This window comes from Myotis yumanensis, unplaced genomic scaffold (genome assembly GCF_028538775.1).
Source record: "Myotis yumanensis isolate MYYU_CA2020_CCGP unplaced genomic scaffold, mMyoYum1.0.hap1 SCAF_14, whole genome shotgun sequence".
Classification (NCBI taxonomy): domain Eukaryota; kingdom Metazoa; phylum Chordata; class Mammalia; order Chiroptera; family Vespertilionidae; genus Myotis; species Myotis yumanensis.
Window position 1 is genome coordinate 52,865,013 of NW_027223765.1, and position 288,358 is coordinate 53,153,370.

At 44.9% G+C, this 288,358-nt stretch overlaps 1 protein-coding gene across 1 annotated transcript; it reads right to left on the reverse strand.

The window, feature by feature from the left end:
* Positions 1-701: 701 nt before the first annotated feature.
* Positions 702-227,302, reverse strand: SUCLG2 (succinate-CoA ligase GDP-forming subunit beta). Its single transcript, XM_070390976.1, has 11 exons — positions 227,186-227,302; positions 174,064-174,205; positions 107,375-107,474; positions 106,479-106,569; positions 102,210-102,362; positions 99,617-99,706; positions 88,155-88,251; positions 77,605-77,766; positions 74,816-74,958; positions 16,121-16,241; positions 702-1,714 (listed from the first exon to the last, which is right to left on the reverse strand). The coding sequence occupies exons 1-11, from the start codon at positions 227,261-227,263 to the stop codon at positions 1,599-1,601; spliced, it is 1,293 nt and encodes a 430-aa protein (XP_070247077.1). The 5' UTR covers positions 227,264-227,302; the 3' UTR covers positions 702-1,598.
* Between the last annotated feature and the right edge of the window lie 61,056 nt (positions 227,303-288,358).

Consider the following 288,358-nt stretch of genomic DNA (forward strand, 5'->3'; position numbering starts at 1 on the left):
AAAGGGGCTGGCTATTTGCTCATTATTAACCCTCTTACAAAATGATCACAGAAGTCAATTCCCTCACAACCCCCTCGAAACTGGATTAGAAACATCGAGACACCTGTGTTGTGAACACAAGTCTTTACAAAGAGCAAAACACTCGAATATGATGATTTTTGCGTAATTGGCAAAATATATATTATTTCTTTTACCATGCTAACTAGTTGTTTAAACTATCAAAACTCAAAACACACCAAAAAAGGCATAATTGGTATTTTTCACTTATTACAAAATAATAATTAAAAAAATCATGGCAAACATGGAGCTATAACATGACTTGTCAACTCGTGGCCATGTGGAACAAATGAGAACTGGGAAGCAACAAACAAAAAAGTCTGGTCCCGTACACGTTTATATGTTGATGGGAAAACTGTTACCACTGGCAACTGAACCTCATTAGACGAGAGTTTATGTCGCCGATTTCCTGTAGCATTTTGCAGACTGAGGTCACATTTTAACCTGTTAAACGCCTGTGACACTTCTGGTTTTATATAACTTTTATTCCTTCATTGAATAATCTCCTAACAGAAATGGTTGCTGCTGAAGTTGAGTGAAACTGGACTAATCCTGGGACCATATAATATATAACCCAAATTTCCTAATTTTTGGAGAAAAGTGTTTAAGGAATAATATTGACAAAAATGAGAAATACACAGATCTTAGAGTTTACAAAACAGGATTTTATTTAAATTTGTGTACAAATACAGATTTAGCAAAATATCATCGTAAACCTAATTTGCTCTCCCCTCCCAATGGGCACTATAGGAGAAGCCACATTCTCTTAATTACTTGCCCCCAGTTGGTAGATTCTGGGGGGTCAAAAAGGGCGGCGGGGGGGAGGTATTGACACCTACGATAACATTACAATGATGTCTCATCTTGGAATGTCTGAATTACAGAGATTTCCATAAGAATCAGCTCTCTTCAGTTTTCACATTAAATAAAATCTACTAAAAAATCACAAGTAAGGCTTCTGGCTTTATTTCGAGTGAGGTAAGGAGTATACTCAGTATTAAGGCAAAGGTAAGAATATCTGGAATATCATGTGAAGTGTGGACCTTCCATTGTAAAATATATTTTGGAATATTCATGGGTTTTCCCAGCATGTGCTGGAATTAGGAACGTGGAAAAGCTGTGACAGTGTAACAGCTATTTGGTTGACTGTCTTTGCTGCACCTGTTAGAGAGTTAATCTGTTAAGGTAGTCTTGCCTGAGTTTGCACGGCCTGTGATTTTTTATTGTTCAGGATTAAATGTCACCCAAATTGCCGTCAGACGCTCCCCAGCGTCGGCCACACAAGATCTACTGAGCAGGCTCACGGTGACAGAAAAGTGTGAGAACACAGGGCGTTAATTTAATAAAGACATAAGTGAAAGCAGATTAGTCTGTCTAGATATCTGGTTCAAGAAGATACAGAATTAAGGTTTTTCGCAAATGGTCTTGCTTTTCCCCTTCCTGTGTTTCCCCCAAAGAGATAACCATTTCCTTCAGCGAGGAGAGAACCATCCCTTTCTATGGCAGAATGGACTTCTTCCTCCGGGGGTCAGGGCAAAGGCTCACTTCTTAGCCACGCTGGCCACGGCCTTCTTGGCTGCGTCCTCCAGGTCGACGGCCGAAGTGATGGGGAGCCCGCTGCTGCCGAGGATGCGCTGGGCCTCGTGGACGTTGGTTCCTGGGAGGGGGCAGGGGCAACAGTCACTGCCATGGCACTGGGGGTTCCCCCAGAGTCAAACCTAACATGACCCGACACCCCGTCTCACCAACGCAACCCAATTATGACTCCCTTTCAGCTTTTTACGATGCAGATCTGGCTACTTAAATAAATCCAAATGACAAATTTATTTTCCCCGCTTTCCATCTAACTGTCTGGCATTAAAGGATACTGCCTATATTTTCTCTGGCATTTAGAAAATGAAAATAACGAGGTTCTTAGAAGATTGTGAAAAAAGAAAGATTAACAACCTCTTGTTCAATGAGTTTGAAAAAGGACAATCTGAAATGGATTTATCCCTTGACTGAACAGTCTGAACATGGGATCTAAAGAAAAAGCTTTGTGTCAAAAATGAGCAAGAGAAAGAAGCCCAGGGTACGGGTGGCAGGGACACCGGCAGCCACACGGAGGGTACATGACTATTGACCTGAACCCCGTGCGCCAGGAGGTGGTGACACAGGTCTAGTCCGTGTCCCGGAAGGAGAGGCCATGGAGGAGATCTGTATCAAGAGTGGTCCAGCTGTAAAAGAAGGCGAAACAGAGGACTTCCAAGAGAGAGACACTTTTCACTGATGAAAGCTGCAATCACTGGTAACCAGCCAGGCAGATGCACTGAAGTGGGGTCCTAATGCAAGGAAGGTCTGAGCGTGGCCTAATCTGAGACCTGCGGTTCAGACAATCTGCCCACCTATGGCCACGAACCACTGCTGTGGGACAATGACAGTGTTCAACACGCTCGATTCTTCTTCCCCTCATTCTATGTAACAGGGGGAGGCCTGGCAAGGAGCACGCCAGGCCGTCCTGGTGGGTCTGCAGCACTTGCCGGCCCCCCAGCCCCGAAGGTTTGTTGGGACTGACTACTTAACATGCGAAATGCTTTTCTGTCCTTTCAGGGTGAGCAGCCCCTGGGAGAAATGTGATAAAATGTTAGTCTAATGAAATATCTCATCTGACATCACTTCTTGTGCTTTTACCTTGTTGGCCAGACAGCCTATCCCATCTAATAACAGACAAACATGGTAATTGACCATACCTTCGCTATGCGTCCCATTTGCTAATCAGAGTGATATGCAAATTAACCGCCAACAAAGATGGCGGCTAATTTGCATATACTGGCTGGGAGTGAACACTGAAGACACCCCGTAGAAGGAAGCCAAGCAACGGAGCCGAGGTAGCGGAGACGGTCGGGAGAGAAGTGGCAGAGATGGGCGGGGTAGGAGCCGCAGAGAAGGGCAGGGTAGGAGCCGCAGAGATGAGAGCCAAGCCCTATTCTTGCAGGAATCCTCCTGCAAAGGGCCTCTAGTTTATAAATAAAGACCTTGGAGCTCAGGCCTGGGACGGCCCAGGATCACGTAGAAAGGAGCCGGGGCAGCGTTCCATGCGGAGGCAAAGGCGAGTTAGAGAGCGGCAGGAGTGAAAGGTGATGTCATGTGGATTCTTGGGGCTCTGGGCCCACGGAAGCCCAGGGGAAGGGCACTGGTTCTTTGGCTAAATGTTCACTGGCTGCTGCTTGACACGAGAATTGGATGAATGTGCTCTCTGTGAAGCAACAACCCCAAAGGTAGGAAACCATTAGCTGAAACCTGCCCCTGTGGTGCGTGAGTTGTACAGTTCTGGGTAAATCATTTAACTGCTTTGAGCGGCAACTTCTTTATCTCCAGACATAACATTATGATCATCTTCCTTACAGCGAATAGGCATTAAGCATGTACATAAGCCAGGTTTACTGTGACTTAGATGCGTTCTTTCCGACGACTGTGAACAGTTGCTACTGCCCATTACAAGATGAGGAAACTGAGGCACAGAGAGGAGGGAGAGCATTTGTGGTCACACAGGGGCGGCGGCAGTGATGGGCGGGAGCCCATTCTCTCTCAGCACACTGTCCCAACTGTTCCAGAGCGATGCTGTCTCCTGTACAAGGTGAGACTGCTGGGAGCACAGGCCGAGGACAGGCCAAGCTCACACCTGTGACAGCGCTTTGCAAAGGGCAGTGTCGGTGGCCAGGCCAGTGCCCAGTGGCTCCTGCTCCCCATCCAGTAGGAGCAGAGGCTGGGGGGTGGCTGCCCACCAGGGAGCGGCGCCAGGCCCCTGGCCTGAGTCACGCGACTGAGTTCTGGCCACTGGAGGGCAAAGGATACAAAATACACACCCATAACACCTGCATGTGGCCCTGCACCCTTTGGCCAGGCTGTCCTGCAAGGCGGCAGCGAGGCTGCAGGGGGCCACTGGGTCAGAGCAGGGCACCCTCCCACCCTGAGGCCTCGAGTGGATGAGGAAGAGCCGTGTGAGTCGGACATGTCAGCGTCTCTGCTGCAGAAGCTGCATCACTTTATAGAGGTTATTTTGTAAATGGGCGGCAGTACCAAGGGGACCAATGGCTCTGGGTGCTCATGCCCCACGACGCTGGGCTGGACCCACCTGCTGGTGCTCAATAAGGCGCAGCAGGCGATGGCATGCCTCGGAGACTCCGTGACAAAGCCCACGAGTCTGTCTGCTCCCTCGGCTCCTGGATTGTTCCCCGAGGAGGGAAGCTGCCAGGGGCCTCTGGGAGGCGAGGAACCGAGGGCAACTCCGCCAGCAGCCAGGGAAGACCTGTGGCCTCCGTCCCCCCGCAACATGTGAGTGACTTGAGAGAGGCCCTGCCCAGTCAAATCTGGACTAGACCTCAGCGGTGAGCGACCCTGACCTCAGGACCCGGCCGAGCCCACCCGATTCCTCACCGCAGAAACGGAGCTCATTCATGTTCCGCGTGTGAAGTTGCTAAATGTCGGGGCAAGTTGTGACTTAAGTGAAGCGCCTGAAAGATCTCAGCTCATTAGCACAGCCTCGTGCGCATCTGGTCCACTTGGTGGAGTTTGACAGCTTTACAGTATTTCTGGCGCTAATGCTTGAAATGTCTGTTCTGCATCCTGAATAACTCCTATGACTTTGCAAACATGTCCTAAGAATGTTGGCAATAGTAAGATATCTACGTTTCTGTGGTGTCCGAAGTCCTTCACGTGCCTCTACGTGCTCTCTGCGATGACCATGAGGCAGGTGTTCATAAGTCAGTCCTTTCGGCCGGGACTCAGGCTTCCTGGCTGCAGGGCTCAGTCTCAGCCCTTTGCTCCTCCCTCTCCATGTTCACTCCTGGGCCTCCGGCGTGGGGTTTAAGTGTGCAGCACTATTCCCTGCGTGAGACCACTTGAATCTCAATGACGCTACACGTCACTCAGGGGCAAAGACCAGGCACCATTAGGATGCTGCTCTTCCCAGCCTCCCATCTGGCTGAACTACTCCACCCCGCCCGCTGGGGGAGGACCCGGTGTTTTCTGGGCAGAATCAGTTGTTCCCAGGACACTGATTGCACCTGATCAAGGACAGTCCGAATACTGACGGTAGCTGTTCGCTGTGCACAGATTCGCTCTCCTGAGAAGGGGAACGGGCAGCATGCGTGACAGACGTGGTGGCAGGGACAGGCCTCTGTCGCAGGTGAGCAGGCAGGAGCACGCGGAGCCGGCTGCAGAGCTGTGAGTCCCAGACCAGGGAGCCCGAGCCCGGCCCTTCTCTTGCTTGGGGACAGCTTCCCTATGGCTCCCGCCCATGAGAACTGTTCACAGCATCACCGGGGCTCCCTTGTACGTGTAGGGGTGAAATGAACTCTTGACGCGCCCTCCCCGAGACAAATGGGCTGCTCTTCCTCGCAACCAACTAGCCTAACTAATATCCTCTTCAGCACCCGACGAACACCAGGCGTTTCCAAGGGGAAATTCGTGGCCTGGGACCCGGGACCTGGCAGACAGTCCGGGCCTTGGCCTCCCACCCAAGCTCTGCTTCCCTCTCTGCCCGGCCGATGCCCATCTGGTCATGAGATCTCCCTTTAAATGGCATTTCTTTGGGATGCCTTCTTTTCACCACCTCCAGACTGCCAGCCAGAGCAAAGGATTATAAAACGAGCTCCCAGGTGCCTGTGAGTCAGATCCCAGCACCCTGGGTCCACTTCCTGACATCTCGTCCCCACTGAACACGAGCTTCACGGGCTGGCGACTGGCTAGCCCCGTGGTCAGCAAACTCATTAGTCAACAGAGCCAAATATCAACAGTACAACGATTGAAATTTCTTTTGAGAGCCAAATTTTTAAAATTTAAACTATATAGGTAGGTACATTGTTATTAACTTAATTAGGGTACTCCTAAGGCTTAGGAAGAGCCACACTCAAGGGGCCAAAGAGCCGCATGTGGCTCGAGAGCTGCAGTTTGCTGACTACTGGGCTAGATACACGCCCCAAAATGTCCGGGGCGCCTGCTACCCAGGAGGGACCTGCCGATGGACCAGACGCTACGCTGGCTCACACATTCAAAGCGTGCTGAAGGGGGGACGGGAAGAGACATGCTTCTGATCGCCTTGCTGCCCCAACATCCTCAGATAACCGTTTTCTTAGGCCTGCAATACGGCCTAACACTCCCCTGCTTCCCGGGATTCTCCAGGGCTTCTGTGGGGCCCGTAGCTAGGAAGGGCGGAGCAGCAGCTGGCTGGCTGAGTCCCTTGTCCTTGCATGAGTGCTCCCAGCTGCCGCCAGCCCTCTGCCCAGCAGCTCCTCCAGCCCCAGGCAAGTGGGGCGCTGCTCTGGGTCAGTGCAGGGGGCAGGGCCGGGCCAGGGAGGATGGGAGCAGCTCTCCTCCAGCTGCTCCTGCCCGGCCACATCCAATATCTAATTGCTTCATAATTTCAGGATCCACTAAAGTGAATTTTAATTATACTTGCACTTACACTTTAATTACAGCCTTAATTATTCAGCATACACTGAGCACGCCCAGAGCTAAGCCGGTGGGAGGAGTCCTCATGCTGAGATGGAAGCTTGGGCCTGGATGGGCTCAGAGCGTGTGCAGGGCCCTGGGCAGAGGAGGGTCCACAAGGGGCGTGGGGTGGGGTGGGGGCGATGCTCACAAACAGGCCCCAGACAGACACAGGGGGAGAGAAACAGCCCAGGGCAGAGGGCAAGGCGGAGTCCAAAAATGACAGACACGAGATGCACAGATAGAAAGACAGATGAGAGATACACAGAGGGAGAGAAAGAGACAAAAAAGAAAGATTAGAGACAGAAGGGATAAAAGAAGGAAACCAGGGATTTAGACAGGAGAGTAAGGGGGAGTGGCAGGGGTAGGGGTAGAAGAAGAAAAAGAAAGAGGAGAGAGAGAGAGAGATGCCAGAGACACATGAGGAATAACCCAGAGAGGGTCAGGCACAGAAAAGAGACAGGGACAGAGTCAAATAGAGAGATGAGGAAAAATGAGAGCTTGCCAAGTCTCATCTGCAGCTGCCTGGCCCTGCCCCTGCCTAGGCTCCTGCCCCTGCCCCTGCCCCTGCCCCAGCTCCTGCCCCTGTCCCCTGCCCCTGCCCCAGCTCCTGCCCCTGCCCCAGCTCCTGCCCCTGCCCCAGCCCCCTGCCTTGGCTCTTGCCCCTGCCCCTGTCCCCCGCCCCAGCCCTGGCCACATCTCCCTTGGAGCAACACCTGAATCACCACCTAACCAGAAGGCCCACCCATGCCCACTGGCCGCACTGCAGGCGCCTAGGATCTGCCCACCTCTGCCTGAAACAAGGCAACGCACAGAGAACAAAGGGGAATGATTTAAAAATGAAATCTCGCTCTATTGGTAGAGGACATTCTACAAAAGAATAATAATTATTACAGTCTTCAAATTCTCCCTCTTCTGCCTGTTTGGCCACAGACTTCCTGCCACTGGGTGGAGTGAGAGAGCCACACAGAGATGCAAGGTTAATTGATCAAGTTTGTTCTTTGCCTTCATTACAAGGGAGGACACACATTACAGGGTTTGGTTCAAAGCGTGCACCACACCCCCCTCCCCCCAACTTCCTGGGCTTTTTATCTCAGGGCTGTGAGGAAAACCATGGCAGAGCGTAGAAGCTCTCTTTTTAAAGTATTATCAACAGGAATGCAGGTTCTTTTAGAAAATACAATAGGCAGCACTGAGTGTATGTGGGGAACAATGAATGCTCGGTGGACACATGAGTTAAGGGGCTCACAACCCCAAACTGATGTCCTTTTATCCTCTGGTTACCGATGAGGCAACCGAGGTACTGGGAGGCCTGGGAACTTGCTCACTATCCCTGAAAGTCAGAGGCCGAGCCAGGCCCAGCTCCAGGCCTGCTGACTGCAAAGGCACGTGGAACCACGCCCCCCCTGCCTCCCAACTGGCCCCGCATGGCAGGCGGCCCAGGGAGGCTGTGAGCCAAGCTGCTTATTTTTACTGGAGGGAAGTGAGGCCACCGATGTTGACAACTGGCTCAGGTTGAACAACCAGTTAGTTACCTGAGGCAGGTCAGGGCCCCCAGGTTGGGGCCCCCAGGTCAGGGCCCACACATTTGGGCTCCCAGGTCAGGGTTCCCCGTCAGGCCTGGAAAACAAGGGCCTGGTGGGTACAGCGAGGTGTGGCCTCTTTCTGACCACGCTGAGCTAAAAATCGTTTTAACATTTTAAAATTCTTGGAACAAATCAGAAGAATAATATTTTGTGATACATGAGAAGTACCTGGAATTCAAACCACAGTGCCTGCGAATGAAGCTCTGCTGGAACACAGCAAAGCGACTCAGTGACAGACCGCCCTGGCTGCGGGTTTAAGGCTTCGTGACAGAGCAAGACTGTGTCCAACATCTCATTTGGTTTAACCTGGTGATGATGACTAACACTCACAGGGAGGAGAGGTGACAGCTTCGGAATGCCAGCAAGGCACATGCACGGGGACAGTGATGGAGGGAGGGGATGAGGAGAGGTATGTGGGCACCAGCGGGCAGAAAGCAAGGTGAGAGGTGGGTGTGCAAGAAATGGGAGCCGAAGGAGGACTGAGGATCACACACAGAGGAAAAGCGATGCACATTGGCACAGAACATCCGGCCCCGCCAGGGGCCATGTTCCCAACCACAGCAGCAACAGGGCTGCACCCGGGGAGGTGGGGCATGTCCCCACATTGGCTACACAAGGCTATCGAGTAATGCCGTGTGTTTCTCAGGAGTATCATGGGTCGGCCTGAATTAACCGCCCATGTAACTTCTGTGCTGCGTGTGTATACACTGCAATAAGCAAAGAAAAGCTCATTCCAGACAATGCGCTCTTCATTCATAACAGAAACCACTGTCGACAAAAGCTAACAAGCTCCCCACAGAATGTGGTTGTTCAACTGACCAGGAGTCTTTTAAAGAAAAGCAATCCTGTGCCGAGCTGGTCAGCCCTATTCTGATACGGCCAGTGAACACCTGTCATTATTAAGTGGCCGTTTCAAAGGGGAGAGAGTCGTCTCCTTACCCGCTGCTAAACAGCGATGCTTACTATTCAGCTGAGAACAAAGATTTGTCCACGAAACCCCACCAACTCCAGCTGACCTGACTGATCAGAGCTTCTCACTGGGACACTCATACACTGTGAGGGCACCAGAGGCTCTCAAATGCGAGACACAGGCTGGTGGCTCCGGGCAGGAGGCCAGAGCTTCCAAATGGCCACCAAGCAAGCAGAGGGGCCGCCGTGTTCATTCATAAGAAAGAGATACTACTAATGCAACTAGTACCGGCCGCTGACATGTCTGTTATCCTGGTTAGGAAAAGTCTCCTACTTGTTCGGACTATACAGCCATGTGTGAGAGGATCTGATACGTAGGAAGCAGCTAATGACTGTTTGCAGCAATTATTTATTATTGTAATTCAGACTCCGGTGAACATTTTCTGGCACACTTGGTTTCCTTTACGTGTCATTTGGCTTTAATATAGATGTCGGGGTGATGGACACCCCTTTCTCACCTCACTTTCACTGGCTAGACAAGGGTGTATGTTCTGGAAATGTGACCATTTTTAATATGTATTAATATGGATAAAGATCCCGAGAAACACATCGGCTAAGTCAGGAAGCACAGTGCTGTGTCAAGTTAACTGGAAACTACCCCTGGAATCATCCAGCATGTTCTGGCCCCTTCGTCTGCCTCGGTCACCAGACGCAAGGAAGACTTGCTCTGTTTAGAAAAATCATAGTGTAAGGCTGGGTAAAATGGAGCGAAACGCAGGGAGATTTGTGGGAGGAGCAGAATTTATGTTCCAACCCAGAAGAAAGCAAATGAAAAACTTAGACTGACCGTAAGAGAAACACCTCAGAGATCCCTGTAGTTACCAGCGGTTCCCGTTGGAGGGCTGAGACCAGACCTTCTGCGGCAGATTTTTGGTTTTGGCTGGTTTCTTACGTTACTTGGGCCGTGCTGCTGGGGAACAATGTCCAACGCAGCCGGGCCTGAGGGTGCCTTGCTGGGGCCCTCGGTGGGGGTGGCGTGCATTTGCTCGCACCTCCCCGTGGCTCACCCCCACACTCCCATAACTCGCCTCCACATGCCTTCCATCTGATAGCAGAGCTTCCTCTCAGAAGAAGGGTGGCTCTGCTCTGAAGCAGGGGTGGGGAACGTCCAGCCCGAGGGCCATATGCGGCCCTCAAAACCATTTGGTCTGGGCCTGCCAAGGTAATAGGGATGAGTTAATTAAATGTTTGACCAAATATAGCAGGCTAATTTTTAAGTTGATAATTTTGTGTGGCCCTTGAATAATGTTATAAATATCCAAACGGCCCTTGGCAGAGAAAAGGTTCCCCACTCTGCATGACTCTCCCATTCTAATTCCCACGCTCACTTTCCCAAGTGCACCAAGGATACCATCCTCCTCCTGGTCATTAGATGGTGAACCCTAGCTCCCCCCTCCCGTTCCCCCTCTCCCCACTCTGCCTTGCTTTTATATCCACTTTTACTTCCATGTGACAGTCCTGCCTGGGTTCTACGTGCCAATGTCACTCATTCTGGCTACTAACTGCATGTTCCCACTCTGTTCTTGGAGACACAATGTGTTGCTGCAAAGTCATTGCTCCCCAGGACAGCACGACCGGCCAGGTCCTGGGCTTGTCTGTCACCGTTAGGATCCCCGTGCCAACTCCCGCGTACGGAACAGATGTGCTGTCTTCTGATCCTCTAAGTTCCCTCCTCCTTTCTTTCCATGATTCACATCGCACTTATTTCCACATTGAACTTGGAAGTTCTCCTTTTATAATATCTCTTTGCTAATTTACATCTCTAAATGCACCATAGTTACAGTGGTCAATACCCAGGAGGCGTAAAGAGGGGGATGCCAACGGAAGTGGGCCGACAGCAGCACTCGCTGGAGGGACGCACGTAACAGAGCCTGCACTCCCTTCGCAGAGCGAGCACTTGCTTGGTTTCTGTTTTGTTCCCTTTATGGATAATGCCACCTCCGATTTCTGCATTTTGTTAATATTAGTGCTGGGAGTAGAGCTGGGGCACGATCCTTCATCTTTTCCTGGTTTAATATGTAGGACAATACAAGTTTGGGATAGTCCTAACCTTGGTGTGGGGCTGCTGGTTTCCCGAAATCACGTGAGTGTCCTTGGCACGACCTTGCTGAGGACATTTATCAACAAGATGCTACTCCCACAGGAGGCGGACAGAAACAGCTGGGATCCGGGAGTGTCGAAAGCTCTCCTGCCCCCCACCTTTAATAAAGGCCCCAGGTGCCTGTTACAGGACAGGCCCCGATGCTGAGAGAGCAGGGTCAAGGTCACCAGGGGCGCTTTAGCCCACGAAGCTTTGGGGCAGTGTGCTGTCTGAGCTCATCTTGATTCATCACCTGCAAGTCCCCGTCACCAGGGACACTGTGTGGCCATAATATTTCTGAAGGTTCCAGAAGCCTTGCTGGCGGCTCTCTGGGAAGCCCTGACACAGAAGCAGGTTCTAGTAGGACCAACACTTGTTAGCACTGTACATACATTATCTTGTATTGTTACATCTTCTTTCTTTCTCTTTTATTTCCCCAGCCGTCTAGTAATGGAGGTCATTTCTTATATTTCTGTACATCCTCCTGAATGCCCAAAGCTCAGTAACCTGCACACAGTATTTGGTATATAATTAACCAACTAAACCCCTACAGGCATATACTTCGGAAGTGCACTGACTCACAAGATGCAAATCTGATTGTCTAACAACTTAGAAATGTCAACACTTCCAGCAGCACGGGCAGACCTCTGACACAGCCAATAGAGATCAGTCAGGGAGGTGACCATGGATGCGGTATTTAGCGTGTTCCAGCGTGTTTATTATCCAGGTACACACGACAGGGAGATGTTCGATGTCAGAGATCATTTCCTTCTGGAATACTAAGCACCGTGTGAAAAAGAGAACTGCTCCTTGTAGTCTTTGGGGGAAATAAAAGTGGGGTAACTTGCTTTTCTAGGAAAGAACCTAAAACTAATAAGGACGGACCTCTGCCGACAGCACAGGCGCAGGGAGGGTCACAGGACAGAGGGCGCACCAAGGCACACACTCACGTTGAGTCATTTTCAGTGGCAGACACTAGTCTGGACACCGGTTCTCCTTTACGGACACAGAGCTGACTGGTCGAACCCGAGGGTCACTGGCCACTCTGACCTGAGAAAGGTGGACGCCAGCCCTTTACTCTGAGCTACACTTACACTGATGCCCAGCCGCTCCTTGATCAACTACTTCAGCGATTTTCACTGGGATCAGTTCTGCTGCCTTTACCGTGTTAAAAAGATTTAATTCATGCAGATGTTTGAAAGTCCATGTTAAACTTTGCCAACTGGTGCTTCTGCTATTTTCGTTTTTCTCTTGTCGTCATTATTTCTATCGGGTCCGCCTGGTCCTGAGGGAAGTTTGTGGGGCAGCGTCTCAGAGGGAGGAGCGGGGAAGAGAGCGAGAGGAGGAAGGGGCACAAGGAGGAGCCGGAGACCAGCGCTGCGGCTGTGCTGGGGTCTCGCCCTCACGGGACGGAGACACACCGGGGCCACATCCCCCGTGGGGACCGCGTCTGTGGAATGACGCACCAGCACAGAATGTGGGGAGGCCAGCTGTCCCGGGACGATGTGCAGAAATCTACCCCCGGGCTGCTTGGCCACTGTACTCTGAAGTCTGTGATGGCGTCCACAGGCCTGTTGCTAGTTCTCACATTAAAGGGCCTGTTTTTGCCTCTCTGCTACAGTGGTTCTCAAAGTGGGGTCCCCAGAACCCAGGGGAGGTCGGCTCCTGGTGTGAAACATGGCTTTTGTTGTAGCAGTAATACTAAAATGATCATATTAAAAACAATGATGCTCTGTTGGCATTTGCACCGATGAAGCTAAGGTAGTGGTGGGTAAAGTGCCAGCCGCTACCACGGAATCGAAGCAGCAGCACCAACCTGGGCTAGTCCTGCTCCCCCCACCACACACTTGCTATACAGGGTGCACTTTCAAGTCAGGTGTCCTTAATGAATAGTAAAAAATATTCATTTTTCTAAGTCTCAACCCTTAAGTACTTAAAAACAAAATAACTTTTTTAAGTTGCTCTTTATATCTTTGTTTAGGTGATATTTCTTATTTTTAATTTGTTTTCTAGAAAGATAATTTTCGAGTTTTCTAGAAAAGATTTTTTCCTTGCAGACAATCTCCCAGGCTTAACTTCAGGAGGAGTCCGCATGCGCTGCGCCCTGAACTGCAGGGCCTCCGTGGAACAGACATGAGCTGCGCCCTGAGCTGTGGGGCCTCCATGGAACAGACATGAGTTGGACCCTGAACTGCGGGGCCTCCATGGAACAGACATGAGCTGCGCCCTGAGCTGCAGGGCCTCCATGGAACAGACATGAGCTGCGCCCTGAGCTGCAGGGCCTCCATGGAACAGACATGAGCTGCGCCCTGAGCTGCGGGGCCTCCATGGAACAGACATGAGCTGCGCCCTGAGCTGTGGGGCCTCCATGGAACAGACATGAGCTGCACCCTGAGCTGCGGGGCCTCCGTGGGACAGACATGAGCTGCGCCCTGAGCTGCGGGGCCTCCGTGGGACAGACATGAGTTGGACCCTGAACTGCAGGGCCTCCGTGGGACAGACATGAGTTGGACCCTGAACTGCAGGGCCTCCGTGGGACAGACATGAGTTGGACCCTGAGCTGCGGGGCCTCTGTGGGACAGACATGAGCTGCGCCCTGAGCTGCGGGGCCTCCGTGGGACAGACATGAGCTGGACCCTGAGCTGCGGGGCCTCCGTGGGACAGACATGAGCTGCACCCTGAGCTGCGGGGCCTCCGTGGGACAGACATGAGCTGCACCCTGAGCTGCGGGGCCTCCGTGGGACAGACATGAGCTGCGCCCTGAGCTGCGGAGCCTCCGTGGGACAGACATGAGTTGGACCCTGAGCTGCGGGGCCTCCGTGGGACAGACATGAGCTGCACCCAGAGCTGTAGGACCTCCGCAGGACAGCGCGTGGCTCGGCTGCGCCAGAAGTCTGAGGCCCCTGCACCGGGGCCCAGGCCTGGGGAACAGGACGCATTGTGCTGGCTCAGACTGTGCTCTGGCAGACGTTATGGAAAATGGGGAGAGAGAGTCTGCCACCTCCAGGAAAACAACCGACTGCTCTGTGGCTGATGGTCAACTTTGTACATTCATGTGGAAATTAGAATTCTGGAAAACTTGCATCTACCACCTTGCAAGGTTCCCACTACTTGCAAGCTTTTCTGACGAGAATGGCGTTTTACTGATTTCAGGGAGAGAGGAAGGGAGAAGGAGAGAGAGGGAGAGAAATATCGATGTAAAAGAGAAACATCAATGGGTTGCTTCCTGCACACCTACCGGCAACCTGCAACCCAGGCATGTGTCCTAATGGAGTCAACCTGAGACCTTTAGGTACATGGGACCATGTGCTCAACCAACTGAGCACACAGGCCAGGGCGAGGATGCTATGATATTAACAAATGTGGAACTTTTTTATACTGTATGTTGAAATGTGTCAACCTTTAGATCTGCATAATCCAAAATGCTCCATATGATCAATGCATGATATTACAAACCATGCATGCGTAAAATCCACTTCATATGCAAGACGGACCAACGGACTTTAATAGGACAGAATATGAGAAGTTCATTAAAATAATTTCAGATTGCACATAAAACAAATCTTTAATAAAGAAACTATTGCTTATAGACTTTAGTGGAGCACCAAAGAATATTCAAAATTATATAAAATGATTATTAAAAACTCCTCCCTTTTCCAAATAAATAGCTCTATATGAGGCCAGGTTTTCTTCATCTACTTCAACCAAAACAACATATTGTAACAGATAAAATGAAGCAAATATTAAACTACATATTAAAGAGATTTCAAAAATGTAAAACAATGCTGCTATTCTTATTAAAAATTTAATAAATTTATTTTTCATAAAATATATACTTCATATATTTATATATAAAAGAAATAACATAGCCCGGCCTGTGTGGCTTTGTGGTTGAGTGTCGACTGTCTACCTATGAATAAGGAGGTCACAGCTGGATTCCTGGTTGCAGGCTCCATCCCCAGTAGGGGTCGTGCAGGAGGCAGCCGATCAATGATTCTCTCTCATCATTGATATTTCTATCTTTCCCTCCTTCTCCCTTCCTCTCTGAAATCAATAAAAAATACATTTTTAAAGAAATAATATAAAAAATAATATAGCCCTGGCTGGTGTGCTAAATGGTTAGAGCATCAGCCTGCACACAGAAGGGCCACGGGTTCGATTCCCAGTACTAGATTGCAGGTTCTATCCCTGGCCCCGCTCAGAGCATGTGTGGGAGTCACTTAATCAATGTGCTTCTCTCACATTGATGTTTCTTTCCCTCTTTCCCCCTCCCTCCCTTCCACTCAAAAAAATCAATGGGAAAAATATCCTTGGGTGAGGATTAACAAAAAAGAAAGAAAAAAATTTAATTTAATTTAAAAATACAAACTTAATTATTTAAACATATTTTTAAAGTTCCACTTAGGAAATTGTTGAATTAATCAATAATAATGAAATATACAACTCAAATAAGCCAGAGCTCTTTGGGTTCACAATTTCAGCAGATAAGGAGTGCTAGACCACAGCCATTGCCTTCTCTTGATGAATAATTCTTGGAGCAGTCTTTCAAAACACTAATCTCACAAAATGATTCATAATAAAAGGGCTCCACTCTGAAATGCATTTGGAAAATTGGGAGAATCCTAACATATGCCATTCCTGGAGAGTTACAATCTACATGAGCCTATTAGATGCTCACAGAATCACTGCCATGCTGCACTTATTTCATCTTACTTACTCCATGCTTCCTTCTGTTCTCGCAGGAAGTTTGTAAGCACAGAACACTCTGCTCACCTGACCTGGCAGAGGGGTGATGGACTGTGGTCACCTGACCTGGCAGAGGGGTGATGGACTGTGGTCACCTGACCTGGCAGAGGGGTGATGGACTGTGGTCACCTGACCTGGCAGAGGGGTGATGGACTGTGGTCACCTGACCTGGCAGAGGGGTGATGGGCTGTGGAGATCACCCATAACTCACCTTCAAGCCGGACCACGAGAGGCACCTTCAGTTCCAGCTCCCGGCAGGCCTTGGTGATCCCATTGGCAATGATGGCACAGTTGACAATTCCACCAAAAATATTGACGAGGATGGCTTCAACCTGAAGTCAAAAGCAGAAAGGTGCCCATCAAAATGCTGACAGCCAACATTCTCACAAATAACTGGCTAAACAATAGAGACAAATAAAAAAAGACTTTTTAAAAAACACGGAACGTAAATATTAAATAAAAGGCCTAGAAAATATTATGAAAGTTAAAATTTGATGCTAAATTAATAAATATCAATAATAACATTGTCATATTAGCTCATATTAGCCCATCAATCACTTCACTGAACTCAAAATGAATTCAGTCACCACTCACTCATTATATACGGTCTTCTGCTTTTCCTTAGACACTTGTCTGGAACTGTTCTTTTAAGAGTAGTGTCGTTTAAGATTTCATGCACCAATGTCTTTTCTTCCCTTGGTTTACACTTAAATTTTACCTGTCATGGTGCTTCATGGAATATTTCAACATTAGAACATTATTATTTGTTGTTTCATATTAATATGCAAAGATAGACGCTTTCCATGCTTACTTAATACCATTTTGATATGCTAGAGGTACTCTCTCAAAAGTCAGAGATAGCTTAATTGTCTAAGATAACAACATTTTTTATAAAAAGGACATAGACTCCCAAAAGGAAGAGATATAAGTTTATACCATAAATAAGGATGTAAGAAAAGTCAAGCCACTGACTGGAACTTATTAGAAATGTAAATTTAAACCAATCATGTTAACCTGTTTCTGCATATTCCAGATTCAAAGGCGTGTGGGCAAAAAGAAAATTGTACTTGTCCTGACTTGATAAATAGGCATAAGAAAATCCCGTATAATTAACATGAAGAACAAGATAATGAAGAGAATTCATTACCTAGATTAACTGATAACACCCCCAGAAAAATGGCCATTCATCAAGCGGGAGGCATCAAAATTCCAACAATGGAATCACAATTAAATTAGGCTACACTAATTGCAAAGCATACACGAGTGCTGCATGCCAGTGCCAGTCCCATTGTTCAATATGCTAAACTGGCTACACAAAGCACACGAGAAAGGAGTGCCTCGCGTTTGTTCAGCACTTCACTGTTTCAAAAAGTGCCGTTATACAAACCCTCATTTTTTATTTTGATCCCTGCCAGAAAACGATTCAGAAAGTAAAGGGAGGGGGAGCCCTCTGGAGCTGACAGAGCCATTCAGAGAATTCACAGGATGTGCCCAAGGTCACAAAGCTACCAAGTAGCAGTGGCGAAGTTCCACATCACTTCTCTAGATAGCCCCCTATTCTCCCTAATGCCAGCGGTGAGAGCCGGGCCGGCACGCACCTTGGGCAAGGTACATGCCTTGTCTTGAATACGGTTTCTTCACCTTTACAATGAGAAGAATAGCGCCTGGCCCGTCAGGTTGTTGCAAGGACTAAATGAGATAATGCATGTGAAGTGCTCAGTACATGCCTGTAAAGCACTTACTGAATATGTGTATGTATACTTCTTTTACTTTAAATCCCCATCCTCCTGTCCTCCTCCCCTTCGGCAACCAGCAGCTTGTTCTCTATGGGTCTGTTTCTACTTTGCTTTGTTCGTTTGTTGTCGTTTTCAAGATTCCACATTTAAGTGATATTACATGATATTTTCTTTCTGTCGACTTACTTCACTCAGCATAATGCCCTCGAGTCCACCCAGGTTGTTGCAGATGCAAGCTTTCATTCCTTCTATCTGAGTAAGAGTTCACTGTGTGTACGCACCACATCTTCATCCACTCATGTACTGAGAGACAGTTGGGCTGCTTCCATATCTTGCCTATTGTAAGTGCTGCTGCAGTCAACTTAGCCGTGCATGTATCTTTTTGAATCAGTGTTTTTTGTTTTCTTTGGATAAATACCCAGAAGTGGAATTACCGAGTCGTATGGCATTCCTATTTTTTATTTTTTGAAGAGTCTGCATACTGTTTTCCATAGTGGCTACATTATACATGCATTTATTTCAGCAAGTAATGATGTAAGTGGGCAGGCTACCTAGACAGCAAGTAAGAGTTAAAAAACCTTTCAGTAAACTGCAGCTATGTTGAATGTGAATATAATAGAAAAGCAAAGTTATTGACGTTCAATAAGAAGGTAATGACTTAAGACTAAAATAAGTGAGCAGTATTTCCCAACCCAATTACAGATCCTGGCGACTCCTGTTACACTCGCAGCAGGCTGACCTGTTCAGAAGCTAGCTCCCTAATAGCAGCGTTTAAAGGCTGGAAGCACTGAGGCTCGAGGCTGTGGGATGGAGAGGAACTTGCCAGAACAATGAAAGAAAAACACTCAGAGCAATGCTGACTCCAGGGTCCGAGAGAGAATCGGAACCAGGCCCGGTGAGTGGGGAGCCAGGCCTTCCAGCCGAACTCGCATGGGCACCGCATGCCTCTGCCCACTCAGTGAATCTGTGCTGGCCCAGAACTTGAGTGACCCCCTGTTAATCCATATCAAACAGAATGAGCTCTCCACGGAGTGCTCGCATCACAGCACAAACGTCCGTGAATTCCTCGACACAGACAGGAGTGGGCGGGGTGACCAGAGGCCTGGGCCCTGTGACCCGTCTGCTCGGGGGTGTGTCCTGGAAGGCGTGACAATGTGGCTGTGGACCTGATGCCTCCGGGGGGCCAGGTCCATGCGTCTCTTTACCTGCAGCATCTCTGTGTTTACTGAGCACCTGACCCTGAAAACATACTCTGCACCCAACACCGCCTGCACTGGTGCTGCCCAAGGAAAAGCCCTCTTTGCCAACAGCAGGCATAACTGGCTTGGTTAGACTTGCTGAGAAGTGGGGCCTGTTGTTCTCCAATGCAGTGTATTGCCCTCTCCCCCGGCACCCCATCCCCAAAAGGCAACACTCCTGTGCGGTCGCCTTCGGCTCCTCTCCACGGGCACGCAGGCTCGCACCCCCAGCTGGCACGTCCCTGCCACAGCGCCACACCTACTACAGGCGGCCTCGGGGGGACGGATTTCATGTCAGCAGACACTGACTGGCCACCCCCCTGACCAGGCACAAAGGGACGTGCCTGCGGAGGAGGTGAGTGAGGCGTCACCGCTGTCCTCAAGGCCTGCAGAGACCAGCCCAGAGCCAGACCTGGAAGCCAGCAGCGCCTGTCCTGCTCTGAGGGTATCACGCCGAGTGAAGTAAGTTGACAGAAAGAAAATATCATGTAATTTCACTTAAATGTGGAATCTTGAAAACAACAACAAACGAATAAACAAAACAAAGTAGAAACAGACCCATAGATAGAGAACCAACTGCTGGTTGCCAAAGGGGAGGAGGACAAGAGGACGGGGATTTAAAGTAAAAGAAGGAACTGCTTATACAGTACATATATTCAGTATCTTACAGGCATGCACTAAGCATTTCACATGTATTAGCTCATTTAGTCCCGTCAACAACCTGATGACTACGCGATATTATTCCCACTGTATAGGCGTCTCACTCACTAAGGCCAGGGCGGTCAGAGCCGCAGCTGCTGCGCCCAGAGAGGCTTCCTGAGGAGGCGAGGCTCCAGGACACCAGGGGGGAGAGGCCAGGCCCTCGGTGCAGAGCAGCCAGGAGGAAGGCAGGGTTGCCACTGCAGGCCGGGCGGAACGGCCGGGCGGCCAGGGCCTTGGATCTTTTTGCTGATTCCTTCTCTTTCCAGAGCTGGGTAGTCTTGAAAGTAGCCTCCCTTAGAGTTGGGAAGAGTGACAGGAGAGGGAGGGAGGGACAGAGAGGAGAATATAAGGAGACTACAATGCCAGCATGCACAGCAGTGGTAGGGAAGAGAGAGTGAGAGCAAGGAAGAAAAGTACTGTGTGTGGGAGAGAGAGAGAGGCAGGAGGGGAGGAGGGAGAGAGAGGGAGAGAGAGAAGCAGCGAAACAGGGAGAGAGAAGGAGAAGAGTTTGCATGAAACCAACAGAGCAGTGCCACAAGGCACAGGTGCTCCGGAGGCACAGGCACCCCGGCACCCAGAGGCATCACCCCTGGGTTGGAGGGCCCTGCTTCACCCTTCTCGCCCCTGTAAAGTACTTGGCTGCAGTCTGCACTTTAATGGGAGTCAGATCTAAGGTTCACTCTGGGCCCATTGCTCTAATTAACTACTTACTGTAATCTGTAACCTGAAACTGAGAATGGAATGAAGAGGGTTTGAAAATGAAAGCATTGTGACAGTATTATTTAGCACCTACAAAGCATGTCAGATTTTCAATGCGAGCCTCAGGGCCCATTCATTAGCATATACACTAATTGCTACTCCATGAGGACAGCAACAGCAATATTCAAGAAAGAGAATGTGAAGGAGAAGTCCGAGGGGGTCTATTTAATGCCCAGAGAAACGGGAAGGCCCCCAAGTGCTTGGGGAACAGAGGCTTCTCCAAACTCTTGGGCCAGAACCCCAAGGGCTGCTATTCCCTGTTTCTCAAAAGGAAATTCACCCAGTGAGGCCCCTGCGGAGCCAGCTGGGCGGCAGCTGCGGCGGCTGCACAGGTGCCCGCAGCCCAGGTGCAGGTGTTCATGTCTCTGGGTTTGGCTTTGTGCTCCTGCTGCAGTTCAGCCCAAGATTAAAAGTAGAGAATGAGATTCAAAAGAAGAAAAGCAACAACAGCCTTTGGTATTTAACAAACTCCTCTCAACTCCAAATAAACAAGCCAAGCAATAAAAATCATGACTAAAACCTCTTTTGGGAAACATAATAATTTTGAGTATCTGATGAACACGATGGAACCCCAGTCAGAAAAATTCACACACAAAAAACCTGTATCTTTAACAAGTTCATAAAATGACTTAAGTCTTCATTTTTCTGTTGTTGTTAATCCTTACCCGAGGATATTTTTCCCATTGATTTTTTTTTTTTTTAATAGAGAAGGGCAGGGAGGATGGGAGGAAGAGAGGGAGAGAAGAAGAGAAGGAGAGAGAGAGACATCTATGTGAGGGAGACATATAGACTGGTTGACTTCTTCCTGCATGGGCCCCGGCTGGGGCCGGATATCAGGCCTGCAACCGAGGCACATGCCCTAGACTGGGAATGGAATTGTAATCCTTCAGTGAGCAGGCTGACGCTCTAACCACTGAGCACACTGGCCAGAGCAAGCCTTCACTTTATTCTCTTTCACTCCCTGACATTGGCTGAAGGGAACAAAGCAAAAAGACTCCGGTAATAAGCCGGCCATTTTGCAATAGTTATTGCAAATGCTTAAGTGCCGTTCTGCATTTAAAACCTGCTGCAGCATGTGCATTAGGCGCAGTAAATGAAACTACTGCGTCTGCCTCTGCTTATTCCAGTTCAGCATGGGAACTGAACCCGATTGCAGTGGGCACTGCTGATAAGAATCAAGCAAGCATGTTTACACTCGGCAAGATAAAGACTGTACAAAGTTTTAAAAAATGTATTTTTATTGATTTCAGAGAGGAAGGGAGAAGGAAGATAGAAACATCAATGATGAGAGAGAATCATTGATCGGCTGCCTCGTGCACGTCCCCCACACAAGGGATCGAGCCTGCATTGAGCATGTGCCCTGACCGGAAATCCAGCTGTAACCTCCTGGTTCATAGGTCTACGCTCAACCACTGACCCCCCCAGCTGGGCAAGGTAAAGACTTTTTAAAATTAAATTTATTTTAATTTTGAATGTTGTTGTTCTTGTTTAACCATATGTGTTTGTGCAACTGTTTTTCTTTTTGTTGTTGTTTTTATTTCCCTGCTGAATTCTAATCATGTCTTCTAATCTATTGGCAGCCAACAAAAGAAAATAAATGATGAAGAAAATTAGAAGCAGCTTGGATAATTGGTGTTTGTCTGCCTGTCTTTAATAAAAATACTCTGCTACATCAGAGGGGAGTCTACATGGATTCAGTCAATCAGGACGTGATGCAGGGAGGATTTCAATCGTGGGCTTCGTTGTAATCTCACACGTGAGCCAACAGATCGCTTCAGCTGGGACCCGATTCGCCTTCTGCTGAAATCCGGGCAAGCTACGCCAGCTTGCTGTCCACCACTGGTTTGTTCTCAAAGTTTGAAATTATTTTCTTTTGTATGAATTCAAGGATCCTTGGGTTAAAGCAAAGATGTACCCCCCAACTAGCTACAAATAACATGAGAAAAATAATATTTATTGAAAAACACCCTCCCATTCTGCCCTTTTATTTTCTTCCAAGGAAAAAGTACTTTTAATGAGTTCACACTCAAGCCTGATGACCTCAGAATCCAAAGGAAGTATCGCAAACGTCACTCTTAGTACCAAACAATATTTGGTATTTCTAATTACCCAATCAAGACAAACCCAACCATTTCATTCTAACTGCAAAACTGACAGCAGGGAATGACACCCGATGAATGAACATTGGGATGAAGAGACAAATTTCCATCAGGCTGACCTCTGAGGACAGGCAGGGTGACCCAAGGGCCATGTGTCTCATTGTCCTTGACTGCCTGTTCCCTTCTTCCTGAATTATGCCCCCCCCACCCCGCCCCTGCCGTATCCTGCAATCGTTTCCTTACTAAAATCAGCAAAACGGTATGGAGGCTTAATTATTAGAGTTAATTTTCCTTGTGCTGGGAATTATGTAGTTCAACCTTCTCTGATAAGTAAACTGGGCCTCTAAGACCTTAAATAACGTGTCCAAGGGCACACACCTACCAAGCAATGGAGCCAGGATTTGGACCAAGTCAGCCCTACTTCGAAGTCTTGCTCTTTCTACTCCCTCTGGCTGTCTCTCTATAACCAGTGACTTTCTGATTAACCAAGAGTCCCAGCTCTATTGTGGTCTTGTTTCCAAGCTTCAGGGGCACACTCCTGAGTGCTCTGTTGATGCACAGGTATTTCTTGCTTTCCAATCTCACTGTCCATTTAAAATGGATCAGAAATAAGATATCTTTTATAGTTTTGTGGAAGGTGAATTTTGGTCCTTCACAATCCAGGGTTTCCTGTTTACTGATAAAAGAGTTGACCAGAGCTCATGGTTTGCAATACCTCCTTAGATGGGACTAAGGAGTGGTGATGATCGTATGAGTGGTCCTGGCCTTCAAAACCTAGAGGCTGCCCTGAACTGGGACAGTTGTCCCTACCAGACCCCTCTTTGCAGACTTGTCAGCCCCCTCCCCCCTTTTTGACACGCTGGAATTTACCCCCTTTGCCACTGTTATTATTTCTAATTAAGATAAGTAAAATTCTCAGAGAACTATGCCATTTCAGACATCATTGCTGATACAGATTTTAGCCATCAGGTGATGCAGTGGCCCTGGAGGCATGGGAACTGAGTGGCTGTTGGGAGTGCTGTGTTGAGGACAATGGTCCGTGCCCCGGTTCGTGGGACCTATTCACAATGCCTGCCAGGACAGCAAGGGAAGAGCCACATCAAGTGCATCATCTTTGCGCCCTCATTTTGGAGTTACATAACATATATTTTGCTAAACTGTGAGTAAACCCAACTCCCTCCAGCACGATCACTCCAATCTCTTCTATATGTATGCATTAGTATATGCAAACCAAAATATTTGAAGACTGGGTCCCAGTACCTGATAGGACCAGGGCACCTTCCATTGAGCACACTGGTTTATGTTAACAAGTTAAAAATACTACGGATACTGCAGCATATAAATGATAAATCCACACTTCCTCCCAAGAGAGTGCCTTTTTCCTCAAATCAAAGCTTTGTAAGGCCTGTGGAATGCTTTATGAAAAAGTCGGCTGGTCAAATTGCATGAATTCTAGCTTATGCGAGCTGCACAGCCTACCTGTGTTCTAACTTATAACACCTCATTTTCTGCAAGAGTCAAAGGGTTCAAAGCTTGATTCCAGAGAGCTGGCAAGAAAGGTGTTCAGGAGCTGGCGTCCTGGGTGGTTGGGTGGCACAGGGAGCTATGTCCTTCTGCCCAAACATGCCAATCATTTCACTATTTGATCATCTGTATAAGTCCCTGCAAAGAGCAGGCTTTCACAGCCAAGAACCAGGAGCGCCTCCGCCAGACCCGGGTTGCAAATGCTTCCCCAGCTGCCAGCAACCATGATGGGAGTTAAAAAGGTCGAAGAAGATGGAGATTTGAGGGAACCACACAGGCTTGTTTTATCTTTTACAGAGACATTTCCCACATCCTTCCGAACTGGGGACCAGAGCCACTGCAGGAATTTCAGACTCGTGGCGCGAATGCGGCACTCTGGGGCCTCATGTTTAATAGTTCCTGCAAAAGCTGCCAGGAGCATTATACCCTTTCACCAGGAAGCATCAAAAGATTTTAAAAAGGCATACAACTCTCACTTAATAAATGAGCTATTCTTATGACTGCTAACAAATATCTGGGTTACAAAACTGCCTCCCCAGCTAGCAGAGCATTGCGCTCAGGCAGGCTGCTCATTGCTCATGATGCAGTATCTATATTTCATTTGCAATGGGAGCTACAGGGCTGCAGATTAAGAATATTTATTGACATTCTTTCTGAGCAGCATGTGTCCAATCATTTCAGACTGGCATCCTGATGGATGTGAATATGTACACTCCGTCATCATTAGCCGGAGCGTTAATATAGAGAACTCCCATCAGATTGGCAACTGGGTGAAGGACCCATTTATTAATCTATAAACAGGGTGTCTATCTGTCTATTGTTGCTACATTCTCGTCTCCACACAGTAACTGTTCTTACAGGAAAGAAAAAAATGCTTCTGTGGGTGATTTCTTTGCTTTTACTCATGACTGACATCAATTAAAAAAAAATCAGCTAAGCAGACAGAGCCAAAACTTAGGACCACAGATTTACACTTCACACCACAGAGAAATGAAGATAAATTTAGCTAATAGCAAAACCCACTGTTTCTGTAAATAACAAGTGTAATGTAAGATGAAAGTGGCACAGAACGATTCTGGGATGCTTCATACATCTGTTCCAATAAACCTATTTGATCATTTCGTTTTCTGGAAAAACAAAGGGTTGACAAAAATCCATATCAGACTGGGAAAAATAAAATTTTAAGCTTCCAGTTAAGATCTCAATAAGTTATAAGCTATTTAGCATACACTAAAGTTTATATTAAAATTGTTTTAAGTAAAATAATTTTAAAAACACATCGATGTTTCTTCTCATAACAGAGCTCACTGGGGTATTTGTGAAAGTCAGTTTACTGCCAAACTTCTTTGTAAGAACAAAGTTCCCATTTATTCTTTAACATCCTACCCTTTGCTCACCCCATGAAATAACCTCCAACCCCCACCTGACACCCAAACTTTTAAATTCCATAACTGTCATTGGAGATAATGTTCTTTAGCATCAACATTTTAAATCCAGGTGAATAAGAAAAACATACAATTTTTTTAAAATGTTACCCATGAAAAAATCTGTAATTACAAATATCAGCATCAATTTGAATTAGGGCTCCACTAAAAGAGCTGGCGGAATGCTGCCCGGTACTGTTTAGATCAGGGGAGGTAGGTGGAGCATTTATTTGACACCTACTAGCAGCTTCAAACGTCACTGCCACTACCAGACATCTCGCTGGACAGTGCTGAGACTGCTGCCAGCGCTGCCTACCTGCTGGGTGGAGTCTCATCTATTTATTTAGCTGTTTAGCAAACGTCAGGATACCATGTCTGGAGCAAATTAAAAACTACATTGGCAAAGCAGGCCCCGCAGCTGGCTGGGAGAAATTTAACCAAATTCTTGCCACCTCAGAGTCTAAAGCATTGATTGGCCTCACCCTCTCTCACCCCGGGTTGACCTTTTGTGGATCTCAGTAGAGTTGCCAGAAGATTCCAGAAGATTCTGTCCCCTGAGGCGGATGTTTGACAGATAATCAAAAGGATGTACTGGGACCTATCCATGCCGTGTGCCTCTCAGGTCGGCTCCGCCTTCCCACCTGCTCTCCAGGTCCTGGAAGGCTAACCTTCGGGCAACATCCCTGGGCTCCTCTCCTGTCTGCCCTGGCGTGGCCCCGGCAGGAGGAGAGGGGGGTCTGGTGTTTGTACACCTCCAGGTCCCTCAGCAAGGTTGTCCCACCAAAAATGTATCTGATTGTCTCAAGAAAGCCTTCATTACAAACTTTCATTCTGGTCATAACCTTCTCTGCTAGCTTTGGGTACGAGAGAGCCCAAGCTGCTAGCCCCAGATGCATGCACTTTCCCTCCCGGTTCTGTACCCTCTAGCCTCACTCTCAGGGTCAATCCATATGCAGATTAACCCTCTTCCACACACTGTGAATGATGGTGTAAGTGAGGGAATCACCATCTCCCCCCCACACTGTGAATGATGGGGTGAGGAGTCACCATCTCCCCACACACCGTGAATGACGGTGTAAGTGAGGGAGTCACCATCTCCCCACACACCGTGAATGATGGTGTGTAAGTGAGGGAGTCACCATCTCCCCACACACTGTGGATGATGGTGTGTAAGTGAGGAGTCACCATCTCCCCCACACACTGTGAATGATGGTGTAAGTGAGGAGTCACCATCTCCCCACACACTGTGAAGGATGGTGTAAGTGAGAGATTCACCATCTCCCCACACACTGTGAATGATGGTATAAGTGAGGAGTCAGCATCTCCTCCACACACTGTGAATGATGGTGTGTAAGTGAGGGAGTCAGCATCTCCCCACACACTGTGAATGATGGTGTGAGGGAGTCACCATCTCCTCCCCACACTGTGAATGATGGTGTAAGTGAGGGTGTCACCATCTCCCCCACACACTGTGAATGATGGTGTAAGTGAGGAGTCACCATCTCCCCCACACACCGTGAATGATGGTGTGTGAGTGAGGGAGTCAGCATCTCCCCCACACACTGTGAATGATGGTGTAAGTGAGGGTGTCACCATCTCCCCAAACACCATGAATGATGGTGTAAGTGAGGGCCATCAGCTTCTCCTGGTGAGACTGGTAACAACATCCTCATTTGATCAGCTGAGCATGAATTTGGAAAAATCTGTTCATTGAAGGCTGAACCTTCTAAAACTATAAGGTTGTTAATTTTTTCTTTTTGGTTTTCCCCTCTTTACAACACGTCCATGACTATGAGTTAAACAATAAAAGTAAAAGTAAAAACAAAAACATCTGAACACTCTCAGATCAAGCCATTTAATGAGTCAAACATTCCTTTTCCTGTTTTCTGGGGAGAGATGGCTCACACCTAAGTATATGAAATTATTGCTCATTAACTGCCTGGATCTCTACCTAAAGTAAAGGCAGAGAAAGGAAAACAAGCCAAATGCTTTATTGTCTCCGCTCTGCCCATTATAAATGACAAAGGAGAGCTCGCCAAGGGAACGCGGCTCAGCGCCAGAGGCCTCCCCAGCTCCACCAGCTGCCAGGGAAGCCAGGGAGGACCCCCCAGCGGGACCGGCGGTCCTATTCACCGCATAATGACAGGTCCGCCCAATACGCCGCACCCCACGTGGCTGCCTCAGTCTACAGGAGGAACACAAACCTGAAAAAATGGTGAGCAAGTGAAGGTGTGGGTCTGCATTTCTGCATAAAAAAGTGACATTTAACTTCCATGAAACTCCGATGAACTCATTGCAAGTAGTGGCCTCCCAATTTTCTCAAGTCAGGTTATTCTGTTTATCAAGCAAATAAACGGTGCCATTCAGCTGTTAATAGTGAACAATAAAGCAAACTGAAGGGAATCTGTGCAGGATGGCTTAAAACCAAGGACAAATTTAGGCATGGAAACAGAAGCTCTGCGATTACATGAGATACATGTGAGTTTTCCGGGCAGCGAGCGCCCCTGGTACAGCCAGGCACACACACGTACTGTTCGAACCCACGCGATTCAGACTCGCACCGGTGTTACTGGTCAGCTCCTTTCTCGTCCCCACATCTGTACCTGCCCCTTATTCTCTGAAACATCTGGACCAACGTTTCTTGGCAGAGACCGTCCTCACCGTCTCACATACGCCCCTCCACGCAGGTTTCTTTCATGAGTACACATTCCCTCTGTGCTGGGAGGGTCTGAAAGGCACTTAAATCCCTTTCATCCCTGTCCATGGCCTACCACAGTGGAAGCACCTTGGACGGGCAGGCACCTATTTATCAATGCTCTGAAGTGCCCCCTTTTAGTTTCTGTTTCTTTTAAGTACCATGTCCAAGTTCTCACTCCTGAAACCATGGGACAGTCTTCTGAGTGGCTCAGGACTCTGCCCCGACTAGGATGCCCCTTTCCCATAATATGCCTGTTCCTGCCACGGAGCGTGGTCCATAGAGTTCCCGGTCACACATGTCCCTAAGCTACACTCCGAAGTCCTTAGCAGCTAGCTGGGCGGCCTGTGACCTCTGCCCGCCGGGTGTGAGGACAGGCACAGCCCAGCTTCCTGCTGTGGTTCCAAAGGCGGTCCTTGTAGGCGCCTGGTGCTATGAAGGGACAGCGCTTCCTATGTAAGTGTAAGTGAGGCATCACCACCTCCCCCACACCCCTGAATGCTGGTGTGAGGGAGAACACACTGTCCAGGCTGCACGGTGCTGGCCGTTCACCGGGACACGGCTGGCAAACCCAGTGCCATCGAGAGCCAGGCAGGTGAGTGAGTAGATGAGCCCAGGGGCTGGACAGAGACAGCAGAAAAGGCGCTGACATGCTGGGGGAGGTGTGCCTCTTTTAAAGAGACTGCAGCCACACAATCCTTCCTGTGGTTGCCATGGGGATGTGAGCCTCGTGTGCCCAGACCTCTTCATTTTTCAAAAGCCAGAAATTTGGATTCTGAAAAACCCTGAGCTGATTGGTGGCAATGCATTTGAGAGCCTCACCCGTCCTCCCGCTGCAGCTGCCTGGCGGCCGGACCTCAGGGCCAGGGGGGCGCTCCATGGAACACTCATCTTCGGCGGCCCCTCCCAGAGAATGTCACAGGCCTGCATGCTGTGTGATATTTTGTTGGAAAAAAACAGTTGTGTGTGTGAATGAAGGGATGTTTGAGGAAGGCTGTGAAGGGAGAAAAAAAGCCAGTCTGAAGAGGAGATGCAAGCAGGAATCCTTGGCTAAAGAAGAGGGGGATGAGGAGCAGGAGCCTGCGGGCGGCCACGACGACCATGCCAATGCCAGCCCCGTGCCCACCACTCTGATGCCAGCACTTCTCTAGTGCCTCCTACCTGCTGACTCACCTCTCAGCCACAGGAAAGCCAGGCTTCCCCTTTACTACGGCACACAGCACAGAGGCTAGGGGGTTTTCTCAAGGTCATAGCAAGGTCACGCAGGACCAACTGAGCCCTACTGACCGCCCTACCCTCCTTCACAGCGCCTTCAGTCACCCACACAGTGTCTTGGCTCAAGTCCTGGGCATAGCCGGAGACATCTTTCCCACACATAGGAATCCAACTCGAAGAGCCAATCCTCCCATGAAGGTTACTAATATCTTCCGTGGGTTTTAATATGTCCACACGTGCTCCACCCCTCGACATTTGATAGCGTTTAATTTCCTCCTTGAGTGTGGGCTGAGCTTAGTGATTCACTTTGCGTGAACAGAACATGATGGACATGGCCACGTGCGGCTTCTGAGACGGGTAGTAAAGGCACCGGATTTCTTCCACTTGATCCCAGCTCGCTCACTCGGGAAAGCCAACTGCCTGTCAACCCCGAGGAAGCCCAGCGTCTAAAGCAGGGGTGGGCAAACTTTTTGACTCGAGGGCCACAATGGGTTCTTAAACTGGACCGGAGAGCCGGAACAAAAGCATGGATGGAGTGTTTGTGTGAACTAATATAAATTCAAAGTAAACATCATTACATAAAAGGGTATGGTCTTTTTTTTTTTTTTAGTTTTATTCATTTCAAACGGGCCGGATCTGGCCCGCAGGCCGTAGTTTGCCCACAGCTGGTCTAAAGGAACTAAAGGGCCAGGCGGGGAGCCCCTAGAGGCAGGTCCTCCAGTCCCCATCAATCAAGTCTTCAGATGACAGGAACGCTGAGGCGAACCACCCTTTAAATCAGTGGTTCTCAACCTTCCTAATGCTGCAACCCTTTGATACAGTTCCTCATGTTGTGGTGACCCCCAACCATAAAATTATTTTCGTTGCTACTTCATAACTGTAATTATGCTACTGTTATGAATCATAATATAAATATCTGATATGCAGGATGCATTTTTTCATTGTTACAAATTGAACATAATGAAAGCATAGTGATTAATCACAAAAACAATATGTAATTATATATGTGTTTTCCGATGGTCTTAGGCGACCCCTGTGAAAGGGTCGTTCGACCCCCAAAGGGGTCGCGACCCACAGGTTGAGAACTGCTGCTTTAAATAATACCCAGGTACCATTTCTAAAATAATTAGAGGTTCGATTGCTCCTTGGTCATCAAGACTAGAGTCCAGGAAGGGTTTGATTGAAAATATGATGAAACTGAGTTCTTTCAATTGGATACATTCAACAATGCAGTATGTGGCAGATCATCAAATAAACATGAATATAATTTTACTATTTACTGACTGAATGTTAGAATAAAGACTACACTCATTTGCCACATTACAATATACCAAACGGCTCTGGCTGGGTGGTTCAGTCAGTGGGAGCATCTTCCTGTAGACCACAAGGTTGCGGGTTCAATCTCGGTAAGGGCATTTAGGGGAGGCAACTGATCAATGTTTTCCCCTCATATCAATGCATCCCCCCTCCCCCTTTCCTTCTCTTTAAAAGCAATAAAAACATATGTCCTCAGGTTAGGGTTAAAAACACTTAACTATACTAAACTGTGAGCAAGAGGAAGTAGCATGAACTTAGATTCGTAATAGGATGTTTTTCTTACATTTTTATGTGGAATTATTCCACGATGATGATGATGCTGTTACTTTGGAACCTGTTAGTTATTTTTTGCTTTATGGACATGAGTATTTGATATGACATTAATATCTTATTTCTCTGAAGAGTATTTAGGCTGTTTTTCTAAAAAAGGTCTGTTACATATGTCTTAAGTACCACGTGTTAAATGAGAAGTTCTGTGGCATTAACATCACAATTCCATCTTTAAAAATTCCAGGAGCCCTAGCCAGTTTAGCTCATTGGATAGAGCACTGACCTGAGGACTAAAGTGTCCCGGGTTCGATTCTTCTCAAGGCCATGTACCCCGATGCAGGCTCCTTCCCAACCCCGGCCCTGGTCAGGGCTTGTGCAAGAGACAACCAATCAATGTGTTTCTCTCACATAGATATTTCTCTCTGTCTTTCCCTCTCTCTTCCAATCTCTCTAAAAATCAATGGAAAAATATCCTCTGGTGAGGATTAAAAAAATGTGATAAAAAAAATTCCAGGAAATAATATAAACTTTTTAAGTGCATTAGTAAGTGTGGGACCATCCACAAAAAGTTAAATCAATTTCATGATGAAATATACTTCAAGTCCCCAACAATTCTGACTGTGCTGCTTAATAGAGCTTCTTAAAAACCATGAAAAGATGTGGTACAGTGTTACACAGAGGGAGTTAAGTAAGGCAAGGAAAATATGAAACATAAATGTGACAGGTGTCCCTTACAGGCCAGTGCAATTCAGCAAAGAGAAGAAATTTCCCATCAATCCCTGCGGAAAAGCTAACATTATTTCTTTCACTTAAAAGTGGAGCTCTTGCTGAACTGGGGGAAGAAAAAAGGATGAAGAAAGCTTTTCTGCTTCTCTGAAGAGGAAGTTTTAAAGGATAAGAAAGATGAGTTAAGAAAGGCTGAGTCGTGGAAAACAGAGGCAAAGAGAATTCTTGTCTCCAGAAAAAAACAGTCCTGATGTTCCACCAAAGGAAGCATACTTTTCAACACACTGGGTTTCACTGTAATTTCCCATGAATATTCCATTTGGCAATGGTATGAGGAAGACCTAGAACACCTACCTAGAAAGGCCCTGTAATCTCATCGAGGACAGCCAGCACTGCTCGCTGCCCAGACAGCTCCTGGGGCTTGAAAAGGGGCGGAAAACGTACATTTGCAATTTTCCTCCCTTAAACAACTGTCCTCAGAAAAGGTACCAAATGGTCCCTCTCACGCAGGGACTAACTCACATACACTCAGCCAGCACTACATTTATAATGTGTACTGCACCTCTTAGTAGGTGCCACGGCGCCTGCAACCCGCTTCTCAAGACTAAAACAGAAGTGAACCTCTGCTGCTTTAGGAAAGCTCAGGACCCCAGGAGGAGATTTTGTAAGAGTGAAGTCTGAACAATTTAACACACAACCCACAGGTGTGTGCATCTCCCTCCTCTAGCAGGGAAGCACCTTCTGTGACGTGGACATGCGCGGAGAGTCATGCACCGTGAGCTCTTAGAGCTAGACAGGACCTGCGAGGCCGGCCAGCTGCAGCCTGAACCTGTCAAAGGCAGTTTCCCTCCTCTGCAAGGTGGTGCATTCCACTGTTTGAAAGGTGTTTTGTGTTTTGTTTTTTTTAAAAATCTTTGTATTGAGGGACCTCATCTAACATACAATAAAGTGTTATTCTGATTCCTGAGGTCAAAATGGGAGGCAAGACACAAAAATTAGTAACACAGGATTCCTACTTTGAGGAGCTGTAGAAGTCCATCCTGAGCTTCTGATTTGAGCGTTCAGCCCACACGTACTGGCTTTATCAGACACTAACTAGGTGACTGGGTTAACTTCTTTGGGTCTCAGTTTATTTGTCTGTAAAATGGGGATCACAATAGTACCTACCTGGCAGGATTAGTGCCAGAATTAAATGAGATAATCAAGTAAAACTAAGCCCACTCCTGGGCCATGGTAAATTCTCAGGAATTGAAAGCTATTACTGCTAGGTACCAATTACCTGACAGATACGTCGTTCACTTGTTCCCTTGCTGCCCAACTCCCACAGGTGTAATTTCTTACCACTGGTTTTAGAGGCGGGAACTGTGACTCATGGCTCACACCGGACAGCACCTTGTTAGTGTTTCAACACGGACTTGTCTGAGGACAAAGCTTTCACTGCTGCATGGAGCTGCTTCCGTGAAAAGTAAGGTGGCAGTGAGGACAGGAGCTATCTTGTGTCCCCAACTTTCCCTTTCTCTGAACAAACTGTGATTAATGCCACCGGCTAACCACAAGACCCCTCTCTCCCTACGCAAGGAGAGCAAGGAGTCCTGGAGGTGGGGCTGGTGGCAGACTTAGACACGGACTCTCTCCTGCTGCTCACATCTCTCCTTCGAGTCCCCATTCTCCCAGGTCAGTGCCACCTGCACAGAGGCATGGCACCCCTGCACCTTCCCGTGTTCCACAGAAGACAGGTGCGTGGCCAGCCCTCAGGGACAACAAAGGGCAGTGAGAGAAGGCTGCTGCCCTGCAGGGCGCTGGCTGGCTGAGAGGAAAGGCACCTGGGTGAATGCTACAGAAATGGATTCAGGGGACAGGAACCTCCCTGGCTGTGCACCCTTTAAAATAGTTATGTGCCCTCGTGCACAGAAAAAGGTCTGCGATCCCATCAGGAACAGAGTACTGCGTCAGGCCCGGGGCCTCCCAGGCTGCTTGCTTCCGGGTGTTGCAAAAGCTGCACCCGGTCCCTTACCCTCCAGCACCGGCCACTCACTAAGTGCTGGGCAGTGTGTGGCCCAGGGTCCGGGGACCTGACCTTGGTGCTGTCATGAATGGCAGCTGACTTTTTATTTTATCCAAATCAGCTACCCAATTTCTATTCCTAGCCTATTTAGAAAAAAAATTAAAGTAGCTCTAAATCATTTGTCTTTAATTTCTTGAAAAATACCCACCACTTCCCAATTTAGAACCAGGTCAGTGTTATCTTGTGAAGGTTCTCTACTCCTTCCCACTTGTCTTTGAGAAGATGCATTTCTGCTTATTCATTAGGAAGGAGCATAAGAACTTGGCCTCTAAGCGACAGGTGACTCAGACCACCCAACTGTCTGCCTCTGGCTCTGAGGAATGTGCTGAGACCACGAACTATGGCTTTAATAGAAATTATGCTCCATTAAGCCAGGAAGGTGTCCTTTCAGATGTGCTTTAGGGCAAAGGAAACAACTGAAACTCAAATCTTAGGGACTGTTTTCTTAGTCTTATATGGGGAATATTTTCTCCCAAAAGTTAATGAGAAGAGAAATATATGTTGACTTGATCCCCAGTTTATAAGTTTGATTTGCAATTTCAAACTAATTTACAATGATTTAAAACCCGTTATTAATTTGATTCACAGAGTGGAGGATCAACAGCAGGAAAAAAAACAGGACAACTGAGGAGGTAGAAGCAAGTGTAGAATGCAAAGATGCACAATCAGGGAACGGTCAGAAGCTGCTGGCCCTGCAATCATTTCACAGAAGCGCCTATATCCTTAAGACGACTAAGAAAACGTGGAGGGAGCAATCAAATACATGGAGAGGGCAGGGATGGTCTGAGCACTTCATAAAGAGAACAACTAGCATGTCTTAGGGTTCCAGTAGAGCAACCCCCAATTAGTGTGATCTATTATCATCACCCAGAAACCTATTCATTTGCAAGGTAAGAAGTACCTGCTTGCCATCCTAAACTCAGAAGAAAAAAGGGGGAAATGCCATAGGGTAGAGAAAGGAAACAGAACTGGATTTGTTCCGAGGAGATTTATAATTCCATGTAAAGTCAGGCATTTCCCATACTGGGCATCTTGCCTAGAAAGCATGCAAGGCAATGGACTGAACTTATTGAAATGTACTGACCTAAAAACTGTGTGATTTTCTGTTACAATGCAATCTGCCATAAGTGGTAGTAAGTGAGGAAGGTAACAGTCTAGAACAGTGATGGCGAACCTTTTGAGCTCGGCGTGTCAGCATTTTGAAAAACCCTAACTTAACTCTGGTGCCGTGTCACATATAGAAATTTTTTGATATTTGCAACCATAGTAAACAAAGACTTATATTTTTGAAATTTATTTTACATATTTAAATGCCATTTAACAAAGAAAAATCAACCAAAAAAATGAGTTCGTGTGTCACCTCTGATACGTGTGTCATAGGTTCGCCATCACTGGTCTAGAACAATGTTTTCCAAAATAAATTAGACTATAGGCAAATTAAAGTAAAAAACAAAGTGGGAGGGATATTATTAAGCATGAATGCAAGACATGGTGAGAAATGGTAAAATATTATCTTGCTATTAACTTAAAGAGGCTCATGCACCAAAAGTAAGACTACTGACCTTTCTCTGCTAATTCCTTCAGTCAGGGGAACCTCGATGGTACCACCCAGCTTACACTGTGCTACAGCATGACTTAAATAGGTGCTAAAGAGTTCTCTTGAGCCCTGCTGGTGTGGCTCAGTGGTTGAGCATCGACCCATGAACCAAGAGGTCACCAGTTCGATCCCAGGTCAAGGCACATGCCTGGTTTGCAGCCTCAATCCCCAGTAGGGGGGGCTGTAGGAGGCAGCTGTTAGATGTTTCTATCTCTCTATCCCTCTCCCTTCCTCTCTATCTAAAAACAGTAAAAAACATATGCTTTTTTAAAAAAAAGAGTTCTCCTTATATTTCAAAAACAATCCTCCTTTAGGCAGGATGATATAGTAAAAACCAAAGAACCAAAGAAATATGCACACGTACACACACTTGTATGTTCTGAGTACAATGGAACCGGGGCTGTCATCTTTGCCTGTCCCACTGCAAGGAGCCTGGTTTCGCCTCAGCACGTGTGGCTCCTCATTAACCATAACTCAGTAAACATGGACCAGCAGAGAGCAGTGAACCTGTTGTTAGGGGCCTGACTGTCAGGTGTCATGCTCAGCACATCACAGGCGTTAGTCCTTTCATCCCCACAAGGGGAGGGGAGGGCAGTGGAGGGCGTGGAGGCTGAGAACTTGCTTACCATCCTGGACCTCCTTGATGTCCTGAGGCCCAGGCTGGAATTTCTGTCCAGGTCTCCCCGACCGTAAAGTCCAAACTTGACGCTGCATGGTACGGCCCACCACATCCAGAGGCCGTCCTGCCATGCCGATGGCACCCCGACTTCAGTATCCAGCACAACGTGGCCCGGGCACGTGCAAAGAGGAGGCCTCTTTATAGTCCCCCAAACACTGCCCAGGAAAAAGCAAACAAGCAAAGAACAAGCACAAGAAATAGGTCATGAGTAGAGTGGTCAGGCGGTGGGAGACCTGCGCCTTCACTCTGCCCCGAATTACGGATGGGGCCTTGGAAACATCTCGTCTCCTCCATGGCCTCGTTGCCCGTCTGTTTCGGAAATCCTGGAGAAACGTTCCCGTGCGGGTGCGCTAAATGCACAATCAAGCAGTGGGTGCCAACACGGCAAGCAGCAGCGGGTGTGGCTTTTTCCCACTGTGACACGTTTACGTAAACTGTTAGTGCTGCGAAAAGGAGACGCAGTAAAGTCATATTCATTGGGAGAATGGGGATTAGAAACTCCACGTTTGTCCTCCACCACCACACACCTAGGTCAAATTTGGCTTTCACGGATGAATGAATATTGAGAAAAAGAACTGCAAATTGGAGGAGTTTAATTAGAGCAGAGACACTGTCAGAACTGAATTGCTTGTTTTGGCATAGACTGGACTGGAAAAATAATTAAAATGGGCTTTAAAAAAGCTTGTTTTGGGTTATGTCGAGGAGCTGAATATTTCAACGAGAAACATTTCCAATTCTTAGAACTAAAGCAATAAAGATTTGCACATTAATCAGTCCAAATGTGTGTACAATTTCTTCAAGGTAAGGAGTAATTTACTCAAATGAGGCAAGTAAATGCAAAACAGGAGTAAGTGATTCTCAGACTAAGCTTTAAAGCCTGTTTTCTTTTTTATTTTGCCCTCAGTAGCCTTGAGAGCAATGAAGTACGACGGGGACATTAACAAAAAGAACATTCAACACAAATTTACAAAGATCCCACACTGTGCCTCCACTGGACTGAGAAGTGGGGATAGAGCCACTGGTGGCCAGAAGACTCAGTCTACCTTTGCTGATTTTATAATCCAGTGGTGAGCTTGAACTCGAGGAGAAAGAGATTTCAAAGGCATAGGTCGTCTAAGAATATCTCTGTATACTAGTAAATGGTGAATCTCCCATTTAATGCTACTTTACCACCTAGTTAGGATGGTACCTCTGAGATGACCACATGCTCATTAATGTCTGTGTGTCTTACTAAAGGGTGGGCATCTGTAGAGTTGACACTGAGTAAGTCTCTTCACCTACATCAAGAAAGAGGACGGTCGGAGTTCACGAGGACACCACCACACCAGGCTGAAGCCTCCAAAACCAGAACGGGGCGTAGGGTGACTGTCCTGCGCCTTTGGAGACAGACGTATCAGACTGCAGACAGTGCGTTTCCTTGCCCTCAAATCATGTTGCCTTGGCCAGAGTATACCTGGTGTTCTCTCTCTCTCTTCCAAACACTGGACGACAGTGAGTAAGATTGTCTGGGTTCAAATTCTGGCTTTAGAGCAACTAGCTCTGTGTTCTTGGGTAAGTTATCAACCTCTGTGAGCCTCCTTCTCTTGGCTGTAAACTTGATAAGGATAATGAACACTAATACTAATGCCTTCAGGTGCACAAACCCACAAAAAGTGCAAGAGACTGCACTTTTAGGCACAAAATAGGGAGCACACAGGACACATGGGGTCACACCTACAGCTTCTGGTTGAGGTGACAGGGGAGGCTGTGCCACTGAAATCCACAGGACACCTACTGTCCAGGGCCATCCTATCAAGACTTAGCAATTCTGCTTAATACACAGAAAACAACACAAGAAGGCAACCAAAACGAGGAAACAAAAGAACATGTAAGAAAATAATAAAATTCTAGAAAAAAAGAACTAAACAAAATGAAGACAATCAATCAACCAGATAACTCTACCCAGAAAGCTATCACAGAGAATCAAAGGACAGATAAAGAGCTTCCCAGACAAGAAAAAGCTAAAGGAATTCATCACCACCAAACCAGTATCACAAGAACTATTAAAGGGACTTCTTTAAGAAGAAGAGGAAGGACAAAAAGATTTTTTCAAAAAAATAATTAAATGGCAAGAAATGCATATCTATCAACAATTACTTGAAAAGAAAAGAAATTAAATGCTCCAATCAAAAGCCAAAAGGTTGGCTGAAGGGATAAGAAAACAAAACCCTTGCACATGTTGTCTACAAGAGACTCACTTTAAATCAAAAGACACAGACAAACTGAAAGTAAAGGAATGAAAAAAGATATTTCATGAAAATTGAAACAAAATAAGAAGCTAGGGCAGCTATACTTATAACAGACTTTAAAACAAAGGCTATAACAAGAGACAAAGAAGGACCCAGCAACTCCACTTCTGGGTATTTATCCAAAGAATCCCAAAACACTAAATATGCATTCATATGCTCACTACAGCATTAATTACAATAGCCAGGATATGGAAGCAACCTAAGTGCCATCAATAAAGTAAATGGATAAAGAAAAAGTGGTACATACATACATCAGAATATGACTCAGCCATAAAAGACAATGAAATCTTGCCATCTGCAATGACAGGGGTGGACCTAATAAGTCAGACAGGGGAAGACAAATGCCATATGATTTCACTTCTATATGGAATCTATAAAATAAAAACAAAAATGAACAAGCAGGACAGAAACAGACTCATAGATAAAGAGAACATTTTGAAGGTTACCCAATGGGAGGGGGGTTAGGAGGCTGAGTAAAAAGGTGAAGAGATTAAGAAGTACAAACTGGTGGTTACAGAGCAGTCATGGAGATGTAAAGTACAGCATAGGGAGTGCAGTCAATAATATTGTAATAAGTACGGTGGGGGTGGGTATCAAATGGGTACAAGATTTGAGGTGATCACTTCTTAAGTTATTTATAAATATCTAATCACTGGGTTGTACACCTGAAACTAATATAATATTGTATGTCAATTATAATTGAACATTTTAAAAATACTAAAAAAGAATTTAATTCACAATAGAATTTCCTCCTGCTTACTGGCCTTGTTTTATAATAAGATCAAACAAGATTGATCAGAGAGGGAGATCAGTCTTTCTCTAACACTCTGATGATTAGTAATGGTTCTAGTCACCTAAATCATAGATATGTTTTCAGTGCTCTTCTCTTTTTAGCCAAAATTATTTTCCTTTATAAGTGGCCCACAACTCACCTGTGAAACTGAATGTATTGCTGTGAGATCAGCTTTTAAAATAACTTCAAGGGGGAGAGGCCCTTGGTAGGAGAGTTAACAATAGAAACCAGGTCACCTGCTCAAGTCCAGACGCCCTTTACTGCCCATGGACACGGTGCTGGGTTTCAGAAGTGCACTGTTATCTTTCCTTCTTTGGGCAAATTGTATGCTTGAAACTAATGTGGTCAACTGACTTTTCCCACTGGTTGGTAGGAACACTCAGTTTGACCTTCAGGCTAAAATTAAAAATAAAGAAATAATAATCAGCTAGGGGTCAGCAAGTGGAGGCTTGGTTGGGCACTGCCGACCAAGTTTATTCTCCCTGGTGGTACATGGAGGGCAACTGACCTTGAGAATAGATGGAAGGGATGATGGATGGTCTGCCAGACTCCCTCTGTCCCAATTGCATTTCTCACCTGTCAAAAGGTGCTCTAGCAGGGGCCAGATTTAACACTGGGAGGTGGACCACCTGAGGGCCTAACTCCCTATTTAACTGTGCCTTCACAGATGACAGTAAAAGCTTTAATTTTAAATCTGGAAACTTTGGATTGTTAGTCAATGTTTGGCTGATTTATTAAACTTGTGTCAGTAACCAAGCAGCACATAATTAGTTGCAGGGGATACCAGACTGAGAGTTCCTATGGACAGCAATTGGTCTTAGCAACTGCCATAGTGCAGTGTTCCAGACGGTGCTATCGATGACAACACCAATTGTATGTCACTAAGCCTGAACTTCAGAGTTTCAAATGTGCAGCTGGAATGTTACTGAAGTTTCTCTGCTCATTCCGTCTACCAGCTGTGACCTAATCTGCTGAAATTGGCTGAAAATGACTAATTTTATTCAGTGAAAAACTTTCAGAGGCAGCCGGATGCCCTCTCAGCAATAAAGGTTGGTGGCTGGAGGTGTCCACGGAGAAAACCTTTTCTCCTGTAGAAGCAGAGAAAGTGGCCAGGATCCTGTTACTGAGTGACTTTCCCTCTTCCAGCCTCTGTGCGGGAAGAAAGGCTATTTCCTCCTAAAGAGAACTGACGGGAGACAGAAGCTGAGGAGCAAGGTGGACTGGGCCTAACACGCTAGCTGCCTAAGCAAATTGCTCAAACACCCAGAAGGACAGGTAGTCCTCAGGGGACTCCTAATAAACCCAGAGATCGGGTAAATTGAATTTAAGGTCTGAAGACTAAACAAGGGTCACATTAGCCAGGGAATGCGAGGCGCAGGATTTATCGAAAAGGGAACTAATTTGCAGTGAGGCACGCAGTGAAGTCTAGCTCTATCAAGCATCTAAAAAGCACATCTGTTTAACTGTCTACTTGCTGTTTTAATCATTAGTATAATTTATGTCCAGAGAAAAACTGTAAAGAAGAAAGCTTCCTCTACTTGTGAGAAGTCTAATGGAGCAATGAGGGCAAATGCAGGAGGCCACCACAGATCTAGAGGTTGACGAAGGACACGGGACACACGGCTCTCGGGAGTGCTGATCTTGCATCTCCAAGTCATTAAAGAGAGAATAACTGCTACCCATGCAAACTGATCAAATGCAATCGCCAGTTAAAATCTCTCTGAAAGCAAAACAGCTCGGGTGCGCGCGCACACACACACAGACGGATGACCATCACTACCGTTGTCTTACAGAATCATGGAATGGGATACAGCTAAAATAAGTTCAATTTAAAATGGCATAAGGCTGCCAAACAAAAGAGATAGCAAATTATTTCTGAACACCTGGAACGGGAGAAGACCAGCAGTGAAATGTTGTACTGGGTGGAGAGAGGGGTGATGGTGGTCAAATCTGAATGCAAAGCAAATGCTTCATTTACAAAAGTCCTCCCTTCTTTATTTATAACCTTTGCATGTCTGTGCACATGCCAGGTGGCAGGATGAGCTGCAAAGGCTGTACTCCTTCCCCCTTTCCATTCCGAGTACACGGCCGGCGATGATACCAAGGAGGGGCCGGGGCCCGTCCAGGCTCATGCTACACTATTCTCCAAAGTGCATTCTCCACGGGTCCATCACATGTAAGGGGTTGTAATTAAGTATGTAAATCCGTGAATGATTTATTTCTGTTTCTAAGTGAAGTACTGAAGATCAAGGCAACCATGTCCTGGCTTCTCTCTCACTCGCTTGCATACGGACTAGGGAGCCACAGCCATTCTCTCTCCTCCACGGGGTGGTGCAGCACAGCTGATGAAGGTTCCAGGACCACTGCTCCTGTATAATTCTCGGCCTATCACAAGTGCACTTGCATGCTACCGTTTGCCACCTTGTAATCATTGATTTTAGACCCCAACATTGTGCTTTCAGGATCTTTTAAGAATTACTTTCCTTTTGAACAAAACACTGAGAGAATAAGCTTAAAGTACTACCTCAATCCTCTGCTTCAAATGCAGAAAATATGTATTATTAACACCAGCAGTTATTGGTAGTAATAATAAGTTATCTCCATCACACGGAGATAATGGTTTTTTTATTATTAAAGTGAGTTGTAGCCTTAATTCATAGACATCATTAAATCAGAGAAAACGCAAATGCAATATTCCTACATGACTCAGGTTGAAGCAGCTCTTGAGACCAGTGGGTAAACGGAGAAGCATCATCTTACAGATGAAAACACATAAACAATATCATGTTCACAAATATGTGGCTCTCGGATGCAGGAAAAGGAAACCTAGTCAAAATCAAGAAAGCATTCTATAATGATGGGGCTTTTTAAAGGAAAATGAGCCTTAAAAGTAATGTGTGTTTTTTAACTAACTAAGTACAGACAAGAGAACATTATATATTCTTCTCAATTATGACTTTTCCCTTAAATAACCCCATTTAAGAACAAACCTGCATACAGCTGAGTGGAATTTACACTGACCATGCGGTACAGTTTAATGGTCTCTCCCTCCCGAAGAGCGACTTCAGGGTGAAAGGCGAGTTTTACAGTGAAGCGTGAGGAATGCGGCCTGAGCCTTAAGCATATAAAAACCTGTTATCTCTCAAAGTAGCCTCGGAAACTGTATCTGCTGTCAACAAGATGTATATGGGTCAGTGTAGATATACTTGTGAAAACGTGGAATGCTAGTAAATTTAATACTTTGGAGACTATCCCATTAGGTTTGACCAATTCAGAAAATAAAATTAAATACAAAGAATGGACATTAGTTGTGAGCATCACAGGAATACATGTAATGAAGTCAACTCTTAGCAAATGCTTCAGGTAATTTTAAGAACAAAGGGTCCAAAAGTGGGGGGGAAACATTTTTCTAAACACAATGCCATTAATAATAGCAAATGAAAAAGAAAAGAAATAAAACCTCTCTTTGTTTCAGCTCTTGCTGGAAAGGGAGAAACCCTTTCTGGTCCCAAACAACCTGAGGCCATTCAATGCTTCTCCTGCCAGCCTTGCTCTGGACACGCACAGCGCCAGGACCTGCTGCAGGCGCCGCCCCCCCCTCCCCCCTCCCCGGTGATCCCCCTTCCAGGGCCCACAGGGATGGGCCCGCCCGCACGAAGGCCTACGTGCTGCAGAATGTACTGGACAGGAGGGAAGGTAAAACAAAAGTGAGAACAATAGACAGCGAAGCATTACTGAATGCCATTTACAAAATCCTATTGCCAAGCAAGACCACAACCCATAAATCTTCAATGGTTGAAGTTTAGATCTGGGGGCAATGAACTAGCAAAGATTACTACTGAACTCATACTAAATTGTTACTAAATCATCTTCAGTAATATTACTAAGAAATTACACGGTACTTTAATCTTAAAGTTATAGTTAAAGATTCACCAGTATTTTTCTACAGATACTGCATTTAGTTTTTTTGTTTTATTATAAAGGTATATGATCCTTATATAAATTTTAAATATTACATAATCTTAAATCAAATTATATATTTTCCTTGTAGGTACTGAATTAGAACATACAAATTCACAATGTTTTTCTCCCTAAACACTAAATATTTCTCAAATGCTACAGGTGTTTAACCACCTACATGTACTTTGTTTTTTTTCTTTTATTTCTCTTTTTCTTTGTAAGCATCGCACTATTGTAAAATATATGATCTTGATAGAACATAGAAAAATACAAAAAAGTATAAAAAACCATAGATAGTCCTAACACTCAAAGACACCGAGTGTCATCAGTTTGTCAGTTTGTATATTTCCTTCTAGTTGTTTCTGGGGTGAAGAGCAGACTGATGCCGGGTGCAGTTAAAAGCACCTACTGTCTGTAGCAGAGAGTGGCAGTCCCCAGACAGAAGCCAGTCTTTGCACAACCTGACCTTCACAGGTCAGGTGGCAGTGAGTTGCCAGGTCAAAGGTGAGTGCAGGTACCCCGCGGTGGGAGCAGGTTACACAGGACAGGAGCATCAGGGGGTGGGATCAGCCCGTAAGGGCCATCTTGGAGGCTGCCAACCACAACTACTATCCTGCGCTAAACATATTTTTCCATCAAAAATGTTGGCACTACTTTCTTAAGACAAAATAGCAGAGATGGATTATAGGACCAAATGATATGATGATTTTTAAGGTAACTGATGGACTGACCATCCTGTATGTTAGAGGGGTACACCCTACTTAGTAATGCAACTCATTACTAAGTCGCTGAATTCTATTCAGTAATAAGTTATCACAGATGTTCACATCCATGATCATAATGATATCAGTCTACAACTTGATTGTATCGAGTTTGGTTTTATTATTAGGGTATATCTCATTCATTAAAAAATAAGGGGCTTTTACAAAATATAACATTTTATAAAATATAATATGGGTGCGGAGAATTTTGCACATGAGACACTTTAGTTGGTAATTTTAAGAACAAAGGGTCCAAAAGTGGGGGGGAAATCTTAAGAAATCAAATCATGATAATGATGATGATGATGCCGATGATGAAGATTATGACCATTATGATAACTTAATAGCTACCATTATTAAGCTTTAAGTAAATCTCATTTTCCAATGTTATGGATGAGGAAACAGATGCTGATATAGTGTGATGGTTTCAAGGATATACCTGATACTCTCCTCAGAAGATGGAATTCACTTCTTCACTTGAGTATGGGCTGGACTTACTTCTAGTAAACAGAGCTCTCTTCGGAGACTCGGTTATAAAAACACTAGCCTGTCCTGCGTGTGCTCTCTTGCCATGTCATAAGCAGAGGAGAGGCCACAGGCAAGGAACTGAAGTTCCTACAAATAGCCCTGTGAGCGAGGCTGGGAGAAAATACTCCAAGTAATTCAGAGGCTGAACCTCGTGAGAGACCCAGGGCCAGAACAGCTCTGCGGTCGGCTCTGCATTCCCAACCCTTGGGAACTGAGAGCAATAAGATACGTTGATTTCAGCTGCTACATGTGGGGGTACTTTGTGACGAAGCCATAGTAACACAGAAAGTGATTTGCCCAAGGTGACACCTGAGCTGGCCGAGTTCACTGCCAACCACCTAAGTGGGAGAACAGGGAAGAACTAAGAACAGCTTTCAGAATATTCCCTCTCCTCTCAGGGAAAACAGGGGCAACCACACTAGTTGTCCTATGCTTCCCTCCCCAAATTGCTTACAAAAACACTTGTGCCATTTATTACTCAACTCGAGGCCCAATGCACAAAATTCGTGCGTGGGGGAAGGTTTGTCCCTCAGCCCAGCCTGCACCCTCTTCAATCTGGGACCCCTCAAGGGATGTCCGACTGCTTGTTTAGTCGCACATCCCTTTCACAATCCGGGACTGCTAGCACCCAACCGCTCGCCTGCCTGCCTGCCCCTAACTGCTTCTGCCTATCAGCCTGATCACCCCCTAACCACTCCCTTGCCAGCCTGATCAATGCCTAACTGCTCCCCTGCCAGCCCGATTGCCCCTAACTGCCCTCCCCTGCCAACCTGGCCCCCCCAACTGTCTTCCCCTGAAGGCCTGGCCCCCCCAACTGACCTCCCCTGCAGGCCTGGTCCCCCTCAACTGCCCTCCCCTGCAGGCCTGGTCCCCCCAACTGCCCTCCCCTGCAGGCCTGATCGCCCCCAACTGCCCTCCCCTGCAGGCCTGGTCCCTCCCAACTGCCCTCCCCTGCAGGCCTGATCGCCCCCGATTGCCCTTCCTTGCTGGCCTGATCGCCCACAACTGCCCTCCCCTGCTGGCCATCTAGTGTCCACATGGGGGCGGCCATCTTGTGTGTTGGAGTGATGGTAAATTTGCATATTGCCTCTTTATTAGATAGGACTGTATCTTGTTCTGAAATATTTGAAATACCTACCAAATGGAAGTCTCTTTAAATCACAACTTTCAAACCACAACTTGTACAGGGGTTCAAACGCGAATCCTGGGCCAGCAGCCCGAGGACAGGCCTGGAGCTCGCTGGACAGCCGCACCCCAGGCCCTGAATTCATCCCAGAGGCGAGGCCCAGGAACCTGGCACTCCTGGCTTCTGGAGGATTCCTGTGCACCTGCACTTTGGGAAGCTCAGCATTGGTTTCAGACGCCTGGACAAGTGACAAGCTGCCCTAACAGCTTTCTGCCTATTCCAGCTGAAAGTGTTTTCAAGTTGAGAGCAAAGGCTTTGGGTGGCCTTCAACCTAATTAAAATGTTTAAAGAGATTTAATTACTAAATGCCAACCCATAGGAATGTAAAGATCTTTCCTACAGAGACTAAGTGATGAATTGAGCCTGTTTTTAATCAAGTGCTTGGCAAGCACTATGGATTTTCTTGTTTGTAAACAGCTACACTAATGCTAAACATATTTATTCACAACTTGACAAGAAATATTGCCCTGTAATTAATCATTTCCAGTCCTGATTCAGACAAAATACAAATACAAAATGTGTATCCACTTCCATTTAAAACAGTAACATGAATAATAATTACATCTATCTCGTATGTACATATATGCAGGTCCTTTTAGGCAAAACAATGCCAGACACTCAGGGCATGTTGGTCATCAAAAGGGCATTTTACTAAACAAACAACAAACACAAAAAAAACAAAACATGTACAACTAAGGAAATCCCTACTCATTTTAATGATTTTCAATTGTGATTTATGAAAACCAGGTTATCTATTAAGAATAGACTTCCATTAGTGTTTTTTTAATAAGAGGAAGATTTTTTAAATAATCATCTGTGCTTGAGGCAGAAAATAGTTAAAAACTAAAGATACACATTAGTGTTTCAAACAAGTTTTAAAAAATCATCACTAGCACAGGTGGCCATATTAGGTCCACAAAACCATTTGGTCTGTCTCTGCCTAAGCATTAGGGGTGAGTTAATCAAATATCTGACCAAATATAGCAGGTGAATTTTTAAGTTGATAATTCTGTATGGCCCGTGAATGATGTTATAAATATACACATGGCCCTTGGTAGAAAATCGGTTCCCCACCTCTGAGCTAAAGAAAATACATTGTATTTCTGCTCCCGGGTTTTATTTAACATGTGTTCTCAAGATGCATATGTTAACAGGAATCACTCTTAGCTGAAGAATATGCTACAATTCAAGGTCTATAAAAATGACCTAATTTTTAGGAATCATTTCTTACTCGCCGCCAGAATAACCACCTCATTTCCCAAAATTAATAACAGCAGAGGCATCAGAAAATCTCGCAATTAAATACAAAACTTGCCAGGAAGGTGAACCCCACAATGAGAGGAAATGTTATCAAGTCATTACAGAAAAACATTTGTTTGAATATAAAAATATAGTGTGTAGGAATGGGTTTTTTTTCCATAATTTTTTCAATATTTATTGAGCAATTATTTTATGGCCGGCACCAGGACCAATGGAGTTTGTTATAAAAATCGATAAACCTCCGTGTGCTCACAATTTGGGGGTGTGAGGTAGTAGAAAGGATGTGAGTATGGGATGCAGGAACACAGACTACAACACCATGTGCAGACATACCTTAAGAGGGAACTGTAGCTCCCACCACACGAATATTAGGTCACTGATAAACTATATTCCAAACCGCATATTTGTCAATGGAGAAATTCACAGAAGTTTGAGACAACTTGTTTTAAAATGTAGCTAAAGTTAAAACATTCCTATATTGTTTTAGCAAATTTACTTCTAATAACTTATCAGAAATACACACAAAAGTTCATAAAGAAACATAGTGATTGGTGTTCAATGGAAGAAAAAGAAACTATTTTCCATCAAGATAAGAATTGGAGACATCTCTCCCAGAAATATGTTTATAGATACATCTCCTAAGGCAAAGGAAACTAAGGAGAAAATAAACAAATGGGACCACATGAAAATAAAAAGCTTCTGCACAGCAAAAGAAACCATCAACAAAACAAAAAGGGAGCCCACTGTATGGGAGAACATATTTGGCAATGATACATCTGATAAAAGTTTAATATCCAAAATATGTAAGGAACTCATACAACTTAACAAAAGGAAGACAAACAATTCAATTAAAAAATGGGCAAAGGACCTAAATAGACACTTCTCCAGAGAGGACATACAGATGGCCAAGAGACATGAAAAAATGCTCAGTCACTGATCATCAGAGAGATGCAAATTTAAATGACAATGAGAATATCACCTCACACCTGTCAGAATGGATGCCATCAACAAATCAACAAATGACAAGTGCTGGCGAGGATGTGGAGGAAAGGGAACCTTAGTGCACTGCTGGTGGGAATGCAAACGGTGTAGACACTATGGAAAAACAGTGTGGAGTTTCCTCAAAAAATTAAATATGGAACTGCGATTTGACTTAGCGATCCCACTTCTAGGAATATATCCTAAGAGATGGGAAACACCAATCAGAAAGAATGTATGCACCCCTATATTCACAGCAGCACAATTTACAATAACTAAGATCTGGAAACAGCCCAAGTGTCCATCAGTAGATGAGTCGACAAATAGCTGTGGAACATTTACACCATGCAACACTATGTAGCAGTAAAACAAAAGATCTCTTACCTTAGAGACAGCATGGAGGGACCTGGAGAGTATCATGTTAAGTGAAATAAGCCATTCAGCGAAAGACAAGTATCACATGATCTCACTCATATGTGGAATCTAATGAACAAAATAGACTGTGGAATCTCAGGGGGAAGACAGAGGTGGGTTGGTGGGTGGGAAGAGATCAATCAAAGAACTTGTATGCACATATGCATAACCTATTGACACAGAAAGGTGAAGGCCTGGGACAGGGCCTGGGAGCGAGCTAGAAAATGGGACATATGTAATACTTTTAACAATAAAGATTTAATTAAAACAAGAAATGGTAATAATTTATCAGACATTTATGTTATGGAATAAAAAAGAATACAGTTATGGAAAGGAATGAAGTAGTTTCATGGAGATAAACAGAAAAAGCTCTCTAAGACCTATTATTAGATGACAATGTGAGTCATAGAAGAATACATGCAGGAGGGGCCATTTCTTCAAAGAACAAATTAAGAAGTGCGTGCATGCACGTGTGTGCGTGTGTGCGTGTGTGCGTGTGTGTGTATGTGTGTGTGTGTGCGTAAGTAAACACATAAACAGTGGTCTAAAAGACTTACACCTGAATTCTGGCTACAGTGAGTTCTGGGAAGCAATATACTTTAAAAGTGTTACACTGCATATTTCTCTATCATGTGTAAGAAAGGTTTTCCTTTGTCTGAGCAAACAGCAGTTATTCTGCTTGATTTTAATGCTGTTGATCCTGGTGGTGAAAGGAAGCATGAGATCCACTGAGAGAGAAATGAAGATAAATCATAAATGAACCAATAGGCAGATGGAACTAATATAAAAAAACTAACTTGATGAATATTTCTTGCTTTTTGTTTTCACAAAACTTATTGTGCTTTTACTTTATGGAAGTGATATACTTACAATATTTTTAAAATTCTATTAAGAAATGAAAATTCTATTTTAAAAAAGTGACTGTGACATCCCTATTAAAATCCAATCCATAGCCAGGCCCAGCGTGGCCAGTCACTCTAGTTTAGTGGCTCCTTCTCACTTCAAGAAAATACACAGACACACGCAGACAGACACCCCCTCCCCCGAAATATGTCAATGTCTTTCGAAAGCAAGTAGAGTGCCACCTCTTAGGCTCTGATCTTGAAGCCAAGCTGTCACAGGCTTTGGAAGAGACTCTGGGCATAAAGGCAGGCAGCCTGACCACATCAGAAGTTTAACAGTGGCCAGAGGATGTCTTATAGCCACACATACCCCATCCAGGACCATCCGCGTTCACTCACTGCACAAGGTTCTTGGTTCTAGTTCATCAGGATCAATCTCTGAGATGTACTTCTCCCAAGTTTTCCATTTCTCTATATATCTTATCCCATTTGCCTCTATTATCACAAGTATTTTTAAATCTGTAACTTGAAACGGAGCTCTCTGGGTGAAGGGAAAAGGACAGCATGGAGACCTCTGGCTCACCTTCCACTTCCTTTAAGTGGAGGCCATCTGGTCCACCTCCGCAGGTCAGGACTTCAGCATCTTTCATGGGCACTGAACCCGCACGACTAAAAGGACAGCCTGTTTTCCAGAATCAAATGGAAGGAAAAGAGGAATTTTAAATTTCTTTCTGCTCCTAAAAATGTAATGCTCCAAGGTAAAACATTGGGAACATAAAATGAAGAAAATAACTTTCCAGCTTAAAGAATTTCAATTTTATGATTCTCAATGTTAGCATAATCCCTGTAATCAAAATGCAGTATAATGTGCTAGAAGGATAGGGTGTGGGAAAACACCGATGGGACAGAGATGTTGTTAGGGACTGAGGCAAAAAAAGTGAAAAAATGAGTCTAGAGATTTCAAACATGAACACAGGAAAGGGGCCTTTGCATTTTGGTACCAGTTCCAGTCCCACAGAGAACATCACAGCTCCCAGGTCTGAGGACACACTCTCACCCCACCCTGGGCATATTTGGGGTACAGGACATGACTCTGTCCAGTGATCTCCAAATTTAAGGTATTATCAACACAGTTACTATTTTTAGCTATGCCATCAGTACCACTGGAAGTAGTAAGGCCTGATTCAGAGATGACTCACTGCCAAGACATTAACTGCAAGGCAAAGCTGCTGGCATACCAAGTACTAATTGTTAATTCTTCTTCAGCAGAATCCTCACAGAACGACAGTTCTGTATTTTCCAGCCGCCCTTTCACCTTGGAATCATGGGTTGCTCCCGGTTGGCAAGATGAAAACAAAACTGTGGCGTGTGACTCCTGCTCTCCAGTCTGGCCAGCGCACTCCTCCCCAATACCTGAGTAGCTTAAAAGCACAAAGGACTCAGTGACCTTATTACTAATCAAGTTACAATTAATTGAGTCACAATTATATGGCCCATTATATGCAAAAGCAGCAACACAGGCAGGTCTCAGAGAGTAACGGAAACCCTGGGAAAAGGTTCCTCTACGGAAGAGATCAATGCTCCTCAGACATGACTGGACAAAATGCTTGCCAACTCAGTCCCAGCAGAAACCCTCAGCCACAGGATTCCTGGACCACAAGGATAAACGCAGACATAGGGAAAGGTGCAGCCGAGAAAGGAGCCCGCGGCTGTGCGTGCGCTCTGTGAGGCAGGAGAAAGCTCACGGAGCTCAAACAGGAGTGTGGTCAGCTCAGGCTTCATTGGAAGCACAGGGAGTGACATCAGTGGAAGCCAGACAGGAAAGTATCAGGAGCAGAAACGAAATTTTAACATCAAGCTTCTCAGGAGAGACTTAAAGTAATGCACAGTTGAAAACATACTAGCAAAAATAGATCATGGTTTCTCTCTCCCTCCAGCAAAACAGCTAAACTTGAAAGTTTCTTGGAGACTTTCCACTGCGAATATTTAAAAGCAAATGCACATATATATGTGCCAGAGAGAAAAGTGTTTTGGGGGAAAACACTGCAATGAAAGCCTGGGATGACACACACCGAAATAGTAATGCCGCCATGAATGACTCAGTTTATTTTTCCTTTCTTCCTTATACTTTTAAGTAGTCTGAAAACTTAAAATTGTGAATGTATAATTTTTATAATTAGACAGACAGCTTTTGCAGAAAGGAAGTGTTCAATTAGCATGTGTGAACATGACACACGGAAAAGTCTCCTCAAATCCAAACATTTCCCAAGCGCCGTCCACAAAACAATCTAACAACCTGCTCTTAATAGAAGAACGGTGCCTCCTGGTAACATTCACTTTGTGGAGGCTGCTCCTGGCTGAGGCAGGACCCCTGAGGGTGGACTAGGTCTCCCTCCTCTAGCTGTGGCTCCTGAAATCAGCAGCAAGAGAATCACATGAACAGAAGCAAGGAATCTCATTGGAGGAAAATGAAGACCTTCCATTTCTTGCTTCTCCTAAAAATGCAATGCTCTGAAGTGACTAACCATATATATATATATATATATATATTTCATGGGGAGAATATGAAGAAATTAACGTTCTAACTTGAACAACTTCAATGTTATAATTCTTGCTGTTACACTGATTAATGCAGACTCTCTGCCCCCACCCAGACACGCTTGAATGAAGGACGTGGGAAGCTCACCAGAGAATCATTGAATCAGGGACTTTATTCTCATGCTCTACTGGAAAGAAAGTTTCCACCTGCAGTTTTACAGCAGCTATTCCAAGAAAATGGTGACAGTGGTGTTACAGGTATAAACTAAAAGACCTAGAAAAAAAATTATTTAATCTTTCAAAAAGTCTATATGAACCGTTTTCCATCTATGTCTACTTCAAACAATAACAAAACAATGAAAACAACTCTCAGTACTACCACTCCCATCAACAGAGCACAGCGAGCGTTGCTGGCCCTGAGCATGAGCCTGAGCCTGAGCCGCAGCCTGAGCAACAGCCTGAGCCTGAGCCTGAGCCTGAGCCTGAGCCTGGCCCTGAGCCTGAGTCTGAGCCTGAGCTTGAGTCTGAGCCTGAACCTGGCTCTGAGCCTGGCCCTGAGCCTGAACCTGGCTCTGAGCCTGGCCCTGAGCCTGAGCCTGAACCTGGCCCTGAGCCTGAGCCTGAGCCTGGCCCTGAGCCTGAGCCTGAGCCTGGCCCTGAGTCAGAGCCTGGCCCTGAGCCTGAGCCTGGTGCATTGGTGGGGCTGGGAGCTGGAGGCAGATAAGAGGAATGACAGGGCTGCGGTCGCTGTGGCTGTCCCAGCAGCGTCACAGGGGAAGTCAACAGAGACTCTGAGGGGATTGAGGTCCAGGAAGGTGGCCTGCAGGTACCCTGAAGGGGAACACAACCGCCCCCGTAGGGCTCAGGGAGGAGGCCCTTAGCTTAAAAAATAAAAATGAATATGATGTTCAGGGAATTCACCTTCTAAATTCAACTTCACGATGCACACAATGAGTTTAAGTGTAAAGTCCATAAATAAATCTGACCTAATCCAGACGGCAGATTGTGGCTAAACTTAATATAGTCAGAAAAGTAAACGGAAAAAAAATGGCATGGTTGGAATTAAGAAATGTAAATGAATTTTTTCCACTTCATGTGGTTTGCTCAGGCCTAAGTTAGCCAGACATGCACACAATGAGCTTCTGCAACAGGGTGGCCCAAATACTATGGACGCAGAATGGCTGGGCTGAGGGCTTCTCCACCCATCAGGCATAACATCATAATTGCTCTCTACTGCCATGCTCCAACCCCAGCCTCCTAAACCCAATTCCTGCATTCACCACTCCACCGAAACCAGAAAACCGCACTTCCCAGTTACAGAAAAAGGAGCAGAGGGCGAGACAGAGACTATATGGCACTTACTAGTACCCCATCGGCGAGGACCTCTGTCTGGTCGATATCGGTCCTGTCTTCTCTGGCGCTGGATACAAAAGGAGGAGGTTGGGGAGAAAAGATGAAGAAGAGAAGGAGGAAACTGACGTGGAAGTTTCCGGGACAACTTGGCCTTCAATGACACACACCCACGCCAGGCTTTCCTCTCCTCGAGCAGGTGTGAGAGAAGAGCAGGCCGGAGAGACTTATAAAAAAACGTTTCTGTGTGTTTAGAGTGCCTGGTGGCTTTGGGTTAAGACATACAAATAAGTGGAAATAATTCAATGTTACATTATATATTGATAATATCACTGAAAAAATCAAGTCTGGTTTCATCTCAATAACCTACTTTCTCCATGAAAACCCATTAAGTGAGTCCAACAAGAACTTAACAAACAAGCTCTATCATGGACTCTAAGTTGAGGCCACTTGAACACAGAATATTCATCTCTTTAATATATGGAAAAAGAAAAGTCTAGAAAATATTTTACTATTGACTTACAAGTTAAAAAAAGAATTGTGTTTTTTTAAAAATCATGTTTCCATTCTTGCTGAATGCAAAGTTTGTAGCAGCCACAAGTGTCATATATTTAGTAGCAGATCCAAAAATCTGATAACATACTTATTATAAGAGTTACCAGATTTTAATATTTTATCACAGATTCTGTTTCCTGGGTTGTCTTACAATGAAATATCTTTGATGATAATAATTTGTTTTTACCCAACTCTCACTATTACAGTAAGATTTATTTAGTTTAATTATATGCAGGCACTCTGAAGACATCTGTTAATATCTTAGTGTCTATTTGTTAATCGGTTTTTATTTAACATTTGGGATCATTTTGCTAAATGCTTTATGCAGGGAATTATGGAAGACAACCAAGTACCATTTTAAGGAGAAACATCAAAAATAAAATGCTTCCATGTTTAGATGTAAGGTTAAAAAAGTACATTTAACATCTCCAAGTGGGGAAAGACACCATAGTTCCAATTCCATTGGTTATCTTCTATCACAAAGAGCATCAAAGATGATCACATTATGATGGTAGCAAAGAACAGGAAGCCAGCTATTGTCTTAACAATAGGAAAAAGATAAAAAATATAAGGATGCATTCACACAAAGAATACAATACAGCCACTAAAAATCTTGTTGCAGAAAAATATTTAACGATGTGGTAAAATGATTCAGTATATAAAGTAGAGAAACAGTACAATTCCAATTTTAATTTAAAAGAAATGTATGTTTATACAGAAAGTAAAAGAAGACACTGGAAGCAGACAGACCATCTTACCTAATAATAGACAAACATGTAAATTAACCATCCCTCCGCTATGCTCACCAACCAATCAGGAGAGTATGCAAATTAACCCAACAAAGATGGTGGTTATTTGCATACGTAGGGGCGAAGTAGCAGAGCGAAGACTGAAGGCTCCGTCCGGAGCCGCAAAGACTGAAGGCTCTGTTCAGAGCGAAGGCCTGGGTCCCGGGTGCCAGAGGAAAACCGGTGCCGGCAGCTAGGGGAAGGGAAGGCCTATTGCATGAATCTCTTCGTGCAACGGGCCTCTAGTCCTATATAATAAAAGCGTAATATGCAAATTGACCAAACCACAGAACAGCTGGTCAGCGGGGGGCGGGGAAGGCGAGCAGGCGGTGCCAGGCCAGCCAAGGCACGTGCCAGCGGGCAGAGGGAGGGGATGGTGATCGTGGGGGGCCAGCGACCAGTGGCAGCAGAGGGGTGATGGGGGTGGGCAGGGCCGGCCGCTCCCTGGCCCCGGGCCATCCCCTGATTGGCCCTCCCAGTCGCCTCCCACAGAGGGAGGCCAGACTGCAGCTTAGGCCTGCTCCCCCAGCGAGCCTAAGCTGTCAGTCGAACATCCCCTGAGGGCTCCCAGACTGTGAGAGGGCACAGGCCAGGCTGAGGGATATCCCCGAGTGCTCACATTTTTGTACACCGGGCCTCTAGTATTTTAATAATAATCTTTAAGGTAAAGTATTTTGGGTGATTTTATTTTATTCTGTGTGCTATTTTGTATTCCAAATCCACTCATGATGACCATGTATTAAATTATAAAACGGAATCATTTAGGAAATGAAATAAAACCCCTAGATACTTAATTCTGAAATTAAAAATAAAGAATTGGTTATGTAGAAATTAATTTCTAATTCTCAAAAGAATGGATGTTAAAGGATGTGTTTTCACCATTGCTAAAATGCCATTGCACGGAGCTCCAGGAAATCAGTAAGACTCTGGACAGCCAAGTGCAGAGTGTGTAAGAACAGATGCTGCACACTACATTCTGGGGTGAGTTTTGACCCACCTTCATTTTAAAAAGGGATTTTGTTTGGGAAAGACCTAGGGCTGTTTCCATGGATAAGTTCTGGGGTCAGCACTCAGTCTGGACTCCTGGGGCTTGCCGAGCACAGAAACATGGTTGTGATGATGTTTAATTAGAACCAACTGTTCTAAGTAAATGAGACAAGGGTTCGCACTGACAGCCACCTCGTGCCTGTGAGGTCTGTCCTGCTGTCCTTAGATGGACACTGAGAAGGTCAGCATCTTCGTGGGGCCATGTAAGAACACACCCCCATGGACAGTATGGCAACTCAGGGAAAGAACTGACCGGCTCCCATTTCCTAGAATTTCCTTATTCTGCACAATGAAGAGAGGACGATCCTGGGTTGAAATGCCTCAAGTAACATCCCAAAAGGAAGCCCATGTGCTGTGCTCTTGCTGGTCTCATGCTATGGGTTCCTGTGGACACGCCGAGTAGCTGACGGAGCTGAGACAACACCTAACCATCTGGTGACTAGAAAGGGCTTGGCCCTCCTTTGGAAGAATGTGTCAGATCTTCCTATTTTTGCTCAAATTTATCTTCCCTTATATCGCTTTCTTTCTTATTGAGAAGGTTTCACCCAATTCTAAAACAGTACTGCATACAAGATTTTAAAAGTTGGGTTTTTTTTTTTTAAAGAAGCATCACTTAAAATTAGAGCTAAAAACATACCTGACTGGCTTAATGTAGCCTCCCTTTAATTTATTTTTATCATTTGTTTTAATTCTCCATACAATCATCCAGGCCGTGTATAAGAGGCAACTAATCGATGTTTCTCTCCCTTCCTCTCTCTCTAAAACTGAATAAAAACATACCCTCCGGTGAAAATTTAAAGAAAGAAAAGTGAATCTGCCACAGTTCAGAAAATGCACGCCTAAAAGAGAAGTTCAGAGGAGCGAGGCCAGGGGCTGAAGGACGTGAACCATCGGAGAGGCTGCAGGAACCGGCCGGCTCACTGCGGTCTGTCCCGCAGGGTCTTCCATAGCCGCAGGCCCTGTGGCCTCAGCCCTCCTACTGAGCATGGAGCAGCCACGCCCCGTCACCAACCGTGATGTACTTTAGTTGTTTTATTATTATTACTTTAAATATTTCTATATTTTTATTACAATGTATTACAAATGTCCCCCACACCCTTGTGTTACTTTATACATGCATTTCTTCTATGTATTATTGACTTTTTTCTTTTGAAAGTCCACAGAGTTATGAACCTGACATAATGTCTAGAAGGATAACTTCATTGGGGTATAACAGAAAAGCTCTCTCAGAGCCACAGAATCTGGAAGCACATTCTCTCTCCCCCTCGGTGGGTGTCTCCCTCCCTCCCTCCCTCCCTCCCTCCCTCCCTCCCTCTCTTCCTCCCTCCCTTCCTCTGTGCAAAGCTCATTCTATCTGCTTAAATAAAGTTCAGAAGGATTCAGATTCTATTTATGTGTAACTAACTTTTAACACAATTTTAACCCTTAATGTTTTATATGTTGATTCTGAGAAGCCAGAGTCGGGCCCACAATCACACAGAGAAAGACCAGGTTTGCCTCCTCACACCCTCCGGCAATGTGGCTGTCAGCTAGGCTGTTCACCGAGTCTCAGCTGCAGATGGCATGAGCCAGGGTTTCCAGAAACTGTACCAAAGGAAGCTGACCTCAGGGACTGTGTTACCAGCGGGATCGCAATCACTCGGCCAAGCCAGGGATAGCTGGTTCCAGCTCTGGGTCCTGCCTCATGAAGCCGAGAGCATTTCCTGTGATTAACTAGAGGAGGTTCCTAAAACCAAAGACCTTCCTATAATGTTCCCTGAACAACGGTCACGATGCCTGAATCTCCAAACGCAAATCCTCCTGGTATCTACTTGACCTTGTGGGCCCCTTCCCAGGGCACTGCTTTCCGCATTCTTCATTCCCAAACTGGCTGCGCTGTGGAACCACCTGGGGGCCTAGAAAACCCTGCTGTCTAAGAACGCCCATCCTCCTGGGCAGAGAACTGGTCTGGGGACAGCCCAGGCTTGTGGGCCTCAAAAGCTCCCCAGTGTGCCCTGGCCTGTGTGGCTCGGTGGTTGGAGCGTTAGCCATGCACCAAAGGGTCACGGTTCCATTCCTGATCAAGGGCATGTACCTGGATGGGGGGGTTGCTCTTAGTCCCAGGTTGAGGCATGTGCCTGTGGCAACCAAACAATGTTTCTCACTCTCTCTCTCACCACCCGCCCTTCCACTCTCTCTCTGAAAAGCAATGGAAAAAATATCCTTGGGTGAGGATTAACAACAACAGTAACAAAGCTCCCCAACTGCTTATAATGTGCAGGCAAGTATGAGACTCAGTCAGGGATGGGGAACCCTTTCGCTGCCATACAAAATTATCGACTTAAAAATCAGCCTGCTATATTTGGTCAAACATTTCATTAACTCTCCCTGAATGCCTTGGCAGGGCCAGACCAAATGATTTCTAGGGCCTTATGTGGCCCGGGGGCCAGATGTTCCCCACCCCTGCTTTAGTCCTTCTAACCTCTATGTGCTGTTTGTTCGGTGTTCTGAAGGCCCAGTCTTCACCTTTTTATCTAGAGCATCCTCTCTGAGGCCTTCTTCACAGCATTCCTCACAATCACAGTCTGAAGTTAGAAAACCAGTGAGACATGTAACTGAAGTCTGTCTGGCCCACACACTGCGGGCTCCGACCACACAGGGCGGTCTCTGCTGCCCAATAGACCCCACCCCCACTGAGCGGCAGAAACATGGTGCACAATGATCAATTGTTTTGTTGACTAAAACAAATTAAATGTACCAAAGTGAAAGAAAAATATACATATTAATAACAGAGCTAACACTTATTTAGCAATTAACTATGGGCCAGGAACTGGCTTTACAAATAGAACTTATTTATCACCACAAAGCCTAAGATAGGCACAAAATCATGTCCATTTTACAGATGAGGAAACTGAGGCACCGGAAGATTAAGAATATTGCCCGAGGCTACACTTTGATGGGAGAGCCAGTATTCAAACCCAGGCAGCCTGACTCGAGAGTCCTACCAACTAGATTACAGCGCCTGCCCAGTGGCACAGGCTGCCCAACTGCCCCCTTTATATACATGGCCACCACAACCACCATCACCCCAGAGAGCTGCCCTGCTTTTATGCCAGGCACTGTGCTAAGCACTTAGTGTGCTATTTCATCTAGCACACAAAGTATAACTGCACTTTATAGACTGAGTTAGGCACAGAGAGGTGAATCCACTTGCACCAGGTCACGCAGCTAGGCTACTGGCAGAGCTGGCACTTGGCTGAGCTCTGTCTGCCTGAGGTGTGAGCTCTTAACCACCTCTAACGACCTTTCTGGTTGAAGAATCACACATTTAAAGCAACTGGCTAATATGACAAGGACGCCCTGCAACACCCTCCGGGCCCTGGTTGTCACTGTTCTCTTCACACATCCACTGCTTGGTATTTAGTCTCGTCTCATTCAGACAAGTCACATCATAGGCACCTTGAATTTATACGACTCCAACTTCACAGGCCTGGGGATGCAACAAGCAAGTGAGCAAGGGAGACTCTAAATTAATGACTAAAATCTATGGTGACCCCACTGCCTTCCATTCCCAGGCAGGAGCCCCTGAGCGGGGGTGGGGTGGGGGGGGTCGGGGAGGGGAGCGATCCCCTGCTCAGCCGATGCTCACTGGATCGGCATCTCAGCACACGCGGGGACTCCTGCTTAAAGATACCGAGGTGTATGGGTAACTCACGGGATTTTCAAAACACATTTTCCTTACACATAGTTTTTGCCTTATGAACTGTCTTTAGAACCTCACCCTGTGGGCAGTGGTACAGCGAGTGGTAGCCCCACAGGAACTGCGAACAGGCACAAAGACCAGCTCACAGCTGTTTCTGTCTGGCCCACCCTGTTGTTGTGCTGGGGTCCAATCCCAGCGGGTCCAGGGGTCCCCAAAGGTGTGGACGGAGTCGGCGAAGAAGGAATGACACGAAGACAGCCTTCAGTTGATCAGCAGCCTAGTCAAGACCTCTAGCCAGGATCTCCAGCCAAAGTTCTGGTCGGAGTTCTGGTTAGGAACTGATCAGGATCTGATGAGGAGCTGATGAGGATCTGATGAGGAGCTGATGTGGATCTGATGAGGATCTGATGAGGATCTGATGAGGAGCTGATGAGGAGCTGATGTGGAAGTTCTGTAGCCAGGTTCTGTCCAGGATCTTTTGCCATGTTCTCTGGCTAGGTTCTGGTTAGGATCTGATGAGGATCTGATGAGGAGCTGATGAGGATCTGATGAGGAGCTGATGAGGAGCTGATGAGGAGCTGATGTGGAGCTGATGAGGATCTGATGAGGATCTGATGAGGAGCTGATGAGGAGCTGATGTGGAGCTGATGTGGAGCTGATGAGGATCTGATGAGGATCTGATGTTTATTGTCTTGTTACATCCGTATTTATACCAGCCGATTTTAATCCTGTCAATTTCTATTACAAAGGTTAGGGCGTTTCTTATCTCCATTCCAGGGAGTAAAGATTATGTAGCTTAACTACCCGCCTGCCACTTAATTAAGGGGTTGTATCCCCTCCCTAACCTCAGGGAAAGATCCCCACCTGGGGAAACAACCTTTCTCGGAGAGGTGACCTTGGTTAAAACACATGGCGTTAAAGGGAGCAAACGTATTAAGAACAGTATGCTATATACGCCAGGTCCCTTGAAACAGCAAGGATGGACCGGCTCCCGGCATTGTTGAGACTTGAACACTCAGTCACATGATACAGTCACATGATACAGTCACAGAGGTGGAAGAAACGACAGTGAGGTCTAGGTGGTTGCTGAACATATGAATTAAAAGAAAAGCAGCCAATCTCGATTCCCCGATGGCAATTAACCCAAAGATGATTTGTTAAAGAGCGAGAGAAATTGCATGCTGATTCTTTGACAGAATAATTTATAAAAGAAGTTTACACAGAGAGCCACCCATATAAAGAAACATTAAATTGTATTTTTTAAAAACAGTGATTTTTCACTCCCTGTGTATACCAAAGAAAATACAATAAGGGCCTTATGTCACATACCATAGGAATCAATTTTCTTGGCCAAACATAGAAGTTGATTCAACATTTCCATCTTGAAACACTCTATTATGACATTTGTCAAACATTGAAAAATCTGACCACCTGCCTTTTCTCAAATAGCACAAGGAACCCAGACAGCAAATGAAGGTTGTGCTTAGAAACAAGAGAAGACAGGAGACCGAATCTCAGCAAAACACTTACAAATCAAGAGAGGGGAGGGAAAGCAGAGAGAGATTCAAAGCACCGAGAGCAATAATAGGAAGGAAACCCCTTGTGAAAAGAAGCCGCTGATGGTGAATGAATGGGGACAAAAGTGAACTAGATCTACTTCAGTGACTGAGCTCACGGTAAGGTAATTTCACCAGGTGATAGGAGTCACGTGAAAAGCACACCACTTGTTGTGCTCCACTTTTAGTCGGAGGGAATACAGTTCTCCCGAGGGAGCGGAGGCTCGGAAAAGCCCCGACACCCTGCTGATGACTCTACTTATTAACTGGGAGATTACCTTTAATCCGCGTTTGGATAGAAAGGTCACTTTAGAACGAATAAAGTCCCTCTGAGTTTCAGGGAGGGATTTTGACATAGAAAGGCAGAGACAAAATTCTTGAAATACATGGGGGTGTAGAGTATATGAGGGGAAAAAATAAAACTGTGTTAACAGAGCTGAGCCCGAGCCACTGTGTAGCACAAGGCAATTCTGGGGCCAATTCCCAGTCTGGTAAGAGGAGGACACACACGGGATATTGACCAGGACTTGCTGGGCTGTCAGGGCAGAATATAAATGCTAACTTAAGCGGGGAAAGAGCAAATGGACTCACATTGAATTTGGTAGCATCCCCAACATCACAGGGGAAGGGGAAGTAATCCTTCCAGAAAGTAGAGAATGAGTCATGGGAAAACACAATGACAAGCAACTAGATGTCAATATGATGATCACAGCCCATACGATGATCACTTTGGTATCAAGATACATCATGTACCTGGGTTTTACGTACCCATCATCTACACTCACGAAGCAGAGCCTCTCACGTAATCTGTGATGAAAGGTCAATTTTCATAAAATTCCCCGACTAATGTTTGTAAAATGCAATAATATGAATTGATAAAAAATTGATCTTACACTTGCATGTCATGGCAATTTGCAATCAAAGTTTCTAGACACGTGCTGTTTCTGCACTTGTCACACCTACACAAATGGCTTCCGCCAGGCCCTCCAAGGGGCCTGGGTCCGATGCCACACTCTGAGCACTGCTAGCCCTGGAGACAGTGGGCCAGGAGGTCTCTGTTACAAGACTCAATGGATTAAGAAAATGAATCAGGCCCTGGCTGGTTTGGCTCAGTGGATAGAGCATCGGCCTGCAGACTGAGGGGTCCCGGGTTCGATTCCGGTTGAGGGCATGTACCTTGGTTTCGGGCACATCCCCAGTGGGGAGTGTGCAGGAGGCAGCTGAATCCATGTTTCTCTCTCATTGATGTTTCTGACACTCTATCCTTCTCCCTTCTTCTCTGTAAAAAACCAATAAAATATATTAAACAAAAGAAAATGGATCAGGAAAGCTCTGTTCCAATAAAACTTTATTTACAAAAACAGCCAATGGGCACCCATGAACTGAAGTTTGCCTAGCCCTAACCCAGACCAGTGCTTCTCAAACTCTAATGTGCACAGGAACCCTCTGGGGAACCTGTGAAACACAAATTCTAACTCGATAGGCCTGAGAGGGAGCTGAGAGCCTGCGTTTATAGCTGCCTTCATGCAGATGTCAACATTGACTGTCCATGAGACGGAAATGTGACCTCAAGTATAACGTGCTTAAAAGCGGATGTTCACCGAGCTTAGAAAAGACTATGTCTTTCAGGCTGGTACATGTCTTCTGTAATAAAGGAATAATTATAATTAAAAAACTTGGTAAGGACAGTGTCATTGAAACCGATGCCATAAAATACTGAATGGTTTCCCATTCTCTCAATCAGATCAACACACACAGGTGATCAAGAAACATCTGTTGATGCCAGCTGGATGCAGAAATACCAAGCTGGGTGCACTACGGGTGGAAGCCAGGAAGGTGGTGGGGCTTTCCTGTTATTTTTATGCTGTTATCTAAGATATTTTGCAGATGACATGATACCATTTATAAAGAACCATAAGATTCCACCAGAACATGACTAGAACTGATAAATGAATTTAGTAACCTAGAAAAATACAAAGTAAGTATCCAGAAATCATTTGCATTTTTATAAACCAATAATGATCTATCAGAAAGGGAAACTAAGAAAACAATACTATTTACAATTGCATTAAAACAAAACAAAAACAACAACACCCCCCAAAACCTTAGGAATAAATTTAACCAAGGATATAAAGACCTGTACTCAGAAAACTATAAAACACTGAAAAAAGAAACTGAAGAAGATACCAATAGATGGAAGCATATACTCTGTTCATGGGTAGGAATAATTAACATCATTAACATGCCCATACTACTCAAAACACTCCATAGATTCAACACAGTTTCTATAAAGATACCAAGGGTGTATTTCACAGAACTAGAATATGCCAAAAATTAATATGGAACCAAAAAAGACCCCAAACAGCCACAGCAATCTTGAGAAATACGAACGAATTTAGAGGAATCATGCTGCAGGATACCAAACTGCACCACAAGGCCATAGTAAACAAAGTAGCGTGGTACTGGCATAGAAACAGAAACATAGATCAGTGGAACAGAATAGAGAGCCAAGAAACAAACCCACACCTTTATGGTCAATTAATATTTGACAAAGAAGTCGAGAACACACAATAGAGTAAATAAATGGTGCTGGGAAAATTGGGCAGATACATGCAAAAAAAAAGGAAACTAGACGACTTTCTTACACAATACACAGGAATGGACTCAAAATGGAGTAAAGACTTAAATGTTAGACTCGAAGCCACAAAAATCCTAGAAGAAAACATAGACAGCAAAATCTCGGACATTTCTCATAGCAATATTTTTTCTGATATGTCTGCTCAGGCAAGGGAAAGGAGAAAAAATAAACAAATGGGACTACATCAAACTAAAAAGTTTTTGCACAGCAAAGGAAACCATCAACAAAATAAAAAGACAACCCAAATGGGAGAACATATTTGCTAATGATACATCTGATAAGGGGTTAATATCCAAATTTTATAAAGAACTTAAACAAGCAATCTAATTAAAATATGGGCAAAGGACCTGAACAGACACTTCCCCAAAGAGGATACACAGATGGCCAATAGATGTATGAAAAGATGCTCAATGTCACTAATCATCAGAGAGATGTAAATTATTTCTAGATACTTATTTAAAACCACCATGAAATACCACCTCAAAACCTCTGGATTGCTATCATTAATAAATCAATGAAGAACAAGTGCTGGTGAGGATATAAAGAAAAGGGGACCCTCGTGCACTGCTGGTGGGAATGCAGACTGGTGCAGCCACTGTGGAGAACAGTATGGAGTTACTCAAACAATTAAAAATGCAACTGCCTTAGGGACCAGCAATTCCACTTCTGGGAACACACCCAAAGAAACCTGAAACATATACGCACCCCTATGTTCACTGCAGTGTTATTTACAATAGTCAAGATCTGGAAGCTGCCCAAGTACCCGTGAGGAGATGAGTGGATTCAAACGCTCTAGTACATTTGCAGAATGGAATACTACTCAGCAAAAAAAAAAATAGAAGGAAATCTTATCTTTGCAACAGCAAGGATGGACCTAGAGAACATTATGCTAAGTGAAATAAGCCAGAAGAGACGAATACCATATGATTTCACGTATATATATAGAATCTAATGAAAAAATAAACTAACAAACAAAATAGGAAGACTCATACATACAGAGAACAGACTGACAGTTGTGCGAAAGGAGGTTTTTATTGGGACTGGGTGAAAAGGGTGAAGGGACTAAGCAAAGGAAATAAATACTCACAGACACAACAGTACAGTGATTACCAGAGGAAAAGGGGTCAGTGGAGCTAGAAGAAGGTAATGGGGGGTTATAAGGTGACAGAAGACTTGACTTTGGATGATGGACATGCAACACAATATGCAGATGATGTATTATAGAACTGTACACTTGAAACCTATGTAATTTTATTAACTAATGTCACCCCAATAAATTAAATAAAAATTTAAATAAAGATATTTTGCATTTTGATAAATTGGAACAATTTTCAACAGGTAGTGCTTTTAAGGTTGTAATTGGATAGGAAAAGAGAATCACAGAATTTATTCTTTCAGTAAAAGTTTTCTTTTCATGTTTCTTTGCTTTTGTGTTTTTTACTTTCCTCATTTGAATATTAAACACCTCTTCTTTGGAATCCGGTCAGCACTGTCAGCATTTGGATAAACTACTTGGTAGTTCAGCTTAATGGAGAAGAAACTCCACTCATAAATGCAACTACTAACCCCAGGTTATAAACACAGAAAATATGAAATAATCTAAATACAGTATGAGCAGGGCATTTCACCTCCCACCTGCTACCAAAATACAACATTCTTGGATTACAGGGACACAATGGAGATTCAAAGTCACTCATGTCTCCTTCTCAGAGAAATGTCCTGTTTGGGATTAATGAACAAATTAAATCTAGAAGGTCGAAGGCTGAAGTTCACATGGATTTTCTGTTCAGGACACCTACATGTTTGCTCAAAAACATTTTGCTGGCACTGTAATTGAGAAAAAGGGATGTATCCCAAATGCCTACAGATGATTAATGAGAGAACCCCCAGATAAGCTGGAAAAAAATAATTAACTCGGATTTGTGCCAGCTGCCCCTTGGGAATGTTAGCTAATATGTGTGTTTGAAGTCTTCCATTTCACAGGACCTCAAATGTAGTAGAGCATCCCCAGGAGAGCTCTGGATCGCAGATCAAAGGTCCATGCAAGTCCACCAAGGGCCTCTAATTGCAGGAGAGCTGCCACCCAAATTAGTCAAGTTGCAGCGTAAGCTATTCAAGTGCACCCCCCTCCCCGCACCTCTGTAGGCCCAGAACACAGCCAGGGAGAGTGCTTCCAGCAGTGAGTAAGGAAGCGGGGAGTGAAGGCACGCAAAGGGGCAGCTAGAAAGGGCAGCAGACGCTGGGCAGATCCCCTCACTGGCAGCAGCACATCACTGTCCAGAACTCAAATGTCAAATTGTGGAACAGCTGTGACATTTCCTTCTCCAAGGTCCAATTTTCAGACAAACTTCATGGGCAAACCTGCCAGAAGTAACAAGCCATTCTTAGCCCGCGCCCCCCGCCCGCCCCCCCGTTCAATGTTATTTTTCAACTTAGTAAATATCATCCTCCAACATATTAGGCATTTGTTTTATGTTATGTATGTATCTACTTCTCAGCGTAACTATCTCCCCCTCAAAACTGTCCAGTCGCTGCTTCACTCTCAGTGCCTGGGAAGGCCTGGCGCTCCACACTCGGATGACACTCTCACTTGGCTGAGGTTCTAAATGGCTTTCTGTCCCGCTCAGTCACCCTGTGGTCTGGAGAACGAGTCCTGACTTCCGTGAGGGGCTGCTCCCCAACCAGCTGGGACCCTCCAAGAAAGTCAGTCTTGCTGAGGGATGAGCCTCGTCAGCCTCTTGTTTGGCACACAGACGTACCTATGGTGGAGTTCCTTCCTTCGTTACCCGCCTGGTACTCCAGTCTCCTTAGGACCAAGCCCTGGGATGCTCTGTGTGAATTCCCTGCATTCCATCTGGAATCTGCCTCCCTGTTTGTACTCTCGCTGTTTCCTACCCGCCTGCTGCTCATGAGGAGACCCCTCCCCACTCTCACAATGTTCCCGAATAACCTCCTCTCCCGCAGCTACTGCGTCTGGCTGCTGGATAGGACCTCAGTCCGTCCTCTGCAAACGTCCTCCCCTCCATTGCTTCCTCGACCCGGGGGACAAGTCCAGTTCCAGACTATGGTCGCTACCAGGCGGCCCTATCCCATGCAAGCCGGGCCAGACATGTCACTGGTGGCTGGCTTGGGAATGAAATTGCTTAAGGACCACTCTGACCAATGTGGCACTAACTAGACGGCAATGATGACACCAGCTTGCAGCGTGAGTGCTGAAGGAAGGGAGAGCGCAGCCTGGCCCCACGCAGCTGGGCGCACGTGGAGAAGGGGAACTGTCACCGCTCTCAGCCGGCCCGTCCAGGACGACGAGAAAGCAACGGGAGTACGATCTGGGCGTTACAAATAAATTGTCGCACACAGGCAACTCTTCAAATGTGGAATCAGCAAATAAAGAGGCTCAGCTACACTAAGAATACTGGTTGAAAAATGCACATTAGGTTACAATAAAATTCCCTCAATACTTGAAAACCTTCCTGGGAAACGACTGAGGGTCTTAGCGATAACTAGAGGAACGTGCCCCCTCCAATCACAGCACTCATCCCGCTTTAAGTCGTATGGCAGGCAGTAGCGTAAGGAGGCTCACAGCAGCATTATTTTAATTGAAAACACTCTGATTACCAAATACCAGAGGACTAGTTATACCAGAGGACTAGTTATACCAGAGGACTAGTTACGCTGACGTAAACAGCCACACAGCACGTGCTCTCCAGCCCTGGAGGAGCAGAGACCACGCAGGGCAGCAGGAGGCACCGCCCCGGGAGAGTGGACTCCACACGAATGTCGATGACACTGATACCAGTTTTGTCAAAACACCACACTCTACATTCATTTTAAAGTGGGCGTATACGTAATTTGATTTATTTTTATATTTTTATATGTTTTATGCTTTCCTACTTTAATAATTAGGGAAAAGGGGTTTGTTTAATAAGATACCCTAAAACACAGATAGAAAACAATTAGCAAACTGCTCGGAGCCATGCCAGTTTCTTCGGAATGCCCACATGGACACATTCCTCGTTTCGAATGAGTTATTCATAATCCCAGGATCTCTGGCCGTGGGTGGGGGCAGGGCAGAGGAGGAGGAGAGGAGTCAGTGTCTGCAAAGTTCTCAGCCCCCTGGCCCTCATCCCGCCAGACCAGGCTCACCGCTGGGGAGCACAGTCAGGCCTTCGCAGTTCAAAGCTGAACTAAGCACTTTCTCTCACTGCAGTTCCATTAGGAGAAAAAAACAAATACTAACTCTTCTAATAATTATACAATTTCCAACATAGAGGGCATTAGTGGTCCATTTCTCTTTAATAGTTTAAAAAGGCTGCCATACAGAATCCATAATCAATTACTGAGCATGTTGGGACTAATAATAAATTTACTAAAATATCCTAAAGTCTGTTAAATTTTTTAAATCACTTACCATGAGACAAAATAAAGCATGTTAAAATTTGAATTCTGAGAAGCAGAGCAAATAGTAAAAACCTTATTTTCTATTATTTCTGACAGTATGTCAACAAAAAGCATGAAAACGGATTTGGAGTGTTGCATTAGGGATGCTTAGGAAACGTGGTAGCCTTCAGACACACTGACCGAGTGTAAGATACGGAACCAGGGCCTCTGCCAGGACCCAGCTCTGGCGGGAAGTATTGGCAGGCGGAATGCAATGAGTGTAAGTTGGGCATGGAGAGCCAGACATTCCTGGAAATTTGGATCAACTGGACATGAGGCCAGGAACTGCAAAGTCAACATTTATGAACTGACGACAGTAGGAAAAGCACTGCAGAGAAAAGAGAAGTGAGCGGGCAGACGGGTCCCCACCCCCGAGCCCACGCACGGTGCTGCCCACACCAGTGCAGGCAACCCCAGTGACACTCACATGCTCATGGGCTGGGAATCATTTACTCCTCCAGACTGGACTCTGAGGTGGACTGTCACCATCGAGGATGGCTGCCTGGACTTTTAATCTTTCCAGCACTATTGGAAAGTAAAATTTATTTTCAAACAGGCCCATAAAAATAAGGGTTCAGGGCAGTTGTTTCAAAAATAATGCTCATGTTGTGTAAAGTGTTGGGCATTTGAATCCCTCAAGAATTCTATTACCCCCAAAATAACGTTCCCTTGCAGATAAGGTATGTTAGCAAATACATGTGGTATGTAATGAAATTAGGTTTGTTTACGCCTCAGATATAAGCGTGGACATAAGGAAAAAAGGGCATTGTGCTTTGTATTTAAATACACTCTAAATGTATGATGAGTAACAATGTGTGGGCATTCCGCACAGGTTAAGCCAGGACATGTATTATGACTGTGGGCAGCCGCACGAACCTGACACTGGAACAGTGGCCTGCAGCTTCACTCCCCTCAGCTTTGAAGGACCCCTCACCTATCACAGAGCTGGCCTCTTCTCAAACGTATGCCACATGACATGTTGTGGTCCTTTTAAACATGAATTGAATCCTCCCTTCATTAAATTGTATTTTCCTGCTTATCTGAACAGAGAATGACTGCAAGCTACTGAATGTTCACACATTCCATCAATTCCAAAACAGCACCCGCAGTCACACTGGTGGCATCACACCTGCTTCAGACGCCTTCTTGTTCTGGAGAGGAGCATGTATTCCCTGTTATAGTAATTCCAAACCCAACTGTTAGACATGAAAGTGGATTCGAACATTCAAAATATACAGCACAGCCTGGCTGGTGTGGCTCACTGGTTGAGCATCAACTGATGAAAGAGGAGGTCAGGGCACATGCCCGGGTTGTGGGCTCCATCCCCAGCAGGGGGCATGCAGGAGACAGCCAATTAATGATTCTCTCTCATCATTGATGTTTCTATCTCTCTCTTTCCCTTTGAAATATGTATCTATACTAATAATAGAGGAATATGCAAATTGGTTGGGAAGCCCTCATGCAACGACTGAACAGCAGGCTGCATGGGGTGACCAGGCCGGCAGGGTGGGCAGTGAGGGGCAACCAAACGATTCAACAGCAGGCTGTGTGAGGCGACCAGGCTGGCAGGGGGGGCAGTGAGGGGCGACCAGGCCGACAGGGGAGTCAGTTGGGGGCAACCAGGCTGGCAGGGCAGGCATTGAGGGGTGACCAGGCCAGTGGAGAGGGGCAGTGAGGGGAGACCAGGCCAGCAGCAGGGAACAGTTGGGGGCGATCAGGCAGGCAGGCAGTCCCGGATTGTGAGAGGGATGTCCGACTGCCGGACATCCCCAGGATCGGGCCTAAACCGGCAGTCGGACATCCCCCGAGGGGTCCCAGATTGGAAGGGGTGCAGGCTGGGCTGAGGGGACCCCCACCTTGTGCACTGGGCCTCTGGTTATATATATATATATATATATATATATATATATATATATATATATATATAACACAAACTAACGTTTTCATTGTGTTTTAGAAACGTTTTTGCCAAGTACTTGCACATATATTACCGCTGTTGATTCTTTAAACAATACTTTGGGGTATTATTTCTATAATCTACTTCAGAGATGAGGTGACAGAGTTTAACAAGTATATCCAAATAGCTAGTAAATATATAAAAAGGTGCTCAAGCTCATTAGTCATGAGAGAAAGGCATTAAAACCACAATGAGACACAACCACACACCTACCAGAACGACTCAAACTAAGAAGACAGACTGACTGCCAAATGCTGGCGGAGGGATGGAGGCCCGGAACCTGGCTGTGCTGAGTGCACTCCGGGACATCTGGACAGCTGTTTGGCAGCATCGATGCAAGTGGAACATATGCACACCCTATGACCTGGAAACTTTAGTTCCAAGTGTGTCCACAGAAATGTGCTCCAAAGGACAATGAGAATGTTCATAGCAACATGAATCATAACCGTCAAAACTGAGAATGACACAGATGCCTCTCAAGAGACGAGGATGAGAAGGTCTGGTGGAGCCACACAATAGAATGCTGCATGGAAATGAGAAGGAGTGAACCAGCGCAACACCAAGTGTGCTGGGTCTTACAAATCCAGCTTAGTGGAAGATGGCAAACACGAGAGTGCACACTGTGATTCCATTTATATTGAGCTCAAACCAGGCAAAATTTATCAACAATATCAGAAGTTGGGATAGTGGTTATTTTGGGGAGAAAGCTGGGTAGGAATCTGGGAGTTGGAGAACATAAGGGTTTCTGAGGGAGGTTGTCCTAGACTGTTCAGGCTTCTATATAAAACTACCATAGACTGGGAGGCTTAAACAACAATTTCTCACAATTCTGGAGGCTGGGAAGTTCGAGATCAAGGCACCAACAGTTCAGTGTCTAGTGAAGCCACTTCCTGGCACACAGAGGACCTCCTGGGAGCCCTCTGGGGTCCCTGTATAAGGGCGCTAATCGCATTCATGAGGACTCTACCTGGATGATCTAATTAGCTCCCAAAGACCCCCACTTCCCAATACCATCATATTGGGGGGTGGGATTTCAACATATGAATTTGGGGAGACACAAACATTCAGTTCCTAATATTGGTCATATTTTATTTCTTGATCTGACTGGAGGATACAGAGGTATGTGCACTTTGCGATAATTCACTAAGCTACATACTAAAATGATCTTTATTCTGTTCCATATGTAGGTTACACTTTTAAAAAAAGTTCATCAAAATTTTAAATGAAACTATCATATGAAATTATCACCCTCTAAGTGGGAAATATGTGTGTTTATCTCAATTCATGTAATAAAACCACCCTCTGAGGCAGTAAGTACTGGGATGCTCTCCATTTTCTGAGGAAACCAAGGCCCACAGAAGTTAAACCACATGCCCAAGTCCTCCAACCAGTGAGCGGTACGGACAGGACTGGAACCCAGGCAGTCTGGCACCACAGCCCACTGAGGTTCCCTTCCTTCTGAAACTAGCATTTTCTGCCTCGGTGGACACTTCTTCCCGGGTGTGCAGAGGGCTCTGAAGCATGGCTCTGAGTTGAATCTAGACCAGGAAGCACAGTCAAACCAAGTGAGGTGACTTCACTAATGGGAATCGTACCCCACTGCTCTGCAAAACCAGGCCCCGGAGGGCAATGGATCTGCTTAACTGTGGCCCAAAGAGCTGCAGTTACTATTGAGATTCATGTCAACTGTCTCTTCCTTTTATTCATTTATGCAAAATGTTTTACATACTCCAGATGTTGCAACCCATTTTCTACACCGTCGGAATTCTAAGTTTAAAATTAGAAATAAAAGCCAAAGCATCATTTAGGAAAACAAAAACCTAAGGATAGCATTCCTTATAGTTTTTCCTTAAATGTGCACAAATTCTTTACAGATTACAGCAAAACTCTACTTACCCTTCCTATTTTATATTCTTTTTACTCTATGACTTCTGTAAGTTAAAAATGATTAAAGTAAGATAAAATTTGCTCTACCACAGGCAGAACAAACTCTATTACCTTCCTCTCATCTCCAGCCCAGCTGGAAAATACGAGAATTATAAAATATGTATAATACCCTGCATGTGAATCTAATTCAGTAAGTGAGCTCTATTCCATATGAATCACAGACAGACAAGTAAAAACCCTGCTCATCGAGGCACCTGCCCCAGGTCCCAGCGAAAATCATCAGCTGGGCTGATGGTCAAGCGAGATAAATGTAAGTTCCAGCTCGTGGCTGACCTCAGGAGCGGAAGTATATGTCAATACATCATATTTTTCTTAAATGATGATGTTTATTACTTGACCAACAGAATCAGCTCATACATATGGCAAACCAGTAGTTGTTAGTATCAGCTGATTTAAGCTGAACAACAGACCGTCAGTAAGTTTGAGTTTCAGTGCACTCAACTAGACTAACCCTTACATCTAACAGGAAAATCAATGCCTTTGAAATAATTAGGTTCGGGCTCGTGGGAACCTACTTCTGGGCAGGCACGGGGCTCGCCGGGAAAGAGCGGCTGCCGGGCCTGGCCAGTTTCCCTGCAGAAGCCAATCAATGCAGCGGCAGTGTTCCTCAGTCCTGTGGTCTGAAGCCTGTGAAACAATGCCAGGGCTGAAAATACCATTACATACCTCTGCTTTGTAACTGGCTTTGAAATTTCAATTTTTGGAAAATATACTGTGCAATGAGGTCTGCATTCATTTTCCTGATATAGCATGAGAAAAATAACTCCCACACCTTTCTCCACTGAAGATGACAGCCAATCTCAAACAAGTTTAAACACTGCAAGCATTGGAAAATACTCCATAAGGTAAAGTCAACATTTTGGGAAAGATAGTTTTTTAAAAATGGCTCTGCAAGTGATTTTCATTCCCCTCCTAATATTTTTGCAGAATTAAAATTCAGGAACAGCCACTAAGAAAACGTGTGTGTGTGTGTGTGTGTGTGTGTGTGTGTTTTTAAAATCCTCACCCAAGGATGTTTTTCCATTGATTTTTAGAGAGTGGGAGAGAGGGAAAGACACAGAGAAATATCGATGTGAGAGAAACACATGGATTGGTTGCCTCCTGCATGTGCCCTGACCAGGGCCCGAACAGGGGAGGAGCCTACAACCAAGGACCCTTTGGTCCGCAGGCCGACGCTCTATTCACTGAGCCAAACCAGCTAGGGCAAAAATATATATATTTTTAAATGCTCTGATTGTCCTGGCAGATGTAATCCCTTGATGGTTCTCGATTATTCTTTACTGAGTTTCGGCAGACACTGCAAGTTCAGTATGTTGTTACAGGTGCCTGTCCCCTGGCTCCTCTGTGGTTCAAGCAGCCTCAAGGACTGTGTGTGATATCCATACTATTCACGGATTTCAATTGGTCTAAAAATCACTGGGAAGAAAATGATTCTTCCCTTAGGAAGGAACAGTAAGAAGGGATACATGAATTAATAAATAAGTAGGCAGCCATTGGTGATGTCCTTACTTAATGAAAACAAGGTGCTTATGTAAACAGAAAAGTCAACCGCAAACACTTCCTTCTTGGCTGGGTGACCTAACTTCAGGGACTTGGCCATTCCCCAACGGCCTGGCGAACTGAAGAGAAGCAGCTGATGAAACCTTTCCACTGATTTGTAAGTCAGAAGGAAAAGTCTTAGCAAAAAGAAGGTTACCAACTACCCAAGTCATAATGAACACAGACAAGCATACTGTACTACTAATATAAGACAAAATTTTATACATTGAAACCAAAAGGCTATTGCCATTATATATTTTTAAAATATATTTTTATTGATTTCAGAGAGGAAGGAAGAGGGAGAGATAGAAACATCAATGATGACAGAGAATCAGAGATTGATTGCCTCTTGCTCGATCGGATCAAGCCCACAACCCAGGCATGTGTCCTGACCAGGAATCAAACCGTGACCTCCTGGTTCATAGGTTGATGCTCAACCACTGACCTACACCAGCCTGGTGCCATTATACTTATTAATGAAAGGTTCCCACATTAAGTTCAGACTACATTTCTTTTTAAAAAAATCTGGTATTGGTTTCATTTATGATTTTCTTGGTGATAGGTTCAGATTTCCCATTTCCTCATATGTCTCAAGATCCAACAGGATATTTTAGATAATCTAACAGCATCAAAATAATGACTCTCAAAATTTAAAATCAAATGGTTATGGCATATACACTACCCCACAGAACTGTTAAAAGCGTGAGATGATACACTAAAAAATTTTAGTCTTGTCCACATAATAAATACCCACCTAAACCTTGTTATCATAGACAACCGAGTAGTTCCAATGGAAGAAGACATACTGGTATTTAGACTGATTAAATGTTTACTGAGCATCTACTGTGTACCTGGGTGTGATAGCTACATTCTAGTTAAGACAAGACATACAGAAAGCAATATCATTTGCTACTAAAAGCATATATTATAAACTGTAACACATGCAACTGTCAGAGATAAAAAATAAAAAACATGCAGAAGGCAATGTGGTCATTATTTTCAAGTAATATCCTATATAACAAAAGCCTAATATGCTAAGTGTCCTGTCATCCAGTCAACCAATCAAAGCGTAATATACAAATATATGCTAAGGCTGCTCAATCGCTTGCTATGATGTGCACTGACCACCAGGGGGCAGACGCTTCAACCGGTAGGTTAGCTTGCTGCTGGGGTCTGATCAGGACTGAGCAAGATGGCCAGACACGCCCTGGAGCCCTCCTGCGGCCCCTCCCCTCTCGAATCTCTCCTCAGCCCAATCATGTACCGGTGGGGTCCCTCAGCCTGGCCTGCGCCCTCGCAATCTGGGACCCCTCGGGGGATGTCTGGTTTTGGCCCGATCCCGCAGGCCAGGCTGAGGGACCCCACTGGTGCATGAATTCATGCACTAGGCCTCTAGTATAATAATATAATCCTATCCTTTCATTCTGTCTCCAAGCATATGATACTACCATCAGCATCTTATGAAAAGAATCCAACACCCAGTCTTCTCTAAGTCATATAAGTATAGAGCTAATTGCCTCATTGTAAATTACCCAAATGATGTTTCATGCCAGCCCACGCTTCACTGTTCGGGGCACTACACCTGTTTTATTTCCTGCCACCTCCCAGAGCTCTTAAAGCACAGCCTCTGAAATAAGATCCTGGGGCACTTACAAGACTTTCACCGCAAATGAGTTAAACACCGGGTATGTCAATGGCGTGTAAGGCGGGGTTTGCCTCTGGGCTGCATACTAACTCCCTGCAGCAGGAACAAGGTTGCTTTTGATGGTGAGAAGCCAGAACATTATGCCACCTCCACCCAAGAGAGAGTTACCTTAGGATCAGCTGTGAGCAATTTGAAGGCTTGATAGACTTGAGCTTCCTGTACGCCACCTCCAAGATCCAAGAAGTTGGCTGGCTTCCCACCGTTCAGGAAAATGATATCACAAGTAGCCATGGCAAGTCCAGCACCATTCACTGTAGAGTGCAAACAGCACACAAGGCAGGATCAATGTAGTAAAACAAAATGGCCCAGAAACGTTTCCCTCCATACAATTGCAAAAGAGAACCCTATCATGACGGGCCAATTTCTGCCCTGTTTGAAATTCTATTCAATCGGATAAGCTCATAGATTTTTAGGATAAGGAATCAGAAGATGTGCACACAAAGAATAACCAAGAAAGGCCTGGCGATGGGGAGATGGCTTTATCGGGAGGTGAAATCAATCTGGGAAATGGAAAGAAGGAAGAGTTGAAGTCAGTTATCAATTTGGGCTAGTTCGTAATAGAGGAGGGAGTTTTGGGTTCTGGAAAGTATATTTCAAGAACTTGGAAAAGAGCCCTAACAGGTTTTGCTCAGTGGATAGAGCATGGGCCTGTGGACTGAAGGGTCCCAGGTTCAATTTCAGTCAAAGGCATGTACCTTGGTTGCAGGCACATCCCCAGTAGGGGGTGTGCAGGAGGCAGCTGATTGATGTTTCTCTCTCATTGATGTTTCTAACTCTCTATTCCTCTCCCTTCCTCTCTGTAAAAAATCAATAAAATATATTTAAAAAAAGAAATTGGAAAAGAGAAAAAAGCTGTGAAAAGTAACTGGGGCCTATGAATTACTTTTTTGTTTTGTTTTTTATTTTGTTAATCCTCACTCAAGAATATTTTTTCCATTGATTTTTAGAGAAAGAAGGAAGGAAGTAGGGGAGAGAAAGAGAGAGAGAGGAAGAGAAAGAGCGATGTGAGAGAGACACATTCATTGATTTCTTCCCACAAGCGCCCGACTGGGGCCAGGGATCGAACCTACAACCCAGGTATGTGCCCTTGACCTGGAATGGAAGCTGAGACCCTTCTGTCCTTGGGCCAACACTAACCACTGAGTGACACCACCCGGGCCACATTCTTTTTAATAACCTTTAAGAGTAGAAAATGGAATTCTCCTAGTTCTGTTTGCTGAGAATACGGTCCCTGGATTGTGGCACCCCCTGGGGTTGAACCACGGGCCTTCAGCTGCAAGAGGGTTCCCCACATTTTTCTACCGAGTGCAGCCAAGCATGATTATACGTTATCTGGAGAAAGCCAGAAGACAAATGGACAGATGATCACTCAGCAACATTCCTAGCCCCCTGCTCCTTTTTCAAAATAATATAACAAATGTTCTCTAGCAACCTGACCATTCAAACTAGAACCAAAATGTGCTAGCATCTTCGGAGCTTTTCTTTAAACGCGAAGTAATGAGTTTTAACATAGAAATTTTTATTTTCCAGAACTCAGTTTTATTGATCAATGTAGTTCTGTTGTTCCTTATGCTTAATTATATGAAGTTATTTTCCTCAGGTTAGAAAGTAAAAAAAAATAAAAATAAATAAATAAATAATAAAAATCTCCTGAACTCAGCAGAAACTCTCAAGATAAAGTACCCTTCACTTTTTTCTGACCCTTGAATTCCCCAGACAACTGAACTGTGACTAATTTAATTAATTATGGGTCAACTAAAATAGAAATGGTTTATCTAGGATCTGAGAGCAATTTGAAAAGCATTAGGCTAACTTCGTCAAACCATGCACATGCCTACAGAGGCTACAAAGGACTGAATTTGTTCTACACCCGCATTTTCTCTCTCCTTCCTAAATGCCTACAATACTGAGCACCTTAGCTGACCAAGGGCAGGAGAGTGTGCGAGGGGGTACATGAGAGTTATTGCTCCAATCAAAGCAAGACACTTGGTGCCGCTTGTAACTAGATGTCATTTTCTATTGTATGAACAGAAAACTACTGGATGAGGTCTATCCAGTTCTGAATATAATGATACTGTTGGCTTAATGAGCTATAAATCTTCTTTATTTAAATTCCATTAAGATTAAGAACTCAGCTTCAAGTGTAATAAATTGGTTCCACCATAACACAGAGGTACATAAATCTCAGTACTATAAGCTGTGGACAATAACAACAGTTGTGTTGCCTCTATAGACCCATTCTTATTTCAACTGTATAAGCCATTTTCACAAATTTAGATAATTATGATAAAATCAACTGTTTTATTAACAAAGTGGTATAATGGATTAAGCAACTTATCATTTGTTTATCACAGAAGTTGAAACTTGAGCATAATGAGTAAAGTATATATTCTTTTCTACTTCCTCTGAGCAAGTAGTTTTGAACCCAAGTTTCAGAATAGTTCCTGCATATTAGCATTGCCTGGAGCAGCAAAGGCCCTTAGCTTAGTAAAAAGTGAAGTTTAACTGATGCTTTGAAACAGGGCTTCTCCCGGGGGTGGTTCTGCCCATCCGGACACCCTGCGGTGTTTGGAGACACTTCGGTTGTCACAAGTGGAGGTGCTAGTGGCCCCTAAAGGCCAGGATACTGCTGAACGCCTTCCAATGTGCAGGCCAGCCCCAGCCAGCGAGGAATTCCCCCCTGAAATGTCGCCGGTGCCGGAGGTGAAACCCTGCTTTAAACCAGGGACCATCCACCAAAGTCTACTTTGGGAAGAAATTGAATTGTTTCCTAAAATTCTTGGGGAGAAAAATCTCTTATGTTTACTTGCTGCTAGGAAATAAAATTTCAGAAATCAGGAGTTCCTAAATTCTGCAAAAATCCACAAGCCATCCTTTTGCCGTAACTGACTGCTCACCAAAGCAGGCAATGTTCCCATCCAGTCCTATGTATTTTAGGTCATATTTGGCAGCTTCATTTTCAATGGGCTCGTTTTCTGATCCGTCGTCCATGGCGAATATGTCCTTTTGTCGGAATTCTGCGTTGTCGTCAAAGTTTATCTTGGCATCAAAACAGACAACTAAAAAAAAGGAACATACATGATGTCTCTTTAGGATCTACACATTACATTCCCAAGGTTGGTTGGCACAGGAGAAAAAATAAGTAAGACACTGTCGCCCTACCTCATGATATAGACGGGACAACTGTCGCGGCCTCCTGCCCCGAACTTAAACTTCAGAACTACAAAGACAAATATAAAGTGGCTCCTATTCCAAGGGGCTTACCTTCAAACAAAGAGCACAGGCATTTGTGTCTGCTGATCTCTGTTCAATCAAATAACAATGTAAGTTGCTATCAACCATTAAAAGCTATGACTGCCAGCTACATGTAGCTCTGATGAGCTGTTCATGCTATATTGTTAATAATTAATCACTAATTGTCACCTTTTCCTTCTATGCAAAGAGACTAGACAATAACCCCTAATCCTGCCGTGGTCCTTTGTCCTTCTGATGATGCAAAGTGAAATTTTTATTTAACTGTATCCTCACCAATATTTCTCAGAGATGTAGTAGAAAGAACACTGGGTCAGAATCAATGGTTTTTATATGATCCTTAACTAACTGTAGCCTTGATTAAATAATAATAATAATAACCTACTTCCTCTCCAGGCCTCAGTTTTCTTATTTAGAAAATGGAAATATTCCCTAGACTGCTGATACACTTACTTGGGGCCTGCTAACGTGCGTTCCATCAACCACCACCTTGATATGTGCAGGACATGACTCTTTTGATTCAAGTTGTAAGACACTAAGAGACCCAGCTGGTCAGACACAAGGAAGGCTGACAGGCACTATCGGCAACGCGGTCTCTGCCCCCAGGGCTGGTTAAGGCTCTTAGCTCTCTCAGTGGCCAAGGGCCCTGGACATAGTGACTCTCACTCAGGGATGAGGATGGACCGCGAGCGCATTCCTTGACTTACAGGAGATCTTCTGTATGTACAGTCAGGGGTGATCACGGTGGGGTGGTGCACTGGTTTCTGGGGCCTGATCGCTTTAATACAGCCTTTAGGGTGGAAATTAGCTATCTGTGATGCCATCCCATCATCACCTCCTCTACTGTACTTGGGGTATGAACAGGCAGGGGTCTCCAACCAGGTACTATTCCTCTCCAGCACCGCAGACAGGCACCTAACTCTTAAAGGGAAAACAACCACCCTGGCATATTTCAATCAAAAGCAGTGACTGCAGTCTGTGAATCCCACTCGCTTCCTATGGAAAGAAAATGTTGTTACACTGAGACATCTGGGGTGAAAGAGCCCAGGCAGCGGTTTCCCTGATGGGCTCTACCACAACCATCAACCAACCTGTGCAGATCTGACATATTAACATCTAAGAACACTCGGCATAAATACAAGTCAAAACCACAAATTACTTAGAGTAGCCCTGACTGAGAAGAGAGAGTCCTACGTGGAAGTTAATGTCTGCGGGAGTCAGCAGTCTTGCCACAAGATGTCCCACCACATTTCCCACAGGCTGTGAGCACATGGGGCCCATGAGCAATCGCTTTCCCAAACACTGGAACCTCAGCGATGGAATCCTACAATTAATTACAAAGGAGTTGGCCCATGCTCTCTGCTTGCTACAGTGGCATTTTCTCAGCAGCTAATGACCGGTGTAATAATCAATAGGAAAGCAACTTCATTCTTGGCTTTCCACCGGGTTTATAAATACATTTTAATTAATTTATTAGTAACTGTAGCTCTTCCATTACTCATTGGCAAGACTACTTGAAATTGACACCTTTGAAATGAATGGGCAAAGGCAACCAAATTGACTTCCTAAGAGAAGAGTTTCACATAAAAGAATTCTTGGTCGAGATCAATAAACTAGCAAATCATAGTAAGTCCCGGCTGCTCTCTGCCCCTCACAAGACTGCACTCACAAGCACCTTGAGAGACATAATTAGGGGATATGGATGCGGCGTGCAGAAGGCGGCCCCGCTGCATGTCTGCGAGCTCAGACTTTCGATGCTTGCCCTGCAACTCAGTACAGAAATGTGTTCACCCTACAGGGGCCACCCTGGGAGACCGTCGAGCCAGGGCTTGAAGGTGGCGACTGTGGGATAAAAAGGATCTCTATAGGGAGAAATATGTATGTCCTCTGGCATCCAAAGCACCGTCTGTATGAATCACCACTCCGGCCCCTCCTAGCCAGGCAGCCGATCACCTTACGCCCAGTGGCCTGGCCTATGAAATGGGGAGCAGAGGCCATCAGCTGAGTGGGGTTGCTGGAAGGAGAGGAGGCATGCAAGCACTCGGCCACATACACAACTGGCCCTCGCCCCCGTCCTGTCCCTGAACAGAGCTTTCCGACACTCAGAGTGTCCGCTGCCCAGCCCAGAGGATTCTCCTCTCTTCCTCTCACTCGGAATGACCTGTACTTGGTCCACTCCCTTACAGTGCCAGCCTTCTGTTTAGAATAAATATAAATTGATGCTTAAAGGGTTTACATCTATGCATTACCTGTGGTTTTCAATGCAACGCCATCTTCACAATGCAAGGATGTGTCTAAGAGAGCCCATGCACCTCTCACCCCCTCACCACCCAAAAAGATGTAGGTTTGGGGGTTGGCCATTCCGTTTTAGATGACCTTTCCTCACTACTCAGCCTTTCTCCCAGGAAGGGTTTCAATGGAGGCATTTCATGAAGGCCTTGTAATTGACAGAGAAGGACATTTTCTCTTAAAGGACGAGGGTGAAAGAGCTGCCTCTCTTGAGCCTCAAATCACACAACACCTCTCCCGAGGGCCAAAGTGGCTACAGATTGGTACATCGAAGTCAGGGGGCCCAGTGTGCCCCTCAGGTCAGCTCATACCTGTTTCTGTAAACGGGGTTTGACTGGACCACAGCCACATCAGTTCATCTACGTCTCCCTGTTGCTGTTGTCCTGAGAGCCCCACAGCTGAGATAAGTGGCCAGCCCTTATGGGAACAGGCGGGCTGTCCCTGCTAATCACAAAGGCTCGTCACATTGGCACCCTGCTCTAACACTGACACAGTGGCCTCCGCTATCACGTCTGTTATGGGGAAGGAGAACTTAGAAAAGTGCGTCCTACTAGCTTGAAAAGAAAAATGTGAAACAAACAAAATAAAACCTTGCAGCTGCACACAAGTAGATTAATCCCTGAATATTGATTGACTCTCGTATGCTTAATTCCCCCTGTAAGACCTTTCCAAGTACACATTTAGGCCTGGCGTGTTCAAAATGGATTGATGTCTATGTCAACAGCAGGGCAATAACAAACCTTAGTTTTTTCATTGAATATAACAACAAACTATGGTAAAATGTATTTTGGAAGGTGCTCAGCTTGGTTCAGACATTAAGACTTTCAATGTCACAATAATAAAACCTCAATTCTTTAGAAAATTCAACTTGAACAAAGGCCATTCTGTGTACAAAGTGGGTGAAAAACACACCTATTAATATTTATAAAACAACTTTCACTATCAAGAGCACTTTGTTACATGCTTGATAGATTATACAAATGAGTTTTCCTTCTGAACAGCTATGAAAGGGAACCGCGCACTTGGTCGCAGGGCGCTTCTGTTGTTTTGTTCAGTGGTGGGTGTTAAGATTCTGCGAGCTGTTAATTCAACAACCTTCATGAACAACATGACTGGCAGTTAGCTGCCTCTGACCCTGGAGATTCAGCAGAATGTGCCATGGAATTAAACAAAAGAAAAGTACCTTTCTGAGGGGAGACTCACACATAAAGGAAACGTAACAGCAGCAGGAAGTAAGACTGTCATAATTAGTTTGAAAAATAATCTGTCTTCAAGCAATGCATTGCACTGGATCTGCGATAAATAACCATGATGTGCTATGGAAATGAGCCCTTAAAATGCTGCCACTTTCAAACTGGCCCCACTTTCCATTAAATACTGATGTTCCAAGAGTTGTATACTTTTTAGAACATTTTTTTTTTAGTTGCTGTGGAAAGAGAAAATAGATATGAGGAGGGAGGGGGGTTGAGGGTAGGTAGAACTAAAAATGTTCTTGAAAATAGAAGTCTTGTGTATAAAGACAGAAACAGAAACACCCACCGACAACATGGGCACTTGCTAACACAAAGCAACAGGGTTGTTATTTAGGGAAATTAATTTGAAGCAAGAAAGAGATTTGATGTTCCAGTTAACTTAAACCCAGCCTTAACTCTCATGTCATCTTGGCCAGATAGTCACTGTTTAAACAGGGTTTCATTCCTTTAATTTGGTGAATGGATTTGTGCTCCAACTGACGAAGATGCCCTGGAGCCGGAGGTCTGCACGTGGGGACTATGACATGGTGGGCGAGATCACTTCTGTTGGGAGGTGCTGTGCTGCGTTACAGGGCGCTGAGCGACCTCTCTGGCCTCCACTCACTAGAAACAAGTAGCAACTGCACCCCAATTTGTGACAAACACAAATGGATGTTAACGAGACTCACTGCAGTGATCCAATAAAGTCATCGTGTTGTACACCTGAAACTAATGCAATGTTATGTCAATTATATCTCAATTTAAAAATGTCTTTAGATGTTGCCAAACGTCCCCTAGGGGACAAATGCCCACCTTCCCATTGAGAAACAGCACAGACACCAAAGAAAGGCGTCTGTGTGCAGGCAGATCTGGCTGAAAGTGGGAAGAAATGAAATCAGAGGCCAAGTCCCCGTGGCTTGCAAACTAGATAAATGAATGGATGGATAAGTAGATAAGTAATAACAAAGCAAATTCATTCACAGTTTAATGAAGTAATCCTGGCACTGCAATCGGATAAGCAAGGAGAACAGTTACGTTCTCTCTGACTAATAAACATTTTACTTTCATTTCAATAAGTTAGGTCATTCTGGTCCCTTTTTCCATCAAGAAACTGCCTTTCTCACCGTGGTCGGCAAACCACGGCTCGAGAGCCACATGCGGCTCTTTGGTCCCTTGAGTGTGGCTCTTCCTAAGCCTTAGGAGTACCCTAATTAAGTTAATAACAATGTACCTACCTATATAGTTTAAGTTTAAAAAATTTGGCTCTCAAAAGAAATTTCAATCGTTGTACTGTTGATAATTGGCTCTGCTGACTAATGAGTTTGCCGACCACTGACCTATACCATGTGAGCCAGGCTCAGTGACTGGTCTAGGCATGGGCATGTGACCCAAGCAGGACCAATCAGAATCATCTGAAAGGTTGCTATGGTTGCTGGAGGAGCTGTGATAAGAACAGGCTCGCCTTTACCGCCCTCCAGCAGCCCGGCTGACAGTGCAGGGGATTCAGCCGCAGGCAGGGCTCAGGGCCAGAGGTTCCCCAGGCCACTCCCTAGACTTCCCGTCACCTGAGTGAAATAAGTGCCCCTTCCCCACCAGGGTCTTTTCCACAAAAACTAGGCAGATGGGGGTTTCTATCTCTAATAACCTTTACAATCCTGATAGTCACCAAACTACCATCAGCAGTGCCAAATCATAGTCTTTGAATCAGATTATAAACTACACAGGAAAAAAATCGCTCCTAGATTGCTGCTCTTTCTCAACCTCAAAAATGCCCCCGAGGTGACCGGGCAGCACAGCTGTTACCCAGGCCACTGCTCTCATTCCAGCAGCAGCATCTGCAAATACGTGACCACGCAGCTGGGTTTAAAACAATGTTCCTCATGGAGCAACAGGAGCCTGAGGAAACGCTCTTACAGAGAGGCTCTGTCACAAACGGGAAAAAGGTAAAAATGCCTGGTATGATGCCTAGCTCCTTAAACTTCTAAATTAAAAGAGTAATTACTGAAGTTTTAATGTGAAAGGTTATATGTTCTGCTATTACTGATCTAAATGAAAAAATTAAATATTAAGATTATCAATATTGCTCAGATATAAATGATTGCTTTTACAGCCCCTAAACAAACGACTGCATTAGGGGACTGTGACAATGATGAAGATCAATTGGTACATTTGATCATTAATCACCGTTTCCTAATTGGGTTTAATTTGACTACTGCTCATTAGAGTTATAAACCAACACACTCATTTAATTGTGATTAAATTCAGTAGTTGGACTTTTATGGTACAATGAACAAATAGCTAAAGATAATTTTGTTCTTAAAATAGCACATAAGACTTATGTTTCAATGAACTGTAAACACAAAATTTAGTTTATGATGAGTCTTTCAAAAAAGCTCAATAATGTTTCTTCCTCTTAATAATGAAAAAGAAACCTTCAGTTTTCACAAGGTTTTACAAATACCCCGTAGGAAAAGGTTCTCACAGCCCTGCTCCTACCAGAAACCAGCTGTGACTGACATCTTCCCAAACGCTTGAATTTCCATCTTTTAAAATATAAAATAACCAGGTGTCTTGTGCATACCAGTCTGAAAAGCAATACATGACCTTTAAGAACTTATATTGAACTTCCATCTCTTTCATTTTGTGGACTTAATTATCAGCCACTCAATACAGCGTGAATTTTGGCTGATAGTCCCAAACTGGGACTACTTCTCGATCAGTCAGATGAAAGCAACTTAATAGTTTAAGAGGGAAAAAGAAGAAAAGGCCAGTCACTATAAGTCGGTATGGCCTATCACAATCCACAGACACACTGTACTGAGACATGGGTTTGAATTCCAGTAATTAATTACTCAGGGGGAAGTCACAGGAATTTTTCAATCCTCCATAAAATAGGGAAATATTTCTGACTTTGCAGGGTTGCTGCAAGTAATAAAAAAAAAGAATATAAGTAAGAGTTTATCATAGTGCTTGACATAAGATTTCAAGAGTTTTTTCTTCGAAGAAATGTCCGGGGAGACCAAGATGGCGGCGTAGGTAAACACCGGAGACCGCTGCCGCAAACAGCCATTTCAAAAATACAACTAAAAGACGGAACGGACATCACCCAGAACCACAGGAAGGCTGGCTGAAGAGAGACTCTACAACTAGAAGGAAAGAGAACAGCAAATCGAGGCTCAGAGGCGGCGCAGTGTGGAAAATACAAAGGTACCGAGGTGCGCGCGCAAAGCGGGCTGGTGGCTGAGGGCGCGGTTGTCGTTTTCTGTCGGGAGTGAGTCTCAGACTCTGGGCTCCAGATCCGGGCGAGTCTCTAGGGACCCAGACTCAAACGGGAGAAGCGGGATTATCCGGCATCAGTTGGAACCTGAGGGCAGCTTTCTCTCCGAAGTTTGCAGCGGCTCCTGGGGTTCTGTGAAGCACAGCCTCTGGGAACGGGACTGAGCGTGGCCATAACTGCTCCCTCCACCCGCCCTGTTGATCCCGCCCCACCCAAACCCTGCGCACAGCCATTTGCCGATCGCCTCAGGCAAAGGCTGGATTAGCGCCTCCCCAGAAGGCAGACGTTTTCCATACAGCTGATTCCTATAGCCAGTCGGCCTGGTGGTCAAACCCCTCTAGTGTTAACTACAACAATTAAGGCTTGGCTAGAACAAGACTGCGCACAGAGACCACAAGGGGGTGCACCAAGAAAGCATAAAAGATGCGGAGACAAAAAAACATGACAGAAATGGAGGATATGGAGCTAAGAATCGCAATTTTGAGGGCTTGCCATAAATTTGTGCAGAACCTCACGAAAACTAATGAGACCCTCGATGCTACGATAAAGAAATTAGAAAGTAAGCATACACGGACTGAAATAAAGAATATTATACCCAATAGCAGACCAGAGGAGCACAAGAATCAAACAAAAGATTCGACAAAAAACACCCAATTGGAAAAGCAAAATGAAAAAAGAATCCGAAAGTGTGAAGATAGTGTAAGGAGCCTCTGGGACAGCTTTAAGCGGACTAATATCAGAGTCATTGGAGTGCCAGAAGATGAGAGACAGCAAGATATTGAAAACCTATTTCAAGAAATAATGGCAGAAAACTTCCCCCATCTGGAGAAAGAAATGGACTTACAGGTCCAAGAAGCGCAGAGAACCCCAAACAAAAGGAATCCAAAGAGGACCACACCAAGACACATCATCATTAAAATGCCAAGAGCAAAAGACAAAGAGAAAATCTTAAAAGCAGCAAGAGAAAGAGGCTCAATTACCTACAAGGGAATACCCATACGACTGTCAGCTGATTTCTCAACAGAAACTTTGCAGGCCAGAAGGGAATGGCAAGAAATATTCAAAGTGCTGAATACCAAGAACCTACAACCAAGATTACTTTATCCAGCAAAGCTATCATTCAGAATTGAAGGTCAGATAAAGAGCTTCACAGATAAGGAAAAGCTAAAGGAGTTCATCACCGCCAAACCAGTATTATATGAAATGCTGAAAGGTATCCTTTAAGAAGAGGAAGAAGAAGAAAAAGGTAAAGATACAAATTATGAACAACAAACATGCATCTATCAATAAATGAATCTAAGAATCAAGTGAATAAAAAAAAAAAAAAAAAAAAAGAGTTTTTTCTTCCTTCCCGTACTGTCTATAATCAGGAGTGAGGGACCTTTTTTCTGCCAAAGGCCATTTGGATATTTGTAACATCAAATATTGGATATTTGCGGGCCATACAAAATTAGCCTGCTTAAAAATTAGCCTGCTCTATTTTGTCAAACATTTAACTAGCTCACCGCTATGCCTTGGCAGGGTCAGACCAAATGAGTGTATGGCCCGAGGGCCGGACGTTCCCCACCCCGGTCTATATGATGTATTGATGATTTCACAGCCAGATGAAATGTAAAAATTATTTATGAATAAGGTAGTTTGTTTATAAATGACCTACCAGATTTTTATCTGGTGGGTTACCTGTGTAAACTACGAAATATATGATTTTTAATGACTTCCTAAACATGAGCTTTTTGGCAATCTTAATTTGAAATGCTAAAAAAAAATAGAAAAAAAGATAAAAATCTATCTATACCCTTCCTGAACCACTGCTGTGCCTTAGAAGAGGAACTAAATGTTATGACTGTCAGGAATTGGCATGTTTTGTGTCTAACACTGGAGGCTTGCACAAACACAAGTCACACTTTTGGATTAAAAAAAGAAGATGGAAAAAACAACCACGAGGCTTAGCCTAGATCTGTAGCCAGGACATGGCAGAACCCAGGTCCCTCTGTAAAATAAGCACTGAACACCCTGCCCAGACACCCCTGGCACAGGGTATGGTCAGCGCTTGCGGGGTGAGGGAGGGGGAGGGAGGGGGATGACAAGGTTCTGGGCCTACTGAGGAGCTTCTGCCCAGTGAGCTCATGACCCCCTCTCTGGCCTAGGGCACAGAGCAAATGCAAACAGGTCAGGTCTCTGACATTCGGCCATCCTCTTTGAAACAGTTCAGAGGATGCGGGAAGGAGGGAGATGAGAAGGGGTATTCACTCTGTCTCCTCTGACCTTGTGCTCAGAGTTGTACCTGCAGCAGACAGCTCTGAATTAAAGAATGAAAATGCACACACACACACACATCCATCTTGGTCTACAACTTGGTTGTATTTGCACATAACAGATCACCTCATTTACCAACCCAATGGCAAAGACCTGTTTACTGACTGTCCACTGCATTCTAGGCAGCACACAAGGTACTGGGGGTGAAATGAACAGAAGACAAGGTTCATGGAAGTCACTTTCTGGTGTCACTATGCTATCCACCTACTCACTACCCATCCCTACCACCAAGCACACGCACAGACACGAGCTCTGGCTAGGGAATCAATAAGAACTTGTGGGGGGTGCGGAGATTTAACAGTTACTTATGCTCCACGAGTACCTGATGGATAAGAAATATCTTCCCACCAAAATGCCTCCTCCTCCCACTGGAAGCAGAAGCTCATAATCAAGTCAGGGGGAAAGCCGGATGGCAGGGCACCGGGGCGTCACCATGGTGGTGCCAACCCAGCGGGCGCACAGGTGATTATATGCAGATTGAGGTCAACTGAAAAGCTTCAGGCGGGTCATAGAGCAGGTACATTTTTTTACACCTAGTGCAGTGGCTCCTGTTTCACCCAAACCCTGACCACAGTGATGGGTCTCAAAAGCAAGGGCTGGCCCTCGCCAGTTTGGCTCAGTGGATAGAGCATTAGCCTGCGGACTAAAGGGTCCCAGGTTCGATTCCAGCCAAGGGCACATGCCCAAGTTGCGGGCTCGATCCCCAGTAGGGGGCGTGCAGGAGGCAGCTGATCAATGATTCTCTCTCATTGATGTTTCTATCTCTCCCTCTCCCTTTCTCTCTGAAATCAATAAAAATGTGTATATATATTAAAAAAAAAAAAAAGCCAAGGGCTGCTGGAGGATGGGTGTTTCTAAATAAGACAAAAAGCAGCCTCCTCTGAGGCATGGCATTTGGATACGAACAGACTCAAGTGCAGAAACGTTTGACTGCATCACGGGAGCATTTGAAACTGTGGCAGAAATTAAATCACCGGGAGAAATTAATGCAAAGCTGCTGCCACAGTCCTGTGTAGAATTTAATGTATAGTCTGCAGGAGTAATTGTGTTCATTTGTTTTCTCTTATTTATTTATTTTTACCTTGTCCTTCTGGCGTTTCACCGAAGGGGTTCACTTCCACCTGCGTAGCATCAATTTTCAGGAAGAGGTGATACAGCTTCTTAATTTCATCTGCAGCCTAGACGTGATCAAGTGAAAAGAAATTACACCAGAGCAGTAGAAGAACGTTTATTCTGCTGGATTAATGAAACCTTAAAAATTACATGCTCCGTCTTTATTTTCAGTTAGGCTTTCTGAAGGGGAAAACAGAAAAGCATAGTATTTTAATTTCCACTGCTATTCATTAGAAGGGATTGCTCCACGTTCCTCCAGACACCAGAAAAGACCATTATCAAGACAACAACATATTTCCAGTATGGCCTAAAAACACTGGTAATCTTTCTGTAAATTACCGTGTTCCTATTAGCCTAGCTATGCCACAATGTGAGCTACAATCATTAATACAAACAAGCTCCATTTAAGTAAAAGGTAAACATGACTTGGAGAGTTTATAATAACTAGGTTTTCCTGATTATGCTGAAATTAGACAGTTATTATATTCATCAATTCAAACTTATAATCTGTGGAACAATTACTGAGCGTCTGATGGAAACTGTTGCAAGAAAGGAAGATGGAGGCCCTAAACCGCCCATGAATGCACAGCACAGTTCAACTGAGAACAGTGTGCCCCACAGGCAGAGACCAGGGAGCAGGGCGGCCAGTTTCCCACAGGTGATGCCGGCTTTATTTTCTCACTCTGCTTAAGTTAACCCACTCATGCACGCTGTTCAGCCAAGGCTTCTGAACCGCTGAGTCCCAGCACCCTGCACTGTGTGACCTGGGCTCGGGGACCACATGAACGAGGCAGGCACCGCCTGGAGAGCTCACACCTGAATGTGCACAGCCTGGGACGCCTCACAGCAAGGCTGCGACCTCGGCGAGTGGCAGCCGCCAGTCTTGTCTGGGCTCGGTCTGATTCCTGGCCGTGGCTTCCCCTTTGCTGCTGTTTTGCTGGTGGTTCCAGCCCTGCGTAATTTGTCCTCACAAACACATGTGGCTTTTCCCCCTCTCTCCTCTGTAGATCGAGGGAGATGGCTCTAGACCAGGGGTGGGCAAACTTTTTGACTCGAGGGCCACAATGGGTTCTTAAACTGGACCGGAGGGCCGGAACAAAAGCATGGATGGAGTGTTTGTGTGAACTAATATAAATTCAAAGTAAATATCATTACATAAAAGGGTATGGTCTTTTTTTTTTAGTTTTATTCATTTCAAACGGGCCGGATCCGGCCCGCGGGCCGTAGTTTGCCCACGGCTGCTCTAGCAGGCTGTTTCCAAGGCTCTTGGGCTCAGGCCAGCCAATGGGAGGTAGCAGTGGGAGCCAGGAGTTGGGGGACAAAAAAGGGGGGCACAAAGCTGGGGTATCTCTTCCCCTCTCTCTGCCCTCGGCAGCATCTCCTGCTCTGACTTCAGCTCCTACCATACAGGCCCACCAGGGCTCCAGCTTCTGTGCCCCAGTGTCCAGCAACACCTGCTTCCTGTCCCCAAGCATGCAGGTAGCAACAATGGCTGTTATTTAGCTCTACAGCGCCTCTGTCCACTCTGAAATGTCTCAGCTCTGACATCTCTATCCGTGCAGCCAATTCCTCAGAATAAATCCCACCGGGTAAAGGACGAGAGTGGTTTCTTTGTCCCACTAAACTGAGGACCTGGAGATGTGATGCGTGTTATTCATTTTATGTGTATCTGTAAACCTCCTTAAATCCCAACCTGAAACTCAGTGGACATAAATAAACAAACATAATGAGTAAGACTGAATATTTTTTAAATATATTTTTATTGATTTCATAGAAGAAGGGAGAGGGAGAGAGAGATAGAAATATCAACGATGAGAGAGAATCATTGATTGGCTGCCTCCTGCACGCCCCAGGCATGTGCCCTTGACCGGAATAAAACCTGGGACCCTTCAGTCCGCAGGCCAATGCTCTATCCACTGAGCCAAACTGGCTAGGGTGAGGTTGAATATTTTCAGTATTAATTTCTGGGGGGCAAGATAACAAAGACGTGACACCAATTCCCCAGGCACACCAAGGTCTGCCTCGAGCCTTCCCAGACTCCGGCCACGCGGCCACCTGACCAGTCGCTGCTACGCTGGAGGTTCTATGCACATGCCAGCATGCACATTTCGCACTCATCTTTTTTACAAAACCAAATTTGGGTCTATACGTTCTGTCTTTAATAGAGTTTAAAGAGCCGTCATCAGCAACACAAACAGAACAATGTTATTCTCTGAAATGGCTGCATAATACTGGTGTGGATGTATCACAACTCACTTAACGTGGCTCTTTACGAATGTGCCTTGGCTTCCAGTAGTTTGACATTCCTTCAAATGCTCCTCACCTATCTTTGCGTGTACATCATACATGTGATTAAATGCCTGTAGGGACACTTCTCGGGACTGGAACGAAGAGAAATGTGGGCATTTTAATAATAAAAGATTATCATAAATTGTTCTTGATAGAGCTGCCACTACTTCCCCTCCCAAAAACCAGCTCCTCCGAGTGTCCCAGTCACAACCACCAGCTCTCGGGAGCGCCCAGTGTGCCAGGGGAAATTCGTCTTCCACCCGCGGTGTTAACTTGAATTTCTCTTATTAAGGAGTGAATTTGATATTATTCTATGAGCTTAGGAGACATTTGTATTTCCTTTTCTGTGAATTCAGCCCATTTTTTTCTGTTGAGATTTTACCCTTTTTCTTATTAATTTACATGAAGGTATTTTTACATGAAAGAAATTAGCTCATTATCTCATATCAATTGCAAATACTTTTCTCCTTTATCTTTTGCCCATATTTTTGTTACTTCTGCCACATGGAAATTTGATAGTGATGCCACTCTTTTATAGCGTCTGACTTTGTGTCAGTGTAAAAGGCTGGGCCCACTTCGAGTGTTAAAACAATCCTCCATTATCTTTTCAAAGACTCTTTAAAATTTCCTTTGATGTTTACTTTTTAAAAATCCAAACAGATTTTATTTGAGTTACACTGAAAAGCTGGCAAGTAACACACTCTTGACTCTTTTTTGTACTTTTGAGGTTCTTCTAAGCCACTGACATGCTGGGAACTCAAGTCCTGGAGACGCACGCTGCCTATCCTGACCCACAGCGGGTCCTGCACTTGCACAGCCTCTGCCTGTCAGCGCTCAGCAAACACTCGGCGTAAGCCAGTGGTTCTCAACCTTCTGGCCCTTTAAATACAGTTCCTCATGTTGTGACCCAACCATAAAATTATTTTCGTTGCTACTTCATAACTGCAATTTTGCTGCTGTTATGAATCGTAATGTAAATATCTGATATGCAGGATGGTCTTAGGCGACCCCTGTGAAAGGGTCGTTCGATTGCCAAAGAGGTCGAGACCCACAGGTTGAGAACCTCTGGCGTAAGCGGTGGTTAACAATGAGGAGAAACTGCATAAGAGAAATGACTTCTGGGTGAATAAACATATAAGATCTTATCTCAGCTACATTAAAGCTTTCTCTTTTTTTAAATATACATACCATAAAATTCATGGGCTCAACCATTTGTACGTGTACAGTTCTGCAGTGTCAAGTCTATTTACATTTTTGTGCAACCACGCTCCAGAACTTTCCATCCAGCAAAACTGAAACTCCGTACCAGATACATAGTAATTGCCCATTCTCCCCACCGCCTGCCTGACAACCACCAATCACCTTCTGTCACTACGATTTTACTATTCATATACACACGTAAACAAAATCATGCCTATTTGTCTTTTTGTGACTTGCTAATTTCTTTTTTTTAATTGTTTTTATTTTATTGAGTTTATTGTGGTGACATTGGTTAATAAAATTACATAGGTTTCAGGTATACAAGTCTATAAAACATCATCTGAATATTGTATTGTGTGTTCATCACCCCACGTCAAGTCTCCTTCCATCATCATTTGCCCCTTTACCCTCTTCTACCTCCCGCACCACTTTCCCTCTGGTGATCGCCATGCTATTGTCCATGTCTATGAGGGTTTTTTTCTTTGCTTCATCCTTTACCTTTTCACCCAGCCTCCAACGCCAGGCCGATGTTCTCAAGGCTCAGCCATGCTCAGCACGTCATGATCTGCTTTTTCAAGGCTGAACCACCTTCCATTATATACACATACATCATACTTTATCCATTCGTTTACCAATGTGCACCTGGGTCGCTGCAAAGCTTCCTAAGCCTGTATCAACCGAGGTTGGAAGAAGCCTGGATTTTCTGCACTTAATGCCATTGTAATTATACATTAACAGAGCATTTATGGGGCGGGGGGTCCTCCACTATTGTAATTGTATATTCGTGTACAAATGGCATATGCTTTAAATATAAACATGTTTTGAGCAGGGAGGAAGCATGATGAAATAGTGTTGTAAGACCGACAGGGAGCGCCAGCCGGGATTGGAGACACGTCTTATTCCAAGGCAATACTAACTGACTACAAGAGTTGGGCAGGTGTGTCGGTCTGACCAGGTGTAAAACAGGAAATGGCAGGCCTGGGGCAAGTTGAGGTTAGCTCCCCTGCTTTCCAAATGTGTTCAAATTTAAAGAAACAATTAAACACGAGTCAGAGAAACATTCTGCCGGGGACTGTACCCTCAACCAGGTTGGACTGCCACCCAGGACCTCGGGTCATCACACACTTGCTACGCAGGAAAGGGGTTTGCTTCCCCTTGGCCACCAGTTAATGTTACTTGAAGGCTGCTGGTTACAACCTGAAAGTAACGGTTGCAACAAACAATTGAAAAGTTAAAATGCCTAAATTCAAATATCCCTGAGGACATATGCTTCATACCACGACGATTTCTAAGTGTCTTCAAAATGTTTTAACAGGTTAAAAAAAAGTAAGTACCTTTCTTGCATCCCAGAATGGAGTATCGTCAGCATTCACACATGGTCCCTAAAGCCAGCGGGGGTACGAACCACTCCTGGGGGTCGTGTGGGTTTTCACTTGGCCCATGGGGTCATTCATCAGTTTCCATCCCAGAGGCACCAGGTGACGATTCCGGGTGGCAGTGTTTCAGAAATCGGTCGTCCAGATGCTAACTAGGACACACGTGAGAAACGTGGGAACTTTTGGTCCTGCTCAGCTTTCCGTGGCTTGGTCTTTTCAACCCATTCTTGCTGAAGTGGATTTTCACCAGGAACACATACTCGGTGGATATTATGCAAGGTGATATTTACTTTTATTAAAACTTACATCAGCATTTAGAGCAGTGGTTCTCAACCTTCCTAATGCCGCGACCCGTTAATACAGTTCTTCATGCTGTGGTGACCCCCAATTTCATTGTTACAAATTGAACATAATTAAAGCATAGTGATTAATCACAAAAACAATATGTAATTATATATGTGTTTTCCGATGGTCTTAGGCGACCCCTGTGATAGGGTCGTTCGACCCCCAAAGGGGTCGGAACCCACAGGTTGAGGACCGCTGTTTTAGAGACATCAGGCATGAGTCACAGGACAGACATAACTAAATTTATAAATAATCATTTTATATGCTGTTCACCCATGAGTTGAGGTACCTCCTCCAAATGCCTAAACTGCATCCTAGATGAAACTTAAGTAACTTTCAGTCTTATGAAATCCACAGGGTCTCTAAGATTACCATTTCTTTATCAAAGGACCAGAAATTGGTCATCATTTAAAGTGCTTTCCCTCCTCAGGTGCGGCCTCCACAGCCCGCTGGGCCTGAGGGTGGCGGGGAATCACCCTCTCTGTGCCCAGGGCCCAGCAGGCTGTGCAGCACCCGCTCAGTGCTCCCTCCACTTCTGCTGAGCAAGTGAAGATGCAAAGTCTTTCATGTAGTCAGCAATGAAATAAGGAACAACGTGAATTAAAAATGTAATTAAGAAATATAATGACAATTAGCTACTAATGACCCCTGAGAACTTGCATGTTCATCTTTCCTAGGTAACTCACTTAAAACCTAAGTTGTTTGGGGCATTGGGAAAACAAGATTCAGACGTTTAAGAGCTATAAATAACTTAATTTTCTCTTATAATGTTTTTGGGGAGGGTGGAGGTGTCTTAAGATGTACACAATACGATTACTGCCTTCCCTAGAACTCTGTTATGTTCACCTCCTGAGCTTTGAAATTATGTGGCCGGCAGATTTGGCCCTTCCAGATCTGTCCTCCTGCCCTTACAGCTACCTGTTGGCATCTTGTCAAAGGGAGCATCCTAGATGTGCTACTTCACTGATATGATAGCTGCTTCTTGGACACTTCATACATCTGCAAAGCACATTCCCAGCAACGCAGCAGCGAGAAGATGGAAGTCCTGTGTACACTTTAGGATCCAGCAAAGGGGACTGCGGATGGCTAAGGGCACCACAGAGCAGCCAGGGGGAATGGGCACAGAACCAGGGCACTGAGTGCATGGAGCTGGAGCACAGTGGCTATGTGGGAGGGGCTCTGGTGAGCCTGCCCAACACAAGGAGCCGCTCAATCAATCAATAATATAATTATGGCCTCATTCCCAAGAGATAAAACCAATGGCTGTAGCCCTTACCCAAGAGCTGTTCAGCATTGTCCTTTCACTACCCTGGCATCTTCGCCAGCCTCTAAATGACAATTAGTTCCTCTAACTGTTCACTGAATCCTGACTGTACCTTCTCCTGAGGTTTAGACCCAGATGATCCTGTCCCCTTTGATCCCCTGAATATCTGCTTTCCAAGGGAACCTTTCTTCCTATCTTCAAATAAGTACTCTCCTCTCTTTAACTTTTTAAAAATTTTATTGAATTTACTTGGGTGACATTGGTTACTAAAATTATATGGATTTCAGATGTACAATTCTATAATGCATGTCTGTATACTGTATTGTGTGTTCATCACTCAAAGTCAAGTCTCCTTCACCTTTTACCTCTCCTTTACCCTGCTCTTTCTCTTCCCATTCCTCTCCTCCCCCACTTCCTCTATGGTAATCACCATAGTGTTGTCTGTGTCTATGAGGTTGTTGTTTTTGTTTTTTGTTTCTTAATCCTTTAACTTTTTTCAAAGAGTTCCCCAACTCCCTCCCCCTCTAACAGCTGTCAGTCTATTCTGTGTATCTATGAGTCTGTTTCTATTTTGTTTGCTTTGTTCATCGATTCCACATATAAATGAAATAATAAGGTTTTTATCTTTCTCTGACTGGTTTATTTATCCTGGTCCATCCATGGTATCTCATAATACTCTCCATGTCCATCCATGCTGTCACAAAAGGTAAGATTTCCTTCTTTTTTATGGCTGAGTAGTATTCCATGGTGAACATGTACCATGGCTTTTTTATCCACTCACCTATTGATGGGCACTTGGGCTGTTTCTAAATCGTGGCTATTAGAAATAATACTGCAATGTACATATATTCCACTGAATCAGTATCTCAGATTTCTTAAGATATAGTCCCAGAAGTGAAATCACTGGGTCTTATGGCAGTTCCATTTTTAATTTTTTGAGGAAACAACATACTGTCTTCCACAGTGGCTGCACCAGTCTGCATTCCCACAAACAGGGCATCCTCACCAATACATTTGTTGGGTTCCTCTTGTTTGGGACTCTCTTGGCTTCCTGAACTTGTAAGTCTATTTCTTTCACCAGGATGGGGAAGTTTTCTGTCATTATTTCTTCAAATAGGTTGTCAATAACTTGGTCTCTCTCTTCTTCTGGCACCCCCATAATGAGAATGTTGGTACACTTGAAGTTGTCCCAGAGGCTCCTTACACTATCTTCACACTTGGATTGCAGGAAACGAGTTAAGTCGGCTCGCGTGAATTGCGCGTACTCCGCGGGAGCCGTCTTAACTCGGTTCATATAGATTTGTGGTGGAGTGCGGGAAACGTGTAAACTCGGGCCGATTGTAACTGCGTATTACCAAATATTTGTTTGTTTGCCGTTCACAAAGATACCTACCTGCGTATGCGAACCGTTTCATACCCATTGGGGTAATAGGTATCATAAAAATCCCTTGTAAGTAGAGAACACCATGCAGGCTATCGATGGACATGAGAAAGCATATGTTACAGGCAATTGTCAGAAGTGGAAAAAAGAAAAACATTTTGAGAAGGTGTCGCGTATGTTCCGTTCATAAATTGCGCAGTGAGACACGCTACATGTGCAAATTTTGCAATATACCTCTACATAAAGGGGCGTGTGTTGAAAAATATCATACGCTAAAAAACTATTAATTTCTATTTGTTTTGATTTATTATGAAAATTTTATTTTAAACTTTAAAAATATGTGTATATTTTTAGGTAATAAGTATTTTTTGGGTTTTTCGTATTTAGTTTATATATATCGAATTATTTATGTACTGAATAGATAAAAAAATGTCTGTGATTGAATAAATTTTCATTTTTTACACAAGAAACCGAAAATTTCATTTCAATCGAACCCATACTTCAAAAGATATAGGCATTTTAAACTAACTCTGATTTTGCGGGGGAAACCTAAATAATTGCCCGCGCCATCTTATATTTTGGCGGGAAATTCACCCGACACCGTAGTGTTCACAATTTTGGACTTTTTTCTTTTTGCTCTTCTGATTGGGTGTTTTTTGCTTCCTCATATTCCAAATCCTTGATTTGATTCTTGGAATCCTATACTGTTGAATCCCTGTAAATTATTCTTTATTTCAGTTAGTGTATGATTAATTTCTGACTGGTCTTTTTCACATCTTTGAAATTCTCATTAAATCCCTTGAAGCTCTCATGAAGATATTTGAGCATCCTTATAAGCATTGTTTTAAGTTCTGTTATTTAGTAGTTTGTTTGCTTCCACTTCATTTAGTTATTTTTTCTGGAGATTTCTTCTGTTCTTTCATTTGTGACATGTTTCTTCGTCTCTGCATTTTGGCTGCGTCCCTGTGTTTATTTCTATGTATTAAGTAGAGCTGCTATGCCTCCTGGAATTGGAAGAGTGGCTTGGTATAATAGGTGTCCTGTAAGGCCCAGTGGCTCAGCCTCCCCAGTCATTTCAGCTGAGCATTCTAGGTGGGCCCCTGTGTGGGCTCTGCACACAGCCTTGTAGTTGAGCCTTGATTGCTGTTGGCATCACTGGGAGGAGTTGACCTCCATGCTAATTGGTTGTGAGCACCAGCTGCAACTATAGTGGAAGAGCTGCTGTGCAGAAAACAACCTTAAGGAGCAGGACTTTCTTCAATGGGGCTTTGGTGCTCACTGAGTCTTACCCTTGAGTGTGTCACTTGTGCATGTGTAGAGTTGTAATCTGGTAGGGTCTGGAGCTGTCCACAATTGCACTGGCTCTGATGTTTCGCTGCCTGAGGCCATCCGACAGGAGCTACAGATCAATCTGCAAATTGCTGCTATTTATGTAGGGCTTGGAAGTACCCAGGTGAGGCCAATCTGTGAAGCAAGGCAGGCTGCTGCTAGTGCCATGTCTTGGGCCCCTTATAGGCATGAGGCACACTGACTCTAGCAACTGCTTGTTTGAGCTAGGACAGGCCATTCACATGGAAAAGCTGCTGCAAACAGCTTGGGTGGGGCTGCAAATCGAATGGGGTGGTGTCTCAGGGAATCGCCAGGGAGGAGCTAACAGTGTGAGCCATGCTGATGGAAACTCAGATATGGCTGCCAGTCAGCTCAGCGATGAAGGAGGTCTCAGCATAGGAACAATGACCCCTATGAGCACCCTTGTCTGGGAGAAACCACCCCGAATTCTTGTTCAGATGCCAGACAATCCAGTTCCTCCCTGTAAGTCCCTGGATCCTCCCAAGCCGTTGCCCTACTGCTGGAGCTCAGAGGGAATGAGTCCATGTGAGGTCGTGCACCAGCCCTTTAAGAGGAACTGCCTGGGTCTGCAGCAGCCTCTATGTCATTCAGCCACAACCCCTGTTAGCTTTTGCAGCCCAAAGTTACAGGGACTTTTTTTCCAGCTGTGAAACCCTGGCTGGGGGTCTGGTATGGGCCTGGGACCCCTTGCTCCTCATAGGAGGCCTCCACAGCCGAGATTCCCTCCAGATTAGAAAAACACAACATGTGGGTGTCGGACCAGCCTATTCCATGCCTCCGCTCTGCCCACCTCCTACCAGTCTCAATGTGCTTTCCTCTTTAATTCTCTAGTTGTAGGACTCCCATTCAGGCAGATTTCAGGTGGTTCTGAATGATGCCTTGGAACATACACACACTTAAAAGTTTAATTCTGCTTCACTCTCCATGATTTGCCTTATTGTCACTCTTGAATATCCAGAAATAGAATCAATCAAAAGAAAAAATAAAGGCGATAAGAAAAAAGTGCAATATCTATTGTTTTTTTGAAGGAATACTACCCAACTAAATGAAAGAAAATGTTCTGTAATTATCCTGGAGCCCCAGGGGGAAAACACACATGTACACATACCCAAACATACACACACATATACACACAGATACACACACACACACACACACACACACAGGATTTTAGTAATGAAGGAGTTCAAAATAGCCACTAAGTTCTGACTTAGCTGAGGGACGAGGAAGCTGGCTATGCCGACAAGTAGTAAGGCTGCCCCAAGGGCAGTGCAGGGCTGTGAAGCTCAAGACACTTTCCCTCAGCATGGTGGTTCTCAACCTTCTGGCCCTTTAAATACAGTTCCTCATGTTGTGACCCAACCATAAAATTATTTTCGTTGCTACTTCATAACTGTAATGTTGCTACTGTTATGAATCATAATGTAAATATCTGATATGCAGGATGGTCTTAGGCGACTCCTGTGAAAGGGTTGTTTGACCGCCAAAGGGGTCACAACCCACAGGTTGAGAACTGCTGTGCACCTCGGAGGCCAATTTGTCTGTCTCTGAAGTTTAGAGATATAATTAATAAACTGCCATGTTTTAAGTTGTTCACAGTGAAATATCACCTTCATGCCATGAATACACATCTCAAATGGCTAGTAGCTATGCAAGGATACCGACAAGTTATGTGTGCTCCTAGTAACAATAATAACTGACCTGTCAGGGGACTGAATTCGCACTTGCACACAGCAGTGCACTCAGTCCTTGCAATAACCCTCTCAGAATTTCATCATCCCCATTTGATGCACTGACATTCAGATGGGCTGGATCACACAGGTGCTCACGTGTTGGGTGCAGGGTAGGATTCAAACTCAATCTCCCTGAGTATAAAGCCTGTGCTTCTAATCACTGTGCTGCCGTTTATAATTCATGGCCTGGAGCTGCAAGCTATAAAAAAGACATAAACTAACATTCATAACAAAGTGTATGTGTCTGCAGGCAATACACATACACACAAACATCACACCTACACACACGCCGAGATATACACATATATACACACACACATCATAAACATCCTCTTTTAGAATACCAGAGAAATACTTTCTTCATCATAAACAACTGAATGGAAAAAGAATACAATAACGTATCTTGTTTCTGGGTAATTGAAGACAAATAAGCAAGTTCTCCAATGTTTTCTGAAACAAGTCAGACACAATGGCCTCCAATCACACAGGTACCTGGTTTTTCAAAGGCCCAAGGAAGCCTAAATTTTCTGCCATCCGCTGAGCTTGGCTGTCCTTTATCCCTTCCATAATGTCAATTTGCTCCTGGTAAAAGATGAATAAAATAAACAAAATTCAGACAGTCAATTGAGAGACAACTTCAAAAGACCAGTGCTCCGCATTTATTTGCAAATGAGAAGTGAGACACCTTTCCAGAGATCTCTGAGCGGGGCTCCTGCAGCTGCCGATGTGGTAGGTTTTAATTGGCAGGCCATCTATAGAAAACCTCTCCCAAAACTGTACTTCTTCGGGGGGCATGCTGACGAGACAATCGGATGCCAGCTTTCACTTTTAATTATGATACAGATGGCACTGAGGAATATTTAGTCAGTTAATGTTTATGCCATCTTTTGGAAGGCTTCCAAAGTAAGGTTTCTCCAGCCTAATACTGCTATGAAGGTTAGAGCCGGTCACACAGATAAAATATTAGCTTATGATATAAACACTGTATCGATGATGAAAGTCATGAATACTTCAGCTTTACAAAGTGCTATTCTCTCCTAGACACTGGGCACTGCTCACAAATGAACATTTTTTCATATATTCTCTTGATAAATGGAATGGCTTGTTTGTTTTTTTAAATGTTTTTATCAATTTTTTGAGAGAGAGGGATGGAGAGGGAGAGAGAGAGAAACATCAATGTGAGAGCACAACATTGATCTGCTGTTGTGCCAGGGATCGAGCCCGCAATACAGACATGTGCCCTGACTAGGGGTCAAACCAGTGGCCTTTCAGTGCATGGGATGATGCCCAACCAACTGAGCCACACCGCCCAGGGCAGGAATGGCTTGTTTTAAATCGTACCAACTCGGTATTACAGGTATCCCACTCTTTTCAAAAGTCTGCTTTGCCCCTTCGCTTTTATCTGTTTTCGTTAACAAAAAAAATCTAAAGAGGATTTCTGCTTTATCAAAAAATGGCTAAAAGTGAAAATAGTGTTCAGTGTCCGTTTTGCTGCAGTCATGGAGGCAGCACATCCTGGGCAGGGAGAGGGCCCCGCCCAGCTCCTTCCCTGGGACCACGCCCAGCATCCAGCCTCCATCACCGGGAAATGAGTCTGTGAGCACCTGGGCTTCCTCAGTCTACTTTTGCATCTGTTAGCAAGATGTGTCCTAAGGTAAATTCTGCTTCACTTTTCATCATTTCAGCTCACAAAGGGTTTCACAGGCGAGCTCTACTTTTGAATAATGGGGGAAACCTACATGTAAGTCAGCCTGTAAAGTCTCAATTTAACTTGCAAGGCAGTTAACTTAAATATGTAACATTGGTAAAAATATTCTAAAACCAATAACCAAACTATCAATGCTTTACACAAAGAAGTTCAAGAAATAAGTGTCCCAATTTTGAAGGAAAACAAAATCACTTTCTAAATGAAATAATGAATATTTATGCTAGAAATCTTAATGTGATTTTTCTGATACTAAGAACCCAGAATTAAAACCTGGAATTACAGTTCAGAAGGCCTTAGATTTTTTTAAATATCTTTTATTGATTTTAGAGAGGAAGGGAGAGGGAGCAAGAGATAGAAACATCAATGATGAGAGAGAATTATTGATTGGCTGCCTCCTGCACGCCCCCTACTGGGGATCGAGCCTGAAACCCAGGCATGTGCCCTTGGTCGGACTTGAACCTGGGACCCTTCATTCTGCAAGCTGACGCTCTATCCATTGAGCCAAACCAGCTAGGGTCCTTAGATTTTTTTTTTTTTTTTTTTTACTACAGCTGAGGTAGGCCAAGAACACATCACCTCCTTTAATTCTCACAATTCTATGGGGTGGCAATTACCCCCATTTTCATTTTACTGATTTAACATAAAGCTTAGAGATATCGGGAAACTTGCTGGCTAGTTGGGATTTTACCTCAGATATTTTCAGCTAGAAACTAATCAATGTGAGAGAGGCACATCGTTTGGTTGCCTCCTGCATGTGCCCTGACCTGGTCCGGGGACTTAACCTGCAACCCAGCACATGCCCTGGCAGGGAATTGAACCTGTGACCCTTCGGTGCTCTAACTACTGAGTGACACCAGCCAGGGCCATGAACTAATCTTAATATCAATAAAAGGAAAAAGACGTAAAGGATGGAAAGAAACAAAGAATCTGGGCTTTCGGGGATTCTGCTTGACACTGATGTTGCTGGAAGACGTCCAAGCAGCCTCCAGCTTACATCTGGTCTCCTTGGAGCTTTTCTAATCATAATACTGTTAAGTGGGCAAAGGTAACAAAAAGGAAGTGGAAACATCACAGTCTGCTTCCACTGTTTAATTCTTGGGACAGGCTGAGTGGAAAGGAACAAGGAAGGAAGAAAAGAGAGGAAGGAGGGAAGAAGGGAGGGAGGGCGAGGAAAGCAAAGAAAAAGACCTTGAATAGTGAATATCTCCATTCTACCCAACTTTCAACCCGACGGCCAATGAGAAAAAGCTCCTGACATCCTCCGGCCTTAAATCCCAGAGAGATGCATCACCACCAGCCTCAGACGCCACATTAAATATTTAACAGCTTCTACCACCACCACCGGGGAACACAGAGTAGCCAGCAATCTAAGCATACCTTAAAAATAAGTTCTGGACTTGAAGCTGCCACCTCCTCGATGTCCATGCCCCCCTGGGGGCTGCCCACCAGCACGGGGCCGTTGCAGGACCGGTCCATCAGAATTGCAAAGTAGGTCTCCCTGGAAATGTTCAAGGCTTCAGCGACCATCAACTGCCAGGGAGGAGGAAAGGCAGATGAATATCCAAGTTTCCACTTGGAAATCTAACAGACTTCCGTCACATGTGAAACGGCTTCATTTATCGGCCCCTGAGCCCGGTGCCTCAGCTTCCAGGATGCGCTGGCTCTGCTCTGGGCGTGCACCACGCTCATCCCTCCTAACTGATCCTGTCAACGTGCTCAAGTGACAGGTAGTGGTTGGCCTCAAGGAACCGTCCCACTTTAATCTTATTTTTTCCTTCCTTGAGAATCCTGACAGGAAAACTCCAGGCGAGCAGCTGTTATTGTCATTTGAGACCCTAACAGCACATCCGTGTACGACACTGCTCTTTCCCAAATTGCTCTGGTGCAAAACCCAGTCTGGGTGGCAAAGGATTCTTTTTCCGGCGTGCTCGATGCTTCCTCGGTCCGTCTCTTGGTTCACTGCATTTGTATTTCAATTTTTACTTTCTTTAAATGACAAATATATTTGCTTGTTCAAAATTAATGCAAATGATACCAGAAGGAACTAAACAAGACAATGAAAGCAGCGGCACACATCCGCCCCGGCCCCAGCAGTCAGCATGGCCCTGAGACCACAGGGAACCTCGGTGACACTCAGAGAGCAAGCTGCCCTTGCTCTGGGAGGACGTGGTCACCTGCCAGCATGTGACTGGCAGCAGGCAAGTGGGGCAAGGAGGCCTCCCCCATCACTGCCGCAGCCAGGCGTCCTGAGCTGTGGGCACCTGCAAGTATTGCCGCCGTGGAATGACCTTGCACATGCAGACACACTATGTGCGCTCCACTGCCTTTCTTTCTTCTTGCTTTTAATTTTAATACTACAACTCAGACATCTTTCCAAGGCCGTTGTGATTATGTGCTTATAGGTCAATATGTATTTAACCACACCCCTAGTGACAGGCATTTAAATGGGCTTCAATTTTTCTACAATGCTCCTTCGGTGAATATTTTTGTACATGTATCTTTGCTCATTTGTTTTAGTGCCTTGCAGATAGGGTATCTAAAAGGAAAATGACTAGGTGTTAGAATCTTCGTATGGAAAAGTACTCTCAAACTGCCCTCGAGAGAGAGGCTGTGCCAACTTACAGTCCCAAAAAGAATAGTAAAAGATGTCTTGGATGATTTTTAAAAGAAAATAAGAACTTTCATAAATAATCAGTACTAGGAGTGAAAATAATAAAAATACTTACATTGCTTTCCCTAAAAGTACTTCAATAATATGTTCCACAAAGAAAGTTGCAGGTTAAGTAGCATTAGATTCTAGCTACCCAGATGCCACAAACACACTAAGTTTTAAGTTACCTGAAATGCGACAAATACAGGGTGGGGCAAAAGTAGGTATACAGCGGTTAGTGTGGAAAATAATGCAATAATTAATAAATAATCAAGATTTTTAAACTGTTTCCCGTACTTACAGCTGTGAACCTACTCTTGCCCCATCCCGTTTATGGTGATCTAAAAAGCTACAATGTAATGGATATAGAATTCCTTTTCAAACTTTTATTGAAGTTATGACCAGTTAAAAAAAAATACCTGAGCAGGGGCTTCATCCCGAGTCTCCTGTGATAAATGGTAGCTTATGAGTACATAAGAAATGCTTTTTGGCATACGGTGCTGGGATTACCTAGGACCATTTGACTAAAAGTTCACTTCCTAACACAGAGCTTGCCTATGAACAGATTTAGTGATTTTCAGGAGCTATTCTTAGAGGCAACACAACCTTACAACTTTAGGGCACCTGTCATTCACGAATCCTATTCTCATTCCGCTAAGTGTTGGCAGGTGTGCTCTGGATTCCATCAGCTCTGTGTGTGAAGACGCCGCTGGCTCACACGCTCCTGCTGGGTCTTTAGGAACTTCCCCAGGAAAGTGACGATGGTTATCAATAGATAAATCAAGAAACTGTACATAAAAGCCAATTTTTTACATTACTATGCCATCTTATGACCCAGGATGTCAGAATATGTTAGGAATTGTAACAGAGAGAACGGATATGGAGCTTGAACACTCATCCCAGGAGATGCTCAGTTAGATACATTTCAGAAAAGCTACATCTGTGACTGACACCAGCATACCACCAATGCAGCCCTTCTGTGCGGTCCCCAGTGCAGAAAGCTTTGAAACGTCCTTGACCCTGACTGGATGCTGAACTGGCTTTGGTTTGCTGCTCAGACTGTGGCCGGAGGAGTGCCAGTGCACAGGCTCCCGCCACACACCATGCTCAGGTAAGACGAGCGCATGCTCCGTGCTGGCCCTCCTCTCCTGGCCCCGCAGCGTCTCAGCTCCCAGGGTTGTATCGTAAATCAGCGAGTGAGATACAAGACGCCTTAATAAGCCCATTAATTAGGAGTCGTTTACTGCACGGGTCCCAGAGGGAGGTGTCTCTTCCAAATCTCTGAGCAACACAAACAGGAAGTTTCCTGTATTTATAGCTTTCGGGCTTCTCTGTCTGCAGATTTTACAAAGGGCTCTGTGTGAGTTATTGTTACAGACAATTTGTAATCTTGGATACATAAAGAACAAACATTTGGCATAAGAATATGGGAATTATTATCAGTATTAGTCCATTACGTTAGATGGCTAGCTTGCAAGGTCAGACAGTTAAGTTTTTATCTTTTTCTATTATTCAAACTGAAACAGTTATTTTACAGAATAAGAGACTGTCTAAAAATGACAGAGTTTACAGAACAAGGGACTATCTAACAATAGCAGAGAATTCAAACAGCAGTTTTATACAAGATGGAGGTTACTATGCTTCACCAGCACTACCCCACGGAACAGCCCACTGACAAAGAGGCACAGCTTTAGAAAAATACCCCATGGGCACAGACGTATGTATGTGTCCAAATAATTTCTCAAAGAAACTGAGTCTAAAATAATCTGGACTTCTGACTGATGTCCAAAGTTCTGTAAGTAAAAAGAAAAAAGCATGTTCCCTAAAGCATATAAAATGTTATTGTTATAGAAAAGTGGTAAGACACACTTTACAGAGAAGAAAGACTAAATAATGTATGACAATTATTTCTGGGTGATGACAATACAAGGAACTTTTACTTCTAATTTTTATTATTTCTGTACTACTGGAATTTTTACATGAGTTAGTCACTTTTGCAATGAGGGCAAAAACAAAAAAACGACTAAAAAAAATAGATCACTCTAGTAGTTTCCTGGCAATGATTCAAATTACAAGTGTGAACTTATCACCAGTATTTTAGGAACCTTTCTACAAACTAATTTCAAGCTCATCTATACGGTGTGATTCTTCTTTGTGTATTTTTATATGCTTTTTAAAAGTACCACAAACTCTAATGTAAAAACCCATCTAGCCATAAAGAACTACACATTTTTAAAACAAAAATACTAATCATGCCCTCTGTGGGCAAATGCTGAAGAAGGTACACAGGAAAAGGCTCAAAGCCAGATTTAAAAGGAAATAGACGTAGTGTGCCAGGCTGAACGAAACCAACAAAAAACAACGTGCTTGCATGTGAACCAGTTCCGGCACCTGCAGAGAGGCAGTGGGAGGGGAGAAGGGCGGACCGGCCCTGTGAGCGCATCTGACATCAGCAAGGCTCTGTCCGAGGGAGAGCTTAGAGCTCAGCGCCCAGCCTCCCTCCGCTCCATGGCCCCTTGGGAGGAGCACAGACTCTCTCGTGGCACAAGAACCACGAGCTGGTGATTTTCTTGTTGGTCACGTCAAAAATTTTCCACTCGACTCTCTCTGAAAAGTAAAACCAGCATGCGCTGCCTCGGTTTCCCCAAGCATGCACACGGCGGAATCGTCACCTGTGAGCTGTGCCCACAGAGCAGACAGTTCCTCCCAACATGCTGGGCCCTGACTCAGCACCAGGAGGGCCCCTCGCCCTGCGCTCCGGGCTGGGCTCGCAAGGGCCCAGGCCCACTTTCACTACATGCGGAGCACAATAAAGAACACTGCTATTACAGACGCTTTTTATTTCTCCTCAAAGTCATACTACATACGAAACAGATGACATGAGGTTTAAAAATAAGATGGCACATTGTCAAAGTGCATTAGATTCTGCCAAAACTGAAATATGGCTTTCTTTTTTTAACACACACATAGAAAATGACCAGAAGTATTCATATTACCTTATTAACTTTCACACCTTCTTTCGGAGTTTGTTTCGTTGTCAGGTTATACCCAATCATCTGTTTAGCCAACTGTCCCACAACTTTAGGGCTAAGAGAAAGAGAGAGAGAAAAAGAAAAGAAAATCAACGTCTCTGTTGAAAATAATTTTAAAGCAGAGTCCACACTAAATTCTCACGTCCACATGGGCCAGGCACACCTCCATGCCCAGGACCATGGGGCTTTCTGTTCAAAAATAAAAAATGAATGGAAGGGAGGGAGGGAGGGAATGGGAAGGAAGATACCCCCTACTCCCCCCTCCAAATAAATTATAGTCATAGTAAAGAGACAAGGCTGAAATGCACAACAGGTTTAGATGAGAGCTGAATAACAGAGACTTGAGAGCGGGTCATTTGGGATGTACTGGCCAACAGGGGGGGAGGGGGGCGGGTAAAGGTGAAGGTAAGAATCACTGTGAAAAATGAACGTTCAGGAAAGGAGAGGCCGTGTTCAGAGCTGGGGGACAAGGAGCTGCAGCTGCACAGACAGGCTCAGGAGAAGGGAGCCTCGGGCTGTCTCAGACAGGAGACAGGATGCCTGGTGATGGGCAGCTGCTGCAGGTCTGGAACAGGAGCGCAGTTAGGGCAGCAGAATTTGATGTGTAAGTGGCGTCACTGCCAGCGTTTGGAATGAAACCTGACTGTCTAGGGGAGACGCAGCGCCAGGGTCACCAAGTGAAGAAAACGCTTTTCTGGAGCAGAAGGAAACGGGCGTTGCCAGCGTCTTCCTGACTCTTCCCTCTATGCGCCAGCTCCAGCTCCCACCTTGCACCCACCATCCTGTCAGTGCTCCTGTCAATCGCCAGCAAGACCTTCCACCACTGAGGCCCAGACGGGGATGAAAACGCCCAGACTTACTCTTTTGTTAAATGAACGCCGCCTTTCAAACCGCTACTGAAGACACCTTTTCCTCTTCCTCCAGCTAAGATCTGGGCTTTTAAAACAATTTCTTTTGCATCTGAAAAAGAAAATTGAGAGTGGTTAGTTGATTTTAAATTATTTTTTAAGCAATGATGGAAGTGGTAATGACATACAATTTCCAAAACTGGTAAAAGCTCTCCCCAACCAACTTTGAAAATGAAGGCAATAAAGAACTTCAAAAAACATCGATGCACCAAATACAAAGTCTGTTTATCAAGGACATTTACGTTTTTCTACCAGTTTAATCTAATACTGGACCATCCCCGGGGAAAGCAAGGCATGTGAGTGTCACGTGCTACACAAACCCAGGCTGAGGTGTTAATTCACTGTGTGATGACACTCCCCCGTGGCGGAGGCACCACCTGCCAGCCAGAGAGGCTCACGGCCTGTGAGTCATCTGAGATGTCAAAGGGAAGAAAGGGTTACAAAAGGAAAGGTGCAAAGAGAGTACGTAATAACTGTATTCTTAGAAACTAACAGTTGCTCTGAATATTGACAGGGTTGGGTAAGGGAGGAGGAAATAGATTAAAACTAAAAGCAAGCAATCATTTTAAAGTGTTGGCAGGGTCACAAAACAACCCATGGAAAGTGGTTGTGGAACCTTCGTTCTGCACTCAACACAAGCGTGAGCTGCCTGTTCCTGACACTTAGACCAGAGTCATTAACCCGGGTATCCTATGGGCCAGGCAGGAAAGCCAGGTGTGTGAAGCAGCCAGGCATGGAGCAAGGCCTTAGCAGACAGCAACGCTCCCCTCCCCAACTGTCAGAAAAGGAAGAAAAGGCAGTCCCCAAACAAATATGTTTCATCAACCAAACAGTACCCGCCTTCGGGCCGCAGTTGGCATTCTCTGGGACTCATACTTGTCTAAAGTCAGAGAACTAAGTCTGACAATCTTCTCTAAGGCTCCATGGTGCTCTGGCTCAGCTTGCCAGGTTTAGACTCTGCAGACCCAGGTTTCGATCTGGCCTTCATCCTTTACTCAGCTGTGTGATGTTGGCTAAGTTACGTAGTTAACATCTCTGAGACTCAATTTACTTGATAGTGAAATGATGATAAAGATTGTTTTAAAAAGTTAAATGAGACAACACATGTGATTACTTTATCCCAAGAGCCTCAAAACTCATACAATTAATGAAAAACTATCGCCACAGTCAGTTAGTCCATTTATTGCCTCTGTATAGTGTAAAGATTCAAAAGGATTATTTCCACTTGGGCAGAGATGGTAAAAAAGAAATAGTTGGCATGTGGCATGGTTCACATAAAGCTGCGTAAGTGTTGGCTATCTCCGCTAGTACTTCCGCTGCCGTGGCTCACAGGCAAGCACGCAAAGGTTCCAACAGAGAGAGCCACCGAGGGTTTACCCTGAAGGCAACAGGAGCCACAGAGGGAGCCACAGGCATTGGGTGGGACAGTCACTCACCTGATGCGGTGAGCTTATTCAAATTCATTGCCTCTGCTGGCTGGCCTTCTTTCTCCTACACTGGCTTACACTCGGGGAACCAGGGCTCACCTTCTCTCAGAAGCAAACATAGCTCTTTCTTTGCTGCACTCTATACCCTCTGACAACTGATCCTGCCTTGGAAATGAACCATCACAGCATCAGGCAACCATGTTTTAGAATAAACTGGTTCCTATCAAACAGGAGAAGACAAGCTGTCATGACATTTATTACCAGAAACTCACCAGGAAAGGGCACCAGTAAAAAGAATGATTGCATATTTGTGCTAATGAGTTAAAGAACAGCAGTATAAGCAAGGACTCTGGAGTTAAACAACCCCGAGTGACAACTTCCAGCTCTGCCTATAACTTCCTTCGTGGAGAAGAGGAGACTGAGGCTCAGAGGTAAAGTAGCATGCCCATCTGTAAAATGGTCATGATAATATATGTTAGGATGATGTCAAAAAATAAATAAAATACACTAGGTACGGTGCTTAAGTCGACACCTGGCACATTCAAAAAATAGCCAAAATTGCCCTGACCGGTTTGGCTCAGTGGATAGAGCGTCAGCCTGCGGACTGAAGGGTCCCGGGTTCGATTCCCGGTCAAGGGCATGTACCTCTGTTGCGGGCACATCCCCAGTAGGAGGTGTGCAGGAGGCAGTTGATCGATGTTTCTCTCTCATCGATGTTTCTAACTCTCTCTCTCTCCCTTTCTCTCTGTAAAAAATCAATAAAATATATTTAAAAAAATAGCCAAAATATGATATCTATTATCATTATAATTACTTTCAGCAATTAACCAAAAGAGAGATATATAGGAAGACATTTCTTTTGATGACATCAAATGGCAGAACCCTTTTTGCTGTCTCAAAATTTTAATTGTGATCTCTTCAAGTTCATTTCAAAGGGTAACGAGTATTGCATTGCCTTGTCATCCAGAAGAAGATGCCTGCCTCTCCAAGCTTTCTAGCAGCAAAACTTGAAAGCCAGACAGAATGTCTAATTGGGCATTGTTAACTGGCCCTACCCAGGCGTGATCAGATCAGCCACTGTCGTCTCAATGAAGTGTTGCCAATAACATGTTACCATGTGACCACATGTCAAAGGACTCCATGTCATCCATGTGGTAGTCTAAGCAACCACTTCAAACACCGCAAAGCCATATACTCAATCAGGCAAATAGAAAAAGGCGGAGGAAAAACCCAGTTCATCTTCTGCAATGTACACTCCAGGCCAAACGTAAGCTCACTATATATCATCTCTTCCGGTTGGGCCCAAGGGCAAATCAGTCCAGCAGGTCAGTAGCCCAAAGCAAAGCAAGTTTTTCTTATCGTGGGGGAAACTCACATGAAGCAATTCAATTCAGTGGCTACTTCCTCAGGGTGCTGAAAATTCAGTAAAGTGACCAAATCCTACTGAACAGTAACTAGTCTTCTCATTCAGTACTTACCAGGTTGATTTACACTTAATGTCGTTATTTCTATTTCATTTAATGATCTGAATTATCCCAAAACTCATACAAATTTCTAGGTGTTTCTTTTAATGTTACCTCCCTGGTCCCAAAGAGAATTACAAAAGAACATCCCATAGGTGAAATTCAGTTTTTGTCTGAATGCACACGATGGCTTCAGCATTCTTTAAGATAACAAGACAAAAAGAGCCCGGGAATCAAGCCTCCTCTCTAATCGGCTCCGTATGGAGAAGGCGGCTCCTGTCTGTACCCTGAGAGCACGCGCTGGACTCGGGGCTGCGTCATCCGGGTCTGGCTGCCCCGACCCTCGCAGTTAACTATGTGCTTAGCAGGAGCCCGAACATGCTACACGTGCACTTCGTTGCGTCCTCCCTGGCGCGGTTCCGACACGCTGCCGTGCTCGTGTCTGACCAGACCCCGTTTACTACCACTATATGTGTGTTTCAGGAGAAAAGGCACGTAAAAATATATTTGATAAACTTACGGATAGATAGCAAAGACCCTCAAATACTGTGCCAGCTAAGAGAACAGTATTTACAGCCATTTAGAAACTGAAACACCCCACACCATGGTCTCGTTTAGCTCTATTAGTGCATTAGAATAGTGCTTTCTCAAACGTTTTCCTCTCATTTTTACCACAACAAGTGTAACTATTGTAATTTAATTATAAAAAGACAGTTTTATAGCAATTTTTATAGTCTGCCAATAGTCCCATGCTGGCCAATAAACATTCTTGGAAGCATTATTAAACCTAAAAAGAAAAAAAAAAACATTAAATTCATTAAAGAAAGCATAAGCTAAGGAGAATAAGAAATGCCTTTAATTTGGCAAGCTTAGTAAAGCTGGTTCACTTTGCTTTTTAGAGATGGCAAAATATTGTTCACAAGACATAGTTTGTGGCCATAAAGCAAAAGGTTTTGTGAAGGATCAAACACCTGTATTACCGAACTGGTTTTCTTCAGCATTGCTCTCTTAAAAAAATATAATTCTTTCCTAAATGCAAAACGCAGCGCTATCTGCACTGACATGGCAACGGGACAGTCGATTTCGAGTCAGTAACACGGGAATTGTTGGGGAAACCGGTTTCTACGGTTCACTGACTGCAGCAAAATTGGAATATCCAGTTTTCAGCAAAATTGCCTGGTATAATTTCTAGAATGGCGATCACCTTTCACAAGGTTTGATAGCATTCTTAATCAAGAAAGTTAAAATGTATTTCAGATTTGCCTATTACTGTAAGGCAAGGAGAAGGGGAGGGTGAACCAAGAATCGAAAGCTACCACAGAAAGATGAATGTAAAGAAGTATAAAGAAGATACATCTGTAAGATGATAGGGTGGAGGCCTACGAGCCCGTTTCCCAAGGAAAATAAGCTAGCTTCTGTGTTTGCATTATGACCCCAGGACCCTAACTGACAATTCTTCGTCATTCCTGTGGTATCTCCTGTAGGCTGATTCCGGGTCCTGGAGTTGTGACTACGTCACTGGGAATGAGATAATACTGCAGTGACTCCATTATTTCAACTTTCAACATGTCTGACATGGGCTCATTGAGTCAGAAAATTTCAAACATACAAAACAGGAGAACAGACTGCTCCACCCTCGGCCACGTGCCGGGCTGAATGGAGATGAGAGACCCCGGGCCCCACCTGGCTGCTGCCCATCACGGCTTGAACTGCTCCTGCCTAACACAGTGGTTTCCAACCATAAGCCAAGGATGGAACCAGGCTCATCTTGACGCCGGGGGTTTGTGAGAAACAGGAAGCTGTCCAGGGAGACACTGTTTCACATTAAGAAATCCTTTATTGATAAGGCTTTCCATTGGAGTTTTAAATCTTAAATTTCCTATCAAATATGGCAGCCAATTGATTCCATAGGAAAATGCCACTATGAGCAGTTTATTGATTATAACAAAGATAATATTATCTTAACACAAAACATGCTTTTGTTTTCAAGGTAATTTCTAAAAATTTTAGTTCCTATAAAAAATTCCTAAATTAACCTACCTTTCTGATGCTATCACTGGTGTCATTAATTAGATTTGTGACCATTAATACTCCATTGGTAATGAAATTTTTAAAGCTAGATAAAAATTACCTCTAGAAGAGCTCAATTCAGTTATAATATCTTAATCTTTCTATAGTTTAATACTAATAAACCAATCTTACATTTTGCCTATTAAATTAAAATACCTATTTCATTAAGAAAGATTAAGGATAGAAAATTCCAATGTTGATGGCAACAATACTCGTGTGACCTTATTCAAGTGCTTACAGCTAATACAAGAATTTCTAATGCTATGAGACTGCAACCACACGACATGAAACCAATCTTTTCAAAATGAAGTCACTTGAAAAATGACAATTTTTCAGGAAGAAAAAAAGTACACATATAAGTTTTTACAAAATAAACTTCCAGAAGAAATCTCTACTATGTTTTTATACAGATTACAGGAAGAATGAATGACATACAATAATAAAAATCTATGTGTAACATCTGTAACTTCAACAGACCCTGGATACAGTCGTGGAAGATGAAAAGCATTTATGAACACCAATGCATTTCTACAGGGTTTTGTGGTCCAATTGAAGGGAAAGGATAAAAGAAACCCAGCTCTAAAAGACCTTTTCTTTTCTTTTTTTCTGATTTTCAAATCAAAGGTGCATTCAGTCAAGGTTCAATTAGGCAAGCAGAGCAAGAGTGAGTCACGGCCCAGGGACTGGCCGCGGGCGCTGAAGCTCACACAGGGTGGGGGCCGCTGAGCGGCTCGGCTGGGCAAACGCCTGCCTGCGTGGCCGGCGTGTGGAAGCTACATGATAACAGAGACATGAAAGGGACCTCCCGGCATCTCAGCCAGCGATGAACAAGAGGAGGCAACGTGTGGTGATGCCAGGACTGACATGGGAAGATAACTCATGATGCTTTTATTTTCAGAGCTGACAGGAATGAAAATAAAACGTATGAAAAATAAGTATTTCCTGGCTGCACCCAGATTTAAATGTGTTTCTTTCGCTTTCACAGCCATGTTACTAGCATTCTGAGGTCTCCCACCCTCTTCATTAGAAATCTTCTCTTTTCCCTATTTTCTCTTATTTAAGTCAACTCCTCACTCTGGCTCTGCCGAGGTGAGGGGTGTTCTCATGTGCGAGTGTCCGGAACCGGCTGCACCGCCTGGTGACTGCTCGCTCCGCCGCCGGAGGTCCACTGACTGCACCTCTCCCTTTCCTCTAGGCTCTCCTTCCGAGATCAAGGCAGACCCTGCAGCTGCTCATGGTGGGTCCTTCAGAGGGCTCCTCGGCAGGGTGGCTGAGCCCTGGTGACACAGCTGTTCCCTTTGCAGCAGAGTCTCTACTCCAGTGGGTGCACACTCTCCAAGGGACACAGGCTCAGTCAGGCACAGCCTCACTCTAAACCTGGGAGCCCTGAGCCCTGAGCCTACAGCCCAGACACCACCCCGCAGGGGCCCTGAGCCCTCAGCCCTCACCCCAGACACCACCCCGCAGTGGCCCTCAGCCCTCACCCCAGACACCACCCCGCAGTGGCCCTCAGCCCTCAGCCCAGACCCCACCCCATAGTGGCCCTCAGCCCTCACCCCAGACACCACCCCGCAGGGGCCCTGAGCCCTCAGCCTGCAGCTCAGACACCACCCCACAGGGGCCCTCAGCCCAGACACCACTCCACAGGGGCCCTCAGCCCTCAGCCTATACACCACCCTGCAGGGGCCCTCAGCCCTCAGCCCAGACACCACCCTACAGGGGCCCTCATCCCAGACCCCACCCTGCAGGAGCCCTCAGCCCTAAGCCTATACACCATCCCACAGGGGCCCTCAGCCCTCAGCCCTCAGCCCAGACACCACCCTGCAGGGGCCCTCAGCCCAGAACCCACCCCCCAGGGGCCCTCAGCCCTCAGACACCACCCCGCAGGACCCCAACCTCTCTAACCAGCTCTGCTCTTTAGGGAGACCGCCGTTACAGAGGCCCTGTATCTGACTTCCCAAATGCAGGGCACATTCAAAATCCCTCACAGCCTCTGGAGCCTCGTGCCAATCAAGGAGCAAGACTGGGCACCCGTTCCTGCTCCTGAGAGCGCAGAGCTCACAGAAAACCTCCTGGCAGAGCGATCCACTCCATGAAAGTCAGCCACGTACAGAAACACGGCTTTTCACTGTGCTGCAATCACAGCATGAAACCCTGAACACAATCCAATGTCCAGCAGCATTTCCACATTCAGGACTGGAAAATAAATTCTGAATGAACTGTAATAATACAATGAAATAATATGCTACTACACACCCATTAACTGTGATTAAGTCTATCTTCATATATGAACGTGGGAAAATGCTCACATTTAAACCTTAATGATTAATATTTTTAAAAATAAATTCATTTGTGAACAGAGTCACCAGGAATTCTAAATGAATTAATAAAACTAAACTGAAATTATCACTGGGGCTGGGGCGCACAGGCCGGGCATCTTTCAGTAAGGATTTAGATGTTTGTTGCAATTATCATGTGTTGTCATAAAAATGAGTTTAAGATATAAGATAACTGTAGACATTTATCCACAGTAGTTTATCTTGCATACTCAAATGTTCTTTTCTGTGCCAGCCTTCATCACCTCGCTCACTGGGTGAGGGATGCTGTGCCTGCGGAGCCGTCTTAGGGAAGCAGGGCCGGTACCTCCACGCCCTCTGCCTGCCCTGTCCGGGGAGGTCATCATGGCAGAACAATGTCGCACACTTTTAAGACATCTACTGAGTAGCTACTCTGTGGGAACTCAAAGATTAAAAAAGTCATGGTCACCGCGTTTCAGAAACTTACAATCCAATGGAGGAAAGAGATACAGATAATTAATGAAAAACCTGAATGCTGGAATAAATGTTTAGAACAACGTACCGTGAGAAGGGAAAGTGTGGGGGCATGCAGAGCAGCCAAAGGACAGAGGAGCCACAAAGAGAAGAGAACCTGATCAGCCACCAAGAGCCGTGGGTTCCAGGCAGATGGGGCTGGGAACAGACACCGGTCACGGTTACATCTCATCACTGTAGCTGGGAATCCAGCATGTAATTCCACTCCGACCCATGACGGCACGCTCTCCCCCAAAATGCAGCCATATCTGTTCTGTATCCCACTCTCCTGAAACACCCTAGTTTTCACTCTGTTCTCCACCTTGGTTCCCAGCAGCATATCAGACCCGAGAAGCAGACAGCACCTTTGCAGAGGGAATGTCCTTCCCTCCCCTGGGGCTGCTGTCACCCCAGGGCAGCCTTTCTCTTTGCCTCCAGTGAGAGGTGAACAGGCTGTCGTGATGCACAAACATGATCAGACTGTGGGGAGGGGAGATCTTGCTGCCCTAGAATTTCCCAGGAAACGTGTCCTAAAGCAGAAAACAGAATCATCCCAAAAGAGATGGCCGAGCCGGTCACAAAGGGAGCCATTTGAGGACCAAAGGAATGAGCCTGGACTGGGAACACTGTGAACTAACAAAGCCAATTCCACCCCCTCTGAAGGCCCTTCCAGTTCAGAGGACACGCCCGGCCGAAGGGGACCCACGGAGCCAGGGCGGGGTTCTGGCCAAGACAACTCGGCCACTGTAGCTTCGTGCATCACGCCCCTCAGCCACCTCCCACGTGAAAGCTTCTCCTGAGCGCACACGCGGTGTGATGCAGAGTGAAGTCACCTCCTGCTCCTGAAAATGACCAATGAGACTGCGGGCACATAGCTGGCCCTCAGCATATGGTCGCTCATTCACAAACATCACCTCCTTTGCACTGTGAAATCATAATCAGTGTGTGCTAGGAGCTTTCTCTGGAATGAGATTTGTGCTAAGTCTAGTCTTTATCCACATTTAATAGATGACCTAGGTGAGGCTGAGTCTTCCCGTCACACAGCTAGTCAGAACAGGAGTCTGGATGCTTAAGCTAGAAAGAAACTTCTAGAGACTGAGCTCTAAGCCCGTCACATACAGCCTCATGACTGGGTTTCCCCCCAACATTTTCTTATGAACATTTCCAATCACCTGGAAAAGCTGAACCACAAGTAAACATCCACAGTGCACCCAGATCTGACCACTGCCACCCCTTCCCTACCTCTGCTTTACCACATCTCTCCATCATCAGTCATCTTTCGTTTCCATGTATTTCAAAGTAAGTTGTAGACAGCAGTACCATCATCCTTAATGCTCCAGCATACACTTCAGTAACTAACGCTCGAAAGTTGGTTACAGTTTTTTTGGGGGGGGAGAGACAAAATTCACATACAGTGACTGCACAAATCTGAAGTGCACCCTTCAACAGGTTTTGACAAATGCATGTGTCTGTATGACGCAAAGCCCATTTAAGAAACACATGATTGTTTCTGAGAACCGATTAAGAGTAGCCTTACTACAAAATATCTAAATAAACCAATAGGAATCTAAAGTCTCTTAACTGGATTTTCACTAAAACTAAACAACAGATGTTAACTGTGTCCACCCCGATGCCAGGCCTGCAAGAGGCCCACCAGGCCTGCCGCTGGTCAGCGGTATCTCCCTACCACCTCTAAGCCAAATCCTGAGTGAAGCGTTCCTAGTCGGTCAATGATATGCAAAGCACTGAATTCTGAAGGGATTTCTTTTTACCATGAGCATATGCAACTTTTTGAAAACCACTAATCGTTCTAACACATAATTTTGACAGCAGTGCTGGTGTGTGAGCTCAGGAAGTGACCAGGCACAGCTGCGCCAGCGGTGTCTCCCGGCACACGTCTGTCCTGGGAATTGCTGAGACGGCTCCAGGTTGGACGGAGGTAAATCCCCCTGGGAGACCTTGCGCCTCCCGAAGAGCCGGGAAGATGCTGGGAGCCTGGGTGTGATGCTGAAGGGACGAGCGATGGGAGTGACAATCTTCACCCGACGCTCTTCTATGCTGCCATTGCCGGAAGCGTAGCCCTGCGGGACTCCAGACTTTCAACAAGCCCGCAGGGTTTTTTAAAGAAAGCCACCAGAAAGTATTTAGAAGATAAAATCCAAAACATTACAAACTAAAGTACATTACTCTTTTGAAAACTTTAGAAAATACAGATATAAATGCCTAAAAAAGGCTGAAATGACATAAAGCCACACTGACAGTGGTTAATAACAGGTGCTGAGGGTTCAAATAATTTTTACTTTCTTCTGCACTTTTTACAGTGACTGCTTATGTCATTTATAATCAGAGAAAAGCTATTTTATGGTTTGAATATATTATGTTTACTTGACTTGATAAGAACAGTAACAGTATTATTGCTAAGTAAGGGGAAAAGATTTGCTGTAATATAAAATATATACCATTAAATATACGTACATGTATATGTATATAATGTATAGAGTACTTTAGGAATATAATATACTGAAGTGTTAACTCTGATTATTTGGAGGGGGATAGACTATGGGTAACTTTTCTTCCTTTTGATTGTAAATCTGCTACAGAGAACATGTGCTCCTTCTGTAAATATTGGGGGAGGGGAATAGCAGCTATTTTTAAAATAAGCTTATTATGCATTAGATCGTATCGGTGCTTGAGATGTACACAGAACACAGCCATCCTTCCCACCCTCACAGTTCCCAGGTGTGCCTCAGAATGGGGGTGTGCCTCAGAATGGGGGCTGGGAGCGGTGCCAAACCTGTCCCCTGGCCCACGCAGCACAAAGCACTATGCCTCACATCATATTTCCTTTAGGGCAACGCAAAGGGGTGCCATGCCCTCTTGAGGAGTCCCTGAGCTCCAACACTCTAAGAGGGACATGCGGACTTACGACGTCTGCTTTCTATGAACATAAACTTACCATCTTCTTAAGTCCCCCCTGAGAAGAAAACATCGGAGAGGATTCAAGTGCAGTGGGCAAGTCCCCGCATTATGTGTTGGGCAGCTCTGCACTAGGACTCAGGCTTTGCCCCTTACCAGTCAGCTGAGCAACCTTGGCTGGAAAACAGAGCCTCAATTTTGTCATTTATAAAATAAAATTAACAAAAAGAGTGCCTACGTTTCAGAGTTGCTATGGGTGTATTGTGAGAAGACAAAGTACCTAACATAATGCCTGGCTTATACTTACACTGGCTTATTCTTAAGCCTGCATCGTAAGTATCAAGGAAGTAGTAAATGAGGATGATAATGATGAACGTGCTCACCACTGGGCAAGATAATTTTTATAATAAATAATAAAATCTGATACTGACCTTCCCAAGTGTTAGGAATACAGATACCTGTCTTGTATTTTTTCCAGTCATTCAGAAACAATAAAAATGTACTCATGGTTCATGAGAACATAGGAGATCACATCAAGATAAAGGATCAGATGCCTGGACAGCGGCCCAAATCTACGCCACAGCATCGCCCTGCCACCACCCAGCCGCCACCCAGACACACTTTTGCTTTTGTAAGTAACCTGGATGCCTCCACACCCCAGAGAGCAGTCCCCCGAGGCCAAGGCCACCGCCTTTTGATTTATGTTTGAATAGTTTGTTTAGTTCCAAGGCCTGCACATCTTGCTTTTTGTCTGTCTCCCTTTTGATGCCCATGGTTGTCACACGGCACAAGTGGCCCCAGCCCATCCGCCAGGACTCTGGGCGGAGAACATGTGCCTTGCCTCAGCCGGAGCTGCCCAGCATCACGCCCCTTGGCAGGCTGAGGCTGTACCAGCACAGGCCACCCTCCCCAGCATCAGTGCGGGACCTGCGCCTGTGGCGGGCTTGGGGGAGGGAAGATGAGCTGGGAAGTGAGCTACATGCTGAACTCAGCTGGCGTCTGTCCATCACTGTTAAGATACACGATTGCCTGTCCTTTATCTCCAATGCTGCTGTCACTGTCATTGTTACTATGGTGGTTAGGGTTGTTGTTATGTGTCTTAATAGAGCCCACATACTCAGCACTGACTACCCACCAAGCACTGTTCAGAGGACTTGACCAAACACCTCGTCTCCTTTCATCTTCACATCAGCCTCTGCAGAAGGCACTGTTCCTAGAGATCGGACACTGACACAGAAGGTCACACAGTCGGTCGACAGAGCACAGGACCCGGCAGAGCTGAGCTACCCCGTGGCAGGTGAGCATGACCGTCCTTCATCCTCACCCACTCAAGTTTGGGGCAACAGCAGAGGTTGGGGCTAGGTAAGGTGACAGCCATCAGAGAGAAGGCGAGCCACCAGATTCCTGACCATGACTTCCGGGGGCTGCCAACTAAAACGAAGAAAAGATGCAGACCCGATAATTGCAACAACAGCAACATCCCGTTTTGAGCTGCATGTAAGGGTACGCCCACCAGGTAGCTGGCAAGGGTTAGCAGCTTCAAGAACAATTCCTTTCACTGTCTATACAACCGTCTTTGTGATTTAATATACTTGATCTTCCTGTCATAAAACCAAGCCCACTTCAACAGTGTCCCCTCAGTACTTTTACTGGTACTACACTTGTGAAAAAGACAGCATGCAAACTGACAGGTGCACGTCAGAGAGCAATTCTGAGAAGTCAGAGGCAGTACCAGCCCCACCTCCTCTGCGGCCTTGTCACTGCAAACACGGATGTGGACCCACAAGGATCCAGGAGAGTGGACTTAAGTCCACTGTCTAGCATTAGGGTTCCTGGATTTAAATTCTGGTTCAACTGTTTTACTTCGCTGTGTGAAATTTTAAAAGTCACTTAACTTCTCGAAACTACAGGAGTTTTCCACATAGAAAATGGAAAGGACACTAGCAAGCATCTCACAGGCCACTGGGAGAACTCAAGGATGCAATCATGTGAAGACTGAACAATGCCTGGGACAGAGCAGGTGACTAGTGAACATGAGGTTCTGGATTTTATGTCTTAAACCCTCTGATTTGGGCCCCAAGCGGTTCCTAAACTAATCCATCAGCCCACATCCTTTTCTAACAAATGCCACTGTTGTATGAGTGATTCTTACGTGTTATCGCTAATCGCCCCAATAGTCCCGTCACTTAAAAACTGTCCCCAGTTAATGGTTGAAAATATTGGATTTAATATACTTGCCTCAGCCGGAGCTGCCCAAGGTAATAAGTGGCTTGTTGAAGGGTGTGACGTGCAGCCCAGGCTCTTTCTAGCACATGCCAGGCAAGAGGGGCGTGGATGTTACCTTGCTGCCCAGGGCAGCAGCTCACCTGCTGAGGGCCGACACCCCCCACCTCACCAAGGGGCCAGGCAGAGTCAGCAGAAATCAGTTTCAGGACCAGCCTGGCCCAGTCCTTGCCAGGATGACAATCTGGTCCACCACGCACCTTGGTCATGGCCACTGCAGCAGGGACAGTCCTGGGTCAGTGTGTTTGGAGACCTAGGGAGGTGGTGCTGCCAAGAGCACACTTGCAGCCTTAATTAAATATCTGGTTTAGTAAAGAAACACATTCTTAAAAATCCACTTTTGCACAAGTTCAATTTGCAATTTTTATTATCTATCTATATAAAAGCCTAAGTGACCGTACGACCGGTAGCTCTGACGCATAATGACCACCAGGAGGAAGATGCTCAACGCACAGGCATGGAAACATGGAACAGACTGATGAATCTCAGAGTGAAGGGGGGAGAGGGAAGGGCAGGAAGAGATTAACCAAAGATCTTATATGCACACTAGAGGCCCGGTGGACGGATTCATGCACTGGTGGGGTCCATCGGCCTGGCGTGCGGGGATTGGGCCGAAATCAGCAGTCCGACATCCCCCAAGGGATCTCGGATAGTGAGAGGGTGCAGGCCAGGCCAAGGGACTCTAGTTTTTAATAGTTACTGAGACAAATGGAGACCTCCCCAGCCCCCAATCAGGGTGGTCTTGCCAACTATATATAACCTTGGCTCAGTCATGTTAGCCCACCACCTGATTCTGCCTAATTCCACCCAATTCCAGCAGACCCAGGTCAGCCGCTCTCGGCTTCAGCTATCACCTTCACTGACTGCACACATGTCCAGTTTGGTGGTTTTGTTTTTGATTTTTTAGCTTTTTAGACTTTCAGTTGCCTTCCTATCGCCTGTGAACTTGAATGCCATCCCACGGTACCCTTTGTGTCCGACAGCCATTCTTTTAAACTTCTGCATCCTGGCCCTTGATCCAGGAGGATAAATGCTGCACTGGCTGCCCCACTGCGTTGGGTGCTGACCTCCCTCACACCCCTTCACTGCCTCATAGAATTCAGAATTCATATGGTTCCCTTCTTTTCTGGCAGGGGGAGTATTAGTTAGAATCGGGTTAGATGTTGAGGGACCAAAAGTTCTAAATAATAATTGTAAAGCTTTAAGAAAGACAGAAGTTTATTTTTCTCTCACATAACGTCCCGAAGTGAGGTCAGAACCGTGTGTGATTCCATGACCATCACACCCCCTACAGGTCTCCCACCTCCCGGTCAGACTGGCTCCATTGCCGTCACAAGTCCACAAGGGTTGCGCGGGAGACTGGGAACAGTCTTTCCTCCAGGCAGCCGTGGGCATTATGACACTGGCAAGCCCCTGGTCCCTGATAACATGGGTGCTAAGGGGAGGGGGCAAGGGCCACACAGGTGCCGGCAGCACAGAGAGAAGGGGAGGGAGGTGCTCACAGAGACACACCAGTGCAGATCTCACAGCACCCCAAAACTGAAGGTGCTGGAGGCTGCGCGGGAGGGGGGGGGGGGGGGGCAGAAAGCACATTGGGAAATTGATCATATTGCTAGACTAAGAGACATTGATTGCAGAAGTAAGTATGTGGTGTCAATGAGGAGAGCCAGGTTTGCTGCGGTTGGAGGAAGTCTTTCCAAAGCAGGGAGGCTGGGAAGAACCCAAATAGGACTGGAATGCCAGGTACTGACATACACACACTTTTTCGTAACATGTAGAAAAGACATGGGTATTGATGTGTGTGTGCAAGTAAATGTGTATATGCAGAGTAGAATGAATGCATCTCTACTGAAAACAGCATCTCTCCTTAGGGAAATCCAGGGACATCTTGTACAAGAAAGTACATGTCAAAAATGACAGGAATGGATGACGACCCAGTGACTAAAACAGGAATTCATAGGTCCTTGCTGATATAAATAAATAAATAAGCCCGAAGAAAATCTCTTTCTCCTGTAGATTACCAGCTCATAGATATGTACAAATGATGGAAATGAGGATCTCCAACTGAGACAACTATTAAGAGCTAAGTGAAGGCCAGGCTGGTGGGTGGAGGTCAGATGACAAACTTGATATATGTGTGATCTCAGAACAGCTCCCCACAAAACCCTAAACAATTACAAAGGGAAAATGTAAAATCTAAGGTGCAGAAACTTGACAGACACACGTGACCAGTGGTGGGACAAGTCACGTACTTCCTAAACCAGTGATGGCGAACCTTTTGAGCTCAGCATGTCAGCATTTTGAAAAACCCTAACTTAACTCTAGTGCCGTGTCACATATAGAAATTTTTTGATATTTGCAACCATAGTAAAACAAAGACTTATATTTCTGATATTTATTTTACATATTTAAATGCCATTTAACAAAGAAAAATCAACCAAAAAAAAATGAGTTCGCGTGTCACCTCTGACACGCGTGTCATAGGTTCGCCATCACTGTGAAGTAAAGCGACCGAGAACAGCTGACCACGATGTGTAGGGCACTGGACAGAACCAGGCTGAGAGACATTCTACAGAAGGAAGGGCCTGGACACTTTTACCCAAGGTCTTGAAAGAAAGAGAAACACCAAGGGAATGTTCTAGAGGAGAGGATGAAGCAGACGTGACAACTGAGTGCATGTGTGTTCCTGACTTGGACCCTGGCTCAGGGACGAGGGGACGCTGTCGAGGCAGCTGGTGGAATCTATCTGGTGGCAGTGTCCACACTGTTTCCTGCTGTGAGGACTGTGTGGGGGTGATGGGGGGCTTCCCGATTTAGGGAGTACATACCACAGGGCACAGGGCGATGAGGCATCATGTTCTCAAATGCTAGGAGCTGGGGAATCTGGTGAAAGTGATAAGGAGCTGCTTGTATGGGACTCAGAGTTCTCCATAGTTTGAAATTATTTCCAAATAAAGTGTCAAACAAACAACCTTCGAGGCCCCACTGTTTAGAAAGAAAGGGAGTCCTGATGTTTCAAGACAGCAAGTGTTCTCTGCCAGTCAGGCCTCGAGTCACGCTACCAGACCTGCTTGTCTTTCTCGGCTTTTCAGCTCTGCTGTCAAAATCCTTCTTCCCACGTCTCTGCCTCAGCTGTTGCCTTAACAACATCATTTCCTTCCCTCTGGTCCATCAATGAGATCCCAACCTGCCTAAAGCCAAACCAGTCAGTTACCATAGGCAACATGTTCTGGGCCAGATAGCATAGTGCTTTCAATGCCATAGTATCTGCACCGCATTTAAGACCTTCGGGACACAATTCTGTCCTGAGGACTAGGAGAATGGAAGTCACACACCCAAGGAAGCTGGAGAACAAAAGTAATACCACGCGATGTGGGAGCATGAGGCATGACAAAGTGTAGAAGATAAAACAGAAATGAGAGCAGGTTCCAGGGACGGAGGGCACCTTTACACCACGCACAAGGACCTCCCATCCCTGGCACAAAGAACAGCCTGGACTGCACTTACCCACAAAGTCTCATTAATGAGCCTCTCAGCTGCAGTTAGACATGGCTCTTACAGATACAACTTGGGTTCATACACCCACCATTCACAGGAAAAGGAATCAAGACCAGGAAAAATCTCCTTCCTGGCTACAAATGCATGGATTATGTCCTCAATGACTTAATACAAGGTTGCACTAATATCACAAATTGTGTAGTCATTTATAACACTGCTGTTATTGTCAACTTACATGAATAAAGACTATGTCTGATGCGGATAATGGAAGAAAATAGTTATTAGTTTTAAAAGTGAATATTTTGCTTCTTTTCACGCATATATTCATAGTCTATAAACATTTATTTCCTACCACTCTGTGCCTTGAACACAAAAGTGAATAAAACTGCCAGTGCCCTCCCGGAGTCCAGTCCTGGGAAGGAGACCCACATAAACCAGGAAATCTCACACAGAGCACAGATGACATCAAGTTTTTCTCTTTATTAGACCTTAGGTTATGTTTCTGTGTTGCCTCACTTTCCTTGATTTTTAAAATTGGGAACCTAATTAGGGAAACTGAACACACGCTAGCTGCAGACTTATCATGAACTATCCCGAGCCTGTGTGATATGTCCCTTAAATCAGCGCTTCCCACGGTCCACGGCTGGGCGGCAGCAGAATCACCTGTAGTACTGCTTAGTAACTTAGAAATCCAGAGCTAATGAGTAAAAATGTCAGGAATTACACTCGAGTTCAGTGTGTTTAAAAGTTCCTCAGTAGATCCTGGTACACAGCTAAGTTTGGGAACTTCTGACTTAAGTAACTGCCACCCACTCGGCAGAAGGGGCCTTAGCTCACGATGACACTGTTGGCCAAATCAGAATCCGTCCCTGGGCTGTGACATTCACAGGACTGAAGATTAATTCACTTGAATGTGATTAAATGGCTTCCCTCGGCCCTGGGCTTGCGGAGAGCGGGAACGAACTGTTGGCTGTGGCATCCATAATTAATGCCACTGCCTCCCACGGCTGTCCGCCGGACCTGTTTACCCTCTTGGTCTCCCATGTGAATTGCAGCTACTTGTTGTTATGTGCAATTACATCATGCTGATATGAGGACACCCCGCAAGCTGTTAGCTTTACTGACTTAATAATAGATTTCAGGGTGTGATTTCCAATTAATTTCATTTCCCATATGCACATGCAGCTCCACGGGATGCCAGAATTATAGGGTGGCCATATGGTGCCCCATACGTAACAATTAAAACTAATTTTCTATTCTTTGACACTAAAAAAATAATCATACGGTGTAAATGCCACAAAGGAAATTGAAACTTCAAGCGCATCTGTATCTCGGGGAAGAAGATGTCCCACGTTTCTTCCACAGTGTGGTCCTGAGGCTGCAGCTTCCCGCTGGGCAGGGCCGGGTGAGCGCCCAGGGCCTGAGGCCACCCAGCTTCTCTCACCTGTGTACCCACCACCCCCTCACGCTGGCGGAGTGACTTAGAGCAGGTGTGAGGGAGAGCTGGTCTCTCTACTTCACATCAGTGAGCTGGCTTGAAAGAAGTTTCCTCCTGAAACAGATGATTTCTGGTAGCAGATCTTTTCTACTGACCCGTTTCCAAAAGGCAAGTCTGAGCCGATGCTGCAATCTGCGCACACAGAGCGCACAGTCCCCCGACAGCAGGGGTTTCTCGGGCAGCAATGTCACTGTCCTCGGCTGGGAGGGTGGGACTAGCTGCTCCCGGGGCAACTCGGGCTCCTGTGGAATTGGATGGGTGGCCCTTTATACTTCATATACAGTATAATTTTCTCAATTCCCACTGGTCTAATTTAGGCAGATCCACCAGCTGGGAAGTTAAAAAATAGAGCAATACACTACCTGTTCAGCTGATGCGGCTTCATCAGAGTTCTGCATTTGAACTACTATTATTAGCAATTGCTAGAAAAGTACTAATTGTCCCTGAAATTTTGTTTGTTTGTTTTCATTTTTGTTTTTGTGTGTGTGCGCTGTGGGGTTTTTATTTTGTTTTTTTGTTTGTTTTTGTTGTTTGTTTGTTTTTGGGGGGGGCGGGGGTTGTTGTCAATTAATATCTTGAAGGAATAAAAAGAGGAAAAGTTCCAGATTATTTGAAGTTTCCCTTCTAGAAAAATCAAATGTATCTGCAGCAGCGATGGAACCTGACCAGCCTCCATGCTTCCTCTCTGTAGCAGCGGCTTCCTGCACCAGAAGTAGCCCGTCTCCAGCTCTGTGGACAGCTGTCCTCCCCTGAGGACATCACCTCGGGAGTGCTAGCTCCCAGCACGTGAACTCTGCTGAGCTGACTGACAGCTCACTGGGCTTTGCTTTTCTGCTGGTATTCACTCTAATGTTCATTTCCTATTTGAGCCTGATTTAGATTTTCAACAACTTACAAACCAGTCCACCAAAACAGGCAAGGGTGGCATGCCGCATCAGTGAAACGGTTGGGAGCCGATGCCACAAAGATAATCCCTACAGTCACCATAATGGACAAGAACTCCTAAATGAAATCCTCTTGTGGGCCCCTCACACCCCTGCCTTAAACATCCGCCTCAGAATCCTCAGAGACTATCTGGAGCCTCAATTTCTGGCACGCCAAGGGAAAAGTGTCACTTTTTAAAAAAAAAACTGATATAACCATATACTGCTATTTATAATAGAGCAGGATTTTTCCTTTTCAATAGAAATTAAATGGGCCTCACATTGCAATAGTACCTCTATTTTCCCACTGGATTTTTTTTTAAATAAGGAAACATTAGATTTTCAAACTGTGGCATTTTAAAAATCAAAATAATGGGCAATTCTAATGGAATCAAACCTTCTCTTAAGTAGAATTTTGACATGAATGCATTATGATTACGTGTTGTATGTCAGGCACTGTGCTAGGAGCTGAGAATACAGAGGCAAATAAACTGGGTACTTGCTTTCGTTCAGTTATGTATTACTAGAGACTCAGTGCACGGATTCATGCACTGTTGGGGTCCCTGGGCCTACGAAACCGGCTCTCCGACATCCCCCAAGGGGTCCCAGATTGCGAAAGGGTGCAGACCAGGCTGAGGGACCCCACTGGTGCATGATTGGGCCGAGGAGGGACCACGGGAGGGCTCTAGGGTGTGTTTGGCCCATCTCGCCCAGTCCCGGCCAGACCCCAGCAGCAAGCTAACCTTAGAGTTGAAGTGTCTGCCCCCTGGTGGTCAGTGTACATCATAGCGGCTGGTCGAAGAGTCGAATAAATGGTCAGACACTTAGCGTATTAGGCTTTTTATTATATAGGCTGTCCGGGGGGGAAGGGAGGCAGTAATTCCAAAACTGATATCATAAACTACTTCATGTAGTCTTATATGGTCTATAATCATTACTGACTCATGAGGAGTTAATAATAAAAACTGTACTGAACAGTTTTTGTTTTCTTTTTATTCCATGTGCAGTAGTATTACAGGATGACTTGGGGTATTTGTGTGAAAACCAGTTATTTTATGCTTTCAGCCTTACCTCAACTCTGTTATCCAATATTAGCTATTAAAATACAAAAAAAAAAAAATGTAACACATTTTACTGGTCACTGGCTTGAGTCCAAACCACTTAACATTGCCATACAAACAAACACCCTTCATACCCATCAGCTGAGAAATCCAACTGACCTGTGAACCCTTCCTGACTTCTCAGACATCTGCAAATTATTGTGTTCCAACAATAATTTATACATTTCTACTACTGTGACTATAACCTTGCACTAGAGTTATTGGTCACCTTCCATTATCTTTGAGGCCTCCTGTACAAGAACCATGTCTCATTCATGATGGGCCACCAGCACCCCCCAATGCCTGGACTCAGCCAGGACACAGGTCTGATGAATGCAGGTGTGACAGAGGGGGCCTGCGCGCTGCCGGACGGCTGTCACTTGGCTCCCCGTGGTTCCACAAATCATATTCACTGGCTTAAACTGGAAATGCCCTAACACTCCTGTCCATCTCACTGTCAGGCCTTCCTCTTCTTATCTTCGCTTTAGTGAGGACACTCTACTCCAGTTACTGTGGTGACAACCCTGGCTCCTTCAGACAGAGCCTGCACGGTCTAGTGAAGGAATCACACGTCTACTGAAGACCAGATTTTGACTCAAAGACAAGCATTTGCAGAAAGAGGCCCATAGGCGCTGCTGAGACTTCCGAATGAAGCTTTGGGTTCGCTGAGGATGGTGAACACTCCAGTGTGTCTTTGACGTTATACAGTTATGTCTTTACTTCTCAGGTTGTAAATTTTAGAGTAATGTAAAGAAATCAACCTAAAAATCTCACAGAGGAAAGTGGTTAAATAACTCCTAATTCATCAAATGATGAACTTTAAAACAATCATTTTAATTACATTTGGGGGGAGTATTCAATGACATGGGAAATTCTCATATACAATGCTAATGTATAAAGCACATGACAACAAAAGTGGGCTCTCAATTTTGTGAAATAAAGTTATATGGAAACAGTTAATATACATATACATTTGCACACAAAATAAAGGAGATGAAATAAATGATCTCTCTGAGGACAAAGTAAATAGATGAGTTTTACTTTCTTCTTTATAATTCCCTCTGGTTTCAATTTTTCTACTACGACCATGCATTACTTATAGCAATTCTATTTTCTAAACAGGTTTTATAGTGGATTTTACAATAACAATTCCTCTACTATCTTCCATTAGTATACATGTTCTACTTTTCAAATTGAATTGCATTCATTAAAAACACATATATGAGAAGTAAAGATGAGCCATTATACTTCTCTCCACAGTGAATAAAGTAAGCTTTTAAGAAATTTAAAAGATATAATTATCTAGGATTTTAAACATTAATGGCTACCCTTGTAATTATGAATCTCTCCCATTCTACGTTTTTAATGCCTCGAAACTGCAGTATGTTTAACCTCAGTTGGGAGGGAAGACCAAATATCAATAGAAATGAACAAAATACTTTTACATATAAGTTAATGCTGCATTTTAATATGGCTAGCCTATACTTCTAATGACAAAAATGTCAAAACTAAAAAAACACTAATTTGAAAACATTTAGACAACCTTTCTATGTATGTCGTTCTTTATTCCACTCCCACAGAAAAAAACTTCCGTCTCCTTCGTTTATTCCATTTGGAAAGAGGCCGCTTAACGTACAGAGAGAGATGGGCCCAGGTAAGCTGCCCACCTTGCCCTCTGGGGAGACGGTCAGCTTTTCTTTTGGATCTTTCTTTGCACCTGAAGAACCCAAAATTGATTTTTCCCAGTTGAGCCAAAGTAGAGGAGGAACAATGTTTTATTAAAGAATTCTTCATTCCCTCAGAGCAACCATCTTCTTTATTTATATACAAAGAAAATCTGTCTTTTTGTTCTTGAGAAAATGTTTTCAGAAAGTATCACTCTGAACATTTAATTCAATTGTACCCAACTCCAAAAAAAGAGAAAGGGAGAAAAGAAAAGATGACCACTGCCCCACCGCAGCCTCGGCAGAGAATGAAGATGTGCTTTGATCAGCTCTCAGGAACAGTTGGCACAAATGAAACTCCACCAAAATGTAAAACCCAGGCACCGTGGAGACTGGTCTTAGGTGACCCTGTCATGCCTGAGAGGGAGCTCATGACAGCAAAAACACACAAACAAACAAATAAAACTACTTATTAGAGTTACTGAACATTTTTCAATTTAAGAAAAGTTTGTTGTTGGGTTTAAATGTGCTAAACAAAAGGATATTCATGTCACACAAAAGGCAACTTACTATAGAGAATCCAAAATAATCCCTCAAATGAGAAGAATGAGGAGTGCGATTTTCAACCAAATGGTGAGACTAAGTCTGCTACAACTCTGCAGGAAAAGCATCTGATAAATTTTAAAGCAGCAGAGTCAAGGAAAGGATGAAAAATAAATAAAAGACAAAAAAGTAATATGATTCTTTGATCCTATATAAGCCCGACATTTCACAGCAACACAGAAAGAGACAAATGAGAGAGAAAATGAGAAAACAAATGATCTCCCCATCCTGGTCGTGAAGAAAACTTGTAGCTTTTTCTTTTAAACAGATTTAATTTTTTACACCAGTTTTAGGTTCACTACAAAATTGGGCATAGGTACAGAGATTTCCCATCTACCCTTTGTCCCACTGGCACGTCAGAGTCGCCCAGAGTCCATAGCCAGGGTATTCCCTTGGAACTGCACAAGTGTATAATGACAACTATTCACCATTGTAGTATTACCCAGAGGAGTTCCACTGCCCTAAACATCCTGCGTTCCTCCTGTTCCCTCCCCTCCCCTGCATCCCTTCCACAGCCCCTGATCTTTTTTACTGTCTCCACAATCTTGCCTTTTTCAGAAAGTCACATAGTTGGATCGTACAGTATGTACCCTTCACAGATTGGCTTCTTTCTCTTAATCACATGCGTTTAAGTTCCCTCCATGTCTTCTCCTGGTTGACAACTAATTTGTCTTTAGTGCTGAAACACTTGGTCGGGGTGTTCCACAGTGTATTTATCCACTCACCTACTGAAGGGTATCTTGGTTGCTTCCAAGTTTGGGCAATAATGAGTAAAGCTGCTATAAATGTCTGTGTGCAAGTTTTTGGTGAGTTTTTCCCAATTACAGTTTACATTTAATATCACTCTGCATTAGTTTCAGGTATAGAGCACAGTGGTTAGACAATCACACACTTTATAAACTGTACCCCCGGGTTCCCCGTACCCACCTGTGTGCAAGTTTTGTGCAGTCAAGTGACTCATTTTTTAAAGAAAAGCCACAAATATTTTCTGAACACAAACTGTAAATCCCTAAAAGTATCCTACCACTTTCTTCCGAGAGCAGTGAGCTCTTAAAAAATATATATATTGAAAGGTCTTAGAAAAAATTTAGAGTTATTTGAGGAAAACATTCCTAAATCTGCACTAAAATTATTCCTGGAGGTTAAAAGTATATTAAGGACATATTTAGGAATGATGATCAAGCTGTTGAGTTTTTCAATTATGATCCCCAATCCTATCTGGAATCCTTAGATTCTCCAGCTTGCCAAAGCAAATGTACTAATTCTCTATTTTCTTGATTCATTGATTCAATCATTTCTTACAAGAGATGATGTGAGGAACATCTCAAAATATTCCTGAGGATATTCCAGACCAAACTGCTAAACTCTTAAATAGTAAATTCTAGCACTCATACAATTTACTATCGATTACAACTTTTGTTTATTACAACAAGTTTGTTACAACTATGTGTAGATGTCTGTCTCCCCACCTTGACTGCAACATCTAAACATCTGAGGACCAAGCAGGGCTCAGTATTTCTCATCATATTTACTTTGACTGGGAGCGGTAGGGGTAAAGCTGCCGCCCACAGGTGACAGGCAACACTGCTGCACCAATGAGTCTAGAAGACAGAGCCCCCACCCCAGGGGGCCTAGGAGACAGAGATCACCAACACAAAGTGGATAATTCTATAGCCTTAAAAACCTAACAGAATTTGCCCAGCCAGCATGGCTCAGGGGTTGAGCACTGACCTGTGAACAGGGAGGTCACGGCTCAATTCCTGGTCAGGGCACATGCTCGATCCCCAGTGTGGGTCATGCGGGAGGCAGCCGGTAAATGATTCCCTCTCACCATTGATGTTTCTATCTCTCTCCCTCTCCCTTCCTCTCTGAAATCAATAAAAAATATATATATTTTAAAAACCTAACAGAATTTCCCTGCCAGGTTTGGACTTACTTGGAACCAGTGGTCCCTTTCTTCGTTCTAATTCTGCCTCTTGGGAAGGGAATGCCTCTCCTGTGCCTGCCCCAACACTGCATTTTGGAAGGAGACAGCTTGTGCGGTTCCCAGGTTCACAGCTGGGGAGGAACCTGCTCAAGTGAATCAGACCAAGAGCCGCCCCCGTAGCAGACTTAGGTAGTTAGATGAGATCCCGGAGTTGATGCTGGAACAGGTTCATGGGTAAACGGGTTGCTGTGATGGGGTGATATATTCATACACAAGAAGAACATGAATTTGAGGGGATGGAGACTAGAGGGCAGAGTATCATGGGCTGAATTGTGTCTTCCCCTCCCAAATTCATATGTTAAAGTTCCAACCCCTAGTACAGGGGTGGGCAAACTTTTTGACTCGAGGGCCACAATAGGTTCTTAAACTGGACCGGAGGGCCGGAACAAAAGCATGGATGGAGTGTTTGTGTGAACTAATATAAATTCAAAGTAAACATCATTACATAAAAGGGTACGTACGGTCTTTTTTTTTTTTTAGTTTTATTCATTTCAAACGGGCCGGATCCGGCCCGCGAGCCGTAGTTTGCCCACGGCTGGCCTAGTACCACACAATGTAATCATATTTAAAGCTAAGGTCTTTAAAGATGCAATGATGTTAAAATGAGGTCATTCGGGTTAAGCCCTAACCCATCATGATGGGTATCCTTCTAAGAAGAGGGAGACACCAGAGATGCATGTGCACAGAGAAAAGACCACGTGAGGACGCAGTGAGGTGGCAGCTGCCTGCAAGCTAAGGAGAGAGGCCTCAGAAGGACGTCAACCCTGTTGACACCACTTGATCTCACACTTCTAGCCTCCAGAACTGTGAGAAAGAAATTTATTTTGTTTAAGCCATCCAGTCTGTATTTTATTATGGCAGCCCCAGCAGAACAACAGGCCTGCCACTGACACATCACGCCTGAATTGCTGCTGGCTACCTCAACGACAAGTGGACAGTGGGCGGCTGCTCCTTCTCTCGGGGACTGTGTAACAAAGAACTTGGTCACACCTAAAGAGTGGTCTGGCCTTTGCCCTCAACTTCTGGGAAGCAATCTGAGACAGGGTGGCTTTGTTTAGAGTGAGAGCTGTTAGGTGGGATCAGCCATATCCCATAGTTTATGGTAAGGGATGACCATGCCAGAATGGCCATCATCAGATGTAGGGGGCGGGCTTTGAGTTACACATTGGCTAAGATTAACACATGGACAATCAATTAATCAGTCATGGAACCCAACAAATCTCTGAACATTTCACTAAGGGAAGCGCCCCTGCTTGGCAATACTGTGCAGAGTTATGTCAGACATCAATCCTGGGAAGGCAACGTGTGCGGATTCCACAGGGAAAGGCCAAAGGAACCTCATGTATAGACCCTCCCAAATTCTGCCTTCCACCTCTCCTCCCTTGCTGACTTTAATCTGTATCCTTCCCCTGCAGTAAGTCAGAACCCTGGATAGAATAGCTTCCAGTGGGTTCTGTGAGTCCTATTAGCAAATTTGAGGACCTGAGAGTGGTTGTCAAAAACCCCCAAACTTTAAGTTGGTGTGAGAATGAAGACAACCTTGGAGACGGTGCTCTCTAACTCTGCAGTTTGGCTAACTCGGGCAGGGACAACATCTCAGCACCATCTCAATCACAGTTCACCTACTACCCTAAACATTTAACCATAGTTTCCTCCTCTGGCATCGGAGCACAGAATCCTAATTTGCCTGTTAGTTACAGGGACTCTAAAAGGAAGATTTTGTCCCTCAGGATAAATGGTGATGTTAGACATATTTTTTGTGGTCTCAACTGATGGTCTACTGGGATCTCAAGGGTAGAAGCCAAGAATGCTACTCAACAGTCTACAGTGCCCAGGACAGCCTCCCACAGCACATAATTATCCAACCCAAGTGTCTACAGTATCAAGTTTAAGAAAGCCTGCATGGAGCCCTGATAGGGTGACACCAGATCTGAGACGACAACTCAGGAAGGGTTACATGCACCCTGCGTTCCCAGGGCCAGTACTCAAAAGCGGACTCCACAAAACCACTCTTTATATATATATATATATATATATATATATATATATATATATATATATTGATTTTTTACAGAGAGGAAGGGAGAGGGATAGAGAGTTAGAAACATCAATGAGAGAGAAACATCGATCAGCTACCTCCTGCACAACCCCCATTGGGTTTGTGCCCGCAACCAAGGTACATGCCCTTGACCAGAATCGAACCTGGGACCCTTCAGTCCACAGGCCAACGCTCTATCCACTGAGCCAAACCGGTTAGAGCATCTTTTTTTGTTGTTTTTTTTGTTTTGTTTTTTTCACAAAACCACTCTTAACATCAAACAAATTTCCAAACCTCTGATGCTCAATTTCTTCATTTGTAAGTAAAATTAATAATAGAACTGACTCCACAGGATTGTTTATAGAAGAAATAAAATCATCTATTAAAATCAGTTAGCCCAGTATTTGGACCAAAGTAAGTACTGTTGAATGGTCCATACATCACTTAATTCTCCCACTATAATGAAAACCATTTTTAAAAATTATCATTAGGAATACTGGTAAAAGCATGTTCACAAGTCAGTGTTGTTTTATTGTCGCAGAACAGATAGATGACTCTGATTTCATAAATCTGTACTGCCAATGAATTAAACACTTTTTTATGCAAAATGTATTTTCTCTGCCATGACCATTTTCTTTTTCTGTTTCTTGCCATTATCATCACACACCATGGCTTTTCCGCATGACCATTTTCTACAAAGAAGCAAAGTTTATATCACATGTGAGAGTCACTATAGAGGCAAAGGAAAATAAACCACACAATCCACAAATGGCCCTGCCGGGCACAGCTGCCTGTTAACCTCAGCCACTGGGTAAGCAAATCCCTCCTAGATGACCCTGTCCAATGTAAGATCATCCTGCTCACAGACCTTGGCAGGTCATATCTGAGAATCAGCGACCTTTCATTTGCTCCATCTGTGTCTGGGTCTTCCACCTCCCTCCATGGAAAAGTAAAGTCCTCAAACAAGAGATATAACTTTTCCTCCCAGGCCCCCAAACCTATCACAACACCTGGCATGCTGCATGTGTTAACTCACATCTTCTGGATGGAGAGAAGGACAGATGGACAGATGGCCAAATGAATGAAAAGTATAAGAGCAAATAAATGGAGGAACAAATAAAAGAATGCATAAAGAACTGAAATTTTCTTTAGCATATAAGCGGCAGTACAACCAATTTCTGCTTGAACTTGAACAAAATTAAAATATGAGTATTCTTCAACACAAGCAGTGGTGGGCTTCAGACCACACCAGAGCCTGACCCGACTAGCCACACAAGCAGCATACACAGGGGAATTCTGCAGGCCCAGGACCTTGCTGGGAACAACTCCGCCTCAGGTGCAGTGGGGCAGGCAGTTGGCAGCCCCTGCACAGTGACTCATACACGGTAATAGAGGTGTATCCTTATAACCAGGCTGCCTGCAAGGTTAATGCCACCCAAGAAAAGGTTTAACAGCATTCAAAACTGAACTACAATAGGAGGGTGCACACGCCCACAAGAAACAATCCTGGAGCACCAGGTTCAAGTAATCTGGAAGATGGTGTCACTGAGCCCAACAAGACACCTAACGCTGTCATAACAAGTTTGTTAGTCATAGCAGATCTACCAAATACACAGAGACAAAATGAGGAGACAAAGAAATATGTCCCAAGTGAAAGAACAAGGGAAATCCCCAGAAAGAGAATTATATGAGATGGAAGCAACCAAAATACTAGATACAGTGTTTAAAACAATGGTTATATAGATGCTCAACAACTTTAGGAAAAAAATGGATGATTTCAGTGACAAGTTAAAAAAAGAGATAGTAAACATTAAAAAGGATATAAAAACCATAAAAAAGAATCAATCAGAAATGAAGAATACACTAGAAGGCATCAACATCAGGGTAGATGAAGCCAAGGATTTAATCAGCTATTTAGAGAGGATAGTAGTAACCACCCAAACAGAGCATAAAAAAGAAGAGAATTTGCCGAAACCGGTTTGGCTCAGTGGATAGAGCATCGGCCTGCGACTGAAAGGTCCCAGGTTCGATTCCGGTCAAGGGCATGTACCTTGGTTGCGGGCACATCCCCAGTGGGGAGTGTGCAGCAGGCGGCTGATCGATGTTTCTCTCTCATCGATGTTTCTAACTCTCTATCTCTCTCCCTTCCTCTCTGTAAAAAATTAATAAAATATATTTTAAAAAAAAGAAGAGAATTTTTGAAAAAGAGGAAAGTCTAAAGACGCTTTGGAACAACATCAAAAGTAACAACATCCTCATCATAAGGATACCAAAAGGAGAAGAGAGTGAGCAAGGGTCAGAGAACCTGTTTGAAGAAATAATGACTGAAAACTTTCCTAATCTGGTGAAGGAAAAGTCACACAAGTTCAGAGAGTCCCAATCAACATGAACCCAAAAAGGCACACACTGAGACATAATAAAAATATCAAAGGTTAAAGACAAAGAGAGAATCTTAAAAGCAGCAAAGGAGAGAGGGAGTTACCTACAAGGGAACTCCCATAAGGCTGTCAACTGATTTCTCAACAGAAACATTTCAGGCCAGAGGGATTTGACATGAAATATTCAAAGTTATGAAAAGCAAGGACCTATAACCTAGACTACTCAATCCAACAAGGACATCATTTAAAATTGAAGGAGAAATAAAGAGCTTCCCAGACCAAAAAAAGAAAAAAACTAAAGAAGTTCATGACCTCCAAACAAATATTACAAGAAATGGGAAAGAGACTGCTTTAAGAAGAAGATATATATAGAGAGAGAACACAGATAGCCTATCTAATAAAAGACAAAAGGGTAATTGACCGTACCTTCACTATGCTTCCCATTGGCTAACCAGGGTGATATGGAAATTAACCGCCAACAAAGATGGCGGTTAATTTGCATACATAGGCTCCAAGTGGTGGAGCGAAGCCAAACGTACCCAAAGCCGCCGAGCAGCGAGGCCTCACGGCCCCGGGATCAGCAGAGCAGCAAGGCCTCATGGCCCCAGGATCAGCGGAGCCGCGCCCGGCGCCAAGCAGAGCCAGGAGGCCTCAGGGCCCCCAGATCAGCAGAGCCGCGAGGCCTCACTGCCCTGGGATCAGCGGAGCTGCGAGGCCTCACGGCTCTGGGATCAGCGGAGCAGTGAAGCCCAGAGCCCAGCCAGAGCGAAGGCCTGAGTCCCGGGTGCCAAAGGAAAACTGGTGCAAGCAGCCAAGGAAAGGGAAGGCCAATTGCATGAATCTCTTAGTGCAACAGGCCTCTAGTAAAGAATAAAATGCCAATAAATACATACTTATCAATAATAACCTTACATGTAAATGGATTAAATGTTCCAATCAAAATGTTCCACAGGCAACTGAATGTATGAGAAAGCATGACCCATATATATGCTGTCTATAAGAGAACCACCTCAGAACAAAAGACACACAGGATGAAAGTGAAGGGATAGGGAAAAATATGCCATGCAGGGAAAAAAAGCAGGGGTAGCAATACTCATATCTGACAAAACAGACTTCACAACATAGGCTATAAAAGAGACAAAGAAGAGATCACACCACATAATAGTAAAGGGATCTTTACAACAAAAAAATACAACCCTTGTAAACATATATACACCCAACAAAGGAGAACCTAAATATTTAAAGAAAATCTTGGTGGACATTAAGGGAGAGATCGACAACAACACAGAGTAGATAATTTAACACCCCACTTACAACAACAGATAGATCTTCCAGACAAAAAAAATCATCAAGGAAACAGCAACCTTAAATAACACACTGGATTGGATGGATTTAATTAATATTTACAGAACATTTCATCCATAAGCAGCACTATATACATTCTCCTCAAATGCACATGGAACATAATCAAAAACAGACCACATATTAGGACACAAAATAAGTCTTAATAAATTCAAGAGGATTGAAAACACAACAAGCATCTTCTCCCATCACGATAGTATGAAACTACATATCAATGACAATTAAAAAACCTGAAAATAATTCATCCATATGAAGGCTAAATGACATGTTATTAAACAATGAATGAATTAACAATGAAATAGAGAAAGAAATTAAAAGTTACAGGAATCAAATAAAAATGAACCCAACAACCCAAAGGGAAGTTCATAGCATTTAAGGCCTATCTCAAGAAGCAAGAAAAATCTCAGGTATACAATCTAAGTCTACGTCTATAAGAACTGGAAAAAGAACAACAAAAAAAGCTCACAGTAAGTAGAAGAAATGAATTAACAAAGAAAGATTAGAGCAGAAATAAAGGACACAGAGACTAAAAAACAATACAAAAGATCAATGAAACCAACAGCTGGTTCTTTGAAAAGATAAAGATTGTCAAAGCTTTCACCAAACTCATCAACAAAAAACGAGAGAGGACCCAAGTAATAAAATCTGAAATGAAAGAGGTGAAGTAACAACTGACTCCACAGAAATACAAAGGAATGTAAGAGAATACTATGAATGATTATATGACACAAATTAGACAACCAGGGTGAAATACATAAATTCCTAGAAACATACAATTGTCCAAGACTTAATCAGGAGATATTAGAAAACCTGAATAGACCAATTACAACTAATTGAAGCAGTAATCAAAAAACTCCCAGCAAACAAAAGTCCTAAACCAGATGGCTTCACAGGTGAATTTTACCAAACATTCAAAGAATAAAAAATACCTATCCTCCTCAAACTACTACACAAAATTCAAGAGCTGGGAACACTTCTAAGCACTTTTTATGAGGCCAGCATTATCCTTATTCCAAAACCAGATAAAGATACTATGAAGAAAGAAAATTATAGGCCAATATCCCTGATAAACATAGATGCTAAAATCTTCAACAAAATATTAGCAAACTGAATCCAGCAATATATTAAAAAGATCATACACCATGATCTGCCCTCACTGGTTTGGCGTAGTGGGTAGAGCCTTGGCCTGCAGACAGAAGGGTCCCAGGTTCAATTTCAGTCAAGGGCACATGCCCAGGTTGCAGGCTCGATCCCCATTAGGAGTCCTGCAGGAGGCAGCCGATAGCTGATTCTCTCTCATCATTGATGTTTCTATCTCTCATTGATGTTTCTCTCTCCCCCTCTCCCTTCCTCTCTGAAATCAATAAAAATTTACATATAAAAGCCTAACTGACCAAACAACCAAATGACTGGTTGCTATGATGCACACTGACCACCAGGGGGCAGATGCTCAATGCAGGAGCTGCCCCCTGGTGGTCAGTGTGCTCCCACAGCCAAACTCCTGCAGCCGGTCAACCTTCCCCCGGCCAGGCCGAGGGACCACCCGTGCACAAATTTGTGCACTGGGCCTCTAATATATATAAAAAAAAGGATCATACACTATGATCAAGTGGGATTTATTTTGGGGAGGCAAGGTTGGTACAATATATGTATATCAATAAACATGATATATCAAACATGATATATATAAACAAAATGCAGGATAAAAGTCACATAATCATATCAATAGATGCAAAAAAATCAATGGATAAAATCCAGCAGTTTCAGTTACTGATGGTAAACCAGGTCCAAACATATTAAATGGAAAATTCCAGGGAAAAAAAGCAATTCATAAGTTGTTTTACTTTTGATTGATTTACTGAAGAGAGACAGACAGACATCTGTTCCACTCATCTATACATTCATTATTGTATGTGCCCTGACCGGGGATCAAACCCACGATCTTTGCTCATCAGGACAGCGCTGTAACCATCTGAGAAACCTGGCCAGGACTAACAAGTCACAAATTTTAAATTGTGCGCCATTGTGAGTAACGTGATGAAATTTTACGCCAACCCATCTGGGACATGAATCAGTGTATCCAGCCTACATACGCTCCCCAACCACTAGTCACCTAATAGCCATGTCTGTTATCTGATGGACTGTAGTAGTATGGTAGGGTTTGTGTTCAAGTCACCCTTACTTTACTTAGTAATGGCCCCAAAGTGCAGGAGCAGTGATGCAGGCACTTCACACATGCCACAGAGAAGCTGTGAAGTGCTTCCTTTTAGTGAAAAAGCGAGTATCCTATAGAATAAAGAGCTAATATACAAATGGTCATCACACCCTCATGCTCCCACACCAAGGCTGGGGGACCTGAGGCCACACCCCTACCCCAGCACCAGGGCCAGGGGACCTGAGGCTGCACCAGGGGACCTAAGGCTGCGCCCCCCACCCTGCGGGGCTTGACAGGGGTGGGGCCGGCCAGGTCTGGGTCTCGTGCGATTTTGAGGCACGCATGGGTGGGCGGGGACTGGACTCTGGGTCTGGCGGCCCGCCCCAGACTCTAACAGGAGGGAGATTTTCATATACATTTTACTAATTTTCTTTCATCTCTGACACTTCTATTATAAAGGGCAAATAGCAATATTAAAATATTTCCTCTAATTAATTCCCTTTTAATGTGCACCGGGCCACTAGTAGTACAATAGGATATTTTGAGAGACACATTCACATAACTTTTCTTACAGTATACTATTAATTGTTCCACTTATTATTGTTGCCATTAATCTCTCACTGTGCCTAATTTATTAATGTAACTTTACCTTAGGTATGAATGTATAGGATAAAACCATAGCACCTACAGGATTCAGCACTCTCCGCAGTTTCGAGCATGCCCTGAGGGGCTTGGAAGGTAGCCCAGGGATAAGGGAGGACAACTGAACTCTCCCAGTTCTAATGAATGACACAACCCAGAGCAGTACAAACAGGTTGGGCTCCTGCTGGGAGTAAGCTGCTCTCCCTTTTACACCACATTACACACTTCAGGTTAAAACAGCCAAAGACACAGCAGCTATCACACTTGATGGAAAAACCCCACTTAACCAGTCTCATGGGCGAAATCAAGGTGTCAGCAGGGCTGCATGCCTTTTTGGAGGCTCCAGGGGAGGCGGCTATATTCCTTTGTCATGTAGGCTATTAACGGAACTCACTTCCTGAGGTCCTGGCACTGAAATCCCTGTTTACTTGCTGACTCGCAGCTGAGAGTCATTTCCAGGTTTTAGAAACTACACACTTTCCTAGGCTAGTGGCTGCCTTCCTCCACTTTCAAAGCCAGTCACAGAAGGCAGAGTCTCTATCACTCTCACATGCTCCCTCTTCTTTTACCTCATCTCTGGGACCTAGCATGGGAAGGTTCTCCACTTTTAAGTAGGTGCATGATTAGCCTGAGCCCACCAGTGATCCATTCACATTCATACAGTGAACTCTAAGTTCCTTTTGCCACATACAGCAACACAGTCACAGGTTCAGGGAATTAGGACATGGGCATCTTAGCGAGAAGGGGTTCTGCCTCCCACATGGTATAAGGATAAATATATAGATGAATGAAACAGAATTGAGAGTCCAAAAATAAACACTTACATTTATAGTTGATTGATTCTTGGTAAAGATGTCAAGCCAATTCATTAAGGAAGGTATTGAGTGTTCAAAAAATGATGCTAGGACAATGGCAAAAAAGTGAACTTAGATCCTCACCTCACACCATATATAAAAATGGAGTCAAAATAGATCATACACTTAAATGTAAGAGCTAAAAATAACAAAATCTTTTGAAGAACGTACAGGAGAAAATCTTTGAGACTGGGATAAGGCAAAATTTTCTTAGATATGACATCTGAAACACAGTCCAAAAAAGAAAAAAGTTGGTAAGTTGGACCTCATTAAAATTCTAAACCTTTGCACTTCAAAAGGCACCATTAGAAAAATAAAATGACCAGCAACAGTCCAGGAGAAAATATTTGAAAAACAGAGCCAACAAAAGATTTGTCTCCGGAACACAGAATATGTTAATGACACTTACAACTCAATAATGGGAAAAAAAATCGAACCAAAAAAAAAAAAAAAAAGACAATTTACCAAAGAATTCAGATGAAGGCTAAGTAGTAAAAAGCTATAGGAGGCAGTGTGGGAGCCACGCCAGAGACACCTGGATGCCTGATAGTCAAGGCTAGTGAAGCACAGAGGCCTTGTTAATACACCAGACATCCAAGGCCACCCTGAACATGGGAATCTTAATCAGGCTGAGATGCCATAAGGAGGTGCAATCCCACGATATACTGCGCATGTGTGCCCTGTAGCCAAAATGACTGATGTAACTATTAGCAGGAAGCCTTCTTTGTCTAAGTGTTGTATAGGTTACTGACCAACTAGTCTGAATGAGTGTGAAGCTGGAGAGATGGAGCTGAGAGCTGGTACTGCTACCATGTAAGGCTAAGAAATCACAGAGAGCTCAGATACAGCTACCACATTAACAAGCTGGAGTGTGCTGGGCGGGGGGGACAGGAGAAGCTGCTGAGCCAGAGAGGCCACGAGGCTGCAGCTCTAAGGGAGAGCACAGGTGCTATTGCTATGTAAAGCTTTAGGTTTAGAGGCAGTGTGCGGCTGCTCAGGTAACAGCTGTGGGCACAGAGATTAATGCTGCCTTGTAGGAAAGATATGTATTTACCAGCCAGTGTCCAGCTGCCTGCCTGTATAGGATTGCTGTGAAAGGCTGTGTTGTCTGTCAGCTATATGGCCACTGGCTTCTGCAATAAAGACTCATTTTTATACACCCACAACTTCCCGTGGCTTCTCCGTCTAAGACCCAGCGTCCAATAAAGTCCAGTCCTGAGGCACAGGGGCTCAGACACAACCATTAGTAGAGTGGGAAGGGTTTGAAAAGGAACCTGCCCTAGCCTAGATGGGAAGAACTTACAGGAATGCATGAACTCAGAGCAGCTGAGCTGTGTGGTGCTCGTGCTGTGCTGACAGACAGAACGTAAGAAATGTTGGTGTGGATGTAAAGAATTAGGAATCCTCCTGCATTGCTGATAGGAATGCTACACAGTGTGCAAATCTGAAAAATAGTTCAGTAGTTTCTTAAAAAATTAAACACAGAGTTACCATATGACTCGGCAATTGCAATACTACCAATGAGAAATGAAAACGTATGTCCACACAAAGATTGGCACATGAATATTCATGTTAGCATTATTCGTAATAGCCTAAACTGGAAATCATCTAAATGTCTAGTAACCTGTGGAAGGAGAGACAAAATGGAACACTACTCAGCAACACAAGGGGACTCCATATGCTGCCAGAAATGAACCTCAAAGGCATTATGCTAAGCAAAAGAAGTCAGACACAAAAGGCCACTTACCATGATGATGGTTGCACAACTCAACAAAGTTACTAAAAGTCATCAAATTATACCCTTGAAATAAGTAAAATATATATAAAATGTTTTTCTATAAAGTTATTTACAAAAAGAAAGAAAAGCAGCCAGGAGATGCATGGCAACCACCCAAGTCTGAAGTGTCTGATGTTGGAAAATAATCGAAATTAACACTGAACTTAAGGATAAAAACACTTAATTTCATCCAAACAGATTTGAAGGAAATGGATGACAAAGTCTACTAACTAGTGGGTTCTGAGCAGCTGTTCCCTGGGCCCGTGTTCAACTAGAATAGAGAAACCAGACTTTTCCCACTGGGCCCCTCCTCACATGAAAACAGGAACACCCACAAAGGGACTGGACTCGGAATTCTCCTCCATGGACATGGGAGCCTCCTGCCCGGGCTCTCTGCATAACTAGCAAGGCTGTGGCCAGGCTATAACTATAAACAAGATTATTCACCAACTGACACAGCAGCGAGCAGAGGACAGATGTCCTCAGCATAGGGCCCCTCAGGAAATCACAGGCAAGTCTCACCTGCATGAGTTTGCAGAAATGCTGGTTCGTCATAACCAGGAGATTCGATGTAAGGGAGACCTTATAAGTTTTGTATACAGCAGAGCAGAAAAACAATTCATGTAGCCAGTGAATAATCTGTACAATTTTTAATAGAAAAAGAAAAGAGCAGATTTCAGAAATTTTCCTGATCAGAACCTAACAGAGTTTTAAGAAATACTTCCCATTCATAAGTGTGTTGAAACATTCTCTTCTTTAAATAGCAACAGATGAATTCAGATGAACACATTTAAGTTCCCAGAACAATCTTGAGGGGCTGCGACAGTTTGGGGACATGTCAAGAACACCCTCTGCCTGAGAAAAGTGCTCTGCTCCGAAAGATGACCTCAGAGAACACGGAAACCTTCTCAGAGAAACCTGCGTATCACGTTTCCCCCAACTTTGATTTTAGAGAATTTCAGTTGAGAGTTACTTCCACTCTGTCCAATAAATACAAATATCTCAGACCACCTGGGTTCGGGGGAAAGCACACAGGTGAGAGGACACAAACCACCACAGGTCAGCTTGATTCACAGCTTAAGACTTCTCACTAAAAATCCTCCCTAAAAGTTAAGAGCAAATTGTCCAAATAAACGTTTACTATCAATACCAAAACAGGAATTTTAAAAAAAAGAAGAAAGAAATCTCCAAGTGGATCAGCCACCTCAGTGTAAACAACTCTACAGGTTGACCTGGCCCAGCTGCACAGCATAAGAATTAAGTTCAACTAGGGCAGTGAAAAGTCAAGTTCAGTTTGTGATAAAAATAAGTTATTGAGAAGAGAAGTACAAATTCATAAAGGAGAAAATTAAATAAGATTCATAAAAGGCCCATGCTGAGCAAACTATAAACAAAATAAGTTGTGCTTCTCTGAAATGTCCAGTTATGGCAAAGTCATAAATAAAAGGGCTTTTAAGAAAAAAAGGTATAAGTCTTCATTACAAAAGAATTAGAGTTCAGAGCATAGTTTGATTAGTAAGTTTAAGTAGAATTATGAGCTAGAAAAAAAATAGACTAAGTGAGAATTAGACTGAATAAGTGAAGACATAGAAATGACATATTAGAAGAAATCTGGATTTAAATAGTAACTTTCCATAGCTACTAAATGCTAAGTAAACGACTTCTGATTATTATAAGCAGAGACAAGTTAAAATGTGGTGATATTCAACCAGTGGAGACCTGACAGAAATGTTTTAAAACGCCCAGGGCAAAAATCTGACAGCCTGAAAAGCTGTATCAGAGCCTCTTTGTTGACTTGCTCTTTCTCTTCAAGTGCTGGCAGGAACCGGAGGAGAAGACAGAAGTCCCACCGTCATCAACCAACTGAACAAGAAGACAGGAGTACCACCGTCATCAACCAACTGAACAAGAAGAAGACAGGAGTCCCACCATCATCAACCAACTGAACAAGAAGACAGGAGTCCCACCATCATCAACCAACTGAACAAGAAGAAGACAGGAGTCCCACCATCATCAACCAACTGAATGGGAGACAGGAAGACCACCATCATCAACCAGCTGAATGGGAGGAGGAGGCAGGAGTACCACCATCATCAACCAACTGAACAAGAAGACAGGAGACCCAACATCATCAACCAACTGAACAAGAAGAAGACAGGAGTCCCACCATCATCAACCAGCTGAATGGGAGACAGGAAGATCACCATCATCAACCAGCTGAATGGGAGGAGAAGGCAGGACCATCATCAACCAACTGAACAAGAAGACAGGAGTCCCACCATCATCAACCAACTGAACAGGGAGTCAGGAAGACCACCATCATCAACCAACTGAATGGGAGGAGAAGGCAGGAGTACCACCATCATCAACCAATTGAATGGGAGACAGGAAGACCACCATCATCAACCAGCTGAATGGGAGGAGAAGGCAGGAGTACCACCATCATCAACCAACTGAACAGGGAGACAGGAAGATCACCATCATCAACCAGCTGAATGGGAGGAGAAGGCAGGAGTACCACCATCATCAACCAACTGAACAAGAAGACAGAAGGACCACCATCATCAACCAACTGAAGAGAGTGCGGTGAGCACGTATGGGTTGGGGGAGGCCAGTGGTTATTTTATATCTTCCTCTCTCTCTGTCTGTGCTTTTTCTCTCTGACTTAGTCATAAAATAACATTTTTAAATCTTAACACTTGGAAAAACACCTCTGCTTTTTATTAAGATGATTACACATCACAAAATGAATAAATAGTATAAATTCAATATTATAATCAACACATAATAATATATAATTCACATCTACATAAATAATTTAAAAGGCTATTTTTATACACAAGATGTAAAGAAATTGTGCCACTTAAGAATAAGGGCTTGTATCTGCTGAAATTATCCAGTTGCCTAATAAATATTTAGACAAAATAATGAAAATTTATGTTTTCAAAATGTCTTAGATTGGCTTATAATAAATAAAGGCATTTTTTTTAAGTGTATGCCAATGTATCTTTTACTTGAGAGTGGAACGGCAGGGAAGCCAGGTGAGCGAGAACGGGGAGGCAGGGCAGGAATACAGTGTGTGCTGCCCAGGGGCCAGGGCTCCCACAGAGGGCAGAGCCGCTCAGCTGTCCATGGAGGGCAGGAGGTCTCTAGAGGGGCCTGGAGCCACTGTGTCTGAGAACAATCCATGAGGGACAAGGGAGAAAGAACATGGGGCAGAAAAGCAGGGCAAGGACTCTACCTGCAGGCTTTTTTGGTCTTCTCATTCCTTTTCCTCACCGGTCAGTGTGCCCAGAATTGGTGGGAGAACCCGGAGCCTCCAAGGGTCTGGTGTGGTTCAGCGTGGGCCTCAGAGGAGACTAAGGGGGCCTATGCCGGGGAGCTGCCCCCCCTCCCTGCCCCGATGGGGCCGGGAGCATCTGCCTGCCATAAACTGGAGTTTTATATTTTTCCAAAGGTTAAAATGTCTATTATGAAATCTTAAAATTTCCTTTAAAAAAGTAATTACAAATTTAAGTATGTTATATGCAATATCAAAACTTATATTAAAATAACATCAAAAATAAAAGTTATTTCACTTCATCATTAATAAATTTTTTACAGTTGAATTTTCAGTAAGATAAAGGGCCAAAGTTCACAATTTATAAATCATGGCAAAATGAGGTTAAGAGTAGAAGAATTCCATGTCAAGTGGCATTAATTTTAGTGAGGAATAAGTTCTCTTTACCATAATTAATGCCCAGATCTCACAGAACTTTATTTTTCTGGGATAAAACTTGAAATTTAATGAGAATAACACAGTATTCATAGTCTAATACCCTATACTTCAAAAACTACAGGTTTTGCCTGGCAAGCGTGACTCGGTGGTTGAGCATCCACCTATGAACCAGGAGGTCCAGGTTCGATTCCTGGTCAGGGCAGATGCCCAGGTTGTGGGCTCAGTCCCCAGTAGGGGGTGTGCAGGAGGCAGCCGATCAATGATTCTCTCTCATCACTAATGTTTCTCTCTCTCTCTCCCTCTCCCTTCCTCTCTGAAATAAATTTAAAAAACTATATATTAAAAAAAAACACTAGAGGTTTTATTTCTCATCATTTAAAAAACCTTATCTAACCGCTGGTGCATTTCAGTGGCTTGAGCCATCCTATGCACCAAGAGGTGGCTGGTTTGATTCACAATCAGGGCGCATGCCAGGGTTTCAGGTTCAATCTCCAGTAGAGGGTGCTGCAGGAGGCAGCCAGTTGATGTTTCTCTCTCTCTCCTTCTCCTTTCCTCTTTCTCTAAAAATCAATAAAAATATGTATTGTTTTAAAACCCTCATCACTCACAGTGATAGATGTAAAACCAGAGGTGGGGGGTGGAGGATCGGGGGTGGGGGGAGGGCAATCCAAACAGATTGTAAGAAGCTTCCTGGAGCTAATTCACCAATCAAGAAACCTCCAAAGGAGGCTCTCTGGCCTGGCAGCTCTTCCTACCTGATAGGCAAGACTGTTCTGGGAGCACAGTTTTATTCTAAGTTGGATACTAACTCCCCTGGATGACTACTCAAAGACTTTCAAAACCAAGCAGCATGTTGTTAGAAACATCTGATATAATAAAAGCCTAATATGCAAATCGACCAAATGGCAGAATGACCTGCAGCATGACTGGTCCCTATGACGTGCACTGACCACCAGGGGTTAGACGCTCAATGCAGGAGCTGCCCCCACCCCCCAGGCCCCAGGCCAGACAAGGCGGGTGCCAGTGGGGGCCCCCAATCGCCCTGCCAGTTGCCCTACAGAGGGCAGCAACTGGTGGCGGTGGAGGGCAGGGCCAGGGAGCAGGCGGTACCAGGTCGGCCAAGGTGGGTGCCAGTGGGGGCCCCCCAATCACCCCACCGGTCACCCCACAGATCAGCCCTGATCGTTGGCCAGGCCTAGGGACTCTACCCATGCACGAATTTCGTGCACTAGGCCTCTAGTAAAATATGAAAGGTGCAGGAAATGGAGTCCACATCCGCTGCCCACCAGACTGCAATGCATTCTCTGTGCAAGGCCTTTCTTTAAGCTGTAGAGGAAGGCATGTGACACTGAGTATTGCTCTGTGATAACCATTTCACACATATTTAAGGCACAGCTGTCCGCCAGGGTAACTAAGACTTTGAAATATTAGTGTGGTAAAGCAGTCAGCATAAAGGGAAAAAAAGAAGAAATGTATACAAACAAAATATAAAAGAAAAAACTATAATATAGTCTGACAAATCTCAATACAGTGGATATTTTGTAATTTTGTCCAGCCTTATTTTACTTAATCCTCATTTAATTCCACCAGTACTATATGAATATATTCCAAGAGTTTAAAAAATCCAGCCTCACATAAAGAATACCAAGTCAGTATACCTCACTGCCTTTGTCTGTGGTTCAGCACATGGAGCATGAGCAGCATAAAGAAAGCCGGCATCAGCACCTTTGACTGTGGCCGTGATTTGCATCACAGTGGACATGGTTACCTACACCTGAGCTGTGCCAGGCCCTGCCAGCCTCACCGCTCCTGTCTGCGCAGCGCCCGCTCCAACCACTTGCTCTGCAGGCAAACAGGACGTGGTTTTATTTTCAACAAGAGCCCAGTGCACAAAATTGGTGCACTGGCGGGAGGGGGGTCCTCAGCCCGCCTGCGCCCTCTCACAGTCCAGAACCTCTCAGGGATGTCCGCCACAGGAGCGGGCCTAAGACAGAAGGAGGACATCCCTCTTGCAGTCCGGGACCCCTCGCTCCTTACCACCCGCCTGCTCACTGCTCCTTAGCATTGCCACTCCCACACGCTGACGGTGCTGGCCTCGCTCACATCCGCTGACAGCACGGAGTGATTGGGGCTGGTGCCAGCAGCAGCTGTGAGCGGGGCCAGCATCGTCAGCAGGTGTGAGTGGTGGCTGCTGCCCTGATCTCCCTTCAGGAGCATAGGGAGGTGGAGTAGCCCTCAAGGGTGATCAGGGCCAGCAGCCGTGCCGCATGCACCCACTGACATCGCCAAGCAATCGGGACCAGCACTAGGCACCGGCAGCAGGTGTGAGCAACGACTTTGGTGCCAGCAATGGGTATGAGCAGGGCTGGCGCCAGCAGCAGATACAAGCACCCAGTGGGACCGCAGCACGCAGGAGCAAAGAATTTTCAGTAACCACCAGAGGCTTGCCCTGATGACAGCGACGGGTGCCACACCTTAGTCTGGCACCCCTGCTCACCTGCTCCACCATCCCACCGCAGCCAACACCTGCCATGTTCCGCGTTCTGCCACCTGCTGCCAATGCCTGCCATGTTCCATGCGCGCCCCCTGGTGGCCAATACACATCATAGCGACCAGTTGTTCTGCCGTTTGGTCTATTTGCACATTAGAGTTATATATATATACTATAGGCCCGGTGCACAAAAATTTGTTCACTCAGGGGGTCCCTCAGCCTGGCCTGTGCCCTCTCGCAGTCTGGGACCCCTCGGGGGATGACCACCTGCTGGCTTAGGCCCGCTCCCCGGGGGGATTGGGCCTAAGCTGGCAGTCAGACATCCCTCTGGCAGCCCAGGAGCCCTCGAGGGATGTCCACTTGCCAGCGGGGAGCAGGCCTAAGCTGCAGTCAGACATCCTTAGTGCTGCTGAGGAAGCAGGAGAGGCTCCCACCACCACTGCTGTGCTCGCAATCGTCAGCCTGGCTTGCGGCTGAGCAGAGCTCCCCTGTGGGAGCGCAATAACCACCGGGGGAAGCTCCTACATTGAGCGTCTGCTCCCTGGTGGTCAGTGTGTGTCATAGTGACCAGTCATTTCCAGTCGTTCTGCTGTTAGGGTCAATTTGCATATTACCCTTTTACTATATAGGATAGAGGCCTGGTGCATGGGTGGAGGCCAGCTGGTTTGCCCTGAAGGGTGTCCTGGATCAGGGTAGGGGTCCCGCTGGGGTGCCTGGCCAGCCTGGGTGAGGGGGTGAGGGGCGTTTTCAGACTGGCCACACCCCCTTCAGGGTGGGGGTCCCTGCTGAAGTGCCTGGCCAGCCTGGGTGAAGGGCGGATGTCTGTTTGCAGGCTGGCCACAGCCCCTTCAGGGTGGGGGTCCCTGCTGGAGTGCCTGGCCAGCCTGGGTGAGGGGCTGATGGCTGTCTGCAGGCTGGCCACGTCCCCCAGCCACCCAAGCTTCCAGTGGAGGCTGGCTGGAAGCAGGTATCTGGGATTTATTTATCTTCTATAATTGAAACTTTGTTGCCTTGAGCAGAGGCCATAGCTGGCCAGGGCAGGCGGGAAGCTTGGCTTCCTCCATCGCCAGGGCAACCAAGCCTCCTGCTTGCTCCAGCTCTGTGGCTGCCGGCCGCCATCTTGGTAGGGTTAATTTGCATATAGTCGCTCTGATTGGCTGGTGGGCGTGGCTTGGGCGTAGTGGAGGTGCGGTCAATTTGCATGTTTCTCTTTTATTAGATTAGATAACACTAGTGGCCTGGTGCACAGTTTTGTGCACACTGAAAGGGAATCTGGTGCAGGTGAACCAGATTCGGGGCTGACTGGGCCCCAGCAGCAACCTAACCTACTGGTAGGAGCGTCTGCCTCCTGGTGGTCATTGCACATCATAGTTACAAGTGGGATGGTGTAATGGTAGAATGGTCACTTAAGCTTTTAGATAGATAGATAGAGAGATAGGTAGGTAGGTAGGTAGATAGATAGATAGATAGATAGATAGATAGATAGTGTGTACTGGCCAAGCTCTTCACTTCTTTCTGTAAAACAGGTGCTGTAGAAATCTATTTAAAACTCCCACCTCACAGAGCTGTGCTGAGTGTCAAATGAAATCATTACTAATGTAAATGGGACATACTGTCGTTGCTGTCTGTTCCTGTCACGGGGATGTGGCCCAGCTGGAGCGGAAGCTGCCCCTAGGTCTGATAGGGAGAGAGAGGACTCCGATCACCTATAGAGCAAGATTTAAGTGGCAAATCAGTAAACTATCAGGCAATTTCCTTGAGGTCATTGTCTGTAGTGAGTTGAATGGTAGCTCCCCAAAATATATGTCCACCCAGAACCTACAAATGTGAACTTATTTGGAAAAAGGGTCTTTGTACTAAGTGAAGGGTCTTCAAATGAGACCATCCTGGACTCTGCAGGTGGGCCCTAAACCCAATGACATGCGTCCTTATAAGAGAAAGGCAGAGGTCAATTAGAGGCACAGAGAAACGGAGGTGAAAGCGGTATGGAGAGTGAGGCAGGCCTGGAGGGATGCGTATAAAATCCAGTGGTACCGCAGACCCTGGTAGCCACCAGCCCCTAGGACAGGGACCCTCAGAGCATCCCTCAGAGCCTCAAGAAACCAACCCTCGCCAGCACCTTCACTTCAGACGTCTGGCCTCAAGTTGTGAGACGATCCATTTCGGTCGTTTTGTGATCATTTGTTACATGACAGCCCTAAAAATAATAATGTATCCCAGTGCACTTATCCCTAAAATGTGGTCTCATCTGACTGCATGAAATCAAAGGCAGTGATGTTCAGTTCAAGAAGGTATTTAGTGTGATGTCTGGCACATGAAAGGCCTTAATAAAAGTGAGTTTTCCTTCTTCCACCTGCACTCATCCAGCCAGAACTTCCCAAACCGTGGACAGCAGAGCAGACCAACCATTTCCCAAGAGAAAATATATGAAGTCTTCCTGGTCAAGACAATATAGATGGAACCCTTTCCCCACCCAGAGGCCCCCTGCCATCATCCCCATCATACCTAGCCCTCACTTCCTGCAGAGCTGCTCCGTCAGCCTTGCTTCAGCTCCAGCCTCGGGCCTGCCCCTGCTCTGCATTTTCAGCTCCCAGTTGTCTGCATTTTTGGATTTTGCCCACAGCTTGACTAGACCTATTTTTTTCCTTGAAAAGCAATATAATCTTTAATTTTTCAATTACTGTATAATTGTTTAGAGTTCTTATATTCATGAAATTTCATGTCATCCTCACCACCTCCTATGAAGTAGATAACTTTACTGTTATATATGAGTAAGGAGGTTTGAGAGGTTTCCCAAGGCACAAAGGTGCCAAAAGAAGCAGGGATGGAACAAAAATTGTGATCATCACTCTGAAATCCATATTTTATTTCGCTTTCAACTATGTTATACAGGCACACCCTTTGGTCAAATAAAATCCAATAATGCAAATGAATTAAATGTGGACCCTTAAAATAAAAAAGAATTAGAAAGAATTCATTTTCCAGAATAGCATAAAATATGCTGGATAAAAATGAGATAGCAGCAAGATAGACCAGACCCCGATACATAAAAGAATTTGGGTAAAAGGTCCAGCAGAACAGCACGACGAAGCACAGAACCATGCAGGGGAGTGACAACCCTGATTGTTAAGAAGAGGTATCAGACAATGCCTACAGGTGAAGACCAAGGGCAGTCACACTGAGAATGAACTGTGAAATCTCTCTCGCTGAAGAAGCCATTGGAGCTGTATCCGTGTAGAACTTTGCACGCACATCGTTGTGTGCGCTGCCTACAATCTAAAGGAGGCTCGCCATGTGCTCAAGGAGCTTGCAATCCAAACTCACAGGCACAGAGTGACAACACGCAGTGTACAGCTAGGTCTCAAGTATTATAACCTCCATAGCATGACACTGCTTGCTATGCTACATCTCCATCATAATTAGCAATAGTCTCCAAAAAACATGAACCTGCTCTAAAAACTCAAGTGAATGGCCAGGTACACCCTCAGAGCAGGGAGGGGAGGCAGGCACCCTCCCCTGACTTGCACGGATCCCGTCATTCACCTGGATTCAGTGTGTTCACTGGCAGCAATAACCTCCCACAGCAGCAATAACCACAGGACTTTCAAAAGACATGTACTTAGCAACCAGGAAGTCCACTCCTACAGCACTGATCACCTACGCGGACTAGGACGCTCATGGCAGGTTTGGGTATAGAGACAAAAAGGCATCCTAAATGTCTATGAAAACAGGATTGGCTAAAGAAGGTAAAATATACCTTAATAATGACTTTGTGTATATCCCCAGTATAGAGGGCTAGTCCTTGACATATCAAGGACAATGATGTCTTAAGCGAAGTGGGTTGCTATGAGCCACACTCTGTGGCTGTTATATGCATTTACACATAAGTCTGCAAAGCCATAAGTCAAGCTCACAACAGTGGAAATCTGTGTGAAATTATTCCAATTGATCTTTTTACAATTGAGGAAAAGAGTACTAAATAAATTAATGAAAAGGTAATGAAAGACATATCTTCAAGTGACTATATTTATTCTTTCACCCAGGATTTGCTGAGTGCCTCCCAGAGGACTGTGAGATATATAAAGGCTGGCCAAACCTGAGTCCAGGAATGAAGCCTGAGACCAGACCACCAGTGGAGAATTCCCTTGTTTAACTATTAATATTACCTCTACTTACAGGATGAGAATAGTATCCGTGGGTCACAAAATTTGGAAGTGGTCCATCCTCTAAAACTTACCAATGGTCAGTTCTGAACACAACTGAGCTGAACGTTATAGCGTGTCAATCATAATTTCACAACTGAGTTGGCAGGAAGAAAAAAGATCTACTGCACTTGGAAATGTCAAGTGTAACCCAATAAATGTCAAATAAAATTGAATTGTTTGCAGGAACTTATGGGTGTGTGAACGCGAAACCTAGGCAAGACCCTCTGAAAATGAGACCCCATTTTTCGGTTGAGTTTGTGTTTCTGAAATCAAGGATTTTCCTGTCTGTGGCAACCTACAGAGTAAACCATGCTAACTTCCTCTCCACTGTGCTTTATCCTTGAAATACTTGCCTGTCCAGTCACTTTTCTAATAAACACTTCCCTCATACACCTCTCTGTGCGTGATACAGGGGGCATTGCTAAGGCCCATAACCAACGCTGGTTAACACATTCTTCAGACTTTCCCATGGAGTCTTATCTCGGGAGCAAACTCCAAAGACAAAACCAAGTTAGTAATAAGGCACAAGACCAAAGTGCTTAGGACACGGTGGTTTCCATCGTGCTAAAAAGGGCCTCAGCGCCCTGACTGGTTTGGCTCAGTGGATAGAGCATCAGCCTGTGGACTGAAGGGTCCCAGGTTCAATTCCAGTCAGGGGCATGTACCTTGGTTGCGGGCACATCCCCAATTGGGGGTGTGCAGGAGGCAGCTGATTGATGTTTCTCTCTCATCGATGTTTCTAACTCTCTATCCCTCTTCCTCTCTGTAAAAAAATCAATAAAATATATTTTTTTTTAAAGGGGAGGGGTGGCCTCAGTGACCAGATTGGTCACCTGATATACTCGTTCCTGCCACATTTGTTCAAAAGGATCTGGAGGTCTGTCAATCACAACTGACTTTCCCTGGACGCTCATTCTTTTTCTAAGAGACATGTTAAGTACTTTTAAAAGAGGATGGCATGCAAGAAAGTGATGGCTACATTTGTTTTAATTCATCCAATATTTACTAAGCACCTCCCTGTGCCACTAGGCATGCATGGTAAACACTGAGCCCTGAACTTTTGTTGCCCAAAATCAAGTTAGGGCGACAATGAGAAGCAAACACAAAACAGCACATGATGAGTAAAGGGCCTGCAGTGGCAGCATCTCGAAGGGACACCCAACTTGAACACGGAAGGTCAGAGGAGCTCCTTGGAGCACTAAAGTACCAAGGGAGAGGAGAAGAATGTGTATGCAAAGACCTAGAAGTATTGAGGAAACTACCAGCATTCAGTCAAGTAAGGATGACTTCTATCAATATGGCATTTAAGATGTCAAAATGGTGAATTGGTGAGTCAACCAAAGGACTTGTATGCATGCATATTAGCATAACCAATGGACACACACACTGGCGCAGTGGGGGCTTGCCCTCGGGGCTGGGAGTGGTGGGGGGGGGGGGCGTCAATCAGGAAAAAAGGAGACATATGTAATACTTTAAACTATATATACATACATACACACACATCTTTCGGAAAAAAAAAAACTTGGAGAACTGATTAACTTATAATACCCAAACCAGGAAGCCTGCTTATCTCTCAGGTCACAGCGAGCTAAGTATGTCCTTTGGAAGTTTTCTACTTGACTCCTGAAGTACCTACTAGGGGTATTTCACAAGGAAGTGCCTGGCTCCTTCTGTCTCTATCTGCTCTGTGAGATGACCTTTTCAAATGCTCTGGAATGTTTCTGGGCTTTTTGGTTTTGCTTTAAAAGCAGCACATGCTCGGGGGGGTAAGAGAGGCTGGGGGAAGGTCAATGGGGTAAAAAAAAAAAAGGAGACAGATGTACTACTATTTGTAATACTTTAAACAAGAAAATAAAAAAAACTCAAATCCCAAATCTGACATCTAATAGGTTCAAAGATTTAAGTCACTTGCGTCAGGTCACCAAACTAGTAAGCGACAGGAGAGGGGTCTGAACCAAGACAGCCTGCTTCCAGGACCCAGGGGCTTAACCCCTATTCCAAGCCCCTCTCGTTTACTGTTATACTACCTGCCGCCCACACCGCCACCATCCTCCTCCTCAGCTTCGCTACAGAGGGCAATATGACAGACAGTTAAACTGCTTTTTTTAATTCATCAAGTCTTGAACTCTGAAAAGCCATACTCAGCAAATGCCACCCAACAAACAGTCACCACATTCATCAGTTTTTCTAATGCTATGCCAGTAAAGTAGAGAAGAAAATGTCACAAACCTCATTTTGCAGACTGGGGAGCTGAACTAAGAATGATTAAGTCTGCTAGCATCGCTTGTGACTCAGAGGCCGAGAGAGAACTGATGGAGCTCGACTCCCTTCACCAGCATTGTTACTCATCCTGCAAGTATTTAAGCTTCCCAAATGAAAATAGGTAGCACTATTTCCAGCCACCTGATTTACCTGCAGAAAAACAAGGGCAGGCTGGCTTGCTGAGCACATTGGAATAAATAAAGTATTAGGGCATGCGTAAGGGCCTGCCATAAAGAATCCCACATTGTGGCGCCGTCAGCATAATAACTGGCATTTCTTATCATTTTGCATTCAGCCTAAGTAACTCAGCGACACCTTAAAAGCGTCAGAAGAACATGAAAGCCAGCTGACATCTTTTGCAAGATTTGAGAAGATGCCAAGAGGACCCTAGCAAAGCGTAGTGACAGTTGGCATAGACAAGGGCAGAGTTTAAAAAACAACTTACCACTTAATTTTTATGTTTAACATTTATATTAAAAAGATAACAAAAACAAATTGAGACAGCTCTGAAAGAAAAACAATTCAATAAATGCTTTGTCGGTTGAACAGTTAATATTCCTGAATCCGGCCAAACCAAAATGAGCGTGCCAAGTGGGCCACTGGCGCCTGCGGAGCGTATTCTATCATTGGCAAGTATTTTTATCTATTTCAAAACAGACAAGAAAAAAAGATTTTTAAAGATTCACCAGACCATCAGGAAGGCCCTAAAACATTCCAGAGCTTTACAGCATTTTCCTAAAAGTCTGCTGCATGCACATTTGCCAACACTTCACTAAAACAAACCTCTTAAAATTAATAAATTACCTGTCAAGTCCCATAAAAACAGATGGTCACTTGGAGACAGGAGAAGATGCTATCATTCTGTGTGCACAGCTGTGAGACTAGGAAAAGATCTTTCATTTTCCAAAACATACAATAAACCTTGTCTAAGATTTCCAATATTATGCATAAAAATGACAATTTCATTCAGCTGCTTCTAAGTTACACATCCAATAATTGTTGAAGAAACATCTTTAATAGTAAAAAAAAATACATTCCAACAAATAAAACCTAAAAATCGCTCTTTGTTTTCTCCTAATGATCAAGCTACTTCGCAACCCTTTGCTATCAAAGATTTTAAAGTGTTGAGTGCTCCTAAGTGGCGTACTCTGATATGCTACTTAACACAATTAAAACTTTATTAGCAATCATTTTCCAAAGAGAAAGTACATATAGCTGAATATCTGATACCACAATTGTTTTTGCCTGTTACTCCTTTCAAAAGGTGTTTTACAAATTTTATCAGAAATCTAACACATAAAACAATAAGTCAACACAACATCAGTGTCACACATCTGAAATGAGATTTTGATTTGTTAGTCTCCCACACATTACTTATATTACTATAAATCACGTGAGGACGAAGACATTGGCACCTAAGAATAGTTATGAAATAACCAACACCATGAGCATGCCTCTTTTTATGCTCAGAGCTCTCTTGGTTCTATATTTTTAGCAAAGGACATAAAACTTGATAGCTAAATATATGGCCACTTTTTTCACATTACTTGCCAGGAGCACCAATGTTTAACTCTTCAAAATGTCCACAAAATATATCTTTGATATTCAACTATTGCCAAGAGTGGGGGGATGTATATGGCATGGGGATTCATTTGGTATTGGAACATAATTAAAATTCTGACAGGCCACATTGAGTTAACTGTTAGGTAATGAATTGCATCAGAAGTTTTACTATCACTCTCCTGTTTAATATCATCCCAAGGAACCTACTGGAACACAATCTGAATCCCTTACAGAACCTCCAGCGCCCCAGTGACCTCCCAGACCCTTCCGTCTCCCCAATCAACTACACCAAGCTTCCACGGTCACCTCTGTCTCCTGAGGCCGCCAAGCTCATGGCCATCACCCCTGTGTTCCATCTGCTTGGAACACACCTCCCTGAGATCTTCTTGCAACCATTTGGCATTCGTATCACAAATGCCATTTCCACGCAGAAGCCTTCCTTGACCATCAGCCCCTGCCCTACCCTTCAATCGCTAGCTCACTATCCTGTTATTTCTTCATAGCACTGATAAGCTTTGGACATTATTTGTAATTGTTTACATGTATATTTTCTCCCTTCCCCAATAAAATTTAAAGCCCCCATCACAGCTACATCTCCAGCACCAAACGCCTACACATACTACATGCATCCTAAATGAAGCAATTTTATTTTTCACCGAACTGACTAATAATGTGATTGAAGTGACCAAACAGTCCATATGGATCCAACTCGTACCTTGGATAGCCCACCCACTACTGGCCTCTTACCCAGACCTGATTAGAGGATGGAGCGAGGAGTCCACAAGGCCAAGGGGACGTGCCTTGAGTCCTCAGAGAAGTCCTGGTAATAAGGTCCTCTTCCTTTTCCATAGGACACCGAGTTCCCGCCGGGACTCACATGGGCTTTGTGGGCCATCCTCTGGCCTTGCTCCCGAACTTTCTGCCCAGTGGGCCCCAGTGTGGGCCTCTTCCCAAGATCTGGCCTTACAGGGGAACAATACGGCACCTCCTCTGTACACTCCAAAGCTGAAAGGCTGGCCCAAAAGTGGCTATTTGCAGAAAAGGTGAACGAATCTGGACATGAATGCACAGGAGGCGCCTCACCATCCTGGATGGGCGAGTGAAGAGAGGAATGACAGGCCAGGGGCTGGCAATACCTACACTGCACGTTCTTTTTTCTTTCTCATAATTTTTTATATATTTTTTTATGATTTCAGAGAAGAAGGGGGAAGGAGAGAGACAGAAACATCAATGATGAGAGAGAATCATTGATTGGTTGCCTCATGCAGGCCCCCCAGTGGGGACTGAGCCAACAACCTGTGCATGTGCCCCCCCCCCCCCCCCACCCTGATCAGGACCAGGAATTGAACCTTGACCTTCTGGTTCACAGGTCAACACTCAAACACTGAGTGACACCGAACAGGCTTTATAATTTTTATTTATTGATTTGAGAGAGAGAGAGAGAGAAACATAGGTTTGTTTTCCACTAATTTGTATATTCATTGGTTGATTCTTGCATGTGCCTTGACCAGAGATCAAACCCACAACCTTGGCATACTGGGACGATGCTCTAACCTACCGAGCTACCCGGCCAGCGTCTGCCTGTGGCTCCAGAAAGGACAGGAAGGTGGGCGTTAAACTGGCCTTCCAGATCACTATGAAGATATGTTTATCAAGGTAAGACATTTTATGCAATTTTGGATATCTGTATTTTAGTCTATTCGATAGACTGCTAGCTTGATTTATAACTTTGTATTTGGAACATATGGGACGTAGGCCTCTACCTGGACTCTCTTCCTCTGGTCCTGCAAGTGTTGGGGTGCACCTATCTGCCCCGGACGTCCTTGTTCAAGCCTCTTGAGTTCCCCAAACCCGTTTCCTCACTGGGGAAAGAAATAATTCCTGACCCCCAACATGCCATATTATGTGAATAACAAATGAGATCACACCTAAAAATCTACAAAAAGCATAATTTAAAAGTATTTGTATTGTGTTCTTTTCCTACATGGCACCCAACATATTCCAGCAACAAGGACCATGACAATTTCCACTGCGAATCTCAAGGCCACAGTGTCTTCTGAGAAACTTTGGAGCTGGATGGGGTTTTGCTTCTTACGTCATTTTTTCAGAGTGTTAAGTATTTATAAAATTATTTCTCTATACGAAGTCTCGCACCCTCCCAGATGGAAAAAGATACAAAACTGCCCAAGTATTCAGCCATTAAAAGACAAAGAGAAAGTTAAAGAAGTAGCTTATAGATTTATAGTCACTTGTAGTTATAGAAGCATACCAACTAAAAAATGCCTCTTCTGCTATATAGCACACTGTGTGCTACTGACCTCTAACCAGTGGCTGACTGAACAGCACATGGCCACACCCGGGGCTGCTTCAGGTCTTCTGGGACATCTGCCAGAGCCTCTCCTCCCATCCTCAAGAAAGGATGATCTCAGAGACTTACTAAGTCAAGAGCACAAAGAGCACATAAAAAGAAGCTAGGACAAATAAAGAGAAACTCAAAAACTTAAAGATGGCAGAGGGGTACGCTGGCTAGAGAACAGTAAACGTTCAAACAGACACAGGCCAATGAAGGACAAGAGAAAATGAAATGAGATTTCGGTGAACTACGATTCATAAAGACTGCACTTTAGATGATCAAAACTTCTACACAATGCATGAAACACATCAAGTGGGGTACACAGATCACTGCAGACAAATCACAAATCCAAAAATAATGGAAATCTCTATCAAAGTACCCTTCATAACCTTTCCAATTTTCTACATATCCCGGCAGTTCTGCCCCCTCTTCTCGGGTCTACAAGTCAAGTAAACTCAGCAGGAAACACCTGTGAATAATAACTACAATAATAATTAAAACAGCTAACATTCATTGGGTGCAGTTATCTATTGCAACCCGAGTTGTTTCAATAATGAGGAGACTCAAGCAAGTCTCTGATGCAAGAAGTATTAATCCCCTTTGAGATGGGGAAACTAAGGCACAGAGGGATTAAGTACTTGCCCAAGGTCTCATGCAGGAAAAGTACAAAAAGCCCAGGAGCTCTGGCTTCACAGAGGTAGCCAACATGACAATCCAAAGAGGTAAGTGATGGAATTAACAACTATTAGAAACCTGGCACTTATCTGCCGTGTCTCCCACAAATGGGTGTTTATAGCCACTGAGGACAGGGGGCAAGGCCAGAGGATGACCCACGAAGCCCATGTGAGTCCCGGCGGGAACTCGGTGTCCTATGGAAAAGGAAGAGGACCTTATTACCAGGACTTCTCTGAGGACTCGAATAGTCCCTTCTGAGATCCTCCAAATATCCCCGAACTGTTATCCCGGTCCAGGGGGAGAAACTGAGCCCAAATGAGCCAAGCAAGTTATTCAGAGTCACAAGAGTACCAGTGGCGCTGCCCACATGTAATCTGGTATTAATTCAATGCTGATTCACCCAGCACCCCGAATGGTCTGGGAACAGGTTCTTCTTCTCCTCCAAGATACTAATCTAGACGGTGGGTAAAAGGAACTGGCAGTTCTAATCACAATCACACACAGTGCTCGACCCCACACCTAAAGAGGGGAGAGGGGAGAACTGAATATGAAAAACACAGCTCAAATGCAGACCTACCCAAACGTTCTTTCCATCAACACCCGGTACAGCCACCCAAGATGCTACAGCCCTGCACAGGAAATTCACGTTGTACGTGTAAAATGTCAATCACAATGGGGTCAGCCCCCGGCAAACTGAAATGACGAGAACTGGGCCCCTTGTCCAATGGCCACGGCTTTCTTGCTCACTGTGGAAACAATATCCTTTGTGGGGCTGGGCACTTGCCTAGGCCTACCAGGCCTTTAGGAAGATTCTCTTTATAATGGCGATCATTTTTCTAGTACAGTCTGCTCACACGGTTCCAGGACTACATCCATATATAGCAGCCTCTACACTTAGTCCACTGATTTCTTTGGATGGTTTCAAAGAGAAATGTCATGTATTGTGTGACTATAACACAGAATGTATTTGCAAAGTACTGGTTTATTATAATACTCTTACAATAATTATTACAATATGCTATTCTATTGCAAGTACTGGTTTATTATAAAATTCTTACAGTAAGTATTACAACTGGTTACTCTACTCATAGGTTGTTCAGATCATCATATTCTACCAAATAGCATAGTCAGTCAGTTGGTCTAACTTACCCTCAACTTATTTCACCTGCCACATTCCATACATCAGCAAGTCCTCTGAGCTCTACCTCCAAAAGATACCCCACACACAGATCCCGCCTCTCCAGCGCCTCTGCTGCCCTCACCATCCGAACCGCCCCTTCTCCCCTGGATGGTCACAGCAGGCCTACCTCTTCCTGCAGCCCTGCTAACCGTGCCCCACAGGAAAATTCATAACAGGGCGCAACTCCTCCTAGGGTGCCTGGACTTTTTTGGCTTTAAGTTCTGAAAGTCCCATATTCCCGGAAGCCCCACCCTTCTGGGTGCTCCAGGACAGTTGGTCATCTAGTCCATGTGAGCACTCCTTATGTCATAGATAAGGCCGGGTCATTGCTTGTGGTCAGAGAAATCATGGCCCCAGGCTTCACCCTCCTGGAGGCACACCTGTGCCCTGTGCCCCTGCAGCTCCTTCCTCTGGGCCCTGGGTCCTTTGACTTTGGGTTCCACCAGCCAGATGTTAGCACATGTGATGCAGGCAGAGGCGAGAAGCATGCTTGTGGTGAGGTTTGCTCTCTTCTGTTTTGGCCACTTCCCTGTGAAGACATGCCCCAGGTGTCCCGCTGCTCCAAGCAGGGTGAGGGTCACACGGAGCAGACCTGGACCCCACCAGCTGCCGCAGCCACGTCCAGTGAGGCCCTGGCTGGGCCAAGAGGACAGACATTTAAGCAAGAAGAAATGATTCATTGATAGTTCGGCATCTAGCACTGTTGATATGTCTAACAGACAGATTGTATCAAAATCTTTCCACAGTTCCCCATTCACTTAGAATAAAATCCAAAACATTTAACTAGACCTACAAAGACTTTTCTTGCCTACTCTTAAATCTACCCCACTGCCTTTCCCTAAACTACAATCTCTCAGGTCTTTCTGTTTTTCAATTAACAAAGTTGTTTCCCATTCGGGTTCTCAGCCCCATCGGTCATCCTGCCTGAACACTTTACCCCCAATTCTCTTCCCGGCTGGCGCCTTCCATCCGAGTGTCAGACTAGCCCCCCTCAGAGACGACGCCCTCGAACCTGAAGGCCTCCATGGCTCCACCGCTTGTGGTTTCTGCCGCAGCACTTCTCCAACGTGTGAACTGCTTGTCTGTTTATACTCTGTGTCCCCACCAAGATCAAATGCTCAAATATTTCTCAACAAGTTACTGAACATAATTGAATGGTACCAAAAGGTCCATCAAACCTGTTAACCCGGGACCCTTCTGGTCTAGGTGTAAAATATGTTTATTATTGAAAATAGAAGGTGAAAATGGGTAAGACAGTAAGAACTATAGATGATGTTTATCAACCACTGATACGTTTTTAAATTAAAAGTTCAAGAGGGCTTTAATAAGGGGGGAAAAAGATAACCTGGACATAAGCCAAAGAACAAGAGAGATATACCAGACTTACAGTTACAGCAAATGAAACAGTACCTCAATATCATACTCCTATAACAGCCCCTACCACCACCACCAAAGGAAGTTGAACAAATGAAAAGTTGTTTGGTCTGGTATGAAATTACCAGCCTTTTAGCTACAGAAACAATAAAAGCATCATTCTCTATCCCTGGTTACAGTTCCATACTCTTAGGCAAGTGGGAAATTTCAGGGACTTCAATGTTCACAAAAGACCCCTTTAACCCCTACCAGCATGAAGATGAAAGGCCGTGAATCCGCCAGCGGCTGTGTTTCTATGCTGAGAGTCCTTCTGTCATGTGAATCCCAACAGCCACAGTTCCTGATGCAGCTAGTGGGTTAGTGGGTGCCGCTTGCAGTGTTCACGGCAGGAGAAGGGGAGACCCAGTTCTCCTGAGAGTTCCCTCTAAGTAAACCAAGCCCAGGGGAGAGGAGACAGGGTGTCAAGCTGGCTTCGAGCAGGAAGGGTGGTGGGGGTAGCCTGTTTGGACTCGGCTCTGGGAGCGAGAGGGTAAGCAGAGATGGACGGCATCTCTGGGGTAAGCAAGCAAACATGCCAGCAGGGCTCTGAATGCCGAGGCCCTGGTCCCGCGGCTCTGGGCGCCGTCACCCGAAGGGGCTCCCGTTGCCTGGCACTTGGGAAGCCACCAGCGCCGGCACAAGGTGCGGCCTGAGTCCAGTCTCGGGGCCTCCGGGGCTGCTGAGATTTTTCTATAACCTGGGGGTGGGGAAGATGGCACATCTCAGACATGTCTGATGAGGATTCTGAGACAAAGCAGACAAAGCACTTAGCAGCGTGTCTAAGACACACACCGAGTTCTCAGGCCGTGTCAGCCCCGGGGCTTCCAGCTGGCACCCCGCCCAGCAAGCACTGCGCCCGAGGGCCCAGAGCTCAGCACCCTGCATGGCTCTTCTGCTGGAAAGGAACCCGGGACGTGATGGCAGAGGTGAACACGCCAGTCCTGACAGGAGCATGTCCTCTATAAGCATGCCCAGGCGCCCCCACAGGGCTGCCTGGTGAACATCCAACCTCCTTGGTCTGAAGTTTCTGACCGGGGTGGTGCCTCTTGAGGGGGTGCCCTCCGAACCCCCTCGGAGGCAGCATCTACACTTCCCGCAGGCAGACACCCGCCTGGCACACAACGGACCCAGGTCAGGGCTTCTCTCTGCAAAGCCAGTATCGCCCATGTTTAAGCAATCATTTTGAGGGATCACTTTCGTGACACCCAAAGAGAGAAAGAGTAAGGCCAAGGTTGTATTCTCGGGTCACAATAAAGCCTGCTCGTTAAGTGTGTTATGGATTTAACAAGGAGTCAGACAGCAAATATAATCTTCACTTTGCAGGAAGCCCTGCCCACATCTGACCATCCCGCACCCAGTGGTACGGGTGCCCCTTCTCTCCGTATGGCCGTATGGCTGTAGCATGTCGCCCGCCCTACGGTCAGATGACAGCTCTGAATTCCTCTGGGCCACACCAGCCTCTCTACCGGGCAGTGAGCATCCTGGAAGCACCAACCATACTTCGTCCTCCTTGTGCTTGACACCCTCACTGCCTGAGGCACTTCAGGCACCAATAACTAAATGAATCAATGCCACATAGAAAAAAGACTACTTACATCGCCAGTGTTTTTTAATCCCCTGCATTTCCTCAGAGTCCCTTCTCCTATGTTATCAAAGAACAAGTAACACAACACCCTCACAGGGTGGGAAGCTGCTGTCTAATCTGTGAGCAGAGGAGCCACTGGGAAAATGGCACTGAAATGAGAACGCTCGGGGTTCTTCCATGGACATGAACACAGAGCCAAGATCCTGTAACCGAATTCAGAGCTGGTTGAGGTAAATAGAACAAAAGCCACTATGGACCAGGGACATTCACTACCGTGACCTGCTAGAGCTCAGAGACCTGGCAGAGGGCAGAGCCCTGTCCACGCTGATTCAATCCTGGCAGCACCAGAGACCTGACTATGCCCGCACTGTGCCCACAGCTGGTTTGTGGGGTTAGTCAGGAGAACCAGCCTGAGGAGGCAGAGGCCAAGCTGCCAGGCTGCTGTGTCTCTTCATGAGCCCCCCGCCCCCATCCCCATGGCTCATGGAGCTCTGCTCCCTCAGTACTGCGTCTCCCTAAACCAGGCTAAAGGGCATGGCCCAGCAGCAGGAGAGAAAAGCCACTGGGTGAGGTCATCAGAGAAGCCCTTGTTGGCAACTGTTAGCTCGGATGGAAACTTTCTTGGGTGTTTGTTCCCTTAAGGACTTTTCCACTCTGGAACCACTTTGGAACACGTACTTTGCTTGAGTACCTGGAATGCAAAGAATGGGCAACAGCCTTGGCCCTAGAACCACGCCTTTTCCTCCCCAACTGCTTCTATATCCGCTCCCTGCAGTCTCCCCTAACAGTGTCAGGAAGGCCCTTCCAACCTCTGTCCACCCTTCATTGATAGCTGCACAAGTTACCTGGATAGTATGTGCCATCTTCTGTCCTACTACACAGGCTCATGTCATATCAAGGAGTCACCCTTAACGTTACTCTTTGAGAAAGGTGACCAAATACTTTAGTGTTTAAATGGAGACAGTTGTGAGAGTGAATGGGGTTGCTATTAATAATAGTTCTAGAATAATAGATGTATCCAAGTCTGTCTGTCCCAGGCAAACCAGTAGAGATGGCCATTTACCCTTAGAGACCCTTATGGAAACCTTAAATGCCAGGTGAATCTTGAAAACTCCTGTTCCGTTGACAGGAACACATTGTCTTATATGGAAAGTGCTGTGTGAGAGGTCAGCCTACAACCATCTCATAAGGAATGTGCTTTTGTCTGGGATATGGACCACACAGGCTAAATTACCTCTGCTCCCACCCCATGCACATGGAGATGCAGAGCGTACCACTTACCCTAATGGCAAAAACCACAGCAATAAAGGACATCTGCACTGTTGGTGGGAGTGTACTTTGGTGTAGCCAATATGAAACAGTACAAAGGTTCCTCAAAATATTAAAAATAAAACTACCAAACAAAAATTTTTAAAAAGAGAACTATCATAAGAATCAGCAATTCTACCTTTGCATATTTATCCAAAGGAAACAAAAACTCTAACTGAAAAGGTATCTGCATCCCCATGTTAGTCACAGCATAATCTATAACACTGAAGACATGGAACAACTAAATGATAAATGAATGTATACAGAATATTCAGCCATAAAAATAAAAAGAAGGAAATCCTGCCATTTTTGACATGGATAGAACTTGAGGATATTTTTTTTTTTTACATCCTCACCTGAGGATATGCTTAGAGAGAGGAAGGGCAGGAGACACAGAAAACTGATGTGAGAGAGAAAAGATCGATTGATTGTCTCCCATATGTGCCCCGACCAGGAACTGAGCCCACAACCCAGGTATGTGCCCTGACTGGGAATCGAACTGGCAACCCTTCTGTGCATGGGATGAGGTTCCAATCAACGGAGCCACTCCAGCTGGGAAGACCTTGAAGATATTGTGCTAAGTGAAAGAAGTCAGACAAAGACAAATACTGTATAACCTCATTTATATTTGTATTCTTAACTAAAAAACGAAAATGCACTCACAGAAACAGAACAGAAGCAAGGGGTGGGAAGTGGGTAAAGAGAATTAAAAGGTACAAATTTCCAATTATAAAATAAGTCATAGGGTTGTACAGCGTGGTGACAATAGTTAATAACACTCTATTGTATATTTGAAAGTTTTTAAGAGTAGACTTAAAAGTTCTCACACATAAAAAAATATGTAACTGTGTGGTGATAGATTTTAACGACTTACTGTGGTGATTGTACTATACATATATCTGTATACCTGAAACTAGTATAGTTACATACCAATATACTCAAATCTCTTTCTCTCACTCTCTCTCTCTCTCTCTCTCTGTATATATATATATATATATATATATATATATATATATACACATACACACAATGTACCCATGTCCTATGAGCCAGACCCTGACCTAGGTCACTCCTTCCACCAAATCCATGGGTAGGTACAACTGACATCCCATGGTTAACTGATGAGGAAATGGAGCCCTACAGAAGTTACAACACATCTAACAAAAGGTGGAGCTAGGTTTGACACCAAGGCAATCTCCTCTAGAGCCCATCTTGTTGAGACCACCAGCATCTCCCAGAAGACAGCACTAGGAGGGGACAGTTAAGCTGGACCAAAATGAATGGGTAGCAACGACAATGATAATGACCCCAGCTACCCATTAATGAGACTTTAGGGTACACAACTCTGTCAAAGCTTCCACATATATGACTTCATTTCACTCTCACGGCTCCCTAAGAAGCCAGTATTATTATTTAACCCATTTACAGATGGGCAAAGTGAGGATTCTAGAGGTTAGATCACTTGCCCAGAGTGCACAGCCAGCATTTGGAAGACACAGGATTTGAATTTAAGGCCAACTCCAGAGTGATCTCCACTGGGTTGGAAGGCATTCTGTGCAAGAACTTGGACAAAACCAAGAAGACACCGATTTGTCCACACACTGGAAAACAGCACCACGGGGCACAGCGTGTCAAAGACAGACCATGACTACGTCCTGCACAACTGGCCCTGTGATTTTCTCCTGAATCTGCTAAAAAGGGACGAGTAGTAAGGCATTCTAAGCAAGAGGAAAGCCATCAAGGAATCGAGATTTCCTCATGCTTACGATACTCAGGTGGAGGTTATTTATAAAGAAAACACATATATTTTATGTGAAGTTGTTTCTCAGCGATACATCTCCCATCTGAGGACTGGGAACAGTTTGATTGCTGCATATCAAATACTTCCAGCACTGTCATTTCCCCTCTGTTATCCACATCCCATCTGCTTCCTCTTCCCACACTGAAGTGACTGGCATATTCGCTCAAACAAAAGCCTGCAGACAAAAATAAAAATAAAAATCTAATAATTGGCCCAATTTCATTTGAGAAAAATAACTCACAAGCTTGTTCCATGTTGAATAAAAGAAACAAAAACATGTAATTGATGAAGCTTGTTTACTCATCTGATTTTGATCCTAAAATAAATCACACAATATGTGTTTTTTAAACCTTCTCAATTCATTCCCTGACTTTTCTGTAGGTAACCTAGAAAAGCCAAGTGGAGCCTCAGTACTATTTATGCACATCTATTAAACAACGCCAACTTCTGCAACCACCACCTTGGGTAAGAGCGTAGCATCTTAAAAGCAAAATTCCTTAGGTAATGTTTATTCCATTGCAATATAAAGAAAGCACACTTTTCATTTTCTTTAAAAATTATGCAACTTTTGATTTCATACACTGCAGTCTGCCTAGAAAATACCACCAACAGTATATGAGCAATATATTCATTATCAAATCATCTGATGAGCTGTAAACTAAATATAGTTTAACACTCAGGTGTTACTGCAAAAGCACTGAGCATTTTAAGTTTTTATCTGCTGTTTCTAATAGCTATTATTATATTCCTTTTATGATGCTTGAAACATATGCTCAGTTCAGACCAAAAGAGAAGGTAAATTGATGAGTGCCTTGTTTGAATAAATTATGTGCCCTGCTTGTCTTTTATATCTGAATCATTTCTTCAAGTGTGTATTATTATCCTCAATTTCAGAGTCAGGTAAATTATAGCTTAAGTAATAAAAGTACAGCTGACATGAGAGCTGTGCTGACTGTATATATAGCCGATGCTCATTCCAAGCCAAGAAACAGCAAATCCCCCCGAATCTAAACGCTAGAGCCTGCTGCAGGATCACCACCCACTTCCCTGTCTCTCTTCAATTCATTGCGATCATCTGATAACTTCAGCCAACAAATGCGAGTGAACTGATGTGATATGGTCCCTGCAAAATCTCCACATGCAATTCCATGCCCTTCCCCTTGCAAGTGGCTGGAGTGGACACAATGCAGGTCATCTGTGGGGGCCACATGTTGAAGAGGCCGGTGGCCTGAAGAAAGGAGCCTGGATCTGTGAGTCACCACCTAGAGGCAGACCAAGAACACCACCCTGGGCTTTTATGTGACTAAGAAATAACTGTTTATTGTAGAACAACTGCGATTTGTCAGTTTATGGGTTGCAGAAGCTAGCATTATACTAAAACAGAAAAAAATCAAAACAAGTCATAATAGGAAATAACAAACTAAAGATTTTTAAAAAAATTAAAATAATAATTTTAAAAAAATATTTACTATTTAGGTAATGCTCATGTTATAACATGGAATTTTAAAAGTAAGATATAGAACTGTATCAGAGTATTTTCCCAAGTATAAAAACAGATATCCCCTCACAATTATTTTACATAAATATGTACCCAGAAATTAATGTTGTTGACTGAATGAATGAATGCATAAAAAGTGGAAGAAAACATGTTCACTTTAAGTCAAGTTCTTACTGCATATTGGGACAGTAGGAGGTTTTTACTTCTGTGTATTTTCTGAAATCAAAATAATGAGTATCGTCCTTTCATAATCAGAAGAGGTTTGTCTGTTTATGTTTAAGATTTCTTTTAAAAGGTCAATATGTCCAGACAGACATAATATGGCGCTAGCTCTTATGCCCCGGACCCCAGGCACGGTTTTGCTCCATTTACTACCTCACATGGCAGCCTCTCAGGCACTCAGAACCACCCAATGCACAGGGTGAGTCCAAGGCCCAGGGGCAAATAATTCCCAAGAAAGTCCTGGAAGATGACCCTTCTCTGTTCATTCACAATGAGGCAGCTTTAAAAAGCAAGTCAACAAATAACTCCAGACCGTGAGGGGAAAGACGTCACAGCACAGAAAAATCTAAGGAGGTGACCAGAGAAACTCACTGATATCCACAGACTCAGGAGAAGAGAAAAGAACATTTTATAAAAAGGGGATCTCTTTGCAAAAATGTATACAAGAGGAAATGGGAACATCTTGATGCACACAGTTAGGGAATGCCTTGAATGTCAATTCCGGTGTTCCTTTAAGGAGGACTAAGTAAACATTAGTAAGTGAATATTTTAGGAATAACAATAGTATTTACTGAGCATATGCTATATCTCGGGACCTAAACAAGCAAGAAGTAAATTACAAAAAAGATATGAGGAGGCTCAGATAATCACCAAGGACGTGGGAGATGAGGCTCAAAGGTGGGAGGGGCACAGGGGCAGCAGCAGCCAGGAACAGGCAACCCGCCACGGGAGCCAGGAGGACAGCCCCATCACCCTCCCTTCTGGGAAGCAGGCAGTGCGCCACCTCGATGGCCAGTGTTTGCCTTACCCTTGCTTCTTTGCATCCCTGACTCCAGATTCAAAATAATGGGCGGCTGATGTGGTGGTAAATAAAGATTCACTATGCAGAACCCAATGTCACCTTCACCTATCATTATAAGACAACTAGAGGCTCGATGGGGGGCAGGAAGGGGGGAGTGGTGCCTCAGCCCGGCCTGTGCCCTTTCGCAGTCCGGGAGCCTGGGATCTCGCCCTTCCCTGTGTATGTGTCCGGCTGCTTCCCGTCAGCAGATCAACAATTCTCTTTCATCACTGATGTTTCCATCTCTCTCTCCCTCTCCCTTCTTCTCTGAAATCAATAAAAATATATTTTTAAAAAATAAACAAATAAATGAAACAAAACCATTTTAGAAGTATAATTCTCTCGCTTAAACAAATATTGAGACTCTCATATCAACATGAATGGATTAACTAACTAATTGTGGTGATCCCAAAAGCTAAAAAGTGGAGGTTCTAATGAAGTTTCAGCTATGCTTAATGCAAATACACTTTCAAGGCAGGCCTTGTGAATCATGTGAGAGATATCCTTTCACTCACCTTAAAGAGACTAGAAAGGCACATCAAGGCTAGTGATGCACACCGTGGGTATTCTGTAATCATCTGTTGACTTTATACTTAAATTTAGCCCACAGAGGTGAATATATGTAATTAATAATCCTCCTGAGAAAATTTTAGGCAAGAAAAAACAATTCCTTCTTAAATGGTAGCTGATACAAACAGCTACAGAAATGAGTATTACCCACATATTAAAAACTTAATTCACCAAACCAAATTTACTCTCAGACATAAGTCCGTTTTCTGTGCAAGAAAATGAGGTTCTCACTCAATATCTTATCATTATGAATTGTTTGAGAAACAAGAGGTTTGCATTACCCATTTTAAACAAATGTTCAAATTAATAAGTTTTCCATAACTACATGGCAAACTGTTCTATTATCCAAAGAGATACAACAAAATGGATCATTAAGAAAATATCTGCAGATTACATAGTTCCTATAAATTGCTCCTCAGAACCTATTTCTGGTTTTAATTCAATCTTCTAATTTTATTAATATATATTTGCTATCTTAAAAATGCTGACTCACACATAAAAATCTTCCAATAACATCGTCATCAAGTTAGCAAAGAGGGGAAATGCTTGGGGAGAAGATTAAATCTAATGTGGCTGGTAGAAATCCCAGCTTTGTCAATTATTAGTTGTAAGACCTCCCAAGTTTTTAACATCCTACTTAAATGGCAAGATTTGGCAACTGATTGAATATGACAAACAGGAGAGGCATTAGAGACGACCTGGAGGTACCTCGGCTGGGTAAGTGGAGGGACATAAGAGGAAGAGAAGTTTAGAGCAACCTAGAGATGACCATTCCATTTAGGGCAGGACAGATGGAGAGACAGAGACACCCATAAGTGGGTGGACAACAGACTACCAGGAATGTGGGTCCAGACACAAAGAAAGATTTGTATAGCATCCTCCCAGATTACTGGAAATCATAGGTATGCCTAATATCAGCATCAATTTTCAAAATATTTTATAAAATGTCACTTTATTTCAAAACACATCCAAATATGACATAGAAAAGTAAGCATGCATACACATTTCAATCATTTACAAACTTTTTGAATTAAAATATGAACTCTTCTAACATATGATCAATAAGATACTAATTATCATGTCTCTAATTTTTCTATGACATCTGTAAACCCCTGAAATTATATGCTGCTACTGCTGCTGATGATGATGATAGTAATACAATCTTACAGAGCACTTATTGCATATTAGGCATATTATCCTTCCATGTAATTTTTTCCCCATTAAAATGTCATAATTATAAAGTGGAGGTCTCATTTTCAGGACAATCAGAAAGATATATGTGCAATCCAGTTTTAACTTTCACCTCAAATCTATTGGCTAAAACTCTCACTGTGCTCTTGGTTCTTATCAGTCTTGTAGGGACAAACATGTAAGCACGGTGGAGTTTTGCCAGAGTCTCCTGATTTCGCTTTCTCCAGGCAATCTCAGTGACATGTATAGTTCCTTTTATACTTACTATCACCTCGGTTCACCCAGGTAGACTTGGTACCATCTCCTCTTCTATAAATTTACCCTCTGAGCAAAACTGTCTATTCACAACAAAACCCAGAGACCTTCCTTCTACAACAACTGCTCACTGAGTAAGAGCATTACTCATTCATTCACCAAATGAGGGGCCTGGATTCATTCTCTCAATTCCCTTTCAGCTCTGACAGTGCCACCAGGAGGTGACACACAGCCACATCATTCCCAAACCTCTTATCCAGTTTGATTTTCTTAGAAAATATTCCTCAAAATCCAAACATGGCTTTTTCAAAAGTTGATTTTCATTTTTCTTTTCATTTTTTAAACTGGCTTCACTGTCTGTCTCTCCCGCTCCCTCGCCCTGACCCCACATGGGAAGGCCACCTGGCTGATTCCTCCAGCGCAGTTTCTGTCTTACACACACAGTGTGCAATCCCAGCCACAGAGCCATGGCTAACTAAATGCTTATCTGAATCCATGACTAGGAAGCCCATTAGGTCAGCAAGCCCCAACCCCACGGAAGTCTGACCGAGCAGTGCCCCAGCTGTGCTGGGGGAATCAGCTGCTCCCAGCATTCCCTTAAGAAGGGCCTTGGGCCTGGAATACCAGTGTGTCAGCACATATAAGGAAATAATGGGGAACATGAAGACCAAAGGCCAACATGAACTTTACATTTCTTCAGTCTCCTTACCCAATCCCGAAAGCACAGGAGCATAAAACAAAATGATCCTTTCAGGTGAAAAGGCTTGAACGCTAACCTTTACTGTGGCTACTGCCGGAGTTCACTGAGGAGCATTCATTCGGGTTAGGGCTCATTTTACTGAGAGGCGGGGGGTTCACCTTAAAAAGCAATTTTGATAGTTTTGAAAATGAAATCAATTTTCATTTCTTAAAATATTGCTCGTTCTCACCTAAAACCAATACCAAATAATACTAAATATAAACTATAACTAAAAAGTAAAATTAAAAACATGTATCAGTTGCTCTCAATCTCTACATTTAGCATCTGCATATTACAAATTAATTTCTCACTAGAGCATAAGTTCTAAGGAGAAAGAAGGCTCGCTTATCTTCCTTCCACAGCTGTGCCATGGTGCCTGATGCACAGCCCACAATGACTGGCAACACAGAAAGGATCTGTGAGAAGCAGCTGAAGGAACTTGGAAAGGGAGAGGAAAGAACACCCAGTTGAAGGACTTCGCTGCTCACTGCTAAAGAGCGCAGGACACTGGGAAACTGAGATGGGAAGCCTGCCTCTGCCTCACACTCTCAAAGGTGACTGACTGCGAGGCCTGGGCAAGGCCCGTCAGCAGGCGCTCGAGTCTTCACTTTTTGTGGGAAACACCTCTTCCCGGGGCCGCAGGCAGGGAATGAGCCTGCACACCCTCCAGATCCAGGCCCGGCTGCCCGAAGCGGGAGCCACGGGCCCCCGGCCAGCGGAGCACAAGCCATGTGGCTGGTGGGAAAGGTGATGTGCTGGGGTGTCAAACACAAACAGCTTTTGTGAAGATAGGGACCAAGAGAGAACGTAAAACAGCCCACTGATAAATTATTTTATATTAATTACATGTTAAAATCCTACTTTGAATATATTGGTATAAACAAAATATACTGTTAAAATTAATTTCACCCATTTATTTCTAGTTTTCCTAAGGTGACTTAAAAAACGTGAAAATGTTTATGTGGTTCATACTGTATCTCTACTCCAGCTCTAATCCAGGCTGACAAAGAGATGCCACCAGAGAGAAAGTCCACTGACATAGACAGCGGGACCTGACTCCTCATTTCTTAATCTTAACTGGAGAAACTGGTTAGACTGTCTGCCCTGTACAATCTCCCTTAAAGAAACACAACAGGGCCTAGCTGGTGTGGCCAGCTGGTTGGGCATGCCCTGTGTATAGGGCTCTCTTGCCTTTGCAACTCAAAGTCCCCACTGGATCTGTCACTGAGCATAACCCACAGCACAGCGAGGTAACTGGTGGGAAACCGCAGCCTGTGCGTTCACTAATCGGGGCAACGCATTCCACCGGGAGGGTGAGCTTACTCAGTTTCTTAGCGGCCTCCAGAGCTTCGTTCGCAGTGTCCACTACAAAGAACCTCTGAACTTTCACTCCGTTGTCGGCCATCAGCTTCTTGCTCTGGTACTCCTGCAGGTTCAGCCATCGTCTGGGGGTGAAGTGGGCTGCCTAGAGAAATTGGGGGAGAGGTGAACACATAATAACAAGCAAAATGACAGTCAACTTATATGGCCAGTCCTACAGGTACCCTCAAACGGCAGCAACACAGACTATAAACAAACAAACAAAAATCTATCTAAATTCTTCATGCTTAACTGTTTTTCTAATCAAAATGTTGAAGATAACTACACACACAAATACACCAAAATTTTAAGAAACCATGGAAAGTAAGTAAGATCTATGTCCAGTAAACAATAATGTACCAATGTCGATTTCCTGGTTTGGGTGCTGTACTAGAACTATGTAAGATGTCAATGTTAGGAGAAGCTGGGTGAAGGGTACTCGGGACGCCTGTCAATGTTAGGAGAAGCTGCACTATTTTTGCAGCTCCCTGTAAGTCTACAAGTATTTTAAAATGAAAAGTTATTCTTAAAATGATAAGGACTCTACTATATAGTGTATGCCTCCCCCATCCCCATCACAAATAAATGAAGTTCACAGCAATACCTGCATGGACATTGTTAATTGTTTTTTTAACACTTTCAGGTCAATAGGCCACTGACTAATCCATTTCCTTACTGAAGTTTTTAATGGAATTTAGTATAATCATTACATGTTTAATGAGATTATCTCACACACCAGAGTTCAGTAACCTGAAAGAGTCACCATTAATTAAACTAGTTCTGAAAACTGCAACTGGTGTAGGAAAGGCAACCTTACTATCGATCAATCAGTTTCTATATGTCTTGAAAGAAAATAATCAAAGGGCAGAATGACATGAACAAAGAGATTCTTCACATTTTATCCAATAAGATCAACAGCATTCCCTATCAAATCCATGAGCCCAAATTTTAAAAGAGAAGCAGGAAAAAATAAGTTCACTTAATTTAAGTTCATTTCCACCCACGAGTTATAGGATGACAATGCCATTAATGCACAAAGAAATCAAAATATCCATCACACAACTGGGCCGCGGGCTGGTGGTGGAAGGCCTCCTGACACACCTCCCTCTGGTTTCCTCCAGGGCCTCGGTGGGTAGCCCAGGAGTATTACAGACTGTCAAATGGGGTCCGCAGGGTGTTGCCACATGTTACCGGGAGCTTTCAGCACCTCTAGCGTGTCCTTAACATGGTGCCCGGTTCTGGAACCTCAAAGCTACAATGCACTCATGCAGCTCATTTGGACAAGGCCATTCCATGGAGGCTCCAGCACCTCGCAGCGAGACGGGTTCTACCCACAGGCAGAGCGGGTGTCTTCATCTTCTTTGTATCTTAATGAAGACCGTGATGGTGCTTGGCATATGGAAGATACTAAAAAAAATGCCAGTTAGATGTCCAAATGAAAAAGCCCTGCCTTTTGTCCCTTTATTCAGTTCATTTTTCATTCCCAGAAAATGACCTCTAAAAATGGGAAAGTCCTTTAGACCTGAAATGAACATAATGTAATTTAAACACACTTCTTAAAAATTCAATTTTGACATGATTAAAGCTAAAGATATCCCTCTGTTCTATCCTTATTAATATTGGAAATGGTGTTTTCAATTTTGAAGTTTGCCTACACTTCTTTAGAAATAAATCTACTGGGATAAAAATAAATTGCCAGGTAAGCAATGTTCCCATCATTTCCTGGATATTATAGAACTGTATAAGATTTTTTAATCTTCTGAACTTTAAGTCTTGATAAAACATTAAAAAATTTTAAAAATAAAATTTCAAAAATGAACACATTCATTGTATCAAGAGACTTAACACACTGTGTACCGCATAGAAATCTAGAAATCTCTAAGACATACGCCAGGGACTGCATGTTTTTGGGCAAATTGGACGTTATTTAAATCATCGTAACTACAGATCATAATGCACTTTAGGAGTTGTTTTCAATAATTATAACATTTTTATTTACAAAAACAATTAAACAATTAAACAATTAAAGCTCCTAGTACTTTTTTAACGTATGGTACTGCGTAAAACATTTTCCTCTATGAAGAGGGACCAAACAAAATTTACATAAGTATCTAGATTCGCTCCTTTTTCCATGGGCGGCACAAACTCTGCAGGCTCTCACAGGAAATTTTTTCTTTCCACTCGCTGGAATACACGTAGGTTCATGCTGCTTCATATCACCTGACAACCTTTTGGGTGGATCTTTACGAGGTGCTCTCCTTGGACCAGATTTGTCTCTGGTTCCGGAGAGCCTTCATTATTGTCATCCATTATCCAGTCTCTCACCACCGATAGCAGAAACTTTATACTTCATTTTGCTTGTGGATTGAGGACGCTGTACACTCTAAATGAATTGAAAAGTCCACAGTTTATAAGGTACAGCACTACTTTTTTTGTCCATTTCATCGTTTTCCTTAGAATGGAACAACACGAAAGGAATTGATCCGCACGGTCAACGCCTTTCATGTGGGCACTGTATTCCTTGATGCAGGTAGGTTTTACAATATTCTCTCCCTTTTTTCTATTTTTTTTTCCTGTTGTCGAGACAGAAGTGTCATGGATCACTGATATCATTCGGACAACCCGCTTGTCTTTCCATGCCAGGAGAAGAATATCGCTTTTCTGGAAAATATTATGTCACCTTTCTTCATTCTTGATGTTTTCATTTCCAAATTTGGCGGTAAACCTCTACTCTCCCTAATAGTCCCACAGACTCTAGTTTTGTTCTGTAGCGGCAATTCAGCAGTAGATGTAGCATTGTAATAATTATCCTGGTAAATACGGTGCCATATGCCAAGATAGGATCCAAGGACTGAAAGAACAGTTTCTTGCAATTTCCTTCCTTCAGCAGTGTATATCTCCATATTGCAGATGTAGCCGGGGTCACTCTCGCACACCATCCGAACAAGTAAACCGTATTTTGTTATTTTCGCTGGGTTGTACGTGTGAAATCTGAAACGTCCTCTCCATGGAATCATTCCCTCGTCCAAAGAAAACTGTTGCTTTGGTTTGTATATTGTTCGAAATTTATGCAGGAAATAATCCAGCACAGGTTGGATCTTGAAAAGTCTCCCCGAGTGACTGTCCATTTTGGCGTTATCATTGAAATGCTAGAATGTCCATATTTGCTCAAATCTATGGCAACTCATTGTCTGTGGAAATATAGGGGTACATATCAAAGGATCTGTTGACCAATAGTCTTTCAAGCTATCTTTTCTTGTTTGACCCATCAGAATAATTAGGCCAAGGAATTTCTTGATGTCCTTCTGTGTAACCGGAGACCACTTTAGTGTTCTAGATGGTGTTTTGCGTTTCATTGCGGTTTGATCATGATAGTTGGACAACTCTTTGCACAACATCTCAAACAATTCATCACCAAAAAAGAGATTGATCACAGAGGGTACAGAGTCACACTGAGACGGAAATGTAGTGACCCCAGCATGACCTTCAAACATTTGTAAGCGTGGTGGTGTGTCAATTTCAGACCAACAATTATCAGTAGCTTCGTCAGTGTCAGAATCACTTGAAAGCACTGCCACCTTGCACTTCCTTACAGGTCTAATAATTTCACTGTCAGTAGAATCAGTAGAATCGTCTCCGGAATCATCAAAATAGTCATCCGCATCTTCGATCTCACTAGGAATATCTGATAAATTATCGTTAAATACTTCCGGAAGTGTATCAGTTTCGTTGGTTTCCTTCCTTTTTCAGAGAGAGGGCATTTCTAAAAGCGCCAGGAACTTGAAGACGAAGACTATTTGAATGACCAAAATACAATGTAACTGCAATGCTTTATGGGTTCGTGCAATTATATAGTTTTTCGTAGATTGACCTGCATGGTTTCCACCAATGAGATCGCTTCATTCAATGTGGACTGTGCCGCACCAGCACGGCCAAGGGTGTCTCTGAGTGGGGGGGTGAAAGGATTAAGGAAAGACAGACAAGAGAATAATAGCTGGGTCTCGGTGGGACGCTGCTCCCTGAAGAGGAGACAATGCCGTGTCTTTATTTTATAGCAGATGCCACGAGGCAAAGTAGGGGCGTGATCACGTTGTTTACAGCATTCTCGTGAGTCTCAACCCTACTCAACTACATGCACCTAAACTCTATCACAAGGCACGTGGGGCTACGTGTTCGGACCATAGGTTCAAGCTTACAACCACAGCCGTTGGCTATGATTGTGCTGGGAGGGCCCTGCCCTCCAGCTGGGACTTGCATGTGGCAGTGAGAGGACCCTGTCCTTTCATTAGGCCGAGGCTTGAACCTAGCCAAAACACTGTAACCGCGCCCCACAGTGGACAAGACATGTGTTGACATCTAAGGTCCATAACAGATGGCGCGTGAAAAAACGAGAACACTCGTGAGCAGTCCTTAACAGATGGCGTGCAAAACACGAGAAAACTCCTGAGCGGTACTCAATGTGTTAATAGCACATCACACTATATACTAGCACATCACATTACATACTAAGAAAAACTCAAATTTAAGGCATTTAATAAAAGCTCCCTAAAGAAAGAGAAGATTATATATTAGACTAGAGGCCCGGTGCACGAAGTGTGTGGGGGGGGGGGGTTGCCCAGCCTGGCCTGCATCCTCTCACAATCAGGGACCTTTCAGGGGATGTCCGACTGCCGGTTTAGGCCCGATCCCACTGCAGATCCGGCCTAAACGGGCAGTCAGACATCCCTCTCGCAATAAGGGACCACTGGCTCCTAACCACTTGCCTGCCTGCCTGATCGCCCCTAACCACCTCTGCCTATCTGCCTGATCACCCCTAACCACTCTGCCTGCCTGACTGATCACCCCTAACCGCTCCCTAGGAGGCAGGGTAGCCTGGGCGAGAAGCCGTGGTGTTTTGCACTTTCCAACCAGGAATGTTTTAACAGGCAGTCTCCAAAAACTTGAACTGGAAAACCCAAAAGTAGAGTGCTCAGATTTCAGGCATCAGGTGCTATTAGCAGGATTTCTATCCCAATTAGACTCTAATTCTGAGCTCTCAACAGTCTGGACAAACTGCCCTTCACTATCTCCAAAGTTTCTTATTCATCACTATCCCATTTCCCTCCGCTTCAAACCAAGGTAACAAACAAAACCTTTAATTCTGATCCTCACGCAAGGGAACAGCAAACCTCAATCAAAATAATTTCCCACCAGAAGTCATATCCAAATACTGCAAGACTGAGGACTATAGGGCTGACTATGTACACGTGCAATAATAGGCTCACATTCTAGCGGTAGGAGCCCAGGCGTCCTCCATAATCCCACAATCCTCTGGTCGCATACTTCCGGTTTTTCTAGCTCCTCCTTAAATGGTGTTTCCTTCAGTCGCATTGCAAGTCCAGAGCCTCTAGTTGGAGAGGATTTTTCTGTTCTTTGACGTTGATAGCTATTTACTATTTGGAATCAGTGAAGTTTTGGGAGCACTGCCGCTGCCATGAACATGTCGGTCCTAAGCGCACTCATGAAACAACCGCCCATTCAGTCCCCAGCTGGCACCGTCCCGGTTCTCAATGAGAAAGGTACTGTGCTGAGCCATTTTCCAATCGGATCTTCCTCTTCCTTCCCAGCACACTCCAAACCTACTCTGGGCCGACCACCCCAACCCTGCAGACCCTTAAGACCTTCTCCCCTATTTCTTCGACTTTCCCCCATCAAACTCGAACCCTATCACATTGCCTAGGGGCGCCCCTAACCGCTCCCTGGGGGATGGGGCCAGCCTGGGCCAGGGGCCGTGGTGTTCTGGTCTCTGGTCGTTCTGGTCGTTCCACTGTTTCGGTCGCTGGCCTTTATATAGGATATATGCTCTATTCTGGGACCACTTTAAAAAGGCAAGTGGGGAAGGATCAATAGATTAAGTCTATGTTGACAGACGCATTTAGAGCAGTTAGCAGAAGATGAAGAAAAATACGGTTTGAAAAGAACATTTGAGAGAGACTAAAAACAGCCACAGTGTGGTCACAGTCGATGCCTTTTCATCAGAACACTCACTGTATTAAGTTTAGATATTTTAATGCAATCTGCTGCAAACTAATTGCAATTGATCCAGCGACCAGCTTCATAGACACATAAATACATCGACTGCTTTTGCACTGACTCCAATGAAAGCCTGCTGCAATTCAGTTGCTCTTAAATTGAAAACTAGCACAGTGAACATAGTTCTAAAGCACTGCTAACTCTGAGCTATCATCCACAAAGTGATCAGTATCACCTGTGTTTTTCAACCCTAAACTTGGAAGAACAGGGTCGCTGACTGGGTCTAAAACTTCATTAACTCAACTTCGTTCATTAAGAATTTCTGATATATATCTAAGGAGGAACAACTTAAATCTACTTTTGTATTTTCAAGAAGAAAAAAGAAGAGGAGACACATGCTAGTCAAATGGATGGTGTAAAGTATGCTGGAAATGTAATCAAATGCTGAATTCTGATCTGCAATCATGTTAACAGTTCCTTCTACTGTTGATTGAGCAATTACCATGCATTACGCATCATACTAAACTCTCATGTATCTAACAATCAAAACAATCATGAAAAGTCAAATATTATTATCTTTCTCAATAGCTGTCATTAATGCAAACCAACAACTACCCCTAAGCTTCCCTCTTCCAGGTGCATCCTTGCTGTGGCTGAAGTTAGATAAGGCCTGCAACTCGCACTGGCTGATAAGTCATGAGCACACCCGTTGTGTGACAGGTCTGCGCCAACACTGAATTATCATCCCTCCCGCCCACGAAGCTTTCTCTCTCTTGACCTGGGGAATGACGACATTCAGGATGGCGCTGCTGTCCCAGCCAGGGGCCAGAGTGAGGACCACACACCCCAGGGGATAAAAAATACACCTTCATGGACCTTCAGCCACTGAGATTCTGGGGATTATTTGTTACTGTCACAGAACCTCATCTATAGAACCTCCCTTGTGCTAACTGTAAAACCATCTTATAAATTAGAAAACATAGGTGGAAGATGAAGTCACTGGCCCAAGATCACAGGAGGATGTCAGACACAACGCTCCTCTAGTCGACAGTATTGATCACTGTGTAATACTGCTGGGTCCCTGCATTCGGATTCTGGCCCCACAACCCAGGGGCCCTGGTGATAGACAGGCTGAGATGAGTAAGATCATGTTACTGTCTTCAAATGTCTACAGAACAGAATTCATGAAACACTGGCCCATGTGTATAAGGAAAAGTGTGAATGCTTCAGACTCTGGGAGAGAGGAAGGTGGGTGTGAGCAGTGCTGTCCTAAGACACTAGAATGGCAGAAGCCATTTATTTCAACTCCTAGGAAGAGAGCCACCTGTTAAAACCCTGGACCAGTGTCTCCACTGCAGAAGTCAGGACCTCCAGGCAAATAGACCGAACAGCGGAATGACCGGTCACTATGATGCACACTGACCACCAGGGGGCAGACGCTCAATGCAGGAGCTGCCCCCTTCTGGTCTGTGCGCTCCCACAGGGGGAGGGCTGCTCAGGCAGAAGCAGGGCTCACAGCTGGTGAGTGCAGCAGCGGTGGCGGGAGCCTCTCCCGCCTCCTCCACAGCAGCGCTAAGGATGTCCAACTGCCAGCTCCAGATCTGCGAGAGGGTTCAGGCCAGGCTGAGGACCTCCCCCACCTCTCCCCCTCCCCCCCCCCACCGAGTGCATAAATTTCGTGCACTGGGCCTCTAGTTGATAATAGGAAGGGCCAGACAAATCTCATTTGGTAAGCAAGTTAAAATGTGCTATATGTGCCAAGTAAATTTACTTTACATCACATTTGAGCCCTGAAATTTCATCTCACTGATGAGAAAATTAGAAGGTAAGAGAGGTTAAGTAATTCATCTACGGCCACTCAGCTGGTTAAGTAAGAGTCAAGATTTAAATCCAGGTCTGCCTTAAAAACCCATGAACTTTCTATTATGCCAACTGATTAATTTATTGATTTTTCTGGGTCAGTCTGTGAATCCTATGTCAATAAAAAGGACTTGGAACCAGCACGAGACAAAAAATATACTGCCATTCCTGATCTAAAAGTACCCACTTTCCATTTAAAAGAAGAGAAAATAAAGTTGTTACCAGTGGGGTGTTTCTGTCCCTGGAAGTAGCTTTTGGGGTGCTGCTGGAATAAGACCTTCCTGAGGACCCCCAGGAGGATGAGGATGGTGGAAAGCTTTATTTCTTGGAATTAAACCCCTGGTTCCCAAGGTCCCATTCTGTCCTCAGCAGAGCTGGGATGAAAGCCAGTGTCCATATTAAATCACAGGCCAGTTCAGCTAACTTAGTGCGTGTTCCCAGCTAGCCTATCACATGGGAGCCACATGACAAGCTGGGCAGGTCACGGAGCAAACAAGAAACAGGAGTGCAAGCAGCAGAGAGAACTCTTTGTCTGTGGATATGTATCCCAAATTTTCATGGGTTTGCACCGGGGTGCACCCTCCTGGCCAATGATCTTCGTTCCTAGGTTAGATGGACAGGCAAGCACCTTCCCTACCTCACCGGGACTTCACTGCCCATGTGTCCATTTCCCTTCCCCCAGGATCTGCAGGGAATGGACAGGTGGTCCCCCGGGGAGTGTGAAACTGCAGCTTCCTGGGAAAGCTGCCCCATGACCATGTTTACAATGCCTGGCTTCCGCTTTGCTTCTTTCTATTGTTAATATTCGCCAGCTAGTGACATCAGAAACAAAGTGACTAACAAATTGGGAACACTGATAAAGACGGCATGGTCCCTGAAAAAGGAGTGTGGATGCGACGTGGAAGTTAGAGGAGATGACTAGAAAAGTGCTTTAAAGTTTCCTGATCAAGAGAAGCAAGACTGGAACTCTTCTTTACAAGAAATCAGACTAGGAGCCGGACGCCATTCTGCTCCACTTGGAAGGCATCTCTGATAGCCTCTGTCTAAGACCGGGCAGGAAGCGGGGCAGCATCTGCTAAAAAGATCACCTGTCCTACCAGGAAAGAACTGAAAGTTTAGTTTTCAGACTATCCTGGAATTGGATCGTAGCCGTTTCCTATTTTAGAATTACTTCCTCTTGGGGATGTGCGGGTCTGGAACTAGTGTTCTGCAGATTATTTCAACTAAAGGCCATTTTAGCTTCAGGCTCGAGAAACTTCTGCCACCCTTCCCAACCCCCTACACTACCTAGAAGAGGAACTAGCAGCCTTGCTCATAACAGATGATCAGAGATAACTTCTCTTCACCTGTCTAAAGCACAGGGGAAGTACTAATTACTGAATGCCTGCCTGCTCTTATCATCCTACAGCGACCTTCTGAGGCCCCAAGGCCCCTCACCTCATCCCCAGCTCAGAATGTCTTATATACCTCGACCCCCCTTTCTATCTCTCAACCTTCCCTGCATATAGGGCTCCCACGGGCATGAGATTAAATTTGGTTTTCTCTTGTCCATCTGCCTCCTGTTGATTTGCTTATCTGGCTAGCCAAAAAGAACCAGAGGAGGGAAAGGTGAATTTTCCCCTTCCCCACAGGTACCTTGGCAAAGTCTTATATTTTTAACCAAACTGAATACTTGCAAACACATATGAGTGCCATGGTTACAGAAACTGTACTCTACACTTGATAAGCATCGCCTCATTTAATTCTCACCACAACCCCGCAAGGAAGAAACTGGATGAGGCCCATTTTACAGATGAGCAAATTAAGTCTCAGAGAAGTTTAGTGCCTGCTGAGAGTCACAGAGTTGGTCAGAGGTAAAGCCACATTTCAAACTGAGGTGTGTCTGACTCCATTCTATGCTCTCCGATGGGACTGTATGCAAGGTCTCCGGGTCACTGAGCAGTGAAATAATTGGGGCAGGAGGAGCGGCAGGAGGCGGTGTAGGGACTCCTCCTCAGGAAGGTGCAGAGCTGCACTGAAAGAGGGTCAGGGGAACATGGGAAGATGTGAATGAGAGAGAGATTCCTGATGGGCTCCTCCACGTCAAAAGAATTAAGATCCTCACAGATACTGCCTGGTTTTTTTTATCCCGGTTCAGCAGAAAAGCAGCCCATTTTTCAAGGAGCTAAGAGAGCTAAAACTCTTTGTAGTCAGGACAAATGCCCCAAGGAGAGTCCAGACTTCACCAACAGCAAGAAAGAAAGGGAGGGGAAAAATACAACCTTGATAAACATTAGCATATTAACACAACAGCAGAAATCCTATATAATAAAAGCCCAATATGCTAAGTGTCCAGTCGTCCAGTTGGCCATTCAACCAATCAAAGTGTAATATGCTAATGATATGCTAAGGCCACTCAACTGCTCGCTATGACATGCACTGACCACCAGGGAGCAGATGCTCCGACCAGTAGTTTAGCTTGCTGCTGGGGTCCAGCCGATCGAGACTGAGTGAGATGGGCTGGACATGTCCTGGAGCCCTCCTGCAGTCCCTCCCTGGCTGGCCAACCTCCCGCATCCTTCCCCGGCCCCAATCGTGTTTTGGTGGGGTCACAGCTGGCGAGCGCAGTGGCGGTGGCGGGAGCCTCTCCTGCCTCCCCAGCAGCACTAAGGATGTCTGACTGCCGGCTTAGACCCACTTCCCATGGGGAGTGGGCCTAAGCCGGCAGTCAGACATCTGCTATGGGCTCTTGGACTGTGAGAGGGCACAGGCCGGGCTGAGGCGACCCCCTCCCCCCCCCCCACCGTCTGAGTGCACAAGCTCTAGTAAATGCATAAAAGGCACTGAACATACCAAGCAGCATCACATTAAAATGTCTGGCTGTCCCCTGGTGGACAGCGTGCCAGTCCAAGCATGTCACAGGGAAAGCCACCCTCATCTTATACTGTGAGCAGAGTGGACAGACTTATTGATACACTAGAGGCCCGGGGCATGAAATTCATGCACTCGGCGGGGCGGGGGGGGGGGGGGGGGGTCCCTCAGCCCGACCTGCGCCCTCTTGCAGTCCGAGAGCCCTCGGGGGAGTCGGACATTCTTAGTGCTGCTGCAGAAATGGGAGAGGCTCCCGCCACCACCGCTGCGCTCGCCAGCCGTGAGCCCAGCTTCTGGCTCAGCAGTGCTCCCCCTGTGGGAGCGCCCTGACCACCAGTGGGCAGCACCTGCATTGAACTGATGGTGGTCAGTGTGTATCATAGCAACTGGCCATTCCACCATTTGGTCAATTTTCATATTAGCCTTTTATTATATAGGATGGCAGGAAAACAAACTAAGGCACATGAACACAAACTTGCATTTAAACCCTACCAAGGCCACTGGCAGAACCTGTACCTTGTTTATTTGTTGGACAATTTCCCCTGGGTATTTACGATGTGGCAGCCACTTGCTGACGGGCATCCCTCTCCACAGGTCAGCACAGACGAGCTGCCGTTAGAGGCCTGTGTCCCAGGAGGGGAGGCAGGGAAGAACGACCTGAACACACCACTGAAGAATGTGATCAGAGCGGGAGGTGCTATGAAGGAAATACGTGATGAATTACGGAGGCCAGTGCAGACTGAATGGTGACCTCCCGACATCCAGGAGGCCACCTCTGTGCGGAGCCCTGAAGACAGAAGAGAGGGGCATGTGAAGAAACTCGGGAGGAAAGGGTTAGTCGAGCAGAAACCGGGGACAACATGAGAGAGGAGAATGGGAAGGTGAGCAGGAAGCAGACGTGCGGTGCCTGTAAACGGCTGGTGAGCTTAGACTTTGTGCCTCCGCTGTAAGCAGGGTGGGTGAGATGAGTCCACATTTTGGAAGAGTCGCCCTGTCTGCGGTGGAGACCATGAAACCAGTTACCAGAGCTGCACTGACCCAGAACAGAGTCAGCAACCGTGTCCTACAAACAGCCCAACTGCTTGAGACCAGATAGTCTGAGTTGCAACTATTCAGCTCTGCCTTTGTATCATAGGTCAGGCACAGCTAATATACAAAATCATGGGCATGGCATGTTCCAATAAAACTTTATTTACAAAAGCAATTAGGTTTGCAGACCCCTCAATGAAACAACAGAGAAGGACAGTGAAGGCGGAAACAGAAATGAAGAGAGCCTGGATAAGCCTGTGGGAAAGCCAAGCTCACTCAGGGCTTAGACCTGGGGTTTAAGGAAAAAGAACCTAGTATTAGACAGACACACACACACTCTTTACACAGCGTGTAAACCTGGTGAATTTTATGTATCATAAGAAAGCATTTCTTTAGAAACAGCCTTAGCCTTAGGTTTTTTGCCCAAACTGGACTTGGCATGACATGGCACTTAATTATTGAGACACCCGTAATCATTCCTCCTCCACATCAGAGCTGCTAGGTCTTTGATCTTAGAACCTTCTTCATTATTTAATACTAGTCCCAGCGGCAACAGGCACAGCTCTGCTAAAGCCCAGCCTGCTGCAGTGGCCCCTCGGCAGCTCTGCTCCAAGGAGAAAACACAGGCCTCTCTTGATTAAAGAGACACATAAAAACTAAGGATTAATAAGGTGTGGCATATCCGATGAAATACTACAAAACGGTTTAACACTTGGAGTGCGGGAAACGAGTTAAGTCGGCTCGCGTGAATTGCGCGTACTCCGCGGGAGCCGTCTTTAACGCGGTTCATATAGATTTGCGGTGGAGTGCGGGAAACGTGTAAACTCGGGCCGATTGTAACTGCGTATTACCAAATATTTGTTTGTAATCCACCCTTTTGGTGGATGGAACAAAACCAAAAGACAGAGCCATCTTATATTTTGGCGGGAAATTCACCCGCACTCCAAGTGAATGAGCCAGCTCTTGACATATCGATGTACAAATATTTCCAAAGCAAAATATAGGGAGAAATAAGCAACTGACAGATAAGAGGGTCACATAAGAGCATGCATGCTTCAACAGCAAAAGCATCAAACAATGTTATAGAGACAAATGAAGGGTTCAGAGTATGTCACCCCAAAATATGCCACTCTGGCATAAGAATTACTTTGAGCTGAAGGCAACTGAAAAGAAGTGGCCCTTCCTACAATCTGATGTCCATAGAAGCTCAAACTCCTTTTCCTTTATCTTAGCACTTCTTCGAAAAAATATTGTTCTTCTGTCAGGATGCTACAGAAGCCCAAACAGATAAGGTACTGAAAGGTGTGCCCGCACAGCCATTATAATGGGTCAAAGGTGTCCACTCAGGGCGTCAGATACTCTCCTTCAGAGCGACTCCTCCCCTCCTGCCCCCCCAACCCCCGCTTTCCCTTCAGGAACTCCTTAAATTACTCCCCAAAGTCCCTTCCAATAAACTCAGTGAAAAGCTTTAAGGGACAGACTTTATTTCAATCAACCCACTCATGCTCCTAACAATCAAATAGCACTTACTAGTTTAGGATACGTTTGAGTTTAATGGGATTTACCCCATAGAAATGGCCTTCTCATAGCTTCTTTATAGCAGCATTTGAGCGGCCTAGCTAACTCAATCTCCCAGGCTCACCTGTCAACCTGGCATGCTCGGAATGACTGGGGAGCAGTGAATGAGCAGGAGCAGTGAATGAGCGGCCTTCGCTGGGGAACTCCCAGGCGGCGCTGCGGAAAGTTGCAGGGGCTGTACAGAATGACAATAGGTGTCTGCAAGGCTCTGAGTGCACTCTTTGTGTTTAGAAAGGGACTTTGCCCTAGCCCGTTTGTCTCAGTGTATAAAGCGTCGGCCTGCGGACTGAGGGGTCCCAGGTTCGATTCCAGTCAAGGGCACATGTCTGGGTTGTGGGCTCCATACCGGTAGGGGGCATGCAGGGGGCAGCCAATCAATAATTCTTTCTCATCATTGATGTTTCTATCTCTCTCTCCCTATCCCTTCCTCTCTGAAATCAATAAATAAAATATATTAAAAATATATAAATAAATAACTAGAAAGGAACTTTATTCTTGTTAATACTAGTAAGTAAAGTATTACTACTATGGAAAACTAATTCTTAGAATGTTCTATTAAGTATGATTTTTAAAAGATAACATTATAGAAAGTGTCCCCTTTTTCATGTTTCCATTGTCAGAATCAGCATTTACAGGAGAAATTACAATTTTGAGGATTAAATCCCATTGCTTTCCCCAATATTCTATATAAAATGGCCTGGTTATGGGAGAAAAGTACATGTCAGATCTTTCAATTCACATCAGTCACCTCTGCTCTGGCAGAAATGTGAGATTCTTTGGCCAGAGTGGGGGAGGGGAGGGGAGCTAAACCTCACCTGCATCTGTGGGCCTAACCCGTGGAACTTAAATTCAAGGCAGGCTTTCAGAAAACTGGAGAACGTGAACACAGAACTTCAAAATAATCCCTCAAGAGAGAATTTATACAATGCAGGACACATACATTCACTTTCCTACAGAAGACTTTTGAAGGAACTACTGTTCCTAAAGAACAGCAGGCAAATATGAACCAGAATGACATAGATTCACAGCTAAACAAGCCCAGGACGGGGCTGCACTGAAGGTGGGCGTGGCTCTGGTTATATTTTACACTGGAGGGCTGGATATTCAGAGGGTAGAGGAGGCAACCTTTAGGAGACGGAGGCCCGGGAGCAAACGGTAATTGTGGGGTCCATGGCCCTGAGAGAGGGCAAGGCCCAGGCCACCTGACACCGAGACATGTGCCTACACACTCTGCCGGCTCCCAGCACTGACGGCAGGGTGCTCGACGCACAGTATCAAGAGTGATCACGGAGGCCCACCAACGTGCAGGAGAAACAGAAGACATTAATTCATGGAGAACACAGCCCAAACTGCCCTTCAAAAAGTATAATACATCAGACAGATGTGAGAGGATGTTCTGTCCACCACAGCGTTATTCAGGGTAGCCAAGACATGGAAACAACCTAAATGTCCTTCACCACATGACTGGATAAAGAAGAGTGGCACATATATATGACGGAATACTCCTCAGCCATAAACAGAGATGAAATACTGTTATATGTGACAACATGGATGCATCTTGAAAGTATCATACTAAGCAATGTATGTCAGATGGAAAGGACAAGAATGATATGATTTCACTCAGATGTGAGATATAAAACAGAAAGCAACAAACAAGCAAACTAAACAAACACACAGACACCAGCATGGTGGTTACAGAGGAAAAGGGGGATGGAAAGAGGATGAAGAGGGTAAGCAGCGTCAAATACACGCTGACTACACTTGGGGCAGTGAGCACACAATGCAATCAAGATACAGATCCATAGAACAGTACACCTGAAACATGATGCTACTAAGAACTGTTACCCCAATAAATGTCACTTAAAAAAGTAAGTAGAAATCTTGAAAATTTAAAATTGATCACTAAAAAAAAGGGGGGTGGGGTAGGAGCAAGAAAAGATAAGTTGAAAGTGGAGGGAATATAACCAGAAAGCAAATTAGTGAGCTAGAAATTGGAGGAAGGAAGTCCATGGTCAAATATTTGGGAAATACATACCTTTATTTTCTTTATTTTAAAGGATCAGAGAAGTCCAATTTTAAAATCTAACTTTGCCCTAGCCGGTTTGGCTCAGTGGATTGAGCATCAGCCTGTGGACTGAAGGGTCCCAAGTTCGATTCCTGTAAAGGCACATGCCCAGGCTGTGGGCTCAATCCCCAGTAGGGGGTGTGCATCAATGATTCTCTCTCATTGATGTTTCTCTCTCTCCCTCTCCCTTCCTCTCTGAAATCAATAAAAATATTTTTTTAAAAATCTAACTTTATTTTACAGTTTTAGCCAAAGCAATTTTAAGTAGGCATTTGCTTTAGTTACTCCTTTGGGAAATGCCATAGACTACAAAAACAGACAAGTATACACTAACCCTAACACCAGACAGAAGGAAATTTGAGCTATTTCACCTCCATGTGCAAGTACCTTTGTTGATTCAGGTATTTCACACTTATCTTCTCATTATTCTGTACAACCTCTGGGATTCAGATATAAAGAAAGAAGAAAAAGACCCAAATTGGGGTCATATCAGTGGCGTGCCAGTCATTAAGCTATTTTCTATCAGCTCCAAAACTTCCCTCTTAGGTGTTCCCTGTCTGCGTGTAGACACTCTGCAAATTACCTTCCCCTTGGCCAGCTGGCCTCCTTTAGCTCCAGCCAGAATGGGGCCTCAGGGAGGCTGAAGGCCGGGGGGGTGGGGAAGGTTCCACTCCTCCTGCATGGCTGCCATGCCTGCGATCAGGGGCCCTGGCCGCAGCTCTGCACGTGGCAGCAGTTGGTCCCTTTCACCTGCAATGGGGTCCCGCCAGCACTCCCAGAGCAGCCGCAGAGCCACTAGAGGCGCCTGGCGCCCTCCTCACCCCTCCAGTCCCAGCTCTGAGAGCCCCTCCAGGCTCCCAGCTGCTCCAGTGGCTCCCTATCATTCCCGGGGTGGGAGCTGCTCCCTGCACTTAGACTCTGCGTTAGTCACTTTGCTTTTTGTCCTTCCAAGGCTTCTTTACTCCTCCACTAGTTCTTGGACCAGTTCTCTATGTTAAATTGCCCCTATTCAGATAACTAGGGTAGTTTCTATATTTCTGACTGGACCCAAATGATAACGCAGGAATGGGAAGGAAAGGGTGAATACAGACAAATGTAGTCAGTGCTTGCCCGTTTCAAACTTTCCTACTGTAAGTACTATCAGACGTATAAACAGCTACTACTCTATATGCACAGAGAAGGGTCACCAGCTCCATCGAGCAAACACCGCCCATGGCAGAGCCTGACCCAGCAGGGTCTATGGTCAGCCTTTTCCTGAGTGAATGCGTGCACGAAGGCACAGGGGGACCAAGGGAGACCCACTCCCATCCGCAGCTGGAAGGAGTACCTTGAGGGCTCCGAGCTGAGGGGACAGCATTCAGAAGAGCATGTCTAAGGGGTCAGAAGGTCACTGCACTTCCAACCACGAGATGGAAGCCGAGGTGACTACAGGGCTTTTAGGCATGTGGATGCACTCGTTTGGGGACAGACTTAAGCTGCTCCACATGACACAGGAGAAACTGCTCAGTGCGTGGGAGAGGATGGGAGAACATCTGAGGAGGACCTGGGCCTGCCATGCCTTCTCGTGACTCTGAAACCTTCAGCATCATCCGGCTCACTGAGGCTTTGGGGGAAGAGCACTTTCTGCCGAATATCCAGAGATGCTGAGCTCCATACTGAACTCAGCACGGGCAAGAGCAGACACGCATGATGTCTCCTGATGCCAGAGGCATGTCATTTTCCCACACCAATTCCCCAATTCTCTTACACACCAAGGTGGCCAACAACTCAATTCAACTCCCAGAGCTGGCACAGACCCCACAGGTTAAGGGTTCAGTCCCAGAAGACTATTCCTACTGCAGACAACAGAGCAAATGGGGTTCTCAGGCAACATGTACTTCTACCCAACTGAGGACAAAACAGGTGGTTCCCCTGGGCCTCCCCTCAAGTTCAAAAATTCTCTACAGCTCACAGAACTTGGGAAAGTGCTTTACAGTATATTACCATGCAAAAGCCAATGGAAGGCATACATAATGTGGGCAGTGAGCAGAGCGCCTAGCCCGCTGGACACGCCCCCTCCCCAGGCAACCTGTAGAAGTGTCCACCAACCTGTTTAGAGTTTTAATCCAGGTTCATTACATAAGAATGATTAACCATTTGAGTCCCAAGCAGCGTGATCGCGCTGCTGAGATTTTATGTCGAGAAAACATACGATTCGTTTGAGTCCCAGGGGGTATTGAAAAAACACTGTCGAAGAATCCCAAACAGCGCAACCGAGCTTTCTCTAAATGAGTACGAAAAGACCCAAACAGCGTGATAGCGCTTGTTTTATTTTATGTGGAGAAATACCAAGCAGCGCGATCGCATGCTTGGGACTCAAACGGTTAAGTGATTAGCCAGTGTTGACTGAACTCAATCTCCCAGTCCCCTCCCCAACTCAGAGGTGGGTTAGGAAAGGGACTGGAAGTGCCAACCTTCTAAGCAGCCAGCCTCTCCCTGGAAATTAAGGGCCACCAGGAGTCACCACATTAGCACAAACTCAGGTGTGGCAAAAGGGGTTTGTTATAAATACAAAGGACGCTCCCACCACCCAGGAAAGTCCATGGGTTTTAGGAGCTCTGTGCCCTCGGCATCCCCGCCTGTTACCAGTGGAAGTGCAGTTCTAGGGATACCACAGGAAAGGAATTTCTTGGGACTCGCAAGTGAGGATGAGTGGTCTTTATTTCCACCCGAGTTTCCAATATCCCTTTCCCTTCATCCTGCCATGGAAGAAGTCCAAGCTTGTCTTCAGCAGAGCTAGAATTCAGACCCCTGCCCAGAGTGAATGCTCCATTTAAAGTCCAGTCCAGTCCACCATCTGGCCAGCTTAGCTTGTGTCCCCAGCTGCAGTCCATTGCTTGTGGAGTCCACAGGCCATGGGCCATGAGGCTGCTTAAGGCCACATGGCAAGCGAGCACACAGGGTAAGTGCAGGGCACAGAGCAAGAGCGCCAGAGCACATGAGCAGAACAAGAGAGAACTCTTTGGGGAGTGTAAGTATCCTTCAGGATTTCACGGGTTTGCATGGCTCAACCCCCTTAGCCAATTGTCTTATTCCAGGTTAGACTGACAGCAAGAATCTCCCCTACATCATCCAACTTTACGGCGCATGCACCATCTCTCTTTGGTTGGACCCCTCCCCGCAGTGGTCTGCAGGGATTGGACTGGTGGTTCCCTGGGGAGTGCAGAGCTGCAGCTGCCTGGTGAAGCTGCCCAGATGACTATCTTATCATGTCTGGCCTCCCCTTTGCTCTCTTCCAATTATTAATATTAATAACTACCTAATTGTGATAACAATACCCCACATCACATGGTAAAATTGTCAGCTTTATGAGAATTACAGCAGTTTCTTATCCTGCTCTCTGCTCCCTTCTCATTCTACAATCCTAAAAACAGAAAAGATAAATTTTGTTATACAGCCATGAAATGCATATTGTGCCTGTAAAAAAGGATTCAGAGCTGTTAGTATATAAGGCACTGCACTCTGAGGGAATGAAACCAAGTTAATGAAGCACACATGAAAAATCACTCCTAATTACCCATTCTGTAATATTTCAAAGAAATGCTAATACAAATTCTAATTGCACTATATGGTTTATATTACTTGTAAAAAACATAAAAGCCTAAACCACAAATGAATTAAGAATTGAACTAGGAAAAAATCATTTAAGTAGACTTTGGTAGATCTGTTATGTAGAAAGATAAAATACTGATGGCCAAAAGGCATTAGACATAGAATAAAAAGAATTTCCTTTCTTTGGAAAACCATTAGAATAAAAAGATGTTTACATTAACACTGCAAGTATTTAGTAAGCACTTCCTGTGCAGTATGACTGGTTTAAATGTGGTTTTGTAGGAAGACAACAAGCTAAATGTCCATTCATTTGATAAGCCTTTCTTGAACTATTACATATTGTACTCTATGTATAAAGATAAATATCAAAGTCTTCGTTCTCCAAGCATTCCTAGGGGCAAGGAAGATACATGCATAGCACTGTGCCCCCAATCTGAATTTATGACAGATATCACTAATCAATCAGCTCCTTTTCCCCCACAGATGGCCTCGGGCTCAGAATCCTCCTCACACAGTGCTCCACGTGGGTACCACCAGCAAGAGCTAGACTACAAGGTAACACCTACTTGCCTAGAGTCTACAGCAGTGATGGCGAACCTATGACACGCGTGTCAGAGGTGACACGTGAACTCATTTTTTTGGTTCATTTTTCTTTGTTAAATGGCATTTAAATATATAAAATAAATATCAAAAATATAAGTCTTTGTTTACTATGGTTGCAAAGATCAAAAAATTTCTATATGTGACACGGCACTAGAGTTAAGTTAGGGTTTTTCAAAATGCTGACACGCCGAGCTCAAAAGGTTCGTCATCACTGGTCTACAGCAACTCAAGCTGCTATAACAAATACCACAGAGACTGGTGGCTTACATCACAAACACTGATTCTTACAGTTCTGGAGGCTGGCTACCAGCATGGTCAGGTTCTGTGAGGGAGGACTCCCCAGCGTCCTGGCCAGGAAGGCCTTCTTGTTGTATCCTCACATACAGGACCTAATCCCACTCATGAGGGCTCCACCTTGTGGACGAAAAAGGAGAAGGGCGTTCTGTGGAAAGTAACCTCAGTGATCTGATCATAAACTCTTGACCAGGCAGGACACGGTGGGTAGTCCCAGTCCAGGCCTATGTCAGTGAAAGGCCTATGTCTGCCGTAAGCACGCCTGTGCTGTCGTTCTGTACGCTCTGGTTAACACACCTCTGACAGTGCCTCTTTTCAGACCCCTCCTTCTAAAATGTAACCCCCTCAAGGGATCAAATAATCTTAAATATTCAGTAATCCAAGCCCCACCTTGCTTTCTCCCACCTTCATGTAATCTTCCTTAAGTCCCCTCCTTAAATTCAAATGCATAAAAGAAACTTCAAAACTGTAACTCTTGGGAGTATTTGAGATCTTGCTCCCCTGCAAATGTCATCTGTTTGGTACAAATAAATTCTTATAAAAATTCTCTAGAAGTCTGGACATTTCTTACATCAACTTTCATGAATTAATTGCTTCTCAAAGGCCCTGTTACCAGACCCAGAGTCTGCGTGTCTGATGCTTCAAAAGGCCAAAACTCAAAATGTCAGGGTTTGGAGTAAGAAAAGGTTTATTTATGGAGAAAGTGCCATCCAAGATGACAGGAGGCCTAGGGGTGTCTCAAAACCATCCTGTTCACTGAGCCAGGGCAAGGGTTTTTGGGGAGCTGGGGGACTGGGTGTGTGTGCTGGTGGGCAAGTTTTAACTGGAGGACCTTGGGGACTGGTCATTTATGGTAAAGGAGCAGATCTTTCTGGACCCTGGGCTTCTGAAAGGGTTCCGGTGCTCAAGTTCGGTTATCTCCTGGTGCAGCTGGAGGCCAAAGTTCTCTCCTGTATGCATGCCCTTGTCCTTGGAGTCTTGGTCTGTTGTCTCTGAGAAGCAACTCAGGACCTCGTTCAACAGGATAGAACCCTTTTGAGTTGGTTCTGTGGTTATAGCTTCGCCTCCAAAAATTATCACTTTGGGGATTAGGGCTTCAAATATGAATTGGGGGTGGGGGCATAAACACTCAGTCCACAGGACCTAGAATGCTAATTCTCAATCAACTTTCTGAAGTAACATTATACAGAGGCTTTCATAGCAGGTCTGATCATAACACAGCCATGCCTGCCCATGTCTGTGTCGCCTGTAGCTGCTTTGGCACAACTGCGGAGCTGAGCGAGCACAACAGAGACCACACGGCTGCAATGCCTAAAATACCCACTGTCTGGGCTGCTCTCTCTGAAGGAACGTTTGCTGAGCCTGACCCAGATTTAAAAGAGCAGGAGGTAAACCCCTCGGAGTCCAGAGGAGGAAACCGCATCTGAACGCCCTCCGAGCCCGGGCCCCGCAGGCGTCTCTCCCTCAGTGGCCAAGGGAAGCACCCCGTGGCCTCCAGTGCAGACACGCTGCTTTAGTAAGTACAGCATCCTTGGACTTCGATGAGCTTCTCCGACTCCCATCAGGAACACCCTGCGAGGCCCAAAGCCCTTTCTTAATCCAGTCCCCATGAGAATGGACCACCTGGGTGGGTGCCCTCAGGAGGAGAAGGGACCACCTGGGCGCTCTCGGGAGGAGCAGGGCCAGCGGAGGGAGGACTGTTATGCTTTCATCTCCCACCTGAGGGTGCAGAACAGCCAGGAGTAAACCAGCTTGTGAGGCCAGGATAGCAAATGAAGGTGGGCAGTTTCACCAGGGCTGCTCACCCGAGTCCTGGCCCGCTTTCAGCAGACTGCCTGCCACATGCTTGGCCTACGGAGGGCAGTTCCTTCTCAAAAAACACAGAAGTGAAAGCAGCATGAAGCTCCAGACTGGACGCTTCATTTCTCTAGGCCAGTCTACGGCAAAGCGCTCCTTCGAGCAGTAACACCGTTTTATCATCAGAGTGCCTGGGGCAGACACTGATTTCACAACTCCACATCTCCATCACCTACACCCAGAGCCCGAAGAGACGACGAGACTCCCCCCGGCCTCGTGCCTCACTACCTGTGGCCCAGGGCCTGACCCACGTCTCCCGGGAACCTGCCTCACTCCGCTCACCGGTACCTGGCTTTTCAAAGTGTATGCTTCTGAGTCTGCAGGTGTGGCTTATAAAATAAACTACATACACAGGATACTGCCCCCAAAGCCAACAGGAGTGCTCTCCTCTGAGGAAGGGCAGGGCAGTGAGAGATTTCATTTTTACTAAAATAACCTACATATCTTTTTGAATTCTGTCCCAAGAACAACATAAATTGCCTTTACAAATGAATACTTTTCTCTAGAACACCTTTCCTGACTCCCAAAACCCGGGTTAGCAAACTACAGCCCACTGTCAATAAAGTTTTATTGGAACACAGCTACACCTGTTCATTTACACACTGTCCAGAGCTGCTTTCATTGCAGAGTCAGAGCTAAGTGGTTGCACAGAGAATATAAGTCCCAGAGCCTAAAACAGTGATTACATGGTTCTTTACAGGAAACAGTGCTGACTCCCACAGAGTTCACCTCAGCAGTCCACTCCTAGGTTAAACCTCCTCACGTCCATCATTCCCCTCAGAGTACGTCTCAAAGGGCAGTTATGTAGCTGTCTGATTCTCGGTATCTGGCATATCCTACCACACTGTGATGGTCTCAGAGGCACAAACGGGGCCTGCTATGTTCAACGCATCCCCAGGCCTGGACAGTCCTGGCTTATAGGAAGTGCTTCATAAGTACTTACTAAATGATTAATTAATCTATATATATAAAAGGCTAATATATATAAAAGTATCTGACCATCCGACCGGTCGCTATGATGCACACTGACCACCAAAGAGCAGACGCTCAAAGCAGGAGCTGCTGAGCTGCAGTGACTTGGCAGCAGCAGTTCTCAGGTGACGCACCCCGAAACCAGAGAGGACGGAGCCTGATTTCTCGCGGGGCCGTGAGATTCCACCTTTGGCCATGGGTTATGTTGTTGCTCGGACACTGTTGGCTCTGAATCTGGTTTACTGCACACTTGTGTTTACATTCCACACCCTGTAGACAGCAACTTTGCAGGGTGCCCTCTCGCATTCCAAGATCCCTCAGGGTTTGTTGGAGAGCCGGTTTCAGCCGATCCCCGCAGGCCAGGCAGAGGGACCCCACATGCTGGAGGGACCCCGCTCACTCCACAGACGGCAGGGAAGGACCGAGGGAGGTTGGCTCCAGGGCGTGTCCAGCCCATCTCACCCAGTCCCACCCACCAGCCACCTTCTAATTAATTTCCTTTTAATGTGCACGAATCCATGCACCGGGTCACTAGTTAGATATAAAGACCACTGATAAGTGACCATCAAACTAAAACTGGGGCCCCGGGCCTGCTTTCATTGGCAGATAAATACCAATGGTTCTCATGACAATAAATCATATCGACATGGCCAGGCTCTTCCCTGGGCTAACAGCTCAGCGCTCATAGTTCTAGAGCAACACAGATTTCAAACCATATGCCCTTCACTTATCTCTAAGGCTCCAAAGCTGAGAAGTTTTGATCTGCATTCAGCCATTTAATGCTTACAAATGAACAAAAAAGCCAGTTCAAACAAGCTCTACAAACACGTACCTCCGAGCATATTTATTGAGCACCCACTGCGTGTCAGGTGGCATGCTGAGACACACAGTGAGGTGGTTGAGGTTATGGACTCTAGGCATGGAAACCTGCCTTTGAGTCCTGGCCCCTCTATGATGATGACCATGACCATTTAATGAGAGATGACCAGGGAGGTGCAACTCCATCCTAGGGCAATACATTGGAAATAGCAAGGGAGGGAAAGGATCATTTTGTCCAACTGCAAATGGAAAACTGAAGCACAGAAAGACAAAGACATTTTTCCACAGTCACAGGGATTGAAAACAAACTTCTGAAGCCCTTGCCCTTAGTCACTGTACTGTCAGGTTATCACTTGTCATCAGTGAGACGCTGCCTCTGAAGCACGTATCACAGTGCCTAACACAAAACAGACACCCACAAAAGCTTTCACTGTTATACCTGCTCCATCACCACAATCATCCAGACAGTCAAGCAAAGAATCCATCTGATCTTCCACGAATCTAACAAACAAGCACGAAGGTATTTCACAACCCTTTATACTGAAACATAAATCTGAGCTTGTCTGATCTTGCTTTTCTCCCACCCTCATCCCTAGAACCCACAGGTATAGAGGGATGAATGTTTCTGGTACTGCATTTTTAAATAATGTACTCAAGCCAGAAACCATAAGCAAGAACAAATTCATAATGAAAATGAAAATATTTTAAGGTTATTCAAAAGGACAGGATTATGTTTTTCTGGCTGTTTCACAGACTGACTCAGGTAAAATTTCTCTAATTTCATGCTAAATGAATTAAATATTTATTATATCAATATTCATAAACATTGTAGTGCACTGCAACCAGTTTCTGTATTAAACTCATTTACACGGAGGTCAAACCTTTAAAACCCAGAAACAGCAAATGAAGTGTTCACATTTTTAAAAACCAAGTTCTAAATCGAAATCCATGTGGTTACTATTTCCTGACTCCTTCCTTCTACTAGTATATTTGTCCCATAACTTGTAAAATTATGTAAGTCCCCAAGTCCACATGAAATTAAATAAATATCCCATAATGAAAGGCCAGGAAAATATCTAATTGTAAAATACCAATGAAAAACCAGTGCTACCGCCCCGCTGGCATGGCTCAGTGGTTGAGTGTCAATCTATGAACTAGGAGGTTATGGTTCAATTCCCAGTCAGAGCACATGCCCGGGTTGCAGGCTCCATCCCCAGTGTGGGGTGTGCAGAAGGCGGCCGATCAATGATTCCCTCTCATCACGGATGTTTCTATATCTCTCTCTCCATCTCCCTTCCTCTCTGAAATCAATAAATGTTTTTTTAATAAATTAAATTAAATTAAATTAAATAAATAAAAATCAGTGCTACCTATCAGTGTCAGCAAGCTCTCCTGGCAACAGTGAAGCCTAAACTCCATCAGGCAAAGAGGGAAAGTAACCTTCCGGTGGGCAGGTGTTTACCGTCCTGGGCCGGCTGCGAAGGGCCCTCAGGTGAACCTGAATAAAGTACATTCAGTGGATGTCTCTTAACTCAAGGATGGAACCCTCTCTGGTTTCGCCTAGTTTCAGTTATTTCCCAACGCTTCAGATATTTTCATATTTTTGAAATTTTGTTTTTATTTTGTACATTTTGTTTAGAGGTTATCATTGTGTTGTGTTACATGTTAGTCCATTAAAAGCTACTGTGTTACTGGAATAAAGTGTTTGTTTTAAAACTGTGCAGTTCAGAAGAGGACACATTTCCAGATGTGGCCTAAACAAAAGGGCAAACAGCACCGCCCAACCTGGCCAGGCCCCTGTGCTGCCTAGCCCTGACACGGGAACAGCTTCCTTCCGCATCCGTCTAAACCAGACCCTGCAGTGCTCAGGGTATGATTAAAAGCTCCTCGGTGCCAAATAGGAAAGGGTTTCTCTTTCTCTTGCCAATTCTTGACGATGGCCACTACTATTACCCAGGTGACAGACCAGAGCCTGGAGAACTGAGCAGATTTCAAGAATTCCAGGCCACACAGAGAAAATGGTGAAATCTCTTATAAGCAAATTGACTACATTCTATAATTTGCTCCTCAACATGAATAAAAACCACAGTGGTATTCCAGCTACTAGTCAATACACAATGCCCTTGGCAGAATCTAAGTCATCTGAGATAAGCTAACTGCTCACTTGTTACTTATTCCTTTCAATTAGGGTTCAATCCTGGGGCCTACTATTTCTTACCTTTTCCCTGACAAATTCATGATAGTAAACTTGATAACACTTAAGCAGAAAAATGATAATGTTCAAATCTACCTTGCCCGGAAATCTACTAGAACTCAGTTCAGAACACACCTGTCCCTCAATTCAACCCACGATTTTGAGAGGATATACATGAGTAAATACCATACTAACCTAGTTTCCGCTCCCTCCTGATTTTACCATCTCATAGCTGTGTACTCATCCTCTCTGGTCCTCAACCATTAAATGGGGATGATAAACACGGTTATCATGAGAACAAAATCAGTAACTGTATGCAGGTGCTTAGCACAGTGCCTGCTATGTAAAGAGAGCTCAGAAAATACTAGCTATTCTCATTTATTATTCCTGTGATTTTTACAATATTCAACACTGCCCCCAACGCCATTCTGAAGATCCAACACAGCAAGATGAGGCAGCCAGTGACATCAGACTGCATAGGGCGGGCCTTCACAGCACACCAGTAATTGTGCACAAGAAGTAGGAGCTGTGACAGAACCATTATCCTTCAAACCTCGTATCAAACTCTTGGCTGAGGCTTTGAAGTAGTTCTAAATATTTTAGACCTCCTCCCTGCCTTCTAAGCCCAACAACTGCAAGAAGCATATGAAACTGAGACAGCCAACTGAACAGTGGGAAGGAGTGTATTTACATCGTGTGTAGCAGTCACAGTGAAAACAGTTCAGTGAAGAGAGATTCACGGGTGACACATTCACACTCACACCGCAAATTCTGTCTCTTGGGCAGCAGCTCAAATCTCAGTGCAGCTCTTTTTTACATTAGCTGGGCCGCCTACAGTCAGCCCTGCAGGTACCCACAAGGGATACTGTCTGATCTGGGCAGAGTTTGTACACAGAATCCGGACTCACCCTCTGTGTCTGTCCTTTCCGGCACACCCCTTCGGTCCAGCCACCGTGGTGCCCCAAGCTCTGGCCTGGTTCTTCTGGGCAGAAAGACTGTAGGCTTCCTACTGGAGCTTTAGACACCACTGTGGCCTGCTCTCAAGAGAAAAGCTGGAAATGAAAACTGGAAACTTAGAACACGCCTGTCCCTTCCAACTTCTACTCCCTTTCGGATCTCCCTGCTTTTCTCCACTCTCCAGAGCCACCAGGTAGTTGGTTTTTGTATTTTGCCCAGAGTCGAGCCGCTAGCTAGGGACAAAGCTCAGTCTGTGACGAGCCTGCATGGCCACGCTGGAGATGCAGCCCGTCAGACCCATTCCTCGCTGATTCAAGCTGACACGTCCTTTTCTGTCCCAAACAGCCAGGGAGCTCAACAGCAGAGACAGTGCTTTCAGAGTTCATACTGAAGCAGGATAGTAAAAGCTAGAACATTCCTTAGCAAGTGGAATGGGGAAACTGAGACAGAGAGCCGGTTCCAACTGGCCTCATCCAGCACCTGCCTCACCTGCCTCCTTCTCCCGGCCCGGCCACTCCCTTGAGATTAGCCCTCAGAACAATGATGTCTGATCAGCATTAAACACACTCGGGACGGAGCCTGGGGCCCACTGACCACAGAGACAGTTTTGGTCAAACCAGAGATGACATCTAGGCCTCAGATGTGTTTCAGCTTCAGGCCCAGAAAAGCGGTGAAAGTAGATGAAGTGATGCCATGGCCGCCACAGGACCAGATGAAATGATTAAGGACCCCCTACCCTAGCACTGACCAATCAGTAGAGAGCACAACTCCGATCCTATACACTCATTTTGATGAATCAGCATACTAAAGGACACACCTAGAAAGCTGATAATATTCTGTTGAGATCCTCTTCTGAGACCTCCCCTAAAACCCTTTAGACCAGTGGTTCTCAACCTTCCTAACGCCGCGACCCTCTAATACAGTTCCTCATGTTGTGGGGACCCCCAACCATAAAATTATTTTCGTTGCTACTTCATAACTGTAATTTTGCTACTGTTATGAATCGTAATGTAAATATCTGATATGCAGGATGTATTTTCATTGTTACAAATTGAACATAATTAAAGCATAGTGATTAATCACAAAAACAATATGTAATTATATATGTGTTTTCCGATGGTCTTAGGCGACCCCTGTGAAAGGGTCGTTCGACCCCCAAAGGAGTCACGACCCACAGGTTCAGAACCGCTGCTTTAGACAAAGGACTCACTGCATGTGCACGCACTCTCTCACAGGCGTGCGTATGCGCGCTCGCTCTCTCTCTAGGGCACACCTGCACCTCTTTCTTCATTTGTATCTTTGCTTTCTTTCTCCAAAGCTCAAAGGCTCCCCACAAGACTTGCAACCAGGAAGGCAGGGAGCAGCAGCAGCTCGTCCCTGGCTCACTCCTGAACCTGTCTCCAAGGGCCCTTTTTTTGCCTCTGTAACTTGTTTCCTGAGTCCACACAGCTCAACTGGCTCTGTGACTTTCTTTCTAAAAGGCCAAGGCAGCCCAGCTGGTGTGGCTCAGTGGTTGAGCATTGACCTATGAACCAGGAGGTCACAATTCAATTCCCAGCCAGGGCACATGCCAGGGTTGTGGGTTTGATACCTAGTAGGGGGCGTGCAGGAGGCAGCCGATCAACAATTCTCTTTCATCATTGATATTTCTATCTCTTTCTCCCTCTTCCTTCCTCTCTGAAACCAATAAAAAAATATATATATATAATATAATAATAAAAAATTAAAGGCCAAAGCAGCTCTCTACACAGCCCTCTACATTCTTCTCTGCAAGTGTACTTTCACTAAATAAATTTCCTCTTGCAATAGAGTTCTTGACTTTGAATTCTTTCTTTGCTGAACTCAAAAACCAAGGTTACTGATCCAAGGGCTGACATCACCAGTAACAATGTTATTATGTGAGGAAAGAATTCGTACCTTAAGACAGAAAATCACTTCCAAGAACAACTCTAGAGGAATGGGCAAACATTGATCAAGGAACAAGTCCAGAGATGCACGTGCTAGATGGCAGCTGAAGAGATTTGAGCACATTAGGGTTGTTCAGTAGCACAGAAAGGCCCAGGAATGGGAAAGGTCTTCATCCAAATAGTTAGAGAAATGGGAGCCCAAGGCAGAAATTTAGGAAAAACAACCAATTCATAATGTAACTTACTCAAGAGATCACCAAGGGGGATATATACATTTAGACTGAAGACGATCAGCATCAGGACCAGAGACAGCAAAGAGCCTGCTAACTAACCCACTGGAAATGGCTGCCTGGGGGCTTCATGAAGATGTCTCCAAGCCTGTGTCTGGGCTCAGCAGAGCAGTGTCATGACCGATTACTGATGCCTGCCGAGGAAGCGAGGAGCAGCACACAGTCCCACATATTCACAAGCCAGAATCAAGAATAAGGTTATGAAATTTGGGGAGAATAAGGCAGGACAGATTCGTCAACATCATCATTATTAATAATAGTGAGTATCTTCAATATGCCCAGATGATGTTTAGAGTAATTCAAATATAAGTGCAATTAAAAAGGGCTATCAGGCAGGCTAAAATAAAAAAAGTGCCTTGAATCTTAATAAGCCCACAGTCCATGAACTGCCTCTAATTAGATTCAGGAATATGACTCCTCTGGAAACCAACCAGGAGAAAACACTTATTCAGAAGATTTCAATGAAAAATTAATAACCACTTGGTTCCACTTTATCATGCACAGACCTCAATAGCAGATTTTAAAAAACTGAAGTCGGTCTCGGAGAAATTATTCTTGTGAGTCCTTCAGGACCTAGGACATTTTAATCAATAAGGTGTAAGGGCAATTTACTGACTTACATAAATGAACAAAATACTTGCTATTCAAAATGAGTGAAGTCTGCCACTGAAATCATTAAGGGTTTCTGTAACCATACTACTACATTAACAAAAATGCAAGCAAAATCTGACCTCCACCTTGATGTTCATGCTCCAGTTAAGCAACTACTGATGTGGCTAATGGTGGGTGAGGCTTGTAGAAGTTAATTGGCCTTATGTCTGCCTTATTCAGAGACCCATGACCTGCCCAAGGTAAACATGATTACAGAAGGGGGCATGCTGCCTCTGACTGCTGCTTAGCTTGTCCCTATAGCAGATTATGACTTGCTGAGGAGGATAATGAAGCAGGATAATTAAGAGTGTAAGTTTCACAAGTGAATGGCTAACACAAAACTTAGCAGAACTGGTTATGAGTAGAAGGAGTGAGCATGGAATTTTCTGGGGGTTTTCTTTTTTCATCCTGGGGAGTGATGTTCTCTTTATAATTATAAAGATATTATAAATTATAAATTATATATTATAAATTATAAACATATTAAAGTACACATATGTTGCATGGATTTTTTCAGTGTTGTATATTATATTTCACAATTTTTAAAAGCTTTAACAGAAGTGTAAGCTTTGAAGTCCTATAGCTCTGAATGCACATCTACACTCAATTATTTATAAGCTGGTGAATTTAGGCAAACTACTTACCCTCTCTAAGCTTCAGTTTCCTCTTTTGTAAAGTGAGGATAATGACACATAATTATGATAATAGCACAGGATGCTGTGTCGGAGAAAATGCAGTCACAGTGCTGAACCTAGCACTGAGTGGGCCTGTGGGCCGAGGCTGCCCCAGCGAAGGCTCAGACACTGCCCCACATCATCTCCCAGAGGGTGCACACCCAGGGTGTAGTTCCACTTGACTTTTCACCCTTAGTAGACAGTGTGCAGCTGCTCAAACCGCCAGGGGCAGCACACAGCCGAGAGTAAATGCAGCCTTTTACGGTGACTAGGGCTCCACGGATCAGGAGATGCCCTCACAGCCGAGGATGGGCAGGTTTGATCCACAAAGAAAGCTAGCAAGTGGGCACTGGAACATAATTTGTGGGCCATCAGTCTGATCCCAACAAGAGACCATAAGGGAAGTGCAACTCGTAACTCTTTATAGCGAGTAGAGAGGAATTTAGGGAGGCATGTAGCACAGGAGAAATCATGCAGACTTTGGATTCTGTATGACAGTTAGAGGGTTCAAATCCTAGCTGGGCCACTCACCTGCAATGCGGCTGCAGTGGATACTGTTAGTGACTGCCCAGTATCTTTTCTATACCATTCTGCTGTCTCAGCCAATGAAGGAATCCCACCTCTTTGACAAGGAGCATGTGATCTAATCCTCCCCAACAAGTGAGAGGAAGAACTCCTCCTCAGGAGAAGACAAACAGGTGATCTCTGGATACTGTCTCTCACCCAGAAATGTTGTCATCTCAGTTTCAAAGTAAAGGCACAATCAGTGCCAAAGCTTTTGCAGGAGAGAGAAGCAAAGATGTTAGAACCTCGCCCACCTCGGCATGTCCTACCTCTGGAGTATCTGTCATATGGAATAATGAGTCCTTTCTTGCTTAGGCCAATTTGAGGCCAGGTTTTTTTACTTGTAGCCAAAATCATTCTAGCTAAAAATGACCTGAGTGTGTGGATTTCAGTTCCTAGAAACTGGATTATTAATGCTGAGCTTGCCCAGTTGTGAAAGAAAAATTATCAAAGGCAATTAGGACAATGCCTGGTACCTATTACGTATCCAATAAATGGTCCCCATTTAAAAAAAAAAAAAAACACTCTTAAAATGAGTTATCATGAAAACATATTAAAGTTTTTCTCTTTCAAAAATTCATGAAACAGACCTTAGTGGGTGGTTTCTTATGCCAGAGCTAAAATGGACCCCTATAGATCACTAGCTCAGCAGTTCTCAAACATTCATGTGAAAGATTCCTGTTAGAATGCAGAGTCCTGGGTTTTAACCACAGACTACATCCAAGTAGGCCCAGTAATCTGCATTTTAGCGAGTGTCCTAGGTGGTCCTGATGAGGTGGTCTCAGAATCCATTTGGACCTTTTCCACTTGACTCTCCCAACAGCCTCCCTAGCTTCATTACCTCCACTTTTGTGGCCACAGTCAGTCCATCCAACAGCCACAGTGATTTTTTGAAAACTAAAATCTACTCACATGGCATCGTTGCTCCAAACCCTCCATTGGTGAAACTCAATTAACATGCTTAACTGAACAACATATCCTGAAATAACCTTCAGTCCCCCTCCTCAATCCCAATTACTTATAATACAGTAAGACCCTGCCATATATCCATCAGGTTACAAGAATTCCACTTAATGAGGAATTTCTTTTAATAAACCTAGTTTGACTTACATGACATTTATTTGCATTTACAAGGATCATTTTCAATAGCTCATGTCTTTTGAGCAGCTGGAAGCTGAGAAACGAGAAACATCATGCAAGCAATCTCATATCTGTACACTTGATGTCAGTGGGCTCATCACAGTTTGCTAGTTCATAATACTGATTAGAGTATCGCTTTCATTATTTTCATTGATTTTTTCTGTATGCTTTATGGGACTTGCATTAAAGTGTCAATTACATAAACATTGAATATCAATGAATACTTGGTGAGTAGACTTTTAAGTGCAGGATAGAGGCCTGGTGCATGGGTGGGGGCCGGCTGGTTTGCCCTGAAGGGTGTCCCGGATCAGGGTGGGGGTCCTGCTGGGGTGCCTGGCCAGCCTGGGTGAGGGGCTGAGGGGTGTTTTCAGACTGGCCACACCCCCTTCAGGGTGGGGGTCCCCACTGGAGTGCCTGGCCAGCCTGGATGAGTGGCTGATGGCTGTTTGCAGGCTGGCCAAGCCCCCCAGCAGGGACCCTCACCCCATGAGGGTGTGGCCAGCCTTGGTGAGGGGCTGATGGGTGTTTGCAGGCTGGCCACGGCCCCCAGCCACTCAAGCTCCCAGTGGAGGCTGGCTGGAAGCAGTTATCTGGGATTTATTTATCTTCTATAATTGAAACTTTGTTGCCTTGAGCAGAGGCCTCAGCCAGCCAGGGCAGGTGGGAAGCTTGGCTTCCCCCATCACCGGGGCAACCAAGCCTCCTGCTTCCTCCAGCTCCGTGGCTGCGGGCCGCAATCTTGGTTGGCGGAGGTGTGGTCAATTTACATGTTTCTCTTTTATTAGATTAGATAGGAGTATAAATTTGTATATCCTTTCTGGAGGTCAATCTGAACAAATGTCTTAAGAATTTGGTTGATTTAGTAAACAGAAATGTATGTTCAAGAATATTCAACGTAACATTAAAAGAGTGGAACAGCCCTGCCACAGTGTGGCTCAGATGTTGAGTGTCAACCTATGAACCAGGGGGTCATGCTTCGATTCCTGGTAAGGGCACATGCTGCAGTTGCAGGCTCAATCCCCAGTGGGGGGAGGCATGCAAAAGACAGCCAATTGATGACTCTCTCTCATCATAATGTTTCTATCTATTTCTCCCTCTCCCTTCCTCTCTGAAAGCAATAAAAAACATTTTTTTAAAAAATAGTGGAACGTCAAAAATAACACAAATGCCTACTAACAAGCAAGTGACAAAATAATGAGGACATCTACGTGAGTGCAACTTCCTTTTCATCCATATTCTTTGGCATCAGAAATATTTGCAAAAATTTTAATGCATAGGTTAGTACTCCTCATTTGATGTCAGATGGGTGGGAACTAACAAATTATTTAATTAGTATGATCCTAATTTTGTCTGAAAGATGCACACAAACATACTGCACACATGTGCAAAATAATGAAAGGTCCTCATTACTGTCCACATGGCTTTCTCTAGAGCACAGAGCATCATTATGGTCTTGTGATATGTTTCTATGGTTTCCAAGTTTTTTTACAGTAAGTGCAAGGTAAATTTTCTTATTCAGAAATAAAATTAGGAAATATATTACATTGCCCTTCAAACAAGATAGCTTAAATATCTGATACCCATAGGTTTTCTCCAAGACTATGTCATTTTATGTCAGCAACTCAATAGCTTTGAAATATTATTTAATTATCAAAAAAGTTTTTTAAAATATTCTCAAATTCTGCCCTAGCTGTTTTGGTTCAGTGAATAGAGCATTGGCTGTGGACCAAAGGGTCCCGGGTTCAATTCTGGTCAAGGGCATATACCTTGGTTACAGGCTCCTCCCCAGCCTGGGCCCTGCAGTCAGGGCTCCTGCAGGAGGCAACCAATCGATGTTTCTCTCACATCGATATTTCTCTCTGTCTTCCCCTTGCTCTTACACTCTCTCTAAAAATCAATGGAAAAATATCCTCAGGTGAGGATTAAAAATATATATATATACATATATATACATATGTGTATATATATGTGTGTATATATATCTATATATTCTCAAATTACAGGCAGACTGACGTTTCAGTATAAAGCTAAATTCCACCTGTCAAGCCAGACAACATCCTATTTTGAGAAAACTCCATGAACAGACTAGAGATAAGAAAGCCGGACTTGTTGGACAAAGAAGCATAAAATATCCAGATAATGACAAAGTAAGGATTTTTTTAATCAAAAGGCTTTCTCTGAAATAGCTTCCATACCCAAATGAATATTTTAGAAAAGACCAGATTTTTGGCTTTGCTAGCTCCCTCAAATAGTTTCTTATCTTACTGAGTCTTTCATTCCTTCATTTCATACCACAAAATAAATGACCACCAAATATCTATGGCCACCAGGTGAAGTCTAGAAACTAAACACAAAGCTAGGATTAGAACCGCCACCAGAAAAAAGTGTTCAAATATTCTATCTTCTGTGTAGCTGACCTTACATCAGAAACAAAAGCTTTCCCAACTATGCCTAGGCTTATTAGCAATATTGCCATTTAGTACAATGAAGTCTAATGCACTGAAAAGCATGCTAATAACTATAAATAAAATAGAAAAGGAAGTGCCAACCACCTCCCCATCCCTGAAGATTAAGAACAGGTATTAAACCACCAACTCTTCCTTTCTTCTCTACAATCTATTCCACATCATGCTGATTAAAAAGATCCTCAGGTAAAAGGGCTAAGAAATTGGATTTTCACACGTGGGGGGAAATGGTTGAAAGCAATATCCAATTATTCTCGCAATTAAATTTTTATCAGTTATTCATGGGCATTTTTATTATGTACTTTTTTTAAATCGTTGTCTGAAGATACTTTTTCCATGGATTTTTAGACAGAGTGGAAGGGAGGTAGGAGTAGGGGAGAAAGAGAAACGTTGACTTAAGAGAGACACATTGATCAATGGTCTCAGGCATGAACCCCAATGGGGGCCAGTGATTGAACCTGCAACAAAGGTATATGCCACCCATGTAAAAGAAGCATGTGTTTCTCTGTTTCACTTTTTACCCAATCCCAGACAATTCCCCACTTTTGCTTTCTTCCACCCCCTTAATCTACCACCAATGGAGTTCATATAACCTCCTTGCTTCTGCTCCTTTGCTTATAATGCATAAAATAAACTGCAAAACTGCCATTTGACAGAGCAGCGGTCACCAACCTTTCAGACCTCACTGACCACCAGTGGCCCGTGGACCACCAATTGGTGGCTGCTGATCCAGAGCATTTTCTCAATCCATTGAGTTTTTGCCTCCTAGCAATTATTGTCAGTTTGGCTCAAATAAACTCATAAAAATTCTCTATAGGTTTGGAGAATTCATTACCGCCTGCCCCCAAAAATGGCTTGTGTGTTGAGACTAAATCATTTCCAAAGTTGCTTACAGTCCTAAGATCCTATAAACAACTGATAAAAAAGAATTACAATCTATTTTGGGGATTCTTTAGAGTCAAGGAAAAGCTTTTACCAATTATTTCCCTAAGAAAGCACAGAAAGGAAGCTGAGATAAACCAACCAGTTATCAATGACCTGAAGCCAGTTCAGCAATTTTATCTGATCAACATGATAGTAGTATAAACGCTACGAGGCCATGACTGATGGAAACACTCTCCAGGTTCCTGTGCTCCCTTATACTTCAAAACTGCAGGAAGAAAGCTTCTAAAGAGGAAATGCATACACTGATTTCACCGAGATACTAAGTTTTGAGAGCAATATGTTTTAATGCAGATGGATAGACAAGCTCAGTAGGGTTACTGGCCCAGGGTCCATGGGAATATTAAGCCAAATGTTCAATATCTCATTCCAGAATCTCAACGGTTCTTAATTCAGAAAAGCTTAAAAACCAGGGATGCCATGCAGAGACAAACAACTTCTGAGTTTACATCAAAAACGAAATATATCCAAAGACCCAAATACACTGATGTCACAGGACTCGGAAGCTGTAAGTGCCCTGGAAGGGGAGTCAGGGACAACGGTCCAAGTCCAGCTGCGACCAAGGCAACAGCACTCGGCTCCCACAGGGAACGTCTCTGTGACTCAGGTGCATTGTCATGTAAGTTGCTTGTCAAAGACACCTAACAGTTCCAAAATTCCAGATTCCATCAGAACTAAAACTAAAAGTTATCAAAAAAAAATTAACTCAATGCAGGAAGGATAGCTTTCCAACAAATGGTGCTGGAGCAAATGACTATCCCTAGGCAAAAAAAATAAACCTCAACCTAATCCTCACACACACAGCCAGTTGAATGAGGACACCAAGAATCCAACCTGAAGCCCCAGTGTCAGTGGCCAAAAACAGGCCCAACCGAACCTCTCTCATCTCTGTGACATCTGCCAGCACCTAAACCAGAGAGGACTCATTCCTGACACCCACTACCACTTTTCCCAGAAGCCTTCACCAGGGCAATAAATCTACCCAAGGACATAGGTTTTCACTTTTAGTTGGTCTCCCATAATTCCACAGAAGATCACTGCTGCTGATTTCCATCCACTATGCACTTTTATTAGTCCTTTCAACTGCTGCTATTACTCCTTTTTTCTTTCATTATAACCCTCAGAATTGATTTCACTTTTATGTTCATTATTGTTCATTTATAATCAGCTTTTGATTGCATGCTGATTATTCTTAAATTTCAACTTTATACTCCTGAAGAAAACAGCGCTTGGTATTATGCTCTGATTACAAAATCAGATGGATTAAGTTATATAACTGTTTTTTAAAAGGCGTGAAACACAAGTTTTAAAATGCAGTTCTTTTGTTTAACCTTGAATGAGCTTTCTGAATAAAAAGAATGGTTAAGAACTGGGTGAGATTAAAAAGAAATAATAATGAGGTTTTTGTTGTTGTTTTTTAAATAAAATGAAAAGTACCAGAACTTACATTTGAATAAGCAAGGCTCTGTATGTATTTCCATTTCTTAGTACTGTTCAAAATACTCCTAGAACACCTATCTGGGAAGTGGTATCAAAGCATGTGCCACATCCTTGGAATATGTGTCTCAACTGCAACTCTTCTTCCTTTAAATTGACTCCACTTTCAGAAATGGCCAGCGCTTCCTCAACCCAGCACTGGAGAATGAGGTGGTCGGACACAGTGTTCTGATTAAAATAAGTACATAAAGCATAAAGCAGGATGGACCATGGTCATGGCCATGAGCTAGCTTTCCGAGCAGCCACAAAAGGAGACGTGCATCTCGAGGCTAAGCTCAGGTTCCAAGCGCCCGGGGGAGAAGCTCAAGATGAGCTTGGCACCGCCAAGGCCACGGTGCTCACTTCCTGGGGCGGCCGCGTCATCTGCCAGCATCTTAGCGCTGCACGGGGTTTCCCACAAACTGAAGGCAAGACCCTCACCCGGCAAAAAGATTCCGCCTCCCTGAAGGCTCTGATGATGATGAGCATTTTTTAGCAAAAAAGTATTTTTAATAAAGATATGTACTGGTATATTCTTTTTTAGACGTAATGATATTGCCCTTAACAGACTACAGAATAGTTCAAATATAAGTTTTATGTGCAGTGAGGAACCATAAGCTTCATGTGACTCACTTTGTGTGACATCCGCTTGACTGCAGCGCTCTGGACCCAGAACCGCAGACTCTGGGAGGTGCCGGTCTCGGGCACCGGGAAGGAAATCACCGCCTCTCAGTCTGCAGCTGGAGCCCGAGGCCCGGTGTGCTCAGGTGGCGCCTTCGGAGGCCGAGGGAGAGCCTGTGCACCTCTCAGCTTCGGGAGGCGGGGCAATCTCTGGCCCCGCTCTGCCTTCCTGCTCAGATCCTCTTTTCTCTGCCTGCGTTTCGGAGCCTAAAGCTGCCCTTTGTATCAGGACACCATCCCACTGGACGAGGCCCCACCCCAAGGCCCTCACCTTAACGTGAGCACCTCTGTAAAGACCACCTCCAAATCGGGTCCCATTCTAAGATGCTGGGGATCAGGCCTTCAACATAAATTTTGGAGGGGACACAATTCAACCCACAAAAGCACAACTGAATAGACCAATGTGAGCTGTTATCTCCATGGAAGTCATTTGAAGTCTCTCAGCCAAGGTTTGCTCCCCTTTAGAATGGGTGCAATGAGGACAATAGGAGTGTCTACCTCCTAGGGTGGCAATGAGGACTTAAGGAGGTAACCCTCAAGGGCACAGCCGCGGGCCTGGCCCATGAACGGGCTTGATACACGTCAAGTGTCTACTTCTACGTGTACCCAATGTCAGGGTATCCAAACAGACACCATTCGCAGCCACTGTGTAGGTGAGTCCAAGAGAAACTGTACAGCTGTTCTTCCGAGAGCCCGGGAGCCCTCACACCAAGCTCTCCTGCTGAGCTGCCCATTTCTCGTCCGGCTCCAGACTAGACCAGACGCTCCTCAAAGGCAGCAGCTGCCTCCCATGCCCAAGCTCCTACCCACCCACGACCTTCTGCCTGACAGTGCACCTGTTGTGTATTTAACAAGTACTAGTATCCACGGGAAAGAAAAACAAACATGAAAATCTAACAGTAAAGGTATTTCTTAACAGACATGGGAAACGAAAAGTGTAGCCCAAACGATACAGCAGACGCCGTTTCTTCTCAGGTGGTCATTAACACACACTATATAGTCATTGCACACCCATGCTTACAGCAGCATCAGTCACCAGCGCCAGATGGTAGGAGCAACCCAATCAGTGGTTCTCAACCTTCTGGCCCTTTAATACAGTTCCTCATGCTGTGACCCAACCATAAAATTATTTTCGTTGCTACTTCATAACTGTAATGTTGCTACTGTTATGAATCGTAATGCAAATATCTGATATGCAGGATGGTCTTAGGCGACCCCTGTGAAAGGGTCGTTCGACCGCCAAAGGGGTCGCGACTCACAGGTTGAGAACCGCTGGTATAGATGAATAAGGTGTGCCATGCAGACATAGCAGTATCACCCAGCTTTAAGGAGGAAGGAAATTCTGACACGTGTTCCAATATGGATGAAACTTAAGGACACTATGCTAAGTGAAATAAGCCAGTCACAAAGGTCAGATGTGGTCTGATTCTAGAGTAGTCAAATTCACAGACAGAGAACAGAATGGCAGTTTCCAGGGCTGGGAGAGGGGGAAATGAGGAGTTATTGTGGGGGTTCAGAATGAGTCACCCCAAGAGGTGCCTCGGTGGTATGTGGGTAGTTTTGAGCTAAAGGCAACTTTAGCTTCAGGTTCAAGAGAAACTTCCTAGAAGAATTTGAATTACAAGTCTTGCCTCTAAGAGATGATCAGGGATAGTCTTCTGACCTATCCATAGGGCAGGGCAAACTTCCATTTACTCAACATCTGCTCTCATCACCCTGCAGTGACCCTTAGAGCCCCCACGCCCCTCACCTCAGGCCCAGCTCAGGATGTCTTATACACCCATGTTCCCTTTCTGTCTCTGAACCTATCATGCATGTGTGGTCTCTGACTCTCATGTATGCAAGGTCCCATATAGGTGCATGGTCCCCATAAAAATAAATTTATTTTCTCTTGCTAGTCAGTCTCATGTCTATTTGACTATTGCAACAGCCAGAAGAACCTTGAGGGTGAAGGAAAGTGTCTTCTGCCCCCACAGCGTCTAATGGGTATGAAGCTTCAGTTAAGGAAGATGGAGAAGTTCTGGAGAGTGTGGTGATGTCAGTACCACAATCTAAATGTTCTGTGGGAAAAACGGGCCACATGCCACCCTGACAAGCTCAGGGGAGGCCTGCGTGGCGGTCTTGCCAACTCAGAGACCTAAAGTCACCACAAAGGATGGTCTGAAATTAAACTTTAACTAAAAGCAGTTGTGGTGGGTAGTTGCATCCTAGGCCGGTATCTTCACTGACAAGCTCTACCTTTACCTTAACTGAGCCTATCTTTTCGCATCTATAACAACATATCCTTGAAATGTCTGAGTAACTTGTAACTTCCTTTTTCCGGACCCCTTGGGGTACAACCTAATGTGCCTGTGCACCAGGACAGAGACCACAAATTCCTTCATTGTTACTGTTATTATGTTCATTGTTGACTATGAACTATCCTGCACCTACCAGTATGTGTCTATCATTTTACTTTTATCCAATCCCAGAGGTTTCCCTGTTTTGCTTCCTCCCGCCTCTCTAATCTATCACCAATGGATTTCATGTAACCCACCTACATCCCTCCTTTGGTTGCTATGTATAAAAATAGGTGAAAAACTGCCATTCTCTGGAGCATTAACCCAACCCATTGAGATCCTGCTTCCTGGCAATTGTCCACAATTTGGCTCAAATAAACTCACAAAAGTTCTTTGCAGGTTTCAATGTTTTTGTTTTGTTTTGTTTTGTTTTTTAAATATATTTTTTATTTAATTTTTACAGAGAAGAAGGGAGAGGGATAGAGAGTTAGAAACATCGATGAGAGAGATCGATCAGCTGCCTCCTGCACAGCCCCCAGTAGGGATGTGCCCGCAACCCAGGTACATGCCCTTGACAGGAATCGAACCTGGGACCCTTGAGTCCGCAGGCCGACGCTCTATCCACTGAGCCAAACCGGTTCGGCGAGGTTTCAATGTTTTTACGTTGACAGTACTTAATGCCAAAAAAGAGAAACTTAAAAATGGTTAAATCATAAATTTTATATGTATATTTTACCACAATAAAAAAGTAAATAATATGTCCTGGCTGGGTAGCTCAGTTGGTTAAAGCATCTGCCCATACACTGAAAAGTCACGGGTTCGATTCCAAATCAGGGCACATACCTAGGTTGTGGGTTCGACCCCTGGTCAGGACATGTGCATGAGGCAACTGATCTCTCACATGGATGTTTCCCACTCCCTCTCCTCTCTCTTCCTATCTTTCTAAAATCACTAAAGGCATGCCCTGGGTGAGTATAAAAATAAAAATAAAGAAATAACAAAAATTTTATGTGAAAAATATATGCATTCATATTTTTAGTAACTTTAGAAGTTTGAGAGGCAAAAACAAGGTTTTGGAGACTTAAGGGACATTTGCTCATCCAAACTTTGAATAAAAAAAGCAGTTCCTTTCCTACTTCCCACCACCCCAAAATTCAATCACAAAAACATTTCTCTGCATTCATAATTAGCTTTACTTAAATTACACAATGTTATTTAAAACTTCAAAGTCACAAGAAAGGATATCTCTTCTGATCTATTAAGAAAGACTGAATTTTTTTGTGGGAACTGATCCATCCTGTAGCACATTAGACAATATCATTAAGAAAGGAGTACTATAACTCATGGATTACAGCAACATAACATTACTGATACACTGCTAATTATTAGGAGAAATGAAATGCCATACGCACTTGGACCATCAAATGGAAAGTTTAACTCTACAAGTTTCCCCCACATTAAGTTATATTTTATAAAAAACAATGTTGATGTAAGAAACATGCAAACCTGTGAAAAACAAAATTTTTAAGCCAAGTTTATTTGTTCAATTTTCGCATTCGCTTCTCGGCCTTTCGGCTAAGGTCAAGTGAAGTACTGCTCGGTGACATCCTTGGCCTGAGACTGCCACAGTCTACCCCACACAACTGCAACCAACACCTCCCAGGGCCTCCCGCCCCTGGTTCAGAGGCCTCCCATTCCCCTGGTTTCCTGTCATCAGCCCTAACTAGGCTGACCGGGTGGAGGGCACAAAGGGCCGCACCACCTGACAGGCAGGCGCCTCCCAGACATGCGAGCGCACAAAGGTGGCCGGGGCACTAACTCCATCAAAAGTCCAGGTGCTTCTGCAGCTAGAAATGCCATTCATTTAACTTGATGGTTTAGCTTTGCAAACTGCTAAAGGAGGGTTTCTATTAGTCGTCTAGACAACGTGAAATTAGCCCCGCAACATACAGCGTTGTCAGACTATGACCTTTCATACCTAAAAGGAGTGAAACGTAAAGAATTTTTTAAGTTTATTTAGGCCAAACTGACAACTTGCTGGGAAGCAAGACATCAACTGCTCTGGAGAGTCAGTCTGCAGTTCACTGTGTGCATCTGGAATTAATGAGGGGACTGGGAAAGATTACATGAAGGAGGGAGAAAGCAGGTGGGGTGGGTTGGACTACAGGACAGTAAGACTATGTGCTCTCCTGAGGGTGGTGACGCCTTTGGGGTATCACTTCTGGCATTTTAAAGGCATGTTAACCTAGATGCACAAGAACAACTGGCTTAAAACCACCCCCTACAGAAGCTACGGGCCTGGGCGTGACTGCCCACCGTGACCTGCCCAGTCAGGAACTCATGATTCATTACAGGACCCCTTCTGTCCACAAACGGCACAGTTAGAAGACCGATTTTATACACTCACAAAGCCTCACCACAAACTGGAATCAAACAGAACAGAAAGCATCCTGACACACGCAGCGTGCCCTGCCAGCTCTCTAACGTTCCACTGGGAAAACCTGCCAATCAGCCTATGACAAGATGCTGAAATATGAAAAAGAAAAGAGGATGTCTCCCAACAAAGCACAGAAGTAATTCTCACAAAATCACAAATCTATTAAGTGCTGAAAGCCAGCTCTGAGCCCAGACAGTGTGGTTCTAGTCCCAGTCATGCCCATTATCCTGGAATAATTAACAATGTTCCCTCTACTCCCAATGGGCTTCAGCTTTACGGACTCAATACTAAGTCCTCCTCCTCATGGTGTGAGTGACATGGACCTGCCGGCCCTGTTGTCCCAGGACTCATGGAGGAGCCAGCAGCCCTGCACAGGCAGCTCCTGACTGCATGGTGCCAAGTGGCCCAAACAAATCCTCGCTGGGAAGCACAAAATGGAGGAGCACGAAGCCCCAAATACGGTTCCCAGCAAAGCGGAGGAAGTGCCCCGGCCTGTGGGGAGTCTGTTGTCCACATCTGTCTGGGGAACACTCACTTGGCTATTTGTACGGATGAGATGACTTCCCATGACACCCCCTTTTCCCACTTAGTAACTCTCTCCTGAAAATTAATTAATTCCCAATAATTAATTACTTTTCATTGTGATCCAAAGACAATGGTCTAAAAGGCCATCTGCCATCACCTTAAGCTCTGGTACATTAGTCCAGCGCCAACCAAAACAGGGAATAGTAAGAGAATCTTCAGAAATGTGGGAATGTACAAACGGGAGCAAAGCAACATGAACATGTGACCTTGAAGAGAAGACAGCTTAGCAGCAGGTTGTGAAGCACAGGAACACACGGTGCTCTAAATGGACCGGCCGCCCCCCAACCTTGCACTCAGAGCCCTGCTCCTCGGGGTCACCGTGCTGTTGGTCCCCAAGGCCTCCCACCCCAGCCACCAGCGGGGCAGAGGAAGGTACCTCATGCAAAACCAGCCCAACTTTCAGCCGACCAGCAACCCTAACCTGGGTGCAAAAGGATGCCAGACCAGGGAGATTTTCTTGTTACTGGAACTGTAACTTCCTGAGACAGAAGCTGGATGACGTGTGCGGGGCAGGGGCTGGAGTGGGCATGGGAATGGACAAGTCATAGGCAGGCAGAAGTCACAAAGATGTTACCATGAGGAAACGGCCAGTGAATGGAACAGAAAAGCAGAGAAGCCAACATCAAGGAAGACTGGTCTTGAGTTCTAATATGCGTTGCTTTCAATAAAACTTTTCCCGCCCTGGAGGCAAGTCCAAGGTCTCACACCCTCTAGCTCAGGGACAGTGTGGAGCCTTCACCACCTTTCTGCTATATGGCAGAGGGCAGAAGGCAGAGGGCAGCAATGGGGACCCAGCAGGGAAAACAGGGGTCTTGTCCAGGGCATCGCCTTAACAGCGCCGGTCTTTCTCCTATCCCATCGCCACCACTGAGCGCATTTTAGTTCAGTGACTATAAACCTGTTTTCAGGGACAGTCTTGTTGCACCTGTTGTCCCGGTGAAATTATTCACGGTGCTCAAGCTCACACTCAAAAGTATCCCAATGTGGCAATAAAATATGTAGTCACCCTAATTTTAGTTCAAGCCCCATCTTCTCCCATTTTATGTGCCATTGGAGGGACAAAACTGTCAATCGATCTATGACACAAGTGTACAAACACTTTCCGTTTTGAGAGACGCTGAAATGTGAGAAAGAAGAAAGGGAGGCCCTGACTGGTTTGGTTCAGTGGATAGAGCATCGGTCTATGGACTGAATGGTCCCAGGTTCGATTCCGGTCAACGGCATGTACCTTGGTTGCAGGCACATCCCCAGTAGGGAGTGTGCGGGAGGCAGCTGAGCGATGTTTCTCTCTCATTGGTGTTTCTAACTCTCTCTCCCTCTCCCTTCCTCTCTGTAAAAATAAATAAAATATATATATTTAAAAAAAACATACACAAAATAGAAATGAAAGTGATGTTAAAAAAAAGAAGGGAGTCTTAGATGATGTGCTATAGAAATGTACATCTGAAACCCATTTTATTAACCAATGTCACCCCAATAAATTCAATAAAAAATAAAACTACAAATGAATCAAAAAACAAAGAAGAAAGTGAGCCTTGTAATAAACTGTTAAGTGTTGAAGAACACAAAGGTAATCAGTGTCGAAGGCAAGATCTGAGCGCAGGCAATCTGGCCGCAGTCCTGCTTACAGCCTATTCTCCTGGCATAATTACTAATGGCACTGAGTCCCTGGGAGTCCCCCAAGGATCTCCATTCTGTCATTCCGCCAACCCAATGAGCAGCATGCAGAAAGGTACCCTAACGCACAAAACTGCCCTCGACATGCCAACCTCTAAAACCCTTCAAGGGCTCCCCACTGCCCTCAGAACAAACCCTAACTCCACTCCCAGATTCACAGGCCTCAGCAGAATTTTGCCCCTGCTTATGTCTCCAGCCGCCCGTCTCGCTGCTCCCCACCTCAAACCCCACGTGGCAGCCCCGAGGTTCCCCAGTGCCCTGGAGTCACAGTCGTGGGACAAGACAGCCCAGGAATGGAACTGGGACAAGCACATGGAGAAGCTTGCACAGACCTATTCTTGTGCTTTGCCTTGTCTCCAATATCAATTCAACTTTACACCAAATCCTTCCAATTTCTAAAGTAACAATAAATTTTAAAGGTGAACGTTAGAAATCTTCTACTCATGACTAATGCCTAAGTGCTACTCATTTGGAGTAATTTCTAGGAAAGGGCCACAGCTGGCCACATACTCAGCACAGTGATCAAGGTCTGAACTCAGGCCACCGGAAACACCACCCTCCATTACCGTCGCCCCAAGTCTACCCTGCAAAGCAACGCAAGTTCACAGTTTCTCCCACTTTCCTGAAACCCGGAAGGCCGTCTTTGTACTGGGCAGGCAGTGAAGGGCAGGTACCAGGTGCCCTTTGGGACACGGTGTGATTAGTTGGTTCTTCACATGTCCCCCCGCCTCAAATCTTTGATGCACATGAGGTCCAGAGCCGTGGCTACTAAATCAACACCAGGATGTGCAAACATTTCTGGAATGAGCAACAGCAAGGATGGTGCAACTGAGCTGCCTCCCCACGTGGCCCCCCCCACTGCCACCCTGAGCCCCATCAGACCTTTGTGCCATCTGTGGAAAGTGTCCTGCAGGGAGGGCATCAGGGGCAGCTCCACCGGTGACGGGTTTGTCGCCAAGCCCCTCTCAGCCCCAGGACTTGAACTCTCTGCGCCTCAGGTTCCCCGGATGTAAACCCCTGTCTCACATGGTTGTTGCCAGGATCAAATGAAATAAAACAGAAGCACCAAGCCACTGCCTAACCCTGATATGGCAGCAAAAATAGCTGTTTAACAATTTGGGAAATGAAAATTATTCTAGTTTAACAAACCTTTAAAAATGCAAATTTAGCTTCAAATCCACTGCGAGAAATAATCGCTGAGCCCACCATCTAACCATAATGCCAAATGTCATACACATCATCTTAATCTTTGTGACCATCTGTGAGAATTACTCCCTTTCAGAGAAAAACTAATTGAGGTTTTATCAAGTTCAATAATTTGCAGAGCAAGAACCTGGCAGACCAGAATTTGAACTTGGTTTTCTTTGAACACAGAACTCATTCCCTTTTCTCCTCTGTCACTGCTTCCCAGACCCCAAAGCCAGGGAAAGGGGGGAGTCGAGCAGGGGCCTGTGGAGGACAGCTGCTCAGTGGTGGTAACACAACACCTGAGTCAGCACAAACCCAGGACTCAGGGGCGAAGGGAGGGAAAAGGTAAGCATTGTGTAACCGAATGTCAGCCCAACAGGATCCTTTGGCAACCTAGCGAATGCTTTAACAGCAGGAGTGGCTTATCAGCCAAGGCAGGTGACTGGCCGCACTGTGATTTTAAGCCAGTTGCTATGTGAGCCCTTGTGCCTCTGTTCCCTTACATGCAACATGAAGGTAGTACAATCTCTCCTGCAGTGATGCTGTTAGGGTTAAGAAACAATGTACAGAACTACAGTGTGTCGCAGAGGAAATGAATACTCCTGTGATTATTATGAAAGCCCTTTCACAACTAGACTTTCCACAGCCGCTTCCTCCCTCGCTTGCCTAAGTTACCTGGATGGTCCCTCACCTTCTGTTACTCACCTGCACTATCTAAAGCAGCGGTTCTCAACCTGTGGGTCGCCAACCTGTGGGTCGCAACCCCTTTGGGGGTTGAACAACCCTTTCACAGGGGTCGCCTAAGACCATCGGAAAACACATATATAATTACATATTGTTTTTGTGATTAATCACTATGCTTTAACCGTTTGAGTCCCAAGCAGCGCAATTGCGCTGCTTGGTATTTCTCGACATAAAATAAAACAAGCGCTATCACGCTGTTTGGGTCTTCTCGTACTCATTTAGAGAAAGCACGGTTGCGCTGTTTGGGATTCTTCGACAGTGTTTTTTCAATACCCCCTGGGACCCAAACAAATCGTATGTTTTCTCGACATAAAATCTCAGCAGCACAATCGCGCTGCTTGGGACTCAAACGGTTAATTATGTTCCATTTGTAACAATGAAAATACATCCTGCATAGCAGATATTTACATTATGATTCATAACAGTAGCAAAATTACAGTTATGAAGTAGCAACAAAAATAATGTTATGGTTGGGGGTCACCACAACATGAGGAACTCTATTAAAGGGTCTCGGCATTAGGAATGTTGAGAACCACTGGTCTAGAGCAAACCGTGTGCAATGGCCCCTCCAGCTCCCCTGTTCTCTCCTCCGCCTATGCACGCAGTCCACTCTGTCTGGAATGCCTCCCGCCTCCACCTTCTTCACCAAACTAACTCCAGCTACTATTTCCCAAAATTTCATTAGTGTATCGATTTCATCATTTGCTCAAACATGTACAAATCTCTTAAGTTCTTCAGACAAAACATTTCCATCAAATAAAAGAAAGCAATGTATCAACTGCCAATTCCAGATTGAGTAGTAAGGAGAGTTGAAGGACGAATGATCTGAGGTTACTTACGTAATGTAATTTCTTTCCCTCCCGAAAATACAAGGTATTTCAGTGGCTTTCTGGGCACTGTGCCGGCAGAACTGGGCCAGGGTACAAGGGCAGCGAAGTTCTCACTCCTGTGGGCCTGTGAGCGCCTCCACCCACCATAACAGAAATGTTTCATTTATAGAAAACAAAACCAACCTGACACAGGAGCTATGCCTTCGAGGCCTTCCCCACACAGGTTAATAGCTGTGCATCTAAATCAGCGGTTCTCAACCTGTGGGTCGCGACCCCTTTGGCAGTCGAATGACCCTTTCACAGGGGTTGCCTAAGACCATCCTGCATATCAGATATTTACATTACGATTCATAACAGTAGCAACATTACAGTTATGAAGTAGCAACGAAAATAATTTTATGGTTGGGTCACAACATGAGGAACTGTATTTAAAGGGCCAGAAGGTTGAGAACCACTGGTAAATCATCTGAGACGGGTTTCCTTTTCTAACAGCAGAAATCATAGCTGTACTTCATTTCTAAAAAAAAAGAAAAGTCACATCTTCCTTTTTCTAGGCAAGAAGGCAGGTACAGGTGAAGTCACAACTTCAGTGCAGCCTCCACAGCCTCGTTTAGCTGATAAGAACTTGCACATGACCTTTAGTCCTTCCCTTTGAAGGCCGACACACATCACCCTCCACCGCCCACTTCCGGGAAGAGCAGACAGAGAAGCTGGAGCCACCCGTTCTGAAGTTTACAGGTTCCTTCAACTACATACACCTCTCTCCCAGTGCCGGACAGAGCTCTAGGCTCTGTGAAGAAGCATAAGGCTGGGTGGGGCCTGACGTAAGGAGTTTTCCACAATGCCTCTCTCTGGTCCTCTGACAGAACAGCTCTACGGACTTCACCCAGCTATACGAGGGGAAATGTACCAGAGGCAACAAGACAACACTTAGAACCACCATTAACCATTTAAACGCAGCACCCTCACCAAGACGTCCGCTAAGCCGGGCGCGACGGAACGGGTGCATCTCATGCCATGGCTGTGCCTGCTGTACTCACTGCCATGTACCACAGCGCCCTGTTCTGGCTATTTGGACTATTCAGGGTTTATCTGCCAGATTTTGGGTCTGTGAGAAGAAGCCTAACCATGTAGATCTAAACTCTGCCCTAAAAAGTTTGAAAACCAGCCTAGCTGGCTCCAAATAGAGTGCACAGCAGTCACAAACATGCCTGCTGATGGGCATCTAGCACTGGGATTCAGACCCAGCTGTTGTTTACTAACCAAACAGCTCTGGGCAAGTCACTAAGCCACTCTAAGCTCTTAAAAACACCTTATCAGACCCTACAAGTCTCCACAAGACCTGACCCCTGCTGACCTCTGAGAGCACGACCTGCACTGCCATTTTCCCTTCTTACTGCCTGGACATGCTGAGCCCCTGGACATGCTCATTCCCACCCCAGGGCCTTTGCATTGCTGTCCTCTCTGCCTAATACACTCTTCCCCAGAGTTTCACCTGGCTGGTTACTTTCATTACTCAGTCTCCCCTCAAATGTCAAAAAGCGCCAGGATCTCATAAACATAATGTTGAGCTATGTGAGTGCATGTTATATAATTTCATTTACATGAAGTAAAAAAGGAACAAAATCAGTGTATGGTTGATATAAGTTAGGGGAGTAGTCACCCTTTTTAGGGGGAAGGTAGTGAAAGGAAGGAACACAGGCGGTTCTTTGGGTTACTGCTAGATGATTCTTTTCTTGATCTGGATTTGGACTTGGTTACCTGAGCATGTTCAGTCTGTGAACTCATTGAGCTGTTCATTTATAACATACTGGAGGCCCGGGGCACGACATTTGTGCAAGGGGTTCGGCCCCTGCCACCCACCGCGGCCTCCTCTTCCTCGGCCCCCGCCCTCCTCGAAGGCCATCTCAGCCCTCGCAAACCCCAGCTTCTTCCGGAAGGTCGTCCAGAAGGATGTCCGGTCTAATTAGCATATTATGCTTTTATTATTATAGATATTTAGTATGTGTGTTATATTGCAATAAAAAATTAAACCAAAACTAAAAAACTACCTCGTCAAATTGGTTTCCTTAATCATTTAATCTATACCACCCTACTGGTGAAGCTATTCATTCTCGATCCCGTGACCGTTTTTGTTTTCTTCACGGCACTTGTCATTGGCTGAAGCCATCATTACTGTTTCTGTATGTATGATCTAGCCCCTCCCCATTCCCATTAAAATAAAGTATGTGGCCAAGGGCTTTGCCTGCCTTGGTCACCACTCCCAAATGTCAGCACCTAGAACAGTCCTGTTCTACCTATAGGCCAAATACAAAAATACATGTAAAATAAGAAACGACTAAAGGATGTAACATCAATCAAAAATCAAAACAGCAAAGCCAAGAAAGGAAATAAAAACTTTCAATGGCATTAGCATTAGGAAAATGTGTCAAATGTTAAATTTAACTAGGGGAGGGGCTAGATGAAGTGTCATGCTATGGGTCAAAGTTACTTCTCAAAGCCGACACTAGTTCTTTTATCTCTGTACACCCAACAGTTTTCACAAGCCCTGGTACAAAATGTGTCTGAGCCAAGAGTTGTAACAGATTTCTGAGATACCTGGTGAGGATTCTTAAGTTTTGTGGGAAAAGTGAGTGATGTTCAATTGTACATTTAGGTGTAGTCCCATGCACCAACAGGTTGCTGGTTCAATTCCCGGCCACGGCACATACCTGGGTTTGATCCCCAGTCAGGGAGTGTATGGAAGGCAGCCCATCGATGTTTCTCTTTCTCTCTCTCTCTTCCTCTCTCCCTCTCTCTCGCCATGTCCTCGGGTGAAGATTTAAAGAAAAAAAGAAGAAGTATCCAAGAATGTGAAGAGTTCCTTACAAGTCACAAGCAATACTCACCTACTTTTGGGGGAGGGGGGGGGGGGTAATTCCAAGATGTTTATAAAGAAAATAAAACTGTGTAGCAGTGCTAGTGAGATGGATGTAATATAGTTACTACTGGTATCCAGACTACCATGCATACTGGCTAATGCATTTTCATGAAAATATACACTCACAGGGCAACAGCCTGATGCAAGGGAAACTTAAAAGTAAGCCTTTTATTCTGTGATCAGCTGTGCCACACTCTCTTTATAACCTTGAACAGTCATTAAAATTCTTTAGGCCTCAATTTTCCTGCCTGTGAAATGAGTTGGTTGGACGAGATGCTCAAATATGCCCATTTTCTTGGACAGTTCTGACTTTAAAAAATAACAATAAAACAGACTAATTCAGGCAAGGGAGTGTCTGTTAAAGCCAAAATCCGTTATATAATAAAGTGTGTTTTTCTTGCCCTAACCGGTTTGGCTTAGAGCGTCAGCCTGCGGACTCAAGGGTCCCCTGGCTTGATTCCAGTCAAGGGCATGTACCTTGGTTGCAGGCACATCCCCAGTAGGGAGTGTGCAGAAGGCAGCTGATTGATGTTTCTCTCTCATCGATGTTTCTAACTCTCTATCCCTCTCCCTTCCTCTCTGTAAAAAATAAATAAAATATATTTTTTTTTAAAAAGTAGGTTTTTCTGAATGTGTATGTTAAAAATTGACAAAGTACTTAGTTTACCTTTTACTTATGTAGACACATTTGTGTAATTAAAATTAAGTATGTATGAAAAGTTAAGTTTCACAGAAGTTTTCTACTGTAATTTTAAATATATACTGAATAGGTCTAGTAAATGCATATATTCACCAAGTCACGCCAACCAACAACAGAACCAATTACAGCACGTGACCACGGACTCTTGGATTTAAATATGTACACTAGAGTTGTAGATATGTAATATTTATGAAGGTGAAATTACTAGTGTTTTTCCCAACATATGGCCTATTTGCTAAAATGTTAAACAGTGAATTAATAACAAAAAAACCTGTTAGTTTAATTATAAGCAAATCTTGGTTAAAAGCATTTTAAAAGTAACAGGGTGTTAATTTTCACATTCCACATACAGACCAGAAATTTTGTCTGTTAAATCCAAAGTCTGTTAAACAGAGGTCCACAAAATCAAGAGTGTACTGTACTCTCATCTGCTAAGCCTTCTGTGTACACAATAACACGTCATCTACAAGTGGGTAAGTCAAGGTTACCAGATGGAATTCAGAGACTGGAGATCTGTGTACCTAGTCTTCTTGCCAAACCAAGGTAGCTCTCCCCCACCAGGTTCTCAAGCGCTGTGTTCAGGCTCCCATTTCTTGGGCAGGCCAGCAAGAAGCCCTCCACGTCAGCTCAACACTTGTGTTTCTCTGTGCCGTTAGTTCCTTTGCTGGAGTTTTCATGCCCTAGGCCCCAGTTCCTTATCAATTCAGGTCTACACGCACAGTTCTCGTTTTCTGTCACACCTAAATAATGAATAGGACTTGATCACCTGCAGGCATTCTCCTCACTCCATATTCCCAGTTACTAGTGATTTTAATTAGACAAAACCACTGTTCCTTCCACTATCCCACCACACTGTCAAGTGCCTAGTCAGGATATCACAGAACTAAGGATTATCACCTTTTATATTTACATTAACAAAAAGAGAGAAATGAGAAGTCAGGGAATGGAAGGAGAAAACAAACAAACAAACAAACTTCGCGGATGTCATAATTAAACAGAGCTTAAAGTAACTCAAAAAATCTTTAGTCGCTATCTTTAAATTTCCTTAAAAACTATACTATGCATATCCTGGTTAAAGCTGCACGGGTGCCAATTTGCTTCTCATCATTAAAGTGGGAAAATGGACAAGCAAGTGGCTCCGCTGTGGCTGAGCCCACAGTCCTTTCTGCAAAGGAGGGAAGAGATCAAGGAGAGAAGAGCAGTGGCTGAGGGACTTCTCCAAGCCTTGCACCAACTCCTGACCCGCCCCCCCTTCTGGCCCCCCAGGGCTTCCTGACCCCCCAGGGCTTCCTGACCCCCTAGGGCTTTCTGCCCCCCCAGGCCTTCTGACCCCCCCAGGGCTTTCTGACCCCCCAGGCCTTCTGACCCCCTAGGCCTTCTGACCCCCCAGGCCTTCTGACCCCCCAGGGCTTTCTGCCCCCCTAGGCCTTCTGACCCCTCCAGGCCTTCTGACCCCCCCAGGACTTTCTGACCCCCCAGGGCTTCCTGACCCCCTAGGGCTTTCTGCCCCCCCAGGCCTTCTGACCCCCCCAGGGCTTTCTGACCCCCCAGGCCTTCTGACCCCCTAGGCCTTCTGACCCCCCAGGGCTTTCTGCCCCCCCTAGGCCTTCTGACCCCTCCAGGCCTTCTGACCCCCCCAGGGCTTTCTGCCCCCCTAGGCCTTCTGACCCCCCCATGCCTTCTGACCCCAGCGTCTGCACAAGTAAACGCCACGGGACGCCCAGTTCCAGCCGCCTCTATCCAGCACCCCAGGCCCCCTGGGGCTCTCACTCCCTGTGAACAGGAAAAGGCGGACGGGGCCAATGCTCCGATGTGTTTTAGAGACGGAACTGATTTTTGCTGAGTTTCTCGCCAGCTCGGCGCCCCGAGTCTGCACAGCGGGCAGCCCGCGGAGAGCGGCTGGTGGGTTGGCAGGCGGGTTCCCACGTGGCCCTCGCGCGCTCGGGGTGGGGGCGCTTCGGCCGCTCAACGGGAAAGCGGGTCAAACCCAGGCTCCAAACCGTGGGAGAACTTTCCCTAAACTTGCGGGGAGCGCTCGGCACGGGGCAGCGCCTCCGCCGGAGCTCGGGGGCCGCCCGCGCCGGGTGACAGCCGCGCGGCTCCCAGGCTGGGACCCCGGGCTGCCGATCCGCTCGGCCCCGGCCCCGGCCCGCGCCGAGCGGAGGTGCGGGTCCTTCGTGCGCCCCGGACGGAGCGCCGCGCCCCCGGGGCAGGAGGAGGGGACCGGCAGCGGCGCCCGCCAGCGCCCGGCTCACCTGCGACCTGGCCGCCAGAAGCCGGGGCCGGAGCGCCAGGTCTCGCAGAAGCGCCCGCGCGGCCGCCGGGGACGCCATCTTAGCAGGAACGGGGAGCGGAGAGCGGGGCCGGAGGCGGGGAGGCGGGGAGGCCGGGAGGCGGCGTGGGGAGGAGGCGGGGAGGCTGCGAGGCCCGGAGGCGGGCCCGCCGGCCCCTTTGTCCCGCCCCCTCGGCAAGGCCCCGCCCCGCCCCCACGATGCCCCGCCCCCACGATGCCCCGCCCCGCCCACAAGACCCCGCTCCCCACAAGGCCCCGCCCCTGCCACGTGCCCCGCGCGGGGTGCCAGGCCAGGACCACTGGGGTGGGTGAGCCCCGGCCGCCGCCCCTCTGCCAGCGGAGCCCGGTCCCCCAGGCCTGGCCCCAAGGCCCCGAAGCCGCTTCAGAGGCGGGCGGCCCTCGCGCTGTGCTCCCGGGGATGCGGGGCTGAGCAAATGCAGGTCCCCCCCAGCCCTGCGACCGTGGGGCTTCAGTGGTCCCTGGACGATGGACAAGGGACTGCTGCTCCTTGCAGTGAGGGCTCCGAGGACCTGCCCACGCCGGCACCGTCTCCCAGTGACCTCTGCTCTCCTCCCGGGTCGCTGAGCCTTGCCTGGTGGCGACTTTTGAGCTGAGACCTGAAGGGATCAGGGGAGCAAGTGGATCTGGTGAGGCTGTTGGAAACCCTCTACATATTAGCGAGCTTTTTCTTCATCCTTCACGGGTGATTAATGCTAAACTATTGAAGGATTCGAAGCCCTGTCCTCACCATCTCAACAGCAGATATTTGGAGTTTACCAACTCTGAACACTGATGTGTAATAAAGATTATTGTGGCAAATATGTTCAGTGCCTGCCGAGCACTTTACAAATATGAACTAATTTAGTCAACACAGCAACCTTTCCAGTAGGTACAAGTTTACCTGTAAGGAATTTTTGTGAGTTTATTTGAGCCAAACTGTTGACAATTGCCAGGAAGAGGAATCTCAAGGGATTGAGATAGTGCTCCGGAGAATGGTGGGTTTTTTGTTTTTTTTTTACCTTGTTTTAGACTTTACAATCAAAGGAGGAGATGTAAGTGGGTTACATGAACTCCACTGGTGATGGATTAAGGAGGCGGGAGAAAGCAAAGCAGGGAAACCTCTGGGAATGGATAAAAACTAAAATGATAGACACATACTTGTTTGTTTTTTTTTAAATATATTTCATTGATTTTTTACAGAGAGGAAGGGAGAGAGATAGAGAGTTAGAAACATTGATCAGCCGCCTCCTGCCCATCTCCTACAGGGGATGTGCCTGCAACCCAGGTACATGCCCTTGACCAGAATCGAACCTGGGACCTTTCAGTCTGCAGGCTGACACTCTATCCACTGAGCCAAACCAGTTTCTGCTGACACATACTTGTTTTACACAGACTGATACAGGATAGTTAACAATCAAGGATTAACATGATAACAGTGAGGGAATTTGCACTGATGCCATTAGTTGTGCCCTAAGGGGGTCCAGAAAAAAGGAAAGTTGCAAGTTAGCCTGATATTCTGCAGGTATGTTATCTTAGATGCAAAAAGACAATAGGCTCACTAAAGAGAATAGTTGATCTTTGTCAGGAAAGATACTGGCCTAAGACATGACTACCCACTATAAACTGCTTTTTAACTAAAAGGTTTTCATTTCAGACCAGCCTTTGTGGTTACTTTAGGTCTCTTGAGTTTGCAAGGCCGCCGTGCAGCCTTCCCTGAGTTAGTCAGGTTAGCATGTGGCCCCTTTTCATCCACAAAGGTTTTGTTTGTTTGTTTTCTTTTTAGTTTGAGAACTAAAACATGCAAACTAAGCCATAGAGAGACAAACGCTCAAGTTTCTTGGTAACTCAAGAGATAGATTACTCTGCTTTCCTCCACTGGGTTCCTAAATGTAGAAGCAAAAGCTAACAAATTGTAGATGCAGGTGTGACTAAATGCTGCTTCCAGAGAACCTAGACCAGTGATGGTGAACCTTTTGCACTCGGCATGTCAGCATTTTGAAAAACCCTAACTTAACTCTGGTGCTGTGTCACATATAGAAATTTTTTGATATTTGCAACCATAGTAAAACAAAGACTTATATTTTTGATATTTATTTCATATATTTAAATGCCATTTAACAAAGAAAAATCAACCCAAAAAATGAGTTCATGTGTCACCTCTGACACGTGTGTCATAGGTTCGCCATCACTGACCTAGTCACACTGGTGCAAAACCCATTTTCTACCAGGGGTCTAGGTCAGCTGCGACATGTGGAAACGTTGACTAAGGCCAAATAAACAGCTATTCTATGCTTTTTCTTTGTCAAAATTGCAATGTAGACTGCTTGAACAGAGACTGGGTGGACGAAGGGGCCCATGCTAACCTGACAAGCTCAGGGAAGGCCTGCGTGGTGGTCTTGCAAACTCAAAGACATAAAGTCACCTCAAAGGATGGTCTGAAGTTAAAACTTTAGGTTACTTCACAGCCTTAGTTTGCTTCTCTGTGGAAAGGGGATTATACTAGAACCTATTTTGCCAAGGAGATGTGTTCTCAAGTTCTTGAGATACCAGTGGCTGTTATCCACCATGCCTTCTTAACTCGACTAAAAAATTTCTTCTTTGTTTGTTTGTTTTATTAATATCTACATCTGTGAGCCTCAGTTTCCCCATTTGTAAAATGAAGGCCAGGTGTAACAGCATCTTATGTGAACTGGGAGTTAACAATATAGCACTTCTCATAAACCTGCATACATTGTTGAGTTCTAAAACTCCATGAACAAACTTTGCATTTAGAACACACTGCCTACTCTGTTTCCTAAGCTAATCATCTCAAGAAGGAAAATAAACAAAGAGTAGGCCCACACACCTTCTCTTTCATCCCAGCAGTGCTGCTAACAGTGAAATAATGTACTGGTTTTCACATCCACACTGATTTCTCCAAGGACCCTGAGTTGCCAAAGAGGCATGTCATGAAACCCAGCAACAGGGGAGTGCACCCAGCAATTCCAATGGTTGTTTGTCATTACCTTTTCTTTTAAGCATAAAAACCATTTGACAAATACAAACTCATTATAACCTGCAGAACTGAGTAGAATTTTTAAAGAAACAACCCTAATTGTCATGAATAATGTATTTGAGTTCATGCTGCTGCATGTCAGAAATGAAAATCACTATTAGGATGATGAAATAAAGGGCATTTATGGATTTTGTTCCATTATTTTTGAGTGGATAACAAATTTCTTGAATTTATAGGCAAAGAAACGTTGGCTTTCATTATGTACACAGGCAATGTCTCTGCTGCTGTTTGTGACAGCCGTTTTTAACCAATGCTTCAGTTGTTCTATTGGCCCAGAAAGAACTGCCATTGTGCAAATGTTATTTTTCCCTCTTCAATATGCATGAACATGATTAATTTTAATGGCATTTTTCAGGAGCTTATTTAAATTATAAGGTGCCCAGAAAAAAGGAATCCACAAGTAAAAGCATCTCTTCTTATAAAACCACAGTCGGCTCAGGAGAAATTCTCACAAAATGCGTGAGAGAATTCAGGGGAGGCAAGGCCACAGCAGTGTAGCAGGTCTAAGTCAAGATGAAAAAGAAAGAAGAGAAGGAAGCTCATGAACCAGAGAAGGAGCAGTCAGGGAAGTCAGCGGGGAAGACAGTAGGTGGAAAACAGGAAGTAATGACAGAAACAAGGGAGTATGGAGACAGACGGAGAAGGTAAGAGCAAAGTGAAGAACATCTACACAAAGGACAGTGGACAGACATGGACTGAGAGAGAAATGGCGCCAGATTATGGGGAAGAAGTTCCCTTCAGAAACAAAACCTACATTCCCTTGCCATCGGTAGCCTGTGTTTAGCATTTTCAGTATTACTGCCTTCTTTCTTTTAAATACTAAAATAAAAATTGAAGGAACATTCCATTTCAAGTGTCCTGGTTCCTTAGAAAGCAAGCAGTCACAACAGTGATCATACAGAATTGCCTTTCAGAATTTTTTTAAAATGTCTTTGGGGCCATAGTCTCTAGAAGTTCTGATTCAGTAGGTGAGTAGGCCCAGGGATCTCTCACCCCACCATTTTTTTAAAATATATTTTTATTGATTTCAGAGAGGAAGGGAGAAGGAGAGAGAGATAGACACATCAATGATGAGAGAGAATCATCTATCAGCTGCCTCCCACACACCTCCTACTGGAGATCAGGCCTGCAACCCAGGTATGTGCCCTTGACCTGAATTGAACCTGGGACCCTTCAGTCAGCAGGTCGACGCTCTATCCACTGGGCTAAACCAGCTAGGGCCCCACCATCTATTGTAGATGGTCCATGGTCCAGGGCTGGAGAGACATTGACCCGGAAGGGGGAACTTTGAGAAGACTGGAGGGAGAGGGCAGCCATCATGCAATTCCCTTCTTTCTCATTTTCCTTTCCATTTCTGACGCACTTCTACTGCCCTCCTTAAACTTTCCGTCCAAAGTCTCCATGCTGTGCACTCTGCCTGAAATCCCCATCCAGTGGTTCATCAGCCTCAGGCGCTCTCTCTCATCCCTTCAGGGAGCCTCCCTCAGAGCAAAGCTGGGCCCTCTCAGAGGTTATCACAGGGCAATTACTACACCAGTTTCCTGTCGGCTCTTCCTTTAGGGTTTTAAAATCTGCAAGTACAAGGACTGTGTCTTCTTCAATGTTTTTATCCAGCTCACAGTACATTTCCTAAAGCAGAAAGGATAAACAGATAAAGAGGAAGCTGATGCAATAATCGCCCTTATAAGAGAATTCCGAGTAATTAAGGTCTTGAAATCTGTCAGTACCTCCCTGCAAGACAGGAAGTGGAGGCCCCTGGAGGGCATAACCTGCCCATTATCACACACTAGGCTGGTGGATTTATACACTGTCCTTCAGAGTTCCTAGATGCCTTAGAGATCCATCTCTCTCTCTTTCCCTCTCTCCCCACACACACATTTATTGAACACTTTTAAAAATATTTATTTTACAATTACAGTAGACATACAATATTATATTAGTTTCAGGTACAAAATATAGTGATTAGACATTTGCATAACTTACAAAGTAAGAGCCCCATTAAGTCTAGTACCACCCTGACACCATACGTAGTAATTACAATATTATTAACTATATTCCCTATGCTGTATCTCAAATCCCTGTGACTATTTTGTAACTGCCAATCTATACTTTTTAATCCCTTCACCTTTTCTACCCAGTCCTGAACCCCATTCCCCTCTGGCAACCACTTGCCTGTTCTCTGTATCTATGAGTCTCTGTTTTGTTTATTTATCTTGTTCCTTAGATTTTACATATAAGTGAAATCCTATGGTATTTGTCTTTCTCTGTCTGTCTTATTTCACTTAGCCTAGTAGCCTCCAAGTCCATCCATGCTGTCACAAATGGTAAGATTACATTCTTTTTTTGTGGCTGAATTAACATTCCATTGTATGTATGCACCATGTTTTCTTCATGCAATTGTCTAATGCAGAGCACTTAGGTTACTACCATATCTGGAATATCTACACTGATAAAAGAGAAACATGCAAATTGGTGTCACTCCGCTACCCTTCCCATTGGCTAATCAGGGTGATATGCAAATTAACTGCCAGCCAAGATGGCGGCCGGCAGCCAGGCAGCTTGAAGCTAACAGGAAGCTTGCTTGCTTCAGTGATGGAGGACTCCAACGTTCCCCACCTGCCGCTGCCGGCCTCTGAGCTTGCAGTTTGAAACATTGTTACAAATATAGAAGCTAAACAAAACCCCAGAAACCTGCTTTCAGCCAGCCCGGCCTCAGAGCTGGAGTTGACACAGTGTTTCAATTATAGAACCCAAACAAACCAGATACCTGCTTTCAGCAGCCGAGGCCTAAGAGCTGGTGCCAAGCCTCAGAGCTAAAGCTGGCCCAGAATTAAAAAAGAAAAAAGAAAAAAAGGAGCGGTTGGGAGCTCCAGTCACCCACCAGCCTGAAAACAGCCCTCAGCCCCTCACCCATACTGGCCAGGCACCCCAGTGGGGACCCCCACCCTGAAGGGGGTGTGACCAGCTGCAAACAGCCATCATCCCCTCACCCAGACTGGCCAGGCACCCCAGTGGGAACCCCCACCCTGATCCAGGACACCCTTCAGGGCAAACCAGCCGGCCCCCACCCATGCACCAGGCCTCTATCGTATATAGTAAAAAGGTAATATGCCTCCCAGCACCAGGATCAGCGGAGCCACAAGGCCTCCCGGCACCGGGATCAGCGTGACAGGGGGCAGTGCCCAAACCCCCTGATTGCCCTGCGGCTCTGTGTGTGACAGGGGGTGGGGCCACAACCTCCCTATCCGCCCTGCTCTGTTCTTGACAGGGGAAGGCACCCCAACCCCCGATCAGCCCTGCTCTGTGCCTGATAGGGGGGAGCTCCCCAACTCCCTGATTGCCCTGCGGCTCTGTGTGTGACAGGGTGTGGCGCCCCAACACCCTGATCGGCCCTGCTCTGTGTGTGACAGGGTAGAGCCATAACCTCCCCATCGGCCCTGCCCTGAGTGTGACAGTGGCGGCGCCCCAGCCCCCTGATTGGCCCTGCTCTGTGGGTGATAGAGGGTGGCGCCCCAACCCCCCCCCCCCCCCACGGGCCCTGCTCTGTGTGTGACAGGGGGCGGTGCCCCAACTCCCCTATCGGCCCTACTCTGTGAGTGACGGGGGGAGCTCCTCAACCCCCTGATCGGCCCTGCTCTGTGCGTGACAAGGGGGAGCTCCCCAAACCCCTGATGGGCCCTACTCTGTGCGTGACAGGGGGTGGCGCCGCAACCTCCCCATCAACCCTGCCTTGGGTGTGACAGGGGGTGGTGCCCAACCCCCCAATTGGCCCTACCCTGAGCGTGACTGAGGGTGGCATCGCAACCTCCCGATCCGCCCTGCTCTGTGCATGACAGGGGGCAGCGCCCCAACTCCCCAATCAGCCAGCCTTGCTCTGAGCCAGACCAGGGGCTGCACCTAGGATTGGGCCTGCCCTCTGCCACCTGGGAGCAGGCCTAAGCCAGCAGGTCGTTATCTCCCGAGGGGTCCCAGACTGCGAGAGGGCACAGGCCGGTGTGAGGGACCCCCTCTCCGCCCCCTCCCCCCCCCAGTGCATAAATTTTTGTGCACCGGGCCTCTAGTCCTATATAATAAAAGGGTAATATGCAAATTGACCCTAATGGGGGAACCACCAGTCACTATGACACACACTGACCACCAGGGGGCAGATGCTCAATGCAGGAGCTGCCCCCTGGTGGTCACTGTATTCCCATAAGGGGTGCTCCACTCAGCCACAAGGCAGGCTGACGGCTGCAAGCGCAGCAGCGGTGGCAGTGGCGGGAGCCTCTCCCTCCTCCTGGGCAGCACTAAGGATGTCTGACTGTGGCTTAGTGGAGCAGGCCTAAGCCGCAGTCAGACATCCCCTAGAGAGCTCCCGGGCTGCCAGAGGGATGTCTGACTACCAGCTTAGTCCCAATCCCCTGGGGAGCAGGCCTAAGTTGACAGGTGGACATCACCTGAGGGGTCCCGGACTGCGAGAGTGCACAGCCTGGGCTGAGGGACCTCCCCTCCCCACAAGTGCACGAATTTTTGTGCACCAGGCCTCTAGTTGTAAATAATGCTGCAATGAAAATGGAGGTACATATATCTTTTCAAATTAATGTTTGGGGTTTCTTCAGATAAATACCTAGAAGTGGGTTTGCTTGTCAGAAGTAGTTGTATTTTTTTATTTTTTGAGGATCCTCTATACTGTTTTCTAGAGTGCTACATCAATTTACAATCCCACCAACAGTGCACAAGAGTTTTCTTTCTCCACATTCTCATCAACACTTGTTTGTTGAGGTGATATTTCCCTGTGGTCTTATTGTGAATTTCCCTGATAAGTAGTGATGTTGAGTAGCTTTTCATATGTCTGATGGCCATCCAAATGTCCTTTTTGGAGAAATGTCTGTTCAGGTCCTCTGCCAATTTTTAAATAGAATGGTTTGGGTTTTTTTAGTCTTTAGTTGTATGTGTCCTTTATATATTTAGGAAAATACCCCTTATTGGATGTATCATTGGTGAATATCTACCCCTATTCAGTATGTTGTCTTTTTATTTTGTTAGTGGTTTCCTTCATAATATATTTTTGTTTGATGTAATTCAATGCATTTATTTATTTTTTTTTTGTTTCCCTTTCCTGGGTACATATTTCCCCAAATATTCTATTGCTAAGAATAATGTTAGAGAGTTTACTGCCTATGTCAGTGATGGCGAACCTTTTGCACTCGGCGTGTCAGCATTTTGAAAAACCCTAACTTAACTCTGGTGCCGTGTCACATATAGAAATTTTTTGGTATTTGCAACCATAGTAAAACAAAGACTTACATTTTTGATATTTATTTTATATATTTAAATGCCATTTAACAAAGAAAAATCAACCAAAAAAATGAGTTCACGTGTCACCTCTGACACGCGTGTCATAGGTTTGCCATCACTGGCCTATGTTTTCTTCTAGGAGTTTTATGTTTTGGGTCTTACACTTAAGTCTTTATTCCATTTTGAGTTTATTCTTGTATATGGTATAAGAAAGTGATCTACAGCAGCATGGATGGAACTGGAGAGCATTATGCTAAGTGAAATAAGCCAAGAAGTGAAAGAAAAACACCACATGATCTCACTCATTTATGGATAATAAAGAACATTATAACCTGATGAACAAAAAGATAGATACAGAGGCAGAAATGCATGGAACAGACTTTCAAATTACAGTGGGAAGGCTGGGGAGTGTTGGGGGGCGGGGAGATAAGAGATCAACCGAAGGACATGTATGCATGCATATAAGCATAACCAATGAACACAAGACACTGTGGGGGGGGGGGGGGGGAGAGAGGGAGGGCATGTGCCGGGGGGTAGGGGAAGCCAGGGGAAGGGCCAATGGGGGGGGGGGGGGGGACAGGAAACATATGTACTACTATCTGTAATACTTTAAACCAGTGGTCGGCAAACTCATTAGTCAACAGAGCCAAATATCAATAGTACAATGATTGAAATTTCTTTTGAGAGCCAAATTTTTTAAACTTAAACTATATAGGTAGGTACATTGTTATTAACTTAATTAGGGTACTCCTAAGGCTTAGGAAGAGCCATACTCAAGGGGCCAAAGAGCCGCATGTGGCTCATGAGCCACAGTTTGCCAACCATGGCTTTAAACAGTAAAATAAAATTTTTTTTAAAAAGTGATCTAGGTCCATTTTTTGCATGTGACTGTCCAGTTTTTCCAACCTCATTTATTGAAGAGACTGTTTTACCCATTGTAGAATCTTGCCTCCTTTGTAATAGATTGACCATATAGGTGTGGGTTTATTCCTGAGCTCTCTATCATATTTCATTGATCTATGTGTCTGTTTTTATGCCGATATTACATTGTTTTGGTTATTATAACCTTGTAATATAGTTTGATATTAGGTAGCATGATACCTCCAACTTTGTTCTTCTTAAGACTGTTTTGGGTCATTGGTGGTTCTGTATAAATTTTTAGGATTATTTGTTCTACTTCTGTAAACACTGCCATTGGTCATTGGTATTTTGTTAGGGATTGCATTACATCTGTAGATTGTTTTGTGTATTATGGACATTTGAACAATGTTAATTCTTCCTTGTATCTTCTTCAATTTATTTTCTCAATGTCTTATACTTTTCTGAGTATAGGTCTTTTATCTCCTTGGCTAAATTTATTCCTAGGCATTTTATTCTTGTTCATGCAATTGTTGATTGGATTGTTTACTTAATTTTGCTTCTGATAGTGTATAAAGATGCAACATATCTGAATATGAATTTTGTATCTTGCAGCACTACTGAATTTACTTATTTTAATCCTTTTGGTTGAATCTTTAGGGTTTTATAGTACTACTAGAGGCCTGGTGCACAAAATTTGTGCACTTGGGGGGGGTGGTCCCTCAACCTGATCTACGCCCTCCTGCAGTCGGGAGCCATCAGCCACCACCGTTCGGCAGCCAGCTTCTGGCTGAGCAGTGCTCCCCCTGTGGAAGCGCACTGACCACCAGGGGGCAGCTCCTGCATTGAGCGTCTTCCCCCTGGTGGTCAGTGCACATCATAATGACCAGTCATTCTGCCGTTGGGTCAATTTTCATATTAGCCTTTTATTTTATAGGATGTTATCTGCAAATAATGACAGTTTTACTTCTTCCTTTCCAATTTGGGTGCCTTTTATTTTCTTTTTTTATCTGATTGCTTTAGCTGGACTTTCAACATTATGTTGATTAAAGGGACAAAAGTGGACATACTTTTCTGTTCCTGATTAAAGGAAAAGCTTTCAGCTTTTTACCATCGAATATGATCTCAGCTGTATGTTTTTCATAGATGGCCTGTATTATGTTGAGGTATATTCCATCTATACCCACTTTGTTCAGAATTTTTAATATAAACTAGAGGCTCAGTGGACAGATTCATGCACCAGTGGGTTCCCTCACACTGGTGCACAATCAGGACTGAGGAGGGACCGCAGGAGGGCTCCAGGCATGTTTGGCACGTCTCGCCCAGTCCCAGTCAGCCAGACCCCAGCAGTAAGCTAACCTACCAGTGGGAGCATCTGCCCCCTGGTGGTCAGTGCACATGGTAGTGACTGGTCGAACAGTCAAATGAACCGTCAGATACTTAGCGTATTAGGCTTTTATTATATAGGATGGATGTTGGATTTTGTCAAATACTTTTTCTGCATCTATTAATATGATCACATGATTTTTATCCTTCATTTTGTTGATTGATTTGTTGATATTGAATGAACCTTATATCCCAGGAGAAAATACCAATTGATAATTTTGCATGATTTTTTCAATGTATTTCTGAATTTGGTTTGCTAATATTTTGGTGAAGGTTTTTGCATCTCTGTTCATCATGGATATTGGCATATAAATACACACACACACACACACACACACACACACTCTAGAGGCCCAGTGCACGAATTCGTGCACAGGTGGGGTCCGGCTGGCCCGCCCCGATCAGGGCGATCCGGCCGGGCTGGCCGGGGGGAGGGGCCGTGGGAGGTTGGCTGGCCTTCCCCATCCCAATCGAGGTTGGGGGGGCTGATCGGGGGTGGCCCAGCTGTGGGGAGGGGACTGGAGAAGACGCACTGAGCTGGAGCTGAGCTTGGGCCCCAGGCTTCCCAGGGAGGACAGCCTCATCAAGGAAACAGAAACCACCAAAAGGCTATGAAAACAGGCCCTGAGCTCCCTTTGGCCAGGCAGACTCAGAGCTGGTGTCTCTGTGTGTACATTAGACACAGCCCGGCACTCGCCTTTGCCTGTTGGTCAAATCCATTGCATTGAAAAACGTGTTCCCCTTCTTCTTTTTGACCCTTACAGCAAAAATAGGCCAATTGGAAGACGCGGGCCCCAGTGGCAGAGCCAGGCCCCACAATCACCTGGAATTTAGGCCTAAGACAACTGGGTGGGTAGTAATCTCCATGGAACAGAACACACTGTTTTAGAGTCTTAATTCTCCCTAAAATGTGCCCAGCTGCTCCTCTTTAGCCAGGATAGACTAAACTAAGGAACCAAAGACCGAGTTTCCTTTGAGGTGGGATCCACCGGGAGCCGGTTGGTGGCAAGGCCCCTCACAGGCAGCTGCCTTCCCCCCAAGCTCGGAGTTCTCTGAGCTGGTCCCTTTCTGGTGGTGCCAGGTCCTGAGCTGCTAGTTGGGCAGCAGGTCCACCGGGTTTCTCTCCATTGCCTTCCTGGCCTCCAGAGCAGTACCCTCCCACCAGGTGAGCCAGGTAGCTGGGCTGTCGCTAGAGCCTGGACTCGAAGAGCGAAGGAGCTGGCCAGTGCCGAGAGGGACCTGCAGGTGGCCAGGCCGTGCCCCCCACCCCGCTTCTCAGACTCGCTCATGTGGATCAGGCCAAAGCCCGGCTGTCCGAGACTGGCTCCATGTGGGAAGGGTCGCAGCAGGAAGAGGGGCGCCCTGACCTGCCAGCCTTGGAGGATCATCTCAGTGCCCAGCTGATTGAATTCATCCCACAGAGCCTTCATCTCAAGCTGCACACTCACGCTGGCCACCTTCTCGTTCTTCTTTACCAGTGTCTTGGTGGCAGCTGCGCAACTGGCCCTGAGGCCCTCGGGCTTGGCAGCGGCACTGGTGACGGCCCCTGCGGCTGGAGCGTCATAGTGACCAGTTGTTGGGCTTTTATTATATATATATACTTTTTTCCAAATGCCTTTGTATGGTTTTGGAGTCAGGGTAATTAATTCATAAAACTTCATAAGTTTATGAATTCAAACTACATAAATGAATTTGGAAGCCTACCCTCCTCTTCAATTTTTTGAAATAGTTTGAGAAGGATAGGTATTAATTCTTCTTTGAACATTTGGAAAAGTTCACCTGTGAAGCCATCTGGTACAAGATTTTTGTTTGTTGGGATTTTTTTTATTATTGGTTCAATTTTGTTAGTAGTTATCAGTCTGTTCAGATTTACTGTTTCCTCTTGATTCAGTTTTGGAAGATTGTTTGTTTCTGGACATGTATTTATTTATTCCAGATTGTCCAATTTGTTGGCATATAATTGTTTATAGTATTTTCTTATAATTCTTTGCATTTCTGTGGTTTCAATTGTCACTTCTTCTTTCATTTCTGATTTTATTTATTTGGGTCCTGTCTCTTTTTTTCCTTGATTCTGCCTAATGTTTAACAATATTGTTTAACTTTTTAAAGAACCTTTTCATTGATCTTTCTGTTGCTTTTTTAGACTCTATTTTGTTTAGTTGCACTCTGATTTTTATTAATTCCTTCCTTCTACTCACTTTGCACTTTGTTCTTCCCTCTCTAGTTCCTTTAGGTACAGGGTTATATTATTTACTTGAGATTTTTTTTATTTCTTGAGGTAGGCTTGCATTGCTATAAATTTTCTTTTAGAACTGCTTCGTCTATGTCCCATAGAGTTTGGGTTGTTGTGTTTTCATTTTCATTAGTCTCAAGGAATATTTTTCTTTCTTCCTTGATCTCATTGAAATCCTATTCATTATTTAGTAGCATGTTATTTAGCCTCCATGTTCTTGTGGTGTGTGTGTGTGTGTGCGCACACATGTGTGCATGTGTGTGTGTGTGTGTTTTCAGTTTTCTTCTGATTGATTTCTAGTTTTATACCATTGTGATTGAAGGAGGAGCTTGGTATTATTTCAATCTTCTTAAATTTATTGAGGTTTGATGACCTAACATGTTGTCTATCCTGGAAAATATTGTATGTACATTTGAAAAGACCAACGCTCTATCCACTTAGCCAAACGGGCTAGGGCACTGAAGGCTTTTTATATTACTTTTCTTGGTGATAGAAACATCAATGATGGAAGAGAACCATTGATCAGCTGCCTCCTGTACGCCCCCTACTCAGGATCGAGCCCTCAACCTGGGCATGTGACTTTGACTGGAATCGAACCCAGGACCATTCAGTCTGCAGGCCAACGCCCTATCCACTGAGCCAAACCAGCTAGGGTGAAAGGGAACTTTTGGTAGCAAGTGTCCATTAGGGTTTCTCAACCTCATATTGGCCTTTGAGCCTGGATAATTCTTTGTCATGGGGGCTGTCCCGTAAGTTGTTGGATGTTGATCAGCATGCCAGGATTCTACTCAGTAAATGCCAGAGCAATTCCCCTTTCCCCCTCAGTTTGGCAATCAAAAATGACTCTATATGTTGCCCAGTCTCCCTGAGGTAAGGTGGGGAAAGAAGGAGCAGTATCCCCACTGGTATAAATATTGGTCCTTTAGGGAAGAAATTTGATACTTAATGTTATCATTTCCCTTTTTATGGACTTTCATAAACCCAGATATATCTCCTCCCCTAGCAAAAATCTGACTAAAACAACAGAGATTATTGCATAAAATGTTGTGCATTTCATATATCTCACTAGAGGCCCGGTGTATGAATTTGTGCACCAGTGGGGTCCCTCGGCCTCACCTGACCCTCTCGCAATCCGGGACCCCTCAGGGGATGTCAGAGAGCAGGTTTCGGCCCAATACCCACAGACCAGGCCAAGGGACCCCACCTCTGCATGAATCTGTGCACCAACCCTCTAGTATGCATGTAAGATCTTTGGTTAATCTCTTTCCACCCTTCCCCTTTCCCTTCCCTCTGAGATTCATCAGTTTGTTCCATGTTTCCATACCTGTGTGTTGAGTGTCTGCCCCCTGGTAGTCAGTATGCATCATAGATACCAGTCGAAAGGTCGAATGGTCGCTTAGGCTTTTATATATATAGATCCTTTAGTAGGTGAATTTTTAAAAAATCATAAGAGGGGAGCAAAAGATTTTTTGTCTCCAAAAAATTATTAAATGAATTAAAATAATAATTCTCCTGTTATTAGTCTGATTTTAGCCAGGTTGAGGAAGTACTATTCTAATATCCTGCACAAAATTGCAAATTTCAATTGGAAAGTTCTGCAGGCAGTTAATGGTCCTGCTATCCATCTGATGAAGGGTTCAGAGCATGTGTGAGCTAAACTTTCCCAGGAAGGCATTCTTTTTTTAAAAAAAATATTTTATTGATTTTTTATAGAGAGGAAGAGAGAGAGAGAGTTAGAAACATCGATGAGAGAGAAACATCGATCAGCCGCCTCCTGCACACCCCCTACTGAGGATGTGCCCGCAACCAAGGTACATGCCCTTGACCAGAATCGAACCTGGGACCCTTCAGTCCACAGGCTGACGCTCTATCCACCAAACCAAACCGGCTAGGGCCCAGGAAGGCATCCTTATACTATCAGCATGTCTGTGCCATTAAGATCCCTTCTTTCCTTGATAAAATAAGTTTTTGTTATTGTTCTGAGTCTCAGGGAAAAGTGTAATTTTTAATGGAAGAAACCTAAGATTGGCCTCCGAATTACCTCGATGTGATTTCGTACCATCAGTCTATGCAAAAGGAGAGTTTGGTCTTCTGAAGAAAATCAGTTCAAATTATTAAAAATAGCTAACATGGGAACATATAAAATATTCTAAAGTATTTGATTATAACTCAAGATACAAGTTGCATTTCTAATCCAGAAAAAAGAGAAATCTCTTTGAGTTGTAATTCTGAAAGGTGGTTTTGAACTCTCAATGTTGGCTACTTCCTGCGCCTGACTGAACAAGAGCATTCACTTGTGTGATGCAGTTTGTCCTCACCTGCCCATCGGCCCATGTCACCCGGCAAGAGCATCAGGTCCTGTTCCTGTGCTCGCCAGCGGTTTCAGTCAGGACTCCTGATGCAAGTGTCGGAAACTGAAGCCAAGCCAGGGCATTTATTGGCCGACATAAAACATCCCAGAAGGAAAGAGTGTCTATAATAAAGAGAGGAACTCAAGCATCATGGGAGTCTCTCTCTTCATTCTGGTCTGAGTTTCTCTCCGTTTGGCTTTTTCTTTCAAAACAGTTTTGGTTTGTTGTGTTTTTAACAAAATGAGGGTGTTGGCTGCTGGGGCTCTCCTGTCTCATCCTTACTGGACAAATCTCTGTGGCCAGAGGCCTGCCATGCTGTTTGAGGTCAGGCTCAAGTACAGTGGTCTTATTAAGGAAGTTCTCGGTGCAACATGGAAAGGGAATGGGGAAAACAGGAGAAGGCAGGGAAAGGATGGGTCACTGCTCCAGTTCCAGGTGAAGTGCCAGCCTCCGGCCTCCATCTTTTCCCAGGGGGAGGGGAGGGGCTCTGGAGCATAAACTGCAGAGTTTGTCTCCATCTGGAAGGAAAGAGCCGGGCTTTTGCACCCACACACCAGCCATTGGCTGAGGTGAGGGGCTGTGATCTCTGAGGCATGTCCAGCTCTAGCTCCCTGGAGGTGAAGCAACCCTAGCAACCCAGGAGCTAACCCCTAAGAACAGAGGTCCTCAAACTTTTTAAACAGGGGGCCAGTTCACTGTCCCTCAGACATTCCACACATGCGCACTGCAGGCCCGGGACGAGTCCGCTGCTAAGTAGGACAGGCAGCGGCGGCAAACACACCCGGCGGGCCGGATAAATATTTTCGGTGGGCCGCATGTGGCCCGTGGGCCGTAGTTTGAGGACCCCTGCCTAAGAAGGTTGCAGATACCAGCTTTTTGCAACAAAACCCAAGGAAGTTTGGGGCTGGGCACCCAGCCCTTCTGTCTGCTGCACACACCCATCCCTGAGTGGCCAAATGTTGGGTCTCTGCTTGGCAACCTCAACCAGAGCCATGTTTTTGTGCCAGAAATGGGGAATCACCCAAGACAGGGAAGATTCTGTTGCATGAAGAAGAGAGAGGTGATGGGCAGACAGAATAAAGAATGTCAGTTCTGCATGGCTACAACTGATTTTGACTCCAAGCAGGTTGAGTCAAGGTCAGATGAACACACATTCAGAGAAGGAAACTTAAACTTACTGAGAAACTACTAGCGCTGCTTTTGTTAGTAGCTTCATTGATGTATAACTAACATGCAATAAAGGACACATATTCCAGTTGTAACTTTGATGATATTTGACATGTACACACTTGTGAAACCACCACAAACATCGACATAATGAGCATCTCCATCTCCCCGTTGTTTCTCGTCCTGACCTCCCTCCCTCTCCTCCCCTTCTTCATCCTCCAGCAATCACTCATGTGCTTCCTGTCCCTATCGGTTATCTTGTATCTTCTAGAATTTTATATAAATGGAACTCTACAGCACATACTCTGTTTTCTGGCCTCGCATAATTATTCTGAGATTAGTCCATATTTTGTGCATCATCAGGTCATTACCTGTATTGTGAGGAGCACCCCATTGCAAAGATGTGCCACGTGTTCATCACTCCACAGGTGGTGGACTCCATCACTTTCTGTGCATGGGTGTGTCATGTTCTCCACAGAGCTGTGAAACAGGTCTCCACCCACGTGGGCTCCAAGAGGTGAACTGGGCTACCTGGTATCTCAGCTCGTATCTAGTGGAGCTTAGATCTTGGCTTTTTCCGTCAGTAAAGCCTACACTTTTTTCTACTCTCCCCACCTTTCTAAGAACACAAAATAGACACCCACTACTTAACTGTTCTCCATTCTAATTAGCAACATTTACAAATTCAGAGGAACCTTTCCAGTGTGTACTCACACGTTAAGCCTCGCCTTCCACTGGATGCTCTCTTCATGCCACCCTTTCCTCTAACTGGAACGAAACAGAATAATTTGGTAGGATGTTTCCTAAACAGTTGTCTGGTCTTTGGTCATTTTTACTCTATTGTACCAATTCCTTTGTCCACTTCACTCCTGAGCTAAAGAGCTGAGAGCTAGAGTCAGCCCCGTTCAGGTGCCTCGAGGCTCCTAGGGGAAGCGAGATGCTACCAGACACCAGCTCTGGGCCTCAGCAGATTTCTCAGCGACAGCCTCCGTTTGCTTCTATGAAAGCACTCCTCAAATTTCCACATTTCCATTTTGTGCTTGTGTATGTCCAACCTCCTCAATTCAATTACAAATTATTTGAGGCATTTGCCAAAGCAGCCCTGTCTAAGGTCTGGATGGCTGGCCTCGGGTTCCAAATCACTCAGCCCAGAGGGCACACTCACACCCTGGCCGCCCAAAGTCTTCCCATGCATACAGTTTGAAACAGTTTACCCCTGTTAAAGTAGCCTTATAAAGTCCTGAGGAGCTAGGGAGCAGGGAATGGGGAAGACCCCCAAAGCCTTGGGTTGAAGAACACAGCAGATCCCATAGGAGCTGGGCCTGCCCCCCTATGCTGGCCGCTGGGAAGGCCACTTACTGAAACCCCTTTGACTTTGTGCCTGGGGTCACAGCTCTGCCTGGGCAGCCAGCATGAGGACTGCCAGAAGCTCAGGCAGGTGAATGCCCTCAGGGATGATGCTCAAGCAGTAGGAGAGCTGGTGGATGCTACCCCAGCTCCCTCACATCTTGGGGTGGGGGTGAGGCTGTAACTGTCTACTTTGCCTCCCAGAGTTCCCCGGGGGATTGAGCCCCGGTGACCAGCAGTCACCAGCTCAACAAATCCCACATCATTGACATCTTTTCTTCATCTGACTTTCCAACTCTGCTTTCTAGAATCACTTCCCAGATAAACTTTTTTGCACCCAAATCCTTGTGTTAGGGGCTGCAGTTGGGAAAAGCCAAACACAGACAGACATTAACTAGAAAAGTAGTCCAGCAACCACTGTTGCGTATCTACAGCATTTTGAGTTCAGTGCTTTATAAATATAAGCCCATACAATCCCTGCACTGAATGTAAAAGGTAGGTACTTTTATTCCTATTTGACTAATGAAGACATTGAGTCTTTTAAAAAATTAATCAAATTTACACATTCAGTGCCAGAGTCAGGGTTCCCAGCTCTGGGTGACTTCCAAGTCTGTTTCATACACTGTCAATGCTCTCGGGCGGGCCAGTGGGAGGGCAGTTAACACAAGCCACCAAGCGGCCCTGGGAGTGTGCACCTCTTTCTGACGTGTTTAAAGGTGCCCAGAAAAGGGCTGGGTACATTGCAGCTCTGGGAAAAACAAGTTAAATTGCAAGGATGTTTTTTTCTTCATTTGTTGGGACTCTTTTGAAGCCTTGATATTCAGTTTAAAAATGAGCATTAGCTCTCCTAGTTGTTTGCAGAAGTAATATCAAAATGATATCCTATTTTCATTCCTGCCTACCATTTGTTCTGGTCCCACTGATGGTGGCTGATGAAATTACATACTATAAGTGAACATTCTCATTCTATGCTTCTCATTACTGAGGAAGAAAACTCAAGGATTTCCCAATAAATTTTAGTTTTTAATATGATAACACATACTCTATTTTTCTTGTTTTGAATATATGCAATTTATCAGAGCAGGTTACATTTCTTATTCACTTACTTTTATCCTTTTCTGTCCATTGCCAGAGAGAAGAAATGCTAATCGTGAAGGAGCATTTGTACAATAAAAGTGGCCTCGGCAGTTCCGTCAGCGACGAGCATGAATAAATGACCTGTAGATTCTTAATGCATTGCTCCAAATATGGGTTTCAATTTGCACAGAAGTTTCAATAAATTGTTTTGTGTCCCTAAAGACCTACAGATGCTTCATGGGATACATTGCAAAGGATTCCATTTAGAAAGAATCTTGTTTATGCGTAATATATTCTCTGCACTTTTCTGCTCTCTGTTAACGGCTAATGACAGTGAACAACACAGGCGTACTGTTTTCCTTTTAATGAGGCCCAACGTGAACTAAGTTTTCTGAGTTTTTAAGAATTCGGCACAAACTTTTCACTCAAAGATTTAAAGCACAACACAATAGTTGAGCTCAAATGAGAGCCTACACTGATACAATAATTAACTTTACACTTAGTAATAACACACATTACACTTAGCTTGTATCTGTTTTTGTCTTTATAATATGCCTATGATGCAGGTGCTTTTATAGTACCCACCTTTTTTAGGTAAACAAATTGAGGCTTAGAAAGGTAAATTCTGGCCCTAGCCAGTTTGGCTCAGTGGATAGAGCATTGACCTGCGGACTGAAAGGTCCTGGGTTCAATTCTGGTCAAGGGCACATGCCCAGGTTGGGGGCTTGATCCCCAGTAGGGGGCGTACATGAGGCAGCCCATAAATGATTCTCTTTCATCATTGATGTTTCTCTCTCTCCCTCTTCCTTCCTCTCTGAAATGAATAAAGAAATACTTTTTAAAAAGTAAATTCGGAAGACCACACAAATACTAGCCTAAATGTCAAATATTTTATCTCCTAAACTTGGCACTTGTTTCAAAGGCATTAAGCACTTTATGCTTCACATTATGTGGTTGAAGGCTTTTTTTAAAAATCCTCACCCGAAGATATTTTTCCATTGATTTTTTTTAGAGAGAGTGGAAGAGAGAGGGAAAAACAGAGAGAAACATCGATGTGAGAGAAACACATTGATTGGTTGCCTCTTGCACATGCCCTGACCAGGGCCCAGGCCGGGGAGGAACCTGCCCTTGACTGGAATCAAACCTGGGACCCTTAGGTCTGCAGACCAACGCTCTATCCATTGAGCCAAACCGGCTAGGGCACTGAAGGCTTTTTATATTACTTTTCTTGGTGAAAGGAACGGCCACATTTTTGTGACATCTTAATTAATTTTCACTTTTTTAACTTAAATAGTAACAGCAACCTTCTCATGTTTTTCCTGTTTCGGCGCAGTGGTTAAGAGCACAGATGGGACATCCCTATGCTAATGATTCATTTCTAGATTGATTGTGGTCTGACAGTATTGAAGAAAGACTGTTTAAAACAAATTATATGGACAGAATAAATAAATATACTTCTTAAATTTGAACTTTAGATTTTTTAGCTTAAGGATGTTATCAACCTTCAAGTGTGATATCCGAAAACGTATGCAGTCTAACATCAGTGGAGTATCATTTTGTAACTGTTTACAAAATTTCATGTCAGAATGGAGAGGGAAGGAGTGGACGTCCATTTTTACTTATTGGATCTCTGACCTGTTCTGGGCCTGTTGCAAGGTGCTATTTACAGATATTTCACAGCCACTTTACAGGGCTCTGCAAGGCGAAGGTGATGCTGGAGAAATTAATGGGCCAGACTTCCCAGACACGAGTGGCAGTGAGGCTCTTGCAATATCTTCAGAAAATTAATTTTCTAAAACTCGCACAGGAGAGGGGATGTGGAAGGAGGCTTTATTGGCTTGGAGTTACATGTCTCAGGTTCCAAAGCCTCCCAGCCCTGAAGCCAGTCCTGGAAAAGGTGCCACTGGGAGTTCAGTAACGTCGGAAGCCAGGCCGGTGCCCAGGGTTTCTGTTCTGTGTTGCAGCCGGTGTGGTTCCACATTCAGGCCAGACTGAAGTCCACATGTGGAGCCCAGCGTGGCCGTGGGCCATGTCCTTTGGGCACAGGGAGCACAGCAGCGCCTGCAGCCGGAGTCCCAAGGGGGCAGGTGCCCTGGAGCTGAGAGAGAGCTAAGAGTGCAAACTTCCTTTGTTTGGAAGTTTAAATATTTAGGTTTCCTGCCCTTGCAGTGGCCACGCCCATTCGGGCCAATTACCTGTTTCTGGGTGTGATTGACGGGCAGCACTTTCCCTGGTCACGCAGACCTATTGGGTGTGGGTCTAACTGCCTCTGCCAGCCCCTTCCCCCATGGGTGAGCAGTGAACAGACTTGGGCTGTAAGTGTAGCTTTGTGACAAAGCTGTATAAATGGCATGCTTACATCTAGTCTTCCCTTTCCTCCTTTCCTGTTAAATAATAACTAGATTACTAGATTACTACAACGGTATCAAAGGAATTTGTTTGGACTCTAGGGCAATGCAATCCTTAAGGGCCGTCTGTAAGCTTCCCTCCACAGGAGAACGAAGGCCAGAAAACCTCGCTGGACACCAGGACTCAGGCCATACGAGGAATGGGAACTGTCCTGAGGACACCTGACCACACACCTGCATTCCATCCGATTCCAAGCCCAGCTCAGCCCCAACCCACCGAGGACAGGAGCTTCCCGCCAGTGACTGCATATAAGGATGACACTCCAGCTCCTGGGTGCTGCCAGCATCACCGCAATGTCCCCTGGGCTCAGGGCTGGGCAGCCCTTCCCTTTGGAAATCCTATCCTCCACTCCCATCCCCTTCCCTCAATTTCCCCTAAATAAACTCATTTTTTATAAAAAAAAAATATATTTTTATTGATTTCAGAGAGGAAGGGAGAGGGAAACAGAAACATCAATGATGAGAGAGAATCATTGATCGGCTGCCTCCTGCACGCCCCCTCCTGGGGATCGAGCCCACAACCCGGGCATGTGCCCTTGACCAGATCGAACCTGGGACCCTTCAGTCCACAGGCTGACACTCTATCCACTGAGCCAAACTGGCCAGGGCTAAACTCAACTTGCTTTCATCACCGTCTGAGATGGCTGTTTAGCCTCCTGAGCACCGTCACACTCACCTTTCAGAACTCACCCAGGCAGCTGCCGCTGGGAGGTGACGGGGCGGTAGAAGGCCTGGCCTCGCTGCAGGGTCCCGGTGTTTCTGTCCCAGCATATCCAGAATAGGCCGACACAGAACGCTAGTTTCCGGGATGAAGAAAGGTGTTATGTGAAAATGGGTTTTCACATAGACCACGTTATTTGAAGAAAAATAGATGAGACAACGCTCATTCTAAGATTTTTCAGACCCTATAACATTCTAATTCACAAACTGAATCTGGGTTGTGGCTGGCAGTATTCTGACACAGCCCCCAAGAGTCCGACCCCTGGGTGCTGTGGATGAAAAGGGGCCACGTGCTAACCTGACACGCTCGGGGAGGCCTGTGTGGCTGCTTTACAAACTCAGAGACCTAAGGTCACCACAAAGGATGGTCTGGAAGTAAAACACTTTACCTAGAAGCAGTTTATGGTGTGCAGTCATGCCCGAGGCTAGAATCTTCCCTGACAAAGGTGAATTTTCACCTTAATAGATGTCTGTCATTTTACCTTTTATTCAATCCCAGGGGTTTCCCGCTTTGCTTTCTCCCACCTCCCTTAACCTATCACCAATGTTGTTCATATGACCACTTACGGCTCCTTTGGTTCTAAAGTATAAAATAAGGTGCAAAACCGCCATTCTCTGGAATGTTTTCTCAGTCCGTTGAGATTTTGCTTCCTGGCAATTGTCGACAGTTTGGCTCAAAGAAACTCGCAAACGTCCTCTACAGGCTTGAATGTTCCCTGCGCCACAGTGTGCACTTCCTGTGTAATATCCGCCCTACCTGTGAGGGAGGGTGGCACTGCTGAAGTTGATGAGACATCCCTCCTGGGATTGGGCTACATATATGGCAAATACGAAGGGCCTTAAATCAGTTGACCTTGACTTAACCAAAAAGATGATCTGGGTAGCCTGACATACTCAGGTGAAAGCCCTTAAAACAAGACTGCAGGCTCCCTGCTGCCCCTGGAACACAGGCACCAGGTGCTATGGCCGGGGGAGAGGGCCAGCTTAGGTTCTCAGGGCCTCGGTACAGCCTCCAAGCCGAGCCTCCATTCGGCTTCAGGCAACAACTGCCCGAGCTTGGGAGAGGACCTGAGTTCCAGCAAAGCACAGCTTAGCCAACACTCAGGTCGCGCCCGTGAGAACCTGAGCAGAGACATGAGCGAGGCCAAGCCTGGACTTTGACTCACGGGAACTGAGACAGTAAATGTTGTTTGAATCTGCGAGTTTGTGGTGATATTTTACATGGCATAGAAGACCGATACAAGGATAGAACACTGAATTGTCAGGAATTCTTGTCTTTCTTTTCTTTCCGCAGTGTGTCTTACAGGACTGGCACGTCCTCAGCAGACTTTTGGAGTGCTGCATTTTTAATGGCCTTCGTTTCCCCTTTGGAGGGAGGGTTAGGGGTCAGCACCACCTCTGCTCCCAGGACTGGCAGACCTGATTCCTACTGAGAGGAGAAGGGCTGTGCTCCTTTATTGGCCTGGCCTCCGGGTGGGATGAGGGTTGAAGCTGATGAATTAGCAAGGCCAGGCCAGGTAAGAAGAAAAATGGCAAAGTTTAGCTTGTGTGAAGGTTAATTTTATGTGTGAACTTGGTTGGACCCCGGGTGCTCAGAATTTGATTAAACTTTATTTCCCAGTGTGTCTGTGGGGGCATTTCTAGGTGAGGTTAGCATTTGATTTGGTGACTGGGGAAAGCAGAGAGCTCTCCCAGGGTGGGCTGGCCTCATCCAATCAATTCAAGGCCAAAACCAGGGGTGGGGAACCTTCTCTCTGCCAAGGGCCATTTGGGTATTGATAACATCATTGGATATCTGTAATATCACACAAAATTATCACCTTAAAAATTAGTTGCTCTATTAGTCACACATTTGATTAACTCACCCCCAGTGCCTCGGCAGGGCCAGACCAGATGATTTCTCGGGCAGGACCTTCCCCACCCCTAGTAGAACAAAAGGTCAAATAAGAAAGAATTGTCTCTCTCTGCCTGACTCTGAGCTGAGAGATTTGTCTTCTCCTTCCTTTGGACTTGGGTTCAGAATCATTGGAACTTACCAATCAGCTCTCATGGTTCTCAGGCTCTTGAAATTGAACTGAAACTACACTATCAGCTTTCTTGTGTCTCCCACTGGCTGACTGCAGATCTTGGACTTCTCAGCCTCCAAAATCATGTGAGCTAATTCCTTACATGGGTGAAGGGGACTTAAAATCTGGCAGATAGAGCACCTGAGTTAATCTGAAAAATAATCATTAATTTTAAATCCTAGAATACACATACTTATGTGAACAGAGGGTTAACTTTCTTATGTGGGAACAGAGGGTTAAGTTTTCCTAAGTTTCCTTTCTTAGGCTGGTGTACCTGCCTACTCCCTTTGATCCCCGGCAAAGTGATTGAGGAGGTGACTCAGCTGTGGACAATGTACCATGTACCCAGCAAGCAAGCGGAACTGTTAAGCATGGTCAGGCCAAGAGTTAAGACATCATCTCATCGCCTGCTGACCCGGAACAGTAGCTGAATTCTTCGGACCTCCAGGACTCCACGTAGCTGCAGGCTGGCCTCCCCCTAGCCTCCTCTTTATAATCCTGCACCTGCTGGAAGACAGGATTTGATGCTTTTAAGCTCCCTGTCTTCTTGGTTGGCTGGCCTTCTCAATAAATGCCTTGTATGATTCAACCCCGCCTTCATTATTGGACACAGTGACAGGCAGCCTGAACCCAACCGGTGGTTTCCCAGTAACATAATAAGTAAATATTTGTGAATATAATGTACAAATATGCACATCCTATTGGTTCTGTTTCTCTGGGGAACCCACTGATACAGCTGTGGGTTTGCAGTGGCGGGAACCTGGGATACGGGTGGGCTGCTCAGGTGGGTCGAACAAATGAAGTGGGGCGGGTGCAGGCGGACCCGGAAGGCGAGGTCTGTCTTGAGCTGGAGAGTGCTTTCCTCTTTTAAAGAATTCAGATTTAAGCTTAAGTAAATAAAGACACGAACAAAAGCCTGTGTAAGGCACACAAAGCGTGACTGTGGGCTCCAGTCAGCCCCAGGGGCACCTGTTTAGGACCCTGAACTAAATGACTGTGTCCTGCACAGGGGGTGTGGGGGCAGCAGGGAGCCTGGGTGGGGGCCAGGCCGACAGGCCCAGGGGGAGCCCAGCAGCCGCTTCGTGGGACCCACGTGTGCAGGACCCAGGGCAGCCCCTGTGCCTCAGCCCTGAAAATGTGGGTGGATCACAGGTTAGACTGTGGGTTTCTTTCCTCCTACAAAAAGAAGGGACAGCCAGAAAAATGAGAGCAGTCAGACATTAAGCCAAATTATTTTTGAAAGAATAAAAACAAAGTATGATGAATTTTGCCCACTGGATCTGAGCCCAAGCTTTGTATCTGTCAGATGCATTCTGGAGTTCCACAGAATTGTCTGGAAATGCAGTGGGCTCACTGCTGTGGGGGCTCGTCCCGCTCGTTTGCCTGGCCAGGGCTCCCACAGTCACCCAATTCTAAAATGCTACAATGCTAAACCTGGGCAAGTCCCCAGCAAATGGCATCACTGGCCCTAGGCTGTCTGAAACAGCATGAGAAAAACCATCACCCAGGCTCCATCCCCAGTAGGGGGGGTGAAGGAGGCAGCTGATCAATGATTCTCTCTCATCATTGGTGTTTCTATCTCCCTCTCCTTCTCCCTTCCTCTCTGAAATCAATAACAATTTTTTTTTAAGTGAAAATTAAAAAACTGGAAACCCATGCCCTAACCAGTTTGGCTCAGAGGATAGAGCATCAGCCTGCAGACTCAAGGGTCCCAGGTTCGATTTCGGTCAAGGGCATATTCCTTGGTTTCGAGCGCATCCCCAGTAGGGGGCGTGCAGGAGGCAGCTGATCGATGTTTCTCTCTCATCAATGTTTCTAACTCTCTGTCCCTGCCCCCTCCTCTCCGTAAAAAATCAATAAAATATATTTAAAAACAAAACAAAACAAAACTGGAAACCCAGATCTAGGAATAAAGCTCAGATTGCTTTAACCCGGGGGGAGTCGGGGGAACCATCACCACAGAGAACACATGTTTAAATCTGATAATAATGGGTGCTCTCCTACAAAATATTCGTTAGATTAGATAGTGAACTTTCTCAAGTCAGGTGTTTTCACCTCTGAATTTCCAGAACTTAACATATTATAGTGGCTCAATAATTGTTCAAGGAACACATGATAAAACAATAGGTATCACTTACTGAGTTCTTACCATGCGCCAGACACTGCTTTGATATCTCAATGTTCATAACAACCCTCATCTTTACTATTTTTATTATTTTATTTTGCAAATGCAGAGAGTGAGGATTAGAGAGGTAAGTCACTTTCCAGCAAGAAAATGAGCCAGTGTGGGTACTAGTGCTTACCTGGCTCAATGTTCGTGTTGGTAACAGCCGCACTGCACCATCTCCCTTTAGCAGGAACCCAAATTGTGTTGGCCATAATCAAATTTCCAATTACCCGGATACTGGAATAAATACCATTATAAGCTTCATAAACTATTCTCCCCTCTTCCTTTTGTGCTTTGTTTATTGCTACTCTAAAGTTGCTGTTGTTATATGCACATTGAATTATAAAGTACCATATTAGTCAGAAACACTCTATTTCTTTACAGATGTATTCCTGGGATTTATGCATTCATATCACCAGTTGGATGGTGTGTTTAATATTATGTCAGTAGGTGAAGCATCCTTCCAGACAGGCTTGATGATCACAGTGAACAGAGATTGCCACTCCTGTCCCCAGTTAAAAATCTCATTCTGTTATTTTGGGGTGAAATGTAACCCAGCTCATTTTGTATTTTATCCCCTGATCATGTTGTTCTCTCAGTAACGTTATTCAGGAGGGAATAGGAGTGGACTGGGTGGGTTCAATGGCAGGCACAGTAGGCTCTAAGGCTTGGGCCGTGGCTCACCCCCGTCGGGCTGTCAGACGGTTGATTGCTTTCTGAAAGCTCTAAAGACAGGCGGTCAATCTGCTGCAGAAGCCTCTCTTAGCACCGCGGAGTGCTCACCAGCCAGCCTCTCAGCAGGGAGCTGGGGCAGACTAATCCTGCAAATGGTCCAGAAAAACCTTCCACCCTTTCCCCCATCTGGCCCCAATGTACCTCTTCCATCTCGTCTTCTGTCTCCATCTACACTCCTGCTTCAAAACCCCAGATACCATAGACAGGGTGCGCTCTGAATATGTCTCTCCCAGGACCTTCAGACTTTTTGGTTTCGAGTGCTCTACCCTTTCAGATGAAGACAGTTATTTCTTCAAAAGCAAATTCAAATACCAGGTTAAATGTTTTGCTCACCTGTTTTTTTTCTAACCAGTAATCACTCCCTCGTCAGTCCCACTGAGTCGTACTTCACCTTCTGTTGAGGAAGAGTGAATCGGGCAGGGATGGCTTCAGCCTCATGGAGCCCAGGCCTAGGGAAATCAGAGAAATTAATTACTGCCTTTCCTGGTCCTACTGTTGCTCTTTTGTCTCTATCTACCGTATAGCATGTCTTTATTTCTCATGGGCTCACTGAGCATCACGGACAATTCAGTCCCATCCAATGGCCCCCACGCGACAGACACGCCACAGACTTCTGTATAGTAGGGTCAAATTTTCAATGTGACACTTTATTTGTTTTTTTAATGAAATTTCTTCTTTTTTAAAATATATATTTTTTTATTAATTTCAGAGAAGAAGGGAGAGGAAGAGAGAAATAGAAACATCAATGATGAGAAAGAATCATTGATTGGATGCCTCCTGCACACCCCCTACTGGGGATGGAGCCCGAAACCCTGGGCATGTGCCCTTGACTGGAATTGAACCCAGGACCCTTCGGTCTGCAGGCTGACGCTCTATCCGCTGAGCTAGGGCTCAATGTAACACTTTAGAAGAATCTAATAAACATTTAATAATCCCATGACTTTCAAAGATTTCCCAATACCAACCTCTCCTCTCTCTCTAACCTTTGTTCCAGATTTGTAGCAGAAAAACAAGCAAAGAGAACTGTCCTGTCAAGCTCACTTGGTTTCTTCTGGCTTAAAGCACCCCAGGATTTAAGCTCAGATCATTCTAGATCTGTGCTAGCAACACATTTGGCTACTAAGCCTGTGAAATGAGGCTCGTATGAGCTGAGGAGTGTTGCAAATAAAATCCAGTGAAATACGTACTGGATTTAAAGATGTAAAATATCTGATTAGTACTTTCATATTAATTGCATATCCAAATGGTATTTTATTATATTGGCTTAAATAAACTATATTATTATAATCGAATTTACCTGCTTCTTTTTACTTTTTAAGTTGTGGTTACTAGAAAATTTCTAATTGCTTAAATTCTGTTTCTATTGGACAGTGATGTTCTGGATTCTGCCACCCCCCTTCCCCCCACCACCTCCACTTCCCTGGCCCTTCCAGCATCCTGGCCCTTCCGGCAGTGATCCCTGTTGGGAGCTCCCATACATTCTGGTGTTTTGGGGAAAGGCCTTAATGCTGCCCTTATCTGTGTCTAGGGTGTGCCACCTGGTCCCTCGGTGTCCTGAGGCGGTATCCACCAGGCATGGCTGGAGACACGAGGGACTGGGTTCTTGCCCTCTTATGCTTGTCTCCCCCAAGACCCCTCCTGTCGGCACTGGAGGGTTCCCTAGTTTCACTCTTGGAAAGATCTGGCCTTACATCCTGTCTTTTCCCTGGGGTCATATTCCTCAGTGTCTGGACCTAATCTCTGTGGCAGATGGGCAGCAGGTGGGGGAAACCAATTTTCTCCAAAGAAGGAAAATACAGTTTGATATTTCAAACTATCATCCCCTCCATCTTGGTTTATTGAATAAATACAAATGTAAAACACCGAGTCATGGCTGGAGTTGGTCTCATGGGAAGTAACACTTAAATTTATTCTTGTCATGGTCCCGAAGCAGGGAAGGGACCCACGTTTCTCATTGTTGCCTTCTCTTGCAATGCTAGAGGGATTTGAGAGAGAGAGAGAGAGAGAGAGAAAGAGAGAGAGAGAGAGAGAGAGAGAAAGAGAGTATGTTGCAGTAATCCTCTCAAGGACATAGGCTTTCTTGAAAGCCACTCAATGGGTAAATATTAGTTTTTCAGACCCAGCATGACTCACTGAGTAAACTCAGCCATTTATAACTTCCCCAGGATTTGAAGTCTTAAACTGTAGGAATTCTGAGCTTGGTCCCGTGGGAGGGTGGGATGGAGGGGTCCCCTCTAGGATTGTGGGTTCCACATCTTCCCTATCACTGGGGTCTCTGGGTCGCATTCTTAATGTGACACTCAGCGTGAACTGTCCCCTCTTGCCCTGCTCCTCCTGGCGTTCGGCTGTGGCTGCCGCAGTCAGCATTAGCTTCTGGATGAATCCCTTTGAAAATACTGCTCAGCGAAGTCTTCACTCTTCAGGTGTCTCCCCAAAGTGTATCCATTGCTGAAAGCTGGCAGCCCAATTGATGTTTCTTTCTTTTCAGATTTAATCCGCTGGAATTAATAATCATTCAAAGTGTCCATACATTTTGGGGAAGCCCTATATTCATAAAATGGCCTGATTGTCCATGGGTGCGCGCCCTGCCCTCTTATTCCTGGTCTGAGCTCCAGGAACAAGCTGCCCCCACCCCTTGGCTGTGTTCCCCTCCCCTCCCTGCCAGAAGTGACTGTTGTTATTTCCCTCAAATCAGTTTAAATTGTAAATTACATTAGTGCATCACTGCCAGCCCTAGTTTTAATCACAGAGCTCAAATGCCCCTCCCCCCAATCAAAATGAAATGCACAAAATGCTGCCAACTGTTTCCCCAGTTTTTCCAAAACGGAGTCTGTCCAAACTGTTACCAAGCATTCTGGTAGAGTGAGCCACATTAACACACAAACATTTAAAATCACTTACAGCCCTAGCCTGTTTGGCTCAGTGGATAGGGCGTTGGCCTGTGGACTGAAGGGTCCCAGGTTCAATCTGGTTAAGGACAACATGCCCAGATGTTTCTATCTCTCCCTTTCTCTATGAAATAAAAAATATGTATATTAAAAAATAAAAATAAAATAAAATCACTTACAACTTGCTCTGTTTGGGAGAAATTAGGTATTTGAGTCATGGAGGTTGCCCGTAAGGATGAGTGTGTATCTGTTGATTGCTGTTTGTGTTCCGTTGAAGGTTAGAATGAGTTCTGCCAATTTTCAATAGCCTGCCACTGAGATTTCTGTCATTTGTAATCAGATACCTGAGGTTGCATTGTCGATGAGAAAGGACAGAGCTGTTGGGAACTGTTATTTAAAAATTTAATAATTTATATTTTGGAACAATTTTATTCACAGCAAAACTGAAGGGAGGGTTCAGAGATTTCCCATATATCCGCTCCCCCCCCACATGCACAGCCTCCCCCACAATCAACACCCCACCAGAGCAATGCATTTGTGACATCACAATGATGAGCTTACATTGACTCATCATAACCTCCTAAAGCCCAGCATTTACATTAGGATTCACTCTTGCTGGTGTACATTCTATGGGTTTGGACAAATCTACACTAATAAAAGACAAACATGCAAATTGACCATGCCTCCACTATGCCTTAAGCCACGCCTACCAGCCAATCAGAGTGACTATATGCAAATTAACCCAACCAAGATGGCAGCCGGCAGCCACAGAGCTGGAGCAAGCAGGAGGCTTGGTTGCCCCAATGATGGAGGAAGCCAGCTTCCCACCTGCCGCGGCCGGCTCTGAGCTCCACTCAAAGCAACAAAGTTTCAATTATAGAAGGTAAATAAACCTCAGATACCTGCTTTCATCCAGCCATGGCCACGGAGCTGAAGCGAGGAGGAGGCTTCCCTCCCACCCGCCCTGGTCAGCTCTGAGCTCCTCTCAAGGCTACAAAGTTTCAACTATAGATGGTAAATAAATCCCAGAATAAAAAATAAAGAAAAAAAGGACAGGCTGGGAGCTTCCGTTGGCAGGGGACTTGGCCAGCTTGAAAGTGGCCCTCAGCCCCTCACCCAGACTGGCCAGACACCCCAGTGGGGACCCCCCACCCTAAAGGGGGTGTGGCCAGACTGCAAACAGCCATCAGCCCCTCACCCAGGCTGGCCAAACCTCCATGGGGTGAGGGTCCCAACTGGGGGGGGGGGGCTTGACCAGCCTGCAAGCAGCTATCAGCCCCTCACCCAGGCTGGCCAGGCACCCTAGTGGGGACCCCCACCCTGAAGGGGGTGTGACCAGTCTGCAAACAGCCATCAGCTCCTCACCCAGGCTGGCAAGGCACCCCAGTGGGAACCCCCACCCTGAAGGGGGTGTGACCAGCTGCACACAGCCAGCAGCCCCTCACCCAGGCTGGCCAGGCACCCCAGTGGGGCCCCCACCCTGATCCGGGACACCCTTCAGGGCAAACCAGCTGGCCCCCACCCATGCACCAGGCCTCTATCCTATATAATAAAAGGGTAATATGCAAACTGACCTAACAGCAGAACGACTGGGAATGACTGGTCACTATGACACACACTGATCACCAGGGGGCAGACACTCAATGCAGGAGCTGCCCCCTGGTGGTCAGTGCGCTCCCACAGGGGGAGCTCTGCTCAGCCACAAGCCAGGCTGATGGCTGCCAGTACAGCGGTGGTGGTGGGAGCCTCTTCCACCTCCTCAGCAGCGCTAAGGATGTCCGACTGCAGCTTAGGCCTGCTCCCCACTGGCAAGTGGACATCCCCTGAGGGCTGCCGGGCTGCCAGAGGGATGTCTGACTGCCAGCTTGGGCCCGATCCCCCAGGGAGTGGGCCTAAGCCAGCAGGTGGACATCCTCTGAGGTGTCCCAGACTGCAAGAGGGCATAAGCCGGGCTGAGGGACGCCCCCCCCCGAATGCACACATTTTTGTGCACCAGGCCTCTAGTATATAATATTTACCCATCAATATAGCATCATATAGAATATTTTTACTGTCCTAAAATCCTCTGTGTCCACCTGTTCATCCCCTCCCTCTAACCCATAGCAAACACTGATCTTTCTACTGTCTCCATAGGTTTGCCTTTTCTTGAATGCCATATAGGTGAAGTTATATAGTGTGTAGACTTTTCTTTCCCTTAGTCGTATGCATTTAAGATTCTTTTAGGTATTTTCATGGCTTGATAGCTCTTTCTCTTTTTTCTTTCTTTCTTTTTTCTTTTCTTTCTTTCTTTTCTTTTTTTTTTTGGCTCTGAGTAATATCCTACTGTCTAGATGTTCCACAGTTTCTCTATCCGTTCACCCACTGAAGGACATCTTGGTTGCTTCCAAGTTTTGCAACTTGAAATAAAGCTGCTATAACCATCTGTGTGCAGGCTTTGTGTGGACATAGGTTTTCAAGTTCTCTGAGTAAATACCAATGAGCATGACTGCTGGATCGCATAGTAAAAGTGTGTTTAGTTTGTAGGAAGCCACCAAGCTGTTTTCCAAAGCGACTGCTCTGCGTTGCATTCCCACCAGCTCTAATGAGAGTTCCGGTTGCTCCATGTCCTCCTCAGCAGCTGGTGTTGTCAGTGACCCAGGGTTTGGCCATCTGACAGGTGTGGAGTGTAGCTCAATCTTGCATTTCCCTGATGACGTCTGATGTGGGATGGCCATTTTAATAGCTGTTTGACCTCAGACTTGTCTCTGACTATGAGCTCCGCATCCTCGTTTGTCAGCCACGAATGGGAATGCCTGTCTTGCAGAACGGAGGTAATTACAAATGACAGATATAAGTGTTTGACTCAGGTCCTCAGCAACGCAGCTGTTGTAGGGGTTTACAAGGTGACAGCGCCCAAATGTCACACCTCAAGTCAGGACCCCATCTCCCGGATTTTATGAACTAAAATAATTTCAGTTTTTGGAAGGAAAGGATCTAAACTTGAGAAACTTTTATCTTGTTAAGTGAAGACAACAAAGAAGAAAGCAAACCAACCATCCTCTATTTCCTTCAGCTTATGTAAAAGAAATATTCTCTGCAACAACATAAAAGGAAGGACACAGTCTAAGAAAAATAACACTATTCTTAGGAAATGAGTGCAGTTTCAAGGAAACAGTTCTTAGGTTTTTCTTGTCACTGTGAATGGCCAAAGCAGGCACTGGCTGAAGTGATGGGTCCTCAGGAAGCCTGGGGCCCCCTCTGACGTGTGTTCAAAAACCACGTTTCTCTCCTTTGTCTGGGCTTCTTGTTTTCTAACTGACCAGCATGTCAGAGCCGCATCTTTCTAGGGAAACATGGTGATGGTGAGCTTTGTCCCCCCCCCGCCCCCCCCTCCACCTCCTGAGGTTGAGTTTAAACTCTTCTCTCTCCATGTGTCCTTGTCAGGCTGTGGGACTTTCTGGGCTCTGTGCAGTGGCTCTCTGTCTGACCTGAAAACATGCACATGGGTGCCTGTTCGCTGATGATCCCATTTGTACAGATCTGTTCGTATTCTCATATTCACAGGCCTTATTTTATCAGCCTTCATTTCCCCTCCCATTTTCAGAATATTACAGGTGAGCTGCCTGAAAGCTTTATCGTTTTTTTACTTAGTTTACTGTTTCTTTAGAAATAACGCTGGCCACAGGTATTCGTTTCTTATCCTTGTTTGCAATGATTCTTTCCTTAGTTTTTTTAGGCTGCAGAGTCTATAAAGTTGGACATTTGGTTTAACATATGTATCAACAGCAGAAGCGTGCATTCTGTAACCATGGAAAACACATGGGATTGTCTCCATAAGAGTGGAAAACTTAGAACAAGGACATCATATTGTTACAGAATTAGAATTGCGAATTCAAAGATAGCCTTCTTGATTATATAGAGAGACCTCAGGTTCAGGCGGGAAATTAACACCCAGGAGAGGGAAGACCTGCAAATGGTCACAGGGAGCGCTAGACTTGGAGGAATGACTGCAAAAGCAGGCCACAAAGGATACTGTGTTGGTGATGGAGCTGTCAAAGAATGTTTACATTTCTAGAATTACTGAGCCAGTATTGCATTGAGAGTTTTTGATTATGTCCTTCCTATATAGTGTGATGGGCCTGAGACTTATGAATATCAGTTGTCCTAAAACCAAGATCACAGTTATAGACAGTCCAGAAAAGAAGTAGCCAATCAAGCATAAGTGTAGCATTTGCACCCTGGATGCCACTTCCAGTTAGAGATTAAGCACGTTCTGGCTATTCCGGGCAAAGGGAGCAATACTAGTCATGGCTAAAGGTGTGAGCTTTAGAGCCAGGAAAAAAGAGTTTGAGCCTTGGCTCCAAAACTTCTCATCGTATGAACGTCAGTGACATGTTTAACTTCTTTAAGCCTCAGTTTCCAATCTCTAAAATGATAACCTTAACTTCAGATCCATCTTATTTTTATCACAGTCGTTAAATGCTGTGATAACAAGCAAGCAGGGTGTGTGCTCTCATCCACGTGAGGCTATTTCTTGAAGACTACTGCTCCGAGTAAGTTTTGTACAAACAGTGTATTAACAGAGCTTTGGAAGGTCAACAAAATGGCAGGGAGAATTGTGTTAAAAGTGCGATCAGAACCAAGTGTACACTGAAACTGTCCCTGGCCACGGGTTCTCTCCCTGCCCCCACAACAGAAATCCAGGGAGGAGGCGAAACCGATTCAGAAGAAGAGGTTTTACTGAAAAGAAAGTGGACGGAAAGGAGAAGCGGGGAGCCTGACGCCTTGGGGAGCACACACCAATGGGGGGCGTGGCTCCGAGCTGCTGCGGGGCTGGTGATTGGCTGGGCTCTTTGCGCAGGCGCAGAGTAGATTTCTTTGCCTTTCAGGTTCCCTCTGTGAGCTGATATTGACCACTCAGAGACACCTTAAACTTCTCTAGGAGAGACTTAAAAAGTAATTGAAGAGCATTCCCTCCCATTTAAGAGAGGCTCAGTCTGTCTGAAAACTATACAGGGAGGTCGTGGCATCATGTGCGCTGATATATGGTATAGGATAGTATAGAACAGGGGTTGCCAAACTAGGACCCCTGGGCCTGCTGCTGCCTGTTTTTGCAAATAAAGTTTGTTGGAAAAAGCAGAGCCCATTCGTTTACATATCATCTATAGATATGCTACATTTGTGTTGTCAGAGCAGAGTCAAATAGTTGCCATGGAGACCAGACAGCCCACAAAGGCTAAAATATTTACTATCTGGATCTTCACAAAACATGTTTGCCTGCCCCTGGTGTACAATGATGCTGATGCTGTAGGTTCATTTTTGTTCTCCCTGGGGAGGCTGCAGGGCCCGGAGCAGCCTTGACTTCCTAGCCTCCACTGCCGTGCCCGGCTCAGGGACCTGTTCGTACTAAGAGACAGTCTGTGCTTTTACTATCTTTCTCCTATAACTTTAGAAAAAGTAATTACATAGCATAGGAAGGTGGTTAAAGTACTGTCTAACATGGACATGGTAAAGAGCTACCTGCCTTCCTAAAACCTGGCTCATAAAATTTTCCTAGCACCAACCTGATGGGTTTAGCTCAGTGGTTCTCAAACTTGAGCGGCATCACAATCCCCTGCAGGTCTGGCAGAACCTCAGGCAGCTAGGCTTGCACTCCTGGTTTCTGAGTCAGAAAATCTAGGGTGGGGCCCAAGCATTTATGTTTCCGACAAGTTCCCAGGTGATGCTGCTGGTCCACAGACCAAGCATGAGGACCACGCCCCCCGACCATCTGCACGGTGGGTTGGATGGCGATCTCCACAAGGCCCTGCACTGTGTATTCCAGTCATATAAGTATTTCCAGCCTCTGCCATTGGGCCTGGCCCAGCCTTACAGCACTCACCACGCATGCGTACAGTGGGGAAAGAGCCCTGCCTGCTCCAGAACCACGAGGGATCCCGAGAGAAGACATCCAACCAGAACCGGCTCAGAAAGAAGCCTTGGTGAGGCTTCCGCACAAGACAGGTTCCATCTCAACCACATCTGGACACCCATCTGGTTTGTATGGCTCTTGGCAGACATGAAAAAATCTATGGTAACCCTGGCCAGTGGCCCAGTTGGCTGGTGTGTTGTCCCATACACCAAAAGGTTGTGGGTTCGATTCTTGGTCAAGGCACATATCCAGGTTGCAGGTTCCATCCCCATCTCTCTCACATCCATCTCTCTCTCTCTCCCTCCCTCTTCCTCTCCCTTCCCCTCTCTCTAAAATCAATAAAAACATATCCTCAGGTGAGTGTTTTTAAGAAATCAATTGTAATCTTTCCACTATACGAATGCTGCCTTGTGAGCCAGATCAGGGTCAACAAACCATTTTTTGAAGGTTTGTTGGTCATAAATATTTCAGGCTTTGCAGACAAAGAGACAAAATTAAGACCATTATGTAGGTATTAATTTAAAGTGCAATCATCTAGAACTATCTATAGTATGAGGACTGGCTAGAGCAGGCAGCTGGCTGGATGTGGCCCACAGACTGAAGTTTGCAGACCCCTGAGTTAGAATCAGAAGAAGATAGGAGGGAGACTATGGAGGGAGAGGAGAAGGGTTGAGCAAACTAGGAAAGTGATACCTAAATGGAAACCCCTTTCTTCTACTTGGGGATACCCTCATGATAACCATTGTAACTAACCTCGTTAGCAATAACAGGAGAGGGAAGGCCAGATATCGTAGGCATGTCATTTGGGCAGCTTCACCAGGAAGCGACGGCTGTACACTCCCCTGGAGCCACCCGTCTATCCCCCGCAGTCCCTGGGAGAGGGGTCTGGACGGGGGGAGATAGACCCATGCCCAGTAAAGTTGGGCAGAGTGAGGACAGGGAAGGTGCTTGTCTGTCAGTCACACCTGGATCAGGTCATTGGCCAGAATGGGCACGGCCACTGCAAGGGCTCGGAATTGGAAACGTTTTATTCCCTGTGAAAAGGAGTTCACTCCGCGGCCTCTTGTCCTCTCGGTTCTCCTGGGACTCTTGTTGCCGGGAACCTGCTCTCTTGGCTCCCAGCATTCGCTCGCATGCCCCGGGCCGTGTGGACCCCACACACAATGGACTGATGGACTGCAGCTGGGCTGATGCTGAGTTGGGCCTGGCTGCAACTTGGAGCAGAAACTCTGGACATTGGCTCTGCTTTTAGCTCTACTGAATCCCCAGTGGCACTTCCTCTATGACTGGACTCGGGGAAATGGGACGTTAGAAATATAGAGAAGTAATTCCACACAAATGAAATCACTCATCCTCCTGTGGGAGTCTCAGAAAATTCTTCTTCTTGAGATATCGTAAGGACACCACCCCCAGCACTCAATGGGGAAAGGGACACCTCACTTCCACAGGCAACACTAAGACATTGGCCTTCAGTTGTTCAATGTGGTGGTGAACACAGCACAACGCAGCCATAGTCTAGATTAGCTCACCATCATCTCAGTTATGGCCTGAGTGAGCTGATACAGCCAACAGCTTTGCTTCGAAGTGCGTGCGAGGAAGCTGCACTCTTGGCTTCATGGTAGCAAACATAGCTAGCGTTTGCAGGTGTCTGCAGGCTGCTACCATTCAGAAAGCTGCATGGTGACCCCAGAATCCACTACCTCAACTGCATAGCCCACCTGGGAGCCTGCAGTGTGCGCACTCACTAGTGCTCGCACATCCGTACCAGCCCTTCCCCATTCACTCTCCTCTGGTCCCTGGAAGCATATCATCATCATGCGGGTGTGAACTTGGCTGCCACACTGGTGGGTGAGAAGCTTGGCTCCAAGACTCTGCTTTCAGTTGTGCTGGTTTCTGTGAACAACATCAAGAAACTCAAGAAAACCCTCCGTGGAACTCTGATGGTGGGCCCTGAACCACAGACTGCATGGCTTTACTGTTATTGACGCCTTTGCTGGCCGGCTCCTGAGAAAGCAGACCGAGACGGAGGTGAGTATGCGGGAAGTTCACTGGGTGCTGCTCTTGGAATCCACACTTGCTGGAGAGCTGAAGAAGTAGGGTTTCAGGAGGATTTCTCCAGAGGCCTGAGCAGGGAGGGAGTTTCTGTAGCCAAGCTCAGCAGCCGAGGAAGCAGAGCTGCAGCCTGGGAGGGGCCTTTGGCAGCACACCACAGCGCCCGCCACAGACTACACATTTTTCCAGTTTAATTTTCTCAAAACATTTCCATATGTATCTCTACGAGATAAAGATGCGTTTATGAAAAATCCACGATACCGTTGTCATAAGCAATTTTATCAAGAATTCAGTTTCCACTTGCCTGCTAAACATCATAGCATTATATGTAACTGTAATTATATATAACTAGATGTAATTAATTTGACATTTGTTTATCATGAGATTCAAGCAAGTCCATAAATTTCGATTGATAGTTCTCAAATCTCTTTCAATTTATAGGTTTTCTTTCATTCCTTTTCCTTGAAATATATTTGTTGACTAAACCTGGTAGATTTCTGTCCTATAGAATTTCTCAAAATATTTATTTCTAAAAAGTCGTTCATGGTTATAAAAGAAGTCTATCTGGTGAGAAGTCAACGGGCTTAGCTGGGTCCTCTACTTAGGGTCTCATCAGGTTGAAATCAAAGTGTTGGCCAGCTGGGGTCTTGGCTGGAGTACTGGGGGCAGTGTGTGTGTGTGTGTGTGTGTGTGTGAGAGGGAGAGAGAGAGAGAGAGAGAGTGTCTATTTCCAGACTCACTCAGGTTGTAGGATGGAGGACTCTGCCTCCTTGCTGGCTGTCAGCAGGGGTCGTTCTCAGCTCTCAGAGGCCACCACTGTCCTCTGGCTCGTGACCCCCTCATCTTCAAAGTCGGCATCACATCAGAGGTGGAGTCCTTCTCATGCTTTGAATCTCTGATTTCTTTTTCTGCCTCATTATTCCTATACCCAGCTGGAGAAAGTTCTCTAAGGGTTCGTGTGATTAGATTGGACTAATGCAAATAATCTAAATAATCTCCCTGTTTTAAGGGCTAAACCCTTAATTACATCTAGAAAGTCCCTTTTGCCAGGTAAGGTAATACCGTCACAGGTCCTGGGGATTAGGAGCTGGTCATTCTGCCTAATCTCATGATCAATTAAGTCTGGAGGAAGTATGTTTTCTACCTCGCTTTTGGAGATTATAAACCACTAATATTTTGGAGCTCTGCCTCAGGAGACTTTTCAAAATTTCTTTTAAGCCAGAAGTCCTTAAGCTTATTTGACCACAGGATCTTTTTTATACGTAGCACTTTTAAACATTCTGCAGAACTGGAGTTTCTGAGGAGCACATTTGAGGTACACACTTTCCCCTATATTTGTATTATTTTATATCTGAGTATGTTTTACAGATTTAGTATCATATCATACGTTTACTCTTATAATTTACTTTTTTTAGTTATCACAATGCCATTGAATATCCTTCTAAATTGGTCTTATTGGTTTTTTATTATTGCTTCTATTACAAATGACCACACATTTGATCCCTTAAACAACACAAATTTATTATCTTACAGTTCTGCAGATCAGAAGTCTGACACAGGTCTCACGGTGCAAAAATAAAAGTATCAGCAAGGCTGTGTTCTTTTCTGGAGGCTCCAGAAGAGCATCTGTCTGCTGGCCTTTCCATCTTCTAGAGGCGCCTGCGTGCCTTGGCTCGTGGCCCCTTCCTGCATCTCTCAGATTATCCGTCCATAGTCACATCTCTCTTGGGCTCTGAACCATAGGAAAGATTCTTTGATTTTTAAGGACTCATGTGGTTAGATGGGACCTACAGAGATAATTCAAGACATTTACCCCCTCAAGGCTCTTAATTTAACCACACCTGCCTTTTATCAGGTAACATACTGATAGTTTCTGAGGGCGAGGGTGGGAACACCCGGGACTGTGATTCTGCCTACACACTGGTTCTGTGAGCCAATCAGCAAGCACATACCCTAGTTTGTAAGGAACTGAGTTTCAGAATTTTTCCATTTTGCGTTTCAATTTCTAAAACAACACAAGAAAGCTCAGTAACATAATTCTTTAGCTAACATGGATCAGCTTCACAATAGCCTTGTAGTAAAAATGTAGATTAAAGCACCATTTTCCTTTTTAGTTGAATGAAACAAAACCCAGGCCACTCAGGTTAGTGTAAGCTGTTAGCTATGTAGAGCTCTACCGGGAGGCATTCTTTGTATTGTTATTTATCTCTCGCCCAACGCCTAGCCTATTTTAACAATAGTTCCTTTACATCTTTTTTTACTTGACAAGCTCTTTTATACTCTTTGCCTTGCCGTCGCACATCATTTTTCATAAAGCTGTTCTGGGGGAGGTTCATGTATGGATTTCTGTTTGGTCTCTAACGTGATGAAACACATGGGACAGAAGCACACAGCATGGGCATATCTTGCACTCTGAGATCACACCCTAAACAACACATTTGAATCTTTTTGAAGTTCTTCCCAAGGGAGGGCACAAAGGGGAAAGGGCAGATTTACATATGCAAAAACTAATTTTCCAAAAGCTCTGCAGGGGCTTCAGAAAATCACTGGGTAGAGAATCTCTCCAACCAAGATCACCCTAAAGGGACCTGAAATGAAGGGAAGAGCATTCAGCACACACTGATGGAGGGACGGGGCAGTGAGGATCTCACAGGAGAGGCCAGTCAAGGAGCTTTAGCCTTCAGTCTGAGACCAAGAAAACCCAGGGGTGGGTGTGAGGAAGGGGGCCCAATGGAGTGTAACGCAGAAGAAGGCCTAACTGGCTTTGGAGAACACTGAACCAGCAATTCCTAGACTTCTGCATTCATGGCCACCAATCTGGAAGATCCCAGGCCCCATCTCCTAAGGATTCCAGTTCAATAGGTGGGAGATGGGAACATAAAACAGGATTTTAAACAGTCACAGTTTATTCCAATACAGATATTTTAAGGACCTTTTTCATATATTTATTTATTCATGTATTGATCAGAGATCTATTGCACATTTGCAATATACCAGGCACTGTTGTAAGTGTGTGGATACAGCAGTGAATAAAATATACCAGATTCCTCTCCTCAATGGGCTTATATTCTAGACAGGAAAGACAGTGAACACATACACTAGGGAAACTTACAGTATGTCAGATAGTGATAAGTGATACAGAGAAAATAAAAAGCAGGAAGGGTGTTAGGGAGTTTTGAGGACAGGAATGAAGTTAACTTTTATTTTATTTTTAATATATTTTTATTGATTTCAGAGAGGAAGGGAGAGGGAGAGAGAAATAGGAACATCAATGATGAGAGAGAATCATTGATTGGCTGCCTCCTGCATGCCCCCTACTGGGGACTGAGCCCCCAACCTGGGCATGTGCTTTGACCAAGAATCAAACTGTGACCTCTTGGTTCATAGGTCGATGCTCAACCACTGAGCCACACTGACCGGTCATTCATGCTACTGTTTCTTATTCCTTCTCTCCCTCTTTCCTTCTCCCCACTTCCTATCTTTCTTTATTGAAGATTAGTTTGTACATTTGATAGCTTGAGTTCAATTCCCCATTCAATCACTTCCCATCTCTGTGACCTTATTTAAGTTACTTGAGCTCTGAGCCTAAATTTGCCCATAAAATGGGCATAATAATAGTACACTTTAGTAATGAGGTAAGTACTTATTTGTGTACTTGGCTTGGTCTCTGGCAGATGGAAGATACTTAAAACTGTTTTCTATTGTTGTTATTACTTATTAATCTCTTTGGATACACCAGTGACTATGACCAATGTGACTGTCACATCCATGCAGATTGTTTATAATGGAGCTATTGAGAAATCTGAGGCATGCAGCTAGGAAGTGGCAGAGCCAGGGTTTAAGGTCAGACCTAATTGTTTTCAAGGTAAGAATCTTCCACACTACTCAGCTTAATGTTTTAAATCAAATTATCAAGTGGTCAGGATTCTTTTTGTTCTTACAAAAGAGTCGCAGAATTCCTGATAATTGCATGTCTGTCTATCTATCTATCTATCATCTCTGAATAAACATCTAATTACCTGTGCTCAACAAACTCAAAAAGAGTCTGGAGAGTTTGCTAGAAATAAATAATAAAAATTTATTCAAGGATTGTAGGGTTTGAAAATCAGAAACACAATTAAGTGTTTGAAGGGGGAAGTAAAGCTAAGAGTTCTTATAGTAAAAAGTACATTCTTGAGAAGAATCAGTCCCACATTCTTAGTCTTGGGATTGGTCCAAGATGGTAATCCTATGAATGGAGGTCTAGTAATGGATGTCAGGTGGTCTGTCTACACCAGTGATGGCGAACCTTTTGAGCTCGGCGTGTCAGCATTTTGAAACACAAATGTGTTAACTGTGACTTAACTCTGGTGCTGTGTCACATATAGAATTTTTTGATATTTGCATACATAGTAAAACAAAGACTTATATTTTTGATATTTATTTTATATATTTAAATGCCATTTAACAAAGAAAAATCAACCAAAAAAATGAATTCGCGTGTCATAGGTTCGCCATCACTGGTCTACACGGACATTCTTTCCTTGTTCCTTCAGGGAGTAACCAGAGGGCTGTCTGGAGGTTTGATGTATATCCAGGCATTGATGTAGGGCTGGAAAGTTCAAAAGTTTAAGTTCCCAGGCTAGTTAAAACAAGAATAAAATTGTTTCCTCGTGCCTACTTGCTTTTAGTAATTTAGCAGCTTCTATGTAGTGACTCCATTTTATTTCTTCTGTCTCTTCCTGGCCTGATGTGGAGAGCTTGTTACTACATAGGGCATGTTCTTGCCTTCCAGGAGTCTGATTCCTAAGAAAGAATAAGTTATGTTTTGATAATTAAATATAATTTTATACTTGTCTTAGCTACTTTCTTATTTCCTGAAAAACTGACTCAAAACAATATTTTCTTCAAGACTGATTATTTAATAAAAGATATTTGGAGAGAAAGTCTATAGTTTCACATGATTTATTCTTTCTTGAGTGGGTGGGTGAATTTTAATGCCTTTAACAGGAAAGGTGAATGGTCAGTTAAGGTTTACACAACTTCCTGATGACTTCATGAATAATAGCAACATTTAGCATGATTCAAGATCAAATCTCTTTTTGTTCAATAGCTATACTTCCACCTACAACATCTCATTACAGCTTTTGGGTTGTGGGATATATGGTTCTGTGAAATAACAGAAAATATATACAGGGTGGAGCAAAGGTAGGTTTACAGTTGTTTGTATGGAAAATAATACAATAATTAGTAAGTAATAACACCAGAATAAACTCTGTGTTTCGAGTATTCACAACTTTAAACCTACTTTGCCCCACCCTGTATATAGGTGTCTGCCCTAGGTTTCTGGCACAGAGCTCCTAAAATCCTGGTGGTATTCTGGGTGATAGATGTGCTTTTGGTTTTAATGAGGCAACTGGATGGCTTCAGAATGGGGACTTTCAGAAAGACCATCTTATGGGAGAAGCTGAGGACTGTTAGCCACACCCCCAATATCCTGGGAAGGGAAGAGGGGCTGAAAATTGAGTTAATGGTCAATCATGCCTCGGTGATGAAGCCTCCATACAAATCCTAACAGCATGGGATTCAAAGAGCTTCCAACTGGTGAACACATCCATGTGCTGGGTGGATGACTGCGGTGACAGAGGCTCCTGGGCTCAGGAGTCTTCTCGACCTCACTCTATGCATCTCCTCCTCTGGATCTCACTCTCTGTTTCTCCTCATCTGGCTGTCCATCTGCATCCTTTATCATATTATTTTTTTATGTAAAAAAAACAGTAACTGTAAGTATCTTCCTGAGTTCTGTGAGTTGTTCTAGCAAATGATCAAACCCAACAAGAGGGTTATGGGAGCCTCCTAGTTATAGCCCGTTGGCCAAATGTATAGGTGACAACCTGGGACTTGAGACTGGCATCTGACGTGGGTGGTGGTCTTGTGGGACTGAACCTTTAACCTGTGGGATCTGCACAAACTCCAGTTAGTATCAGAATTGAGTAGCATTGTAGGACACCCAGCTTGTGTCACAGAGAATTGCTTGGTGTGGGGAAAGCCCCACACATCTGGTGTCGGAAATGTTGTGAGTATGAGTAAAAAAGAAACACACAGTGTTTTTCCTTGAGAGGTTCTGATGGCCATGTTGACATGGTGGTCACACTGAACAAATGGAGAGTCATACACATCAGTCAGTATTTGCTTACACTTTTTAAGCATGCATCTAGTGTAACATAGTTAAGAATGGGGAACTTAGAGCTACCAACAGCCATTCTTTATGCTTTACCAGCTGTGTGAGCTTCCTAAGCCTCTCTTTATCACCTATAATATTTACAATGCCAATGACTTTATCGTGTTATGTGAAGAATTAATGAGGAAATTCACATAAAACATTTTCGGTAGGGTTTGGGGTGTATGAAGAAGTTATCCCTATTATTAATTTGTTTCTTAAATGGCTTTTGAATATCTAACATGTACTGGACATAGGCCAAGTGCTGGAGATGAGTAAAGGTGAGTGTGCCCTGTCTAGTTTACCCTCAAGGAATTCACAAAATACCATAAAATATTTTTGTATAACAAAGCAAAATTATGTTAAAAAATGATAAATGCTCAAAGTCTCCCAGTCCACCCAGGTGCGGTGATATATGCCAGTGGTATAGACTGACAAGGCACTTAATTTTGCTCTGTGTGTAACTGTAACTGATGTCAAGTCTGACAGTTTTCTTTCGTGTTCAACGTCTGATGCTTCCATTCATTCTGAGGAATTATTTTTTCAAGCAACACTGTGCAAATTTTATGTTAGAACATTATCAAATAAGCTAATGCAATTAGAACCAAACGTTGCTGATGTGATCAATTTCTAAACCTCTAGCCTTTGAATATAACACAGAATAATTTATAGTTGAACTCCACTGGATTTTTCAAATTAGATTTTATGTTATTTTAGCTGAGTAGGAACTTACAGAGCCTCAAGGCACTAGGAAAATAGAAGCAACTGAAAAAAGACAAAGAATCTAAACAGACAGCCTCACAAAAAGGGATCAAATTAGGAATTTCATAGGAACGGGCAGTCACAATTGCTGTGCTACCACGTAATAGCAAGTTGACACTGGCCGTAAACTGGGTTTGTTAATTATTACAACCCCTTACTGCTGTGCAGAGATCAAACAGGGAGGAGGAAATGGCATAAAACAAAGACTCAGAGTGGGGTAAACCAGCTTTGCTGAAAAGGTTGCTGCTTCAGGCGAAGCAATGCACATCCCCGTATTAATAGCCTCACCTCATCCATCAGCAATGTGGCCGAAGAAGCCACACGGGTTCAGTTTCTTTATTTGAAAGAGAGATGCTGGAACATTCTCCTGGAGCTTGGATTTAAAAATCAAAACCACAATGGCTTGACCAATCTGTGTTGAGGCCTCAGTTTCTTTTTAGTGAAAGCATAGTTTACATGAAATACAACATGAGACATTTGAAAATTGTTCATCTGATAAGCTAAGTAACTTACAGAAGTGGCCTACTAAGATACGGCTTCAAGATCTAAAGCCCTGTGCTCCGGACATTCCCCGTGTTCAGGGGGCAGCAGGAAAAGTGCCTCTTTCTGCAGCGCTGGTTTGCTTGTCTCCTTGCTCCCTCCTGTCACCCTGGCCTCCCAGGTCTTCTCTGTCTTAGATGAACTGATCCATCTCTTCTATGATCTGCGTTTCCAGGCTCATTTCCAGCTAATCCCACTGCACTCATCCTCCTTTCTGGCTCCACAGAGCTGTTTGCTTTCCATTGATCCTATCTCCTGAGATCACACGTTGACACTTGCTATGCATTCTCTGTCCTTGTTTTTTGTTTGTTTTTGCAATGCGATAAAGTTCTCCGCATGCTCTAGAATCCATTTCTAATACTCCCTCCTCTATGAGGCCTTGGCTGTACTCCACAGGTTATTCTCAACTTCGCCTTCCCCATTTCTATTGTCCTGCAATTACTCATTCAGTTGTGTTTGTACCTCCAGAGCCCAGCACAGTCCTGGCATATGGAGGGGCCTCACAGATGTTTGTTGCCTGGAGGAGGGTTTCTGTCTGTGGTGATTGGCATCCTGCACAGACACCTCGCTAAGAGGCACTGCTGTGACCCAGCCTACATGGCACTGTTAGAGTCTCAACGTATTGGGATAATGCTCTAGAGCAGTGGTTCTCAACCTGTGGGTCGCAACCTCTTTGGGGGTCGAACGACCCTTTCACAGGGATCGCCTAAGACCATCGGAAAACACATATATAATTACATATTGTGTTTGTGATTAATCACTATGCTTTAATTATGTTCAATTTGTAACAATGAAAATACATCCTGCATATCAGATATTTACATTATGATTCATAACAGTAGCAAAATTACAGTTATGAAGTAGCAACGAAAATAATTTTATGGTTGGGGGTCACCACAACATGAGGAACTGTATTAAAGGGTCGCGACATTAGGAAGGTTGAGAACCACTGCTCTAGAGAATGGTAGTTTTTCACCTTGTTTTATGCATTATAATCAAAGAAGGAGATGTAAGTGGATTGCATGAAATCCATTGGTGATAGATTAGGGAGGTGGGAGAACGCAAAGTGGGGAAACCTCTGGGATTGGATAAAAAGTAAAATGATAGACACATACTTCTTTAAAACATTTTTTTCTTTTAATTTTAATTGTAGAAAGTATTATATAGGTCCTCCTGATACATACTTCCGTTACTTAGGTGGTTACAGGATAGTTAACAGTCAACAATTAACTCAATTAACAATGAGAGGATTTGTGGTCTCCAAAAAGTGGTGCCTGCGCTTTGAGGGTTCCAGAAAAAGGGAAATTACTTTACATTCCAATGATATGTTATCGCAAATGCAAAACGACAACAGGCTCAGTGAAGGTAAAGATTGAGCTTTGTCAGGGAAGATATCGGCCTAGGAGTGACTACCCACCATAAACTGCTTTTAGTTAAAGTTTTAATTTCAGACCAACCTTTGTGGTTACTTGAGGTCTTTTGAGTTTGCAAGGCTGCCACGCAGGCCTTCCCTGAGCTGGTCAGGTTAGCATGTTGCCTTTTTTGTCCATAGCGTATACCTGGCGTTGGCCCATGGCAGCCTTAACAGAAGGGCATCTCTTTGGAAATTTATTTACCCAGCAGAGCCCCTTTTTGCAGCTTCCACTGGCATAGTATGTGCATAACCATTGGATGGGTAAACAAACAGCTGATTGAAGTTTCCCATAATTTAGTGGAGCTATTAAAAACCAAAACAGAAGGTAAAGACACTTTTTTACTGGGTTAAAACCACCTAGTCTAGTTTCCAAACTGATCAGATCAACAGGTGATTGTTCATCTCTTTATTCCGGTCGATCTCTCCTGCCACCTGTTTCTTAGATTGTACCACTCCATGGGCAACAGCATCCGGATGGTATTCTGATAGCAGGCATTTCTTATGAGGACTCTGTGTGTGTCTTCTGTCATCTCTGTCCCTCTTACATATGAATAGTAACTTGTAAACATTCTGAAGGGATGGGCAATGTGTCCACAAAGACTCACTCAGCTGTTATGTGTCTATATGCTTAGAAAAGAGGATGACCCTGAGGTCTAGTTGTATAAAAGCCATTACAAATAAATAGATAAATCAGTAAATAATTTCTAGGCAAAATGCAGACTGTTTAGGTGGTTTGAAAAATTATTTTAGATCCAGTATACTGAAAATACTAAATCCTACATTGCAACACCCCATTATCCTAATATATATAAAAACCCAGGGTCCGTAATGACCAACCGAAGGCTCGACCAAGCACCAGAAGTCAGTCCTGCAGTCAGTACTGGGTTGCTGTGGCGACCCAGCACTGACTGCCGGGGGGGCTGTGGATCAGGCCAGGAGAGAGGCCCAGGGAGAGAGGCAGGGTCTGATCCACAGCCACTGTGGCAGCTGTTGATCAGCCATTGCCTCTCTCTTTCTCTCCGGGCTTCGCCAGCAGCCGCACCTCTCTTTCTCTTTCTCTCCTGGCCTCCGTAGGGGCTGCTGATCAGCCCCACCTCTCTGATCAGTCCCAGAGATAGTCCCAGAGATGCTGATTGGCATAGAAACCGACCAATCAGAACCAAATCTGGGTGAACTGTGAGGAGCCAATGGCTGCCTAGGAGGCGGAGCTTTTGACGCTGACCGGCATAGAAACTGACCAATGAGAACCAAATTGGCTGGCAGGTGAGACCAGTTGGGGGTGAGATCAGGCCAGCAAAGTAGGGTAGTTAGGGGCGATCAGGCAGGCAGGGGAGAGCAGTTAGGTGTGAGATCAGGCTGGCAGGGGAGGGCCGTTGGGGGGGAGATCAGGCCGGCAGGGGAGGGCAGTTAGGGGCAATCAGGCAGGCAGGCAGAGGGGTTAGGGATAATCAGGCAGGCAGGCAGGTGAGCGGTTAGGAGACGGCAGTCCCAGATTGTGAGAGGGATGTCTGACTGCCAGTTTAGGCCTGATCCCCACAGGGCTCCCAGACTGCAGAGGGCTCAGACTAGGCTGAGGGACCCCACTGAGTGCACAAATTTTGTGTACCAGGCCTCTAGTATATTATAGGAGGACCAGAGGGAATGTTGACTAAGAACTCATGCCATCACTCACTCAAAAAATATTTATATTTCTTCAATGCTTAATGTAATGCTTATCATGTATAGAGTAGAGACTGGGGGAATATGACCAAACTTGAATTTATTCATCTGTGCCTTCTTCATGAATATTTATGGAACAGCACCTCAGGCCAGACCCTGTTAGGCCCAGGGGGTATGTTGGTGATCATTGCAGGTAGTCTCTGCTCAGGTGCTCAAACAACTGCTCTACGTATAGCTTCCCTTCGGAATAAGAGTAGACCATACTCACACATTCTCATGAGTGAGACCTTTAATTAGAGTTTTCCAATCCTGTACTTGGGACGCCTGGAGATACTTTGACATCGCCTGCCTGGCCCTCACCCAGACAGTTCAGTCAGAATCAGTGAGGGTGGAACCAGGCACAGATTTCTCCAAAGCTCCTTAGGAGATGGTGAGGTGCAGCCATGACTGTGAATACTAAGTGGCTCCCTACCCTTTGGATGTGTCACTCTGATGGATTGAAGTGCATCACTGGCTCCCCCCCCCAAACTCGTATGTTGACATCCTAACCCGAATGTGACCTTATTTGGAGAGACAGTCTTTGTAGAGGTTAAATGAGATCATTACGATGGGCTCTAACCAATACCCAGTGTCCTTACCAAAAGGAAAAATTTGGAGACCGACATCCATGTAGGGGACCAGCATCTGAAGAGGGCAGCAGAGATTGGGGTGATGCTTTTGTAAGCCAGGGAATGCCGAATATCCCAGCCAACTACCAGAAGCCAGGAGAGAGGCATAGAACAGATTCTCCGTGGCTGCCCTCAAGAGGGAGGTCACCTTGTCGTCCCCTTGACTGGGATGTGAGACAATAAGTTACTCTTGCTTAAGCCACCCAGACAGCGGTGCTCTGTATGGCAGCCCTAGTGAACCTGAGCGTGGTTCCATGTCTTCACAACTGCATTTTTAAAAAACATTTTTCCGTTTCCTTTCACCTCTTTTCCCTCCTGGAAATGGGCCACTCTGCCCCCAGGACGTTAATGTGTCCCCGCTCTTTTCCAAGGTCGGTTATCTTTATCAATACAGTCAGAGTGTTGAAAGGCACATGACGGGCTATTAGAGTCAGAGACTCCCAGGTGGACTCGCGATGCATGGCCACGCGCAGTCACCCCCTTGCCCGGCGAAGGTGGGGTCCACGGGCGCCAGAAGAGCCCGGGCCACTTGTTTCAGTGTCACTTTAAGTTCTGCGTCATCTTTTGATTTGCTCCGGCAACATTCAAGTCTTGCCTCTTTAAGTTATTGTTTTAGCAAATTCAAATTACAGTTACTTTCAATATGAACAGCTGAAGAGATTCAGTTTAGAGCCTCTATTAGCTGTAAAATCAGGCCCTGGTTTGGGGCACAGTGGGAGGGGCAGCACTCGTGGCCAATTCCCTGGTCCCTGACCAGTGGCAGCAGCCTCGGTACCGGCTATCTCACAATTCATTCCACTGCTTTAAAGGAATCCTAGGACGCAAACTCGAGTTCCTTTCCCTTAGTGTCAGGGATTCCTGGGGTGGAGCAAGCTCTCTGAAGACATGACATTTTTGCTTATCAAATGTGGATCCAGGAACAGACAGCTGCCAACGCTCACAATGATGCTGGTTGCATTTTTAAATCAAGGGACAAAAAGGCCATTACTACAGGCCGGCCTTCTTGGGGGCGCAGGGGAGTTTATTGCTGCGTTGCTTGAATTATTTGCAGCAAGGTGCTTCATGTCTCTGATAACTGCATTCGAAAAGTGAAGAAAGTGCTCGCTACCTGCCATAGACCAGCTTCCTGACTGAGGTGCACAAGGACCTACCCTGTGAGCATGTCAAACCTGCCGCCAGCGCGCCCCATGACTGGTTTAAATCACCCACCCCAAGTTCATTGCCCTCCTGCCTCTGCCCCTCTGCCCCTCACGCATGGCAGCCTGAGCCCACATCACAGCCTATACATTTATTCGTAGAAGGCAGTTCCCTCACAGCTTTGCCTGGTTCCTTTCCTCTCAACATTCAGGTCTCTAATTAAATGTCACTGAAGCAGGGAAGCCTGGCCACCGGTCTCCTCCCTGGCCCCGCCCACCTGGCTCAGCTCCATCTGTTCTCCTGCTGTGTTTCTATCACAGCACTCACCTGTGTGTGTGTGACATTATCATTTATTCCACTGTTTTTCGTCTTTGGTCTCCTCTAACCAAGCATGTCAAAGTCAAAGGCTATCACGGGCCAAATAAAGAAGGTTTAAGTTTATGTGGGCCACAAACAAACAAACAAACAAACACAAAAGCTTCAATTTTCATAGAAATGTAGGTTTATTTCGATAGAGACATGCTGAATACAAAGGGCTGAAATAAATAAGTAATCATTAACATGAAATAACAGAACATTTTAATAAAAATTAATATTTTTTCTTGAACATTAACTTACCAGATACTGAATAACTGCACACATTAATAAGTGTAATGCAAATAAACCTATTTTTCTTATTCTCTGAAAGCAAAATATTTCCTGTTGTGCACACCAAACAAGTCAGTACAAGACTAATGACATGGCAATCAGCAGCAAAAGTATTTTCTGCTAGTATTAGTGGAGAGAAATGGTGCGCCTGTGCATAAGATGCATAAGGGAAATGAACGCAACACAATCATAGTAACCAGTCATTAGTGAATGTTGTAGTTTGTTATTAATAATTAGAGGCCCGGTGCATGGATTAGTGCATTGGTGGGGTCCCTCGGCATGGCCTGCGGGAATCGGGCCGAAACCAGCAGTCTAACACCGCCTGCTGCTCCTGCTCATCCCAGTCCCGCTGCGCCTGCCACTGCCACTGCTCAGTAGGCTCGCAGCTTCTTCCGTGCAGTCTCCGGGATGTGGTGGCCAGCCATGAGCCCTGCATCTGGTGCCTGTCAGTCAGCTGAGTGGTGCTCCCCCTGTGGAAGCCCACTGATCACCAGGGGGCAGCTTCTGCGTTGAGTGTCTGCCCCTTGGTGGTCAGTGCATGTCATAGCGACTGGTCAACCAGTCAAATGGTTGAACAATTGCTTAGGCTTTTATATATATAGATTATGTATAATAGGATATTGTAAAAACTAAGTTACAAAATTTTTATTAAAATGTTTCTTATAGCCCTAGCTGGTTTGGCTCAGGACTGAAGGGTCCTGGGTTTGATTCTGGTCAAGGGCACATGCCTGGGTTGTGGGCTCAATCCCCAGTAGGGGACATGCAGGAGACAGCCAATCAATGATTCTTTCTCATCACTGATGTTTCTATCTCTCTCTACCTCTCCCTTCCTCTCTAAAATCAATCAAAAATATATATTTAAAGAAATGTTTCTTACATACCGTTATATTGGCTGGGCTGCAAAAATATTCATTGTGGGCCGCGAGTTTGACATTCTTGCTGTAAACACTGGAATGTGGACTCGGTGGAAAAGGGGCCTTTGTTAATGTTCTCCTCTGTTTTCTCAGTGCTAGTGACTGGCACAGAGTTCACACTTAGTAACTGGCTGTTGGATGAATAAGATGGAGCAGAGCGTTACTTATTGCTGCATAAAGAACTACCCACAAACTAAGTAGCTGAACCCAAACCACATTTAAATTCTTTGTCAGGATGTCTTGGGTGGTCAGGCAGTTCTGCTGTCTGGTCTGGTGGGTGTGGCTGGGGCAGCTGGGCTGGGTGGTGGGCCTCTCTGTGTGGATCCTTTGATCACAGATTCTTTTATGTCTTCACTCACAGCGGGCTCAGGGCTTAAAGAGGGGTGAGCAGAAACTGCAAGGCCTTTTAAGGCCTAAGCTTTGGAACACCAAGGTCACTTTTTCCCAGATTCTATCCGTTAAAGAAAGTTATATGGCTAGCCAAACTTCAAGTGGCCGTAACTGCAGCAGGCCTTACTGGGGGCACAGGGCAATAGGCGTGGCCTCCTGATAGGAGGAGTGACAATGAATCCTGGGGACAGGGGATGTGATTCCTGATGGGGTCATTATTCTCATGATCTTCCCCAAATCCCAAGTGATATATTTTTATGCAAATGCTCCACCTGACGTACATATGAGGGCAAACTTTTGGGATGAAGAGTTAATAGCTTCCACGCATTTTTCAGAAGTTGCCTTTCCCTTTCCTTTTATAAAGTCCCCGGTACCACAAACAGAGCCACACCGCGCTGCCGTCTCTGCTGTCCTCAGAGCACTGCATTTAGGACGGGCCTTATTTCACCCTCTCATCAGTGGGCATGCAGCGATCCTCTAAAGCCAAGTGCATCAATTCAAGAAAATGTAAGTGGGTTTTGGAATAAATTATATTGATTTTAATTCAGACTTTTAAATTTGTGTTTTTTTTATTGCTGTTGGCAATGGAAGAATTGATCTCAACAAGGCAGACAGAACAAAAATAGATCGCTTTTATTGAATTCACAGTGACCTGATTAAACAACATAGTTGTTATGAGAAAAATAATATTACTTCCTCTTTCATTACAGATTCTTTTTGCCTTTCAAAAATTTATTGGCTTAATAGAGTAAGTAAAGAAGAAGATGAATTTTATTTAGTACAGAATGGTTTGGGGCAGTGAGAAAACACATTTCTCAGAATATTTCTTTCTTATTCTGATGACTGCTTACTTAGCTTATTTTGACTCAGAAGTAACTGTGTGTTACTTTTTGTGTTGACTGGGCAACAATCTCACGGTCCATCACACAATTCACATCCATATCCACTTGGAGCTTCATTTCCTAAAAAAAAAAAAAAAATGTTAAAATGTGAATCACTTCACTACTCAATATTTTTGAAAACAAAACAAACACTCAACTTTGATTTAGAAAATGTCTAGAAGACAAGGAAATGGAGAAGAAAGTAAAAATCTCCTGACCTCCTGAAATCTCACTTTGACTGTTTATGATTAAAATACAACATCCAATATTTAATTAAATTTTGAACTATCCCTATTTGAACTCAGGAGACATAGGTTTGAGTACATTTTCTGATAATTTCTTCACTATCCAGACTGCAATCACCAAGTAGATCTTGGATAACTCAGAATCCCTTGTTATCTGAATGTGCTTTGCAAGCTCCCAGAACTGAGCAGATATGGAGAGCGAGGCACACTTGTATTTGGGTTATCTATGCTCTTTAAAGAAATTGGTATCCTACTGCTCTGTGGTCTACACTGTTTGTAAGTTAATTTTTTTTTTTTTTTTTTTACTGAAAAATATATCGTGAAGGGAAGATGCCAGCAGGGGATCATGATTTATTAATCTCTTAACTCCCCACATAAAAACGGAACAACCAGACAGCGAAACAAAAGCCCTTACAGAGTATTTAGCGCAAAAACATGTCACACGGCCTCCTCACGAGCTCTACCTGCAGACCATGGGGAGAAATGCATGTGAAAACTGGTAAACGTGGTGTGATAAATGCCCTGTTCTGAGCACTATTGGGGCAAGGACAGGGGACAGGGGGTTCCTGGGAAGACTTTGCAGAGCATCAAAGAATATTTACAAGAAAACCGTGACATCACCAACTTTTAAGATTGTCTAATTTTAATCTTTTTTTTTTCTCAGAGTTTTCCTACTTTGAATTTTAAAATCAACTTTAAAATCATAATTAGATGATTCAGAATCAGAATTATGAATTGGACAGATGTGTACATTTGGAGAGTTGGCACTGGAAGTTATAATGGAAAGTTGTTCATTTCTAAAGCAATTCCATCTCCTCCCAAAGATGGGCGAGCAGATGCAGATTAACTCAGAGAAAAAAAGAGGAGAGTTTATTCTTTAGATCCTCAGTTCTGCAAAAAAATTAAGTTCAGAACTTGATGCTGTTCTTTAGACTGTCAGGTTCCTCAGTCGGGAGGCCGGATGAAGGCTGGTGGGCCAAGATTTCTGTCTTTGAAGGAATTGTACACATGCACACATTTAACATCTCTGTAGCACTGTCTAGAGGCACATTTGTAAATCACCAAATGACGCCTGTGAAAATAAAGATTAATACTTTTAAAATGATTTATCTCATTACATGTTGTCATCCAGACTTTTCACTGGATCTTAATATTTCATATTGTACTGCTTGATCAGATTGAATATTGAACATTAAAGAGCATGAACATTTATGAAAAATGACATAATTTATTTTGTGAAACCAATTCCAAATACATGAAAACATGGGGCTTGAATTAATTCATCAAGAATATCAATAAACTGATAAAAACAGGGACATTTTCATTTCAATCATAATTTTTAAGCTATATTCACAGAAAAATTACTTATTAAGGCAGCCATATGTGTGATTAATGGGTTGATAGTGGTACTAATTACTCATTAGAATACAAGGGCTAAAAATACCCCAGGACTTGAAAAATATAGTGATATCATTAAATGGGTTGGCTAGGTCTGAAAGTCTTAATGGGTTTGTATTCTGAGCAGTAAGGACATGATTTGGATCTGAAATGGGAGGGAAATTATCTGAGGAAGGTCTAAGTTGATACTAATGTGACAAAACTCTTCTTTTTTATAAGCTTATTTAATCAATTGTGCCCCCTTTAGATAACAACCAGGCTCCCCTTCCAAACACTGGAATGTGTATTTCTTTAACCCATCAAATGAGTGATTATCTACAGACAAGTGATCCTCCACTCCCCGGGGCTCATTGTAAGGACACGGGTTTAGAGTGGTAGCCGATGTGGCTGCTTAAATAACTAGACTTTAAAATGCATAAATACAACCAAGCATCAGATTAGCAGCATCAATCATCATTAGAAGACAAATAGTGCCTGTAAGGATGACTTTCTATGTATTAAAAACATTTTCTCCATCGTTACCACTGAACACTGGAGCTTGGAGTGAGGACAGATGTAGGTAGAGTAAAACCTGCTGTTCAATCATGATGAATATTCTGAAACAAAATGAAAAATTAAGAAACAATTTGAAGGAAGTCAGATTAATTTCTGTTTTGAATACCACAATCATGTTAAAATTCTAAGTATCAAATATAATTTTCATGTGAGTAACACCAGTAATTTTTTAAAAATATTTTTATTGATTTCAGAGAGAAGGGAGAGGGAGAGAGAGAAGAAACATCAATGATGAGAGAGAATCATTGATCAACTGCCTCCTGCACGCCCCCTACTGGGGATTGAGCCCGCAACCTGGGCATGTGCACTGACCAGGAATCAAACCGTGACCTCCTGGTTCATAGGTCGATGCTCAACCATCGAGCCACGCCGGCCGGACAATGCCAATAATTTTTATGAGCTAACAATGACAACCTAAAACCCCACCAACACAACACTTTCCTGTGAATCAAGTGCCATGGAGGTAAGTATTGTGAGTTACAGTGGTATTTATTTTTTATATTGGATACAGAAAAGAGAGCTTCATGTGTTAAGTTTCATCCAAAAAAAAGTCAAGAAGGATTCTAAATATATTAAAGAATAGCTTAAAAAACTGAAACATTGAGTTAACATTTTGAGATGTGACAGAATATTATCCTGTGAGTGATGGATCTAGTGGAATTTTGCCTCTGTAGAAAACAAATTTAAGCAATTTTACAACTTCCATGTTCTAGGGACAGAAGAGAAGGGCAGCATGAGCCCCCACCACCAGTGCAGAATTAAGAAGTAGTAGAATGATAGGAAGAAAATATGGACAATTTGGATATTTTGATATTCATAAATCCAATTCAATCTGTAATGTTAAGTAAGATGATTTGGCATAACAGTTGAATGCATAGCAAGCCTCAGTACCTGTTTTTGAATAGGTTAATTATAATTTCATTTCAGGGTGAGTTTAACTAAATTAAATTGTCTTTCTATAATGACAGTGGGTCACATAGAATACCAAGATTTCACTGGCAATGGAAAACTGAAATAATTATTCTTACAGTTCAGATCGGCAACTCTTGACCTCTTAAGCGCCCACAGAAAATCTGTGGCTCATGCAGCACTATTTTTAAGCCTGGAAGAGAGAACACCACCTTTGCAAAGTCCCAGTGCTCTCTGAAGAGGAGAAGTAGAGGGGGGACATTTCCAGGGTGTCAGGGGACAAGCTAAGTGATTTGAAGGTGAATCACACCAGGTAGGAAACTGGTTCTGCTTGGGTAGAGCCTGTGACATCACAGCTCTGCCCTGCTGGGCACAGTGAGGTGCGTGCCTGAAGCAGCCTCGATGAGCAAGATGTTAGTCTTGCTACACATGCTCTGTGAGTTCACACTCCTATCCTCCAAGAGCAGGTGTTCCCTAGAGCAAGCCTGGAGAAATATTTGTCCTTAGTATTGTTTAATCCAGGGAACGGGCCCACCCAGGATTGTTAGACACGGGTGGGGAAAGAATGCAGGCCGCAGTGTTGTGTCACCGGAGAAGGAAGCATGCTTTGTGATGGGCAGCCTCTACAGGCCCCCTGACCGTGCCTGCTAGTGTTTCTGACCTCCTGGCATCCCCTCCCTGTGAGTGTCAGCTGGATCAAATGGCTCCTAATAAACAGAACAGGGCTAAACAGTGATGGGTCATCGCCTCTGAGATTAGGTTGCCACACACTTTGACTTCCACCTTGCTGCTCCCTCTCTCACTTCCTCCTGCAGACCTCCATCTGGGTTAAACAGGCTGCTGGGTTGAGAGTAACCCCACAGACGGCCCCGGTGAGGTTGAAATGGCCCCGGTGAGGTCAGGACGACCCTGGTGAGGCTGTAACGGCCCTGGTGAGGCTCAGACGGCCCTGGTGAGGTTGAGACTACTCCAGTGAGGTTGGGACAGACAAAGGGGACCAGTATAGACTGATGAACAGGAGTAGATACAGAGGCAGAGCAACATTGAACAGACTGTCAAACTACAGTGGGAAGCCTTGGGAGGGTTTGGGGGGGCATTAAGAGATCAACCGAAGGACTTATATGCATGCATATAAGATTAACCAATGGACACAAGACATGGGGCGAGGGGGGGGGGGGCGGTGGGTAGGGGCCGGGGAAATGTCAAGGGGGGGGGGGGGGGAAAGGAGACCTATGTAATACTCTTTGTAATAATTTAAGAAATAAAAATTATTAATAAAAAAATAAATAAAAAAAAAAAAGAGAGAGTAACCCCACAGAGAGGCCCGTGTGACAAGGGACTGATGTCCCCAGCCAACAGAGACCAAGAGCGTGAGGCCCACCAGCAGTGTGTGACTTGGTCACAGACGAGGTGGGAGTCGGCGGTGGCCACCTTGGCGGCAGCCTGGTGTGAGACCCTGCCGCAGAGGCACCGCGGAGCTCTGCCCTGGCGCTCCAGCCTCAGAAACCATGAGACAGTACGTACGTGTTCTGTTACTTTAATTTACCGTGTTTGGGGGGAATTTGTAATGCAATTACAATAGATGACTGATACATATTGTTTCACTTTTTAGGATGCATGAGTATTACACTAAAATTTCTACTGATTCAGAATAAGCACACTTATTGGCTAAGACACTGGTTACATTTACTAATTCCATAAAGTGATATTGAGACTCCAGGGACATCCATCTAATGTTATTTTCATGAAGGACATTTCTTCATTCTGCTCTGTAGACACTGGGCCCACTTGCAGCATGTAGTGACTGCCCGATGGAGGGCCAGTGAGGGGCTGACGGGTCCATGCTGCCTTGAGGAGCACCCTGGGTGGTGCCTTGAAAAGAGCCTCCCTAATGGAGGAGGACTTCTCCGCAGCCGTGTCTCTCCGGCACTGGGTAGGACCAAGGTCTCCATGAGAAGAGCAGGTGTACGCTGGGACCTGCCTCAGATGCAGGGTTTCCTGGCCTCGGGCCTCCACGGGGCATCGCTGGAGGGTGTGTGGCAGTGAGTCCTGACCTTGGCCAACCTTGCTGTCTGTGAGTTGATCTACCAGTAGCTTGAAGGGGACAGTTTTCTCCTTTTATCACTGGCCCAGGGAAAGTAAGCTCTTGGGAGACAGACATCTTTTGGGGACTTCGACATTGTTTACATTGAAAAGAAAACACGTTGAATGATATTCTGAGATGTTTTAAAAGGTGCAAATGGTTATTAATTGGGACAAGAAAAACTGGACAAGATATAGCTTCCAGAGTAATTTGTGAAGGGACAGTTGCCAACACTGTCCTGGAGGATGTCAACACACCACGTCTCTCCCAGCCCTGTTATCAAACTGAGGGATTCAGCTGTTCTTGGTGGGGACGAGAGGCAGGCAGGGGCAGGAGGGTCATGTCTGTTCTGCATGCTTCCCAGTTGACTTTGTTCTTAAGTCAGGTTTCAGACAGAGTGGTAGTTACATTCCTTTTCTTCTAAGTATTCAACTTATTTTGGGCCACACACATCTACTTTGCTTTGCTGCTGGTTTGTGGAATTTATAAGCTCTTTTCCATCTTTATTTTTTCTCTGTCTACCAACTTTTGTGCCCAGTTACCTATCTTCCCCCTCTCCAATATTGTGGGCCTGTTGAATTAGGATAAAGAAACTAATAGCCCAAGTGACAGTTGGTGACTGTCATTGATAAATATGGATAGAGCAGGTACTGCGCAAATAAGTGCCCCATCTGTCCTCACAACCACTGCATCCTTCAGGACAGTATAATCTCAGTGTCCCTCCTTGCTAGCTGATGGCCTTGGCTTTTCTACTGTCTGAGCCTCATTTTCCTTATCGGCAGTCTGTTCTGCCAACTTGAGGAACTTAACGGATACACAATTCACAGTGAGCCTTTGCAAGGCATGGCTAAAGTATTCACTTTTCAAAAGCCAGGGCTTCATATGGGACCTGCTCATATTTTTAAAACTTGGAGCATTCCTTTCTCATGAATGGACCGCACATCTACCCAGGTGCGCCGCTGCTAACTGCTATGGGATTGGCTTCAGAAAAGCTCAGGGCCCCAGATGGCTGCATTCGCATATTGCTCTGGGTGGAGGCATCAAAGGCCTCGGTCTGAATCATTGCATCAGGGCAGAGAGGTGTTGAGCCTTCATTAGCCTAAACCCTACTGTCCCTGAGTCTCCTGGATAATCCAGAAATCCTTACCAGTTTCTCAGGATCCAGGCTCAACAGGAGGGCACTCAATGGGGTGGAGTGTATCCAGAACCCTGAACACTGAATAGGCAGAGCTTTTGATTAAAGATTGGTAATGGGCAGCCAGAGTTTTAATCAAAAGGCCAGCTAATGGTGCAGTGGTTCCCGGTGGGCTGCACGTTGGAGTCACCTGGGGATCTTTTAAAAAACACTGTAGCTGCCCAGCGGCGTGGCTCAGTAGTTGAGTGTCGACCTAGGAACCAGAGGTCACAGTTCAATTCCTGGTCAGGGCACATGCCCGGGTTGCAGGCTCCATCTGTGCAGGAGGCAGCCGATCAATGGTTCTCTCTCTCATTGATGCTTCCATCTCTCTCTCCCTCTCCCTTCCTCTCTGAAATCAATAAAAGCATATTTTTTAAAAAAGCCTGCAGCTGGCTTCCACTCCAGACGTTCTGATTTCACTGTGGGAAGTGGGACCTGGGATTAACACTGAAAAATTCACCATCAATCCTAATGCACAGCCAAGATGGAGAGCCGCTGGATAATGGGTAAAGGCCAAGCTTTGGGTGTAGAGAGATCTCACTTTCAAGTCCAGCTTTACTCCTGGACAATATAACTGGGCGTTATTTGACCTCCCTGAGCTCCCGTGTTCTTTTCTTCTTCCATCATCCCTTCTTTTTTCCATTTGTAAATTGGAGCTAATAATAGTATCCAGCACATATGGCTATTATTGACATTAAATATATGCGTAGCACAGTGCTGGCATGTGTACGTACTCAGAAGATATTAGCAATATTATTACTGCCAGAGTTTCAGAGTGAGAAGGGGCTTGATGGTGGTTAAAGGCGGAGGGGGCGTACGGAGAACCCAAGGCAGCATGGGGTGCAGAGACCTGCTCCCCGCTGGGGCTTATACCTCGCCTGCGGCCCAGGGCAGGCAGTGAGACTATTTGAGGAAGCTGCTGTCTGTTGTTCCCAGGGTTTCCACGTTGCATCATCATCGTCAGTCAACCCATTTCTCTGATTACCATTATGTGCAATTCTGAGGTTTGTGTCAAAGGAATAGGCTTGTCATGGTTGTTCTCATTATGGGGAAGTCAGATGTACTATCTGACTATATTACACGTGCATTTTTACGACAGATCATTTAGGAAACAGGTTTCACTTCCAATAACTTAACAGAGGGGCGGGTCTAAGGCTTAGTGGAAGAATTTTAAGCTCAGGGCAGGCTGAAGACTTGTGGATCCAGATATTTAAAATCTGTGCTGGAAACAGCTGAGAATATACTTGGAACCATCAGGGTTTACAGGTAGATATGAACATTTTAGATTTACACTGTCCTTTATTTTATTTTTGACCTGAGCTAAGCATCCATTTGGTAGACACTCCCATTGTTGTAAGCAGATGGCTGTGTTCACACTAATGAATATGCTGAGACATATTATACACACACCTCAGGGCTGACTTTATCCTGCTGCATTTAAATCTGCATACTACCTGCTTTTATATCTTAAGTAGCTTATTAACAACTACCAGCAGCCCATTCCATGTGGAATTAAACCTTTCTGTGGACATTAAATAGTGGTAGGAAAAGCCCTATAAAATTGGTTTATTTATAACCAAGTGTCAACTAATTACTCCAGTAAGTTGAAAATCCTTGCTCTTTTAAACCAGGGTTATGTTCCTTTTCAAATAAAAAAAAAATCCTGTCATAAAATCTCTCTCCTCCCCTCCCACCTCCTTGTTATAAAAAGGTAAGAGTTCCTTTATCTGGATTTTCGCACAAATGACCAGGGATATTGAGCAGAGCCTTCCTGTGCCTTTGGCGGAGTGAGGCTCAGAGCCCGTCAATGGGCAGCTCCGGGGAATGGGCCGCACCTGGTCCCTGGCGGGTGTATCGGTCCTTGTCTGGGCTAATGGCT

Excerpts from the sequence above, each read along its gene's own strand:
- SUCLG2 (XM_070390976.1), bottom strand. The coding sequence starts at position 227,263 with ATGGCGTCCCCGGCGGCCGCGCGGGCGCTTCTGCGAGACCTGGCGCTC. Across the intron at positions 88,252-99,616 it reads TTGGGCCTTTGAAAAACCAG|GCTGCAGATGAAATTAAGAA; the intron begins GTACCTGTGTGA and ends GATCACGTCTAG. Across the intron at positions 77,767-88,154 it reads TGAAACGCCAGAAGGACAAG|TTGTCTGTTTTGATGCCAAG; the intron begins GTAAAAATAAAT and ends CCTTTTTTTTAG.